This window comes from Protopterus annectens, chromosome 7.part0, assembly GCF_019279795.1.
Source record: "Protopterus annectens isolate FY-2018-M chromosome 7.part0, PAN1.0, whole genome shotgun sequence".
Taxonomy (NCBI): domain Eukaryota; kingdom Metazoa; phylum Chordata; order Ceratodontiformes; family Protopteridae; genus Protopterus; species Protopterus annectens.
This window is the reverse complement of record NC_056739.1, coordinates 1,073,984,348-1,074,236,847: the sequence shown is the minus strand read 5'-3', so window position 1 is coordinate 1,074,236,847 and position 252,500 is coordinate 1,073,984,348. Positions and strand designations below refer to the sequence as shown.

Sequence of the window (252,500 nt, the reverse complement as noted above, 5' to 3'; positions counted from 1 at the left end):
CACAACCTTCCTATTCTTCTATCAGCTGTGTGAATGCACTTTCTCAGACATCATCTCCTAAATCTGAAAAAATCCACCAGATTCAAAAAGAGAAATATAAAACAAATTCTCATTTAAGAAGGCACTTATAAAGTACTTTATGCTGATTTGGACCTGCAGCACAGTTACTACGACATAGCTTAATAGTTTAGCTCCTTGGTTAGGAAAGCACAGCAGTCAAGCTGAAGTTTACAACAGGAAAAAAAATACATTACTAGACTTTTAGCCAGGAAACATACCAGTTTTATTTAAAAATAATGAATGTTTTTGTTCAAATATGCAGGACTTCTTCAAACTAAAAGGCATATTAAACGCAAATCCTTTATAAGTAAAAAAAAAAAAAAAAAAAAAAACACAAAGCAACCATTCATAAAATTCTGTTGGACAGTACAAATTAAAACCCCTGACCTCAAATCAATACACAAGAAATCTGTTCTTTAAAAAACAAACAATATTAGAGGTATCAGGGTATCATTCAGACCTGGATATTAAAATGCATTCATATTAATCTGCCAAAACATTTTTTTTTTCAGATTGCATGTTAACATCCCCACCAAATATCCATCTTCACTTGCTCTAAAACAAAAAAAAAAGAAAACCTTTTGAAATCTGAGCACTGTAAAGTGTGCTTAAACACGACAATATTCATATTCTTGTTTTTATGCTGTAACACGCTCAGAAACCCTTTTAAGGGTGCGAACAGACTTCTCTGTATAAAAAATGCAGGTGAAACAATGATCTCTTTAAACCTATGTCCATCTATCCATATCCCTTACTGTACTAAAAATGCTGGTGACATACAGCCTTGAAGCCTTCTGCCTATGCACTGCTTACACCCGAAACAGTGATAAATACTCATATCCTTCTGTATTTGCTCTCCACTGCAATCCTTTTTTTTCTTTCAAATAAGGACTTAAAATTTATTGGTGTTTTTTTCACACAATACCCTACTGATTTTCTCATTTCCTACCAATACTTTCCAATTTTTTCCAAATGAACTCCTTAATTTCCTGGGTGTCTTGAGTATATGTTACATGAAGGGAACCTTATTGAAACCCCCATCCTTCACTGCTGGAACCAAACCAGCATGAGTATTGGAGCCAATCTCTCTCTCTCTGTCCTTCCCTCTTTCTCCTTTACTACTTGCTTGATTGTACAATTCACCAAGTCCTTAGGGTTCCCTCTTTCTTGAAATAAATTCTTAGCTTTTTATAATGTATCAACATAAGACGCATCCTCTGTTATTAACCTGGATGCCTTGACAACTGACTTTTTTGGGATACTTTTTTATATGTAAGGCATGCATGCTGGAGAAATCAGAGTAGGTATTCATTCTAATTTCTTTTTCTTATATCATGTTATATAATATATCACCCATGTTAACCTTATACACTTTAACATTCAAGAAAATTTAGCTCGTTTTTACTTTCTTGCAAGTAAAATCTTGGAAAAACTGAAGGCGTTATTAATGAATAAAAAATTGCAATATTTTGTTGGGATTCCAAAAAAATATATTGTCTCTAAGGTGGCATAATGCAAAAACCTTTGTAAAAGTGGGAAGAAAATGTGTCCCAGTTCCCAAGACTCTATAACCAAGACTAGGTAGGGGCCATTAATGCCCCCATGGCAACTTTGTATTTAAAGTAATTTCTAAACAATCACATATTATACCTACATCCAAGGATCGGTCTTATTTTGCTACAATTTGTCTTAACATTTCCAACCCTTCTTGCTGGAGGATTGATGGATGCAAAAACCTGCAGCCAAGGTAACCAAAACTGTAACTTTAATATGATGACTCTGGTTCACAAAATCAAAACTGTCTTTAATGATAATAGAAACCTTTATAACAATTACTTAAAAATTCTTAACAAAGACTGCCAGGGGCTCAGTTTTAGAACATTCAGAACAATTATGATCCGAAATGGAGGATTACTCAATAAATTTTGAAGTTTGGGAATGCCAGAGATAATGGTAAATGAGGATATTTCACTGTCAGAAAACTAGAAAGTTCTAAAGACAGATTATTCTCATTCATCATATCATTCAAAAATATCAGTCTTTTCATAGAACCAGTTAATTTCTGTTCTTTCAACTTTCTTATAACTAGTCTCATCAGACTGACGTTTTGTTATTCATTCATGGTAGTTTTTGGAATTCATTAAAACTAAAGAGACACTGCCTGGTAGCATGATTCTAATGCCCTTATTGTCAGACAGACTTTCCAAAGCTTTTCTCTCTTCATTGGTTACACTGCAAGAAAAAAAAACTTTCTTTTTTTAATTGTAGAAAAATGGTTGCTATCTAATTCATACAAATTGCAAAACATAATGTAAGGGTGGGTTGTAGCTGCTTTGTTTCATCAACCTGCTATAAACATTTATTTGCCACTTGTTTTGAAACAATCCTTTCAATTAAACATTAAGTTCATCTGAATCTAAAAAAAGAAACTTACGTTTATAAAGGTAAAAGTACTTTTAGTAATATTTAAAGTTAAAATGTTTGTCATTTACTTTCAGACTGGACTCACTAACAATGTCTGTTGTTTTAATATTTGATGAAAAGATGTTCTCCACTCCTGCATAATTTCATTTATTGCAATTTCTCTGATTGCATTGGTTTGCCTGAGGTTTACGAAAGTTCCTTTGCTTTGTCCTGTATTGAAAGGCCTGTCATTAGTGGAACCAAGGAAATGAACCTGTTTGAAAAGGTCAAGTGCCCTTCACATATGGATATAACCTCCACTAGGTTTGCAGCTCTAAAAAACAGACTTTGATTGATCTTAATGATGTACTGACAATGGGTGGGACTGAAAGAAGAGCTAAGACTGTACTTCTTATCTGAGGGAGAACTTTAGCAGAAACTCTTAAACATATACCATCAGTACAACCAGTATCAGATTGTGCATCTCTACACTGCCAGTCCAAAGATTCAAGGTCTTTCCTAAGGATGCCACTCTCTGACTCGTTGCATTTAATCAATGACTTTATTAAATTTCTTTCTTGTGGTTTTACAGCTGATTCACCATTTCTTTGTTAACTAAATCCCTATTCGTTTCATTTGGACTTTCCTGGATTTGCAAATGTTTAGGAATTATTTCAAAACGAAGTCACTCATTAAAATAAGCATAAAAGTGCAATGTCTCAGCAACTTTTTGTCATAATCTTTAAACATTTGCTATAAATCCCAAAATAGAGGGTTTTTTTCTGGACCAATCACCATATGGTTTAGAGAGTAATGTGAAATTCATCTTCAGCTTGTATCACTGCAATGCCCACAATTGCTAGAACATTTCACTTCCTGCATACTAGCAACTTTCTTAATTGCTGATTTTTTCCTTTTAACTGTGCTTTACATTCACCGTCAAAATGTACTGATTTCTTAAATTCAAGAGTCATATTTAGGCAAACTATCTCAACCATCTCAGAATCATCACAGTCATCATAATCAGATTGGACAATTTGGAACTATTAAAAATAGATGGGGAAACCCATTCTAAATGTACCTATTTTTCCCTGGCAGAGAGTCCATGATGAATTAAATAAGTAAATTAAAAAACACATATTTGTCCCTAGTGTTCCACCAAAATTACAACAGCAAAAAAAACACTAGTGGAATAAAACAAATAGAGAGACAACAAAACAACATTGGAATAAAAATGATAAAATAAGCAGGTGAATACACCTTGTAAAAAATAGATTAAATCTAAAAACAATGTTCTAACATTTAATAAACTGGTTAGAAGAGCAAAGCAATACAAGGCTTAATGAAGAAGGCTTGAAAATCTGGAACAATAAAATGATAATTTAACAGTTATATGAGAGGCCAAAAAGGAAGTGTTTTAGGGACCTTTTAAAACCAGATAGATTTTGGGCCTCTCTTATCCACTGGTGGAAGGACATTACAGAAATAAGGGGTCAGGTGGCTGAAAGTCTGGATTTCAGAGGTCTCCAGATGAGCCCTATCAACCTCCAATATCCCTAATGAGGAGGGCCACAGGGACCTAGCCAGGCAGTATAGAACCAAACGCTCCTTAAGGTACAAGGGATGCAGATCATGTGGGCTACAAAAATGGTAGCAATACTTTAAACTTGATATATGACCAAATGGGTAGCCAATGCAGATCCCACAAAATGAAAATAATATGAAAGCAATGAGAAGTACTTAGAGTTTTCTGTGCTGCTGGAGGTGAATGAGCTTACTGTTAGGCAGCCTAAGGCATAGGGAACTGCACTACCAAGTTGAGGAGACACCAGGGCATGTACAGTCACTTAGAGGTAATATACATTCCCCCTGGTGACAATATTTCAACACTAGAAAATATTCTCTCCTGCCTCACGCAACACCTATCAAATGAAACCATACTCATGGGTGATGTCAACATAAACTGGCTAACTTATTAGATTCTCCCCCCTTCAGTATTAATCTACATGGTTGCTCCCAGCTAATAACTACTCCCACCTACACTACAAAATCAACTAATCACAACTCTCTCCTTGATTGGATACTAGTCTCCCACCCTCACAAATATCATTTCCCTGAAACACTTCCAGATGCTCTAAGTTACCACTGACCTATCAAAGTCCTCAGATTTTCCCCACATTACAGCAGACCACATACGTTCATAGCTTGTCACAAATTAACAAACGTTGATGCCAGCAAATTAAGCAACCATATCTCAGCTATCAACTGATCTTTCCTTAGGCAGCTACCACTTAATGAAGCAGTCACCAAATTTAACTCTATATTCCTAAACATACTAGACTCCCTGGCCCCTTTATGCTCTGTTGGAGTTAAATCAGTAATATCCCCCTGGCTAACCCACTCCACTCACTCCCTGATGCTAAAAAGGGACAAGGCTTGGAAGCTCTGGTCCAAAACCAAACTTCCCTCTCACCTCATTCAATACAAACAACTTTGCAACCTCACCAAGAAATCTGTCTACAATGAGAAGTAATAACCCTCCTACCACAAATGTAGACAATCCCAAAAGTTTCTGGCACACTATAAATCAAATTCTACATCCAGACAACCCATCTTTCCCCAACCATGTCCCTGTAACTCACCACTAGAAACTGCCACCAACTACAACTCCTATTTCATTGAAACCATCAGCAAATTAACTACCCAAACAAACCCCAACACAAGCAATGCCCTCTCTAACATCTCTCCTTCTCACACTAACCTCTCTCTTACCTTTTCTCTCAAAACAATCTCCACTAACTACATTAAATCCTTACTTCTAAAATGTAAACCATGCTCCCCCTCCATGGATAGCCTTCCTCCAATCTTTCTCCAGAAAGCAGCCTCCTCTTTAGCCCTCCCCATCTCTATACTCATTAACTGCTCCATTTCTGATGCCAACATACCAGCAATCTGGAAATAGTTCTACATCTTACCAATTCATAAAGGAGGTAATTCCTCTGAACTTTCCAGTTTTAGACCCATTGCTATTCTATTCCCCATTTCCAAACATCTGGAGAAATGTGTGCACAAACAAATCCTTCGATACCTCTCACAAGAGAACCTACTTACCCCCACTCAACATGGCTTTCACCTAAACATAGCACCTTCACTGCCCTAATTTCCTATACTAACACCATATAACAAGCTAGAGCTAAAAAAAAAATTGGTCTCTTGTCTGTTTCTCGATCTCTCCAAAGCTTTTGACACTGTCTCCCACCCTGTCCTCTTACACAAATCTCAAAACTCAACCTGTCCACCTCCACAATCTCCTGGTTTACTAGTCACCTTAACAATAGACTCCAGTCTCTTAAATGGCTTTCTGCAGTCTCTCCTGTAGTACCAGATAAGATAGGTGTTCCACAAGGATCAATCACTATTATTTAATATCTTCACAAACCAGCTGTACAAATCCTGCCAACAGTCATCACTCATTCAATATGGAGATGACTCCACTGTTATTACCATAGCAGATACACTCACTGACCTACTGTCTACTACCCAGGCATCCTTCCTATGTATTGAGAACTGGCTCACCAAGAACCAGCTAATACTATATCCAAAAAAGAGTAAACTCCTGCTATTCACCCCTAAAAATATGAGTAATCTTAAATCCTCCCTATCAATAACATCCCACAATAACACCCCTATCAACGTGGAACCACAGACCAAACTATTCGGGGTCATCATTGATGACCAACTAAAATTTGACCTGCACATTCTCAATAATATTAAGAAAACCCACCAAAAACTAGGACTCCTTTACAGGAATAAGAAATTCTTAACCAATAAAGCCAAACTTGCCCTATCCCATCCTTACCTTCTCCCCAGCCTATGCTACAGCTCACAAATCCTCACCAACCTTTAAACTACCTTCCTATTGAAACTAGAATCCATCTACAACAAAGTGGCTAAATTCACTGCCAACCACCCCCACTACTCACACCACTGCCTAGCTCTAAAAAAGTTAAACTGGCTAGAGCTTCCTGATGGCCTACTCCTCTCTCAGCTTCAAATGAGTCATTCTGTTCTGTATCTTCCCTCCTTCTGCCCCAGTATTACCTCACTCACCTCCCCTACTCACCACCAAGATCTCTCTGTAGTGCTAAACAAAACCTTCTATCTACAAGCCTAAAACTAAAATAGGTAAAAACCTGTATAGCTATTCCCTGGCCCAATCTTGGAATAAACTTTCACTAGACATTCGAAACATCACTCATCGACATCATTTCAAAACTACCAAAAACTATCTAAACAAAACTTAGATCTGTCACTGTAACCACCTTTCTTGACCAACTTTCCCCCCTCCTTTTAACTCTTTCCATCATAACCTTTTTCCTTCTCCTATCTACTCTCCTTCTGTGTATCAGCTGTGACATAACTAGGTCTTTACTACATTTATACTCTAATAGCAAACCAGCAATTACTTGAACCTGAGTCCCACTCTCTATAATTATTAATGGAGAACTTTTATTATGTTGATTGTAAATACTTTGAGATGTTACCATGTATTACATATTATTTTTTTCTTTTATTTTGAATGTTCATGTGATATTGTTTACATTGTACTTGTTTATACTTAGTTGTGGAGCTTTTCTCCCCGGGCCTCTGCTGAAAAAGGGCTTCAGCTCAGTCGGACTAACCCAGTCAACAAATGTCAAATAAATAAATGTAGAATAATAAGGTCCTTGATGTGAGAGATATTTTGAAGATGGAAATAGGAAGCCTTCATGACAGTTAACACTGGGTCCCCAAGTGTTAACCTTCCATAAAAATCAAACCAAGGCTTCTCACCTTTGTCACAAAAGGCAGCCTGTCATCACTATAAACCACAATAGGGTTAAGGTATGGACAATTACATTTCTTCAGGCCGGCACGAAGAACGATGATAATGGTCTTGCGTATGTTAAGTCATAGGTAGTTAGCATTCATCCAGTTTTGGATGGATTCCAGATCCTCACCTAGTGAATCTCCAGACAACATGTCTTGAAAAAAGGGGAGAGATAACACTAGGTATCATCAGCATAACAGTAGTGTTAAAAGCCACTGCCTCTGATAACCTCTCCCATTAGAGGCATATACACACAAAAACAGTAGTTAACCTAGGGTAAAACCTTATAGAACTCCATATAACTCAGGATAGACTGATGAGAAGTGTGTCTGAGACACAATACATTGGTTATGACCTATGTAGTAGGAGACAAACCATTTCAGGATAGTACCTGAGGATTCACAATAGTTTCAAAAATAGCCAAGAAGAACTTTATGGTCTGCTATGTTAAATGTACAGAAGCAATTAATGGGGATCAAGACAGAAAAATACTGCTGGTCCCCTGCCACTAGAAGATCATTTAAAATTTGATTAAGGGCAGTCTCAGTATTGTATGTTGCAGAAACCAGACTGGAAAAAGTCATAGTTACAGTGTTCTGAGAGAATTGATTCAAGCTGTGATCAGCCTTCTTAATATAGGAAGTTAGAGATGTGGTGTTAATTATCCAAGTTTGACAAGTGTGGCTTTGATTTTATAAAAGCCATAATTAAGAATAATGAGAAAGAAATGGAAAAATTGTTCATAAACATAGAGCGAATAAATAATGGCATTATTAATGATTTACTATTTACAGTAGAAGAAGAAAAAGGAAAATATTATAAATTATTAAAAAACCTGGAAGTTAAGTGCACAGAAGTGCAGAACAAAAAGATTGGTACAATAGAAAGGGATATGAATGAATACAAAACAAAAACACACTACCCAAAACCTAAGTTTTGGGGGAGGAGAGGTAGGGACTACCAGGAGAGAGAAAACTATGAAGCTATAGGGAATGATGATCCTTTTCAAAAGGGCAATGAATTGGACAATTCTGAATTCCCTCCCTTACGAAGGTCTGAAAGGTTAATGTCTACGGAACCAGTAGAGTATAATTCAAAAAACTACAAGGGGAGGGGATGGAGGCCTCAGGGAAGGAAAGAGCAAATACGGAATTAGCAGGCAGCACATGTAATGATGGTTTTACATGGACATACAAAGATTTTAATATTTTTAATTATTCTGATGTTTCTGTTAACAAAACCTTTTTTGAGTTATTTTCTAAAGGTTTTGGTTTTATACCTAAGCAGAGAACTGACATTTTTAAATTACTTGTTGATATTAAACTTTTTGTTAGAAAGAAAAATTTAGAACTGTTTTTTAATGGAAAGAATATTACAAACAAAGAAAAAAGTTTAGTGCGTAAGAGCACATTTAACCCACCGTTGCATCCCCAATTAAGAAATTTTGAAATAGCAGTAGAAAATGAACTAAGGACATCCTTCAAACAGCATGAAGTACACCCCAACCTAACTCTGGAAGAGCAGAAAATACTTACAAATATTAGTAAAAATAGGAATGTAAGGGTAATGAAGCCAGACAAGGGTGGAGGGTTAGTACTGATGGACCATATTGTATATGAAGGAAAAATGATGGAAATTTTAAACAATTCTGATAAATATATTAGAACATCTATTAATGAAATCAATATTGCGTACAAGGAAATATATGTGTTATTAAATTACCTTCTAATGGAAGGATTAATAGATCTGGACACATAAATATTTGCATGTTGAGAAACCTAAAGTGCCTTCAATTTTTGGTATTCCAAAAGTGCACAAAGATGGAAATGACCCGCCTCTAAGAGCTATAGTTTCTGCAGAGGGTTCTGTGACTGCACCTCTGGCAAAATATGTAGATTTAAAAGTTAAGAATTTGGTGTTGAGTAATGTTAATATACTCAAGGATTCTTGGGATTTTCTAACAGTCTTGGTATTAATGGAGGTTGTATTGAAAAATAATTATATTTTTTCGAAGGTGAATATTTTAAACAGTTTAGAGGTGCGGCTATGGGGGCACATTGTGCTCCAACTTATGCAAATATTATAAGGGCCTACTGGGAAAACAATTTTATTTTAAATTCTTTATATAAGAATTACTGGACCTTTTATGGTAGATTCCTGGACGATCTCTGTTTTTTGTGGGAAGGAAATGAGAACGATTTTGAGGCATTTGTTCAATATATCAATGGCACAACTAGTTTTTTGCAATTTACATATAAATTTGATTATCATGAACTGAATTATCTGGATGTAAACGTAAGTAAGACAAAAGAAGGTTTTAGGTCTAGGATATACAGAAAAGAGACTTTTTCGAATTCCTATTTACATTTTACTAGTTCTCATCCACTCCGTCATAAGAAAGGAGTAGTGAAAGGACAACTAGTATGTCTAAGTAGAATGGCTTCTGACAATGAAATTTACAACAAGGACTGTGAGGCTTTGAAGGTGATGTTTTTAAACAGAGGTTACCCGGAAGACTTATTTGATCAGATATGCAATGAAGTTACTGAAGGAAGGGACACTGAGTTTGCCCCTATTTTAGGGAAACCACAAATGATTAATGAACATAAATCTGATGAAAAACCAAAAGAGAATCATAGCTCAGCGGTCACAATAACATATGACGGTCAGACAGGGTTAGTTAGAAGAATTATAGATAAGGAATGGAAACATTTTGCTAAGTTGTCTGATTTAAAATATATTTTTGACCATGACCTGAGGTACACTTACCATAAAGGATTGAATATTAAGAATTTTTTAGAAAGAGGTGCAAATAGGCACAACTTGGAGAAAGGTATAAAAAAGAAAAAAGGATTATTTAAGTGTGGTAGCTGTAATTACTGTTCCCATTTTATAATAAGAGATGCTGTGTACCTACATGCAAGGAAAAGAAAACTAATTTTGAATACATTTGCAAACTGTAACACCAAGGGTATTATATATTTTGTCCTATGTAAGGGATGTGAATCATTTTATGTGGGTAAGAGTGAAAGGAAACTAAAACAAAGGATTTACGAGCATCTCTATGATATTAGGACCAAAAATGAGAACAATGCACTTTACAAGCACAGTACTGTATGTAATCAACCAGAATTCCAGTTTTTTTTATATTAGAAGTTGTACCCATTGATCCTAGGGGAGGCATGTGGGAAACTTTAGTGGAATACAGAGAATTATACTGGCAGATAATTTTGGAAGCCAGTAAATTCCAAGGACTTATTGACATGATTTCATTAGCACCAGTACTGAAACTGAGATCAGCAACGTTATAATTTATTTTAAATATTTTATAGATATATTTAGATTTAGCTAGGTATATATAATTTCAACTATTTAAAAATTTCATTATATTAACTTTGTAGTGTTCAGAACAGTTTTTAAGATATTTTACACTTCAATGTTGAATTGGGGTAATGTGACATTTTAGCCAGTAGAGGGAACTAAAAACACATCTTGAATTTTTCTAACATAAGGTTTATACAAGTATATTTATTCAAGTTATATACATATTCATCAAAGTTTTATTTAAATGTTCATAAACAAACCATTGATCTTATATTTTACATTTAACAGTTTTAAATATTTATTTTACATATTATATAAAGGTTACCGTTACATAAATGCGTATTTCTGTTAACTTGTTTTGAAGCCTGAGAATGAAGGGACATCAGGAATGTATTTCATTGTTTAATTGTATTTTTAATCCCATTGGATATGGTTTAATTGTTTAATGATTTGGTTTAATATATAAAGGGTGAAATAGGAAAGGGAGTTTTTATCTGATGAAGTTGGAGACGAAAACGTGATACTTGGAAGCGTTATTTTATACTGATTTTACACTGAAATTCAATTAAAGCTGTTCGTGTCTATCTTCTGGGTTTGAGGTGCTTTTGTTTTGGTTCATAGTTTCAAAAATAGCCAAGAAGAACTTTATGGTCTGCTGTGTTAAATGTACAGAAGCAATTAATGGGGATCAAGACAGAAAAATACTGCTGGTCCCCTGCCACTAGAAGATCATTTAAAATTTGATTAAGGGCAGTCTCAGTATTGTATGTTGCAGAAACCAGACTGGAAAAAGTCATAGTTACAGTGTTCTGAGAGAATTGATTCAAGCTGTGATCAGCCTTCTTAATATAGGAAGTTAGAGATGTGGTTTTAATTATCCAAGTCATTAGGGTCAAGAGAATGCTTTTTCATGTTGCGGATGACCAAGCCTTCATTTATAGCAGCTGGTAAAATAACAGTTCTTAAGTAGATAGTAATGACTTGGAAAAATAAATGGTACAAAATACCACAAGATGCATCAAACCCAGTCCTATGGGATTTAGATCCAAACTGCAGGTAATGACCTGCCAGGTTGCCAGCCTCCTGAAACTCTCATGAAAGCCAATCTACCTGCTCCATAGCTGTACAACAGGAATTTTTCAAGCTTATCTTGGAACACAGCCCATTCCATAAGGAGGCCTACTTACCTGTAAATAATGAAACAGCCAGTTCACACTCATCATCAGAAAATGCTCTGTGTGTGTGGAAAACAACCTGGATTACTCAAGGTTGTCAACCACCTGAAACAGCCTGGCTGCTCATTTCAGTGCTGAAGAGATCTCCCTTGATGGAAATGCTGCCTTCTACTATGAGATCTCTGCATAATAAAAAGCAGTGTTCCTCAAGCCTAAGCTTGACATCATAGCAGCCTAAAATAAATCTGGTGCATGATCATTTATGTTCTAGCATATGCTCCTGTCACCTCAAGAAACAGATATTCATGTTGAACCATAGGTCATGTGGCTTAATGTGAACTCAGGGTACATGAGCTGGGTCAGGCAGATCAAGTGATAAACATGCAGCTGTATTATAAAGTGCAGGTAGATCTTCTGGGCATTTTTGCACTAGGCACAGGGAGGAACCAGCTGAAAATAGTGACAATTTTTCATGGGCTACAGGCATGCAACATGCTGGCTCCTACATCCGACCATCTCAAGATTGCAGGTGGGGGTGTGTGATGTAACTCTGGTAAATTTCCAGAAGAACTAAACATAGTGGGGGTCAGACCAAGACACTGGCTCCACCATCGTATCAAAGATACATGCACCAAGTTGGACACCAGGTCTAGAATAAGACCATAGGTAACAAGGGTAGTGAAGCCAAATAATTTCATAACTGAAAGGGCATCGTGTGCAAGAGCCATAGAACTGTTATCAGTCTAGATACTGAAATCACACGGGATTAATGTGCAAGAGCCATAGAACTGTTATCAGTCTAGATACTGAAATCACCCAGGATTAATTAGGTAGATGCACTTGAAATGTCAAATGCTGAAAAGCTGTAAAAAAAAAAACAGACCAAAAAGACAGGAGATGAGTGAATCTCAAACACTGCCCTTCTCCTTAAAACTACTTTTTGTGGGGGACAAGCCTCCCTGCACCCCCACACCTCCCAAACTTATGTATACCAACTCCAAGATTGCCAGACCTTAAAGAAAAGGGGATATTCCAAGAAAAGACATTTTGTACATTGTATATGTAAGTCCATTCTTTTGGCTATTCAGCCTCCATATTTTGGGACTTGCTGTAGCTGGTCCCAGCATTTCATATAGTTACCCAGTACTACTTGTTCAATAAGGAAATCTGTGAACTCTTGGAGAAGCAGTCTCAAATTACTGGGTGAGTGGTAGAGAAGAAGGATGCCTCTTGTATGCTTGACATACTCACATGTATTAGTAGCCCCAACATTGAATTTGGTCAGCCTCAGATGGGATCAAAAACAAATTACAAACCCACCTCTGACTTTGCTGGATATTGAGTGCTGAATAACAGTGAACTCAGGAGGGATGGCTGCAGTCATTTACGATACAACATTATCAACTAACCAGATCTGCACCATTAAATCCAGGCCAGCACACAAACGTGCGCACACACACACACAGACACACACACACACACACACACACACACACACACACACACACACACACACACACACACGCACACACACGCACACACACGCACACACGCACACACACAATCACTTAAAAAGTAAAAAAATTCATGGACATTCACATAGTGAAAATTATAGCTTACTTAAAAAGTAAAAAAAATCATGGACATTCACACAGTGAAAATTATAGCTTGGTTGGGGTTTTCTCAGTTTTTACTGAATGGTTTGTCTGTGTGATCTTTTTACACTTTGGTTTGGATGTCAGGTGGAATATTTTGCAGGCACCTTAATATTTGTGGGCATCAGCTGGGTTTAAACACCCTATGTTTCTGAAAAATAGCCAGACTATATACTTATGCTGTGCTGAGGAGGGCAATAAAAAAGCCGAGACATGCATGTCCACAGATAGTGGGTGTTTGGCTTTATTGGCCTGAATGTAACCATAAAGACTTAAAAAGTAAAAAAGTCATGGACATTCAGAAGCCATATAGCTGAAATACTTGATGTCCTTTGTCCTTAAGGGGTCATTTGCATATATCCCATAGGTCTCCATTACAGGAGGTTTAAGGTATCGCACCATGAAAATGTTAGCTTGGGTCGGTTTTTCTTGCAGTTTTTACTGAATGATTTATCTGTGGTACTTTGGATATGTGTGTGTGTGTGTGTGTGTGTGTGTGTGTGTGTGTGTGTGTGTGTGTGGGTGCATGATGAATTTCACTTCTGGGAAACTGACAACTTGGTCACCATAGCGATCTTTGCCCTTTTCTCCACTGAAGCGCAATCTCGGAGTTGGTATATTTAGGTAGGGGAGGTGTGTGGAGTGCAGCCCTCCACATGCGGGGTGAAGACTCTCCCTCTGGTAGGTTTTATTTATGTAGTATATTGTTTTCCTCAGTACGGTGGGCTTAATTTACATATTATGCTGTTTTCCGAGAAATTAACCACTTGTCCACCACTGACAAAGACAGCATAATACATAAATTAAACCCACCGGAGTAGAAAAAACAAAATAAAGCATAAATAAAACCCACTGGAGTGGGAAGCTTTGCCTCCCACACCCCCCTATTTTAATATACCAACTCCAAGATCGCACTACAGGGGAGGAAAGGGCACAGTTCTTCAGTGGTGGCCAAGTGGTTAGTTTCCCAGAGACGAAATTCACCATTCCAGAAGTTTGCTGTTTTAAGCATTCGCTGTTGTTGTCTCTGTTTTATGTGAGTCAATGTTCTGGTAAGTCAACGTTCGGAATGGGAACCATGGGTGCATATATCCATAATTACAAAGATGATAATTCCGAACAAATGTATGTGTATATACCCCCCCCCCCACACACACACACACACACACACACACACACACACACACACATACACACACACACACACACACACACACACACACACACACACACACACACACACACACACACTCACACTCACATACATATTGTGGGACAGTGTGTGAGATCTTACTAAATGGGGAAGCACAAGTGACCCAAATGTGTGTAAATAATATATAGTTATTGTAGTGTAAATGCGCAATGTTGCTTTATGTTAGAATGGTTCTTCACTTCAGCTGAACATGTTTCTTTAAGAGCAGAGACAGAATTTGCTGTATTAGCCATCACAGGTTAAATTAGTAAAGCAAATAAAGTTGTATACAATCAGGGCTGTGGAATGTCCCTAAAGAGTTTGGTTTCCCTTTGTAAAGGGGGAATTTGTGTCAGTACCAGAGTCTTTGGTGACTGCGGTGGTGGTGCTGCGGTAGCATTGTCACCTCACAGTAAGATGTTGTCCTGCTCGATTCTTAGCTAGAGCGTTTTCTGTGTGAAGACATGCATGAATGGGTGTACCTTCATTGAAGGTTGTGCGTCAGGGCTGGCACGTAAAAATCTACTGCCAATCATTAGCGGACCGGAGTTCCGCTCTGGCGACCCCTAACTGGGAAAAGCTGAAAGACACAACAACAGCCAGAGTCTTTGGCGACATGGAAGAAAATACAAGGAAGAAGCAGTCACTGGTTCCTGTTAAAGGAGTCCTGAATTACTGAGAGGGAGAAAGAGAGAGACTGTTACTGAAAGTGAGTGTAACCCAGCAGTATGGAACTGTTTTGAAGAGACTGGGTGTGAACTTGTTGTACCTTTTGTTTGAGAAGAACCTGCATTTAATTAGCACTATTTTCTAATATTGATGTATCTGCCACCATCAATGCAATATGTGTGTGTGTGTGTGTGTGTGTGTGTGTGTGTGTGTGTGTGTGTGTGTGTGTGTGTGTGTGTGCGTGTGTGCGTGTGTGTATAAACGTAGGCGGTATTGAGGAAGCAGAGAGCTGTGTAAAAGAATATATAAAAATTTCTGAGTTCTGAAATTATATTTATTTACAATTGTTTTCTTTGCATTTTCTACATTTTCTATAGGTATCCATCTGACTATCTACCTACCTGTCTATATACATATATATATATATATATATATATATATATATATATATATATATATATATATTTTAATTTGTTGAATGGCAATAATATTGACATGCATAATGTTGACACCAAATGATCACCATCATGCAAGTCGACACACTACAACACACGTTCCAAGAATGAATCTTTGTACATGCAAAATAAGAAAAACAAAACAAAAGAAAATATATTTTTCTCTTTTGCAAGGGCAAGCCTCCCCCCCCCCATATCCCCCACACTTGATGCTAATTTTAGCCATTTTTCTATAGTAGTGAAGGCTTCCTGGGTTCTATCTTGGAGTAATTGTAGAGAGGGGGCTGAGCAAATAAGGGCGGTGTCATCAACATACTGTACTATATTAGTTTGTTGGGTAGCCGAGGGGAGGTTATTGGTAAAGATGGAAAATAGTAAGGGACCAAGAATGGATCCTTGCGGAACACCTTGTCCCACTGGGAGGAAAGGGGACAGAGAGTTATACCATTTAACAGCTTGTTGCCGGAGGGACAGATAATTTTTAAACCGCAGTAGAGAGGAGTTATCCAGATTGAGCTCAGAGAGAGTCGATAGTAATTTGCAGTGGGATACCGTGTCAAATGCCTTTGACAGGTCTAGGAAGACAACAGATACTAAGTTACCGAGATTTCTTAGTTGATTGACATGGTCAGGAAAGGATATAATGGCAGAGGTGGTACTATGGTTTGGCCAAAATCCATGTTGGGAATTTGCTAGCAGGTTATATTGAAGAAGATGATTCAGTATTTGGGTGTGTACACATTTTTCTGAGATTTTTGATAGGGGAGATAGTATAGCTATGGAGCGATAATTATTTAGCTCTGTCGTGGAACCACCTTTGTGTATGGGGACGACATAAGAAATTTTCCAGAGAGAGGGTACAGTGTGTTCAGCTATGGATCTATTAATGAACATGGAAATATTTTAGGCAATGGCAGAGGCAGCAATCCTGAGGTAATCAGCAGGGAGTTTATCAGCAGCGAGAGTGGTGGGTTTCAATTTGGCAAGGTGTTTACGAATTAGGTCAGTTGGAACTCATTTAAGAGAGAATTGCGTGTTGGTCTTATGGTGACAGTTTTGTATTTTGGGGGTATTTGTAGTAGCAGTGGGGAAATTGTTGAACAACTTTTGGATGGAGGAGGTGAAATAGTCATTAAACTGTGTGGCAATATCATTGTTATCACCCTCGATGTTAGGTTTGGGGAGGTGATTTTGCCTGGTTGGAGAATGTGGTTGATTGCGGACCAGAATTTTTGTGGATTGTTGTAGTGAGTTTTTTTGTAGCTGGATATAATAATTTTTTTTGTCATTACTTTTTTTTTTTTTTTTGCTTTGTTTCTGAGCTTAAGGAAGTATTGTTGATTTGTACTTGTTTTGTTGGTACACCAGGTTGCCCAAGCTATGTCTCATTGTTTGAGTAGAGATCTTGTGCACTTTGAGATCCAGGGGGCTGGGTTGGTTTTACTACTAATTATACATTGTGGGACCATAAGATTAAGGATACCTAAGAAGGTAGTATTAAAGTACTCCACGGCTTCATCTAATGTTAGAGGTTTAAGGGGTGACTAATTTATTTTTTTAAGGTGTTGATGAATTGGTCTGGTAGGAAATTTTTGGAACTACGGATAGAAAGTAGGATGGGGGGGTTTTATGGGTTTTGTGTGCTGTCAGTATGAATATGGGTAAGTGATCACTGAGGGAGTCGGATAACGTACCAGATATATTGGCAGATGAAGGCTTGTTGGTTAAGATCCAGTCTAATACGGATTCCAATTTTGATGGATTTGTCTATACGGGTGGGGGGGGGGTGTTGGATAAGCTGTGTGAAGTTAAATAGGTTTAAGTGGTACTTCGGAGGGGGGGATGCCGTGATAGAGGCCCAATCAATGTTGAAGAATAAGTTATGCATCATACAAGTACAGCTGTACAAACAGTGCTGTACTACACAATAAATGATATTTGTAAAATTTTAAGTAGGCTAGGATTTGACTATTTACATTTACATAATTGTATCGTATACAGATTATTCATGCACTTTTGAAAGCTAGTTGTGAATTTGGCACAGTGGTGCTTCAAGAAAAGTGTTGTTTCATGGTAACAGGTTCTCTTGTTTGAATCTCATCTGGGGTGCCTTCTGTACAAAATCTGCGGGCTGGATTCATAAAGGTTACAACAAAGTGTACACTTAGTGTAACCTTTCTGAGTGAATAGGCAGCAAAAGAATTGTGGTAGGGCTGTCCTTGAATTGAGAAAGGGTACACTTTGTGGTAATCTTTATGAATCCCCCTGTACATGCCCCCGTGCCTGTGTGCTTTTTCATTAATTCATACTTTTTATTGTTTTTGCCATTCTCACCATTTCTTAACAAATCAAAGTGAATAACTTGAAAGAAATATTACAGGCACTCCACCTACAAAAACTGCTCAGTACATAACTAGCTACAAAATGTGTAGTTCTTCACATATGCCCTTCAGATTTTGTTTAGCCAGCAAAGCAAACAAAACATGTACTTTCGCTATTTATTTCCACAGATACAGTATATTTTCGTAGTCTTTTTTTTTTTTTTTTACTATTGCATCAGTGCATCATGCAATAGCTGACTGAAACCACATTTATCTGGAAAAGTTGACTGTTACTTCTCATAAATATTTTTGGCATCACCACTTGGCAGGTTATTTGAGGTCACAGACAAACTGTGCTCATAAATTAGTCATCATAAAGGTGACTAAAACAGATGATGCTTCAACAGGCAGAAGTATATTACTCTTGATTTTGTTTATGGACTGTTTCTGCAAACCTGATAATACATTCACAACATACCCACTTTGTTACCTTGTACCGTTGTCATTTACAACATACACACTTTATTACCTTGTACTGTACTGGACAAAGAGTTTTAGCTAGTAAAACACAAAACAGTGATAGCAAGTGGTGGCTGGATAAGAAATATTTAATAAACTGAGGAATTATTAAATTATTTACAGTCACTAAAATCAATCACAACCCCACCATCCACATACAGAAACTTATTAAGCTTAGATTAGGAGACCTGCACCAAGAGTTTGACAACATGAAAAAACACATGCTTTATATTAGGACACCACACCCACATGTAGTGTGTTGTATATAAAAGAGATCATTGTGTACTAAGATGCCTGGGCCTACATCTCCCTCATTAAAAATGTACCTCCTCCTAGTCATGCAAGCGTGTTTCAGCTAGGGAGTATATGTCTTAGACTCTCCAGAAGAAACGTCTCCATGATAGGAAATGCTTGACAGGATGTTATGTTAGTTTATTTCATAACTTCCTCATCCACTGTGACTCAGTAAACATTGCCTTCCTCATATTTAAAACCTTCTACAACATTTCTTAATGAGAATGTTTGTCATAGAGCCTCAGCCATATCGTTTGTTTAGGAAGAGGGTTTATCTCATTCAAATAAAGGATCTTTAGAACATGTTAAAGGATGTTTTATGTCCACAAAGCCTCTACTGTCACATAATCTTCAGTTGGATAGACTTGTTAAATATTATATTGTCTTCTTTCAGTGCTGTGTTTGGGATTGTAACCTTATTATCAGGCCATAAAATTGACCTGATCTATTTATGCATCCACAAGGAGCAATTAATAGGTCTACTTTTAAATTGTTTAATATCAGTAATTTTTCAAGGAGACACAACATTCTGGATGAAATGGCACTATCTGGTGCTATGCAACTTAACATTTGTGATATGCGTCCAGTTTGTGGTCTGGGTAGTTTAAGCATTTGAGGAGTAATCCCATTGGGATGCTTTTTCCATATAAATGGTGGCATGGGCATATGTCAAGTCAATACCTCTCAAACTCCAAGTGCAAGAAATATGAACAAAGTCAAAAATAATGGTGGGACAAAGGCCCAAAATCAGGAAAAGGTTTTAAACATTGCTCTTATAAACTTAGAAAGTTGCCAAAATACCAGGTTTTGTATTAGCATGCATTCTGAATAATACAAAGTCTGAAACACACATACATGTCATTATTTAGTGACTTCAGTCCTCAATGATTTGCCATAAAACCATACATTTTATAAGGGATAGACCAAAAATATGAGTAAAAAAATTGAAACATTCTGTAAAAATCTGAATAGCTGAAAGGTATGTAAATGGGGCTTAAAGCAGCAAAACCTTATGGCAACTGGAAATAATTGCAAACAAACATAATATGTAATATGCTACTTCACCACTTTATCTTCAAAATATTTAAAATATTTCTTTATCTTCTTACTTCATTTTCAGTTCATTTAGTCACATCTTCCAATATAAAGTTCCAGGAACATTAGTATATATGGGGGAGCTAAAGTACTTTTGAGGCTATTTAAAAGGACAGTACTTACTGGACAAGCGTGGAAGCTGTACCCTGCACTGTCACACTTTTGGTGTTGTCAAAAATCTAATAACCAGAAGTGTTCCTAAGTCAGACAATGGCCTCACAAAATAGCAAATATATTCTGTTACTGTTAATAAAACATCATATTCATGAAATATGAACTTTGCTGATCTTTGATGGAGCATCGCTCAGAACTATGGATGCAATGAATGGAATCACCACAATGGTTTGTTCCGAGATTTCAAAATACAGCTCAATGATTAGGGACAACAGTAAACAGCACTTCTTACTTCCAAATTAAACTGGAAAGATTCTGAGGGAAACTCTGGTTGCCTGTAAATCTGTTAGTTATTAGAATACACATGGCAAACAGTTTTATTAAATTATTCTAAGACAGTTTTCATAGGAAATCTCACTCCACTTAATCAACAACAGCTTAATGCCAATATATTTAAATGACAAGAGTGACTCTTATAGGTTCATAGCTATGTACTAGGCTAATGGCCCTGGGGCCTTTACAAGCCTAGCCATAGGATTACCCTGGCATCATGCCACCCGACCTTTGTTCCCAGTGCCTCTGTCGAGTAGAGCCACTGGAGTTATCCTAGGGGTGAATTTTCCATTTCCCATCCACTCATCAGGATTTCTCTTGAAGAGGGTCAATGAGGTGCTCTGCTTGACATGTATGGGAAGTCTATTCCATAGCATGAGCAGTCTCTGGGTTATGAACCTGTCCCTCCAGTACATTCTGTTGATTGTGGTAATGAGGTTGAGGTCTCTGGAACTTGTGGTTTGGAGGGACTGGGATTTCTTTTGATGTAGCATTTCTAACAGAGTTGGGCTAAGTAGGCGATATGAGACAGAGAATAGTTGTGTTTTTTAGTCTGTCCCTATAGGACAAGTGTTTAAGGCCTACCATCCTCTTTGTGAGGTACTTTTGCGGCCTCTCCAGTTGCTGAAGGTGTCTGGTGAGGTACATGCCAAATGGGGCATTGTATTTGATGATTGGCCTAATGAGGGAAGAGTAGAGGGAGACAATGACCTCTTTCTTCCTGGATGCAAAACCCTTAGTAATGAGATCTGCAACATAGAAGGACTTTCTGACCACAGTGGCAATGTGGTGATCAAAAGAGAGGTCGCTGTCAACCTGTGCTCTTAGATCCCTTATAATGCCTTCTGTGTTCAGTGGACTACCATCAATGTGGTAATTCATGGGAACCAGGTTTTTCCCAAAGGGGATAACGACATATTATTTGGCAATGAGCTTACAGCCATGGTTCTGACACCAGTTGTTGGTCTCAGTGAGACCATTCTGTAGACTGTCAGCATCACTTGGGGAGTTAATAATGGCTCCCAACTTGCAATTGTCTGGGAACTTTGTCAGCCAGAGTCCCTTCATGTTGGCCTGGACTTCAGAGAAGTAGATACCAAACAGGAGAGGAAACTTAGCCAGTTGTTGAAATCAATCATTTTCTGCTTGTACTGTGGTATCATTCTGGGTGATGGTAGGATGCTGCTCAGGGCTAGGGTCATACCCACCTGGGCTACATAATTGAAGAGCTCCTCCATGTTTCTTTTCATGTAGTCCAGGGAGCTACATCTCAGGTCATTCAAACCCACATGTACAATGGCAGAGTCATATTTGTACCTGTTGTTGAGGGACCTGAGTACGTGCTTTATGTGGCGGATCCTGGCGCCTGACAGGCAGCTTATTCAACCTAGTGAGTGGGACATCCATGTGCCTCACTATCGAGTCAGCTATGACTAGTGTGTTGGGCATGCTGTTTTGCCTTAGGGGCTTTGGTTGAGTGGCACACTGTTTAGGAGAGTTATGTGTCTCATGATTAGCGTTGTGTTGTGGTGGTCGAGTGCGTTTCTACCTTGAAGGTCTCTGCTGTTTGGGTAGATTTTTATTGAGAGAATCCATGAAGGTGGGTGTGTGGTTTGTGTTTTTATGTGAAAGCAGTGCTGGTGTATGTTCTGGAGGGCTATGTGTTCCATCTGGTGTGGTGCAAGTGTTCACCTTCTCCACTTGACTCATCTGACAGGTTGTGAATTGACAATATTTTCAGTTCTTCATTTGCAACTTAGGTGTAAAAACAAACCTAACCTTATCTGGAATGACAAAGCTAATGTCCTGGTCTACTCAGGAGACTAGTTTCAGTGAGTGGTGCTGGTTGTGCACATCAGGATATCAACTCCAGTTTTGTCAATTGTAGTGCTTATTTAGAGAGTAGTACACTGATTGCAAAGGACTAATTTCAAGTGTAACGCAGGAGAATACAATCACAAAGTTAGACAGCAAATGGATAGCAGCATATATTCTTGAAAAAATATACGGAAGCCATATACTATATTGATAAATATAAAGATATGTTTAATGAGGAAGAGTGAAAGCACAGTGGGGCATAAAGTCTGAAAGAATGGAAGAAGACTGGAGAGACTGCGGGGATTGTTCTTTTTCAAACACCTTTATTGAATCATCACTTGTGAGAGAGAAATTTACATTCATATAAAAGTAATCAAACTATATTAAAATAACAAACATTATACTTCACATATATTGTTATATATCATATAACTAAGCAATATTACATAAATTATTCAATTCATGCCTTTTTTTAATTAAACAAGAAACATCTTTATTAAACCATTACTTACTACATAAGTACTCATACATTTATATAAATGAAAACAAACCACACTAACACAATCCTAGTTGCAAGCGTTTTACATCACAAACCATACCGACATGCTCCCAGTTAGTTTGGGGAGTTTGTTAAAGCTAGCAGGTAGATCTGACCATTAAAACTGTGGTCTGCTCTTATCCAACAGCTGTCATTTTGAATGATTTTTTAGGCGGCGATGGATCGAAGTTATTGTTCTGTGAAGTGTTGAGTGATGATGCTTTTTGGATGAGTTTTTTATGTATCCATGTTTTATTTAATTGCAGGAAGTACAATCTAAATTTCTTGTAACATTCAGTGGAATGTTGCAAACAGGCACACGAATGCATTATCATGATACTATTTGTTGTTCTTTCTTCATCGATTTGTGACCATGGAGTTAGTATATTTAAGTCGGGGGAAGGGGGGGCATATCTGCCTGCATGAAAAAAGACATTGTTTATTATTTGTGCTTTTGAGTATGGTGTAGGTCATACTTTTTGGACTGCATTTATTAAACTTTGTTTTCCTGTATAACTGTGTACTCTGTCTTCATACAATGCATTGTTTGTATTGTATTTGTAGCATCTGAGGTACCCAGGTTGTGACTGAAAATGGGTCAATGTCCACATCACCCACCTGGATATTGAATGGAAAATAAATAAATACAATGTTGTTGTCCTAAGTGTTTAATCATGAATCTGCTTTACTCACAGTAGATACATCCCTCATACACACACACACACACACACACACACACACACACACACACACACACACACACACACACACACACACACACATACATGCATGGTCATGCATATTCATAACATGTTGGCTGCAAGCATGTAATGTACAGCCATAACCACCTACCACTGTATTAACATGATGGACAATATTCTCCCATACCAATAACACCTTCGAACTTTAACCCCCACTCAGCTCCACTGAGTTCAGCCAGACATGCTCACATAGACCATCAGTGAGTATGTGTTTCTGTTCATCTGTGAAGCTGTCATGCCTGAGATATTCATCTTCAGCAGCTGTAAATGGTGAGGATGACCAACATTGACTTGAATCATAGTTCACTGAAATCCCAACTTCGCAAACTGCAACTGTATATAAAAGGAGGGATAGGCAATATTTGTGATCACATATGGAATTATTTAATAAGTGACACTATTTATACAAGTGGTTAAGCTCATCTGCACCCCACATGTAGGAAGGTTTAAACTCTTTTTATATATAACAACTCTGAAACTGCACAAGGTTTGGAAATATAGGAATCTCAAGTATTCTCTTTTCCATTAAGATTTACAGTCTCGGAGTTGTTACATGTCCATCTGGGAATGTGATTTGCAAAATTTTCAAAGAGAGCTGCGAGGGAACTTGGCTCCCGCTCTAAAAACATGCTGTCTTACTGTTGTGCTATTAGCATTCCTATTAAGACTGTTTTGATAGGTTTGTTATTAACAGTGAGCTGTGACTTGTGAGATGTGACTTTTGTTAACTGTGGTTTATCAGACATGTTTCAGTCAGCTGAGCTTCAGTCAGTTGAAGGAGATCTGAATAAGCAGTAGAGGTCCTAGGGCTGACTCGTGAGGAGCACATAGAATTCAAAGGATTCATAGCAACTTGAAGGCCTTTGAGCCTGTGACCATTTGTATCTTGCCAGTACCCACCCTGAGCCCATACCCCCTTTCTGTAGAAAGGCTAGGTCAGTCAATTCCAGGATGAATTTGTGGGTGCCCATCCACTCATCTAGGTCCTGTCTTAAGGGTGATACAGTAACACACTTCTTAAACTGCAGGAACAGTGTGTTCCAGAGATACAAGAGATCCAGGAAAACTGGGTTTCTAATGGCATGGAAGGCAAGGCCTCTCCTCAAGAATCTATAAGATACTGAATAAAAGGATAATGTTTGCAGTGTCTCCTGGTAGCTCAAGATGTTTAAGCCTATAATCTCTTTAGTTTGGAACCTCTGGGGCCTTTCTAGTTGTTTGATATGTTAGTGAGGTACTTCCTGAAGGAGGCTTTGTACTCAATAATTGGCCTAATCAATGCTGAATATAGGAGAAGAATGACCTCTTTGGCTTTGAATAATACTCCCGTGGCAATTAGCTCTGCTAATTAGAAGGATTTTCTGACTACTGTTGTTACATGATGATCAAAGGAAAGAGAATTATCAACCCACGCTCTAAAGTCAATAATGTTTTCATTTTCAAGAGTGGTATTGTCTATGCTGTATGCTGATGGTAGGGTTGTCTGCTGAATGTGATAATATTGTACTTTTTGCATTTAATTTGAGCTTCTTTTCAGTACATCAGTTATCTGTACAAGTTATTGCTGAATGGTTAAATTATCAAAGGGAGACTTGGCCTATAGCAGCCAGATTGCCATCATCTGCAAAATTTGTTAACCAGATGTCCTGGTTTCCAGTCTGGAGATAAGAAAAGTAAATGCTGAAAAGGTGGGGTCCCACCACTGAGCCCTGGTGGACACCACTGGTTATCTTCATACTTTCTGATAAGATTCCTGTAACTAGCACTGTGTGGGTTCTGTCTTTTAGCCAGTTTGCTATCTGTCTTACCACATACGGATCTATTTTTAAATTGTTAAGCTTACGTACAATACCAGCATTGGGTATGGCATTAAATGCCCTGGCCAGATCAAGATACACTGTGCGAACAGTTTAACCACTTTTGACAGCTTGTGTAACCTTCTCAAAAAGTTAACCAAATTCATTGGGCAGGATCTTCTCTTGACAGAGCCAAAATGCTGTGGGTCAAGTTTAATGAAATTTTTGATATCATAGTTTATAAAGTCACTTATAATACATTCCATGGCTTTGCAAATGAAACTCATCAGGCTGATAGGACTATACTTTCCAGGGTCAGTAATAGAGTCTCACCTCTACTGCCTGCTGACCATCAGACTCTTTCTTGTTTTCTTGACCGATTCATTCCCTATCACTAGGGTGAGAGCTGACTGAAAGGAGCCGTCATTAAAGCAGCCATCAGAGGTGGTTCAGATTTTTAAATTTACAGCCATACATTCCTTTCACACTCTGGGCTGTACCAGGTGAAGGGAACGTTCAATGGATTGTCTGTGCTGGTTGTCCCTCACTTCCACAAGGAATGTTGCCAGCATGCAGACCCGCCCACCTTCCTCAAAGCAGGGGAGGTGGATTCCTCTGGTTTCACTTAGGAAATTGCACCAACCCCGTGTTCTTCTGTGTGGTTGCCACACTCCCTCCCCCCAGGAAAGGTGAGTGGTTAAGTCCCTTCATTCCTCTCAATGCCTGGTACCTCCATTGCTGGAGCAGTTTATCAGACCACAGTCATCTGTTCTGCATTCAAGGCTCTGTCCCACTGCACCAAAGAGCCTAGCACACTACTGTTTATTGTGGCCTTCCTACACTTCATTGAGGAAAGTGGATTTGTTTACATTCTTTGATTTCTATTTGCTTTTTTGAAACTCCCCAATCATTTTTTTTCATTGGAAATTGCTCCCTGTGTAGTTTCTTTTTATACAGTAGCAGAAATAAGTTTTTGACTTTTGACTTTTTCTTTTTTCTCTGCAGTTGTGTGAGTGTGCAGTTAATAAATAATGGGGTCCGGGAATGAAAATCCCTATATGGTGGGAGCTGAGGGCATCCACCTTGCAAAAGGTATGTGTCGTTTGTTTTGTCCCATTGAAGCTTTGATGTTCTTGTTTCATCTAGTTTAAACTTTCAAATTCTGGCAAATGGCAATAAAACAGGAATGTGCCTTTAAGACTCCCACACTATAAGATGGAAGAATTCAGTTCCCGCCGTGCCTGTAGGGATAAAAGATTGTTATCTCCAACACAAGTAAAAAAAAAGAAAAGAACTAAAGCAGTGACTGGTCAAAAAAATCAGTAATGACTAAGAATAAAACAGCCAGATGAATGCTTTTGACTTGTTGTCTTGTAAACAGAAGTTTCTTCAGACCTAAAACAAGTTTATTTAAATGTTTGCATACTTTCATGAATTGTTACTTAAATATTTGCAACATAATCTAAAGCAAAAACTTTCCACTTGGTCCAGATTACGTTGCAAACACTCAAGTAAACTTATTTTAGATATGAAGAAGCATGTATTTGCAAGGCGAAGGCAGCAGCAGCCTTAGGTCAACTGGTGCCCTAGGCAAAAGGGCTCCACGGCACCCCCCACCACACTACCTGGTGCCCCCATCCTGGTCTAGCTACATCAACTAAATGCTAGAAAAGTGCCCCTGCTAGACTGGCGCCCTAGGCGGCCGCCTAGTTGGTCTATGCCTAAGGCCGGCTATGGGCGAAGGTGATCATCTGGCTGTTTTATTTTTGATCATTAATGATTATTAATTTTTAATCTAAGTTTTACATATTTTACAAGGTATGGAACATTAATACTGTTCAGCTACTTTTGAATAAAGCAAAAGGTTTATTTGGAAGAAAACAACTATGTGGATTACTTTGCCAGTTTGTAGCAGTGACAGGATTTTGAAAACCTAATAGAGACTGCCTTTCCATAGTCTAGACTATCCCTCAGCAGTTATTTTCATCTTGGAAAGTGAGACTTCACTTAACTGAAATTCAGCAGTGACGCCAAAAACATGTTCATATGTTTTATATAAAGTATGTTGTAGATATCAACGTGTTATACTTAGCTGCTTATCAAAGAACATAGCAAATACTTCTGATGTTTTTATTGATGTTTATTGAAACAGTTCGGGAGTGTTTCTCCCAACTAGGTATATTTTTACTTTTCTCTGAAATATGTTTTGTGCTTCTAATTAAGGAATTTTGCTTTAGTTCTAAGAACTTTGCCTTGACTTCGCTTGTAAGCCTTTTTGCAATAGTTACTAATCCTATAATAAATCTGAAAGTCAGTTTGAGTGGTGCTATACCATTACTTTTTTTCCAATTTGCTATACATTCTGCAGATGTTTATATTTAATGCAGTTATCAACCATATGGCTGGCCTTCTCACCCCATTCTGCTGAAGGTGATTTACCAGCAAAAGGCTTTACTTCACAAGTAAGACCCAAGAAACCGGCATTGCACTTGTAAAACAATGGCATTATGGGTCCCACCAGTACTAGTTTATCATGAAGGTAACGGACCTTATTGAATACTTCTCTTAGCAACTCTGCAAAGCTTTACCTAATTTGCTGTCCTCTACAATACACTATAGAGTACCTCTGACCTTTAAACCAAGGTACTAATACTAATTATACAATGCCTACCCTAAAAACGTGCACGCTGATTGGCCAGCCCAACCAGCGTGCCCGTTGTAAATCCCTCAATATACTAACGGAAAAGGTCCGTCGCCGGACTTTTTCCGTTAATAAACTAATCTCGCTATGTTAAAAGAGTTTAACATAGCGACACAGATAAAAGCAACGGAGATCTCCGTTGCTTTTTAGCTGTCTCGCTATGTTAAACTCCTTTAACATAGCGACACAGTAAAGCAACGGAGATCTTGCGATCTCCGTTGCTTTAAATTGTCTCGCTGTGTTAAATGAGTTTAACATGGCGAGACAGCTAAAATAAGCAGCGGAGATCTCCGTTGCTTATTTTAAACTGTCTCGCCATGTTAAACCCATTTAACATAGCGACGTAAAAGCAACGGAGAACTTGCGTTCCCCGTTGCTTTTGCCCACAGCTCTGATGTACTGCGTAGGCATCAGAACTGCCGCGGAACACCAGACAATGAAATGTAATTATTTCTTTTCTTAAATAATGGCATTGTATAATAGCAATAACCCACTTCTGGGTGTGGGTAATGCTGGATTTACCCACGGTTGTCTTTGTTTGGTCCCTCGGGCTTCGGGACCAAACCACGCCAACCGTGGGTAAATCCAGCATTACCCACACCCAGGCGTGGGTTATTGCTATAATAATTCTTCAGCGAATTCATGACTGTAATAGTTGAACACATTTTTCAAATAATATACATCAAAAAGAGATATTAGTATGCAATGCTGAAAATAATGATTATTTTCTTAAAAAAATTCATAATGACTGATGTCATAATTCTGAAAGTATGCACTGCTAAATCCACAATCTCACAGAACATTGCTTTTGCAAGTTTCACAACCTGAATTCCTTTTCCACTTAGAACATAAAATAATAAATGGTGTTGTTAGCAGTTATAGTATCAATGAGTTCTCTGATAAATAAAGTACTTCAAATGAAATAAAGGGCCCTTGCGCCACCAATGGCAGAATAAATGAAACTACAGCAGTGCTTGCAAAAGTTGTGATAAGTTTTACAGAAGTCAAATTAGGTTAACAAAGCAAATGAGTCTCACGGCTATAAACGCAGAAACTAACAAATACATATAAAGTACAGTTGTGTAAGATGAACTTACCATAAAAGTGGATGTTCAAATGAACACTGCTGCAGTAGCTTAAGCTATATGGGTTATATCCTGCCAAGGATATAACAGTTGGTCAGGTTCCGCACACCCAGACCATCAAGCAGCTTGAGCTGGCTGACTAAAAGACGATTTTGGATGCAGACCCCTTCAGAACTGTCCTGCCAACACAGAGAGAGAGGATGAGCCCTGAAATGATAAGGCTAGGAATAACAAAAAAATAAATGCCCATACCCTGGCATAAAAAAAACATACCTAAAAACAAGGAAGATGGGAGAGGTAGTGGCTAATGCAGCAGTGATCATTCAAACATCTATTATTATAGTATGTTCAACTTACACAACTGTAGAATGTTCTTCATAATTGATCACTGGTGTAGTAGCCTTAGCTGTATAGGTAGATTTCAATAACTAACCATATTTAGGAGGTGGCAGGAGAAGGGCCCAGGAGCTCCTAGTGAATGGTCCTACAAAGCATGATCTAGACCTAGAGAAGGAATCCAGTTTATAGTGCTTTGTAAAACTATGTAGAGAAGGCCAAAAAGCAGCTTCTAAAATATTTTTAGAAGCCGTAGAAGGAGCCAGGTCCTTCTAGAGTGGGCCTTGACCCTGCTTGGAATAGATTTGTCATGGTGAGTATAACAAAAGGTAATTGCCTTAGACAACCATTTGGAAATAGTCTGTTTTGACACCATTTCTCCCTTCCTCTTACCTTCACAAGACGTGAACAATTGATCTGATGATCTGAAAGATTTAGTTCTGTCAAAATAGTACCTGAGTTGTCTGTGAGCATCCAGGGTTGTTAGGTTTGTAGGTTCATATGTGTGTACTAGGCTAACAACTCTGGAGCCTATATAAGCCTAGCCCAAGAAGATTCCCTGGCATCATGACACCCAGAGTTAGTTCCCAGTACCCCTGTCAAGCAAGGCCACTGAAGTGATCCCCGGGGTGAACTTCCTATTGCCCATCCACTCATCAAGATATCTCTTAAAGAGCTCCAGTGAAGTGCTCTGCTTGAAGTGAATGGGAAGTTTGTTCCAGAGTATGGGAAGTCTCTGGATTAGAAACCTGTCCCTCCAGCATGTTCTGTTTATTGTAGTAATGAGGTTTAGGTGCCTGCAATGTGTGGCACGGAGGGATTGGGATTTCTTTAGGTGTAGCATATCTAGCAGCTCTGGGTCAGTCATGGGTTTGTAGGTCAAGCAAAAGTCTCCTCTAAGTAGGCGATAAGAGACAGATAATAGCTGGAGTTTTTTGAGTCTGTCCATATAGGGCATGTGTCTAAGGTCTAAGATACTCTTAGTGAGGTATTTTTGTGGCCTACCCAGTTGTTGTAGGTGTCTAGTGAGGTACATACCAAATGGGGCATTGTATTTTATAATAGGTCTAATGAGGGATGAGTAGAGAGGGATTATGACCTCTTTCTTCCTGGATGAGAAACATTTTGCAATAAGATGTGCCACATAGAAGGACTTTCTGACTAGAGTGACAATGTGGTTATCAAAGGGGAGGTTGCTGTCAACCACATTGCCACTGTAGTCAGAAAGTGGCAATGTGGTTATCAAAGGAGAGGTTGCCACATTGCCACTTTCTGACTACAGTGGCAATGTGGTTATCAAAGGAGAGGTTGCTGTCAACCTGTGTCCCCAGGTCTCTTATCACACCTTAGGTGTATAGTGGACTACCACCTATGTGGTAGTTCATGGGCACCAAATTTTTCCAAAATGGAATGACAATGCACTTTTTGGCATTGAGCTTAAGGCCATGGTTTTGGCACCAGTCATTGGTGTCAGTGAGGCCTTTTTGTATACTGTCTCCATCAATTAGAGAATCAGTAATGGCTTCCAGTTTGCAATCATCTGTGAACTTGGTTAGCCAGAGTCCCTTTGTGTTGGCTTGAACTTCAGAAAAGTAAATGCCAAACAGGAGACGACCTAGGACCGATCCCTGTGGGGCACCACTTGTAAGTGGTCGGTAGTCAGATTTGGAGTCCGCTACTTTCACAGTGTGGGTTCTATCAGTGAGCCAGTTGGCAACCCATCTTATGACATAGGGGTTTATGCCTAGTTTAGTGAGTCTATCGGTTTACTCTCATATTTGCGAACGTCATTTAGATGAATGCAATGATTTCTGACAAATATTGTCGGAAATCAAAACACCGAGCAACCGAAATATCGAACAGAGCATTTCAGCAATGTTGAATATTGACTTTGCTGAAATGCTCACATCTGCCCACAGCTAACAATAACGTTTGCAGGAGGCAAGTCCCCCTGCACCCCCATGTGGGGGCTGCACCCCCCCACACCCCCCCTACTTGTATATACAAACTCCGAGATTCACTACAGTGAGGGTATGGGTACATTTCCCGATCCCCACTATAGTGCGATCTACACTGCACTGTTGAAGCTAACAATAGCAGCTGTTCGCTCATGTCAGCTTTGACATTGTGGTGATCGAACTCTCAGTTCGAGAAAATGATTTTCGCACATATTCGATTGTCTAAATGACAATCGAATATGTGATAGTAAACCATTGTGATAGGCCCTTTAGGGGGTGAAAGGGGGGTAAAGTTTGCACTGAACCATTCGGCCAATATGTTGGCAATATCAGTTGGTTCTGTATATGTATTGTCATTGTAGATTCTTGACGTAACTATATAATGCCTTGTAGTTGTCTTTAAAATCTACAGCAGTTTTGTTTTTGTAGCTAGCTTTAGAGGATTCGATGATGGATCTCAGTTTTTTGCTGAGGCTAACAAGGGAGTTTTTCCAATCTTGGGAATTCACCCTTTTCTGCAACAGTTTTTTCCTTCTGTTGTAGAGTTTGTTATTGGTGGGGGACCACCAAATTGTCTTCCTTTTTTTGTAGGAGAGCGTCTTGGTTCTGTTTGGTATGGCCCATTTCATGCACTTGTGTATGTGCTCATACAGTGCATTGGTGTATGATTCAGCAGTCATGCACCTATTTTCCATTTGCATGGGTGTCGTGATATTAGCCACCTCTGTTTTTAGAAGCCCAAAATTGGCTTTGGAGAAGTTTTGTACAGTGGTTTCCTTTGGAGGGGGGTAAGGGTGGGATGTGGATATCCATGGTGATTAGATTGTGGTCATATCTGACCAGGGAGGAGTTGATTACTGGTGTAGAGCAACGGCCGCCCATGTTAGTAATGAACAGGTCAAGGATGTTCTACCCCTGGTGGGGGTAAGAATGAGTTGGTCCAGGGTGTTGGAATTAATGAATTCCAGAAAACGTTGAGCAAGTGTGTTGGTACATGAGTAATTTTCCCAGTTAATGGAGGGGTAGTTAAAGTCTCCCAGTATAAGGGTATTGGGTTGTACCCTAATATTTTCTAGTGTGTTTAGGAATGTGGAGTGGGAGTCATGGGACATGGTGGAGGATCTATAGCAGGCTACAACCTGGATTGGAGTTTTACTCAGTGTTAGTTGTACCTGAAGTATCTCTGATGCGTTATGTTGGTCTACTAGTCTGGAGGTGTGCATATCCTTTATGAATATGGAGACACCACTGCCTTTAGTGCTTCGGTCCAGGTTTAGGGGCCGAAAGATGTGGTATGAATTATAGCCTGATAGTGCTGGGGTGCTCTCCGAAGCCTTGAACCAGGTCTCAGTCACTGCACAGATGTCAGTATTCTCCATTTTAAGGAGTGCTTCAAGCAAGTACATTTTGAGATTTAAACTTCTAGCATTGAGTAGCATAACCCTCAGATTTTGTTTGCTTGTAGAAGTTATGGTGGTAATTTTGTCTTCAGGACATTGCCTAAAAAAGGCACTATAGGGGTGGCAAGAGCCTTGACTAGTATCCAGAATCCCTGGGGTGACAGGTGCAGGCCATCTCTGGCAAAGCATCGAGGTCTGTCATGTCATCCCAGGCAGACAGAAACCTAAAAGGGATAAAGACCGTGTTATCCAGGTATGGAGTGTCCTTTCTCCCTCATTTTTAGGTTCAGGAAAGAAAACAGGGAGATGCATAGTTTGACTTAAAGTAAAATTGAATACCACTTTAGGCATAAAAGAAGGATTAGTTCTCAAAGAAACCCTGTCTTTGTGGAAAATGAGGTAGGGTTGACTCACCATAAGAGCTTGCAAATGAGATATCCATTTTCCAGAAGTCAGAGCAATCAGTAAAACTGTTTTCCATGTTAAGAAACTTAAGTCAGCCAGATTAGCTGGTTCAAATGAAGCAAGTGATAGCTTCTCTAACACAGAAAAAGATCCCAAAGACAGGCCACCAGTTTACTTGGAGTTGTCTTATGCAAAACCCCTTTCAAGAACATTTTGACATGCAACTTCCTTGAAAGAGGAGGATCCATGGGCAGACATGCAGAAATGGCCTATAAATGAAGTTTGATAAAGGAAAAATAAAGGCCATCAGATAGTAACTCACACAAATACTTTAAAATCAGAGAACAACTAGCCCTGCATGGGAGTTGGTTATGACTCTGGCCATTTCCAAAAGAAGACCAGAACCACAGTTGCCTGGGCCAGTAGGGAGTCACCACAATGATCTTGGGGATTCCTTCTGAATCTTCAGAAGTACCCTGGATATTAGTGGAAAGGGTGGAAAAGTATGCAGGAATGTTTCTGTCCAAAGAAAAGAAAAGGAATCTGTCTTCCAGGTCTTCTTGCTTGGACTCCTGAAACAGAATTTGCCAGTTGATTGCTCAGAGAGGAGGCAAAGAGTTCTACTTGACAAACTCTCAGATGGATCAAATCTTGGAAGACCCCCTCCCAGATCTAGTTTCTATTCATGAGGGTCTGCCCTAGTCCTGTTCAGTTTGTCTGCTACACAGTTTTGCTCTTACAGAATGTAGGATGCCTATAGAGTGAGATTGTGCTGTGAAGCTATATCCCAAACTAACACGGCTAGTCGGCAAAGGGGGTACAATCTGGTTCCCCCTTGATTGTTGATGTACCACATCATTGTGGTATTGTCTGTAACCACATGAGTGCCTTGATCAGGGCAAGCATCTCCTTGATAATTTATGTGCTTCTGTCTGTGCTTCGTGTCCCACACTCCCTGCACTTTTATCCCTCCTGAAACTGCTCCCCAAGCAAAATCTGAAGCATCTGTGGTGGCTGACTGCTTTGGAGCAGAGAGGAAGGGAGAAGGGGAAACCTTGATTTAAGGATATCTGTTGTCTCCACTAAGTGATTTCTTTTCTGACAAACCTCAGTAGTGGGATCTGAAAAGATAAAGGATGTTGATGCTGGGACTAAACAGACTTCAGATACCATTGTATCTTTGTCACTGGGAGTGTTTCCATGGGTATCATGAGAATTATGCAAGCCATGAGACTCAAAATCCTGAGGTATTCCCTTGCAGTGATTGAAGCCTGACAGGAAAACCTTAGAAATAGATTTAAATACAGATCTATTTTTCTTGTGGAAAAAAGCTCTTTGAACTGAGGTGTCTAGTTGACATCCCTGTAAAACAATCTTGTATGAGGGTGTCAAGAAAGAATTTTGAATGTCCTCTTGAAATCCTGGCTTGAACAGGAGATCTCAAACCCAAGAGATTCCTGGCATTTTCAAAAAGGCTCTGTAAAGATAAGCAAGTCATCTAAATATAGAAAAAATAGAGATACTCTGTAGCCTGCAGTGAGCTATAACTGGAGCTAGACACTTTGGGAACACTCTTGCTGCAGTAGATAGCCCAAAGGGTAAGGCAGAGAAATGATACTGTGATCCAGAAACACAACCTTAAGAAACATCCGATATCTGAACAGGGATGTGGTAAGCATTTTTTGAGTCTAGTGTTGCCAGCAAATTTGAAAGAGGAGGAGGAGGTAACAGATTATGAAGTGACATAATTTTGAATTTGGGCACTATCACAAACAGGTTTAGGAAATAAAGATCCAGAACTGGTCTCAAAAAAATTTCCTTCTTTGGCACTTGGAAAGAGAAACACATTCTATTGCACCTTGGGACAGCATGTGATGAAGTACAGGTGGAAACAATACAGATTGATCTGCAGGATGAGGAATGACCCCCTGGAAAGGAAAACTTTCCTCCCACTGCCATCTCTAACCCTAATGAATGATTTTCAGAACCCATTTGTCTGAAACAATCTTTTCTCAAAGACAGAAATGGAGATTCCGGCTTTTTGGAAGAGAAGGAGGACCAGGGTTGGAGGGGGTCAAAAGGTCTCTAATAGTCATTCAGGCTTGTTGGAGTGTACTCGGTTTTGGGAGGTTGGAGACTTCTTTTTGAAGCTTCCTTGCCACTACTTCTTAAACATCAATTTACTTAAATTATGTTGAGACTGTTTATTCTGTTTTTTGCTGAAACTGGATGAGGAAAAAGAAAATCCCTTGGACAATTTGGAAAAAGAGGGCTGAAAAATCTTAGGGATTTCCTGGATCAGCTTGCCCCTTTTCATCACACTTTTTGATCACCTCTGCTGCAGAGGGGACAAACACTAAATCTCTATCCAAGGGAGAATTTAAAATCTCATTTTTAACATCATCTGGAAGGTTCTAAGATTGAAACCAAGCAAAACTCCTTAAAACCATACCAGTAGCCATAGCCCTGGAAGACATAAACAGACTTATACACACACTGCAAACAATGAGTAGTAATCTGGCAATAGAAGAAACCAAGTTATTTAAAGCAGATTTTTCTTCACAAGAAGAAACTGTAGAAAAACATTCCTCATACTTTCACAATATGTCTGAATAAACTTAAACATATGAGTTTGAAATTTTAAATTTAAAATTCTGAAATTCAAAGTTGCAGATGTATACACTTTTTTTCCCCATACCTCTCAATAATTTTCCCATCCTTATTAGAAAGAGTAGGATTCAAATTAAATACATGCTTAACAGCAGAAGAGTCAACTAAGGCTATAGCTGCTGGATCAAGTTTGGGAATAGTGTATAAAATGTAAAAAAATGATCCAGCTGCTGGATCAAGTTTGGGAATAGTGTATAAAATGTAAAAGACTAGGGAACTTTATAAACCCTAACTGCCTTTTTAGGGAGCTGGCTGACCATCAGGACAATTACAAGCAGTAAGACACACATCCCTGAAAACAGGACAGGACAGGAGAGGAGGAATGCGTGTGGGTTCTGGAAAATCCTTCTGTTACAACTCATAGTATTTTTTAGGAGCTAAGAAAGCTCAGTGTTCCCCACTGAAAACAATGGAACATTCTAGCAATAGTCTGAATCAGAAATCTGAGGATAAAACCTTGATTCCACCCCTACAGCTTCCTGTTCAGATTCAGAATATTGAATCTCTTCAGGAAATTAGGCATCCCTCTTTTTTACTGGAAATTACTCTACAATGATGAATAGCCTGAATCAAACCCTGAGCCAATCCCAGTAAAGTACTCCTACCCAAAGAAATATGAGGAGGGGTAGATACAGTCTTGATTTTCTATTTCTTTTTGACAGGGAAAATGGGGCCAACTGTGTTACTAATGACAGCTGCTTTTTCCCCAGGGATGGGCACAGCATTCTGACACAACAGGGAAAAGAAACCTTCCTATTCCCTCTCCCAGGGCCAAAAGGACTGGTTCTCTCTTGCCCACTGTGTGGACCCCAACAGCCACAGAGGACATGGCTAGACCCCTGTCCATAGTGGCTGTAGATGCTACACCAGAGGGATCCATGGTAAAACACGAGTGGTCTGATGTACAATAAATGAACACAGCAAAGTTGTCCAATTGCGGCTGAGGTGAATTGCTAGCTTGCCATGGTGGCAAAGGCTGTTTGCTTAACTTTTTGTTTTTGTGACTTTAAGAAGGACCAAGGCATCATTCTAACTGGTTAACATGCTTTCAAATTTAGTTTACCCTAGAATGGCTTGATAGGAGCTGCTGCGTTGATGTGATTTTGTTTTTCAGACAAGACTTCTTATTCAAACAATTCGCTCTCAGTCTGTGTCCAATTAAATTATACCAGATGACTACTCCATCTGTTGCCGTTTCCCTCTCTCTCCATTCAGTTATATATGGCAGTGCTCTAACTTCCAGCTTTTATGACAGTGTCCGACGACTTTATATTTCACTTTTGTCAGTGACTTTCATTTTTGTTAGTGGCCATTCTTAAAACAGGCTTTATGGGGTATGTTAAAGTTATGCTTGAAGGATAAGCAAATGTAGTTGCTTTTGTTCAAGGTATCACTCTCACCTTGTACAGCCGAGGAGAGAGGATGGTCATCTGTGAATAACAGCTCACATTCACAGAGAGATTTAGCATTTCTCCCAGGAAGCTGGCATTCTTTCAGACTCCCAGACAGACTTTACTGAACATTTTCTGAATGTGGAGTCAGTGGACAGTCAGTTACAAGGCTGTAAATCTATTTTATATTGCTACTACCCTCACCCCCACCCCACCACCACCACTATGCAAGTACCTTTTCAAATTAATAAAAATCTATGAGAGTATGACACACACAATGTTTGACAAATACCAAAATTAAGTAAAATACAATTAAACAGAACATGCAGAGCCATGTAGAGAGACTAGAGAACTAAGTACAGTCAGGAAGCAGGGTGACAGTTTCATAAATTATGTTTTCTTTGTATGTGATTCTTTTTTTGGAGTTAAATGGATAGAAAATCATTTTATAATGAGAAAATGTGACATTTTGGTAGAGTTGTTTTCTCTAAATATGATCAATGACAAATTATTGGAAGGAGAAGGCATGTAATTCTTCACATGAAGGTTGTATCCCTCACTCACCCTTCTTATATTTAAACAGCGCCAAACTGGGTAAACAGGAGTAAAAACATATTTGTTCCCTTAAGGCATTCCCATTTCCTACAGTTTATCACAAGTAATGACTGGCAAAATGATGACTCTACTTGCCAGCTGCTATGCAGGGCAATACAAGTGAGTATCTTCATCCAATTATAGATGTTTATTCACTGAGTATAATTAACTTCCTGGGTGAGAAGGTCAGAGCTGGCAAGTGACAGTTAACAGTTCATTGCCACCTGACTACATTTTCCTCAAAACTGACCAAATACCACAGATAATGAATGTAGAGGCTTCTAAGAGAAGGTCTTCTTGTAATATTTATTTTCCAGCTTTTTGCCTGTTAGCATTGTTAAAGCTGATGTTTTTTTTAACTACTTCTCTACCAGTAACTAGTACATTTTTATTTACTAAAATTAAATTGTTTTCCCCCCATGTCCCACTGATAGCAATTCTCTAAAAATTCATTAATGCCCACAGCTTTGTTTGATAATGTGGGGACAGATGTGGGTAGTGAATAACTAGTGACTTTTCACTGCTGGGTCATGGCAAGCCCACTGATGTAGGAGCTTTGTTTCTGACTATGCTGCTGGTGACAAGTGCTCTTTGACACTGTATGGCCAGCAGAGATGAGTGGCTAGCTCTTTAATCCAAGGGCAAGGGAATAGGACTTCTCCACAGTAACACTACCAGCTGGGGAGAGGCTTGGATGGCAGGAGCTGATGCATGTGCAAGTACCACTCCAGTGTATCTCATTATGAGGAAGGTTCCTCATTTGGGGTCTTGAACATTTCCTATTCTACAAAGTTCCACATTGAAAGAGACTGTTACACATTCAGTGTTAGGCATTTTTGTAACTGATGTCCATGGTAAATAGAACTAAATCATATTAAGTCATTAAAATAGCACAATGCTTTCCTCGTTTTGGAGGTAGAAGGTTGAGAGCTATGATAAGTACATTTTTAGAAATCCTGTTGATGCCTGATACTGAACACCTATGGGATTATGTAGGGTAAATCTGTACCAGGTGTATTGTACAATGGAGCATGCAGGGGATTGTACAGCAACCACCCAGACTTCTGTGGCCAAGAAAGACGTAGCCATACATTCTCATGGAAGCACTAATATGGACAGCAGTGCAGTGTGTAATGTGAGTTGTGATGCTAGATAGGCAATGGTGGACAAACACAGAACAGGAAGAATGTTGGTGCCTGGTACTGGGCTACCGACCTGAGTGGAAAAACAAAACCAAGTCAGTAGTCTACAAAAAACACTGTTGGGTCAGCATTTTTGTTAATATTTACCCTGTAGCTCTCATCCTTGGCAATGACCATACAGTAACAAGCTAGAAATCAAAATGTTGTGATTATAGGAACCAATAAAGGTTCACGTTGAAGAATGTCAGCCAATTAGGATCATGAATCAGAAATATTGGTCACTTGTAGACCCGTAGTCAGTATTATATGAATTCCCAGACCAGGCCGTATAGCATTCTGACTGAAGGAATGTAGACATCTTTGATTAGCACCATTGATGTTATCAGGGCTGGGCGTGGGAGGATGGGCCTGACCATGTCTATATTGGCAGGAGGGAAGGTGGCTAGGCCCTCCACATTAGTGACACCTACTGATTGAGAATGATCCCTCTCTTGTAGTGTAGAGAACATCAGTGAGTCACTGAGACAGACGTGTGGGAACATGCATGCCTCTCCCTGATCAGAAAGCCATTGCAAAGAACATAAGCTGCCTACCTAGGAGAGGTAAGCTAGGGGTGGGGTAGGGACCTCTAGAAGACCAGCACCTGGCCTGCTCCTTAACACTAGACTCTTTGTCCTTCCAGGAGAATGAATGGGCTGATAAGACTATCTGGAAGAGAACAAAAGGGTAGCAGTGCTCTTATCCGGTCAGGAGATGTCTCAGTCTTCCTTGGAAGGAATAAACAAGAAGGACAAGAAATGGGCAAGTCCCATCCATGGGACTAAAATAAAAATGGAAAACTCCTTAGTGAGGTCCTTGCACATGTTGTCAGAGACATAGCCTATAATACTGCTTCAGACTGTAGGATAACACTGGGGAAATAATCAACAGGTCCAGATAACTACGTGTATGCCATGAATGCCTGGGGTTGAATAAGACGAGAATTCAACAACAGAATTGAAAAACTGATTTATTAATAAATAAATAAAATGGTTTAGCGCTTTCATCTAAAATTATAGACTTCATCAGAACCCATAATATGGTGACCTGACAGTTTAAATACTCAACTCATCCAATCATTACACAGTGTTACATAAATGATTAATTACTGATTAATTCATCTGACATCATATACTGCATATATACAGGCAAATAAATAAGTACATGAATAAACAAATAATTGTAACTCACATAATAATATATAATAATAAATGAAAAAATAAAAATAAAAGTGTTTTGGTAAAAAGACACCATTCTGTAATACAATTAATGGACTTTTAAATTCCTCAAACTCTAGCTTGTAACACAGGCTTGATGGAAATATATTCATTAATTCCCGGTGGCATGGTGGCATTTAAAAGTATCTGCCATCTCACTTCTTTTTCAACTAGCAGTGCTTTCAAATTGCCTCCTCTATTGCACTGATTCAAAACTTCTAATAAGGCAAATTTGAAAGTGGAGCATCTCATACTATCCCTGATATGCCTATATAAAGCATTATTAGCATCCTCTCTCCTGATGGCATAGAGATGATCATAAATCCTGTCTTTAAGATGCCTCCCAGTTTGACCCGCATAAAAACTGGGGCATCGTGTACACTTAGCAAAATAGATGACATTTTTAGTTTGACAGTTCCCTTTCCTGAAAGAAATACAGGAGTGATTTTTATTACCAACCACTAGAGACATATATTCCAAAATTGCATGACACTGATTACAATGTCTACATTTTTTGTGCCACCCTTAACATTATAAATATATGATCTAATACCTTGAAATTTCTTTTTCAAATTGTTCCCTATTCTATGTGTGAATTTTGGCTCATCCCCCACTAAAGAAAAAACTTCCTCATCACACATAAGAATATTCCAATTACTCATGATAATCATTTTAACTTGTCCTGTGTGGTCATTATACGGCAGAATACATGCCCTATTGTACTCATTGACAACAGTTGTTGCCATTGGGGGATTATCACTTCTGATATCCACCCCTAACAGGGGCTTAAATTTTTTGCCCCACTCACTGCTGACATACGTTATAGCATCATCCACTACTGTAGGTGGGTAACCCCTTTCCCTGAACATAGTACCTATGTATTCAAGTTTGTGTATCATGTCCTGATATTCTGAGGTCATGCGTGCCACTCATATACATTGTCCTTTGATGATGTCTTTCTTAAGCCTAAGGGGATGACAGCTACTGTACTCCAAATAGGAGTTAATAAACATGTCTTTCCTATAAATTCGGGATTTGAACCGACTGGTGGTCAGGGAAATATATGTGTCCAAATATGAAATACCATCCCTACTAACATGATGTGTAAATTTTAGGAAGGAACTAGATGTATTGAGGTATTCTATGAAGATCTCAATTTCTTTAATGTTTCCATCCCACAAAATGAAAACATCATCCAGGTATCGGACATACCATCTAATGTTTTGGTGATACCTGTTGTTGAAAATAACCTCATTTTCCCAATCCAATAACACAAGGTTAGCATAAAGTGGAGCACTAGCGGCTCCCATAGCTACTCCCTTACTTTGCCTATAATATTCTCCCTCCAAAAAAATGAAATTATAGTCTAATACTATACTCATGAATTCACTAATGAGGGAGATCTTTTCCCACTCTAGGTCACTATATCTTCTTATGCTGCTGACAAATCTCTCCATCCCTTCATCACGAGGGATGCATGAAAATAAGTCAACTACATCTATGGTGACCAAGATCAGATTGGGTTTCCATAAGGAAGGAGTCAATCTACCTAGAAAATCCCAAGAGTCTCTGACTATGTGAGCCACTTTCCCATAAATAGATTTCAACCAACAATCTACTACTTTCCAAAAGGAAAAGTCTTAGACTTATTCCCCGAAATAATAGGTCAAAATGGGGGATGGAACATGTCTTTCTGGATCTTGGGAATTCCTACCATGGTAGCTAAAATGGGATATTACACTTTAAGAAATTTGTATAGTTCACCATCAATTCTATCCTCTACAAAGTATTCTTCCAAAAGGGCATCAATACGTTGGTACGCTATGTTCAATTCATTAATTGAAGACATCTCATATTTGTCAGAATCCTGTATAGTAAGTTGCATCTCATTCAGATAATCATTAGTCTCAAACAAAACAACTCCTCCTCCCTTGTCTGGCTGCATAATTCTGATGTTAGGGTTATTACATAATGTGCTCAAGGTGTCATACTCTTCCTTACTTAAGTTATGGTGTGCTGCTATATGCCTACTGTTGTCCAAATATCTGTACAATTGATCCACAACTACTTTCTCAAAACTAGCCAGAGTTAGATGTAAGGGAGGGGTAAACACACTTTTCCTACGAATGGGGTATATGGGACAGAGGCTCCTTAACCCCATGAAAATGCACGGATAGATTTAACTTCTTTAAAAATATTTTGAATTCATTTATGTTATCCACTATGTTAAAACTAGTGTTGGGTACAAATTTTATACCCTTCCTGAATAATGCAAAATGTTCATTGGTTAACTGTAAGGGAGTGTAGTTGTAAATGTAGAAATTCCCCTGACCATATTTAACATCATTATACTTAATGATACTGTCATTGTTTGAACCATCTATCAGCTCCCCCTGTTCCCTCTGTGTGTGGGTGGTTGATGTGTCCATCGGTTGTCCCCTCCCATTCCATTGTTGTCCCCCAATAAGCTTCTTTCCCTAAAAAAGACCTAAATTCATCCTGCCGATACCTAGGCTCCCTGTCTGGTGCGCCAGGGTTTCTAGCTGCATCGTTCTGAATCCTTTTCATCTTATTTTTATTTTTGTTCCAAGTGTAAGCATTCCCCTCTTTGTACTGTAACAAATCCCTCTTTAATTTGTCACATTTTCTGATAAATATCTTGTGAACATAGGCCTTTTGAAGAAATTGCTTTTCATATAGCGTGTTCCACTGGTCAAATAATAAATCATGTGTAACAGAGGTATTTAAACTTTCAACCTCCTTTAACAATTTGGAAAGTTTACTATCATTGCACTTCATAATAAATTTCATAAAATGTATACCAAAAAAATCAAATAATGACGTACATTCTTTCAACATATCATCACATAAATCAATACCCATAGGCCTTTTGAAGAAACAAAGCCCCATAGGAACAATTTTTAGTTCAATACACCGACTCAAATAAGAATTTTCCAATTGTATGTTTTTAATAATATTCAATTGTTTCCCAAAATTGAAAATCATGTCCTTTAAAGTTCCACCTTGATCCTGAGGGGAAACTTCCTTATCCAAGACTATGGATTCAGTAAACTGTCTGTATATATGCAGGATATGATGTCAGATGAATTAATCAGTAAATAATAATTTATGTAACATTGTGTAGTGATTGGATGAGTTGAGTATTTAAACTGTCAGGTCACCGTATTATGGGTTCTGATGAAGTCTATGATTTTAGATGAAAGCGCTAAACCATTTTATTTATTTATTAATAAATCAGTTTTTCAATTCTGTCATTGATTTCTCGTCTTATTCAACCCCAGGCATTCATGGTATACTCGTAGTTATCTGGTCCTGCTGATAGAGTTGTACTACGAGGAATGTTCATTTTTCATCAGTTGCTTTTTTTCTACCATGAATTCTTTGGATGAACTACATTCCATTGTTTCACCCGTTCGAAGAGACGACATACAGAAGCTCCAGTTGGAGATGGTTATCATCAAAGGGGAGCTGAAGAGACTCATTGAGATGTGCAGTCAACCTACCAGATCAGGTGATGGGCAGTGAGCATTTGATGTCTACACGTATTTTGGGCAACAGCATTGGAACTCCCATGACAGGGCATGGGCTTGGTGCCAACTCTAGTCCCAGCATTGATTGTCCTAATCCCAGATCCTCTTATGGTGCAGTTGCGGGCCAAGAATAATGGCAGGAGGCCATACGAGGAGTTTCTGTTGGGCGAGGCAACAGTACGGAGGACGAGATTCTTATATCTGGTGCCAAACCGAAAATATTTGTTCCCAAGAGAACTTATTCTGTTGTTGCTAACACCGTCTAACAAGGTACTGTTCCTAATCCTAATTCAATGCATTCTAGCAAGGTAGCGGACTGTATGCAGGGGAATATTAAAGATTTGGAGGGCTATTTTAACACCAATAACTTTCAGTTTACTGAATCCATACTCTTGGATAAGGAAGTTTCCCCTCAGGATCAAGGTGGAACTTTAAAGGACATGATTTTCAATTTAGGGAAACAATTGAATATCTGTCAAAGGAAAAATAACTTCAAAATGATCAATACACGGCAGGTTCAGGTTAAGGCACTTTAATCTTGCAGCAAGGAGACAAAAATGTGCTAATACAGAGTTTGTCTAACTAGAATCAGGAAGTGAAACTACTTTTATACATTTCTTACAAGGTATTGCCTACTAAGCTGATGTAATAAATCACAAGTTCTTTCAATATTATTTCTCAGCAGCTGTTTATCCATGATTTTCTGCTGGCATATCAAGTTTACAAAAAAACTTCCTAAGAAAAACAATGAGGCCTTGATGACCACCGGTCAGATACAACTTTCCCACTATGCAATGTTACCATTCAAGGTACTATGGCTAATTTGAGCACAAAGCAGTACAGATTACAGTTCATTTCTTCTAGCAGTCTTTGTCTGATGTATCTCTTCTTTTCCGCAGCTGTGCATGTTCTCATAACACGAACAGGGCTGATTGTTCATATTCAATCACATTATAGAAAACAGTATTGTTCTATTCATTCATTTTCCTGACCTAGCAGATAATCACCTGCTTCTCAGTACATTTCCAAAAGGCATAAACATGAATTTTGCTGTGCTAGCAAATATTAGGTCAGAGAGCATCTTGCAATTTCAGAAAGCATACTGCAGTTTGAAAAAGCATCTTATAATTTCATACAGAATTAAGCTGTACATAAAATAGAATGAAATGTGTTAACCCTTTTAGCTTCTAATAAGCACTAAGCATATACATTAATACATATTTTTCTAACAATATCATTAAAAACATACAATTGAAAAATTCTTATTTGAGTCGGTGTATTGAACTAAAAATTGTTCCTATGGGACTTTGTTTCTTCAAAAGGCCTATGGGTATTGATTTATGTGATGATATGTTAAAAGAATGTACGGCATTATTTGATGGTTTTGGTATAAGTTTTATGAAATTTATTATGAGGTGCAATGATAGTAAACTTTCCAAATTGTTAAAGGAGGTTTAAAGTTTAAATACCTGTATTACGCGTGATTTATTATTTGACCAGTGGAACACGCTATATGAAAAGCAATTTAAGTTTGCAGATACCAATGTTCACAAGACATTTATGAGAAAATGTGACAAATTAAAGAGGGATTTGTTACAGTACAAAGAGGGGAATGCTTACACTTGGAACAAAAATAAAAATAAGATGAAAAGGATTCAGAACGATGCAGCTAGAAACCCTGGCACACCAGACAGGGAGCCTAGGTATCGGCAGGATGAATTTAGGTCATTTTTAGGGAAAGAAGCTTACTGGGGGGACAACAATGGAATGGGTGGGGACAAACGATGGACACATCAGCCACCCACACACAGAGGGAACAGGGGGAGCTGGTAGATGGTTCAAACAATGACAGTATCATTAAGTATAATGATGTTAAATATGGTCAGGGGAATTTCTACATTAACAACTCCAACGAACATTTTGCATTATTCAGGAAGGGTATAAAATTTGTACCCAACACTAGTTTTAACATAGTGGATAACATAAATGAATTCAAAATATTTTTAAGGAAGTTAAATCTATCCGTGCATTTTCATGGGGTTAAGGAGCCTCTGTCCCATATACCCCTTCATAGGAAAAGTGTGTTTACCCCTCCCTTACATCTAACTCTGGCTAGTTTTGAGAAAGTAGTTGTGGATCAATTGTACAGATATTTGGACAACAGTAGGCATATAGCAACACACCATAACTTAAGTAAGGAAGAGTATGACACCTTATGCACATTATGTAATAACCCTAACATCAGAATTATGCAGCCAGACAAGGGAGGAGGAGTTGTTTTGTTTGAGACTAATGATTATCTGAATGAGATGCAACTTATTATACAGGATTCTGACAAATATGAGGTGTCTTCAATTAATGAAGTGAACATAGCGTACCAACGTATTGATGCCCTTTTGGAAGAATACTTTGTAGAGGATAGAATTGATGGTGAACTATACAAATTTCTTAAAGTGTAATATCCCATTTTAGCTACCATGGTAGGAATTCCCAAGACCCAGAAAGACATGTTCCATCCCCCATTTTGACCTATTATTTCGGGGAATAAGTCTAAGACTTTTCCTTTCGGGAAAGTAGTAGATTGTTGTTTGAAATCTATTTATGGAAAAGTGGCTCACATAGTCAGAGACTCTTGTGATTTTCTAGGTAGATTGACTCCCTCCCTATGGAAACCCAATCTGATCTTGGTCACCATAGATGTAGTTGACTTATTTTCATGCATCCCTCGTGATGAAGGGATGGAGAGATTTGTCAGCAGCATAAGAAGATACAGTGACCTAGAGTGGGAAAAGATCTCCCTCATTAGTGAATTCATGAGTATAGTATTAGACTATAATTTCATTTTTTTGGAGGGAGAATATTATAGCAAAGTAATGGAGTAGCTATGGGAGCCACTAGTGCTCCACGTTATGCTAACCTTGTGTTATTGGATTGGGAAAATGAGGTTATTTTCAACAACAGGTATCACCATAACATTAGATGTTATGTCCGATACCTGGATGATGTTTTCATTTTGTGGGATGGAAACATTAAAGAAATTGAGATCTTCATAGAATACCTCAATACATCTAGTTCCTTCCTAAAATTTACACATTATGTTAGTAGGGAAGGTATTTCATATTTGGACACATATATTTCCCTAACCACCAGTGGGTTCAAATCCCGAATTTATAGGAAAGACACGTTTATTAACTCCTATTTGGAGTACAGTAGCTGTCATCCCCTTAGGCTTAAGAAAAACATCATCAAAGGACAATGTATATGAGCGGCACGCATGACCTCGGAATATCAGGACATGATACACAAACTTGAATACATAGGTGCTATAGCCTATGTTCAGGGAAAGGGGTTACCCACCTACAGTAGTGGATGATGCTATAATGTATGTTAGCAGTGAGTGGGGCAAAAAATTTAAGCCCCTGTCAGGGGTGGATATCAGAAGTGATAATCCCCCAGTGGCAACTACTGTGGTCAATGAGTACAATAGGGCATGTATTCTGCCATATAATGACCACACAGGACAAGTTAAAAAGATTATCAGGAGTAATTGGAATATTCTTAGGTTTGATGAGGAAGTTTTTTTCTTTAGTGGGGGATGAGCCAAAATTCACACATAGAATAGGGAACAATTTGAAAAAGAAATTTCAAGGTATTAGATCACATATTTATAATGTTAAGGGTGGCACAAAAAAATGTGGACATTGTAATCAGTGTCATGCAATTTTGGAAGATATGTCTCTAGTGGTTGGTAATAACAATCACACCTGTATTTATTTCAGGAAAGGGAACTGTCAAACTAAAAATGTCATCTATTTTGCTAAGTGTACACGATGCCCCAGTTTTTATGTGGGTCAAACTGGGAGGCATCTTAAAGACAGGATTTATGATCATCTCTATGCCATCAGGAGAGAGGATGCTAATAATGCTTTATATAGGCATATCAGGGATAGTATGGGATGCTCCACTTTCAAATTTGCCTTATTAGAAGTTTTGAATCAGTCCAATAGAGGAGGCAATTTGAAAGCACTGCTAGGTGAAAAAGAAGTGAGATGGCAGATACTTTTAAATGCCACCATACCACCGGGAATTAATGAATATATTTCCATCAAGCCGGTGTTACAAGCTAGAGTTTGAGGAATTTAAAAGTCCATTAATTGTATTACAGAATGGTTTCTTTTTACCAAAACACTTTTATTTTTATTTTTTCATTTATTATTATATATTATTATGTGAGTTACAATTATTTGTTTATTTATGCACTTATTTATTTGTCTGTATATATGCAGGATATGATGTCTGATGAATTAATCAGTAATTAATCATTTATGTAACACTGTGTAATGATTGGATGAGTTGAGTATTTAAACTGTCAGGTCACCGTATTATGGGTTCTGATGAAGTCTATGATTTTAGATGAAAGCGCTAAACCATTTTATTTATTTATTAATAAATCAGTTTTTCAATTCTGTCGTTGAATTCTCGTCTTATTCAACCCCAGGCATTCATGGTATACTCGTAGTTATCTGGTCCTGTTGATAGAGTTGTACTACGAGGAATGTTCGTTTTTCATTGGGGCAATAATGAATGGCTAGGCTAGTTATTTTCTTAGCATGTTGTTGAGGTCATAGTAAAACTGAAAAATGTCTGTGTCTACTGTACTCTGGTTTAATGGCTAGAATGCAGTATTAAAGATGTGTGTCATGCATTCTTGCCATAGGTGATGCTACACTAAGGCATATCTAGGCACATGCCCTGGCTGTAACATAGTGTGCCCTTTTTGGTGATTTTTTTTCTTTTCTCTTTTTTTAAACATTTAGTACTTTTCCCAAACAAGACTGCTGCTTTCTTTCATTCACTAGCGCGGATTTTATTGTAAAACTTAATGCAGTTTGTGCCACCCAGTGCATGAGTTTCACACCAACTACAGCTTAACAGATGGCAAGCAATCCTGCTGCCATAAATTATGGCATGACACTTTTGTGTTTAAAGGACTTTGTTATTCATCACACACAAAAAAATCCCCTGCCATGCCGTCAGGAGCACAGTTAGAGGGGATGGATCCAGGAGGCAGTGTGCTCTATTTGCCCAGCTGCCCTACAAACTTGGTTTGTCCCTGGCAAGAATTTTAATTTGACTTTCCTGGTTAAGTGAATGTGTTGATGCCACAATACCAACAAAAAATGATTGACTTCAACAACTGGCTTAATTTCTGGTGTCTTTCCAAGGGGATCCAGTATCTGTCTGCCTGGGATGACATGGTTGACAGGCCTCGATGCTTTGCCAGAGATGGCCTCCACCTATCACCATTGCGGTTCTGGATCTTGGCCAAGGCTCTTGCCTCCCCCATTGTGCCTTTTTTAGGCTATGTCTCAAAGACAAATCTTCCAACATGAAAGATCTGCCAAAAAACAAACTGAAGGTCATGCTGCTCAATGCTAGGAGCCTTAATCTGAAAATGCACTCACTGGAGGCTCTGTTCACACTGGAAGATGCTGATGTCTGTGCAGTCACAGAAACTTTGTTCAGGGCTGCAGAGAGCACCCCTGCCTTACCAGGCTATACCTCATTCCATACTTTCTTCCCCCAAAATGAGGTTGGAAAGGCTAAAGGTGGTGGAGTCTTCATTAAAGACAAGCACACTTCCAGACTGGTTTACCAGCATGATGCACTGGAATTACTCCAGGTGCAACTGGCAGTTGCCAAGACACCCATCCAAGTTATAGCCAGCTGTAGAGCCCCCTCCATGTCTCAGGACACCCACTCCTCCTACCTGGACCTACTTGACTCCATCAAGGTACCCCCTAACACCCTGATCCTTGGTGACTTCAACTACCCCACTATATGCTGGGTGAACTATTCCTGCACTAATGTACTCATCCAACAATTACTTGACTTCATCAACTCTAACCCACTAGACCAGCTGGTCTCATCCCCCACAAGGGGAGATAACATACTGGACTTGGTTTTCACCAACATGGTTGACCCCTGCACCACTCCCATAGTATGTTCATCCCTGGTGTGATCAGATCATCAGTCTGTCTCATTCGAAGTTTCTATCCCACCGAACCCCTCCCCAGCTGTAACCAGGCTAAAGAACTTCTCAAAAGCTGACTACACCCTCCTAAGTGAGAGTATCAGCATTTTCACCCCCCCCCCCCCAGAGGATGCAAACAACTATTCTGAATAGTACACCAGTGCAGTATACAAGCATCTGTACAAAATCCTTGGACTTAGCCATACCCAACAGAACTAAAACCTCCTCCTCAAGGAAACACAAACCTGTCTGGTGGACATCCTCCATCAACAGGCTTTACAACAAAGGGAAGAAACTGTTGTTCAAGGGTAAAAATGAACAAATTCCAGATAGGAAAATCTCCCTCTTCTGTCTCAGCAAGCAAATTAAATCACTAGTGAAAAACTCCAAAGCCAATTATGAGTTTAAACTAGCCTCTGAAACAAAGGGAAACAACAAGTCCTTCTTCAGTTACATTAGGAACCTCCATGACAAAGCCCAATTTTGTTCCAAATTACTACTTAATGGTACCACTTACACTGATCCTGCCAACTTAGCCAACCTGCTAGCTGATAGGTTAAGCACAAACTTCACCCCCCAAAGGCCCAGTTGACAACCTTGATACTTGTCCCACACCTCACATCTCCATTGATCAAGTGTTAAAGGCCCTATCCAAGGCAAAGAACACATCTTCCATGGGACCTGATAATATCCCAGGCTATATTTTGCACCATCTCCAGCAAGAACTAGCTTCAATATTGACCACCCTATTCAACCAAAGCCTAATTACAGGCCTCATTCCAGCAGAGTGGAGAACCACCATTGTCATCCTCTTGCACAAAGGTGGTGCCACTACTGACTCGGGAAACTATCGGCCCATTAACTTGACAAGCCTGATCTTAAAGCCATAGAGTGTATTATTATGGATCTCATAAGCAAGGACATAGACAATCTCCAAACACTCGACCCCACCCAATTCGGATTCATCAGGGGCAGAGCTTACCTACTGAACCTAGCTGACTTCTTTGAGACTGTCACCAAGGCCTTGGATGAGGGAAAGTCAGTACATACAGCTTACTTTGACCTGGCCAAGGCCTTTGAAGCAATCCCCAACTTGGGCATCATCAAAAAGCTAATACAACTTGGTGTTAATCTCTATCTCATCAGATGGGTAGCCAACTGGCTCACAGATAGGACCCACAAGGTCAAAATAGGTGCCACCACCTCCAACAGCAGACCTGTCACTAGTGGAGTTCCCCAGGGATCTGTCCTGGAACCTGTACTGTTTGGCATCTACTTCTCAGAGGTCCAGACAAAGACAAAGGGCCTGTGGCTGACCAAGTTTGTGGATGACTGCAAATTGGGCGCTGTCATTGACTCCCCAGATGATGTTAACATACTGCAAGAGGGTCTCACAGCTACAAATAATTGGTGCCAAAGTCATGGCCTTAAGTTAAATGCAAATAAATGTATTATCATACCATCTGGCAAAAACACAGCCCCTACTGATTACCACATCAATGGCAACCCCCTAAGTACACAACCCGTGGTGAGAGACCTGGGTACGCAGGTAAACAACAATCTCACATTCGACCATCATGTGGTGGCAGTGGTCAGAAAAGCCTTTTACTTGGTTCATCTCATAAGTAAAGGGATTGTATCCAGAAAAAAGGAGGTTATTACCTCTCTGTTCTCCTCCCTCATTAGACCTATAATTGAGTACAATGCCCCATTTGGTATATATCTCTCCAAACACCTGAACCAACTGGGAAGGCCACAGAAATACCTCACAAAGAGAATCCATGCCATACCTCTCAACTGTACAGACTTTCGCATAATGTCCAGATTTATGCCTCTTGTTTTTGGTCCATTTTTCATAAAATTGTGGATTTCTGGCAAATTAGTAGCAAATCATTAAAGGCTGAAGTTATAAAATAATGGTAGACATTTCAGTTTCAAACTTCATAACTTTCTGAAAATTCATGTTTATGTAAAATCTGTTATTCTGTCAACTTTCTAAGTTTGTAAGAACAATATTTAAAAATTGTCTCTATTTTGGACCTCTGTTCCACTTTTTATATGGCTTTGTCCAGATTCTTGCTCTAGGAGGTTGAGAGGTATGTCCATGGCCTCCAACACCTGTCCTATGCGGGCATGCTCAAATCACTATCACTTCACTGGGTATTATACAGATTGCTCAGAGGCGATCTGTGTCTCGCCTACAAGGCAATATCAGTCCCTGACCTATTAGAGATACTCTATATCCATAAGTTCTCGCGCATTACCCGCTCGATAGCCCTAAATTTAGTATGCAACATCAACAAAACCTGCTGAAGAGACAGGTTTGTCTCCCAGAAGCTGCCCCGTCTCTGGAATAGACTTCCCATACATGTCAAACAGAGTACCTCGCTGATCCTCTTCAAGCGCAATCTTGATGAGTGGATGGGAAACCACAAATTTGTCCCAGGGCTTCCACCTTTGTCCCTCATTGACAGGGGTGACAGGTGCTGCCTGAAGTTTCTTTTTCTGGGGATAAACTCTTGGCTAGGCTTGTAAGGGTCCCAGGGCCATTAGCCTAGTAACCTCCTATGATCCTATGAAACACTTAAAAGGGAAATTTGCATGGTGTGCATGATACTTTGATAGATAGAAGTGTGCAAGATCTTTGTACATAATGTTGGGTTTGGTATGTTTGTTCTGGCTGTTTCATACGTGTATGTGCTTTGAGAATTTATGTTTGCAACGTCTACCTTATTTAGTATCTGCTGCCTGCTAAACTGAATGTTTTAAAACATAGTTAGATTTTTCCATTTACTCAGTGATCCATCCACAACCCCTTTTCCTATTTTTGCACATGGGATTCAGGGTGTCACTTCAACTGTAACATTCATCTAGAGCCAAGGTTTATACCGCCAGGTGGCTAGCCCTGCCATGGCTGTTCTTCCATACCACACACTTGCACACACACCAGTTTAGAGTGTCCATTCCACCTATTGCATGTCTTTGGAATGTGGGAGGAAACTGGAGCACCTGGAGGAATCCCAAGCAAACACAGTATGGACATGCAGACTCCGCAAAGAAAGCACCCCAGCCAAGAACTGAACCAGGGCACCTCTTGCTGTGAGGCAACAACACTTTCCATTGATCCACAGTAATGACAAGGCCTAATAAGAACCAAAAAAATCACCAGTTTTGGTCCGAGTTTTACTTTGGTTCTTTGTTTTTACTTGGTAACCGATGATTGTTTTTTTATTGGACTTTTATCTACTGGTCCTGGTTTTGGTCAGAGTTTTATTTTGGGTAAGGCCTAATAAGGCCAAAATATATTTGCAGTTAGTGGAGTTCATGTTACTAGCTGGCCTGAACGCATTATTAAAGACTTTAAGTGTCATTGTGTATACTTCAGTAAATGTACAGAATTTTTTCTGCCTTTGTTTTTTAAATTTCTGTATCTCTCATGATACCATTATAAAAGAAAGTTGGCATATCTTTTTGTACATCTGTATAATATGGCAGGCTGCACTGTGCAGTCATGCTCTGCTAGTACGTTCAGTGCTGTTGGCAGATAGGTTAATGACAGCTAACCTCCACAGTGAGTAATGTGTCAGTTTTTATTGCTTCATATACTACAGACACCGAGCAGAACTGCAAAAACACTGACTCATTCAGCAGTCACTGAAAGTCTGAATTAATTCTATGTTGAGAATTAATAATGACTAGGAAACCAGGAAAACATAGCTCTCTCCCTCTTACCTCAAGAATTCAGGGACAAAGTTGAAAGTAAATAAAAACTCCTAAGTCACAACCATTTCTGGGAAGTTTTTTTTTTTTTTTAAGGTTTAACTTCATATTTGCAATATGCAAGTGTATATAACCATTATTATATGCATTTTCAGTGTTACCTGATTTCTAGTAGTCAAGTGCTGCATAAACCAAAGCCCTTTCCTACTCTGTTGCTGCTTGTTTACGTGTGTGTCTGTGACCTAGAGGGGGAAGCATTCAATAAGCACCTCCCTGGTTTCCCAGCAGCCAACAGAAGCAAAGCAATGGAGGCTGAGAGCTCTATTTCTTGAGTCTGCAGTGCTGGGTGAGAGGAACATAGTGTAACTCAATATCCATTGATTAAAATATTCCTTAGCAGTGATTGGTCAACATTTGTACCCATCCCCCACATCCTAACACAAACAAATTTCTTAGGAGCAGCCTTTCTCTTGTGGTTATTGTGGGCATATCATTTTATGGAAAATTAAGCATTATAGTAATGATTTAGCTTCAAAAGCAAGCAAATGAATAAGCAAAATGTGATTGCTACTTGTTTAAGCTGTGAAAGGTATAAGAAGAAGAAGAAAACCAGCAGGTATGCAGATGTTTTGTTTCTAAAAATATAAATAAGCTTTATCTTATAGAATCCAGATTCTGAAACTGCATAATGTTGGGCATTATATACATGCTTGCAAAATGGTGACTAAACTATGAGGCTTATTCATTTTTAAGTAATAACTTATATATTTTGTATAACTAACTGAATCATTTCAACTGAATATTCATTCAAGACATGTTGACTGAATTTAAGATTAACTGTGGGTGCTTCTTCTTACCCAGCTGACAGTTATTGTGGTTTCTAATGAGAACCAGTAATTGTTTTGTGTTGTTACCAAAACAGTAATTGTTTTGTGTTGTTACCAAAACCTCTGTATTGAAAGATGACCATCCTTCAGACTTGACAAATGTTGAAAAGACTATCTTAAAATTAAGGAGTTCTAGTATCTATATTTGGTTATGTATATAGAGAGTCATTTTATCTGCTTTCCACTTAAACTAATTACTTCTCAACTAGCCACCTGCAGGGGTTCATTAGTTTCCATTTGTCCTGCTATTAGTTCTACCTGATGCTAAACAATTGCTTATGTAACATTATACCGTAGCTAGTCAGAAAATAATGTTTAGGCCAAATACAGTTGATTCTTCAAACAGCTGTGTCAGCACTTGAGCATGACTGTAAGTTTCTGCCAACATGCAGATTTAAACTTAAAGTCTCCTGCCTTGTATAAATGGAAACTTTGTAGTCCGGGATCTCCCTCCATGGGCCTCCCTACATGTTTAATTGCTCCCAGTGTTACTTAACACATCACCCCTTCTTCTGTATCTGCAAATCCACAATAATGTGATGCTGTTGTTAAATGAACTAGCAGCAGTTAATTTCTGCAGTTGAAGTTGTGTATCTACAAGCATCCAGTACCCCCAAAAAAGTTTTACTTGTGCATTGTGCTTGCGAAAGTCTGAGAATATTAATGCTGCAGAGGTTTATTTACTGCGTTTTGATAATCAGAGAAGTCCCAGTGTGCTGTACTCATTTTCAAGAAGTCTGGGACAGCAGTTTCTATAGGAACAAAGCAAACGATTATATAGAGTTTTAGCTGTTTAGTTGTTAATGCCATATAGAGCACAACAGTTTATCTTCTGCAGTCTTTCATTTCTGTTGTGTTATGAGACACGCACAGACATATGTGTGCTTGCATTTTTGGTATGTTATGAGGCTTGCATTTTTGTTGTGAAACGAGGCATGCACACACATGCAGTCATACATTTTACAGGTGTTAGTAGACACGCAAAGGTACATGCACACTTTCCCTTTTGTGGGTGTTAGGAGGCATGCACAGACACATGCAAACTAGTGTTTTAGGGGTGCTAGCAGGCATGCACAGACACATGCAAACTTGTGTTTTAGGGGTGTTAGGCAGCAAGCAGAGATACACATGCAAGCGTGTTTAGAGGCTTTAGAAGGCACACCAAGACATGCAAATTTGCATTTTAGGCATTAGGAGGCACCTACAGACATGCACATTTGCATTTTAACTGTGTCAGGAGGCATGCACAGACACATGCAAAGCTGCATTTTGAGGGTGTTAGGAGGCATGCTCTGACATATAAAAACTTGGGTTTAGGGGTGTTTGGAGGTATGCATAGACACATGCAAACTAGTGTTTTAGGGGTGTTTAGGAGGCTTGCACAGACGTGCAAACTTGTGTTTTAAAGGTGTTAGGAGGCATGCACAGACACATGCAAAGATGTGTTTTAGGGATGTTAGGAGGCAAGTACAGACACATGCAAACTTGCGTTTTACAGGTGTTAGGCATGCACAGACACATGCAAAGCTGCATTTTAGGGGTAAGAGGCATGCACAGACATGAAAACATGCATTTTAGGGGTGTTAGGAGGTATGCATAAACACATGCAAACTTGCATTTTAAGGGTGTTAGGAGGTGTGCACAGAGATATGCAAACTTGTTTAAGGGGTGTTAGGCATGCACAAACACATGCAAACTGGTATTTATGGTGTTGAGGCATATGCTGAGTGTATTTACTTGCATTTTAGAGGTGCAATGCATAGACAGACATTTGCACACCTTCATTTTAGGGGTGATACAAGACACATGTACAGACTTGCATTTTAGGGGTGTTGTAAGACAAAAAGACATGCACACATGCAAATTAAGGATGCCACAATCAACAATCACTCACTATAATTTTGGAAATGGAATTAAGGGAAAAAAAGCAGTCATTTGTACACTTGCATTTAGGGTAGCTATATGAATAAAGGTGATCTGCTTTGTTATAGGGATTGGTGTTGTTGGGTACATAGTGTCATTTGTCAGGAAGGAGCTATCTTATGTAGCAAGATGTTAACAATGGTCTAAATGGAGGCAACAAAGGGGAGTAGAGTTTTCTAGGTAGACTATGCTTCAGATTCTTGGGATGCACACTGAGAATGCTTGTACCCAGGACCAACAAAAGAAAAGGTGACCGTCTGTTAGGTGGTACTTAAGTATCTGATCAGGGATATTTCACGTTAGTTTACTAAACTGAAAGTTATACAGAAGTAAGTAAAGTTCCAAAGTTCTGCAGCAGGCTATACTATGATGTAGAGCAACAGATATGTGTTTGAATGTAAGTTATGCTGGTATTTACTCATGCCTGGCAGGATTTGGTCATGGGGGAGAGGGTAAAGTACAAGTGATGAAAGTTCAAAGCTATGCGTGAATAAATCTTAGCATAACCCACATCAAAACATGGTGTATAGCTAGACTGCATTTATTTTGTAGTTTACTTTTTTATTCTTTTATTATGCTGTCATATTATGCAGAAATGAAAAGTAGTCCTTAGTCCTTGTAACAAAAGAAGATGGTCCATCATCCATCCATCCACAACCTCTTTTTCCCATTTTTGCAGTGGTCGGAGTATCATTTTAACAGTGACAATCATCTAGAGTCAAACTTCACACCTGCAAGTGGCTAGCTCTGCATTGGCTGTTCTGAACCACACACCCTTGCACCTATGGCCAATTTAAAGTGTCACAGCAGGCAATAATTGAAATTTTTTGTATAAAGTGATGCCTACAGATTTGGCCTTATAACTGACTGCTGTAGTACACTTAAGTTCAGATAGTAAGGAAGGAAATTATGTAGTCTCCATTATGACATGAACAAGGAACTGATAAACAGTGTGTCCTAGGAACATGTAGACTCTTGGAAAAAATATTAGTTGAAATTCAATGCAAAGCTAAATATAAATGAAGTAAGGTAATACTGAAACCTAAAGAAAGGTATGAGAGTAGTAGGAAACATGGCAATGAAGACAGAAAAAGAGATAGCAGAGGCTCTAAAGGTAATTGTGCAGTATACCAAAGCAGGACCGGAGTTCCGCTGTGGTGACCCCTAACCGGAAAAAGCCGAAAGACACAAACCAAAGCAGTAAGAATACCACAGGAATACTACTATGATGTGAGGGGAAGAGTGACCATCCACAGAAACCCAGAAGATACTGTACTTCTTTATAAGCAGTTAGGAAGAACCAGTTTAGAGTACTGTGTGTATAGATCTGAGATAACCTCTTCAAAGCAGCAGAAACATCAGTAAGGGTGTTCAGAGAAGGACAACAAAAAAGGTGCATAGCCTTTCGGAGAAAAGACACAAAATGCATCAGAGCAGCTTACAATGTACAGCCATACAGAAAGAAGGCAGAAGAGCCATTACATTTCAAGGGAATCCAAGGAGGAATGTGAAGGTATGGTATGAAGATGCCATTTGGATAGCTCAGGTAAACAGAAGTTAGGGTTTCATTTTTATGTGTTTAAAAAGGGGGGGCTCTTGTGTGATTTGGAGTAACCTTTCTGAGGAGGTCTCTGAATTAAAACTGACACTTTTAGAATGTGTGTGAGACCTACATAATGTAGGCGTTACAAAGGGTGATGGGGAAAGTCACTGTTTGAATAAGATTTGTAGCTTATCAAGCTGATGAGGGGAAATTGTGCGCTTTAAATTTAGTAACAGGTCAATTTTCTCAATGTTCAGCTGTGTAAATTTAAATGAAACCAAAAACATAAACTTTTTAAATTTGAACGTTTGAGTCTCTGTACTACAATATAGGGGGTAATGTGAAACTATGTATCAATATGCTGTTTTCAAATACCAAAGTAACTTCAACAGTCCTCATTGGCTGTCAGTATGGAATAAACCAGTATCATCATCTTCTTCTTTCAGCTTTTCCCGGTTAGGGGTCGCAATAGCAGATCAGTGGCCAGTATATCCTTTAACTAATTCAGGCGCAAACCATGTAAGCCAAAAGACCAGTCTTAATGATCTGATATTCTGTAGGAACTCGCTGAAAGCTCTGTATCTATCCATTGCCAAGAATTCCTGTTCAATAGCAGTATGCACGTGGTAAGCTAGAGCCTATCCTGGCAATTCCTGGTTTGGATGCCAGTTCAACAAGGAACATGCAAACACCTCTACTAGCAATCTACAGTACTGCCAATTCACCTATGCACGTGCCTTTGGAATATATTTGGAATGTTCAAGGAAAAGAGTACCTTGATATCTGGGAAAGGCCCACATAGGCATGGGGAGGACAAGTAACCTTCACAAACAAAGCAACCCAACTGGGAACCTAACCATGGAAGTGAACTATGCCTGGCAACAATGCTAATAGATGCACCACAGAGCTTGACCATAGGTTATACAACACAACAGCAATATGTTTACTTCTAGTAAGTTAGGGAGCACACATCAGACTTCTGAACGAGCTACATGTTTTGGCGATCTCTTCCAAAGAGCCAAAGTATAATACTGTGCAAAAATTGAGATGATGAAACCATGTGCCAGTGGTTGTAGTTTCTGGGTAAGATTAGGTGCCCAATCTAGGAATGTTTTTTTTCTAATAAATATATTACTAATAGATAACTTTTATAAAATTCAGTATTCCTTTGTATTTTGTTAACACTAAAAGCCTACCAAATAAAGATAATCTCTTAAATTGTGCTATGTATATTTGCATTTTTTGGCCCAGGAAATGTATGGAAAGTTTCTTTGAACCATTTCATTTCCCCAGTTAAAATCCAAATACATGATTGATGACACTCTTTCGGCTTTTCCTGGTTAGGGGTCGCCACAGTGGATCACTGGTCCGCTATTGATTGGCAGTAGATTTTTACAGTGTTGAGTTGCCAGCTGTCAGAAGAAAAAATTCAAACGATTCGCATCTGCCTCAGTTGATGAATTTTCCTTTATTAGCAGTTAACCAGATTACACAGCATGTTGGCCAAGATGTCCGGTCTGGACTGATCTGATCTGATCTGATCAACTTGTTTACTGACATCAACTTTTATACTGCAAGCAAAACAACTTTTTGTTACATTTCTGACCGTTGACAGTTGGCTATGAAAAACATATAGGATAAACATGTTTATCACAAATTACCTCAAACCCACAGCCAGTACAGAATGTTCAAGAAGTACAAAATGTTCAATTCAACAACTGTAGCTCAAATTTTCCAGGACACACAGCCTACCCCAGTAAATTAACTCTTACTCGGCTGTGCGTCCTTATCCCAGGCTTCACTGAGCTATAACCAAATCTTTTTATTTTGAAATGCAGAAAACAGATATCATTCAGGTTCATAAGCAATGCTGCATTTTGTTCACAGATGAGGCCCATCTTTGATAGGCATATCCCAACAAATAACATGTTCACTTTGCAAGAACAGGAAAAAGACAAATAACAGTATGTTTTTAAAACTTTTTCTCTTATCAGCCCAGTGCCCAACCTTCACAAAAGGCACACACACACACACACACGCACACACACACACACTTGCACCTACCTGCATGTCTTTAAAGTTCAAGTCAACTGCAGGGATGACATGACAGACTCCGCACGGAAGGTGCTCCAGCCGAGAATTAAACCGAAGAACCTCTTGCTGTGAGGCAGCAATGCTAACCACTGCACCACCGCAGTGATTAAATACAAGATGACAGTGAACTCTTCTAATTGTTTCATCAACTTGTTCCAGATTCACTAGTTTGCTATTTGTTGCATTCCATTTGTTATTGCTTTATTATAGATAATGTATGCGTCTAATTTTTCAAGTCTAAGTTAAATCAAAATGATTCTAGTACAGTACTGCTCCTTGAGCAAATGGACTAAACCCATGATATGTTCCTAATTATGCCTGAGTGCTTTCAATTTAATGGTCTCTAAGACATGTATTCATAAAGCAGAACATTAATTACCAGAAAAAAGTATACACATTGAAGGCTTTTAAAATACTGCAAAACTGAACAAATTTGCTTCAAAGATTAAGTTGGAATACAACAATAAAAAGTGAAAGCAGTTTGAATTTTGTAATAAGTCCTGGAAAACATTGCTAATCCACCTCCCATTCATCTGACAATTCTTTATACGTGCCTTACGAATTATTGTCACAAAGTAAGTAAAAAAACAAAAAACAAAAAAAAACTCCTTGATCCTCCTTCATCAAGAAAACAAACGCAGACATACAACCCACCAGGACATATTAAAGCATGCATTTGTGTGTCTGTGGGGGGGGGGGGTAACAGAAACTCTCCAAAAATACATCTCACAGTAATCTGGTACAAACAGGAATCCTGCTACATCTACATATAAACTATATGAAATAGGATACAATCTCACTAGTTTGGTCTGAGAGTTAGAACCCAATCAACTGGTAGTCAAGGACATGTATGGTTAAGTGTTACCAGCCTACTAGAATGTTAGTGCCATATGTATGCTGTTAATATCTTTGTTGTAATTTGCCACATCTGGTTTGGGGGCTCTGCCTTTTTCTTAGTAAAATAGTAAAATGTCATGTTTTTTTTAAAGTGTGTGTGTGTGTGTGTGTCCATTATAACAACTGTATGTGAGCAGAAAAGATTGTCCAAAGCATTGGTGGTTCACTGATGTGCAAAATTCAGTTTGCTGTAGTTTATTGAAGTTAGACATAACCCCATTTTCAAATGACCTAGGGAAGGCAGTAGCATTAAAAACTTGGTATATAGATGGTAGTGTGTGAGATACATACCTCTCAACCTCTTAGCACAAGAAATCTGGACAAAGTCATAAATAATTGTCAGAAGAAAAAATTCAAATGAGTCACATCTGCCTCAGGCGGTGAATTTTCCTTTATTAGCAGCTAACCAGATTACACAGCATGTTGGCCAAGATGTCCGGTCCGGACTGATCTGATCAACTTGTTTACTGATACCAACTTTTATACTGCAAGCAAAACAACTTTTTGTTACATTTCTGACTGTTGACAGTTGGCTATGAAAAACATATGTAGTAAACATGTTTATCACAAATTACCTCAAACCCACAGCTAGTACAGAATGTTCAAGAAGTACAAAATGTTCAATTCAACAACGGTAGCTCAAATTTTCCAGGACACACAGCATGCCCCAGTAAATTATCTCTTACTTGGCCATGCGTCCTTATCCCAGGCTTCACTAAGCTATAACCAAATCTCTTTATTCTGAAAAGCAGAAAACAGTTATTATTCAGGTTTATAAGCAATGCTGCATTTTGTTCACAGATGAGGCCCATCTTTGATAGGCATATCCCAACAAATAACATGTTCACTTTGCAAGAGGAGGAAAAAGACAAATAACAGTATGTTTTTAAGACTTTTTCTCTTAACATTTCCCCCCTGAAAATACTTTTATTTGTCTTTTATTTCAGCAATATATGGTAAAAACTAAGTTTTTCTTTGCATACATTACTTCATTGGCAAGACAAATTTTTAAACTTCAAAAACATTTGCAAAGAGTCACATTTCAATGTATTCACTTTCACCAGTCTGTTGCAATTGCTGGTACATCGTCTTCGTAACAGCAGTATCAACCAGTCTTTGTAGAAGACCTCTGATACAGGGTATACAACAACAACCACATACCACATACCACCACGATAGCCACAGCGACTCCAACGGACACCAGGAAACTGCTGATGAGATGACTTCATTTTCCAAACCACACTTGTAGAAAATCTGTAAAGGGATTATTTACCCCAGAGTTCTCTGCCAATTCTTCGGATAACATCTCCAAACCTTTCAAAGCTGGAGTGATACTTCCATTAGGCACAGAGTTGTTTGGAATATATGTACAACAGAAAGTCCCAAACATCTTGCAAACTCCTCCTTCTTTGGCCAGGAGCATATCCAACGCAATTTGATTCTGCCATGCCACCTGCGAAGTGGCCTCCAGTTGTTCAGCAATTCCTTTCAATGCATCTTTGGTATAGTTCACAAAACGCTGCTGGTTATAGTAAATGTAGTTGATCCAGTCCACATTCTTATTAGGTTGAATCCAGACAAAGATGGATGTAAAACCAGCTGCTATTTGGTTTATTGCTTTGTATTCATCAGGTACGCCTCTTGGTACGCCAATCCTATCGATGTAGACACCGTTATCGAAGATTGCTTCGTGCCTCTCTTTTCTCCTACTCAACCACTTCGGCTTTATTTCAAGTTCTCTTACGAAATTGCTTGCTGGAACTGGGAAAATGTAGAATGGCAGAATTAACTTTACAAGTGCACAAGTTCCCTTCCAGGGAATCGTAAGCCTTGATCTGAGTTTGTTGTCTCCACATAACCACCATATGTCTGCTAAACTATGAGTTTGGTTCTCCAGAAATGGATTCCCATTGCCATTCACAGTAACATTGCAATAGTTCTGTCCCATATTGCCATAATTTTTCCCTGTGCCATCTCTGGAAATGCACATATACGAACCTGGATAGGAAATCACTGCAGGCGGTTTCTCAACGTTGCTTATGACTGGAACACGGTGAGTTTCATCTTTGCATTTATCTTCAGTTTTGTTGAAGAATAATTTCAACAGACACGTTAGGTTACCTTCATCTTGCATCAATGGGACTGTTGATAATTGCTCTTTACCTTCAGCACAAGAAATACAGTTCTCACGATGTGCTTCTCGGGTACTACATCTAACCCAAGATAACCATTCATTATGGTGTACGAATCCCGTCTCGAGTAACAATTGTTCTTCTTTTGTGAAGGCAAAATCTGCTTTATTTGTAGCATTCTTAAGGCTTTGTACTTTAAGTTGGAGGGTCCCCAAAGGATCAGTTCTAGTTGGAAGAGACACTCCGATTCCATAAACTCCTGAATCACTTTCTTGTGGTGACACAATGGTTATAGTAACTACTTCGCGGTACCTTGGAAATGCACAATTTTTATTCTTCGTTGCCTGCTTTTATCTTGTTCTGGTATCACTGCACCACTTGTTTCCCATCCATTCCATCAAACACTTGACCAGGACGTACAGTCTCTATTGCACAAGTATTTTGCACGAGTCAAGAAATTATTATTGTTCCATTTAGAACAGTCCAAAATTCCTTCACAAAGTTTCACCTTAAACACAGTAGTAACACCTGTTTGCGCTTGCAGCACCACCATTCCTTTTTCTCTTGCAACTGTTCCTTCTCGTATGGACATATTTACTTTCGCCACCAAAATCATCATCATGTGACAGTTCAAGTACCAGTTGAACATGGCCATCCTCCCTAAGGACTACCTCGCGCCGTTGGTTTCTTCACTGGGTTTGAGACGAACTAACCCCTATTGGGCTAATCCCCCTTTGTAGCCAGACTTTGCGCTCAGAGGTCCGGTGGAGTTTGACCAATATCAATGGCAGAAGGAAGAGCCTTGAGTTTTTTACAGTGGATGATATGAATCCATGAAGTCCTCTCAGCGATCTTTACAGCCGTAGGTGTCGAGATAAGTACTTGGTATGGGCCTTCCCACCTGGGGGATGACCAATTCTTTCTCTTCACAATTTGGATCTACACCCAGTCCCCGGGTGCCACGCTTAACAAGGTTTCATTTCTGGAATCTGCAAAGGAGTCATTGGTTACAAGAAATTTGACATTTAGCAGCTTCTTCATATAATCCGCTAGATCCTCACCCCCCTCACGTTCCGCTGGCAACAATCCTTGTCACTGTGGGACATAATATGGTCTCCCAAACAAAAGTTCAAATGGTGTAAGTCCTTTGTAGGAAGGTGAGATTCGCATGTACAGGAGTGCCAACAGAATGCACACAGTCCATGACCTATGTGTTTCTGCCATTAGTTTGCAGAGCTTACACTTCAAGACACTGTTGTGTTGTTCCACCAGTCCAGCTGATTGGGGATGGAAAGCACAATGATTTTTGAGATCAATTTGAAACACTTGACCCAATTTCAGAACAATCTGGTTAACAAAATGATCCCATTATCACTGTAAATGCGTCTTGGTAGGCCAAATCGGGGAATTATTTCTGTAGTCAAAAGCTTTGCTACTGTTTGTGCATTCGGATGCTTCACTGGAAAAGCTTCTACCCATTTAGAAAAATCATCAATAATGACCAAACAGAACCTTTTTCCCTCTGAGGGTGTCAATTCAATAAAGTCCATACAGAGTGTGTGGAATGGATACGGAGAGGTAGGGAATGCCTGCTGCGACTTCTTAACTCCCCCCTGAGCATGATACTTTGCACATAATAAACAAGATAAACAGAATTGCTTTGCATAAGTTGAAAACCCTTTACACCAAAACACCTTAGACACTATTTGAATCATCGTCTGTACTTCGACATGGGCAGGTCCATGGCTAACCAATGCCGCATACCTAAAAAGGTTTGAGGGTAATACCATGTTGCCATCTGATGCCCTATACAACCCATCCTGTTGAGTGATACCATATTTTACCCAACGACATTTTTCTTTCTGTGTTGTCAAAGTTTGCATTACTTTTAGTGTCTCTAAGTCTAAGAGGTGTCTGAGCTCTAAATCATTATCATGTAAAAGCAAATCATTTTCATGAGCTGCCTTTTTTGCAGCCATATCAGCAAAAGCATTTCCCCTGGAGACAGGATCTTTTCTGTTGGTATGTGCAGAACATTTACATATCGCTGTCTGAAGTAGTTGCACTGCATCTAACAACTGTAAAATGAAATCTCTGTGATTTATTGGTTTGCTGTCGCAGTAACCATTCCCCTATTCTTCCATAGTTGAGCGAAAACATGTACAGTGGAGAAAGCATATTGACTATCTGTATAAATTGTCACTTTTTTACCCTCCCCTAAGGTACAAGCTCGAGTCAAAGCCACCAACTTAGCTGCCTGTGCAGAATAAATTTTGACAATCCTTTTGCCTGCAAAACTTCAGTTTCTGTGGTGACAGCATACCCTACTAGTGTTTTTCCTACAGTGTCTTTCTTTGCTGATCTGTCTACAAACAAAAAGAGATCAGAATCTATCAATGGAATATCCGTTAAATCTGGTCGGGGAAGTACTTCGTCATGAATGCTCTCTAAACAAACGTGTGGAGTACCTTCTTCTGGAGTCGGCAAAAGTGTCGCCGGATTAAGAGTAGTACATCTTTCTATGGTCATATGAGGCTGTGTCAGCACTGTCATACACGACAAATGTCGACTAGGAGATAAAAAGATTATCTTATCTTGCAAAAGTATAGTAGCTACTGAATGTGGAACCCGCAATTGTAATGGGTGAAACAAAACTAATGATGCTGAGGCTTGTACTGCCATGGCGGCCGCCACTACAGCTTGAACACAGTGCGGCAATGCCCTTGCAACAGGATCTAATCTGGAGGAGTAGAAAGCTATCGGCCTCTGTTTATCCCCATGTACTTGCACCAGAACCAAAGTCCTATATCCTCCCTTACAATCAACCATTTGTACAAACGGCTTAGAATAGTTCGGAAAACCCAAAACAGAGGATCCTGCTATCAATTGCTTAATTCTAATAAATGCCTGTATTGCCTTATTTGTCCACTGTATATTATTCTTAGCCGCCATGGGAGTATCATAGATCAGTGCGGTCAATGGCCGTACTTCCTCAGCATAGTTAGGGATCCAGCTTCTACAAAAATTAGTCATACCTAAAAAGGACATCATCTCCCGCTTAGTCGTAGGCATAGGTGCCTCAAGAATTGCTTGTTTTCTTTTGTTCTCCAGTTGTCTACCTGCCTGCGAAATTAAATAACCCAAGTAATTTACTTGTGCTTCCCATAATTGTAACTTTTCTTTATTTACCTTATGTCCTTGCTCATCTAAAAAACTAAGACAAGGGTATCCTTTCTACAACTTTCCTGTGTGGGTGAGGCCAACAAAATATTATCTACATACAACATAACCTGGCTTCCCTCTGGGGGAACAAGCTGAGCTAAATTCGCAGCCATTTCTTGTGCGAATATTGTTGGACTCTCACAATAGCCCTGTGGCAATCTGGTGTAGGTGTATCTTTTACCTTGATAAGTGAATGCAAACCAAAATCTACTCTCCTTATATAGTGGTATGGAGAAAAAGGCATTGCTTATATCTATGACAGAAAAATATCTGTGCTGAGGTAATAAATCATTAAGTAATGTATAGGGCTCAGGGACCACCAGTGCTCTTGGGATCACAGCCGAATTAACTGCTTGTAAATCCTGAACCAACCTCCATGACCCATCCGGTTTCTTTACAGGAAACAACGGAGTATTGCAAGGCAAACCTGGGCATTCAACAAGAATTCCTACCTGTTTTAGCTGCTCAATGACTGGCTTAATTCCTTCCTCTGCTTGTTTACTTAGCGGGTATTTGTGCTTACGAGGTCTAAAACCTGACTTTGGAGTTATACAAACTTCACCTGCTGTTTTCATCAGTCCTACATCCACTTTACCTTTTGACCATAAATCTACAGGTAAGGCACTTAACGCACTATCTTCCTCTTGAGTTAGGAGGATTTGTCATGCCATTTCTGTTTTGTCATCCCTGAGGTGCACACTTGGTTGTGCCCAAGTCACCCAATTTAATCTTTGTACCTGGATCTGTTGATCCTTCAACTGACTTTCGGACATTGTGTCCCAATTTGTTACCTTTTTCGCCAAATCTACCCAATGTGTCCCCACCGCTTTAATAATTGAAATATGTGGGCTATAACCTGAGCGATATAAAGAACTCATTTCCTTGGTCAAAGTACAGGTCACTACTGTATTACCTTGCTTATCCCAAAACATATCATTCAAAATTATCCTTGCACATTTGTGCCTAAAGAATTATTTTTCAAATTCTTTATCCGGACCAGGGGCCTGTCTGTAGTACATAGTACAATGTAAGTGCGCCGCAACCTGCAGTGACCCGCTCCTAGATTTACTTAAAGCTAGGTTGATCAAATCTGTATCAACCCTCCCCAGCCCGTTTTGAAATCAAGTCCTGGCTATACCAATAAAACAAGTCTTATACTCCTTGTACCACCAAGCCATCCGCTAACCTTTTCTCCTCAATACCTTTAGGTGTGGGAATTGCCACTATTCCAAACAGATGCATCAAATCTCTTCCCAGCAAATTAACTGGACAAACTTTCGATATAATTACCCTACACCTAACAGTTTGGTTTGTTTGCGGATCTGTGAACAATAGAGGATGAGACAGTGGTTCCTTATAGATTTTCCCGTTTGCCGCTTTCACAAGGACAAACTCATCTGTTTCGCAGTTCGGGGGTAGAACTGCTGGACCCAAAAGTGTACGCGATGCACCTGAATCACATAAAAACTCCACTTTCTGTCCCTCAACCAAAAACTCTATCATGGGTTTTTGATCCAGATGCATAGCAATACCCAAATGTGCCAGGTTTATGACTTCACAGTCACAATCCCGCCCTTCCTTAATTTCCTGGGTGTCCTGACATTCATCGCAGAGAGTGTCTGCCTCATCATCATCACAATCATTCTCGCTTTCTTCTTCTCTACAATAATCACAATAATGAATTTGGCACCTTCCTTTACTATCATATTGTCATGCGGAGCCCTTGTTCGTAAGCTGTGGGGGATGTTGCCACTCTTCACAGTCGGCAGCAAAGTGCCCACGTCTACCGCATTTAAAACATTCTCCACGTTTTAACCTCCCCTCATATTCCTCTGAATGTCCACCCTGTTTATACGACGTGTCCCATTTCTGGCCCCCACGTCTTTGTACACCACCACGGCGCCCTTACCCCCTTTGGTCCTGTACCAAGAATATACCACCATCATCCACTACTGCTAACACTTGTACTTTCTTTTTCTTTTTTAAATTGAAATGTCGCTCAGCATGCCGTGCATATTCAAACAAAGGTTGCAGTCTACATGTTCTGTGATCAACCATATGCTTAGTTATAAAACTATCTATCGAAGCCTTACAACCTTTAAGAAAAGCGTTTTTCAATTGCTGTTCGTACGGACTATCAGTAGTCTGATCCTGCGGAATCATCATTCCACAATGGTTATTGAACACTTCTGTCAATCTTACAATATAGTGATCTACAGATTCATCATCATTTTGGATGCACTGATTTATTACTGTCCAATCTGCTCTTGGACGCCACTTATCAGAAATTCTCTTCAACAGATCAGTGACTCGCGTGTCTAACACCCCAGAATTATGCTTTAATGTAGTGCCGTTATCTGCCTTACATGTCCAAGTACCACAAACTAAGTGCCAATCTGGACCCAGGATTTGTCGCACTACTTGTTCTACTTCTAAACCATTTAGATGATCGCATACCAACTATGTCCAGAAAACTTTTGAAAATTAACCTTGGGATAAGGAATACCATCTGTAGCTCGTTTTATATCCTCTCTAGCCCAGGAACGATAAACTAAAATAGTTGGCTCTTGTCCAACATCCCCTGCTTGTGGGTTTGCAACTTGTATTAAGGGAAGGGCTTCTGAGTGGTCAGAAAGTTTAATGGCCCAACGTCCTTGCCCTGCTGGTCCCGACCTTAACTGCATAGGTTGGTCTACCTGTTGCAAAGCAACCTTGGGTACTACGGGAATTTGCGGGTAAATTGGAGGGGTCACAACGTATAACCCACCCTGCTGTACAGATCCCACATCTTCAGACTGATATTGAGGAGGTTCTGCCGGTACGGCAGCAGCAATTTCACCATACGGTGGGGCAGTTGCCTGCCTTTGTACCGCACAAACTGTATGCTTATCTTCCTTATCTAAAAAATAAAGCTACTTTTCCACTTGGCACCAGTGATCCCTTTTGATTTATTTTTTCTTTTTCCTGGTACTGTTTTTCTTTTATAGCTCGTTTATTTGCCTCTTCTAACCATTTTTGTGCTTGGGGAAATCCCAATTGTCTTTGTTTTTTAGTTCTAGTTCCCGCATCTCTTTTCAAATCTCTAACCAATTTTGCACAGGCATTCTTATTCAGTGTACCATCAAAATCATATCTCGACTTCCACTTAAAAATTTAACATTATTTTTGTTTAAACCTTTCATATACTTAGCATCAACATTTAAACAGGCATCACTGTCACACTTGCAACAACTCGAACCCATGTTTCCCCTAGATTTCTTATTTTACCTTCCTTTTTTTTTTTTTTTCAGGTATTCAGGACTGTATCAAAATTATTTTACAGGGCTTATTATAAAACGGGTGACCATAACAAAATAATCTTAACAAGTAATGCTACCCATCCTTAACTAAAAATAAAACCTTGTCGACAAGATTAAATTAAAAGAAATTTATTTTTCATCCTACCTGAACCAGATGAGACTCCGTTTCCCCTTTTCATTCAGAAACCGTCCCTCAGATAGGGATCAGAGAGCGGCCGGCCTCTTTTCAACGACAAATCAGTCAGAGGGCTTTCAGTCGAGGGAATCTTAAGATGAGAAACCCTCACCTGCACAGGTTTTTCGGTCTCTCTGTCGGTCTGATCCGTATCTTCGTAGAGGTTTCCGGTCCGAAGGACCAAAATGTCAGAAGAAAAAATTCAAACGAGTCACATCTGCCTCAGGCGATGAATTTTCCTTTATTAGCAGCTAACCAGATTACACAGCATGTTGGCCAAGATGTCCGGTCTGGACTGATCTGATCAACTTGTTTACTGACATCAACTTTTGTACTGCAAGCAAAACAACTTTTTGTTACATTTCTGACCGTTGACAGTTGGCTATGAAAAACATATGTAGTAAACATGTTTATCACAAATTACCTCAAACCCACAGCTAGTACAGAATGTTCAAGAAGTACAAAATGTTCAATTCAACAACGTAAGCTCAAATTTTCCAGGACACACAGCCTGCCCCAGTAAATTAACTCTTACTTGGCCGTGCATCCTTATCCCAGGCTTCACTGAGCTATAACCAAATCTCTTTATTCTGAAATGCAGAAAACAGGTATGATTCGGTTCATAAGCAATGCTGCATTTTGTTCACAGATGAGGCCCATCTTTGATAGGCATATCCCAACAAATAACATGTTCACTTTGCAAGAAGAGGAAAAAGACAAATAACAGTATGTTTTTAAAACTTTTTCTCTTAACATTAATGTGTGGACAAAACCCCCAAAATAGGGACATTTTTTAAATATTGCTCTTATAAACTTAGAAAGTTGATAAAGTAACATTCTGCAAGAATCTGGACACTTTAGAGCTATGGGAGATATGCCTTTTAGCAAGGAAAACAAAATGGCAATATGTGTTCACTTTGTTGAAGCAGTAGTACTGATTTAATTTTTTTTAATGTGGCTGCTGCTTTTTGTACTATCAGAATTAGAGAGCTCACTTGTGGTAGAGGGGTGGATTCATTCAGTCAGATCTACAGGGTATTCATTGCCATGGGACAAATTTACTGTTACTATTGTTGTGGGTTGTATCCATGGCTAAATGGCTGAGGCAATGGTAGGATGGAAGATGGAAGCAGAATTCTATTCATAAAGAGATGAGAACTAGCGTGGCTTAATGGTTAAGGTGTTTGCCTTGTAAACACAAGGTGCAGGGTTTGAGTCTCACAAGGGATAATTGGCTAGGCTTAAAATGGCTCACAAGGGCAGTTAGCTTAGTACTAATCTATGAACCTATGAACTGACTACATACGTACTTCTGTGTTAAAAGTTTTTCTCTCACTCTTCAGCTTCTTCTTCCAAAAACACAGTGCTACTAAGTTCTATACCTGTCCCTTTTCTTTTCTCTCGGTCAACCAGATGATTTTCCAGGGTACAAACTGTACTTTACTTTGGCACTGTGATTATCAACAGATCCAACATATCTCCAGAAATTATTAAACAAAAAATACTTTAACAGGAACTCCTACAAAACTAACTGGCTTGAAAAGCTGGAACTAAAAAATGCTAAGAAAACCAAAACTATGATTTTTGATACCTCACAAAATTATAAATCTACCCAGACCACTGGCATGCTGTAATCCGAATCCACCCCCTTGAAATAATCCAGTATATTTAAATATCTCAGAATATGGCTAAACCAGAAACTGAACTTCCTTCCATCTGTACTGAGACCATATAAAAGGCAAAATCAGCAAAACTCTTTCTGGACTCATTTGGACCAGAAAAAGAAAAAAGGGGTAAATTAATTTCGCCAGAAGGGAAAAAAAAATGCTATTCGAAAAAGAATACTTCTCCCACAACTGGAATATGGTCTTCATCCCCATACTTGCTTCCACCTCTAAAAGGAATATTGTCTCTCTCCAAATGACCTCAGTAAATCTGTTGATTCTAACTCTATTGCCAAACAGAACAGCATGGTTCAATTTTGGATGATGTTTTACAACTGTGCCCCCAATCTGTTTCCTGCAGGAATGGGCATGACCATAGTGATTGACATGCCTAATGGCTGTGACGTAGCATGCTAATGATGCATGATTGACATGTCCTGCAAATTTGCCTGTGACATCATGAACATTCATTGTCTAATGTAGTTTACCCTTTTCCTCAAAGTAGTGCGAGTTGGTTGTTGTTGTTGTGTCTTTCAGCTTTTCCTGGTTAGGGGTCGCCACAGCAGAACTCCGGTCTGCTAATGATTGGTAGTTGATTTTTACGTGCCGAGTTACCAGCCCTGACGCACAAACTTCAACAAAGGTACGCCCATTCACGCATGTCTCCACACAGAAGACGCTCTAGTAGTGAGAGTTGGTATATTTCTGTTTATAATTTTATATATATATATATATATATATATATATATATATATATATATATATATATATATATTCTGACTTCAACTGTATGCAGAATCCACACTACTCACCTCTCGACACATCGACGTCCATATCATCTTCCCTCACAGGACCCATGGTAGCTTCTTCCTGTGTTACAACGATCAGGGTTTATGTGATTCATAATTTACCTTGAAAGCGCTACCATGGGTCCTGTGAGGGGATCGCCACCACCGGAATTGTCGATGATATGGACGTCGATGGATTGGTGTCGAAGAGGTGAGTGTCGGTGATTTCACAGTTCGATGAAGTCATAGGAACCCACATATATATATATATATATATATATATAGGGGTACATGGGGGGGGCTAGCCCCCCTGTAAAAAGTGCAGGGAAAAAAAGTAATATTTGTGAGCTACACCACAAAACCATGTGTTTGCAAACAGTATGTGTAGGATATCTGCACGTTTTGTCAAAACAGATTACGCAAACTTTGTAAATGCTAAACAGTCTAAGTCCACAAAAATCCAAAATAAAGCATTAGATACCACAATGTATAACTAAACACATGGATTCAAGGCTATTTATTTCACATGCCAGATACAAGGCATAATACTGTAGCTCACAAATGGGTGGAATAAGAAAGTAAAACAAAGCCCTAAACTTCTCCTTTGATTTTAAAGGTTTAGTCCTCCGCGTTGTAATTTTATAAGGTTGAGTGTCATGATTAGTGTCATCCCTGGTAACATTTTCAAAAGGGAAACAGTGCTTGTATCCATTTAGACTGATGCAAAAGAATAACTGTTTGCCTGTATAATATACCTCTCCAACTACTGCATTTCAACATCTGCTTTCCAGTTCTGTTTACAATTATATTTGGAAGTAGTCTTTCAAAATGAAACACCGTATCTTGAATTTCGGTTAGAAACTGCGGTGAATGCTGCTTTCATGCTGCTACCGTCAAGCCTTGCTTAAGTAACGTTTAATTAGTATGCAGAACCCGTCAAGCCTTGCTTAAGTAACATTTAATTAGTTTGCAAAACCTGCAAGTTCAATATAAAGTAAGTGTAAGAACCATGTAGCTAGAGACACTATGGGGAATGACTGTTTAACTTTAGCGAACTCTGCATACATCATTATGATTGTTCTTCATTTTAAGTGACAAAAATGCTTTTGGTTTTGTCCGTGTCTGTAGGAAAAAATCATAACATTTTCCCCTTTGAATGTTTACCACATGGGGAAATACCAGATGAATATTCATGCGGTCTAACGAACCGTCTTCATGTTTATTCAAGTATAGTGAAAAAAATACTGTTGGACAGGCCTTGCTACTGCACATTGTGGGGGGTGGGGTACTGTTGTAAAACAATGCCCAGTTTTGGATAAAGCCAAGTCACTGTCAGTTTAACAAAGAAGTGACCTGTGCTTAAGCTAACTTTTTTGTTTTTGCAAACTACTCAGTTTCACATCCTTATTGGTCATCTGTTAATTAAAACCACAGTGGCAACTTGGGTCGAGTCCTTCAGTGCTTGCTTCTTGTATATCTGCAACAAGCTTACCCAAAGTAATCATAGCTTCTCCTTACTGGCCCCCAAACTCTGGGAATCCCTAACGACCAAAATCAAGAAAAAAGCAAACAACTTTACTAAATTCAGGACCACTTTAAAGAAACTGCCAAAATGATTTGAAAGCAACCCCCCAGCTTGTGCTAACTAAATCTCCAGTGCACGTACTATAACCATTAAACTAGTCAATGCTGCAATTCTTTCTTAATTACCGTATGTTAGCCTTCACCCCACTACCATTTTCTCTCTATCCCTGCTCCCCTCTACAACCCTTCTCTGCTCATAATCCCTACCCTCCAGCACTCCCCCCACTCCCACATTTTTCTGGTGCTATTTTTGTTCCACTCTGCTAACTTTGCCCTTTCACCCCTCTCCACTCTGCTAACTTTGCCCTTTCACCCCTCTCAAACATAATGGTTTTAAAGAATATTTCTACCATTTCTCTTAAATGTTATACATTTTACTCATCAGTCCATATTGTTTCTTTAACAAAATTACTGGTTTTCAGTTCTTAAATTGAAAATGTACGCAACTATATCCATGGTTTGCTATTTTTCAAATGTGAAAATGCACATATGTTACCGTGTCAAGCCTGCTTGTTTAATATTTGAGTCTTTTTCCATGTGCATGAACATTCCTGGGCTGGATCTGAAAATGGTGTAGTGTGGTTAGTACTGTGATCCTGTCAAATTAATTAAAATAAATAAATAAAATGGTGTAGTGTGGTTAGTACTGTAATCCTGTCAAATTAATTAAAATAAATAAATAAAATGGTGTAGTGTGGTTAGTACTGTAATCCTGTCAAATTAATTAAAATAAATAAATAAAATGGTGTAGTGTGGTTAGTACTGTAATCCTGTCAAGTTAATTAAAATAAATAAATACACTGTTTACTGTTTAAGTGCCCTCTGGGTTTTACAGGCCTTTATTTCTTCAAGAGCAGAAACCAAACTCTTTTGGCAGCAGGTAAGGACCATATGGAATACAGCATGTTGCAGTTTTTCACTCTCTTTGCAGCACCTGAGTTCTTTAGCTGGCATTATTTGTATTCCTTTTCTGTACTCTGCCTTACCACTCCTTTGTAACCATTTTCATTCAGCTTGCTTGAACAAGACTTTCTGTCCATACTTAGGAAGACTTCATAATGCAGAAGTGCCTTTAATGGCGAAGGGTTACTTGCTTATAGTTTCCTGCTGTTCTGAGAACTGATGTGCAATGGTTCAGTGCATGCAAAGCAGAGTGTACTACTTGCATGCTAAAATATATGATGACCCCCACAAACTAATTTATTTACTTCCTGGTACTAGAGCCCTGATTAATTCCTTGAACTGTTGTGCTTTCTCTCCAGTCAGTTTCCAGGTCTTCAGCCTGGTCTCTGTTAACCTTAGAGCCTTCTTTGACCACTGCTTACAGCTGATTGTGGCAACCAGTGGTTTATGTGGCTGACTGTTTCAGTAGGGATGACTTTTCAGTCACTGATTCTACCCCAGTTGCTATTATAGCAATAACCCACGCCTGGGTGTGGGTAATGCTGAATTTACCCATGGTTGGCGTGGTTTGGTCATGAGGGCAAGATCTCCGTTGCTTTTTACAAACTGTTGGGCTATGTTAAATGGGTTTAACATAGCGAGACAGCTTTAAAATAAGTAATGGAGATCTCCATTGTTTATTTTAAAACTGTCTCGCTATGTTAAACCCATTTAACATAGCGAGACCGGTTTAAAAAAAAAGCAACGGAGAAAGCAAGATCTCCGTTGCTTTTTACATACTGTCTCGCTATGTTAAAGGAGTTTAACTTAGCGGGACAGCTTTAAAAAAAGCAACAGAGATCTCTGTTGCTTTTTTTAAAGCTGTCTCGCTATGTTAAACTCCTTTAACATAGCGAGACAGTGTTTTAAAAAGACTTATACTAATGGAAAAATTCCGGGCGACCGGACCTTTTTTCATTAGTATAAGTCGATTTACAATGTGCACTCTGACCAATCAGCGTGCACGTTTTGGAATATTAACGGGGGGGTCATGGTATAATGGCAAATAACTTACTTGTAGCTGATAGGTTATTACACTGCTGTGCCTGAGTGCATATTTGCCTGGGTTTATCAGGCTGGATTTTGTCTTCAAATTCAGAGATGTTTATTTTACCAGAGATTGTAGCTTTGCATTTCATAGGAATCTCCAAGCTCTTGTGACCATTACACCTTGCCACTTCCCTCCCTAGACTGAACTTCCCTGCTCAAGTCAAGCCTGGGGTTAATTTATGAATAGCCATCCAGTTACCAGGTCCAGTCTGAAGGAAGACAGTCTGTCACATTGCTTTATCTGCAGGGGAGGTCTAATCCAGAGGTGCCTGAAGAGACTGAATAACAAAAGTGTGTCTCCATCTTGTTTTCTTAATCTGCTGAAGCAGGTTTAGATCTGTTGTTCTGGTATTTGTGGGATTGTTTAATTTGTGAAGGTAGAAGAGATCCTGGAATATTGGGTCTCTGATTATTCAAATGTCAAGGCATAGCTATCCACTAAGGAGCCTAAAAGATATAGAAAAGAGGGACTAGTGTTTTCTGGTAGGTTAGGGGTTTTTAGACTGTAGTTCTCTTTGTTAGGAACCTTTGGTCTTTCCAACTGTTTATGTCTGGTAAAGCAAATCTCAAAGGGAGAATTATATTTTATGACTGGCCTGATCAGTGCTGACTATAAGGGGAGAATAACATCTAGTCGATTTGGATGAGATTGCCTTTGTGATCAGCTGTGCCAGCTTTCTGTCAACCTTTGCTATACTGTGATCAAAGGAAGAGGGAATTATCAACCAAAGGTTCCCACATTTTCATTTTGGAGTATTGCCAGTCCTAGATACTGGGGGAGTGGTTTGTCTGCCATATCCAACAATGTTGCATTTTTTAGCAGTTCATTTAAGCCCATTTTACTGTACCCGACATTTATAAATGTAAGTTCCTGCTGGAGGGCTTCTGTGTCTGAGGTGGATTTGATAATGACTCCCAATTTGTAGTCATTTACAAACTTGGTTAGCCATAGGTCTTGTATTTAGTCAGTAGAGATGTAAATAGCAAGCAAAAGCAGCCCCAGCACTGACCCCTGAGGGTCACCACTGGTCACTTTCATGTTTTGTTATGCCACCCTCACTCTGTGGGTTCTGTCTTTTACCCAGTTTGAGGTCCATCTTGCCATGTAAGGGTTTATTTGTAACACATTTCAGTTTATTAAATATACTAGCATGGGGGATGGTGTACTGTATGACTGCTGTCAGCTTTCATTACCTTTTCAAGGAAGTTTACCAGGTTCATTAGACAGGATCTACCTTTAAAAAAATGCTGTGGGTCTAGTCTGCTGATATTTTAGTCAGTGTTAATCAAGTATATTATAATGTGCTCCATGGACTTACAAATGAGACTTGTCAGGATGATGGGCTTATAGGTTTCAGTGCCACCTTTATGGAGTGACATCACCAGTGTCATATTCCATACTTTGGGACTGAGCCTGTAGTCAGGCTCCGGTTATATAGCTTACGGAGAGGTTACATCAGGATGTGTATGATATTTAGCAAACAGCCTGCTATACTTACCTGGACCCACGGAGGATATGCTCTTAGTCTAAGCAGCATTTTCTGTACATGGTCTTCAGTGATGATGGTGGGGGGGTGAGTGGCATGAGAATCACAAAGATTTGGATAGGCATGTTAAGAGTGAAATTTACACTAAATTTTTATTTGCTACTATATAGGCAATGTCCACAAGGTCAGAGTAGGTTTTGTCATTTATTTGAGTTCTGTACATTGTTGACTGTTTCTTAATTTTGTAGCATAACTAAAGAAGGATTTGTAATTGCCCTTTGCTTCAGATACCAGCCTTAGTTCTTGGGCTGCCTTAGTACTTTTCTTCAATTAATGGTCAAATTCCTAATCTTTTCTTTGACCTGGAGTTAAAGATCTGTTGTATACTCCAAGTTCTTTCCTTCTATTGTAGATTTTATTTATGTTGGTGGTCCACCAGGATGGTTTGCTTTTAAACATCCCATTGTGTCTGCATCTAGATGGGATTCCTAATACTATACATTTATATAGGCAGGTATAAAACTCCTTTGTGACATTATCAGCCGAAGTGACGTCTGGGGTGATGTTACATGTGAATTTCAGTAGAATGCACAGAGAATTGTATACTTGAAGTCTTTGAATTCCAGTATATTTTCAGGGGGGTTAGATAGTTTGAGGGAAAAGGTTACTAACTTAGCATCTGACTTAGTTGGAGAGAGAATGTTACCAGTAGAGTTGCGCACAATCATGCTACACTTTTTACAAATACTAGGTCAAGAATATTTTGTCCTCTACTTAGGCTAGTAACAGTCTCAACCACTGAATTTTCATTTATTAGATATAAAAACTTCTGTATATATTCTACATTGGAGGTGTGGGTACTCTAGTCAATTGATGAGTAGTTAGTCTCCCTGAATGATGGAGTTCATCCGAAATGTTAAGGAACTTGACGTGATCTTTTGGGGTCATGTAACAGGTGGTAAACTGAGTTGATTTAGTTTAGTGTGATTTGGAATTCAGTAAGTTTCGTTTGTGGTTCTCTGGAATCTGTCTAGTTTCTCATTATAATAATTTGAAATGTGGCCGAGTATCGACTGTTTCCAGGTACACCACAGGAGAGAGCCATTACCATGAATAGCCTATGTGACATTGCCTGCCCGCCTGAAGTACTGAGTGTATTATGATGAGTATCTACGGTTCCTAAATACACCACAGGAGAGCGCCAGTGCCATGAATAGCTTATGTGACATTGCCTGCCTACCTGAGGTACTGAGTGTCAGATCACATACATAGCAGTAAAGGTTCCACCTGGCCATCTAACATAAATATTTGTACATGGGAATGCCTACCATTCTGTAACTGTCAGGCAGGATCAAAACCAGTGTGCCTGCATAGTACCCAGGCAGTGTCACATATATGGTATACATGTCAGGAACATTGCCATTTCCTCCCAAGGTGCCATTCCATAACACTGCCTGCCTACCTGAGGTACTGAGTGTCAGATCACATACATAGCAGTAAAGGTTCCACCTGGCCATCTAACATAAATACTTGTACATGGGAATGCCTACCATTCTGTAACTGTCAGGCAGGATCAAAACCAGTGTGCCTGCATAGTACCCGGGCAGTGTCACATATATGGTATACATGTCAGGAACATTGCCATTTCCTCCCAAGGTGCCATTCCATAAGGCCATCTAGCTGGTAAGTGCAGGTACTGTAGCTAATGTTAATGTATATGACTGCATGTTTGTCGAGTCCAAATATAGGTATGCCCCACACATGGATACTGTGCTGTACGGGATAATGGGATACCTGCTAGAACACTGGCTAATGTTACCCATACAGTACCTATACAGATCACCAAACTCTTGTATAACACCACACATGCACAAACTCACAATATCACAGGTCATGCATTTGGCCTATTCAAAGCCCTCTTCTTCTACCTCGATATTGCTGTGAGGGGGGTATGGTATTTTAAAATTACACTGCCACAGCCTGGAAGATTTTCTTGGTGACAATGTGTAGCAGAAAATTAAGGGCCATGATAAGTATATCATGACCATGTGATGTCCTACAGAACATGAAGTATGCAGTATCAATATTGGGCTATACTGGGCAGTTCTTAGTCTGTCTGTACTGTGCACCAGACATTCCTGTGTATACTATACAGGTGGGATGGTGGCAAGGATCACAGTGGTTGTTATGATTTGCACAGCTGTCACCACACACAATCATGTCACAAGAGACAAAGATGGGGGGGGCCTGCAGGTGATGTGACAGAGGCAATTTCGTCCTGTGATGAGGTGGGAGTCCCACTATGTGACTGTGACCTGTGCCTGCTCCACTGACTTGATACTCTTAAGATTTGTGAGCCCCAGGCATGCATGTATGTGCTGTGGGGACCAGGCATGCATGTGTGTGCTGTGGGGACCAGGCATGCATGTGTGTGCGCTGTGGGGACCAGGCATGCATGTGTGTGTGTGCTGTGGGGACCAGGCATGCATGTGTGTGTGTGCTGTGGGGACCAGGCATGCATGTGTGTGTGTGCTGTGGGGACCAGGCATGCATGTGTGTGTGTGCTGTGGGGACCAGGCATGCATGTGTGTGTGCTGTGGGGACCATGAACTTGAAAGGATTCCACTGGTAAGTTGCTCAGCAAGTGGAGAGTGTGCTGTTGCTGCACACAAGAAGGAGAAGCAGACTGTCTTGCAGTGGCAAACACAAGTGAGGACTGTGTACCCTGGTATGCCCTCCCCTTAGCATGGCCACCCCAGGTACTTACCCTCCTTTGAAGTGCACTGATAATGGCATGGGAAGTCCTCTACAATGAGGCAGAAGTAGAAGCAGTGTCTGTGTGCGTGTGTGTGTGTCTGTGTGTGTGTGTGTCTGTGTGTGTGTGTGTGTGTGTGTGTGTGTGTGTGTGTCACCATAGAGCTCATAAGGCCAGTTATTGCAGTGCCCCATATCTCTGTGTTCATGGAGCTATGTTGGTAGTGGTGGCAATATCCTCATGAATGCCATTCAGCAGAGCAGTCTGCTCCATGCTGGACTGGGTAACAACATAGGGAGTGCAATCCCATATCAGGGTCCAAATTGAACATGTGATGGCATTAGGAGGGTCTGTGAGGCTACTCAATGGTGGGTATGCCCACATCATGGGCTCTGGCACAGTGCCACTACAACATATGAGTGTCTATCCCAGGGGTTTCAAACTCAGATGATTATGAGGGCTATAAGGCAACTTTTTCACTATTGTGGGATTCTGTCTCCACAACAAAAAGAAAGGTAACCAGTGCAGCTGGGAATATACTGTAGAAGCTTTATCATCAAAATGTATTCTTGTTTGAAGATCACAAATCTGAGATCCCTAGTTTACCTCTCATGGGGGGGCCCCCATGGTTATCTGAAGAAGCGTACAGTTCCTATTACTGTTGGAGCAGCATTATGATTGTCCAGATTTGCCTAGCACTGGAAGATTGTAACACTGCACAAGAAGTATAGAAAACAAGAAGCTTCCCAGTTCCCTTTTGTTTGGTGGAGTCAGGCTGCAGGGCTGAACAACAAAGCATGCATTTATTTCCCTCTGTTAATAAACTTCGTCTTCCCATCTTGTGTTCAGCCCTTTTGCCCTAGGCCAAGCAGCCAAATAACCTGAGTCTATTCCGACCTGGAGTCACAGGCATCACTGTTTGTTTCATCATCAAGGGCCACCTACCTGAGCTAATGTCACAATGACTGAAGATGAAGAAGACTACTGTTGTGAGTACACACACGCGCACACAAACATACACCTATAAGTACCGAAAAGCTTCAATGCAAAAACTGCATAAGGTTACATTAAAGATGATAGTTTATATAAAAAATGAGTTCATACTTCTCAACCTTGAGGCGCAAGAAATCTGGACAAAGCCAAAATAAATGGGGTTGGTGGCTACAGGCCAAAATCTGGAACAGATTTTAAATATTACTTTTATTAACTTTGAAAGTTCATAAACCTAAAACAACCATCAAGCCAAACCAGCTACAGGTCCTCAAAATACATGTTTATTTGATCAAGTAAAATCATGGTTGAGCACTTTCGTCTATTTACACAGACATCATCAGAACCAAGAATGAAACACACTCACTCCTTTTCAAAGTTTTCTCACTTCCAGCCTTATAAAATGATTGAAATAACCCCCCCAGAAACAAGCAATCAGAATGTTAATTTCATGACATCACTGATTTACTGGTGAAGTACCCGCCTTCATGACTTGTTTTAAAATTGTTACTAAGAAAAACCTGGAAAAAAATAGCAGAAATTTAGCAAAAAATTATTAGTTTGGCATTGAGAAAATAAACTGAACTAAATAAAATACAATGACCCCACATAAAACCAAGAGCAGCAATCAACAATATACTGGCTCATTTTCTCAGTTCACAATTGAAATGCTGTCATTAAGACCGGGTAAATTGGCTGCATTTTGTCTAAGTTGCCAAAACATTTCCCGGTGTACAAGTTTATTTTGCCAATCCCCAAAATAAAGACTCCACCTTAATCTGTTCAAGTACTATAAAAACAAATTTGTTAAACCCTAAGCATATAGTGGAATGCATTGCCAGTGCACTCTTTTTGTCTTGTCACTGTATGCTGTAAGTGTGTTGATATATTCATTTAGTCAAGCATTTTTGGTCTTGCCTATGTAAAAAGCAGAACATGAAGTACATGTGGCCAGATAGACCACTCTTGTATGCACTGCCAGTCGTTATACCAACAATTTTGTTCTACAAAGGGCCTTGAAAACAGGTGTCTATGTATGAGCATTGGTGCCAATGTCCACATTTTCTTGTGTTTGATAGCTGCCTACTGTCTGCCCCTGTTTTTAGTAGGAGGCATTTCATATTAGGGTTTTTTTTGTACGTGAAAGTGGGGGAGGGGTTCCACAAAATAAATTTTGATTTCCTCATCACACTGCAACACAAACCAATTCTTCTGCAAAATAAGTTCAATATCTTTGGCATCCAAGGTATAATGTAACACCATGTTCATGTGGCTATGAAAACCTGGACTATCTTGGTCCTTGTCTGCCATCACAAGTTGTAACCCATTGTTGATGATTGGTGTGTATTTGTTACATCTTCCAGCCCACACTTCATTGACTGTTATATCCAGCAATGACAAGGGGTATCCTCAATCCCGGAACATCAATTTAGCCTTCTGAACTGCTCAAGACACATGTCGCCTGAAGTAAACCAGGAAGTTCTGATGAACTGGATTTTCACCATTCCTTTCTTGCTGGTTGTTTTTGGTTTTTGGATTTTGTGCTGCCAGTACTGGAATTCTACTTGTGGTTTTGGTTCTACGTTTTTTGAATATCCTAGAGTGTTCTGGGTATGTCAGCTCCCAGCTCACAGGAAATTTTTTCATGGCACCCTCACCTGCTTCACACTGGAGCCTGGTAATCTTACTCTGTTAATTCAGCAACTTACTCGGGCCCTTTCACAATTCATCCGGGGAACAAACGACCCTCAAGTGGAAGTTAATTGAAGTGGTTCCTGCCTGTCCAAGTGGTAAGACTGCTAACAATTCTAATGATTCTACTGGCTTAAAAATCGCGGACTACACTTTCATTGGTAATGTACACAAATGGCTGGATAATTTTCCTTACAACAGCCAGAGAGTACATATTCAGGCTGCAGATGGAAGCTATCTTTCACTACAAGAACAAATATCTGCTCTTGATAAATACAAATTTCTGCAACTTGGTAGTTATTTTCTGGGTGAGTGTGTGAACAGACATGTTCCTAAGGGACTTCATATGTGGAAGTTTCCTTAGGGTGTGGAGATTAATTCACCATTCCACCTGGAACTTCTAGAATTTTTTGATCGTACTGGACTTGAACTTGAACTTACTATGCTCCTTATTAATGAAAATGAAAGAAGAGTACTTAGACATGAACAAGAGATCACTAAACTGATTGAATCCATTACAGTGGACTTAGACTCAATTACAGTGGACTTAGACTTCTACAAATATAAGTCTGATTTTAATAACATTTTTCAGTCCATTGACAACTAATACAAGTAAAAAACAGAAAAGATAGGAAACTGGTAAGAGGCGACCAGGATTATCGGAATAGAACTGTGTACTCCACTCCCTTGGGAATCTACTGAAGAATATTCTTATAAGAACGGGTACTGTGATCCATGCTATCAATGAACACGAGGAAGAAGTTCCTTTACAGGTAACTCCTGTGAAAAGGTCAGCGAGATTGGCCAACAAACAAGTGGTCAACACATGGAATCCAGGCAACAATCCCCAGAACAGAGGGAAGAAGTAGAAGAACAACAGAACAGACAAACGAAGCAGAATTCAAAATGGTGATACCTGATTCCCCTGTACACGATTCTGTCTCAACATTGCCAAATGTACTGTAAGCATTACCTCTTTTTTTTACTTTAATACCTGTAATTTTACAGATTTGTCCATTTGGTCCCGAGCACCATAATTTTAGTTTTGACGAGTTACAATTTTATTCCTTCAGCAAAAGTTAATGTCAAGGATATCCTCCTCCATCTTAATATTTTGACCCATAAGCTTAATTTTCAAATATTATTCTGAGATGCAAGTGACTCTGGCAACACATTTTCAGGTAACTTCAGAAGGAAAAGTGTTGCTAATCCCCCATTACATCCGGTTTTGAATGTTTTTAAGAAAACATGCAAACAAGAAATTAGTGAATTATTGGACAACAAGACAGAAATTGTAAAAAACTTTACACACAATAAGAACATCAGGTGTATGAAATCAAAGGAGAGGGACTGGACATTATGGAGTGGTTAGACTATTCTGGACACATGACTAATCTCTTACAGGATGATGAGGTGTATAGAGCTGTTTCAATAAACAAGATTAATATTGCCTTTAAGACAGTTAAGGTGGCCCTAGATACGTTTTTGTTGTTTGATATGATTTCACAGGGCCTATACGATTTTTTGACAGTGGATTATCCCATCATTCTGAAGATTTTCGGCATTCCCAAAATCCACTCCAACATCAGTCATCCTCCATTTCACCCGATAGTGACAGCTAGAGAATAGTTACAGAACCCTTGGTGAAATTCGTTGATCAAAAGTTTTAAACATTTGTTTGATCCATACCTACATATTATTCATAGTTGTTGAACAAATTCAAGAATATCAAAATGGGAGTAGTGTATTTTTGTGACCTGTGACTTGCAAAGCTTATTTAGGGTTATACCCCACGAGGTGGGACTTGAGTGATTTAGAGAAATTGTGAGGAAATATGGACTTTTTCCAGACACAGAAGCCACTTTAGTTGTTGAATTAATAGAAATGGTGTTAAACAACAATTTTTTTGACATTTGAAGGAGAGTATTACAAACAGTTAACTGGAGTAGCTATGGGGGCCGCTTGTGCCCCCATGCTCGCTAATGCAGTGATTTTGAGATGAAAGCTTGAAGTCCTGTTCAAATTTCCTGTTGTTGAGATGTGTGTGGTTTATTTCAGGTTTTGGGATAACTTGTTAATCATTTGGAGAGGTACCACTATACAGATGAAGACTTCATCCATCAACTACAAACTAAGTACCTCTTTTCTTAAATTTACTTACTGCTTTAACCATGAAAGGATTAATTACCTTGGTGTTATGATTACGAAGCATCCAGCATCCAGATGGAGCATTATATATATATATATATATATATATATATATATATATATATATATATATATATATATATATATATATATATATATATACAGAAAACCCTCATACTGCAACACATTTTTCTTTTTTTCCAGAAGTTGCCACCCTTTCCACTAAAAGAAAGGAGTGGTGAAGAGCCAGGTCATCAGAACTATCCGGCTTACTTCTGACGATGACCTATGTCTTGTACAGTTCAGAAGGCTGAAATCGATGTTCCAGGATAGAGGATACCCCTTGTCATTGCTGTCACTTGTCAATGAAGTGTGGGCTGGAGAAGTAAAGAATATGCACCAATCATCAAGAAAAGACTGGTGCTTGGTATAATGGTTTAGGTGTTAGACTCACATACACATGGTACAGTGTTAGATTCTCACATTAGGCGAATGACCAGTTGGCACGATGGTTAAGGTATTTGCCTCACATCCACAAGGTTTTATCCGTACATCTGGTAAGAGCTCCATTGATTGAAGAGATTTTTAGGCTTCATACCTCATGAATGGAGAGCCACAACAGTCATCACTCTCCACAAAGGTGGGCCATCTACAGACCCTGGAAACTACAGACCGACACATCTCACTAGTCTTGTATTGTAAAGCCATGGAAAGAATTATCATGAAAGTGATCAACAGAGATGTAGTAAATTTCCAGACACTGGACCCAACCCAGATTGGTGTCGTAAAGGGCAGCTCATGCCTATTCAACCTGGTGGACTTCTTTGAGAAGGTAATCAAAGCGATGGATGAGGGAAAAATGGTTCACACTGCCTACCTTGACCTGGCCAAGGCATTTGACATAATACCCCACTTGGGCATTGTTGACAAACTCAAGAGGTTAGGTACAAACTAGTATGTCACCCAGTGGATAGCCAACTGGCTCACAGACAGGACCCAGGAAGTTAGAACTGGGGAGTCCACCTCTACTAAGAAGACAATCACAAGTGGAGTCCCTCAGGGATCAGTCCTTGGATCTCTCCTTTGTTACATTTACTTTTACGTCTCTGAAGTCAAGGCCAATGTCAGTGGTCTCTGGCTGACTAAGTTTACAGATGATTGCAAATTAGGAGCTGTCATTGAATCCCACACTGACATAAATATTCTCCAGGAGGGGCTGACACAGGCAAACAACTGGTATCAGAGGTATGGACTAAAACTAAATGCCTAGAAATGCATAATAGTATCCTTTATGAAGTCATCCACCTCTGGTGTTGACAACACACCCCTTAAGAGTTGACCCAGTAGTCAGGGACTTAGGGACACACACAGATAGTAATCTAGCCTTTGACCATCACTTGCCTACAGTAGTTTGGAAATTATTCTATTTTGCGCAACTTATAAGCAAAGGTATGGCATCCAAGTCCAAGGAAGTCATTGTTTCACTGTATTCAGCATTCATCAGACCTATCATTGAGTACAGTGCTCCCTTTTGTATGTACCTAACCAGGCATATCCAACAATTCAAATGTCCACAGAGGTTACTCACTAAAAGAATACAGGGCACAAGTAAATGCCTTGTGCAGACCTCCTTAAGGCCTTATCCCTGTATTCTATCTCCTACAGGCTTTTGAGGGGAGATCTATGCCTGGCATACAGGCCATTGCCAGACCCCACTCTGATGGACATCCTGCATATCTACAAAACAAATAGCACCAGAGTTACCCATTCTAAAGACTTAAACCTTGCCTGTGATATGAATATGACCTGCTAGAGAGACGGGTATGTATCCCTGAGAGTACCCCGTCTACAGAACAGGCTTCCCATCCATGTTCCCTAACCTAATTCAAGTGGAACTTGGACAATTGGATGAGGAACAGGGAATTCATCCCTGGTTTGGCACCTATGTCTCTAATGGACACAAGCAACCTGTAAATGGGTTATCTCCCAGGCCCCTGTGTGTAAATGTTTCATCTCCCAATCCCCTGCTTACATTCATCAAGGGTATCGGAACTTGTCAGAGATTTGGGATGCATGGTTGACTTAAAAATGCTTTTGTGGTCATTAGCCTAGTAAGCAGCTACTGTATGAATCTTTGAATGAGTTACAACAACTTATAAACTCAGACAAGGACCAAGATGGTTCAGGTTTTCATAACCATGTGAACATGGTGTTACATTATACCCTGGATGCCAAAAATATTGAACTTATTTTGTGGAAGAACTGGTTTGTGTTATAGTGTGATGAGAAAATCAAAATTCATTTTGTGGAACCCTCCACTTTCATTTACAAAAATAAGCATAGTACAAAATGCCTCCTAGAAAAAACAGGGGCAGACAGTAGGGGACTATCGAACACAAGGAAATGTGGACATTGTCACCAATGCCCATATATGCACACCTGTTATCAAGGCCCTTTGTTGAACAAAATTGTTGTTATAATGATTGGCGGTACATACAACTGTGCAACACTAAAGAGTGGTCTATCTAGCCACATGTACTTCATGTTCTGCTTTTTACATAGGCAAGACTAAAAATGCTTGGATAAATGAATATACCAATACACTTACACAGCATACAGCGAAAAGACAAAAAGAGTGCACTGGCAAGGCATTCCACTATATGCCTAGGGTTCAACAAATTTGTTTTAGTACTTGAACAGATTCAGGTGGCTTCTTTATGTTGGGGACTGGCAAAACAAACTTTTATACCGGGAGATATTTTGGCAACTTAGACTGGTTGCAGCCAAATCACCTGGTCTCAATGATAGCATATCAATCATTAGTGAATTGAGAAAATGAGCCAGTACATTGTGATTGCTGCTCTTGGTTTTATGTGGGGTCATTGTATTTTACTTTATTTTAGTTCAGTTTATTTTCTCAGTGCCAAACTAATAATTGTTTTGCTAATTTCTGCTATTTTTGTCCGGCTTTTTCCTAGCTATAAGTTTAAAATAAGTCTTGAAGGTGGGCACTTCACCAGTAAATCAGTGATGTCATAACATTTTTGATTGATTGATTGTTTTTTCCTGGGGGTGTGTTTCAGTCATTTTAGGAGGAAGTGAGAAAACTTTAAAAGGAAGTGAGAGTGTTTCATTCTTGGTTCTGATGTCTTTGTAAACAGACGAAAGCAATGAACCATGATTTTACTTGATCAAATAAACGTGTATTCTGAGGAGCTGTGGTTGGTTTAGCTTGCTGGTTGTTTTTGTTTTTTGTATTTTGTTACTGACAGTACCAGAATTCTACTTGTTGCTTTGGTTCTAACTTAGAAAGTTGATACACTTAAAAGGTTTTGCATTATAACGATTTTTCTAAAGCGTATTGAGTCTGAAACTTAACTGCATGTCATTATTTAGTGAATTCAGTCCTCAGTGATTTTATAATAAAGAGAATAACCAATAATGTAGAATGTGATAGATCAAGGCACGAGGTTTTTTTGTTAAATGGACTTGATTTTGCTTTTCAACCCCACTTTGCTGCACTTGCGTTTTATTATTTTTATGCAATTGAAATGTAGCTCATAAAGTATTTGGAAACAGGTGAAACTTGTTTGGCAAGGCAGTGTCCTAGACCCTGCCCCCAGTGGTGATCCATCCCCAACAGATGGTAGTACCCCTGAGGGTGGACATATCTCAAAGAACGGCCCCCTCTGTGAACAGTTGAAATGAGTGCATGTTTTCACAAGCTTTAATACATTGTCCAAGCAGTGCTCATCTGCATGTAGAGTTCTATTTACAATTAAAGATATGTTGTCAAACCTGAGGCAGTTTTGAGAATCTTACTTTCATTTTTAACCAGCTTTATGTGTGATACTGCAAAGGATCTTTCCACCACTATATTATTTTGGAGAAGGTGGTACTTCAACAGGGACACTGCTATTTTTTTTCTCCTTTGTCTTTTGTTTATAGACTGATTTTTTTTTTATTGAGTTTTTTTTAAATTGCAGCAAATTGATAGCTACAAATGTAGCCAGCAGTTATTATAGTTTATAACCTGTCTGCTACAGAGCTCAGCTTTTATTTTTTTTTATACTTTTAAACTGTAGCGAACTGCTTGCCATTATGTAGCAAGCAGTAACTACAGTTTAGACTACACATGGAGAGATACAGTGCTCACGTTTGACTGCAAATGCAAAACCGACTTTTGAAAGCTGGTACTATATTAGAGCTTGGGATCATCTGATCCCATCCCCAACAACAATTTGCACCTAGGGCATTTGTCCATCTCATCCTGCCCTAGCTACACTAATTAGCATAGCTTCTGTAAACATCTACAATACTAATAGCAGTATAATTTGTAAATTATTTATAAACTTGCCTAACCAAATAAAAGTAAATGGAAAGCAACAGATTGAACACAGGGAGGTATGGAAATGGGGATGTGTCTGTATAGCGATAACACTGGATAGTGACAGCCAGTTGAAACAGGGAGGTGAAATGCAGTAGATCAAAGGTGGAATGTACACTCCTGCATTTTATGTATGTGTGCATTATGTACGAATATAAAATGTATGTGTGTGTATGCATGTACACACACAATCTTCACATGAGGTAAATGTTCTGGAATGATGTAGCACCTTCTGCAGGCTTGTACTGTGCCTCAAGAGTGGAAAAATGAAACAAGCACATATGCAAAAAAAACTCTGGCAAATTCTTCTTTCCTTCACATGGTAAAGCCAGTGAGTCATGTGTCACTCTGAGTGTTTAACTATTTTTTGCCCTATTTCTGGCATATTGCAAGTACTTTGTTTTGGTTTACTTTGCCATGCTAGGATTGTCAATCCAGTTTCTAGGGGTAAATGTTGCATTTGATTATGGATTGGACAGCTGTTGATTACAGCTTTGGTTCCAACAGTTTTGTGTGCAGAATTCCTGTCGCCCTCTTTTACTTCAGCTCTTCTGTCTCATGGTGATATGAAGTCATTATTTTATATGGCCATGCATGCATTCATAGAACTTCTGGCTTTTTCTCTCTTTTTGGGAGCTCTTTAACCCAGGTTTTATACTCTCCTTCAGTTTTACTTTACCTTTTGCCTGCTTAGTTGTTCTTTAGTAATTTTGAGTTAAGCAGGCTTTTCTTGATTTAATTTTATTTTTGTGAACAATGAGTTTTTTTGTGTACTCTGGATTCCACAGTTTTGACTCACTTTCTGCTCTTACAACTGCAAGTAACTTGGGGCTTTAAGACAAAGTTTTGTGTGCATGCCATTGTGCGTCTCTGTACATATATGTGCAAACTGCTGCTTACTAAGAAATGCATGCCTTCTCACTTCTTTGGTTCATAGGTTCATATGAACCTATGAACTGCTGCTTACTAAGAAATGCATGCCTTCTCACTTCTTTGCTCAAGAATTCTGGCCTGGCCAAAACAAAATGATGGGGAGGAAAGAGTGGGATAAAGGTACAGAATGAAAGACAATTTTTAAATATTACTCTAATTCACTTAAAAAGTTAATGAAACAACAGGTTTTGCAGCAAAATGCATTTTCTTTACAATAAATATGAAACTCTTATCTCTGGCATTATTGATCAACTGCAATCGTCGTGATTTACCAGAAAATCAAAAAGTTTTATGGGGACAGGGCAAAAAATGAGGCAAAATCAGAGGTATTATGCAAAGCTAAGGACAATTAAGCTGTATGGTGAATTATGATGCTGATTTTGGTGACTGCACAGTTTAATTTTTATACAGTCCTTGTGATTTCCGAAATATAGCTGGTCGCTTAGTGCACTGATCACTAAAACACAAGTTTGATACACAGATAAATAAGTAAGCTACTAGTAGCTTTCAAGACAAGTACTCTGCAAATGACTCTGATCCCAAGTCTGTATAACACAGCAGTCCACTATGACTTCCCTGTGACTGGGAGATGGCAGTAGCCACTACTGACATTAGCTACCCCTCTTCTGGTTAGTTATATCTCCCCATGATTGGGGGATACCACTGGTCACTGCTGATGTCCACCATGTCTTCCCTGTGACTAGTAGATGGCAAATACCACTGGTCACTGCCAATGTCAGCTGCTCCTATTTTGTGTGTGTGAAGGATGATCTCCTTCAGCTTCTTACAACCTGCATAACTGTTTGATTTCCACATCATTTGGTGTTTGTTTCTCCTCTTGACTCAGATGCATTTTTGCACACAGCTGACAGGACAGTTCATGCTTAGATTCTAATTAAATTTTCATATTGTTGCAGAATGTTTCTTGTAGCAGAGGAGAGAACCTTCCTCAGGAAGTCTGTAGCCAAGTCTTTTTGTGCTGTGCATTTGTACCGTGTGTAAAATAGTTTGCACTGAAGTTTGTCTTCAATAGTGTTAACATGTTCATTTCTACTCCTTGTGCAGTGAGGCACATATTAGTTGGCAGCAGAGATGCAGTACACAGTTAAAATATAAAACTGTTCTGGCTGCCAGTCATCAACTCTGTTAAAGTGTCTTTTTGTCTCATTTTGCACTTAAAGCACTGCCCTATGGCATAAGTAAAACTGTCATGGCATGTTATAGCTCAGCACATTGGGATTTCACCCTGTTTAGTACTCTGTCTATCCTTCACTGATCTGCCACCACGTGAACCCACAAAGCTACAATTGGCAGTCTTAGGTATACGTTTCACAGACCTATCTTGCATAGGCTATGCTTGTTTTTTTAAGCCAGTGCTCCGAGCTCATCCATGAAGATGTGAACCTAATGTTTTGGAGATCTTGCTAATTCAGTTGTTGTTGTTGTTGTTTGTCTTTCGGCTTTTCCCGGTTAGGGGTCGCCAGAGTGGAATTCCGGTCCGCTAATGATTGGCAGTTAGTTTTTATGATGTCGAGTTGCCAGCCCGATGCCCAACCTTCAATGAATGCATGTCTTTTTAACGCCCACTAGACTGCGGGGAGGACATGCAGACTCCACACAGAAGGCACTCCCAACCCAAGCCGAGAATCGAACGGAAGAACCTCTTGCTGTGAGGCAACAACGCTACCGCTGCACCACAGCAGAAGTATCTTGCTAATTCAGTGTGAATTATTTATTCATTCAACACTGTAGTGTGCCACCTACTGTTGGCTTAAGTATGGCATGCATTCCAGAGGCCTTGTGTGTGACACTGCAGGAGAGGGAGGGCATAATGTAACCTGTCTTATGTGCCTGAAGGTACAACTAGGGAATTCTTTATCACTTTTTTTGTTCCGTATTTCAAAATGTCATGAACTTCTTGCCCCACAATACTCAGAACTTTTCCTTCTCTTTATTCTGTACCTATTGACCCCTATCTGACAGCTGTGCACCCTCCTCTGTGCCTCATTCTTTTCTGTTCAAAATATTCCATACTCCAATTCCTTGTTTCCTCCTAGGGAAACATTCTTGACTACCAGCTGGACCTTGCTGCTCACTTCATTTGGATACCTGGCCAGTTTTGTAACCCTTTTCTGAGCCCTCTTTACTATGTGTGTTGTCTGTCTTTAGGTATGATCTGTAAAACTGCTTGCATTGCATCACTTTTGTGACCCCACTAGTGTTTTGCATACACAAAGGATAACTTTGGGCTCCTCGGAGTCATTGCTTATGGCTATGCAAGTCAGCACTATATTTACTTTGGCTGCCACCTTTCTACAGTATAGAACAACAGGTTTTACATTAGCATGCATTTTTGGACAATAAGAAGTATAAAACTACATTGGGCATTATTGAATGGCTGTAATCCTGAGTGATTTACCAGAAAATAAAATGTTTTACTAGGCTCAGGGCAAAATGTAGACAAAATCAGGAATATTCAGTAAAATTGGATGCAGTTGATAATCTTGGTGCTGTTTGCCCAAGTAACCTTACACTTACAGCATCCAACCTCAATTTCCATTACTCAAATCTGCAGCCCTGTCACACTGATTTTTTTCCTAAATCTTTGAACTGTTGGAAAATGCATTGAAAACAGCACAACGTGCATTTAGTACATAAGCAATAGAATTTAAACATAATCCACTGCAAATGACTCTGTTCTAATTATTATCATATTATATTATCAACACAATACTAAATACGAAATAAAAATAAAAAAACACCAGCGAAGCCAAATAGAAGGTATTTATTCTCCTGTTACCTCGGCCTTTTGCCTTCAAGGGATACAAATTACAAAATCCAGCTCTTTAAATAGTTAAATAACAATTGAATAATTACCCTCCATTTTATTAAGCAAAACTCCCACCAATATTAAATAGGAGTAAATTAATATAAAAATTAAATGTGCTAAATGCTAAATTCACATCTCTCCTCACCAACAGCCCACACAAATGTCAAAATAATAACTGTCATACTTTTCCTGTCAAAAATTCAACAAAACTTCCTGATTGAGACTCCTGTGGGAAAGGGTACCATAATTAAATATAAAAGTAGTTTCAGTTGATTTAATTTCCTATGAAAATCCCTCCCTCCCCCACAGGTTGTGCCAGAACATTAAAGAACAAAGAAACCCCATCACCTGAATGCGCATTGTGAAAATGATGAGAAACTGGACTATCTATCCTTCGATTTCTAATATCTGCTAAATATTCCAATATATGGGTTTTCAACTTCCTTTTGGTTTGCCCAATATAGCATTTTACAACATCATACCCACAACCTAGAATAGGTAGAGATACCAGGAGAATAAATACCTTCATATTGTATTATCCTCTGGGCAAAGCAGGCATTTGCTGATGCCCTCCCACATGTCCTCAGCTCTGCATTTCTTTCTGCCTCTGTATTCTTCCTCTTTTCCATGTCTGAAGTGTAACCTATTCTCTTTGCATTGTTTCATTTCCCTCTAAGCTCTTCTTCTCACACCAGAGTGCTGTGATTCTCGCCCTCTGAACCTCCACAGCATTACTTTTGTTTTTATTTTTATCCAAGTCCCACTCATGCCCTCACCCCACTAATCTCATTCCAGGTCCTCTGCTCCCACTCTAGCTGACCATCTTCCCACTCAGAAATCACGTCTTCACTCCCTAGCTCCACCTCTAACCTTACACAGCCACTGTCCGCAGTCATTTTTTCCCCTTCTCCTCATGTTCAGCCCTGATATTTGCCTCTACTTCCCTGTTCTTTCACCTTCTAAGTATTTGATGCAGCTAACAATCTCCTCTCTGTCAATACCTGTAGCAGAAGTAAAATACCCAAAACTTCCATTGTACAAAGCAACCAACAAATGCACCATGCTGTCAGCAGCATTATAGTTATTAAAAAAATAATAATACTGACTGAAAATAAAATTCATTAAAAATTTAGCAAGAAACTGAGTAAAAAATTTTAGCTTTTGGATAGTGTGCTTGTCCTTCAGGAATAGGTATTTTTTTTGAGAATCTTTTCAGGCATGGGTATTTATTTCTACATCCACTACATCTGTGGCTTTCCAGAGTTATTTTTTCTTTGACTTTTGACCACTGTTTTCAATCAGTCTTTTACCCCATCATGTCACTTACATAATTACACCCGCCATCTACTGTTTTCCCCTTCATTGTTCCTGTCTTGTTGTGAAGACCTGCCAGTTCTGAGGTGCCTGTTTCTCACTGACCTCCAGCCATACCTCTTCTGCCTCATTCCGTGGTACCCAAACCTCATGATGTGCCACACATGCCGATCCCTGTCTCTCCAGCATATCACTTTCTGGCAGCACCATAATTGGTGTCTCATACCAAGGGTGTAGCAGATGCAACTGCATGTCAAACAACAGACCCATCTTTCTCAACTCGCTACATACCACATGTTTCCTGTCAGTATATGTCCTCCTTTCACTCTGCGCTATGTCACTTTCACATTTTCCTTACATTTCCCCTAATACCTTTATCTTTTAAAGGTTGCCTGCTGCTCCCTTCTCCCCAGCCATTCAGTAAGTTGCCCATGTCTTTCTCTCCTGTTCCATTCCCTCTATCTTCTATGACCTACCGCATGCCTATATCCCACAGTTGCCATTAAGCTTTCATACCCTAACCAGGCTTCCTCATAGATCTTGTGCTGTTTTCTCATAGCAGCAGCTCTCTTAAAATTCACATCCTTTGATTTGATCCATTAGTTCTGGACTTTAGCCACTCCCAACCCCTGTTCTTCTTCACTTTTAGGTTTCAAATCTGCCTCTTACCCTCTCTGCAGTTGTTCTGATATCAGTGACCTCACCAGAATCTTTCTGATATTGATAACCCCACTGAAGACCAAACTCCTACCCATCATCATAATCATCATTATCCATGCATATCTTTTGGCACCTGCACCTTCCTCTTATCTTGATTCCTTCCACTTTCACTTTTACCCTGCCTCCTGTCCTGACCATTGACTCCCCCCCCCCCCTAAAACAGGCCTCTCACATTGATAGCATTACATAATGTCCCCTTTTTCAGCTCTCTGTGACTCCCTATTGAACTCTTCTGCCCCAAGCTGCTTGTTCTGTGAGACATCCAGAACCACAATATTGTCACCTCTATAATGGCTCTATTTTGGCCTTTGCTTAAAAATGCTCTGTGATTTGAAAAATCATCTGCATATTTCCCCATCATCCTTATTTGGCTATTAGTAGGATCCCAAAACAGCCATCCCACCTCCATCTTAAACTTTAAAGGAACATGCCTCAGTCTATTTAATTTTACCTCTGTAGCAGCCCATTTAAGCCACATGTCCAATATCTCAATACTCTGTCTCTTCTCTATTCTCCTCCTCTGGTGCAGTCAACTTCCAGTGTTCTCAACCCATATGCTTCACCTTTCCTGCCTTCAATGCTGAGAGTTTGTTCTCTTACAAAAGTACTATGGCCATTCTTGTCCACCTCAACTTGCTAAACACATTCATTTTCTCTGTCTGTCTCTTTGTTGTTTAACACAATTCATGGTACGTGTTACTTTCTAAACCCTTCCTTGCATCCCTCCTTTGTCCTGAGATCTACCCTTGGACTCGACACCTGTCCTCAGGAGCCCATCCTGTACAGCGTCTTTCACACACATACCCTCCATCCAGTAAATGGTAAATTCATAGGCAACCATGACAGGAATGACTCAGCATTCTGCTTCCTTCACATCCATCTCATCTTGCACTCTGTGTAACAACTAAGCTAACTTTCCTTCACTCCCTCACCCAGTCTTCAAGCTACCATTTTGTAAATGACGGTCTTCCCTTCCTCTGACTCCCTTCAGTTTGTTTCCATGGAAGCCACCCACCCAAGGTATCGCCCATGCACCCCTTTCTCCTACTGCTTCATTCCTTCATTAAAAGCCTGTGCACCTTCTTTCTACAACTGATGGTGTCTACCTCAGTATGCATGTAGATCATTCTCCCAAGCTTAGATGGTACTTTTCATCTCTGTATGGATTTCCCACATTAGTAGTGGAGGACAGGTGACAGGTCATTGCTAATAATAGTCTACTCTAGTTTTTTTTCCCCATCCTTTCTGGTCATGCATCCTTGGCATATACCCTGGGTGGGTTCTTATCACATAGTCGAACTTTTACAAGTTCAAACCTCATGGTCAAGACCATAAGTTCAAATTTGTAAAAGTTTGAGCATTTGAATGGAAATCTCCATAAGCGGAAGTTTCCATTTTGGTTCAATTGGTTGTGATCTTGGAGTTGGTATATTTAACTAGTGGGGGGTGTGGGGAGTGCAGGGGACTTGCCCCCTGCTTAAAACAGTTTATTTTGTTTTCCGTTTTTTTTTTTTTTTTTTTTATCCATAGTTGAAAGTTTGTAACTTCTAACATAATGGTTCAAACATTACGTGTTTGAAGTTATAAGACTTCGACTATGTGATATAGACCCACCCTGGGTGAATGTGATGAACTCTTATTCACCATTTCCTCATTTGTTTTAAGACATTGTCTGCTAATGTGTGTGTTTCTCAGACCCAGTAAGCATACTTTGGATAACCCAGAGTCATTCTCCAACAGAAATCTCCCTACTTCCCTCTTTGAACCTCTGGCTGCCCTGAACAGACACCAAAACCAGCTGGGAGGTGGAATGATATCTTTCCCTAGCCCACCATGTGACACACTGTAAAAGAAATTCTGTCTTGGGTACCACTTCCCCACATGCAGCTTAAATGTACTTCACAAAATGAAAAAAAAATGCAGAAAGTGAAGAAAATTGTATGTAATGCATAAATAGTCTTTCTAGTTGTCACTCATCCAGTCAGGATAGTCTTTGTGGGTTGTGTTCAAGTAGCTTTGTTATGAGTCCTGTATTATTGATAACATTGGTTGATGTGCAATTGACACAAAATAATTCTTTGACATGCAATTATACAGAACTAAATACATAGACAATTATGTCCAGGTTGTTGTGTATTTCACATTAGGTCTGGAAATATGACCAAATCATGTCACACAAAAATTAGAATTGGGTCTAGCAATTGGGACCATCTCTGCTGAACGTTCAATTTTGGGATATCAGGAACATCATCAGAAATGGAACTAGAAGTTAAGGCATTTTCTGCAACAGGAACATTGTCTGGATTGCTCTGCGAACTAGAGTCTGTATTACAGGAACAATGCTGCGATAATGATTCTGGGACAGGTAGGAGATGTCTGCGATTTCTCCTGTACACCATACCCTCAGATTCTATGAAGTAGGATCTCTGCTTGGCATATACCTGTTACTTGACCAATTTGGTTGAAACCTTTCGCCATTTGTACCCTCACTGTCTCCTCCTTTCAATGGATGAAGAAATCTGCTCGATTTTTCATAGCTGGACTTCTGGAAAGAGCACTTTCTGAATAATTGGACTCTAATTGTTCTGTTGTTCTTAGCTTTAGGCCTCAACAAACTGGGAACTGATAGGCAGTAATGTTTTGGTTTGCCTATATAGAAGTCTCTGAGCAGGCAAGCCAAGTATATCGTCACGGGGTATGTTTCTGAGATAGTAGATTCAAAAAGATATCAGCATTATTATGCTTTGACTTCTTTAGTAATTGCTTTGCACTTTGTACTGCACGTTCAGCTAGTCCATTTGACTGGGGATATTCTGGCCTACTAGTAACATGTACAAAGTCCCATTCTTTTACAATTTTCTGAAACAACTGACTGGTGAGTTGGGTGCCATTATCAGAAATAACTTTGTGTGGAATACCATGGACTGAGAAATTATATATCAACTTTTGTGTTAACAGCAGTGGACATTTAGGTAGTAAATCAATCTCCAGTTAGATTAAGAGTCTACCAGTACTAATGCTGATTGTTCCACTTGAATAAATCAGTGGCTACTGTTGACCAAGGTAGTTAGGAACTTGACTTACGTGAAGTGGTTCATTTTGCCAATGCAGTTTAGTAATATTGCATACGGAACAAGAAGAAAGTGCTTTATCAAGGTTTTTTGCTAGAGAAGGCCAAAATACTAGTCCTATTGCACTTCCTTTGGTAGATTCAGAACCTGGGTGACCATGATGCAAAATCTGGATATATTCATATTGTAAGGAAGCAGGAACAACAATTTCAGGACTTTTGAAAATAATGCCATCTTCCTTCAACATGTCACCTCTATAAGGAAAATAAGTTTGCACTTCAATTGGTACACTAGATTGCTTGACGGCCATCCAACATTAATGTAGTGGTTGAGTTTTTGCAAAATTGGATCAGTTACACTTCCATGACAAAGTCAAAATTCTCTGCATTAAGCTGTTCCATTGTATTTCTGGGCGATCTGGGTAAGGTATCAGCCAGATAAAGAAGCTTGCCTTTTGTATAGATGATTTTGAAGCTGTACTTTTGCAATTTGAGCATCATTCTTTGTAATCTCACTGGAGCTGAATGTATAGGCTTCTTTAAGGTTGGTGATCAATTTCAGTTTGAATAGCTCGATCATAGATATAATCATGAAACTCTGGACATGCAATTACTATTGCCAAAAGTTGTTTCTCAATTTAAGCATACTGCATTTCAGTTTGGGTAAGAGATCTAGATGCATAGGCTACTGGTCTGCCTTCTTGAAGAGTAATTGCGCCAAAACCAAATTTTGAAGCATCGCAGGAAAGAGTTACTGGTTTATTGACATCCTGGTATCTTAATGTGGATGGAGTGGCAATTTTCTGCTTAAGGCCTTCAAATGATCTCTGGTGCTGTTCTAATCAAGACTATGTAACATTTTTGCATGTTAGCTCTCTCAAAGGTGCTGTCAACTCACTGAGATCTGGTAAAAACTTGCCTAGATAGTTGACCATACCATGAAAACGTTATAGAGCCTGAATATTATGTAGTGTTAGCATTTCAAGAATGGCTGCTTCCTTGAACAGATCTGGTCACAAGCCAGTGCTATTAAATAAATGACCTACATATGTAAATTCTGGTAGTCTGAATTTGCACTTCAGAGGATTGAGCTTTAAGTTCACTTCACGTGGTTTGTTTAGAGCTCGTCAAAGGTTTCTGTCATGCTCTGCTTCACCATTGCCTCCAACCAATAAATCATCTACTATTCTAGCATAGGGATAACCCGAAAAATTTGCTCCATTGCATGCTGAAATACTTCACTTGCAGAATTTATTCTAAACTGCATTCTGAGGAATCTATAGCTTCCAAATGGGGTACTGAAAGTAGTCAGTAGTGAAGATTTGCAATCAAGCATCACTTGCCAAAATGAAGTTTTTGCATCCAAGACAGAAAAAACAGTGGCATTCGGTATTAGGGCTGCGACTTCCTCGACTGTAACACAGGGGATAATGTGGTCTCATTAATGCTTTGTTCAAATCTCTGAGGTCAATACATATTCTGATTTCATCTGAGCCTTTTCTGTGGGCTGCTACCATGGATGACACCCATTCATTTGGTTCTGTAACTGGACAAATTACACCTTGCTGTACCATTTTATCGAACTGAGCTTTGACCTTATTCTGCATAACTATCAGTACTTTTCTTGCCGGACTAACCACTGGACTGATCTCTGTGGCTAACTTGTTGTCTTTTGGCTTTTCCCGGTTAGGGGTCGCCACAGCAGAACTCTAGTCCACTAATGATTGGCAGTAGATTTTTCCAAACGGCGAGGTGCCAGCTCGACATTCAACCTTCAACGAAGGCACGCCCATTTAATGATAGAATAGCTTCAGTAAAGTTGGAACTAGGGGATGTGCTTATATGATGAACTTCTTTGGTAAAGCTAAATTTTGTGTAGCATTGCATTTGTACTACTGTGCAAGAGTGAATGCAGATGTGGTAGTCTTAACAGTTTGTGTTTATATTGTTTGAGTTTCTCTTTCTGTCCTCTCTAAAATACCTCCATCTATCTTGTGTGTTAACACCATATTTGGTAAAAATTTGTATTATTTTTTTTCTCTCCTCAGCTATCAGCCAAGTTTGTCTTTTTCCTCTCCATACTGGCAGCATACTGTTACAAGTCCTGCATGCTGCATTAAACTGTTGCAACGAAACTCACTCATCACACAGCTCTGTTTTTTTACCTTGCAGTGTCTCCTTATCTGCAAAGTATGTTGGCTTAGTTTTTACATTTTACAATGTAGTTATTTAAGGCATTATCTATTGTACTCTCTAGCAAGTTGGTATGCTGTAAAGTAGCTTGGCAGTAAGGACCCCCCCCCATTTCTTAATAGACTAACTGTTAGTTTCAACGAACTTATGTCCAATACATGCTGGACTCATTAGCCTGTGTTACAATATTTCTTACCCAGCCTGTTTTAAGTTATTTCTTACCTGATAGTACAACACAACAAAACCTCTTATTCTTACTATGAACAGTACATAGCCTTATTGTTAGAGTTTTTAATGATTGTTTCTGGACTGTGCTTGACTCTGGGCTTGGTTCAACCCACTCTGCTTATCTCCCACCCACCCCCATATAATTTCCTTTATAGCTACTACTTTGCACTTCTCACAACATACACCCTCCCCCTCCTGTCTTTCACTCCGTAATAGACTATACCTCAACCCACTTGCTGCTACAACAAAGTATTCTAACTTCTCCCCCCCTACTGGTACTAGTTGGTATACACTATTATCCACTATCTAATAGACTAAAAAACTGTACTCCGGTGCATTTTATTAATTAAAAACACCCTACAATATGTGCTCCTGCAAGAGTAAAATATATGCATTTCTAACTACATCCATACTATTACTGCCTCTCCTACTCCTCCTTCTTATACTCACATCACTTAACATCCACTTACACCCCAAACATATCTCCCCTACAAACCCATATTACTGTAGCCATAGAAATAGTCACCAAACCTTCGCCATTTTTCCATCTATCTTCTCATTAAATACCCTTGCCAAAAATACACTTACCTAACACCCAGCTTACCCCTACCAAACACAAAACCAAATACTACACCCCCACTGCTAATATGCTCAAACTCATCTAACTCCACAAAAACATTCTCTTAGCTGGAGACATCCATCCTGACCCTGGTCCAACACACCCTACTGCTAGCCCTCCTAACCCCAAAGTCAATAATCTCCCAAATAAACTTTTTCCTTCTATTCAATAAACACTATGAGTATTCTGAACAAAGTAAGTGAATTACGTGCTTGGATCTCCCGCCATACTCCTGATATCCTTGTTCTGACGTGAAACCTGTTTGAAATCCCAACACCAAGACATAGAGATCTTACCCTCTGGCTATAGCATACACCATCTAGATCAACCACAAAGGAAAGGTGGAGGCATTGCTATTCTACATTCTAACCACCTTACCATTTCTAACTGTAGTTTTACATCCCAAGCCTTCTCCACAGCCAAAATGTTATCTGTAAACCTAAATATTAGTAGCCATTCCACTATCACCATTGTAGCAATTTACATTCCACCAGGTGATAATATCCCCCTACTGGAAAATATGCTTGCCCATATCTCCCAACACATCCCAAATTAAACCATCATTCTTGGGGATGTCAACATTAACTGGCTATCTCTCTCCTCTCAAAACTCCTCACAACACCTTAATCTCTACGGCTTTACTCAACTCATCTCTGATCTCACTTATTTCAATAATTACCATACAGCCTCATATCTCCTTGACTGGATTCTTGTCTCTTACCCTTCACAATACCATAACCCTGAAACGCTACCAAATTTCCTAAGTGGTCACTGTTCAGGAAAAATACTAAGATACACATTCCATCAAGCTAAACCTCAAAGGATTATCAAACACTGACAACTAACAAACCTTAATCCTGAAACTCTCAAATTTTTACTATCAAAAGTGAACTGGCATCCCTTAAAACTACTCCCTTTGGATGAAGCTGTCCACTTTAACTCCACTTTCCTTATATTTTGAATTCTGTGGCACCCCATAGAACAGTCCGCATAAAGTCTTAACATATCCCCATGGCTGACCGTAAACACACGTGCACTATTAAAAAAAAAAAAAAAAGGCAGAGCATGGAAAATTTGAACTAAAACTAAACATCAACCAGACCTCCAGAAGTATAAAGAACTTAGAAATCTTGCCAAAAGTCACATAAGTAAAGATAAGAAAAACTTCTATAATAATCCATCTTCTACCTTTAAATCCAACCCTAAAAAGTTCTGGCACTCTGTAAATCAAATACTAACCCAGATACAAAAGCCTCACCTAGCCCTCATCCTGACAAAATACATACGGAAACTGCCTCCATATTTAACAACTACTTTATAGACAATGGCAGCTCGTGATATTGGACTGCAAGAATGTGTTCCCCCCCCCCAGCTGTAAGCCAAAATAAAAAAAAAACACATGCATACTTAGTAACCTGAATCCAGACTGCAGTTCAATCAGTCCAGATTCAGAAAGAAGGCAGCAGTCTACAGAAGCCCCAGAAGTCTATGTGGTTACAACCACATAGACTGGAAGGGGATCGGATTGCAAGGTCTGCAGTCTTTGAATGAGTAACACACCCGAGAAATGGGAACTGGCAGCACACACATGGATGACACATTCCGGTGCCGGGTAAGCACCAAGAATGGGGGAAACAGTTCTGTGGACTTTAGTCGCCGAGAATGGGAAACATCATGTGGACTTTATTTGAATCAGTCAGGTGTGTGTGGGGGTTCTGTGGACTTTATGTAGTAACTTCTCCAAGAATGGGAAACAGTTTCATATCAGGTGTGTATGAGTTCTGTGGACTTTATTTTATTTAGTCACGTCATCGCCAAGAATGGGAAACATCCTGTGGATTTTATTTGAATCAGTCAGATGTGTGTGGGTTCTGTAGACTTTATTTTAGTCATATCACAGAGAATGGGAAACAGTTGTTTCATATCAGGTTTTTATTTAGGCATGTCGCTGAGAATGGGAAACAGTTGTTTCATCATGTGGACTTCATTTGAAGAAATTGGGGGGAGGGTGTGTGTGTCTGTGTACCTGGTGGTGGTTAGGGAATACCTCAGGCTTGAACCCTGTAGCAAAAGCCTGAATTCCCTAACCACCACCATTTATGAAAACTTTGCAGATTTTTACCTCATATTTGTGTTCTATTTCTTCCTTATAAAATCTGTGGTTTCTGGATTTTTAATTCATTAAACATGTTGCCTCACAGCTAGAGGTTCCCTGGTTTGATTCTTGGCTGGGGTGCCTTCTGTGTGGAGTCTGCATGTCCTCCCTGTGTTTATGTGGGTATCCTCTGGGTGTTCTGGTGTCCTCCCATGTTACAAAGACATGTGTCTGGAGTGTTTGCTCAACAAATGTGGCATTTGAATTTCAGATTTCATATCCTTTAGAAAGTACATGTTAACATAAATCCTTTTATTCTAGTAATTTTCTAAGTTTATAAGATGAATATATGAAATGTGTCCCTATTTTTGGGACTGTATTTCCCCATGATTGGCTTCATCCAGGTTTTTTGTGCTAAGGTTGAGAGCTATGGTGAGAACTGAATTCACTGAATATGTTTTGGGGCTGTATTCCCCCATTACTGGCTTTGTCCAGTTGTGTTTTCTGCTAAAAGGTTGATGGCTATGGTGAGAACTGAATTCTCTAAATCGTAGCCATTTAAGTTTGTCTTCCTCTCTTTCACAAAACAGCTGGTTTGGCATAGTGGTATGTTGCTCTGACTGTTTTGCATAGGGTTCTGGGTTCAAGACTTGGCAGTGAAATGTATGGTGGTAACACAGCATTTTATTATAGCAACTTTCCAAGATTATACAAGCAATGTTTAAAATGTGTCCCTGGTTTTTGGGCTTTTGTCCCCCCCCCCCAATACATTTTGGCTTTTTCCAGATTTCTTGTGCTGCAAAGTGGAGAGATACAGCTGAGTGTTGAGCAGATTTTACAAGGAGCTGTGAGCTCTAGGGGAAGAGAAGTTTAGTGCTACTTACGCTGAGTCTGCTTGGATTGTTAATAGCAGAACAGGTAATGTACTTGCTTTTGATGCAGAAGGCTGTGGGTTCTACTCCCACAGTATGTAGATGCATTGTTGTTACTGCACTGTGTTGGCAAGGGGGTGGATGTGCAGTCCTTTTTGGCAAAGATACCTAGTAACTATGAACCTGTTATCAGTTTGCCATCCACTTCCTATTGCAGTATTACTAGCTTATCATTTTTTTTTTATGTAACATAAGTGTTAAAGAAAAATACTTTAAAAAGACCAAAAGCATAAGGTTCAGTTCACATATCTTTATTCTTGCGCAAGGAGACAAAAAATGCAGTTACAGAGTTTGTCTGACCAAAATCAGGAAGTGTCACAGTTATTATACCTTTCTTTCAAGACATTGCCCACTATGACTGACGTAGCAGCTCACCAGTTCATTATTTTGTTATTTTACAGATATTTCTCATATTTCTTGCTGACTCTTCAAGTTTAAAAAAGATTGTTTTAATAAACAGGATGGCCTTGATGACTACTGATCAATTATAACTTTTTTGCTATGTGATGTTACAAGTATAGGTACTGCAGCTAATTTGAGCACAGTGCAAGTACAGATTTTTGAAGCAGTCTATTGTTAATGATATTTAACTATCTTGCAGTTTGTGCACTTTTACATCAATGCGAACAGAGCTTATTGTCTATAATGAATGGATCTACAGAAATTATTGCTATTCTTCCTTTAATTTCCTGACCTAGCAGAAAATCACCTGCTTTCCTAGTATATTTCCAAGGCATAAACATTTATTTTGCTGTGCTAGCAAACTAGGTCAGAGTGCATCTTGCAGTGTCAGAAAGCACAATTTCAGAAAGGCACTTTTCAGTCTCAAATAAAACTAATGCTGCATATAGAATAAAAAATGTATTAATCTTCCCTTATTAAAATAAGCATTGTACACATATGTTAATACATATTTTTCTAACAATAGGCAATTTATTCCTCAAGGGCAACAGGCACTTATTTGTAAATGAAACAATGAAATATAAAGTTGTTTGCTACCAGCAACCTCTTCATTAGTTACAGATCTCTTTAATGTGGAATTATTTAGATGACTTTTACTTCTTCAGAGATTGTGCATATTTACTGATGCTGGTGGATTGTAGAAGTTTGAGGGGACTTTTATGATGGAAATGTTCTGAATTTGGTAGTTTTGGCATTATTGGTGCATGCATTTTGTTTCGTTCTTTACTGGAAAAATGCTCAAAACAATAAATTTAAAATGTCTTCTAAAAACTGTACTGTATTATACAAGGAATATAATTTAATGCAATCAGGAAGGTGTACCATGTATGTTTCATGTGCAAGGGGGCTGCGATTTGAAAACATCCAAAAATTAATCTTTATCTGCCACTGGCAAAATGTATTTTCTTTGAATATGGGTTTCAATGAATGTGAGTTTCAAGAGTAGAGAAGTTTTAATGCTAAGTCTATTTTCATTGTGAGACTGCATTGCTTTGTTTAGCAGATGTCTATTAGTGTTTGTGCTGTAAAATGCAAAATAAAACTTTCATATGAAATCCAAATCATCGCAGAAGTAAAGCAGTATGCACATTACAATGTTTATGGTAAATGGGGTGAAATAGCCAAGTAATGGGACATTGGAATGGCTGCAGGGGGGGGCTCTATTTGACCATGATTTTATGAGGGGGAAGGGTGGCAAACTCAGACATCCCCGGCTGAACTATACCTCTCAACTGTCCTGATTTTTGCAGAATGAATAGATTTTTGGTTTTCTCTTCATACAGTTTGTGGTTTTCTGGAAAATCATTTAGGAATGAAATCACTAAATAATGACAGACATTGAGTTTCAGACATCATAACCTTCAGAAAAATGCATGCTAAAGCAAGACCTGAACTGTCTAAGTTTATACAAGAGCAGTTTTTAGTACTGTTTGTATGTTCCCCCAATATATTTGTCCTTGTCCAGATTTCCTGAATTAAGAGATTGAGAGGTACATGCAAATAAATCTCTTTATAGAATTAGGAATATCCAAACCTCTCAACTGTCCCTGATTTTGGCTCAAAATGTTGCTGTCCCCCTAATAGTCCCTCTGCAAAATAGCAATTTTGGAAGAAAATGCGAAGGGTTTACAATTATAAATAATTACAATGATCAGAGTTATAGATTACTTTTATTTCAGAAATGCATGTAGATTCTCTTATTTTGTCAGCTGCTCAAGTTAACAGTACTAATATTAAAAAAGCATCCCTTCTTTGACAGGTTTCCAGCTGTATTGTGTGACAATTTTATAATTTTGCATCACATTTTTTGTCCGTTCTTTCATAAAATTGTGTTTTTTCTGGCAAATTAGTGGAAAATCATTAAAGAATGAAGTTAAAAAAATAATGACAGACATTTGAGTTTCAGATTTCATACTCTTCAGAAAATTCATACTAATGCAAGATGCACTACTATTCTATTATCTTTCTAAGTTTATAAGCCTGAGAGGTATGAGCCATCACCTTCAGCCAGAGACATTTCAAATTGTGACATACTTGTTGCACCCCACTACCCCATGTAGTGACTCTGGATGTGTCCAAGCAAGGCAAGGAACAGTTATGTAGTGTAAGCATGCAGAGTATTCCCACATCCAAGATAGACACAAGTACGACAGTGGCTATTCATCTGTCCTTGATTTTGTAAAATGTTCTGGTTTTCTGTCATATTTTTATACTATTGATTTATGTTTCTTATTATTCAGAAAATGCATGCTGTTGTAGTGCCCTGTTGCTCTGTGTTTAAGTAGCAATGCTTTCATGACCATCAGGTAAGCTAGTCTGAGATTGTAAGATGCAAGTAAGCTTAAATAAGCATGCTGTTAAATAATTACCAACATTAAAAGCCTTTTTGTTTTTGCCATGCAGAGAATATTTACATAACTAGATAATGTATAAGCCTTGGGTATTGAAATGCTATGACAGTATTTGTAATAAAGGACAGGATTACAGTATTTTCAGAAGCTCATTACATTTGTTGGAGACTAGTCATCTTTGCAGGCTTTACCCGTAAACTAAACAGAATGCCAATCTATCAAGTGTGGTCCATAACCTGTGCAGTAATCCTTTAAGCAATTTATCTTGAGTTTGTTTCTTGTTTGCTGTTCATTTTTTTACTTTGATCATGTTTTCCCCATGAAACACGTAGATAGTTGTTATCAGGCAGCAGGTCTTTTTTGGATAAGAAACATTTTTACAAGTGGGAGTATCACAGCGATTGATATTTTCAGCATGTTACTTGGTACTTTTATAAAGCTGAATATAAATTATAATTAGAACTGCAGTGTAAGGAGAAGTGGTTTGAGTTGAGTGCTGCTTGTTTTTTATACTTGATTTTGACTGGCATTCCAGTAATGTATTTAAAAAATAATGAATTTTTTCATGCCTTACAACCTTTTTGTTTCCATCTAGCTATTAAGTAAGCTGTCATGTAGCTGATGCATTGAAATATTTTTTTCTTCTACACTTCATTTTGTCTTGATTTTGATTTCGCGAAAAGGATGGACATGGTTGTGATGAATACATATTTTAACAAGGGGGAGGAGCATAAGGTGACATAAAAGAGTGGAAGAAGATGCACACAGGTGGATTATATCTTGTGTAGAAGGGCCAGTCTGAAGGAGATTGGAGACTGTAAAGTGGTGGCAGGGGAAAGTGTAGTTAGGCAGCATAGGATGGTGGTTTGTAGGATGACATTGGTGATCAAGAAGAGGAGGATGAGTGTGAGGGCAGCACCAAGGATCAAATGGTGGAAACTGAAAAAGAGTAATTGTGAGGTGGAGATCAGGGAAGAGTTAAGACGGGCACTGGGTGGCAGTGAAGAGTTACCGAATAGCTGGGTAACTACAGCAGAGCTAGTAAGAGAGATGGCTAGAAAGGTGCTTTGTGTTACATCTGAAAAGAGGAAGGAGTACAAGGAGACATGGTGGTGGAATGAAGACGTACAGGAGAGTATACAGAGAAAGAGGTTGGCGAAGAAGAAGTGGGAATTGTCAGAGAGATGAAGAAAGTAGACAAGAGTATAAGGAGATGAGGTGCATGGCAAAGAGAGAGGTGGTGAAGGCAAAGGATAAGGCGTATGAAAAGTTGTATGAAAGGTTGGACACTAAGGAGGGAGAAAAGGACCTGTACCAATTGGCTAGACAGAGGGACTGAAAGATGTGCAGCAGGTAAGGGTGATAAAGGATAATGAGGGAAACGTACTCACAAGCGAGGAGAGTGTTGAGCAGATGGAAAGAGTACTTTGAGGGGCTGATGAATGAAGAGAATGAGAGGGAGAGAAGGTTGGATGATGTGTGGATAGTGAATCATGAAGTGTAGCAGATTATCAAAGAGGAAGTAAGGATAGCTATGAAGAGGATGAAGAATGGAAAGACTGTTGGTCCAGATGACATACCTGTGGAAGCATGGAGGTGTTTTGGTGAAATGGCAGTGGAGTTATTAACTAGATTATTTAATGAAATCTTGGAAAGTGAGAGGATGCCTGAGGAATGGAGAAAGTGTTTTGGTACCGATTTTTAAGAATAAGGGTGATGTGAAGAGATGTAGTAACTACAGAGGGATTAAATTGATCAGTCACAGCATGAAGTTAATGGGAAAGAGTAGTGGAAGCTAGGTTAAGAAGGGAGGTGATGATTAGTGATCAGCAGTATGGTTTCATGCCAGGAAAGAGCACTGTTTGCTCTGAGAGTATTAATGGAGAAGTACAGAGAAGGTCAGAAGGAGTCGCATTGTGTCTTTGTGGACTTGGAGAAAGCATATGACAGGGTACCTAGAGAGGAGTTGTGGTATTGTATGAGGATTTCAGGAGTGTCAGAGAAGTATGTAAGAGTGGTACAGGATATGTACGAGGGTACTGTGACAGCGGTGAGGTCTGCGGTTGGAGTGACGGATGCGTTTAAGGTGGAGGTGGGATTACATCAAGGATCAGCTCTGAGCCCTTTCTTATTTGCAATGGTGATGGACAGGTTGACAGACGAGATCAGACAGGAGTCCCCGTGGACTATGATGTTTGAAGATGACATTGTGATCTGTAGTGAGAGTAGGGAACAGGTGGAGAAGACGCTGGAGAGGTGGAGATATGCTCTAGAGAAAAGAGGAATGAAGGTCAGCAGGAATAAGACAGAATATATGTGTGTGAATGAGAGGGAGGATAGAGGAATGGTGAGGATGCAGGGAGTAGAGGTGGCGAAGGTGGATGAGTTTAAATACTTGGGATCAGCAGTTGAGTAATGGTGAGTGTGGAAGAGAGGTGAAGAGAGTACAGGCAGGATGGAGTGGGTGGAGAAGAGTGTCAGGAGTGATTTGTGACAGACTAGTACCAGTAAGAGTGAAACGGAAGGTCTACAAGAGGGTAATGAGACCAGCTATGTTATATGGGTTGGAGACAGTGGCGTTGACAAAAAGGCAGGAGTCAAGAGCTTGACATGACAGAGTAGAAGATGTTAAGATTTGCACTGGGTGTGATGAGGATGGACAGGATTAGGAATAATTATATTAGAGGGTCAGCCCAGGTTGGAAGGTTTGGAGACAAAGCCAGAGAAGCAATATTACATTGGTTTGGACATGTGCTGAGGAGGGGTGCAGAGTATATTGGTAAAAAGATGCTAAGGATGAAGCTGCCAGGTAACAGGAAAAGAGGAAGGCCTAAGATAAGGTTTATGAATGTGGTGAGAGAGGACATGCAGGTGGTTGGTGTGACAGAGCAAGATGCAGAGGACAGGAAGAAATGGAAACAGTTGATCCACTGTAGAGACCCCTAATGGGAGCAGCCAAAAGAAGAAGAAGAAGAAGACTTCATTTTGTCTTGATTAGGACTCTCGTAATGACTGTTTGGCACCCAGGACAGTGTATTTAATTAAAGTTCCCATTGTGGTTCTGAGCATAGCTTCACCCCTTTCTAGTTGGCCACACCCCTTCCAATTGGCCCCACCTATTCAGCTGTCTCCTGCAGCCCCCCTCTGATTTGAAGTCACTAGCCGCCACTGTTTATAGAATCAATATCCAAATTACTAAGTCAAGACACGAACCATCCCACTAACAGTAATAGACCTAATAGCTCAAACTCTTCCATCAGTATACCTTCTCCCTCAAACCTGTCTCCACTAACTATATTAAAACTCTACTATCTAAATTAAAACCTTGCTCCACATCCATAGACAACATTTCCTTCACATTCCTTCAGGCTGCTGCTGATATTCTTGCTTTCCCAGTTTCTATTCTAATAAACTGGTCCATTACGGAATCCACAATCCCTTCCATCTGGAAGCAATTTTAGACCCTTCCAATACACAAAGGATGAAACTCCACAGATATAACTAATTTTAGACCCATAGCCCCATAGCCATACTCTCACCACTTTCCAAAATTCTGGAAAAATATATACACAGTCAATTCAAGTCTTACACCACTTTCTGCAAGAAAATCTACTCACACCTACCCATCATGGCTTTCGTCCCATGCACAGCACTACAACAGCTCTCCTGTCTTTCCTAAACTCTGTATCACTAGCTAGAGACAGTAACAAACTTATTTCCTGTCTCCTCATTGACCTCTCTAAAGCCTTTGATACATTCTCTCATAAACTGCTCCTTAAACTAGCAAACTTACACTTCTCTTCATCTACCATATATTGGTTTAACAGCTATCTCTCTGATAGACTCCAATTAGTCAAATGGCTCTCAGCTTTCTCCCCTCTTCTTCTGGTTAAAATGGGTGTTCTACAAGGCTCCATCCTTGGGCCACTTCTTTTTAACAACTTTACCAACCTTCTCTACTCTTCCTGTCCTGGATCCTCACTGATATAATATGCAGATGATTCTACACTTATCACTATTGCTGAATCACCAACTCAACTAAAATCAGACACACAGTCCTCTTTTAACTCTGTAGAAAACTGGCTATCTGAATACCAACTTATCCTTAATCCAAAGAAAACCAAATTACTACTCTTTTCTCCCTAAAAACCTTAACCACATAAAGTCTTCTTTCTCCATACTTTCACAAAATAATACTCAAATACAGTTGGACACCAGTACAAAACTCTTAGGTGTTACTATTGATGATAGACTAACCTTTGATTTACACGTCAATAATTGTATCCGAAAAACACATCTCAAGCTTGGCTCTAGAGAAACAAAAAATATCTTACCAAAACAGCAAAATTAACCCTTTCAAATGCCTACCTCTTACCCCACTTTACTTTATAGCTCCCAAATTCTCACCAGCCTCAACACTGGACTACTAAACAAGTTAGAAACAATTTATAACAGGATTGCCAGATTTGCTGCCCAAAATTCTTACAAGTCCTATCACTGTCTTTCACTACAGGAACTAAATTGGCTAGAATTACCTAACCTGCTTCGGTATAATCAGTTTCAGATTACCCATTCCATTCTCTACAAACCCTCTTTCTGTCCAGCTATCTCATCTCTAATCTCTCATTACCTACCGACTAGATTACTCCGCAGTTCTGAACAAGGCCTACTAAAAAATCAACAAACCAAGGACCAAAATGGGTTACCTAGTCTATAGCTTTAACCCTTCCGAGGCCTGGAATAGCCTACCACTAGATATAAGATCCTTTGAGCATCCCAATCAATTCAAAACTGCTACAAAAAACTACTTTAATGAAAAATGGACTTGCCAATGTAATTATCCCCCGTAAACACTCCCCATAACCTTCTACTTCTCTTCTCTCTTCCTTCCCTTCAATAAACAAACTTACTACTTTATCTTCTCCTTTTGATACATCACTGTACAAATATAACTAGTAAAATATTTCAGCTATGTAACTATGGCACTATTATGTATATAGTGTGCAATTATGAATGTATCTTCTGATGAATGTATTTCTATGTATTTTACTTGCCACAGTTTAATGTATGACACTGTAATGCAATAATGTGTGGTACTGATGAATGTATTGTGTGGCACTTTAATGCAGTAATCTGTGGTACTGATGAATGTATTTCTATATGTATTCAATATGTAACATTTCTTTCCTGTTGGAGCTTTTCTTCTCGGGCCTCCGCTGAAAATGGGCATTTGTAGCCCAGTCGGAGAAACCCGGTCAACAAATATAAAATAAAAATAAAGGAAAGCAAATTCATTCTCATAACTGTCTCTGAGACTCAGTAATGACTGCACTTGTCTTTGGACTACATAGAATTATAAGTTGTAGCAGTTTCTAGCCAAATAACATGAAAGCACTACACCTCCATAAGCAACAAGTTTCTTACAACTGGCCACATTAAGTTGTTCACCAGCTCTCAACTTAGCAAAAGTATTTGCTGACGTACGATTACACTTTAAACCACTGTCTACTTTGAGCTCTGTGGTTTTACCATTGATCTGGACAGTAGAAAACACTTCATTGTTTGCTAACAAATTTACTGTATCAACCTTTTCACCGGTCACTGAAACACCATCTACGTGGAAAGAAGAACTGCAGCTCCCTATATGATCAACTTGCTTTTTTAAGTGACCTTTCTTTACAACTATGCGAGATCTACTTGATTTGTAAAACTTTTGCAAATGGTTCCATTTTTTACACTTGTGGCATTGCTGACGAAATGCTAAGCATTTTTCTCTTTTAGACTCATGATTGGCACCACATTTGTGACAGTTAAACAATAAAGCTTGATTTGGGTTTTGCTGACTCACCCTTTTACTGCACTGGGGATGTCCTTTTCTTAGAACTTGCTGGAAAACTACAGGCTTTACCTGGGGAGCCTACAGGGGTAGCAGCTGCCATGTGGTCAGGCCTGCCTCTGCTAGTCGCGTGTTGCATGCTGTCTACATGTGCTCTAGAGCCTGCTGAAAACACGCTCTTCATGTGCAAGCACACAAGCCTGCCCTTTATTAACTCATCTTTTAAGTCACCAAACCTACATATTCTGTTTCTCACGTCAGTTAATATAAGCTGCAAAAGTTTCTCATTGCCTTTGATCTCTTGTGTGAAACAGATGCCTCTCTAATGTATAATATTTGTCTGAGGGTTACATATTTCCCTGAATTTGCGTTTCTGTACTCTTGCTCAAATATTCTCCAGTTCTCTGCAATATTCTGATCAAGTTCAAGTGGTGATGGTTTTCGAAATCCATCTGTCATGCCAACAAATTACAGTAAAACACAATGCAACCCAAGTCCACTTTTAAGTGTACGAACATACACGATTGCAAATATGCCTGAAATTTATGCCACTATTTGTGCCTATGCCCAATAACGCAACAAGCCTCTGAATAACTGAACTTTGTGAAATAAGTCTCTTGGGCACAAGAATGCTCTTGAAATTACTATACTGCAAGAAATAACCTCTTATCAGTGTAAGAAACATTTCAAAATAAGTACACTATCCAAATAAATTGGGCAGAGGAAGTTTAGAGTAAAAACATTTCAAAGTAATTGCACTTTGTGAATAAACAGTACACAGCACACTGAAACTTGCCAGAATGGCTGTACTTTGCTAAATAACTCTTTACATCACAAGAAACACTCTGCGAATAGACACACCCAGCACAAGAAACTTTTCGAAATGGCCGTATTTTGACTGCACTTTATTAAATAACTGCACTTTGCATACAAATAAATTCTTGGGAATAAGCACACACTGTAAGCACTTTTACACACTTTGAGATACTTCAAATAACTCTAGCTATGCCCTTGATAGCTTCAATCAATGAAAAACAGTAGTTTACGCCAAAATACATGCAGTCGCCTTGCTTTATTTATGCTTAATGTGCCCTTTTTGCCCTTATTATATTCGTTTTGCTCATTTAATCTTTTTTCATGCCCATTATACTTGTGCTTGTTTTTACTCTAAACATGCTTGTTTTGCTTTAAACATGCTCATTTTGCAGTTCAGAGGTAATTCCAAACCCTTTATGTGCTTTTCTGATAATCATTTTATCAAATATCTTAATTTTAAACATTTTGTTTAATTAATAAACTTTTCGTGTCTACTGCGGTGGTGGTGCTGTGGTAGCGTTGTTGCCTCACAGTAAGACGTTGTCCTGTTCGATTCTCAGCTAAAGCATCTTGTGTGTGGAGACATGCATGAATGGGCGTACCTTCGTTGAAGGTTGTACGTTAGGGCTGGCAACTCTACGTAAAAATCTACTGACAATCATTAGCGGACCGGAGTTCCGCTGTGGCGACCCCTAACTGGGAAAAGGCGAAAGATACAACAATAAACTTTTCGTGTCTCTTGCTTGCTTAATAATGTGGTTTGTGCCCTTGTAATGCTCCATTTTATCTTTTTTATAAAATAAATCTTTTGTGCAAGTTTTCATTACCTTTGGTTCATTTCTGGCACTTTTTTGTGCTTGGATCACTTACACCTTCTGTGTTAACTCTGCATGTTGTCATTCTGAAAAGCAGTCTCTGGAATCCTAGTTCTGACACCATGTTGCTCGTCCAGTCAGGATAAAACAGATGAGCATTCATGGGTTCTGTTCAAGCAGTTTTATTATGTACAAACACATCAGGATACAGGCTTAATAACTTTAACTTAAATAAACTTATAAATAAACTAGCGATCACACTCCTACATGCTCACTCTCTGGCTGCACTCTCAAAATGGCACGTGCTCACTATTTATATGCATGTGCTGTCCTTGAAATGCTTCTTAAAGGTACAACATGCACACACTATTCTACACCAGTAGTTATAGATTTGTTCTGTAAACATTAGCCCAAGGAATGACACTCATAAAAAAGTTCAGTAATGTCAAAGTGAAGCAGCAAATAAGAAACAGTAGGTCAGTTTCTTTCCAAACTAATAAAACCAAGAAGAAATGAACAAATGAATATTAATTCAGTACTGCAGTACAAAATGAAAACGGTTGGTGCAATATTTGTGCCAGTACTCATGAAACATTCAATAGCTGTGGCAGGTAAGTGACCTTTAGGTCATCCTTTCCGGTAACCTGTCAGATCTAACAGTCAGTACAGTACCTGCCTCCTATGTAGTTCACCAGTAACCAGATTGTTCTCCAATAGCCAGATTGTTCACCAATAACCAGATTGTTCTCCATCACCTTTATTGCTCACCTTCCAGAACATCACCTTTTCGTAAACCCTCCCAAGTCACCAACAAGTTATGGTAGACCCTTTCCAACTAACATAATGAGCCACTCTTCTGTTAGTGGTGTTCAGAAGTACTAGATCCTCATATCTCTTTTTCTCTTGTGTTGCTCTTCAGGAAAGCATGGCAGATAAAGAAAAAGAGAAAATAGGCACAGATATGATTACTATATAACTTAAGCAGCAGGACAACATGAGTACCACTCTAGTAAGTTTAGAGACCACCCTGATATTAACTCCAAAAACATTAAGCATTAAGCTCATCCTATCTGCCAGTGCTGCTGCTGTCTTTCAAGGGAAAGTGGTCTGAGAATGTGTCACTTTCAGCACACTTGCACTCCCTCTGGGTTAGAAACACTCTAGAACAGACTGTCTGCTATCCCTACAACCACTCCATATCAGTCTCAGCTGCAGTGAAATTCAGACTGGACTATTACAGCACCTCACTACCCCCTCCCCCCCAAGCCTTCATTTGCTGGTCTCCACCCATCTTATGTAGCTCCTCCCTCACTGTTATGCATGACATCCCATTTCCATGGATAATCAACCCCCCTCCACCAGTGACCTTTTTGCAGATTCCATTTCAGTAAAAAAAAAAAAGGGCTGTCTCGTTTTATGGCAATGGAAATCCCAGTCCCCTTCATGCTACCATTACCTTATTGCAGTGCTTGTCTCTTTGCTCACCACAGCGGTTGCGTTGTTGCCTCACAGCAAGAGGTTCTCCCGTTCGATTCTCAGCTAGTGTGCTTGGAGTGCCTTCTGTGTGGAGTCTGCATGTTCTCCCCGCGGTCAAGTGGCCTCCGAAAGACATGCGTGAATGGGCGTGCCTTTGCTGAAGGTTGGGCATCGGGCTGGCAACTTGCCACCATAAAAATCTACTGCCAATCATTAGCAGACTGGAGTTCCGCTGTGGCGACTGCCTTCACTAAAGGTTGGGCATCGGGCTGGCAACTTGGCACCATAAAAATCTACTGCCAATCATTAGCAGACCGGAGTTCCGCTGTGGCGACCCCTTACCGGGAAAAGCCGAAAAGACAAGCAACCCATCCAGATAATGGACATCATTGTTTTAACTTTTGCTTTCCTCTGATAAATTTCTGAAGAGAAATCCTACTCGACTCTGTAATCTTCTGTCTCACCGGCCACAGACCTTTTAGCTGTCTGGCCCACTAAAAGACCCAGTCCTTGGACTAATTTATGCAACATTTGCACAGATTACTGGACATGTGACATTCTAATAATTCTACCCCACTTGTCTTATGACTGATCCATTTGTAAATTCAAGATAAGGTAGGCAGTCGAGTATCAAGGCATATCGCTCCTCTAAGAAGCAGTAGTAACCCTCCATGCCATCTGGCAAGTCTCTTGACTACAAAAAGTTTATTTGGGGCCCAATGTTCAGCATTATATCAATGGCTTTGAAGCCACACTAGTTCTGTTTTGATATCTGCTGCCCATACCTCTCAACTTCTTAGAGCAAGAAATCTGGACAAATCTATAAATAAAACTGGGACAAAGGCCCAAAAGTAGACAATTTTAAATATTGCTCTTACAAACTTAAAGTTGATGGAATAACAGGTTTTGCATTAGCATGAATTTTCTGAAGGATATGAAGTCTGAAACTCAAATGTCTGTCATTATTTTTGAGCATCAGTCTTTATTTACCACTAATTTGCCAGAAAAACCACAATTTTATGAAAACTGGACCAATAATATTAGACCAGAATGTGGGCATTCTGCAAAAATCTGTACAGTTGAGAGAGATGCTGCTGCCTGGGTATCAGTTATTCCACTTTGCTCCCAAATCTACTTATTTCCCATATCACATGCCACCTTGAGTTTGTCTAATGTCATTTACATTTCTTTCAGAACCTTCCAGATGTCCACCAACTATAGTATGAAGTTGTCCATTTGTTTGCAGCAGCCTAGCTATCTCCTCTTCCTTGGTTATATGACATGAACCTTGGGTCCAATAGTCACCTTTTAATATGCATTTTCCAAGCTGTGTTACACAGTTATAACCAGTCACATGTTTTGAAGATAAATCTGTCCTGAATAGTGAGCTCCAGTGATAACACTGCCAACTTCATAGACTTGGCAGCACCTCACCCCCCACTCCACAGCCTTGATTTGCTGGTCTCCACCTGAAGATGAGGTTTCATATCTCCGTAGGCTGAATGGTATTGTGTCCCTACCCCAGTCTGATGTCATGTCACACGTCACTGAGCCTGGTGCACTTATCTTTTAGTATCAGATAAGATCAGAAGGCTAAGAGGTTATATCCCAGCATGAGGTGCTTTGTTTCATGTTCATGTACTCACACTGCAGTGCCACATGGGTAACTGGTGCTGCATGTCTGAGTTGCCATCCTTCATATGAGAAGTTAAATCTGGGTCCCAGCTTTTTAGGTTACTGGTCGCTCAGGTGGATATTCAAGGAGTCTGTGGCAGTTGTTGATGTTCCTCTGTAGCACGGTTGAATTACCCATCATCAGTATAAGTACAAACTCTGATCTCCTCTGAAAACAGGTGGTAGACATAGTGAAATTAACCCAATCAGCAATTAGTTAATCAAACAAATAAAGTAAGCAAGCACTTTCCTACTTGATCTGGGCTAGTATACTCCTGCCATATACCTTCATCCATATTCTGTCATATATGTCTTCTGCCTTCATGTATGGAAGGATATGCATGTAGTATTGTCAGTGAGACAATACAGGCAAAGGATATGGCTAGAAACTAACTTGTTACACCTAGAGATTGCTTCCTTGCAGGCTGCAGCTTACACTTGGAGATATGGGGTGGAGCAGGAGTCACTGCAAAGTCTGGTGAGGATGGCCAGGTAGTGCATCCACTCCATCTCGGGAACCCACATAGTTATGACATTCATGTGACAGGAGAGTCTGTGTGGGCAAATTTTCCAAAGGTCTGTTGAGTAATAGAAGAATTACCCATCTACTGAAATGGACTCTAAACTGGGTAAAATATCAAACAAGCTTAATGGCATAGGTACCTTGTGAGGGGTCTGTAAATAGAAGTTGGTGTGTTGAGACATAAAGTGACAGAAATTAGATCTAAGGTCTGAACTTAACAATACATGCATCCTCTTTTTGACTACAGATTGTCAAATTCTGGTCTGCACTTGGTGCATTTAAAATGAAAAGGGAGTATTCAGATTCAGATAAGCACTCTTGATGATGCAGTGTGAGAATAATAAGGTAATGGAAGGAACAGAGGGGGACTGACCATTATCATTTGTAAAGTGGCTATGCATGTTACTAGAACATTCTGCCAATCTAGATTTTATTGTACATGGGGCCCACTGTTTTTCCCAACTTCCAGGAAGTGGGAAAACCTTATGTACTTAATTTCCAAGTCCATCACAAAACTGTGAATGCCTAATTAGTACTGAAGTCACTAGCAATTGATGGTCTGCTTTTGAGGTGTGTACCATATTCACTGTGAAATGGTATATTGGTGTAGTGTATAATGTTATCTGATGGCACATCAGAAAATAAGGAGCCACCGCTAAACTTAGCCATTGCTCTTCCAAACCCTGAATATGTTATACAGTGGGAGAGACTGTCGACTTTATATATGGAAGTGCTGGTGGAAAGGTGTAGATGGCTCCAGGATAGTAGCAGACATGGACATTTGACCATTGTCTCTCAGAAGGAATCTATGTCTTGTGCCCAGCAGTCCTGCACAAAATGAGTGCAGCACAGCAAGACCCCTGCCAGAGATCAAAAGGGTGATCTTGGACAGCCAGAAGTCCACTTCAGCAGACTGGGAGTAAATGCAGTGAATGTAGGGGTCAGCCCCCATTAAATGTTGGTGCTCTTTTAAGAAAATGTTGGTCTAACCTGGATGATTTTGGAGTCCCTAAGCTAGCAAGGTAGACAAATTAAGAAAACAGCATGTGGGATACTGAACAGTCTACATACCACTTGGAGGAGAAGGAAAGGGAGAAAGAGAACACCAGCTTATGAGGGGGCTCCGACAGCGATCAGCTGCGTTGAGGGTGGTAACCTTGAGACAGACATTTAGTCTTAGGAGACCATGAATAGGGTAGAAGAAAAGCTAATTGCTTGGCATACTGAAGCCTTTCCTTATATTTTCCATTCCTCCTTTTTTTTTCTCCTTCTCATGAAAAAAAGACATCCACATAGTCCTGAAGCCATCCAGATTGTCCTAAAGTGGCTTTATGTGATGGCCCAGAGGTATGCGTACTTTCAAGATTGAAATGTATACTGGATTTATATCTTGTTCTAGACTTGAGGCTGTAGGAGATGCATAGTGTGCAGGTATTCAAAGGTAAAAGTCTTGTACTATTGGGACTATTTGAATCAATAATGGGGGGGGGGGGTCCAGGCATTCATATATTTAAAGTGTTATTTTCAAGATTAACTAACCTCAGTTAAATTCACCTGCCTTATTAAGTTCCGTCTACTGGTCTTGCTCATTTAGAAGATAGAAATAGTCCCATGGCAACATTTGTGGAGTGGGGGAAGCCTAGGAGAGAGAGTGCCAGCTCACAGCCTGTTCTTGGTGATACTGTTATTCCAGCTGTCTGACATGTTAATTTTTGTTCTACCTGAGGTACTTTGAGTTAAACTTTGGCATTGTAAATAGCTCTGGATAGTGTATCCTTGACGGTGTCCTCCTTTACTTCTGATAATTGCGGTACTTTGTTGATGTTGAAGTAGAAGTGCAGCGTAACATCACCAGTATGATTTTGGGGTGGCATGTTGGCTAGTTTAGGGAGGGTCTGTTCATGTTTGCAGGCTAGCAGTCTGCTACTTTAGCTCTAAATTTAGGCACTTACCCTATTTTCAAACAGTTTTTTTGGATGGTTAGTACAACTTTGTCATTACTGGTTGGGATGATGGTGTTTGTAAGAGTGCAGAGAGACATGTGAAAAGCTGTAATAGTGAATAGCATGACAGGATTGACTGAATAAAACATCTTGGCTAGAACACACCAGGAGAGAAGTTAGAAGTAATTTTAAAGGCCTGAGTGAAGGCTAATGATCAGTGCACCAGTGGAAACAGAGACTTCCTTGTGGGACTGTGAATGCATACAGGAACAGCAATTCAGGGGAGCCCTGATGAATATTTCTTGGGCATATATGGTACAGTGTAGTATTGTAGAGGTGGCAGATAGTTAGATAACCTCCATATCATAGTAGGGAGGACCAAAGAACACTACCGTTCTAACGAAAGGCTGGTCACTGAGGGCTTTGTCTATCAGGGCCTCCGCTGAATGTTCTGGTTGGCAGAACTCTATTGGTTTCTTTGGGCTGACCTTGAGTTTGGGCTGTGTATGCTTATAGAATATTGCTTGTCTATGTCTTCTTCAGAGTAAGTTGTGAGAAGACTTGTACAAAAATCTTAGTCTGGTTATCTGATGTGAAGAATTTCGAAAATAATGGATTGCATCATAAAGTTATTGTTTTTCAACTTGGCTGGGGGCTGGAGTCTGGAGTAGATAATAAGAATATAGATGACCAGGAATAGGACGATAATACTTAAGGGGCACAGAGAGGGGGAAGCTGGGAAGAACATTTGGCTTCAGGTTGTTCTTCAGTAGCTCAGAAGATCAGAGTGTATGGATCCTGGGGAAGCATTGGATTTGTAGTTTGATTGCTTTTAGGCAGTCCAACACTTATGTAGTGGGTGGGGGAGGAGTAGTGAGTGCGAAGACTCTTTAAATTCTTTCTCAATATCTTCGTTAACACTGATGCAGACATCTTTAGTAGGGTTGTAACAGATTGGATATTTAAAGTGATGCCAAAGTTTATAGGAGTGAGGCAGACATTTTTAAAGGGGATGTCATTGTGAAAGGGTACTGGCACATTAGAGTGCAAGTGTTGGCAACTGTTGCTGTGCGACTTGCTATAAATGAGGACTTGTTTGAGAGAGTGGATTTAGGGAAAGGTGCTAATGGTGCCCTTGTTTATTGCCGGTTATTTCTCTTTATGATGGATGCTTTGACCATGGAGGTTTAGAAAATACTTAAGTGGTATGAAACCAAGGGAGATGTTAACAGTTTTAACCAGTCTTCTGATGACTGCATGCTTTTATTAACTGGTGTAGTTTGATATTTGGGATTATCCTTATTTCTGTCCAACTCGGAACAGAATTGATCTGAAATTCCAGCAGGACAACTCAGTGGCATTCAGACTATGTGATGGCACAGAGCATTGTCACAAGGTGGAATAAATTTTTTTTTTGGAGGGGGGGGGGTTAAAGGTCTGTCCATCAGTCTGTGACTGGTATACAAATACGCATGGATAATGAAAGACTAGACTGCAAAGGTACTCCACAGGTGAGTGCCAGTATACCTCTCAACTGTCCAGATTTTTACAGAATGTCCATTTTTTGCCTCATATTTTGGTCTGTTCTTTATAACATTTGTGATCTTCTGGTAAATCACTGAAGACTGAAGTCACTAAATAATGACATACAATTCAGTTTTAGTCATGCTAACACAAATCCTGTTATCCCAGTGCCTTCCTAAGTTTATAAGAGCAATATTTTAAAAACTGCCCATATTTTTGGGCCTTTGTCCTCCTATTACTAAGTGTAGAAAATATACATATTTAATTTTAAACCAGCCTATTCATGGCAAACAATATAAACAGGGCTGTAAAAGCGCATTTTAGAACAACAAGTACCCACCCCCACACACTACTACTGATTTAGTTCAAACTAAATCCTAGTTAAGCAAACACTGCCTATCACCTACTTCTAAGTATATAAAAGCTGAAAAGTTTAACATTGTTAAAATATTTCTGATTTTTTTGTTACTGAAGATCGCTTGTCTGTGACAAGTAAAGGCTTGTTGCTTTGGAACACTACCTGGGTTTCATGATTTTTGGAAATTGTTGTGACTGAGCTCATCCATTGAAGTTTTAAGACCACTAGTTTCTCTGTTTTTTTTTATTTTTTCCTGATAGTTTGCAATCATTCTAACCCCACCCCCCACATCTGATATTTGCCCCACCTCTTAAGATGGCAGGGTGGTTGGGGACCGTACCAGTAAAATCTGTAATTTCTACAGTTTTTACTCTACTGACGTGATATATGAATGGGATTGTAACAGAGCAAAGAAGTGAATGAAAAGTTTGCAAAAAGAAAAAAGTATGGCTTATGTTTTACTGTAGTAAACTCCCTAGCCATTTCTTGCAGAAATGGGTGTGGCCTGAATGACTGACGTGTCAAATGGCCATGATGTATTATGCAAATGTTGCATGATTGACATGCCATGCAGATGTGCCAGTGACATCATGCATGTATTGCTTGTTGATTGCTGTACGTGGGTACCCCACTGGGTGTGCAGTAGTAAGGCCTGTCTAGAGCACACCCACTGCACAACAGTCCGGGACCATATTGTATTTTTTTTTTTTTTTTTTACATTTTTTCAGGGGGGGGGATGCACCCCCCCCTGCACCACCCACACCCCCTAAAAATTAAATAGACCAGCTCCAAGATTGCACTACATTGGGGAAAAGGGAAAATGGTGTATTTTATTTTCTAAATACATTTTGAATCTGCTGTATCTAATTTTAAGAAATGGATGATATAATCTTCTCTTTAATAAACTAACAAGTTTGCATGATCTATTTACCAAATGCACAGAATGCTGGCTGAATATTCATGTGGATGAAGAAGACATCAACATGACTATTCACTGATTTTTGAAAAACGTCACCTGGTGCTGGGTGTTTGGGCATGCCTTGCTACTCTGCATCCGGGGTGGGGGGGGAGGGGTTACTACTGTAAAACAAAGCCAAAGTATGTTGAACTTGGTTTTGATATGGTCATTAACAGGAAATAATTTATTCATTTTTAGGATAGTTTTAATACAGTCATTAACAGGGAATAATTTATTCACTTTTTTTGCAGAGGTGAAGTATTAATAGGGCCATAAGAGAGTGTAAGGAGACAAAAGAAAAGTTGGAAAAGAAATTCAAATCAATGGTCCTCAATAGGAAATAATGTATTCATTTTCTGAATTGTTACGGAGATTTCTAATGCAGACATTTTGCAGAGCTGACCATCTGCTTAGCATATTATCTGTGCCAAAACTGCAGTACTGGGCCTGGTATTCTCTCTCCATCCATTTGTAAAGGAGTGAAGATAAACTTCCAAACACAGCTTACAATTTTTCCAAGAAATTCATTAGTGCACAGGGAGGGGGGGGGGGGGCACCCTTCATTATGAACAGCTGGTCAATTGTTACCCTTCTGCTAACACCTGTTGTAAGGGAAAAACAACTCACAAAACAATTCATTCATTCAACAAAACAGAAAAAAGTATATTTTCTTTTGAATGTGTCATATGCCAGATACATAAATATATATACAGAGCATGTACATGTATATCTACAGAGGTATTCAATATCAGCCTGTAAATAGGCTTCATGTCAGATGAATGAAGGACATCAACAGACATTCCCTGGCGTAAAGGTGGTGCTTCAATGGGCCTATATAATTATTGACCCATAAGCCTGACCAGCCTCATTTGTAAGGCTATGCAAAGGTAACACAGATGTAGGTAACCTGCAGACTTTTGACCCAATCAGATATGGATTCATCAAGGGTAAGTCCTGCCTACTTAACCTTGTCAGCATCTTCAAAAGAGTTACTAAAGCAATGGCTGATAGCAAAACAGACCATCCCTTACTTAGGTATCATAGATACTCTCCCAACTAAATATTGATTAATGTATAGTATAACGTGTTGGATAGCAAACTGACTCTCGCATAGAACCCAGGAAGTTAGAGTGGGCAACTATACCTCCTTACAAAAGATCTGTCACTAACAGGATACCCCAAGGTTCAGTCCCCAGATCGCTCTTCAGCAGTGATGGGAGTAATATATTACAGTATGTAATATATTACAATTTCTAGTAGAACCTAGCCACTGGGGGTGCACAAGCCAGTGCATTTCTTTGTGCCAGTCCCAAGCCTGGATAAATGGGGAGGGTTGCGTCAGGAAGGGCATCCGGTGTAAAATTTTGCCAAATCATACATGCGGACAACAGTGCAGATATACATACTGGATCGGTCGAGGCCTGGGTTAACAACGACCGCCACCAGTACTGTTGGCCAACAGGGTGCTGGCAGAAATTGGGCTACTGTTGGCCGAAGGAGGAGAAGAGAGGGAAGGCATGTCCAAAGGCAGGTAAAGGCTAGGAATGTGATAGGGTAGGAACTTTGAATATTGGCAGTATAACTGGTATAGGGAGAGAGCTAGCTGATATGATGGACAGAAGGAAGGTTGGTATATATTGTGTGTGCAAGAGACCAGATGAAAGGGGAGCAAGGCTAGGTGTATCGGAGGTGGGTTCAAATTGTGTTATGGTGTGGATGGGAGGAGAAATGGCATAGGGGTTATCCTGAAGGAACAGTATGCTAAGAGTGTTTTGGAGGTGAAAAGAGTGCCGGATAGAATGATGTTTATGAAGCTGGAAATTGATGGTGTAATGGTGAATGTTGTTAGTGCATATGCTCCACAAATTGGGTGTGCGATGGATGAGAAAGAAAAATTTTGGAGTGAGCTGAATGAAGTGGTGATGACTGTACCCAAGGGTGAGAGACTGGTGATTGCAGCAGATTTCAGTGGGCATGTTGGTGAAGGGAACAGAGGGGATGAGGAAATGATGGGTAGATATGGTGTTAAGCAAAGGAATGCAGAAGGTCAGATGGTAGTGGATTTTGCGGAAAAGATGGACATGGCTGTGGTGAATATGTATTTTAACAAGAGGGAGGAGCATAGGGTGACATACAAGAGTGGAGGAAGATGCACACAGGTGGATTATATCTTGTGTAGAAGGGCCAGTCTGAAGGAGATTGGAGACTATAAAGTGGTGGCAGGGGAAAGTGTAGTTAGGCAGCATAGGATTGTGGTTTGTAGGATAACATTGGTGATCAAGAAGAGGAGGAGGAGTGTGAGGGCAGCACCAAGGATCAAATGGTGGAAATTGAAAAAGGGTAATTGTGAGGTGGAGTTCAGGGAAGAGTTAAGACAGGCACTGGGTGGCAAAGAAGAGTTACTGAATAGCTGGGTGACTACAGCAGAGTTAGTAAGGGAGATGGCTAGAAAGGTGCTTGGTGTGACATCTGGAAAGAGGAAGGAGGACAAGGAGACCTGGTGGTGGAATGAGGAAGTACAGGAGAGTATACAGAGAAAGAGGTTGGCGAAGAAGAAGTGGGATTGTTAGAGAAATGAAGAAAATAGACAAGAGTATAAGGAGATGAGGTGCATGGCAAAGAGAGAGGTGGCTAAGGATAAGGCGTATGAAGAGTTGTACGAAAGGTTGTACACTAAGGAGGGAGAAAAGGACCTGTACCGATTGGCTAGACAGAGAGACTGAGCTACTAAAGATGTGTAGCAGGTAAGGGTGATGAAGGATAATGAGGGAAACGTACTCACAAGTGAGAAGAGTGTGTTGAGCAGATGGAAAGAGTACTTTGAGGGGCTGATGAATGAAGAGAATGAGAGGGAGAGAAGGATGGATGATGTGCAGATAGTGAATCATGAAGTGCAGTGGATAGGATTAGCAAGTAGGAAGTAAGGCTAGCTATGAAGAGGATGAAAAATGGAAAGGCTGTTGGTCCAGATGACATACCTGTGGAAGCATGGAGGTGTTTAGGTGAAGTGGCAGTGGATTGTTTAATGTAATCTTGGAAAGTGAGAGGATGCCTGAGGAATGGAGAAAGTGTTTTGGTACCAATTATTAAGAATAAGGGTGATGTGCAGAGCTGTAGTAACTACAGAGGGATTAAACTGATCAGTCACAGCATGAAGGTATGGGAAAGAGTAGTAGAAGCTAGGTTAAGAAGGGAGGTGATGATTAGTGATCAGCAGTATGGTTTCATGCCAGGAAAGAGCACTACAGATGCAGTGTTTGCTCTGATAGTGTTGATAGAGAAGTGCAGAGAAGGTCAGAAGGAATTGCATTGTGTCTTTGTGGACTTAGAGAAAGCATATGACAGGCTGCCTAGAGTTGTGGTATTTTATGAGTAAGTCAGGAGTGTCCGAGAAGTATGTAAGAGTGGTACAGGATATGTATGAGGGTAGTGTGACAGCGGTGAGGTCTGCGGTGGGATTGACGGATGCATTTAAGCTGGAGGTGGGATTACATCAAGGATCAGCTCTGAGTCCTTTCTTATTTGCAATGGTGATGAACAGGTTGACAGATTAGATCAGACAGGAGTCCCCGTGGACTATGATGTTTGCAGATGACATTGTGATCTGTAGTGAGAGTAAGGAACAGATGGAGGAGACCCTGAATAGGTGGAGATATGCTCTAGAGAGAAGAGGAATGAAGGACAGCAGGACTAAGACAGAATATATGTGTGTGAATGAGAGGGAGGATAGAGGAATGGTGAGGATGCAGGGAGTAGAGGTGGCGAAGGTGGATGAGTTTAAATACTTGGGATCAACAGTTCAGAGTAATGGTGAGTGATGAAGAGAGGTGAAGAAGAGAATACAGGCAGGATGGAGTGGGTGGAGAAGAGTGTCGGGAGTGATTTGTGACAGACTAGTACCAGTAAGAGTGAAAGGGAAGGTCTGCAAGAGGGTAGTGAGACCAGCTATGTTATATGGATTGGAGACAGTGGCATTGACAAAAAGGCAGGAGTCAGAGCTGGACGTGGCAGAGTTAAAGATGTTAAGATTTGCACTGGGTGTGATGAGGGTGGACAGGGTTAGGTATGAGTATGTTAGAGGGTCAGCCCAGGTTGGAAGGTTTGGAGACAAAGCCAGAGAGGCAAGATTATTTTGTTTTGGACATGTGCTGAGGAGGAATGCAGAGTATATTGGGGAAAAAGATGCTAAGTAATATAACTGTTGCTATTTTGAAAAAATAACTAAAGTAATACTAATATATTATTTTTCTAGTAACTTAAGTGTGGTTACTTTTGAGTTACTTTTGCTTAAATCTTCTTAATTCTTAATGTGGGCAATATCACCCCCTAAAGAACGATGGAAACTTCTGGGGGCCCTGGATAGTAATCAGATATTAGGCGGTAATAGAAACTTTGAAGGGACAATTTTAATTAAAAAATTACAACATAATGTTGGCATAACTCATAGCATGTAGCATTCATACTAGATCATTAGAATTAGTCTGGAGAAAAATTTACTTCATTTTTTTAGCACTGCAAGGAGGTGAAAGCTAATGATGACCAGACTCCGGCCTTGCCCTGGTACTGTATGACTCTCACCCACTGAAACACCCCCTAACACTGGGACAATTCTAGCCTGCTAGAGATCCTATCCTTACCTTGCTGTATAATATATGGCATTGGTTCTCCATTCTGCCATCAATCAGAATCAAATTCATCACTTATCAGTGTAACACCCGATGCCCCAGCCCACTGCACCAAGCTGGACTCTTCAAGTGGATCTATGATCAATCAATTTTTGTCTTGACAATTTTTTTATGTTCTATTTAAAATTCTATCTGAAGTTGTCAATCTTCATCATATCATCACCTGTGGGTTCGGTTCTTATCCTTCAGAACTGACTCAGCCGTGACTACACCTCGTGGACTCTAAAAACTCTTCAGCATATCCCTTACCTATAATGTTTAGGGTAGATTACCCCAGATCTCATTTGCCACTTCCAGCTTCAGATGGGTTTTCGCCATATTGCTCTCGAGCCTAACATTTAAGTTAAAATTTTACTTTAAAATCTCATTCTGTCCCTTCCAAGACTAATAACCTTGTTTTTAATTCTGTTGCATCTTCTAAGCTTTCAGCTGTTTTTTAGGCAGAGTTTTTTTTCTCTTGTTCTAATCTGTCTCGCTTCTCCCTCTGACTACCGTTAGGTAGCTCTCCTAATACCATTGTTGGTATGCCTTTCCCTCTTACCACTTGGTAAGTCTTCCGTTGCCATTGTTGGTAATTTTCCCTTATAAAAATATCTTTTCTACCTTTTTTTTTTCGTGTGTGTGTGTGTGTGTGTGTGTGTGTGTGTGTGTGTGTGTGTGTACTGTTGCCATTGTATCTTCTCCGAAAGATGGCTGACAAAGAGAAGAATCAGACTGATTTTAAAACATTTTCTAAAGCTGTCATAAAATTCCATTTTCTGACCAGCATTCACTGTGTGTGTATAGTCTGAGTCCCTTGCACTTGCAAGAGGACTATTCTATCTGCCACATCACCAAGCATTGGTAGGTAGAAAGAATAACTTCATTCTGAAAGGCCTTTTCCCTCCTCTTTTTGTGGAGGCCATATCTGGTTCTCCAGACAAGTCATCATCATCTTTCGGCTTTTCCCGTTAGGGGTCACCACAGCGGATCATCTCTTTCCATTTCTTCCTATCCTCTGCATCTTGCTCTGTCACACCAACCGCCTGCATGTCCTCTCTCACCACATCCATAAACCTTATCTTAGGCCTTCCTCTTTTCCTCTTACCTGGCAGCTCCATCCTTAGCATCTTTTTCCCAATATACCCATCATCGCTCCTCAGCATGTCCAAACCAACGCAATCTCATCTCTCTTGCTTTGTCTCCAAACTGTCCAACATGAGCTTGACCCATACTGATTCCTAATCCTATCCATCCTAGTCACACCGAGTGCAAATCTTAACATCTTTAACTCTGCCACATCCAGCTCTGACTCCTGCCTTTTTGTCAATGCCACTGTCTCCAACCCATATAACATAGCTGGTCTCACTACCCTCTTGTAGACCTTCCCTTTCACTCTTACTGGTACCCGTTTGTCACAAATCACTCCTGACACTCTTCTCCACCCATTCCACCCTGCCTGTACTCACTTCTTCACCTCTCTTCCACATTCACCATTACTCCGAACTGTTGATCCCAAGTACTTAAACTCGTCCACCTTTACCAACTCTACTCCCTGCATCCTCACCATTCCTCTACCCTCCCTCTCATTTACACACATATATTCTGTCTTAGCCCTGCTGACCTTCATTCATCTTCTCTCTAGAGCACATCTCCACCTCTCCAGAGTCTCCTCCACCTGATTCCTACTCTCACTACAGATCACAATGTCATCTGCAAACATCATAGTCCACGGGGCCTCCTGGCTGATCTCATCTGTCAACCTGTCCATCACCACTGCAAATAAGAAAGGACTCAGAGCTGATCCTTGATGTAATCCCACCTCCACCTTAAATGGATCTGTCACTCCCAGTGCAGTCCTCACCACTGTCACACTACCCTCGTACATATCCTGTACCACTCTTACATACTTCTCTGCCACTCTCGACTTCCTCATACAATACCACAAGTCTTTTCTGGGCACCCTGTCATATGTTTTCTCCAAGTCTACAAAGACACAATGCAACTCCTTCTGATCTTCTCTGTATTTCTCCAATAACACTCTCAGAGCAAACATTGCATCTGTAGTGCTCTTTCCTGGCATGAAACCATACTGCTGATCACTAATCATCACCTCCCTTCTTAACCTAGCGTCTACTACTCTTTCCCATAACTTCAAGCTGTGACTGATCAATTTTATCCCTCTGTAGTTACTGCAGCTCTGCACATCACCCTTATTCTTAAAGATAGATACCAAAACACTTTTTCTTCACTCCTCAGGCATCCTCTGACTTTCCAAAATTTCATTAAACAATCTAGTTAAAAATTCCACTGCCATTTCTCCTAAGCACCTCCATGCTTCCATTGGTATGTCATCTGGGCCAACAGCCTTTCCATTCTTCATCCTCTTCATAGCTGTCCTTACTTCCTCCTTGCTAATCTGTTTTACTTCCTGATTCACTATCCCCACATCATCCAACCTTCTCTCTCTCTCTCTCATTCTCTTCATTCATCAGCCCTTCAAAGTACTCTTTCCATCTCCTCAACACACTCTCCTCACTTGTGAGTACGTTTCTCTCACTGTCCTTTATCACCCTTACCTGCTGCACATCTTTCCCAGCTCTGTCTCTCTGTCTAGCCAATCGGTACAGGTCCTTTTCTCCCTCTTTAGTGTCCAATCTCTCATACAACTCTCCATATGCCTTATCCTTAGCTTTCGCCACCTCTCTTTGCCATGCGCCTCATCTCCTTATACTCATGGCTACTTTCTTCATCTCTTTGACAATCCCACTTCTTCTTCGCCAGCATCTTCCTCTGTGTACTCTCCTGTACTTCCTCATTCCACCACCAGGTCTCCTTGTCCACCTTCCTTTGTCCAGATGTCACACCAAGCACCTTTCTAGCAGTCTCCCTTACTAGTTCTGCTGTAGTTACCCAGCTATTCGGTAACTCTTCACTGCCTCCCAGTGCCTGTCTTAACTCTTCCCTAAACTCCACTTCACAATCACCCTTTTTTAACTTCCACCACTTAATCCTTGGCACTGCTTTCACACTCCTCCTCCTCTTCTTGATCACCAACATCATCCTACAGACCACCATTCCATGCTGCTTAACTACACTTTCCCCTGCCACCACTTTACAGTCTCCTTCAGACTGGCCCTCCTACATAAGATGCATACAGGTGGATTATATCCTCCTCTACTCTTGTACGTCACCCTATGCTCCTCCCTCTTCTTAAAATACGTATTCACCACAGCCATGTCCATCCTTTTCGCAAAATCCACAATCATCTGACCTTCTGCATTCCTCTCCTTAACACCATACCTATCCATCACTTCCTCATCCCCTCTATTCCCTTCACCAACATGCCCATTAAAGTCCACTCCAATCACTAGTCTCTCATCCTTGGGTACACTCACCACAACTTCCTCCAACTCACTCCAAAATTTCTCTTTCTCATCCATCGCTCACCCAACTTGCACTAACAACATTCATCATTACACCATCAATTTCAAGCTTCATAAACATCACTCTGTCAGACACTCTCTTCATGTCTAAAACACTCCTGGCATATTATTCCTTTAGTATAACCCCTATCCCATTTCTCCTGCCATCCACACCATAATAGAACAATTTGAACCCATTTCCTAGGTTCTCCAGACAAGACCAAACATAAATCTGCACATGCTTCTTCTTCCTCCTCCTCCTCTAGATCCTCAGAGGTGAAGAAATGATCTGCTTTGGTTACGAGTACTTCCTTGATGCCGTTCCAAAAAAAGAAAAATACATTGGAGCCGATGTCAAAACCATCGCCCCCGAAGGATTCTTCAGATATGACTGCTGCTTCTTTGGTTCTGACTCCTTTGTTGGCTCCAGAATGATCACCCCACCATTTACTTCTCTACCAAAGACCCAGTATTCTCCTTCACTGGATCACTTTGCTGACAGACCACCATCTCCGTTTTTAGATAGACCAAAGTCTCCCTCGGTGGTGTCCATTCATTCTTCCAGGAGTCTCACTGAAGTAGACATGGAGAGGATGGTGATGAAGATTCTTTGGGCCCAAAGCTGGTCGGGCACTCCACTGGCTCCTACCCCTTTGGGTCAGGCACCGACACCTTCCACTTCCCCTTCCAATCCTCCTCCTCTAACCTCTACAGGTACTTTAGAGTCTTCATTTCCAAGCTTCAAGGAACCAGCCATGTTGGTTCCAAGTGTTTCTTTCTGTTTGGACTGGATGATTGTCCTAAGCATTCCGGTTGTGTTGGAACTGGAGTCCTCTCGAGGTCGCAGCCTGGGCATCTGTTCTGAGTCATTGGGGTCTGCTCCTAGTTTTTTGGACCAGTCCTGGCACCATGGTGAACTGGCAGAGACAGGCTTGGGTCCAACTTCAGTCTTGATGGACAGGGAGGGACTTAAAGTGCTGAGGTCTTCTTTTTCGGTCCTGGAGCACCCTTTCTCTTCTGGTGGGTCAGCCTTTGAGGCCATGAAGAAGGCATTGTGTACTTCCAGTACCAGGTCAGTTCCTTCCTTCTTGGAGGCTACATCCCTGGCCTTTTCTGCTCTGGAGCATCACCCAACCCCTCCACAGTGTCAGCAGATACTACAACCTCAGGCTACCCAGCTGGGTACCCCTTCTTATACTGAAACCACCACAGATGTTCCCCCTGAGGATGTCTCTCAGAAGGAATCCTGTAAGAGGAAGCACATAGACTCTCCAGAAGAGTTTGTCACAGAAAAATGTATTTTGATGAGGGCAATGGGTCCCCAACAGATCGCCTCCTGACAATGTCTCCTTTGGAGACATCTTGGAAATACTTAGAGAGGTGGTTGGAAGTCCCTCAACCCTTCGACTGAGGAATCAATGTACCTGCAGGCTTTCGGTACTTGCCCATCTACTTCCTGGTTATCTCCACCCACAGATGAGTTCATCGAATTGATCTCTATTTGTTCAAAGGCCCCTGATGCTACCTAGCCAATCCCAAGAGACTAGATAAAATTATCACAGCTCCAGAAGATAAGCTTCAATCCCAAGAGACTAGATAAAATTATCACAGCTCCAGAAGATAAGCTTTTTTGGACTAAGAGAGTTCCTGTAGATGCCATGGTGGTAGCGGCAGTCACTAAGAAGGAACTAGCAGAAGAAAGTCCCTTTATCTATCTCCGGCAATGGATAGATTCAGGAAGTGAGCTTATGCTTTATTGAACTTTGCCTTACAGTCTTTGGACTACCTGGCACATTTTACAAGACTACAGAGAGATCGCTTTCAGATGCTCTCTTAGGAGCGGTTTCTGAAGAGGTACAGGATTCAGTCACCTCTCAGTTAGCTACCCTGACATTCATTTTCAGTTCATCCATGAGGCTCATTTATCATGTTGCAGAAGGAGCTACAAGAGCAGCAAGTTCAGGCAGTTCCATAAGGAAGCATGCCTGGATGCGCTTGAGAATTTTGAGAAGCCTTTTTAAAAGTTACTCTCCTCTTAAAACTTCATTACAAGGCCCCTACTCTTCCTTGGGAAATCACCTTAATGCTGCAGGCTTTGACACAAACCCCTTTTGAGCTGGCCTCTAGATGTGATTTGAAGTTCCTATCCTGGAAAACTATCATCTTAGTAGTCATTACCTTGGCTAGAAGAATTTTAAAAATTTGGGCACTTTTGTCTAAACCACCATATTTGATTTTTCATAAGGACAGAGTTTCTCTGTAGGCCCAACCCATCCTTCCTACCTAAGGTTGTGTTGGAAACCAACCTTAATCAGTGCTTTAATCTTCCAGTGTTTTTCCCAAATTTTTCTAACACGGGGGAGTACACATTACATTTGTTAGATGTTCACAGACAACTAAGGTTCTATCTTGACAGAATTAAGGACATCAGGAAATTGATCAGCTGTTTGTTTCCTTTTCACATATCAAATTGGGACAGCCTGTAAACAAATTTATCCTAGATGTGTGGATTTTGGACTGTATTTACTTTGTTTATAGAATGAGAGGTATTGCTTTACCTATACCGCCAAACACATATTAAACTAGAGCAGTACCTACTTCTGCTGTCTTCCAGTCAAGAACTTCCATAGATGCCATCTGTGCAGCTGCAACTTTGGCGCCTTCCAATACCTTTATTAGTCATTACAAATTAGATCTGGTCTCTAGGGGTAGAGCATCATTTGGTTTGATGGTGCTCAAGAATATCCTTCCTTGAGTCCACCCAGGGTTCTAAATAGGTGGTGACTCTGTCCCACAAGTTATAACAGAATGAAGATTAACAATAATGTTCCATCTGAGTTGTCCATCTTCATCTCTCATCAACCCCCCTCCCTCCTTTCCCAGACAGATTTTCAGGAAGAATGAACTCTTACCCGAGACTTTCCTTTTGGAAAATTCTTTGAACTCAGATATGGTCTCTCTCATTATTTTTACATCGTCTTTCCCTCATCAGCAAACTCGATCTGAGGTAATCTACCCCAAGCATTATGGGTAAAGGATGTGCTTGAGAGTTTTTGGAGTACATGAGCTGTAGTAATGTCTGAGTCGGTTCTGAAGGATCAGAACCAAACCCACAGATATTGACAGATGAAGATGGACAGCTCAGATGAAATATTATGGTAAGACATAACTTCTTCTTTTGGGTTTTGATTTTTAGTTGCTGAAAGTAGACAAAATGTGATAGGTTTTTATAGGTTTTGTGCTGCTGGCTGTGTAAACTTTGGTTTAATTTAATTATTATTTGTGACTCTCTCGCTATAAAGACTAGTGTTCTTTTCCTGGTAGGGGTCACCACTGTGAATCATCAGTCTGCAGAAGAAATCAGAGTTTTACAGTGACGAGTTGCAGCCCAGCACCCAAACTTCCTCAGAAGGCACACACTCACACCTAGGGCCAATTTAGAATGTCCAATCCACCTGCAGCATGTCTTGGGAATGTGGGAGGAAACCCAAGTAGACTACACACAGAAGGCACCCCAGTTGAAAATTGAACTGGAGAACCTCATGCTGTGAGGTGACAATGCTAACTGCTGCACGACTGTGCCACCCAGCTATAAAGACTAGTGTGCTGGAGTTTTTCAACTGTTAAATACTACTCATCATCATTGTAACATTGTGCATACAACTTTAATAATAAACTTATATGCATGTGCTTACTTGTGTGAGTAAATCTCAGTATTATAATCGATAAACAAAAATAGATTTCCAAAATATGGTGCAGCCAGCAATACCAAACTAAAAATCCACAAAAACTGCTGGACAGGTGGAACAGGATCAAGCAGAATGAAGCATAATGTTAGCGAAAAAAAACTTTTATTGTCGCTTTCATCCAGAAAAGACTTCTTCAGAACCAACATAAATGAACAGAAAACTCATGAACACAAAACTCCCTTCTTAAATGTGTTCCAGCACACCCTAATTCTATAAATGCTAAGTAATTAATCAAACAATGAACTTCTAAAATGTATATAACTCAATAAAAAACACATAAACCCTACATGTAAAAATACAAGCATAAAAAACCTACATGTAAAAGACATTTATAAAAATCATTGTGCATATTTACACCTACAACATTAATACATTTTATACACTTTTTAAAAAACATTTAATATTAGTAAAATCATTCATACCTGGAGACTTTTCAGCCCTTAGTCTTAATTGCCAAATAGTCTCCCTTTGTTCAACTTTGTCCTTATAGCAACCTCCCCTCAAATTCTTTGGCACATGTTCCAAAATAGAAAACAAAAGCTTGTTATATTCTGGGGATTTAAGTGTGTCTATATAAGGCATTATTACCATTCTTTGTCTGAATACATAAATATGTTCTTTAGTCCTTAAGTACAAACACCTAGTAGACATCCCTATATAGAATTCTCTACAAAAGCAACTGACTGTGATGTAAACTATTCCTTGGGTCTTACAATTATAAAGTCCTGTCAATATGAGGTAGCTCTATATAAGGGCCTTCTAAAATGTACCTGCAGGCCACACAGAAGCCACACTTGTACATTCCTCTAGATGATGGTTCTGACACCAGTCGTTGGTCTCAGTGAGGCCATTCTGTAGGATGTCAACATCACTTGGGGAGTTAATAGTAGTTCCCAACTTGAAATCGTCTGTGAACTTTGTCAGCCAGAGTCCCTTCATGTTCGCCTGAACTTCAGAGAAGTATATACCAAACAGGACTCTGGACAAAACCCTGTGGGACTCCACTCGTGACTAGTCGGCAGTCTGCTTGTATTTTTTAATGTAGGGTTTGTGTGTTTTTATTGAGTTATATACCTTTTAGAAGTTCATTGTTTGATTAATTATCATGTATCTAATTAGGGTGTGTTGGAATATATTTAAGAAGGGAGTTTGTGTTCATTTATATTGGTTCTGAAGAAGTCTTTTGTGGACGAAAGCGACAATAAAGGTTTTTTTTCACTAACATTGTGCTTCATTCTGCTTGATCCTGTTCCACCTGTCCAGCGTTTTTTGTAGATTATAATCGATAAACTAGACTTATGTAAAAGTAACACATTACTTTATTTAGTAACTAATAATAGTAATACATTACTTTAGTAATATATTACTTTCACTGAAAAGTAACTAGTAATAGTAACTTATTACTTATAAGTAACTACCACAACACTGCTCTTCAGTATTTTACTTCATCAAAGTAATGTTAAGGGTTTGCGGCTGATCAAGTTTGCAAATGACTGCAAACCTAGTGCCGTCATGAACTCCCCAGAGTGCACAAAGATTTTCCAAGAGGGCCTGTCCCAAACAAAGTGCCAAGAAATGTATATGCTTCAGCAAGCATGATGTAGCTATGACATTGACAATGCACCCTGAAAATTGATCCTGTAGTTAGGGATCTATATGTCAACAGTGAACTTTCCTTTGATCACCATGTATCCACTGCTGTAAGGAAGTTATTTTTTATTGCATAGCAAGGAATTGCTTTGAGATCCATGGATGTAATTGTTCCACTGTACTCGTCACTTATTAAGCTGATCATAGAGTATAATGCCCCTTGCCACATTTACCTGTCCAAACACTTGTCATAACTGAAAAAAAACACAATACTGTCTCACCAACAAAAGTAAAGCGACTAAAGTAAAAAGTCTACGCAGACCAACTCAAAGCCTTGTCCCTCTTCTCAGTATCATACAGGCTATGGACAGGTGACCTCTGCCTTTCCTATAGAGCTCCAGTAGATCTATTCCGTCAGACCCATTACACATTCACAAGTCTAACTCTATCATAAACACAAGATCAAGGGATCTCAATCTCTCTTATAAAATAAATAGAACATGTTGGAGGGAAAGGACTGTATCACAGAAAATACTCCTTTTATGAAACTGTCTTCCACTCCATATAAAGCAAAGTACTCCTGTTACTCTATTCATATGTAATTTGGACAAATGGATGGATAAGCCCAAATTCATCCCTGCCCCAAAGTTAGCACCCTTGTTCCTCATGGATAGAGAAACATGTAAACGTCTTGAGTTATTTGTATACAAAATATAAGGGTTAAAAGCTAACATGGAATCTAAGGCTAGGCTTCTTTAAGATCCTATTAGTTCTATAGCCTAGTAAGTACCTATATATTTCATCTATCTCTGGAACAGGCACTACTGAACTTCCAAAATGGTCCATTTTATAGGAAATGTATGGGTAGTGTTTAACTTTTGTACATATTAACCAGTTGTTAAATATTATAAATGCTTTTGTGAGAAAGCTCCTGATTATTCATACATTCGAGCTAATTATTCTCTCAACTGTTTTTTTTTCTGTTATTTTAATACTGTTTGTCAAAAATGCATTAATAGCCTGGGCAGCTCCTCCAACTAGATAAAAATATTTTATTTAGTAAGACAGCATTCTAAAAAATTCTTAATGAGTGCCACAATGTAGAATAGTTGATACCTACTGTCAAAATTACTTATTTTTTGAAAGAATAAATCATTTAAAGTGCATAATCTAGTCTGAGATGACGTGTTGAAAGAATTAGGCCTTATCTAGTTATATGGTGTAAGCCTATGTCAACATATGCTGATACAGTATTTTCCAGACCTTTTTAGGAACAGAAATATACATGTAGAGTATGACATGGTCATGACTAGAATAGATAATACTCAGAGTGAAATATGATGTAAATTGACATGTTTGGGCTGGTCTTGTTTCTGTCATCCTTACTGCATGCAAAGTGTACATATTTAATGACTGGACTTCCATCAGATAAAAGAAATTAACACATTTATTGTATGCAATCAGCAAATGAATCAGAAAAAATATTTTGCATCATTTTACATTTCAGTTAAATATGGGACATCACAGATCCTTTATTTATACATTTTTAAGGTGGTCTTTACAAGCTGTATTTCAGAAATTACTTGGATATGCCATGTACGGTATTTACCACTGTAAAGAATACATGTAAATAAGATTCAATATGGGGGGGGGGGTTTAATCTAATGCGACTTCGAAGCATGTCTTGCTCAGAAGCATTAGATTGTAAAGCATAGGTTTCAAGCATTCTGTGGGCTGTCTTTCTTTTATCTTGATTTGGCAAAGTCTGTGTCCTCAACAATATTTTGTTTATCAAGTTTCTGAATGCATTATACTAGCAGGTGAATGCCTGAAGCAGGCCGAAACCAAAATGCATTAGTAAAGAAGTAATTCAATTTCAGAAAAATATTTGTGTGCTTTATCTTGTACTGTTTTCTTAGCCTTAATTCCATGTTGAATATGCCATGTTTATTCTTGACCATTTTCTGAGTCCTAATAATGTACTGAATATCCTGTCATTCAAAAGCTTTTCAACTTGAATACAAAACCACACTGGAAAAGAAATTCAAACTTTGCAGTACATAACCATCGTCATTCTGTCAACTTGTCATGTTTTTAGAAGGGAGTGGTCAGATCAAGCAGGTTTTTTATTTTTAATTCTGGTCTTTCATTTGCCCCCCACACTTCAGAACATTCTTTTATAAACTGGCCCATATATTTTAAGATCAAGCACCATAATGAGACAGCTCAGCCTTACAGGTACTGGGTAGAAGGAAGCAGGTTTAAGGGGGCAAGTAATTATGGATATAAGGGAAGGTGTGGAAGGATCGTGCAATTGTTTTATTACATGTATTTGTGTTTTGATAAGCTTTTACATAACGAGATGGGTGCACGGGGTAGAGCTAGGACAGCACAACATGTAGGACAGCACAACATGTAGGAATAACAGATGTGGGATTTAGACTAAGTTAGCACTTTGACTTCTCGAAGTTCTAGGTTCACATGCATAATAATAGTACAAGACTCTAAGCAATGCCCATCCATACTTAATCGCATTCAAAAATATGTATCCAATAAAGCCATCTGCTCTCTAGACACACTTCTAATACTATCTACAAAAATCTTACCATAGGGCTGGTGATACCCTGTATTCTAATTACAGGTTGCATACCTCTCAAACCTCTTAGCACAAGAAATCTGGAGAGACTAAAACAGTGGGGGACAAAGGTTGCAAAACAGGAATGGTTTTAAACTGCTTGTATACACTTAGAAAGTTGCCACGATAATAGGATTTGTGTTAGCATGCATTTTCTGAAGGGTATGAAGTCTGAAACTCAAATATATGTCATTATATAGTGACTTCACTTCTCAGTGATCTGACAGAAGAACACAAATTCCATAAGGAACTGACTAAAAATATGAGGCAAACATCTGGACATTATGTGAAAGTCTGGACATTTGGATGGTATAGCTGTGGAATAGAATTCCCCTTCTAGTGAAGCAGTTTAGCAGCTCACATCTATTTAAATCGCAACTAAATTTCTGCTTGAAGGCTTCATGGCTCTGTAAGTGCTTATTTGCACTTGGGTAATCCTTCTTCCCATAGCCATCCTGAAACCCTATCCATTTACAGATTAATGTTGTTCGTTTTCATAAGTGTCTACTAATTTTAGCTATCCCTGAATTGTGCCACACATTATGAATATGTTATCTTAATTTCTGGACTGTCCATCCATAACCCATTTTTCCCATTTTTTGAACATGGGATCTGGTTGTCACTACAAAAGTGACTATCATTTAGAGCCAAGATTTACACCGCTGAGTAGCTCACTAATTTGAAATTGTTTCTGTTTTGTCTTCTGTAAAAATTGTAACCTGGAGTCTTCTCCAAAAAAAAACTCTGTGCTGTAACTTAACTTACCAATATTGTAGTAGTGTGTGTAGTACTTAACTTACCAATATTGTAGTAGTGTGTGTAGTACTTAACTTACCAATATTGTAGTAGTGTGTGTAGTCCTTAACTTACCAATATTGTATTAGTGTGTGTAGTACTGTAGTTTCTTTGTCTTTGGAACTTTTCTGCTTGGGCCACCACTGAAAAGGGGCTTTTATGCCCAGCTGGACATTCCTGTTAAACAAATATTAATAAACAAATATTTCTTAAACTTGAAAGGAATGTCACAGAAAACATTATATAGCATTATATATCAACAGGTACAGCAACAACTACATAAGAAGGGAACTTGGCATATAATGTGAGGGTCATGTAGCTTACAGAATGAAACAAGGTTTGTAGGCAGGAAGTCCTTGTGGAAGCTAGATTGTAGGTCCATAATTAAACAGTTAAATTGTATCCGATACTGAACATAGAACCACTAACTCCTTTAGCTGAGTCTTTCAAAGGTCTGCTAGTGGAGGACAGATGCAGGACGGGATCCAGCACAAGGTGACCTGGGCAACTGTCTAGGGGACTTGGCCTAATCTTAATAATAAAAAAATGCACATGCCACTGCTCTGTACCTTTAAGAAAAAAATTCCCTAGTTACCTACTGTGCTACTCTGGAAGGTACAGTCAGGAAGTTTTAGCCTAGGAATGCATAACAAATCATGCTGCATCCCATGAGATTTCTGCTTGAGAGATGTTCCTTGCCAGAGATTTGTACTGCAGCCCAGGTGGTATGGATGATGCAAACTTTCATGCAGGTGATTTGTAGGAAATATCAGCTCTGTCGTGTGTGTGTGTGTGTGTGTGTGTGTGTGTGTGTGTGTGTGTGTGTGTGTGTGTGTGTAGATGTAGGTGTAGGTGTGCATGCTTCCAGTCCCTTAGTTCATTTAAGAGCTTCGAGGTTTGATTTGTTGCACTAACTGCCAGACCATTCTTAACTTCTATGTTTTCAATCACAGAGGACAGCAGTCAGTCAGTCAGTAATGCTAGTCATTAGATTTTAATATCTGTTGTTCAGAAATTAATTTCAAGTAATTAAAGTTGTCTGGTACTTAGGGTTCTGAGCTATTAACAAATTCCTTCCTGTAGTCAACAGAACAGGGTCTGAATCCTTCCACTTCCATTTGCTTGCTGTGTGCTTTTGAGCAAGTCACTCAGGCAGTGTTAATGTGTTATCCCTGAAAAGGTACACTAAGCAGTACCTGCTTACTAAACAGAAAAAAAAGTAAATGGTAACTAAAATTTGGGCCTTTACTCTGAATTCTTGAACAAAGAAATGAAGCTGATAGGTATTGTTGTCCATTCCTTATAAAATTTGTGGCTTTATTGTAAATTGTTGGGGATTGTAGTCATTTATTAATGACAGGCAAGAGTTTTGGATTCTACATCCTTCAGAAAATGCTTGCTAATGCATTTTTATTCTAGCAACATTGTAAGTATATAAAAGAAACATTTAAAATCTGTTCCTTATTTTTGGGTCTTTGTCTCTGATTTGAACTAAGAAGTTAAAAGTGCAGTTGGGACGGGGTTGCAGTTGGTTCCACAGTATAATTTTGACAGCTGGAAGCTGAGAATTTTTGGCCCATTGATTATGAAAGTATTCACTTTTTTCTGAAGCGGACATCTGAGGTGTATAGTCATGCAAGTGGCTGTAACTAATGATTAGTTGTTATTTGGCTCCTGCAATTCACTGTAGTTGTAGAATGTCATCATATGAGCCATTGTTTCCTTGTTTTACTGACTGCTGGCAGTATGTTTACTATCTGACTGTGAATAAATTGTACAACATGAAGTCTACAAGTTTGATGTTAAAATTAACTGTGAATACATTTTAACTTTGTTTTTTTTTTAAGTCACATGATGTGAAATATACTGTGGTGGGTCATAACAGTCTGTCTGTATTTGCAGAGGAGTAAGGCTATGAACTGCTTCCTTAGGCAAGGTTTGATTCCCTTGGCTTTTATTTATCTACTGTGTGAGTCTTACCAAGTCAGTTCATCATCCAGTGCTCTTCAGCTGGCCATGACAAGGAATACTTGCATACAGTAGACTGTTCCAAGCTCCACACAGGGGTTGATTAGCGTTACACTATATGCTGTTTGACCATGAGTCATAGTACATCTTGTAGTTTAATAGGTTGCCACCTGCATTTTCAGTAAAAGTCAGTTTCAATGGAAGAAAAGTTTACAGTAGTTCATGCCAAGTCTGTTGTCAGTGTGAGCCTGTTTTGGTATGCAAATATGTCATTATTTTGTGTTATAAAATTTGAAATAAAAGTTTTAAATTAAATCCAAATCCCTGTGATCATTGAAAAAGTAAAAAAAGATAAAAAAGAACTAGTGTGCACACTGACAAGTTTTGAACAGTGTTTATGTTGACTGAGGAGAAAAGTCTGAGTCTAACTACAGAATTCTCTGACACCCCATCATTGACTCCTCCCAATTCACCTTTGAGTTTTACTTGTACCCCCCCCCCCCATTGATAGCCCTGTAATTTTCCTTAAATCAAGGTATTTTTTTCTTCAGCTGTGTTTTAATGTTTCCTGTTTCCTTTCGTACCTTTTTATTTGTTCACTAACAGGACCGCATCTATTTGAAAGTTAGGCTTTTTCCTACTTCTGTGTTTGAGCTTTCACCCCACACTATTAAAAATAGAATGTCCATTCCTTTTTCTGCTTTTGTTTTCTGATCAAGTGTATGGTTCTGGACTCTCTTTACCCTCTCCTTGCTTTCAGGGGGTTATAGAGATGGTCCTAAAGCAGTAGACCTCCCCTTTGTAGGTTAACTGAGACTATTTGTCCATATTGAGTGATCCCATTATATTACTACTAGACTCCTGCTGATTAGCCAGTTTGCCTATTCTCACCAGTCTTTACTAAATGAACAAGTGTCTGGTATTTGGTAATCCATGGTACCCAAGCTCATCTCCCCTAACTCATACTGGTTCATGGTATCTGAGGTTAGCAGCTCCACCCTGAAAAAATCCATTATTCCAGCCTTTTTCTACCCTTACACAAGAAAGTCTGTGGTGCCTATATGAAGGTGCCCTCACGTGGGCATGTTCATGATGCCTAAAGCCAGAAATTCTCACCCAGACAAGTTTGTGATGTGTGATCTTAACAGCTGTCACCCAGGCAAATCTACAGTGCCCGTGCTTTTTCTGTTGACTTGTAGTGCATTATCCTATAACAAATTAGGCAACTTTATTTACTTCTTTATTTATTTAAGAGTAAAACAAACTTGAGAAGTGAATTTAGTCCTGTCAACACTCTTCCAGTGTAACTATTTGAGCTAGGACTTACACAATGTTTATCTACTCTTTATGGATCCGGTATCGAACTGTTTTCAGTAGTGAAGTAAGGTCTTTGCAATGAATAAAACTTGGTGGTGTAAGCAGTTACAAGGAATTATAATTCACACTCCTGTCTTCAAATGTAACAAAATTAAATCATTAGTGTGTGTGTGTGTCTGTGTGTGTGTATATATACACAAGTACCCACACATGTTGTGATATGAGGTAGTGACATTCTTTGCTCAGTAGTTATGCACTGCTTTATCAGTTTCTAGTACAGGTCTGTGCTTTTTATGTTTGCAGGAAGAAGAGGTGAGCATTTACACTTATGTCATAATTAATATGTAGGTCAGAGGTACAGTTCTTGCTGACAGCTGGAAAGGTAGGGTTAAAGTTTGTCTGGGTCCATACAGTGCATTATGAAATGTTGTTATAGCTGCCTGTCAGCTGATTCACTCACTCTGTTACAAAATCATCAGCAGGGTGTTGAAACCAGGGTTCCCAGAGCATTACAGTTCACAGTACATCTAGTACTGACTGGCACACAGTATCAGTTTATTACCTAAGTTTTAGAACCAAACTGTAGTGCATAAGTGCTGCAGTGACCTTATAAAGCTATACTTTGGTCATGATATTAATGCTTTATGATGGGTAAGCTAAGATTGCTAAAACGGCACCTTTGCCATCAGTCATAGGAAACTTGCTGTTCCACTAAGTTGCAGTCAACCTTTTTAAAGGACTAACTTGCATATTGAGTTATAGAGTGCAGTTTTAACCTTGGACTAATGGGAGCTGATGAAGGACAGGGCATCCCATCTCAGAAATCCCTGATGTTGGCCACACACTGCCTTCTCACTCATCTGCATTAAGGAATAATGCTTTGATGTTCTTCATCTCACATTGCTGCAGTCATAACCTGTGGGTAGTCCGCTGTCCTCGGTCGGTCCGAATACCAAAGTATTAGGCTGGCGTCGGCCATGGGCGCTCAGATCTGACGTCAGTGCGCCATGGTATTAAAGCGCATGACCGACGTCATATCCTCAGTCTTTTTTGCCGCATGGTCCGAAGCAGAAGCAGCGTTTGTAAGTGCCATTCGGCGTTCTGAAATTTTCGTATTCTGAGTTTCAGACCGAAACCAAGTTGGGCTAAGTACCCCGTTGGGGAATATTTTTGTTTTTTCTTGCCTCAGTTAATTCCGGATGTCAGAAAAAGTGAATAATTGTATTTCTTGTGGGAAACAGATACCGCATAGGGATTACCACTCTCTCTGTATTCCTTGTTTGGGGCCTGAGCATGACGTAGTCGGGTGTCGCTTCTGTGCTAGATTTAATAAGCGCACCATTAAACGTAGGTTAGATTGCGCTAGGCTTGTCTTCGGTAAGCAGTGTAATTACAATATGCCGTTGGATCCTCCGACGCCCGCTACCGCTAAGAAGCGCAAGGAAAAGTCGTTAAGGTCCAAGCAGGATGAGTCGTCCGTTCCGGACGCCGGTTCTTTAGAAACTACGGTGGAATCTGCAGATCCAGCCGAGGTGTCAGTTGAGTCTCAGGGGGAGCCGTTAATTTTGCAAGATGTGGCCCGGAGTCAGGTCAGGCTGAGGGGGCCTCTCAGGTTGCTGTACTCCCCTCTTTGCCTAAGGTGGTTAGGCCTTCTCCTTCTGTCTCTAAGGTACCTTCTAAGGTCAGGCCTGGTTTGCCTTCCTCAGGTGTCAGTCCTAGTTCTGCAGGTTCTGTGCCTAAAAAACACATGCTTAAAATGGCAGAAGATTTGATTTCCTTAATCAGGGGTTCTATGCCCCCTCCAGATAAGAGGCCTAGGGTGGAGCCAGAGGTGGAAAGTTTGGAACAGGCTTCAGATTACTCAGAGTCTTCGGCTGAAGACATTCAGGATTTTCCTCCTTATTCTGATTCAGACGCAGAGGATTCCAGTCCTTCTGCTTCCCCTCCAGAGGATTTTTCTTTTTCAGAAACCCTGCATTCTATGAGGGAGCATTTTAAATGGGAAGGTCAGGATTTCTCAGATTCCCGAAAGAGGCTTAGGGAATTTTTGTTTTTACCACAACATCGGCCTTTGGCTATACCTCCTGTTTTGGATGTTGTTCAGGATGTTTTCTCTGAGGCCTCTCTTAATCCAGACTCTTTGCCTCCTGCGCCTGTTAAGCCAGATAGGTATTACAGAGTGCCAGAGGCTCATAAATATCTGTATAAGAGCCCAAGGGCTGACCCAGAAACTATTAACCAGTGACCTAAGGGGGTCAGGGCTTCTGTTGTAAAGAATCCAGTTCCTATGGATAAAGATTCTAGAGCTTTGGATAAGTGGGGTAAAAAAGTGTATACCTCTTCCACTCTAGCAATGAGGGCTTTGAATTGCCAGTTTCATATGTTGAAGTACCAGAATTTTCTCCTTACTCAATTAAAGTCTAAGGTAGATGCTTTGGCAGAGGGCATAGAGTGTAAGGAATTACAGGATTTGGTTCATGCCTCTGATCAGGTGGGTAAGCATTCTTTGCAGTGTGGTTTCGATGCTTTACAGGCTTCTTCCAGGGTGGCTGCCACTGGATCAGTTATTCGCAGGCACGCCTGGCTTAAGGATCAGAACTTGTCAGAGCATGTTAAAGCTAGAATTTTGGATGCTCCTTTGCAGTCTGAAGTTTTGTTTGGTACTCCTGTGGAGTCTGTCTTAAAGAAAATGGAAGACGAGGCTAAGTCTATGCAGACTGTTAAAGATTTTTTGCAGGTGCAGCCCCTAAGTTTAGCAGAAATTGGCCTACTAAGGGATGGGCTTATCCTTCTTCTGATTTACAGTCTAGGGGTAGATCTAGACGTGGTAGGGGCAGAGCTCAGGGTACTTTCAGGCCTAGAACGTGGAGTTCCCCTGCACAATCTACAGGTGAGGGCAGGGGCCAGTCCTTTCGTAAACAGGCCCAATGACCTGCATCTTCAGCTGCCAGATCCTTCCTGTCTGGCAGCTCCTTTGGGAGGAAAGTTGGCACTCTTCAAGCAAAACTGGCTTTTAGTCACTCAGGACAAATGGGTGTTGGACATTATAGACCGAGGCTACAAGTTTTATTTCCACACTTTGCCTCCTTTCAAAGGCATGCCAGACGTTCCTCCTCAGCAAAGGTTAGAGACTCACAAACAAATTTCTTTACTTCTTCAAATGGGGGCTATACAGCAGGTCCCTCCGTCAGAAGTGGGCCTAGGATTTTATTCTCGCCTGTTTCTTATACCAAAGAAAGGGAATACTTGGAGGCCAATCTTGGATTTATCTATCCTCAAAACATATCTGGACATTCCAAAAGTCAAAATGTTGACATTGCAACAACTTCTGCCTCTGTTGGGCAAAGATCACTGGATGGTAACTCTGGATCTCAAAGAGGCTTATCTTCATGTTCCTATCAGGCCCAGTTGCAGGAGATTCCTGCGTTTTCGGGCTGGGACTTTACATTATCAGTTCTCTGCATTGCCCTTTGGCTTATCTACTGTGCCCAGGGTGTTTACGAAGGTTCTGGCTCCAGTAATAGCCTTCTTAAGGTTAAGAGGAATTCAAATTTATCCTTATTTGGACGATTGCCTGATTCTTGCTCAAGACAAAAACAAGCTACTTCGCCATCTACAGTATGTTATGGCAGTGTTAAGGTGCCTAGGGTATTCTGTGAACGAAACAAAGTCCAGTCTAGTACCCTCTCAGGAAATGTGCTTTCTGGGTGTGAGACTGAATACAGCTTCTCAGATGGCTTTTTTGACCCTGGACAAACAAAGAAACCTTTCACTTTACTTCCAACACTTGTCTCTACGGTCCAGGCTGACTGCAAGGACAGTCCTTCAAGCCTTGGGGTTCATGGCATCTTGTATTCTGGTGCTTCCCAATGCCAAACTGCATATGAGGAAGCTACAATGGTATCTCAAAAATGTATGGACACAACACTGCCACGATCTGGACATTGTCATTCAGATAATACCTTGCATTCAAAAGGAATTTTTGTGGTGGGCTCAGGAATGTCAACTAAACAAGGGACTCTCTGTGACCCGACCAGAGGCGAGTCAGATCTTATCGACAGATGCCTCGGACAAGGCTTTGGGAGCTCACCTCAATGGAAAATGGGTTCAAGACACGTGGCCTGCCAGACCTCAACATTTACATATCAACTTGAAGGAGATGTTAGCAGTCCAATTTGCATTGATGGCTTTCAAGGATCTACTTCACCCAGGACAAGTGTTGATTCAAACAGACAACACAACTGTCATGTGGTACATCAACAAGCAAGGGGGAACCCATTCGTACCCTCTTTGCAGGCAAGCTATGATTTTGTGGGAGACTGCTCTCAGTTTGCACCTCACTCTTCAGGCAAGGTTTCTGCCAGGAGCACAGAACTCCTTAGCAGATGTTTTGTGCAGACAGATGGTGGATCCCCACGAGTGGAAATTGGATCCTCATGTATTTCGACAGTTGACAGTGGTATGGGGGACTCCAGACATAGATCTGTTCGCTTCTCCACTAAATTTCCAGTTGCCAAAGTTTTGCACAAAGATGTTTCATCCAACAGCTTGGAAAGTGGATGCTCTATCATTCAGTTGGAGCAATCTTCACGTCTATGCCTTTCCTCCTCTGCCTCTCCTTCCCAAGGTGCTCTTGAAGGTCAGACAAGACAAGCCCTCCATGATTCTAATAGCTCCAGATTGGCCTCGACAGCACTGGTACCCTCTGCTGAGGAGTTTAGTATGGGAGCCTCCTTGGCCTTTGCCTTCAATTCCACACCTTTTGTCTCAGGCAGGCAATCATTTCCTCAATGTCAGGATTCAGTCCCTGCATCTAACAGCCTGGCATATTCTGTTCTAGAACCTGGAGGGTCGCAGCTTCCTCAACAAGTTTTGAATGTTATTTTGGAGGCCAGAAGGCCTAGTACAAGGAAAGTTTATGCTGATAAATGGAGGAGATTTTTTATTTGGAGCAAAGCAAAGAGCTTTGATGTTTCCAGGCCTGATTTGAGTGTTTCTCTTCAATATCTTATGGAATTATTAGACAAGGGTTTGTCTTTCTCCTCTGTAAAAGTTCATGCTGCAGCCATTTCTGCTCACTATGACTGTGACCCACCATTATTCTCTCATCCTTTGTTTAAGCAATTCCTTAGAGGGGCAAAGAACATAAGACCCCCGCGTAGAGCTCCTACTCCTTCCTGGGATCTCAAATTTGTGTTGGAAAAACGTACTTTACCTCCTTTTGAACCTGCAGCTACGTCTGAGTTGAAGTTTTTGTCTTGGAAGACTGCTTTTTTGTTGGCCATTACGTCTGCTAGAAGGGTATCTGAATTACAGGCTCTCATGGCAGTTGAGCCCTTCCTGATTTTTCATAAGGATAGGGTATCCCTTCGTACTAACCCTACTTTTATGCCTAAAGTGGTTTCAAATGTGGCCTTGAACCAATCTATTCATTTGCCTACTTTTTATGCTGATCCCCAAAATAAAGGGGAGAAAATTTTGCACACTTTGGATATTCACAGGCAGTTGTGTTATTATTTGAGCAGGACTAAAAGGTTCAGACAGTCTCAACAGTTATTTGTTTCTTTTGCTTTGGGCTCTCAGGGGAAACCTGTTTCTAAACAAACTATTTCTAAGTGGATTGGCCATTGTATTGCTTTTTGTTATTCTCATCATGGTAAAGAGATTCCGGCTGGAATCAGACCTCATTCCACTAGGGCTACTGCCACTTCTACTGCTTTTTAAGGGTGTAGCTACTAAAGATATTTTGGAAGCAGCTACTTGGAGTTCAGTGCACACTTTCTAAACATTACCATCTCCCTCTTTATTCCAAATCTAGGGCTGGATTTGCCACTGCAGTCTTACAGGGCTTATTAGCAGCTCCCAATGCTTTATGATTTTGCCAGCCTCCCTTTACCTTTGCTTTGGGATTCTACCCACAGGTTATGACTGCAGCAATGTGAGATGAAGAACATAGTACAGTTTTGTACCTACCATAAATGTAGATGTTCGAAGATCCACATTGCTGCAGTCCAATTTACCCTCCCTCCTTCCCCTCTGTAGTTTGGAGTGGTTGTATGGTTTGGGTGGTACATGTTGTTTGTACATGGGTTTTGGCTGTGGCCTTTCTTTTTAGGGCCTTCTGACATCTGGAGCAAGAAAAGACTGAGGATATGACGTCGGTCATGCGCTTTAATACCATGGCGCATTGACGTCAGATCTGAGCGCCCATGACCGACGCCAGCCTAATACTTTGGTATTCGGGCCGACCGAGGACAGCGGACTACCCACAGGTTATGACTGCAGCAATGTGGATCTTCAAACATCTACATTTATGGTAGGTACAAAACTGTACTTTATCTCAAGTTTCAACACTGGAATCAGTGCACATTCCCTGGGTGGGGAGACGGCTCTGAAACTAAGGTGGTTGGGATTTTAAAGAGCAGAAGTTGGTATTAAACTTTCTCAATGAGTGGATATATGGAAAGGTCCCTATTGTCTAACTAGGATGCACATGGATCCTAGATTCTGATTCGGGCAGTGTGATGATTGACTGGCTTCAGACATAAGGTTAGATCATATTTTAAGCACTCCTGGAAGTGTGGATGCACGGTTTATTTTTTATTTGAGAAAAAAAAAACAAAGAGGACAGAGCAGTGCAGGACATTTTCACTAATGACTGGTTACATCAGTAAAACAGTTAATCAAAACTCACAATAAGCATCACACAGTCAACATAACAAACATGAGCTATATTAAGTGCCATGTGTCCTCCATAAGAGTCAAAAGATTTCAGTACCACACATTACCATAAAGGCTGCTGAAAGACCCAGAGCTGTATTAACTGTAACAGTAGCTACACTAACACAGCATTGCAGCAACATAACTAATCATAATGTGGATAAGATTCTGTGTTGCAGTTTAAATATTCAAAAACAGGATCATGTCAAACAAAATCTGGCAAAAGGCATTCCAAGTTTTAGAGATGAATATAGATGATGTTTGTGTTCTGTACTGAGTACAACAGACAAGTTGTGGTGAGAGTTGGAGGAGGAGCACAGAGTTTGTGAAGTTTTTTTTTGTTTGTTTTTTTTTTGGGGGGGGGGGGTCTGACAATCTGACAAGAGTTCTAAAGTAACCAAATTGTAAAGTCTGTACACAAGTGTGCAGATAAGTAGTTGAGCTCAATTTGTTATGGGAGGTACCCTGCTTTCTCCAATTTTAGGGAGAAGGTGTTCTGCCTTTGGCGACCTAACTTTCATGTACAAATTTTAACTGCATGCATGTCTTATAGTTTTGTTTAAACTACATTCTTCAAGTTTGTGCTTCATGGGTCAAAAATGTATATCAATGTGTAAATACTTAATCTCTACGTTTGTAACAAACACAAATGTGCCTGCTACTGTTTATGTATAAGTATATCTAAACTTAAGTAATGATTGTTTTAAGTTTTTCTTCTTGGGCTCCCGATAAAATGGGATCCTGCCAAGTGGACAACATTTGTAACCAAGTAAGTTGGACCTTTGAGCTGCTACATTTGACCATGAGCTGTACCTGAATGGATCTCTCTCATTGTGGAGTACTGCTGTATAAACAAGCCTAGCTTTCCTGGTTAGTTAACCCTTTGAGATTTCCCAGCTTTAATAATATACCTTTTAAGAGGAAAATCAATGTTGTAAGCTGTTCAATGTAGTAGCATAATGAGTGTTATGAGGTGTTGGTTGGAGGGAACTCGTGTTTGTGTGACACAACATGCGTACTGTAATGTCTGTGCTCCAGTGATGTTATAAAATGTCGCACAGCAGAAATCCATCATTTGCTACCAGAGTGTAGGAAACGGATCACTTATTTAATTTAAAAATATAAAGTCTTTGCATCCCAGCATCTCACAATGTAAGGAATGGAAACCAGTCTATTAGTAAAAAATTAATGCAATGGAGTACTTACCTTACCCCCCCCCCCCCACCCCCATGAACAGGCTTTTGTTTAGTATGTGTGTCTGTGCTTCTGTAGATCATGTTTTTGAGTTATGCTTATTCTAAAGTACTATCTTTACAGTAACTCCATGCTTAACATTTTAATTCCAGAAGTTCCATATTTATACAAAAGTTTATGCAAATATTGGGTTAGCAGTAGAAGTAACTAATGAAAGTGTTTTTGTCTGTACCTATGTTTTATGCTAACATTCTGTCAAAATGTAGGGAGCCGTTTCCAAGTTATCCTATCGGCACACTTTTTCTGTTTCTGAATGCTTTAGTCTGCTTAACTGATATAGGCAGCTGCACAGTCTTTCTCTGCTTGATAGCTAAGATTTTAGCAACTTGTCTATTCTGGAATACCTGGCAGATGAACCCATGTTGTATGACCTTGAATGCTAAAATAAAATGAAATCTGCATACAGTATTTATATAGCTGTAAAATGCATCACAATATGTGTAATCATCCTGTCAGGGAGTGGTGAAACAATGACTTCTTCTTAAGTAATATCATGTGTTTGCATATTTGTGTGCGCGCATGCACGCGTGTGTGTTGGGGGGGGGGGGGTGACTCACTGTGTCATGCCACTGTGTTAAAGATCACATCACAGAAGGATGTGACGCTGTAGTGAAATCTGTATTAATGATCAGGTTATGCAACACACTTCCAGCATATACAACAAAGCTGTGAAGAATGAGTTAGAAAACATTGTTGGAGAGAGATAGAGAGAGAGAGAGAGAAAGCCAGACGGAGTTTAGAACTTAACTATACACACTGAGGAATATGTAAGTAACCACTTGCATTGATTTTTTTGTAAGTAACCACTGAAAGTTGAGATGCTTTAAACTAGCTGATTAGGAATGTATGGAAGGATTGTATTATACCTAGTGTGTATGTCCATGTATCTGCCATGATAATTTTCCTTTCTAATGTATCAGCAGATTATTTTGGCAGATGACACACAGTCTGTTACTGCCTGTGTCAGATTACCCAAAGTGGTGTCAATCTAGCAAACTTCCCTCTCTTTGGTGAGAGGTGTGAGTAGGAAAAACAGTTTAGTGCCCCCTCCCTTTCTTGAAGTAGGGGCAAGATGGCAATACAGAGCTTGGAGCCATTCAAAGGAATGTATTTTTAGCTTTTCTGGGGATGGGAGTACCACCCCTTTTTCTTTAGAGAATGTAGAAGTGCTGAGGAAAAAGTGGGTTTTAGTTATATGGTAGAATAATTCCCCCTTGAAGGCATGTGAGGGAGTGACCTCTTTTTTTTTTTTTTTTCTTCATGTGAACACATTTAGATAATGATACTGATACAAGAAGACTCCCTCTCTTTCATGGGTAAGGCCAGGGGTCTTCAGCTTTGTCATTGAATGTTCCTTCCTTTTCCAGTGAATAAAAAGATTGTGTCTATACATGGTGCAGGGTCGTCTATCCCTTGGGAAGAGAACAGTCTAGATGTACAACAGGTGGTTTCTTCATCATATATTATCTTTGAAAATGTTTGGAGAAATTGACTGGGAGAATCCTCCCTTCCAGTCTGATTGGGGGGGGGGGGGCAGAACAGTGAGTGACAGCATACCTCATTTGCCATTTTATTGATCTGTCTGTCTGTATATCTGTCTGTTTGTCTATCTTAGCTGTGTTTAGCAGCTATGTAATGACCACTTCACTGTTGGGGGAGTGGGAGGGAATGATACAAATGTTTAGGAAAATGCTGCTGTCACTGTTGAGAGTTTATTTATTTTATTTTACATTTGTTAACCGGGAATGTCCGACTGGACGCAGGTCCATTTTCAGAGGAGGCCCGGGGAGAAAAGCTCCAAACAAATAATACAATTCAATAGTGAAAACACAGCAGCATCTAAAGAGACATAGTAGTAATATATATATAGGATACATACATGCAGTACATACAGTGTATAGTACAATATAACAGAACATTAAAACATAAGTGAACAGTAAATATATAAAAAAAAATGTTTTTGTTGGTAGGAGTTGGGAGGAATGTTACAGCTGTTTGGGATAATGCTGCCAACTGAGTTGAAGGGCAAGCTATTGTTGTCAGGAACAAAGCCTCTGTCACTGTCTGGAGAACCAGCTGTTTGTAGGTGTTTTACCTACATTTTTTTTTTCTTTTTTTTGTTTTTTTGAAAGGTGGGTAACCTTTCTGGAGATGTGCATTACCCTTTTTTGATGGCATAGATATACAAGGAAATGTTTTCTCCCATTTCTCAGGGTTGTTGAGATTATGGTTTTCTTTAAGTGGAGAGATTCCATTTTCTTTGAGTGGTTGCATATAGTATATAATGAAATGCCTGCCTGCGCCAATACCTATCAACTTAATGTCCACATTTTTACCTCATTTTTGATCTGTTCCTCATTAAAATTTGTGTTTTTTTGTCAAGTCACTGAGAACCAAAGTCACTAAATAATGACATACTTTTCAGTTTCAGACTTGATATCCTTCAGAAAATGCAGGCTAACACAAATCATGGTATTGTAGCATCTAAATTTATAAGAGTGATATTTAAAATCTGTCCCTATTTTTGGGCCTTTGTCCCCATTAATTTAGGGTTTGTCCAGATTTCTTGTGCTAACAGGTTGAAAGGTGGTATACCTGTACCTTGAAGAAGATTGAGGTAATTAATTACAAGTGAATGAATTTTCCCACAGGAGCTTCACAACTTTGACTGAAGGGCTTATTCTGGGAAAAGGGTAAGGTACTTTATGAAGCAGTGAGTTGTGTTTTCCTTGGAATACATGACTGTATAAGTTACTGTAGGTTGTTGTTTTTCTTTCGGCTTTTCCCGGTTAGGGGTCGCCACAGCGGAACTCCGGTCTGCTAATGATTGGCAGGTTTACTACAAAGCTGTGTGTTACAGGATGCAGTAAAGGACTGTCAACCTAGTTTGAGTGAAACGACAAAGTCTGCTGTTTAAGGTCGCAGTTAGGGCACCCTGGATTCATTACACTCAGACTCAGTAGCATGGCATGTACAAAGTTTATCAGGGTGATATTTGTAATCATTTGGCCAATTTTACAGTCTGCAAGAAGACTTTGAGCCTGTTAAAAATAACTCGGGCAACTGTGCAAAGATCATATGTGACAATGTTTTGCAGTACTGTTTCTGTCCTTTGTAGCAATCTTCAGGCTTAGTAGTAAGGCCTCAAAACTCAAATGAAAAAATTAGATGATAACGTCTTGCACATGAGAACAACTGTAGCAGGTAATGGAAGTACAAGCAGCGGAGTTTTCATCACAAGGTCCTGGAACTGCTCATGTTCTACTTATTAGCCTTACTGTTTGTTTGATTTAGTGAAACTGTACGCTGCTGCATTACTTTTAATTACTGTTCCAGAATAACACAAAATAAACATTACAGAAGTACTTGGCACCTCATAGGATTAACAGGGAGTTGTATCTCTATTCTTACACTCTCAGTAGATATGTGTAGTTTCATGAAGGAAAACTTTTCTTATCAATTATTCCCCCCCGAGTATCTGGTATGTGTTTGAACCAGTGGAGATGAAATAACTTAAAGAAAGGGCTGCTTTAATTGGTTAACTTGAATATACTGGACTAAATGATAATTTTCATCACTGAACAGTTGAACTTTCTGTTTATAAGTAATCTTGAAGCTGTTGGTGGGGATGACATTATTTTCTTCTTTGCAGTAATTCTGTATTTTTTTTTTATTGTGAATCTCTTTTGATTTTATAGAACTTGAGCATTCAGCATTTCTTCACTACATCAGTACAATAAGTCTATTAACAGTGAAATCTTCACTGCACCAGAGTAAAGCATTGCTTCATTGTCACCACACACTATTGTGACATATTGTGTGTGCATCATTGTCGCAGTGTGACGAGTGTCTCTTACTGGGATGGAGTACGCTGTGAACTCACTGCGAGTACTGTCTTCGAAATCTATATCCAGGTAAGATGTGATCAAACTACCAACTGCTAAAATGGTGTTTAGGTGGTCCTGAAGTTAGTCATTAGGTGAATGCCCATGATGTAGGTGAGTAGTGGAGATGGGAACAGTTTAGAATATTCTAGGGTTGTTGCATCTTATTCTTGAGGCATGCCAACCTTGAGTCACTGTTGTATAATGACTGATAGTGGTTTGTTTTCCCACTCACTGTTGTATAATGACTGATAGTGGTTTGTTTCCCCACAACTCCATGTTTGTCTTTTTTTCCCCATCCTCTTTTTTTTTTCCCCAGACCTTCCTCAATGGCACCTACCTACCTCTTCACCCCCCCCCCGCTTCTGCCTGGGTTGAACATCATCTACTTTGTCCAAACCAAAAGATGTAAAGCATTTGGGCATTGCTAATAGTGGGTGGCATGGTAGATCAGTGTTTAATTTGTGTGTCTCATAACTATAAGGTTAGAAGTTCAGTCCTGATCTCCAGTTAGTTTGTTTGCAGATGTATGTTTATCCCTGTGTCTGAGTGGGCTTTCTGCCTGAAATCGCTGTTTTAAAAACACACATGGATGCATGTGAGTTTACTAAATTACATCAACAACCCAAACACATAACTACACTTGCTCTGAGTAATAATCTTGCTGCATGAAAAACTAAAAGAAAAAAATGAATTGTCATTTTTTTGCAGGGAGAAAAGCCCCTCTGCCACCCCCACACTCCCAATTAAATTGTTATTCTACCTCTGAGATTGCACAATAGCAGAGGAAAAGCACGTTCCCCAACCTTGGGGATTTTGTGATCTTCTATGCCTGTCAAAAATCTGTGTCAGTTGTAAACTAATTCAATTAAATTTGGCTCGTGTGTGTGTGTGTCTCTGTCAGTATTTGGGTGTGTGTGTCTGTCTCTTTGTGTGTGTATGTGCATTTACATACACATGCACATATACAGGAACAATACTAGACAAGTGATCAGAACCCATAAGATGCCTAGCCACATAACACTTTTAAGTAGATGCACTTAAAAGTTCTTGTCACACTTTATGAGCACTTAATAGTGTTCGCTTCCCAAAGTCAGGCAGGCAGTATGTAATAACTCTGAATTTGATCATTAATGGTGATCACTCTTAAACCAGTGGCAACTACTACCATAAAATGGTTACTTCTCAGACTCAAACCTACCTCTATCACAACCGAGAGCCTAACCACTGAATATTTAAAATTAGCAGCTTGAAGCCATCACCTATCCCATTAGCATACTTATTAACAGATCCCCTCTCTGAATCCTGTGTTCCAATACTCTGGAAAAAAAGCATACATTAATCATAAAGGTGCCAGCTCTACTGATATCTCCAACTTTTGTCCCATAGCCATCTTGTCTTCTGTCTCTAAGCTCCTTAAAAGTTGTATCTACTCTTCTAAACGTTCTTCTTAATAACCAAATTCTATCTCCTACACAGCACGGTCTTTCTTGGATACTGTAAACAAAGCTCGAGACTCAGGCAAACTTGTCTCCTCCCTATTCCTAGTCCTATTAAAAGCTTTTGACAGTCTCCCATCTATTACTTCTACAACAGCTGTCTAAAATTGGTGCATCTTCCTCCACTATTAACTGGTTCTCAGGCTACCTATCAGATAGACAACAGGCAGTTAAATGACAAAACTCCCTCTTCCCATATCTTCACAACCCTACAGGTGTCCCCCAAGGCTCCATACTAGGCCTCCACCTATGTAACATCTTTATTAACAACCTTCACTCCTCATCCAGCCAGTCCTCTCTCCTTCAATATGCAGGTGATTCTGTGCTTATATATTCCACTGATTCCATATCTCTTTTACAACAAATCACTCAGCAGGCCTTTTCCTCTATCAAAACCTGGTCCTGCACCAGTCAAGTGGCACTTAATCCAAATAAAACCAAGCTACACCTCTTTACCCCAAAGAAGAAAGCTCCCTTAAAGAAGACACAGTTCACTATCCAGCCCCAAAACAACAATCAAAGTCATTACTCACACTAAATTACTTGGAGTAATAATTGATGAGCATTTAGAAATTGACTTCCACAAACAACACATTATTAGCAAGGCACATCAGAAACTTGGTATCCTCTGTCAGCACAAGCATTTTCTTAACTCTGCCACTAGACAAACCCTTACAATCACTTACTTACTCCATTCTCCCATCTTTGGTGCCCCACTACTCACAAATCCTCAATCCTTGCTAAAACTAGCTTGTGATATGTTGCAACAAAATGGCCAAGTTTGGTACAAGTGCTAAATATTCCACTCACCACTGTGCTTCCCTTTTCTCCCTTAACTGGCTTGAGCTCCCACACTGCCTCACTTACTTGCCTGCAACTAACTACTACACACAAAATGATCCACAGACCATTTCTTTGTCCTGCCCTTAGTTCATTGTTTAGCCACTATCTACCCAATAGATCTCCAAGATCGGAAAGTCAATAACTTCTGAAGGTCCACAAATCCAAACTACCTGCCAATGAGCTTCTATACTCCTATACTGTATCTAGAGCTTGGAATGTCCTCCCATTAGCAATTAGAACTATTCAAACCTTATGACCCTTCAAAACTTTTTACATACATATATTTTCCCATCCTGGAAACTGCACATGCATTAAACCCCCAGCCCTTAGATCCTAACAACCTGTCGCATTCCACCTATACAGCCTGCTGTTTCATCTTAATTCATTTCTATCTCATAATAAGACCTCATTACAACAATGGCTCTTCTTTGGCAGTAGTTTATATAATCTTAGTCTTTTAATTACCTTTCTATCCATGGTGTAATTTATGCCTGTACTAATTGCAACAATTTGACATTTGTTCTATATTTGTTGAATATTTGCTTTTGTAAATATTTGCATTATGTAATTGATAATTATTTCTTTATATAACTGTTTATTGTAGAGCTTTTCTCCTCAGGCCGCCACTGAAAATGGGCCCATATTGGCCCAGTGGACTATCCTGGTAATCAAATGTGATTAATAAATAAATAAATAAATATATAAATACCTAATATTTTGGACAACATGGTGGCTTAGTGATGACACCTATGCCTTTTAACTCCAAAGTTCTGAGTTGTATTTGCCTTTGCTTTTGTGGACCTTGTCTAAAAAGAGTCTGTGAAGGACCAGTTCACTTATTTGATTACAGATGGCTAGACAGCCAAATTTTCCAGGGGAAGAGTTCCATGCACATCAAATTTTGACACGCAGGAAAATGGCGAGCTACCTTTGGTATGATTATCCCCTTAAATGTTTGACTGCCAATAATTAAGCTTAATAATGCTGAAGGTGTAGGAAGCAAATTCCATAGAAGGATTTCCTTAACATTTATCTCTTCTGCCTGGGTCCGGAATGCAGCATGCACAACTGCCCCCAGTGCGCTTTCTTAACCAATACTATTAAATGCTGGACCCACTTCCCTCAAAAAGTACTTGTCTCAGATATCTTGTGATTGGCCTTGGCATGTCATGTCATCCACTGTTCATTCTTCTGACCTCTCCAAGGAAGGAGAAAAGAGAGACACATGAAGGAGAAGATTATCCAGGAGGCTGACGGTGCTTTCCTGGTGTCTGATAGCACCTTAGGCTCAAGGGCACTGTTACCATTGAGGCAGTTTTACATAACCATACTCTGTGCATACTCTGACTGAGACCTTTAGCATGACCCCTCTTTGGACACTGCCACACTTTTAGTCTATGGCATATTCTTGTGATCCATATCTGCTTTGTCACCAGCCAAAGTTGGAACTGCTATGCAGGTGCTGGCCTCCTACGTTCGAGTAATGATTTCCAAAGAGGAGGACAGTATCCCTACATCATAGTTTGAGGGGAAGTTGGAGGAGACTATAGAGTTATCTTGGTTGCCTCCTCGTGTTCCAAGGTCTATAAGCCTAATCTCCCATCCAAATACAGGCCCATGACACTGAAGCCTAAGTGATTTTCTGTCGTTTTGCCCCAGCCACCACTGACTGGGTTTCAGTCCTAACCTACCCAGGTCTCTTCCAAGGACCTTTTAACGATGGCTCAGGACTTCATGATATTTATGAAATCCAGCCACTCAGCCTGTGAAAAAAAGATCATGCTCAGGGATTTCCACTTCAAAAAGAAAAAGGCGGTATCTTTCCCAGCAGGTCTCAAATTCCTCTGACTCATAGTTAGAAGTGCTATTGTATGTGGACCAGTTGTCCTCGTGTCCTTTATGGATTCTGATTCTGATTTTTGAGAACACCCTTTTTTTCAACCTCACCACCTGAGGATACAAGTTTTCAAGGGGTGTTTATAAGATGGACTCTTTCAACTAGATACTTTCTAGGTCTTCCAGGCCCAAATTAGTTTCTGGGCATGCCAGAGTCTAAACCACTTATCTACGCCTTAGGTGTTAGAGGGCATGAATGATGCTTTTAGCACAATATCTCTGCACTTTGATTCCTAGCTTCATACCCCTAAAAGTTTAGACTACTTCTATAAGGTCCATGACTCACATAGCAAATCCTGTGGTGAATCCAGAAATGGCATCCAGGGATTCAAACAAAGGATCAGGTGGGCTGCAGCCAGGAAACCAGTTGCAATGACAGGGAGCGTATGATTCTTGACCAGTTTAGGAAAAGAAGGACTTGGACCTCAGTTACCTTTGCCATTAGGTCCCTCCACTGCCAACCTTACAGGCTCAAGTTTTAGAAGTCCCTCCATGAACAGCTAAAACACAAGGCAGCAGAGGTTGCAGACAAGGTTCTTGGGAAGGAGATGCTGGATTTGTGTAACCTCAGCTCCTAGGTGACCAGGCACTCCATTAAATGTGACTCTGATGCAGTGAATGCATCATTAAGGGCAACTGCCACTGAGTCAGTGGTTTGAAGGCATATCTGGCTGAGGTATTAGCCCTTTGCAGGGCATGTAATAGCAAAACACCTGAACACCTCACTGGTTAAGGGGTTCCCTTTTGGATCCCCATCAGTGAAGGTATTCAAAAAATGGGGGAAAGGGGAAGACTGTGCAAACTGTCAAGGACCGCTTTCATTCCTCATCATCTAGGTATGTCAAAAACTACCCTAGCAAACGTTGCCCATTTCCTCCCAAACAGTGAAAGAAAAGAGCCTCCATCTTCAAAAGTGCCATCCCAACCTTTCCTTCCTTTCTTCCCTCCTTCACACTTAACAAAGTAGGAGGCAGGCTAGTATGTTTCTTGTCAGTGAGAAATAGTTGCCCAATACAGGTGGACTTTCTAGGTCGCATATAAAAGCTACAGCTTCCATTTTCTAAAGTCATCAAAATTCCTAGGTATTTATCCATACTAAGAGACCAGTTATATCATGTGCCACAACAGATGGACAGCCTTCTGGCACAGGGTGTCATACAACATATACCAGAAAGAGAAAGGGCAATAAGAACATTCCTAATCTCAAGAAAAGAAGGGTCTTGTAGACTTATATTGAATGTTTCGACTGTAATATCTAGTGGTTTCAAAATTCAAAACATTAACCTTATAAAACCTTTTCCCCTAATTTTGTCAGGGGTACTGATGGTGATATTCGATCCGAAAGATGCCTAGTTGTACATTCCCATTCTGGTAGCAAAAGGTGGCGGGCAGTTTCCTAAGGTTCAAGGTAGGGGATTTCCATGTCCAATTCACATCACTATCCTTTGGTTTGTCTACCACTCACAGTTTTATCTTTAGGAAGCACCTGGCTCCAATAATTGTTTTTTTGCTAGACACAAGGTGTTCATATAAATCCATACCTGGATAACAATTTCATTTAGACCTCTTCCTCCTCAGAGATTCAAGGGGCTCCAGAGATTCCCTTAACATGATTCCAGATAGTAGGGCTGTCTCTGAATATCCCAACAAGAGGAGTGACTTTTCTCTGGCTATCTGTGACTCAGAAAAGCAGAGAGCATCCCTACTCCCAAACAATATCCTGTTCCTCTCCCAGTATTTCAGCAAGGTGACCAACTTTGCCAACATTTTACCAATGAATTCCTCAGAATACTGGGATACATGCCCCTGTGTATACTGATGGGTACCTATCTCCAGACTGCTTATGTAAAAATATCGGTGATATCTCAGAACACCTTCCCACCCTCCAAACCAACATTTTTCTGCACCCTTGCATTAGAAAGGAGATTGCCTGGTGGATGAAGAACATCCACTTGAATTAGGGATTGCCCTTATGTGGTCTTGGATTCTGATAACATAATCATTAGACTCCACATGGGGAGCTCCTGTATGGAAGCTGAGAGTCCAAAGGTCTTTGGAGAAGCCCTTCAAGAAAAAAACACGTAACCATAAATGAGGTGATGACAGTCATTCTAGCCATTAAAGAATTCAGCTACATTTGATTGCAGGACATCATCTTTACCAGGTCAGACAATATCACAGTCATGCAGTACATAAGCAAGGAGGAACCCACTCCTAGCTCCTGTGCAGGCTGGCCATGCAGATTTGGGAGTTGGCCCAGGAGATAGGGACAACACCTACAGTCCAGAACATCCCATCTCGGGACAATTTGGCAGACAAATTAACCAGGATGGCATTAGATCCCAGTGAATGGATGCTAAAGAGGGCAGTGTTTTTAGATCTGCCCCACGGGTGGGGTGTGCCAAAGCTAGACTTTTTTGTTTCAAAAGAGATGGAGAGCTCATGAAATATTGTACAAAAATTCCCAAGAAACAGGCCTAAGCAACCTATGCCTTCTCCCTTTCCTAGGCAGTTCTATTTCTGTATGTTTTACCTCTCATTTCTCTATTTCCTAGGATGATTTTGGTACCAGTTATTTATTTGGGACAAACCTTTCCAGCAGGATGGTTAAGTTATTGTGGGATTCAATGACTGCTCCTAGCTTGCAGTCATCTGCTAATGTAGTCAGCCAGAGTTCTTTGGTTTTGGCTTTTACTTCAGAAAAGTAAAACTAATGGAAAGAGTCGGCTACTAAATGTTTTATCCCATGCACGGGTCCCTTCAGAGTATGTTTATAGTTATTCTCATTAGGGGTAATGTATAATTATTGACCATGGAATGGTAACGCCAATCTCTAACCAAATGGGATAGGTTAATTTGAGCACAAAAAGGCAAACTTGCTAGTCTTAAATTGGCCCACAAGGGCAGCTAGACTAGTACTTACTTATGAACCTATAATATTGCAAAAATCAGGGAGAAGAGGCCAAAAAATAATTCTAATAGCACATTTTTTAGCCAAACATTAATGCCCCTCCCCCTTCCTGAGCCTTGCCAGAGAAGCACAACTAATGCTGCCCCAGTAGGTAGACTTCCTGGTCAGTCATTCATCCCAGCATGCAAACTTTGAGGCTGACAGTGTAGATGATTAAGCAGTCACCCCCTCCAGATAGATTTTTACTCAGGATATTGTTCATGTTCTGAGAGAGGCCAAAAAACCCTATATTACAAAATCTTGTGTAGCAAAATGGAAAAGGTTCTTCCACTGGTGTCTTAACAGAAGACAGGACCCAAGTTCTGCACAAGTGTCCTTAGTCCTCATCTTATGCACCTAACAGAGCACATGCCTCAGCCATATCTATTTACCTGCCATTACAGTAACATATTTTCTTACAACTGCATGTGAAGCAGTTCCTGAAAAGGGAGGTATGGTTTCATCTGAAACTTCCTAAAAAAGTAATTGTACTACTTTGGTACCTCAGTTTTGTATCAAAACAGTTCACCTTCCCACCCTTTGAACTTGCTACATCCAACTTCATATTCTCTTGATGTGTACAAGCATGTGAATAAACTTTTAAATTGGGCTGCCAATTGAATTACCTTCTGTTACTTTCATCATGGGAAAGCAAATTTCTGAAAAGGTAAGAGCTCATTCTACTATGTCTGTAGTTACTATCACAGCATTCCTGGACATTTTAGAAGCAACTGTCTGGTCTTCTGGGCATACATTTGCCAAACACTACAATCTAGGGGCTATATCTAAGGCTAGGGCAGGCTTTGTTCCAGCCATCCTATAGGATCTAGTGCCCCCTGCTCCCTCTGTAGGTCAGCCATCCTTTCTTATGTAAATCTAGGAGTTGTCACAAGAGTTATAATTACAAAGAACATAGTGCCATGAATTAGGAACATGCCATAATTGTAGATGTGTGACTAGACTCAGTGTTGGAGTGCTACCTCCATAACCTCTGTCTTACATGCTACTCTAAGGTTGGGGTGGGAAACCCATTACACTTGTCTCTTCTCATTTTCCCTCTGTCTGATGCTCCCCACCTATCCTTTGTTAAAGAGATGGGCCATAGTTGGGTAGGTCATACTCTGGAACATAGGTATATTCAGCAAAAAAGACCTGAAGATGGCTGCAGCCAACTGCCCTTTATACCACCGATATCCTGACATCAGTAGTAGAGGAAGTCCACTGGAATAGTAAAGGAAATGTGAAAGTTCTGATATTCAAGCTGGTCTTTGGGCTTCTGCAAGCAAGAATCCCAAGAGTTAGAACTGCAGCGGTAAATAAACTTGAACATCTACAATTATGGTAATTTTCTTACACAACTGTACTTACTAGAATGTCCATCCTACCAAAGCTGATATGTTGGCTACCACTGTTCTGGATTATATTGAATCATTTAGTTGTCACAGCTGCACTAGTTTGGATGCTGACATGGTTGAACTACCCCAAGGAAAGGAGCTGAAGAAAAATATGAAACATTTGGGTTTAGTCAACTGACTGATAGCTGCCACTTCTAGTTTCCAGACAATAACATACTTGAATGTTCCTTTGCTAAGAGTGTCCCTAGTATCTAAACAATATTTTCAGATGAACTATTCCCCCACCATTCCCTTCATTCTAGTATATAAATGGATAGTTATTTATCTAGCCAGTGTCATAGCACTGTGGATAGTAAGAATGCTGACAAGTTAATGGAGTGTTTGGGTATATCTTCATTTTCTTGAAATGTCCTGCTAGGTAAACAACCATGGTGGCTCCAGAAACCATTCCAGGCCAGATAACCATATTTCTTTAACATTGCATGTAATTCTTCACCCTCTGTGCCACAGACTCGCACATATAATGCTTACATGGCTTTAGTATACATCTGTCAAGGTATTCATCTGCATTTCCACCTGGTCCCTACATAAAGCACTATTGTGATTCTTTTGCAACTTTTCCTTACAAATTTCTTCTCTATCTCTTAAAGCCTTCTTACTTCTCCCACAGCAAACTGCTTCATGTGCTGCTTTCAGCACTCTGCGGGTATCATGCTTGTAATACTGTCCCCCACACAATAGGTCTGTCCCCCAACTTCCATTACCCCATTGATGCTCTGCCCCAAAATCTTCGGCAGTCATTTTCTCTGCAGCTCATTCCAAAAATGTGCCTTACAACTTTGTCCGTCATTGGAACATTCTGTAGTGCTGGACTTCACATTTGCTTTTGGTGGTTACATTAACCACTGTGCCACCTTTAATGTCCCCCCAATCACAGTGTGCACTGCTCACCACCACCTGTTTTTGCAGCTCTCTGTTCTTCAAGCCTTTCCTACTCTCTGTGGCACGGCAGTGGTGTGTGCTGGTATGTAATGGCACAGCAGTGGTGTGGGCTGGTATGTATCGACACGGCAGTGGTGTGGGCTGGTATGCATTGGCACGGCAGTGGTGCAGGCTGGTATGTATTGGCACGGCAGTGGTGCGGGCTGCTATGTATTGGCACGGCAGCGGTGCAGGCTGGTATGTATCAGCACAACAGTGGTGTGGGCTAGTATGTATCGGCACAGCAGTGCTGTGGGCTGGTATGTATCAGCATGCCAGTGGTGGTGGGCTGGTATGTATCGGCACACCAGTGGTGTGGGCTGGTATGTATCGGTACACCAGTGGTGTGGGCTGGTATGTATCGGCACACCAGTGGTGCGGGCTGGTATATATCTGCATGCCAGTGGGCTGGTATGTATCGGCATGCCAGTGGTGCCGGCTGGTATGTATCGGCACGCCAGTGGTGCGGTCTGATATGTATCGGCACACCAGTGGTGCGGGCTGGTATGTATTGGCATGCTAGTGGTGCGGGCTGGTATGTATTGGCATGCCAGTGGTGCGGGCTTGTAAGTATCTGCACGCCAGTGGTGCAGGCTGGTATGTATCGGCACGCCAGTGGTGTGGGCTGTGCGGGCTGGTATGTATCAGCATGTCAGTGGTGCGGGCTGATATGTATCGGCACAGCAGTGGTGTGGGCTGGTATGTAACAGCGCGGCAATGGTGCGGGTTGGTGCTTTGCTAGACTTTGAGGATAACTTGGAGAACTGGCATAAGAGTAATATTTGTCTTTGTTTCTTCACTTCATAACCAGATGAGTGGGCTGACCACAAGACAAAAGCAAACACTGTTTGATGCCAGGACTATACATGTGGCTATAAATGGCTGTACCACTAATTACAGAAAAATAAAATATTAAATTGTTGAAACAGAATTAAGAGAACACCATTCCAGCACAAAACCAAAGTAAAAGTCTAAAACTGCAAACCTTCAGTGGTAAATAACAGAAAACAGACATCCATTTATTGAAATGTGAGTCCCACTGGATGAGAACTGTGGACAATGAAGGACCATGATTTAACTTGTTTTACAGGGGCAGCCAGCTTGGGAACACACAGCATTAGTGAAGCCAGTTCTAATGAATGTATGCCCCTGGATCAGTGCAATAGGATTAAAAGCAGCTTATGTTGAAATGTTTACATAGATGTATAGAAGGATAGTAGACTAACAGCCTAGGGGCCTTTTAAGCCTAGCCAATCTGAATTCCCAGGTGCTACTTGTTCCCATTCATAAACAGGAAATAGTCAAATTACAGTTTTGTAGAACATCAGAATCCACTATCCAGCAGAGATATCGGGTCACCCCAGGGATAAATTTGTGGTTTCTAATCCATTTGTCCAGATTGTGTTTGAAAAGAGCCAGAGAAGTACTTTGTTGTACATGGATGGGAAGCCTGTTCCAGAGCAGTGGATGCTTGGTGAGATGTATCTTTCTCTCCAGCATGTCTTGTTCAGATTGCTGGAAAGGTTAAATCCTTAGAGCAGGTGTTTCTGATACTGTTGCTTTTGTAGATGTGGAGCAAATGCATCAGTACAGGGTCTGAGGAGGCTTTAAAGGCTAGACAGGGGTCACCCTTTAGCAGTCTGTAGGAGACTGAAATATGGAGAGTGATCTAAGGTGGTCCCCATAATTCATGTCTTGTTCTCCCTGGATTCATTTGGTAAGGAATTTATATGGGTGTTTGAGTTGAAGCATGTGCCTTTGCAGGTACATACAAAAGTGAGGATTGTACTCAATGACTGGTCTAATAAGGGTCAAATACAGAGGGACAATAGGCTCCCTGGACCTGGGTGCAGTCAGTGCCCTTACCTGGAAGTTTTTGTGTATAGCAAAACTTTAACTGTGGCGGACATGTTGTCAAAGGCCAGATCATTATCCACATAAGTCCCTAGATCTCAACTACCGTTTCTATCTTAAGAGGTATGTTGTCAATGGTGTAGTTTGCGGGGATGGATGATTTTGGCAAAGGAGATAATTATGCACTATTTTGCATGTAGTTTGATCCTGTGGTTCTTGCAACAATTGCTCATTTGTGTGAAATCCTCCTGGAGGATGTTTGTATCTTCTATGACTGCTCCAAGTTTGAAGTCTTCCACAAACCTGGTCAACCCACAGCCCATTTGTACTGGCCTGGACAGCTTACTAAATGCCAAACAGGAATGGTCCCATTACTGATCCCTGGGGAGCTCCACTTGTGATTGTCCTTTTGGTTGAGGTGAAGTCGCCTATTCTTCTCTTGTATCCTCTGTGAAAGCCAGTTGGCTGCCCACCAGGTGGCATACAGGTTTATTTGTATTTTTTTATAATGGTGGTAAATGGCACAATAATGCTGGTAAATCAGACTATGTTTACCACCCCACCACACAAACTATGGAGTTGTCACTGTTGTTGAAAACAAAGCTCAAACCATGCTATTGGGATGTAAATGCATTAGAAAGGAAGTCCATTCATGGAGTTGATGACTTATCCACAGTTGTGCAGTTATGGAGTTACTTGTATATAAGTAAAGGGAATATAGGAACACACTCTTCATATGATGGCTGCACAAAATATTAGTTTATTTCAATTGATTTATTATTGTCATAGTGTGGTTTTGCTTTATGTATTTGTCAATTTCTATGGTATGTCGACATGCAGGGTTTTCAGTGCAGTGTTTTGATTTAAATGGTTTTATTTAGTTGAAACTGCCTTCTTTATATGACTTCAAATGCATTTAATTAAAAAAAAATGTTACTTAAAAATAGGCTGGAATACTGAGCTTTGCTAGCTCCAGTGGAGTGGTATTTCAGAGGACTAATGTTAGAACAGGTCATTTAACCAGGCATTGCTTCCGGGCCACCCCTAAAAATAAGCAGTAGTGCCTAGTGGGTTTGCTTGTTAACAATAAGCAAGTCACCAATTTACAATAACAAAAGCAGGAGGTAAGTGGAGATAGCTGGGAAAACCTACAAGAAAATAAATAAATAGCTGACAGGCAAGATCTAGAATGCTGCCGTACAGTTGTATGAACCTGGAAAACAAGTCACCAGAAATTCAGTTTGGGAGTAGGGAAAGAGATTAGATATTAGAGCCATAACTATGGTGGGGTGAAGAATGTGGCTGCCCCGGGTGTAAGCTGTTGGAGGGTGTAATTGTCAGGTGTGATGGTAGGGGATGTATTGCTGATACTGATTTATGACGCTGCTCATGGCTTCATAAATGCATGTTGATATTGCATTTATGGCTCAGCTGAAATGCTGAAGCAGTTAGTATTAGGTGATTTTGTGTGTTTAAGTGATACTAACTGTATCAATTTGCTGACTACAGTTGTAAGATTAGCAAAGAGTTTTTGTACCAATTTGGCAAATGATAGCCATGGTTCTGCTATATTTAACCAAGGAAGCCGCCTTAAAACTTGAAATTAAGTTTCCAGAATGGTGACCATTTGTAGTAATGGGGAGGGTAGTGCAGTGATACCATTCGCTGGAGTAACTACAGTTATGTTGAGGTACAGAGAGGAGCGGTCAGGCAGATTGATGATTAGTGGCAACAAACATATGCTGTCTTGGCATTTGTGTTTTATAAATTCTAGCTAACTGTAAATGTGTAGAGTTCTGAATTGAATCCACAAGGTAATCTATCAGTGTGGAGGATGAAGGCTATGAGCCATTAATGAGCTGCTTCTCATAGTCCAGAGTTTGATTCCTTCAACGTCAATTTGTGTGACTTTGAGCAAGTCACTTAACCAGATTTTGCTCTGGGGCAGTTGGAGAACTGAAGTAGACTCTTTACTTGGACCATATGTCTAATAATTACCTAGAATTTTTCCTCATGTTTTCAGTTATGTACTAAACTTGGTCTTATATCATGTTCCAAAAAATAATTTTCCATTCTCTTTTTCTAGTTCCTATGAGACCCTTTTTTCATTTAGCTTTATTATGGTTTACAGCTGAAATCCTGTCCCATAACTGTAATCCTCTTTCTGTAGGTCTTTGGACATTTAAGCAGTGATAAAGTTCTGGTGTGTAATTGTTAGATCTAAATCCATTTATTAAACTAATTAATTGCCTAATAAATACCGTGACACTTCTGTCTTCTGTTTTCTGTGATTTTCAACATGAGCTTGTTTCCTTATTGATTTATTACTTCCCATTTTAGAAGCAGTGGATTTGTATGTATTCCCAGGCTGTTTCCTCCTATATAAAACAAATGTGTGTTTTAGCTGCATGCATAACTCTCAACTGTCCAGATTTCTGCATCATATTTTTGTTTTGTTCCTCATAATGATTTTCCACAAAACCACAAATTTTGGGCCTCAAGCTAAACGCCAAAAAGTGTATAGTCATCCCCTTTGGCAAAAACAAAGTGCCCACAAATTACCACATAGGTGGTAATCCATTAAGTACGGAAGAAGTAATTAGGGACCTGGGGACCCAAGTTGATAGCAATCTCTCATTTGAAAACCACGTGGCCAAAGTGGTTAGAAAAACATTTTATATAGCCCACCTAATCATGAAGGGATTCACATCTAGATCAGGGGAGGTCATCGTGCCTCTTTACTCATCCCTCTTCAGGCCCATAATTGAGTACAATGCCCTTTTTGGGATGTACCTTACCAGACACCTGCAGCAACTGGAAAGACCCCAAAAGTACCTCATCAAGAGGATCAAAGGGCTCAAACAGATGCCATATGCTGCCCGGTTAAAGAAACTCCAGCTCTACTCAGTGGCATACCACCTGCTCAGAGGTGATCTGTGCCTGACGTATAAAGCCATGTCCAACCCGGAATTAATGGACATGCTGCACCTCTGAAAATCCAAATCCCATCGAGCTACGCGCTCGAGAGACTTGAACCTCAGCACTGAAATAAATAGGACATGCTGGAGGGACAGATTCATAACTCAGAGGCTCCCTTCACTCTGGAATAAAATCCCAGTCCAGGTTAGGCAGAGTCCCTCATTGACTCTCTACAAGAGGAATCTTGATGAGTGGATGGGAGATTGTAGGTTTACCCCGGGTATCACTTCTGTGTCACTGTTAGACAGAGGCACAGTATACTAACCTCGAAAAAGGGCATAGCAAAATTAATTTAAAATGGGTGGCGAAAGCCAAACACACTCTGGCTAGGCTTATAAATGCCCTAGGGCAGATAGCCTAGTATGAACCTATGAACCTATGAAATAATGACAGACATTTGAATTTCAGACTTCACATCCTTCAGAAAATGCATGCCAATTCAAAACCAATTACTCCGGCAACTTTCTAAGTTTATAAGAGCAATATTTTAAATCTGTCCCTATTTTTGTGGCCTTTCTTCCCATTATTTTTGCCTTTGTCCAGATTTCTTGTGCTAAGAGATAGAGAGGTATTGATACATGCCATGAAGTATCCCACATTTAGAGAGAAATTTCTTAAGACATCCTGAGTGAGGTGTTCAGTGGTGGGAACATCTTTTTCTGAGAAAGTTCTCCACTTTTTAATGCTAATATTTTCTGTATTAGTCTAGGGTTACCACCTGTCCCACTTTGCGAGGGACAGTCCCTCTTTGGGCAGTTGTGTCCTGACAAAAAAATATAAAAAATGGCAAATGTCCTGAGATTGTAGGACATAATTATGTCCCATATTTTATGTAATAGTTGCATAAAATAGTTATTGCTGTATCTAAAATACCTAAATGTTACAAGAAACAGAATAAGCAACTAAACTACTACAAGAATAAGCTTTTATTTAGGCAAAAAAGTTAAGTTCTATCTTTTGTACTGACCGTGTGTATGTGTTGGCCTGTAAAATCTGATGTGTGTCCGGAAAATGTCCCACTTTGGCCATTTGAAAAGGTGGCAACCCTATATTAGTCTATTTTTACAACCAAAATCTGATGACCAGAAAAACCATGAAATGAATTATGTTTCTACCTACGGACTACAGAGAAATATTAAAAGTAACCTTTGCCCTAGGAAGATGGGAGTATATAATCCTGAAAAATTGTTACAAGGTTGGAAAAAGCACATGGGTAGAGTGGATAGAAAATCTTTAAAGCAAAAATCAGTAATAGACTAGCAAATGTTTTTACACATCTTATTAGAGACTTGTATCTGAATAAATTGATCATTGTTTCTAAGTATAACTTGAGATTCTCCATTATTAAAAATTACCATCCTGTTTCTTTGAATATCTAAATTAGACTAGTTTCTTTATTTCTGTCTGTCAGATTGCAGGAGGGTTGCCTTTTTTTTTCATTGTTTCTCTATTCCAAACAGAACTCCTTTAAAATTGGTGCTCTCAAGGGAGTCACCCTTGAACTGCTGCTGCTAGAATAGAATACTGCTAAAATGTGACCTGTGTCTGACGTGCAGGGCAACCATAATGGATTTACTGCACATCAGCAAGTCAAATGGCATCAGAAATATTCTGTCTAGGGATCTAAACTTGTTCTGCAACATAAAAGGAATGATTTGGAGGGAAAAGTACATCTCACAGAGGATATTGCCACTATGGAACACTCTTTATCCACATAAAACAAAGCTCATCCCTGTCCATTTTCAAGTGCAGCTTAGATCTATGCAAGGGGAAACGGCAATGTTGACCCAGGGCTACTCCTTGTAATACCAATGAAAAGAGGCAGTTCCTAAATGTTTTATCCCATGCATAGGCCCACTCAAATTATCAGTGGTATAATCCTAGTTATTCTCATTAGGAGTAATGTACCATTATCGACCATGGGGTGAGTAAGGCCAATCTGTAATTAAATGAGATAGGTTAAGGCCAGTTTATAACTAAATTGGATAGGCTCTTTCAAGCAGAAAAAGGGAAACTGGCTAGACTTAAAATAGCCTGAAAGAGTAGCTAACCTAGTATTTACCTATGAACCTATGAATACTGGATAACACTAGTGTCAGTGACAGTATCAGTGGAACTGTCGAAACATTGCAACAGAAGCATAGTTTGACAGCTTCTGATGTGTGTGTGTGTGTGTGTGTGTGTGTGTGTGTGTGTGTGTGTATATATATATATATATATATATATATATATATATATATATGTTTGTAAGGTGGAATTGTTGCCCTTTAACATCTGTCAGTCTCATTAAAACACTCATTAAAAAATGGGGGCTACCCCCATTACAAATTGAACAAGCAAAATAATCTTTATTGTTTTTCTTGTATAAAAATATTAAATTAGTCACATCTTTTACTGTGGAGCTGGGAAAAGTATAGTTTCAGCAGCATTACAGTCAGTACAGTACAAGAACCAGTGATTACAGGGTACTGTAGATCTTATGTAAAAGCAGTACCTGGTGTTCTGGAGCTGTAGTTAAACAAGGTCTAATATTCTGCATATTTTCTAAACTTCTTTATCAAAATGTCACTGCATTAAACACTACCTCAGGGGTTAACATAATTCAGCCAGTATCACTGTTGTGTACCCTTACTTCTAAATAATTTACCTTCAAAGTCACTGTACCTTAGGAATAGTGTCAAATCAAGCCTGTTTCCATAATTTCAGGACTTACACTTTCTTTCTTTCTTTCTTTATTTAAATAAATTAAATAAATATTTTCCATAATTTCAGGACTTACACTTTTTTCTTGAAATTGTAAATAGGTACTTGTTTATAATGGTAATTGCCTACTATATTGTAAGGGCTAACCTTGAGTTATGTGTTAATCTTCTCACCATTAACACCTCTTTTAGGGAAATGGCTGATGAATTTCTTGACCATGACTTGCACTTTTGGTATCATGAGTAATGCATGTTTTAGGGACTCAATGGGCTATTTTCTCCCAGTACTCTCCAAACAGTGTGATATGTATGCAAGCCTAGTGTTCATATTGAAGAACTCATGAAGCTATCTCCAACTATTCTGATATATGGTAAGTTCTCAGACAGCCAAAGGTGTCCTTCATGTGGTCAGTCTTGCCACTTTGTAAAAGACTGTTTTGAGTCAACTAAACAGTTTCTGAAATGTTGACTAAAAATAGCTCTTTAGATAGAGAATTACTATTGCACAAATGTAGTAGTCATATGTAATCCAGATGTATTCAGTCTTCAGATTTGTTTGTGACACATGATCACGAAGAAATTTGCATAAAAAGACTACAAGATGTCATACCTCATCACTAGAGCCAGCTATACTTAATTTGCATATATGGTGAAAATTATTTTTGTCAACTTAAAAAAACAAACAAAAACCATAGGCAATAATAATAATATTGTTAGTGACGGATAATGATGATGTTTTATTGTCAGATTTTGAATGCTATATATGATTATGAGGAGGCGAACTGGTTTCTTGGGATTACTGTTAGGGTATAGTATTTTTTTCTTCTCTGTGGTGTAAAAAGGAAAAAATGGGAAGTAAATTTAAGAAGTGTAATCTTGGAAGAAAGAAGTTATAATTGGTCACAGATGAGCTACACGTCTTTAAAACCATATGTTGTGATAAACAATCACACATATGAAACAAGACCTTCATTCATTCCACCAATAGTTCATAATCACATAATGACTAAGAATTTCAGAGCATATGTGTTGTTTTATACCTGCAAAGCATTTTGCTTGTTGAGCAATAAGACACATTATTTACCAGCATTTTTTTGTTAAAATGTTAACATTGAATGCATGTCAAACCCAATGCGGAGCAGCTGTGAAGCAAAATTAGGAACTGCTCATTAAAATGAGATCCAGCTTAACATTTTGAATAATGCAAATGTGTGTGAATTACTGACTTCTGCCTGACTGCTGATGGGTAGGATCATGCTAACTGTAAATGTACCATTCAGGACTTCATCCCTTGTATTTCTTGCAGAAGAAGTAGTGGCTTGGTAGGTAGTGGATCTGTGTAGTGAGCATAAACTAATAGTTTTGTTTTCTGACCCTGCCCTCCATGTTTTCCATTCAGGTGCGTGACTGCCAGTGCGTCTGTGACGCAGCACTTTTTACATGGAACTTCCATGAAACCAAGACCCTTTCGTGTCTGCAACTGGGACCAAAGCCTGAAGAAGGGCATCATGGGAGCTACCCTAGAAGACCTGCTGGAAAAGGTATTTAAGGCCAGAAGAGGAAATGTGGGTGTTGACTCTGCATTAAGATCACTGCTAAGAAAGTGGGGAAACTGAAGGATTTTGTACCAGCATATTGCTTCTCTAGGTAGCAGAGAACCTTTTTTTTACTTGTGTTTACCAGCTTAAACTGTTCATTTCCACTTAAGTGTATAGGTGTCTTTTTGTGGATTATTTTCCTATGATCCTTTCTGTGGGCGTTACGGTGTAAAAAAATGTAAAAAAAAAAAAATGTAAAGAAAACTGAAATCTATATGCATACATAAAGATCATTATGCATCAACTTTCCTCCAGTGTGAGGTTACTACACTAATCCCATGATTTTTCTTACAGACTGGGTAGATTTGTTATCTGTTGAGTTTGACTGTAAAACAAACATAAATTTTATATGTTTGAGACAGGTTTAAAAAATATTTACTGTAGCCTAATGCATATTTCTCAACTGATGTGATTTATAGGCTCATAGGTGCTTACTAGGGTAACGACCACAAGGGCCTTTGAAAACCTAGCCATGCATCCCACATCTCTGACAAGTTCTGATACCCTTGATAAGTGTAAGCATGGGCCTGACAGATGAGCCATTTACAGGTTTCCTGTTTCCATTAGAGACATAGGTGCCAAACCAGGGATGAATTTCCAGTTTCCCATCCAATTCTTCAAGCTGCATTTGAACTGGGTTAGGAAGTAACCCTGTTTCACATAGATGGGGAGCCTGTTCCATAGACAGGGTAGTCTCTGGGATACATACCTATCTCTCCAGCAGGTCCTAAAAATATTACATTCCTTTACAGTCATATTCTGTCTCTTATGGACTCGAACCCAGGACCTACTGCACATAAGACCATAACTTTAACCCGTGTAGCTAGTTGGATGTTAAAGAATGAAACCCTGTACCCTTGACTATAGAAAGTAACTTGTTAAGAGTTTAGAGCCCTAATCCTTTACACTAACTGCATGCATAGCTTTACTATTTTGGCACTCACATGTATCTCTGCTCATCCAAGCTTTATGATGCTCCTTATAAAGGACGACCTGTTTGAGTGCACACGTTTAGATAAATAAACTAAGCCTGTACAACAATTTACTACCACTAACTATAGTGTCTACTGTATAAATATATTATATTGTGAAAAATAAGAAAGTGCTCCTCTTTCTGACCCACTGCTATCATTTTTAAAGGTCAGTGCCGTGATTTGTAACACTTGGAAGTTAAAAGATATGACGTAATCATTGGTTTTAGCCATTGTGCCGGCAGCAGCTGTAACTGTATAAGTCTTTCAGATGTTCCTTAGCTTTCCAGGCAATTGTACTATTGGCAAATGTGTACTTTTCCTGTACTGTGATGTCTGATAGCTTCCAGCCTTTTGATAAAACACCCTTGAAATGTTGTCATCATTGTATAAATTCAAACAGTCTAGTTGTGTTATACCTTCACAGTCTAAGGTAGGACAATAGACAAAATCTGAAGACTGGTGAAAATATATTTTTACCCTTTTTTTAAATGAGTTGCAAGAAGAGCATCCATGCTCCCCACCAAGTTTGTGTTCTCCATCACAAGATGTGGGAAACATGAGAATCGGTCTTGCTTTGCATTCTGTGTGTGCCAGTCATGAAGTTTTGCCTGTAGAAAAGCAAGCCACATGGGAACCCTACTTATCCAGTTTATATTCATTCACAAAGTATCACAAACTCTGAATTCAATTTGTGTGATATGTTTTTGGGGACTTAACACATAACCCAACAGGAATCCAGTCTGACTCACAATGACTAAAATTCACCTAATGCATTGTTGCTTTTAGATCTCATTGAAACATAGACTAAGAATCTAAAAAACTATATCTTTCAAAAGCTCTGGATAAAACCTTCTGTCAAACAGAGGTTTCATGTGACAGTGTTCATACCAGCATTTGTTGACCATACCTCTGTCTGCACTGTCAACAGTCTTCATGTACCACCTACCAAACTCTGTCCAAGCAACGTATCCCATTTTCTAAAGGAGTCCAAGAAAATGTGTGGGATTCCTACCAAATTCTTTCCGTCTATCTCTCTCTCCCTCTGTCTCTCTCTCTCTCTCTACATATCAGAGCTTTGTTGTTACTAATGCATGATCTTCAGTATTAGCTGATATATATATATAAATACATACACATATCTATCTAGATGGGTCTACTTTGGCTCTTCAAAATTGCAGTTCACTGAACTGCAGTGTCTGTTTTCACAAAAGTGCATTTAATTGAAAATGCACTTTCACAAAACCTACCTCACCAAAATAAAAAAATAAAATACACAAAACACATGTATGCAGGGGGCAAGCCCCCTTGCACCCCCATGTGGGGGACTTCACCTCCTGCTACTTTATGTATACTAACTCTGAAATCACACTACAGTGGGGAAAAGAGAACACTCCCTTATCCTCACTGTACCGTATTCTGCAACAAGCTTCCTTCCCAGATACCACTACAAAACACCATACCTGCACTACCACAGGATCCCAGAACAGGCGACCTTACTTTGATGAACTGATTTTCACAAAAGTGCATTTTAAATAAATGCACTTTCATGAAAATGAAGTCAAGAAAATTGCAGTTCAGTGAACTGTAATTTCGATGGGTGAAAGTAGAATCATATATATATATTTGCAAATGACAGTCATGACATCCTTTTTTCAAATGACCAACACTATTAGTTGTACTAAGGCACTAATAGTACCTTAGCATTAATGCAGTAGTGATTCTTACAGTAAATGTATCATTCCCTGTCCATGGGAATGTGCCACGGGTAGATGCCTCCCCTTCTGGCCTTTCTTCTAGAGGTTTTAAAATCCTCCAAGCGGAGCTGAACTCCTGCCTGTACCAGGACATCAGTGTAGCATTTGGCTAAAAGGAAAAGCAGCCTGTAACATCTTTAGTTCTTTTCTGCAACCAAAAATGAATGGCTGTCTGTACTTCTGTCTGTCAGTCCCATCCAGGTAACTTACAGAGAATGAAAAAGTACTGGGAAACGCCTAAATTGTTTTTCAGTATATTTATTGCATTGTGCTTTTATTACATTGTTTTAAAGTCTAGTTTACTGTGACAGATTTTTTTTCCTGAGATAAGTGATATTTCCAAAAATGTTAGTAACAGCTCTGCCTTCCAAAGACAAATTCTACTGAAGTACTGCTGTTTATAGTGCCTGTTCAGTTTATGAGAAAATCAACATCATTTTCTTGTGAGCACTGTCTGTAGCACATTTTAATAAGTAGTGTTTTCCTCATTGCTCCTGCAACATTCGGCACAGTTTTAGAACATAAGTTGTTGCACTGAGACAAGGTGCATTTACCCATCCCATAGTCTGAGAACAATCAGCAGGCAGCCATCACCCCAAAAGATCTTTCAAGAAAGAATGCCTGCATAGAAAAATTGAGAAACCTAAAACTTAGCACTCAGGTCTGTAGCATAGAGGAATAAGATTCTATGAAGAGCTGGGCAGGGGAGGATGGGAATAAGTAGCCAGTGCCTGTTCTCACATCCTAGAGGAGTGAGAAGTGGTTTTCATTTTGTTTAGAGAGATCACTACCATGCAGGCAGAGGCATGCACAGGAGCCAAAATAGCCAGGCCTGGGGATGTCGGCTTGGGTTTCTCAAGCTGGTGAACACAGCCCACATTTGCATGTGAGTGGAAGTGGACACACACACTTTCATGCACAGGGAAGATCTAAGGTGGTGATGCTGGTTCTCATGTTAGCCACTAGGGAAGGAGTTAGGGCCCCAGTGAAAATATCCTCTTTGCCAAAATGCCATCAAGGGCACCAAGCACATACATGACTGCCTGGATAATGGTTTCTTGAGCCAGTTCTTGCTTCTGCACTGGAGATACCCAGTACAGGTGAACAAATGAGCTCATGAATGACCAGGGAGGCTCAGTGGTTAGCAGGCATATAGATAACATGTATAAAGAAAAAAACCCTCTTAAAAATTAATAATCAAACTGATGGCATGGAGGGTGAGACTCTAGTGACCTAGACTATACTGAATACACCTGATGTTCTATAATGAATGCACCTGATACAGTGAATGTCCTCTTTGTTTATAATTGGTGTAGTGTATATACTCTAAACTGTACGTGTTGTGGTTAATGTATTCACACTGGCTCAACCCTATCCCCCCAAAGTATCCCTTACTTGAGTGCCCTAATGCTCCATACTTTTCCCTTTGTTGTTTTCAGCCTTTATTAACAAACTGCCCTCTGACCTCCCTAACCATCCCATTACTCTTTGTGCTGACTGCATAGTTGTCCGATCCAGTCCTTAACATTCAGCAATTCAAGCTCTGCTTCACTCTGACCTCCCCTCCCTTAATTCCTGGCTAAACAGCCATAAGAAACTCCTAAAAGCCATCCAAAACAAAATAAATTATATTTGAAACCTCACAAAAGCTGAATAAAAATCACAGCATCCGAGATCTCAGTGATACGTCAATAGAAACAACCACATCCTTTAAACAGCTAAGTTTATGGCTGGACCAGTCATTTAACTTCCATAACCACATTGAAAATGCCTGGAAAAAGACATACTCTCTTTTTCTGGTCCTGGAAAATATCTCCCTTTCTCCCCAGTCCAGCAAGAGCTGCGATAGTCAAAAGTATTTTCAGAGTTCAACTGGAAAAAGAGCTTCCCTCTTCATAGTCACAGCCTCTTTTAAAAAAAGACAAAAAAATAAATAAATAAAATAACTCATGCTTCATTCCACAGTCCAATAAAAAAATCTGCTGACCATTTCGACCCCCCCGGAACACCATTGCACCACCCTCCCCAAAGCCTTAGGGTCTTGTCTTTTAAAATTATTTCAGCCAGGTGCCTTCTTATCACTTCCTGCCAGACTACATAATAAAATCATTCCCTTCAGCCTTTGCAACTTCTCTTAATTGATTCCCTCCATATTGTGCGCCACTATGCATAACAAAAACTGACAAAAGTGCTTAACCTACCATTAAATTGTTTTCCTTTTCATTGATGTTTTGAGTGTCTGCAGCATGTTTTTTGTCGTTAGCACTTTGCATAATGTTTTATCGTTAATCGTGAAAATATGAGTTGTTTGTTCTGAATCACAAGCATCAAGTAAAAAACTGCTATCATGCTTTCAGTGCAAAAATTTTGATGAGTTGGTTTTGTTGTTAGAGCTCTGGTCATATTTTGCTAAAAGCTAAACTTAATTGTATTTCTGATTTTAGAATACTTAATCATCAGATTTGTTAAAAGTTTAAATTTTGTCCCATTATGTAGTGTACTAAATCTGCTGTATCCCTTTGCCCCATATTTTATGTCGGGGGGGGGGGGGTCTGCCACAAGTGGTGTAAGGAGCTGCCATGACCAGGTCAGTAAAAGTCTGAAATCTGACTGTTGCATTTATGAATGAACAGCACTGTGGCTTAGTGATAAGAATTCTGCCTTGCAGCTCCAGAGCCTGGAGGTTCAGTCCTGGTTGCTGTCTGTGTGAACTAGAGTACTGCATGTTCTCCTCATGTCTTCATGGGTTTTGTCTGGAGTATCCTGCTTCCTCCCACCTTCTAACAAATGCTGGGAAATTGGCTACCCTGATTACCATATCCTCATTTGCTGACACCACAAATGTCTGGTTTCAAAATAATAAAACTTGTTGTTTAACATGCAACTTAACGAGACTCTTCAAAACAAACCCCACCCCACACTTTGAACCTGTATATGGTTGTACAATACTGGCGAAAGGAGAAAGTCCCTAAAACTGAGATCCCAGTCTTGAGCAGTCCCTTTTTTCATTCTTTCATGACTGAGAAAGTATTTTTTAATGAGCTACAACAGAAAGCATGTGGGGAGGTATTTTACATAAAATATATAGACAGATAAATAGATATATGTGTGTTGTGTGCATTTATATGAATACATTTTGTTTTACCGAAACGCAAAAGCATCAACGCTCAAGTGATCTATACCAGCATTTTGAAACTCAGTATAAAGAAAAACATGACAAAAATATAAAAAAATAATTAATAAATAAATAAATAGCAGAATGCAAAAGGAAACTATCACCAACCCCCCACCATCACACATTCCAACATAATTTGTCTGAATAGTGGTAGTGTTATGAAATGGGCTTTTTAAAAGTAAGGTGTTAAGGTTGTCAGTCATTAGTAAATGGGCAGGGATTTTCAAAGGTAAGGGATAGGGTTAGGGTTAGCTGAATGGTTAGCAGGCATTAGTAAGGTGGAGCAGGGGGAGGGATGTTTCTGAAGAAAGGTTTGCTGTTTAAGGCAGTTGCCATGAGCCCACTTTTGTCTTTATAACAAAGACTTCTGAAAATTCCATAGTAAATGTATTTGATTTCCCAGTCTGGAAAGTAGAAGCTGTGTATTTAGGGCAATTGCATATATAGAAAGAGAGGTACTAGCATTGTGTGAGGAAATTTTGGATGTACTCCAGGGTACTAGGCACAGCACCATTGTATGGGATATTGTGATGTACTTGCAGAAGCACAAGGTGTAGCAGAAACAATATGTGGGGGGGGTGTTGGGATACAAAGGGAGAAGTACCAGTAGTCTGTGGTGGATGCTGGAGTATAAAAGGAGAGTCATCTACAGTGTGCGGGGGATACTTGGCTACAAAGAGAGAGGAGTCAGCAGTGTGTGGGGAATGCTGGGACATAGTTATACTAGAGCAATGTGTAAAAGAAGCAGTATTTGGAGGGCTATTGTACATACCTGAAGCGGCATCCTGTATAGCAGCAAAACTTTGTTTAGGAATGCTGGCATGCACAAGGAGAGGCAGTGGATTCATCTTTGTATTGGGAATGCTGCACCATAGGTTCATAGGTTCATAGGTTCATACTAGGCTATCTGCCCGAGGGCATTTATAAGCCTAGCCCATCGCTGTGGCTTTATACGCCACCCCCTATGAACTACTACTATATATTATTTTTGCCTGCCTCTGTCGCAGTGACACTGAGAGGTAATTTGGGGGTATATATGCGATCTCCCCATCCATTGGTCAAGATTCTTGAACAAGGCCCAGCGAGTGCTCTGCCTCACATGTACAGGGAGTCTTTGGTGATGAAATCTATCCCTCCAGTCACCCCTTAATAGCCGTGTCGAGGTTCAAGTCTCCGCCCTTGTGGCTCTGATGGATCTAGATTTTTGAGGTGAAGGGTCACCTCTGACTGAATAGAGCTGGAGTTCTTTCAGTGAGACCTTTATCCTTTTGGTGAGGAACTTGGCATTGTACTCAATCATTGGTCTGATGAGTGATGAGTATTGATCTAGATGAGAATCCTTCATGATAAGGTGGGCAATGTAGAAGGACTTCCTAACTACTTTAGCTACATGGGTGTCGAATGACAGACTACTATCAACCTGGGTCCCCAGGTCCCTGATAACTTCTTCTGTGCTCAGTGGATTGCCACCTATTTGGTAGCTAGGGTAACCTTGTTTTTCCAAGGGTATGACTATGCATTTTTGGCATTTAACTTAGGCCGTGGCTCTGGCACCAGTTATCCATTTCTGTGAGACCCTTCTGAAGGATATCTGTGTCAGATGTTTTTCTACTATGGCGCCCAGTTTGCAGTCATCTGCAAACTTTGTCAGCCATAACCCTCCTGTGTTTGCTTGTACTTGAGAAAAGTATGCCAAAACAAGAGGGGCCCAGGACTGAGCCCTGTGGGACACCAGACAGGCTTTGAGTCTGACATGGCGCCAGCAACTCTGACCCTGTGGGTTCTGTCACTCAGCCAGTTTGCAACCCATCTTGTGATGTAAGTTAACATTTAAGCTGATGAGTTTTTCAATGATACCCGTGTGGGTATTGTTGTCGAAGGCCTTAGCCAGATCGAGGTAGGCTGTATGGACTGCCTTTCCTCATCAATGGCTTTGGTGACTGTTTAAAAGTCAACCAAGTTTAAAAGGCATGATTATGTCTTTATTTATGAGGTCCATTATGATCCTCAGGGTCTGTGGAGGCACCGCCTTTGTGAAGTGGGACCACAGTTGCAGTCGCCACTCCCCTGGGTACGTATCCAGAGATAAGATTTAATTCCTCATTGAGAGTTCGCACACAGCCGGGGGGGACACCATCGGGTCCCATGGATGCTGTGTTTTGCTGAGAGAGCAGTTCTCACTTGGGCGTTGGAGATGTTTGGGGATCTTTTTGGGGGGGGGGAGAAGTTTGCACTGAGAGTCTTTAGCTATTTTTCTCTCTAAATTTGCTTTGGATGATTTAGACTGACGCTGCCTTTGGTACAAAGAGTCTTTGTTTATTGTTTTCCAGCCAGCTGGGGGGGGCCTGAGGACCACACTAGTCTTTAGAAGGTGATCTGATCTCACCAGTGAGGGTACTTTTCGGTGTTGAACATTGTGCTCTTTTGGGGCCGAACGCATGATATGAGGTAAAACCTGATAGCTAGGGTGGAGCCTTGCCAGTGCCTCAGGAGCCTTGAACCAGGTTTCATTGAGCAGCATTACCCTTAGTTTTTTTCCTTTTTGTGTTCTAGGGCCAATATCCTGAATCCAGGGTGACAGGTGCAAGCCATCCCTTTCATGGCAGCTGGCTTGTCCAGCATGTCATCCCAGGCAGTCCAGGAGAGTGCGTCCTCAGGTCGTTACACCAGGCGTGGACAATTGAGTGCTTGTGTTATGTGCGGATTCCTCCTTACTCAGTCTGGTGGCGGGACGGTACTATGTGAGACTGGGTCTATAGTGTGCAGTTTGGCGATATAGTTGCATCTCTCGCATGTATTTGTGTTTTGTGGGAGGAGGATTCGGGGCGTGGGTGACCGAGAAATGGGGGTTGCCTTTTGGGGTACTATCTATGACAAGAGTTATAGGATATGCTGATTTGAAGTGGACTTTAGGTAGCCCGAATAGTTTCAGTGGCAGCTGCTTAAAAAAGCTCTAAAATCCGCTTAACGCGTTTTTATACCAATAAACTACTAGTTACTGGCTGAAACCTCACAAAACTGGACAAAAGCCCAGGAATCAGCAACTCTGAAACTGGACTAAACTAGTAAAGCAGGAAAAACAAGAGATATTTTTCTTTTAAAACAGGCAGAAACAGGTACAGCAAACACTTATAAATGCTATGAATCAGCTACGTTAAATGCAGTAAAACAGCTTCAATGTAACAGAAAAATACAGTTGCTAGGTATTCAGATGTGGAAAGCAACAAAAATATACTTAGTATCAAGAAAAGTACTTATTCAGCTCTCTGCAGCCTGGATTACTCTGCTGGCCCACGTGGAGTCTGTGCTGAGTAGGTACAAGCTGAAAGTTTTATACCGGGGCTGCCAATAAACTACTAGTTACAGCTCAATGCTTCCCACTCCCACTGGTATTCCCCAAATAAGGCAAGGAAACAGTACACAGGAACTACAACCAAAGCCCAGGAATCAGCAACTCTGAAACTGGACTAAACTAGTAAAGCAGGAAAAACAAGAGATATTTTTTTAAAACAGGCAGAAACAGGTACAGCAAACACTTATAAATGCTATGAATCAGCTACTACAGCTTACACAGAAGAATTTGCTACAAATACAGTCAAATAGTAACAAACAAGTGCAATATTAAGTTAAATGCAGTAAAAACAGCTTCAATGTAACAGAAAGGCAGGCGAAATACAGTTGCTAGGTATTCAGATGTGGAAAGCAATAAAAAATATACTTAGTATCATAATAGTGAAGTTGCTGTGAGGGCTACAATTCTGATTTGTTGATGTACTTTGTAAAGGTGACGCACATTAAAACACATTTATTACTGATTAACTGACTTTTCTGTGGACCTTCAGTTGCATTCTCCTGAAATTTGTAAGTTGTCTTGACTTGTCTGAACCCACTACCTCATTCTTTCCTCTCTCCTTAGGTTCAAGACTCCCTTCTAGTTACATCTCCTATAACTCTGGTTCTTGCTGAAGATGGCACAGTTGTGGATACAGAGGATTTCTTTCAGACACTGGATGAAAACACGGTTTTCATGGTGCTGGAGAAGGGTCAGAAATGGAAACCCCCAAGGGTGAGTTACATCAACTGTCACTGATACACAGCATATTCCACTAGAAGCACATTGTGTTTCCTCTGCTTAGAGTATTATCGGCTGCAGAATTTCTAGGTCTGTTCTTCTATTATTGCTTTACAGTAAAATGAACGAGTGACTATGATCAGAATTACAGACTCAGAATCAGAATATATTAAAAAGGTTTTGCCTTCTCTTTCTCTGCCCTCTGCCAAAGAGTAACAGTGTATTTGAACAATCACATCATTAGTTTGCCAATTGCACCAGTGTTTTGCCAGTTAATGCTTAACTACAGAATCATTCCAGAGATACTTGTTTATGTTCTATTATGGTTCAACCTGCACCATAAGGTGCTGCTGGAATGTAATTTATGGAATGGAATATACAGTGCTTTGGTAACTTGAGGCAGACTTGCATCATGTCAGCCCGTAGGGCCAAAATCTGATGTAGTGTGTATTATCGGTCTGCAGGTTTATATATGCCTGAGGGCCCTGTTTCCATTTTTTCAGTTTGCATAACCAGAATCTGGTATGTATTCAATATCTTGGTGTTGATTTATAGGTGTCTGGCACCTAGCGGTTCCGTCCTGCCATCTGGTAGATTATCCCCACCACCACTACCATGCTTCAGTGTGATATCTTTATGTACATTGTCACCTGTAAATTTTCATATATGCACTTGCCAGATCTTTCTGCTCTACCTAGGGACACAAGTGTCTAGGAGTCGGTGTATTCTAAAGTACCAGCATAGCAAGAGGTTCTCCAGTTCAATTCTGTGGTGCCTTCTGTATGGAGGCTGCTTGTTCTGTGTGTTCACATGGGTTTTCCCTAGCTGCACTGGTTTTACTACCACATTTCAGAGCTAAGCAGTAGATGAACTAGATAAAGTTGTTCATGGGTGTGTGTGTGTTGTCCAGGCTCAGGGCTAACAACCTTGTCCTATAAAAAGGACAGAGTTTGTTATGGAAACAGCAACAGGACTATTGTCCTTGTTGTTTCCCCTACCAGCCGATTACATAGTTTGCAGAAGAAAGAGGGACAACACAGGAAATAAACATATACCCAGCTGAAGCATACTATCTTTGTGAAGTCAAATTAGAAACTCTGCTTGTGACTATCGCATATGTTTCCATTAAAGATACTGGTTGTTTGCAAAACATTTTTGGTCATTGTAGCTGGTGACTGTTCTTTCTGGGCTTTTAAGTGCATCTGGTCAGGGTGGTGGTTGGTGCCAGTGTAACTGTATTTTCTTCACTTAAAGTCCTCATTATTGGGCCCACAGTTGTATTAAACAAGCATGCTGGGATAGGATAAATGTATGTGTGGTAGGAGTTATGACTTAATAAAATGCATTCATTAAACATTCTCCTGAGCATAGTAGATAAGTGTGACCCAAATGAAAGGAATGGGAGTACAGCCAATGAGTATGCGACAACAGAGAACTGAGCATCAAATGGAAGTGCTTTTCATCCTAAGACTCAAAGTGCAAGTACATAAGGTCAGACTACTTATTATACTGTCATGGTTGTTGCAGGATTAGCAGAACCACAGAAATGGGTGCAGAAACCTGAAGACTTTTAGTAGCTTGAAACTTTGCTGTGACTTCTGTCTTGTCTGCTGACATTTAATTAAATACTGACACTTTTGCTGTGACCTATACCAAGATCCCTGAAACAATGCTTTGACTGTGCCACTGTCTAGGATTTTATATAGTAGTGCCATTTCTGGGTGTGGTACCAGGGTTTGCATAGTGTCATTTGGGTACTGGCAGTTTTGTGCCAAGTACCGGGGTTTGGATAGTACTGTTTCTGAGCCAGGTTTCAGAGTTTAGGTAATCACATTTCTGTGTCAAGGACAGGGATTTGTGTAGTGCCCTTTTTTCGCTAGGTACCAGGGCTTCGGTAGTCCCATTTCTGGGCCAGGTACCATTGGATCATAGGAGATTTACTAGGCTAGCAACCTGGAGGTCATTTTACACCTAGCCATTTCATCCCAAATGTTATACCATGAAAATGCTAGTCAGTATCCAAGATTGCATTTAGCAATGAATGCCAATGTCTAGGAGGGTTGTGGGCACTATCCCTGGTAAGAATTTATGGTAACCATCCACTTGTCTAGGTTCCTCTTGAGCAGTGTCATAGTGGTGCTCTGTTTCACATGAATTGGTAGCCTGTTCCAAAGACATGGCAGTGACTGGGAGATGAATCTGTCTATCCAGCATATCATATTAAAGTCACAGGCCATATTTAGTTCCCTGAAATGGGTAGCCCTAGTCCTGTTTGATTTACTGATATGCAGCAAGTTCATTAGGTTGGGTCTTGGATTGCTGTGTAGGCCAGGCATAAGTCTCCCTAAGAAGTCTATACGACATGGAGTATAGTGACATCTGTTTGAGGCATATGTTGGAGCCCCTTGATCTTCTTTATTAGAAACCTTTGAGGTGTCTCCAGTTACTGCAGGTGCTTTGCATGGGGCATTACACTCAATTATGGGCTGGATTAATGCCAAGTATAGAGGAGTTATAACCTCTTTGGTTCTCGAGGTGATGCCTTTACTAATCAAGTGTGCTACATAGAAAGCCTTCCTTACTATAGTAGATACATGGTAGTCGAAGTTAAGGTTGCAGTCAACTTGTGATCCCAGGTCCCTTACCACTTTGTGGGTACTTAGGGTATTGTTATTGATTTGATAGTGTGAAGAGACATTGTTTGTGCTGAAAGGAATGATGATGCATTTCTTTGCATTCAGTTTGAGACCGTGACTAATAGAGCAGTTGTTGGTCTGTGCGAGACCCTCCTGGAGTATACTGACATAATTTGGGGATTCAATGATTACATCTAGTTTGCAGTCAGCAAACATGATCAGCCACAACCCCTTACTTTTGACCTGAACATCTAAGAAGTATATACCAAACAGTGGTGGCCCCAGCACTAACTCCTGTGTTACCCAACTGGTAATAGGTCTGCTGCTTGATGTGGAGTCACCCACTTTGCTAGTGTGTGTCTGGTTTGTGAGCCAGTTGGCAACCCATCTTACCATGAAGGGGTTTACATTCAGTTTGCTAAGTTTATTGGTAATGCCTGAATGTGGGATTGTGTTGAAAGCCTTTGCCAAGTCGAGGTATGCTGCATGCACAGATATGCCCTGGTCACATTTTCAAAGAAGTCCATCAGATTTAACAGGCAGGATCTGCCCTTGATGAAGCCAAATTGGGTAGGATCCAAGGTTTGGAGGTGGTCCATAATGATGCATTCCATGACCTTACAGATGAGGCTGATCATCTAGCAATATGGCTAGAGATAAAGGAAAGGAAAACAAGGAATATATATAAAAATAGGCAAAGAAATAAAAAGGATAAATGGGAAAGCATGGAATGAAGAAGGAAAGAGATTAGCGATACAGTTATGGAAAGGTCGTTACTATGAGAACATTTTATAAAATTGGTCTGAATGATGGATGATGCTTAAGAAAAAGTATAAAAAAACTTTTTTTTTTTTTTTTTTTTTTTTTACAGTGGTAATACAATGTGAGGAAAGTAGAGAAAGAAAAATATAAATATGCATTGGAAGATTTAGAACATAATGATAGAAAGTACCGTGACAAAGACAAATAATTACATGAAAGAAATCAAGAAAAATACAATAATTGTTATATAAGCAAAGATATATTTTATAGGCAAAAAGAGAAGACACATTTAATTACTTAAGCAGATTAGTAAAAAAAGATGGAAGTGTAATGAGAGAAATAAAAAATGTAAAAGGAGAAATAGAAACAGCTCCAGGAAAGAATACGGATAATGTAGTGCAATATGCACAAGAAATATTTAAAGAAAAAAAGGTATTGAAAAAAAGATGGAAAGTAAAAAACAACAACAACAAAAAAGTAACCGAAAACAATAGAGTTGGGAAAGGAGATTTCTTTAAATGAGCTAGATAAAGTATTAGGACAAGTAAATATAGATTCAGCAGCAGGACCAGATAGACTAGGGTATGAAATGTATAAGAATTTAAGGGGTTTGCAAGAAATATTTATTTAAAGATTTTGAATGAATGGTTAAATGAAGGTTTTATGTTTAATTATGTAGTAGAATACTTAAATTCATATGGAAGGAGAAGGATAGAAGACAATTAAAATGTGGAATTCGATAGTATTGAGTAATGATGATTATAAGATCTTTATGAAAATAATACAAAAGAAATTTGAAACTAAAATGGAAAATATTATGAAAGCCTATATAGTATAAGGGGGAAGGGTTGTCAAGAATTATTAATGATAAATTGCGGATTGTATTATGAATAGGAAATAAGAAGCAAAAATTATGATAGGAAACCTTAATGAGGCATTTGATACAATTGATGACATTTTATGGATATAATGAAAGAATATAAGTGAGAAAGTTAGGAAACTGTGTGTCAGCATATAGTAATAATAAAGTAAAAATACATGTAAATGACTAGTTAAGCCAAGAGGTGTATATGAAGAGTGGTGTAAGACAGGGATGCCCAAAGAGTTGTGTACTCTTTGCATTAGTTTTGAATATGATAGTATGTGGAATAAATTACAAAATGAAGGAGGTGGGTTATATCACCTGTAGGGTTAAGAATTCAAATTCTTTTAACATATGCAGATATTATTATCATAATTGCTTCTTTTATCCAAATTGTTTTTTACAATGATTTACACAAGTGAGTGCCTAGAGCTGACAGGGATGGCTTTAAGTAAAGATTAAAGTAAAGGTTTAGGTGATGTAATAAAGATAGGTGGTGTATATTCTACGATAAGTGAAATTTCTGTGTTTGGTATAACATTCGGGAATAAAGATGCAAGTAGAATTCAATGGAAAAAAAAATAGAAGAAATTAAATGAACCTGTCTTTTCCGGAGAACATGTATATTATCATTCAGAATCAAGGCTTACTTGATAAATTCAGTACTGATGGGAAAATAGAATACTTAGCAGGTGTATTTATGTATTTGAACAGGAATTATTACATATATTTTTATTAATATGGGGTTCTACATTAAGCCCACTAAAAATAGTAGTTCTGTATGTATATAAAGAGGAAGGGGGTAGGGTTAATTAACCCCGTGATATATGCTGCTTCATTAAATTTGTACAAAGTGTTAAAGTGGATAAATGAAAAAGATAAAGAGATTAGTAGTAAGATTATATAAATATACATTTTGGGGTATGGTAAAAAAGAGAAAAAAATATAAAAGAAAAATAAAATGTTACCAAGAAAAAATATTTTTGTGGAAAATAGTATAGAAAAAGAAAAGTATGGTATAAGAATGTAATGATAAACATTACTATATAAAACCATATGAAAATTGAACAGAGGAAAGTTAAAACTATAAAAAATAAGCAAATGGTGTAATCAGAAAGTAGAATGTCAAGATTTTTTTTTGTGGAGACTGGTAAAAGGCAATATGCCATATTAAAAGAAAAGTGATAGAATATGTTTACATTGTCAGGAAGGAAAAAAGCTATGGAACACATGTTTTTGAAATGTAAAAGAGTAAAAAAATATGGGGGAGCTATTTAAAGAATTTTTTTTTCAAAGATCTAACATAATTGGATAAAATTAAATATGGGTATGATTAAATACAGATATTGTAAGAACAGAAGTAAACAATATGCTAGAATAGATAAAAAGTTATTTTTATGTCCTATGGTTTCCTTGGAATGAAAAAATGTTTAATGGTAAGTGGATTTTAGCAACAGTGTTAAGTAAAGTCAGATGGGGGTTATGGAAAAAGAGTGGAGGTCTAACAGGGACAACAATTTGGATGATTGTAAAGGAAATTTTGAATATGTATAAATAGATTTGTATAACTATAGTTGTGCATTTGTAAATATATAAAAATGTAAATAAGAGTTCTTTTTGTATATAAGTAAAGGACCCCTACTCTTTTTGTTAGGTGCGTTGGGATCTTTTACATCCCCCTAAGCTACCACATCTCAAGCAGATGGGAACTTGGTTTAATGTCTAGTGCTGCTTTGGCTTGGACATGTTTCCTCATTTAGCTGAGACAGATATCAAGCTGTTGTTGCTAAGATAGAGAGTAGGGGTTTTCTACTACCACTGCTGCTGGGGTAACTTGAAGTGTTTTTGTACTGCCATTTTTTCTATGGATTTGCAACTACTGCAGCATTTTGTAGTATGGCTTTTGCCATTTTTCAATGTGCAGATACCTTGATGTAAGCTGAGGAGTTACTCAGAAACACAACTTTTGGTGTACTTTGTCTTTAGATTCATAGCTCTATCTTAAGTTAAGAACCGGGGACAAATGTACAAGACATGAGAGACTAAGACCCACAGGAAGGGTCAGTTTTAAAATATTACTGTTATTCACTTGAGAAATTGATGCAATGATTGAATTTCTATTAACATGCATCATGTAAACTATAAGAAACCTGAATATCTCATTATTTATTTAGTAACTATTCCTCAGTGAATTGCCAGAAAGAGACAGACTGATGTTTGTTGAGGAGAGTAGAGGAACATACCCCCTCTATATGCAAACACTAAAAATAGGAACAAAGACCCTTCAAGGAAGGCACATCCAGCAAAAAAAAAATCTCTACATTTAATTAGCATTACATTTGAATATCGAATATAAAACACTTCCTGATTCAGTAGGAATTGTTTGTTTGTGTCTTTTCGGCTTTTCCCGGTTAGGGGTTGCCACAGCGGAACTCCGGTCCGCTAATGATTTTTGTATTTGATTTTTACGTGCCGAGTTACCAGCCCTGACGCACAACCTTCAACGAAGGTACGCCCATTCACGCATGTCTCCACGCAGAAGACGCTCTAGCTGAGAGTTGAACCGGACAGCGTCTTACTGCGAGGCGACAATGCTATCGCAGCACCACCACCACGGTACTTCCTGCTTTCAGTAGGAATGTGGGATACTATTCAGAAATGCATTTAAAAACGTAAAAAGATGGAAAAATATAAGCACATTATCAGAGACTGTAAATTCCATAAACTTTAATGAACTTTATTGCAAAATTCTACCACACAAGGTCATGAAACAAAAAAAAATGGAGTGGAAAGAATTGTCCTCAAGATGAGAAGCAGCAAAAGTAATCCAGTAGTACAAAACAAAGGACTAAAAGCATGGCTGCAATGATAAAAACTACAAAATCTTTCATGTAAGATAGATAAGTGCTTTTACACCGTTCATGGCCCTTCCTCAGATCATTTATTTTTTAGCTGCTGAAAAAGGAAGATGTAAGACGTCTTCTTTCTTTAAATTATTACTGCTACTAGTATTTTGATCATGTGGTTGTCTGTGTAGTTGATGTAAAAACCATGTCTAATTCGGGAGGGGCTTAGAACATTTTTCTGTGATGGGATAAATTGGGCCTAGAAATAGGAACACTCTTCCAAAATAGAACTAGTTGAGAATTCTATAGAGGACTGAACCGAGAGGACCTATCACACCCACAAGCTGGGGTTACAAGTAACCAATATAGAAAATATCAGAATTAATAGTAAGCATGTTAAACAATAAGCCAATTCAAAAAAGAGTACAGTAACAATAACAGTCAAATTAGAACACCGTTCCATACAACAAAAACAGAAACAAAATTATTGACTATGTTGGTGTATATATGTGGTTGCTTCTCAGTCTTGGTATAGATACAAATGTAAGGATTTTACATGGTGTGTATTATTAACATATTGTGACAGCACGACAGTTGGCTTGTAGTTAATTGTAAAACAAGAGAGGATTGGAGAGGTCATTGAACTTTAGTAGAAACAGGAGTAAACTGCTCTGATGAGTAAGTGAATGTATAGTTTGTTTAAATTCAGTGAATGGGGAGCTTTTATGAAGGACAAAGCAAAAACCTGAGAAAAACTATTGGGACGACTTTCACATTTTTAATTGTGTGTTTCATTTTTTTTGCTTAGCCCCACAGACCAGGCAAAGCATATAACAGGATCTAATTGACAGCTTTTGATGCATGTTTCATTCATTTATGAAGAAAAGTTTGGGATGAGAACTGCATGTGTTTTTTTTTCTGTTATACTGTACTGTCTTAGGATGTGGTTCTTGTTTGCTATGCTGCTATGAGACTTCCCTGCTGCCCAACAGGCAAAACTTTCACAATGGCTTGTAGACCTAGCTCTCAACTGTACAGATTTTTGCCTCATATTTTTGGTCTGTCCGTCATAAAATGTATGGTTTTCTGTCAAATCACAGAGGATTAAAGTAACTAAATAATGACATAAATTTGAGTTTCAGACTTCATATCCTTCAGAAAATACATGCGAATACAAATCCTGTTATTCTAGCAACTGTCTATGTTTACAAGAGTATTGTTTTAAAAAAATGTCCCCATTTTTGGGCCTTTTTCACATCCACTTTTTTTTAGGCTTTATTCAGATTTCTTGTGATAAAAGGTTGAGAGGTATGCTTGTAGTACAGGTCATTGTTTATAGATTAGGAAAATGATCTATAATACTTCTGTAGTGCAAAGAGCACCGTGAATCCATTCAAAAAGGGGTAAATAATTTCCTGGTTATATGCTACCACCTGTCCTTAGCAACACCTAGAGGATTGTTAAGCACCCACTATACACTGTTAAGGTCGGGTTTGCACTAAAAGAAAACTGTGGTGACCCGTAAACAGCAGCAGCAGGACAAGAAACAGTTTCAACTCCAATTTCTGCCTGCCATTTCATAGGTTCAAAGTTAGGTACTAGGCTATCAACCCTAGGGCCTATACAAGCCCAGACAAAAAGGTACCCTGGTTTTTGCCACCCAAGAAAATTAGTTTCCTGTGCCACTGTCGAGCAGAGCCACAGAAGTGATCCCCGGGGAGAATTTCCTATTTCCCATCCAATCATCAAGATTTTTCTTGAAGAGTACTAATGAGAAGCTTTGTTTGATATAGATAGGTAGTTTGTTCCAGAGTATGGGAAGTCTCTGGGACCGGAATCTATCCCTCCAGCATGTTCTGTTTGTTATGGTGACAAGGTTTAGGTCCCTAGATCGTGTGGCTCAGAGGGATTGGGACTTCTTTAAGTGGAGCATGTCCAACAGCTCTGGGTTTGACATAGCTTTGTATGTTAGGCAGAGATCACCTCTGAGTAGGCGATATGCAACGGAGTAAAGCTGGAGTTTTTTGAGACGGTCTGCTTAGGGCATCTGTTTTATTTTATTTTATTTTTATTTTATTTTTATTTTACATTTGTTGACTGGGCTAGTCTAACTGGATACATGTCCATTTTCAGTAGAGGCCTGGGGAGATAAGCTCCTAGATAGGACAATGAAATTGACACAATAACAACTAAGGAAACAAGACAAACAAAATAAATCCTATTTACAGTACCTATTACAGTAAAATTAACAGTACAGAATACAGGCATAACATAGCATGCTAGTACAATCAAGATATTCTAGAGATAGTATAATGGTTAATTAGGAAGGACTTGCGGTTAATGAGTAGACTGGGTAGGAAGAGCAAAGTATTAAGAGACACAAACTAGTCAGGCTTAGTACAGGGGCATAACCAGTGTGTTTTGAAGAACACTTTCAATTTGTTTTTGAAGCAGGATAGTTAGTGAGGGAAGTGTGGAGAGTTCATTGGGGAGGAAATTCCAGGCTTTTCCAACAATATTAGAAAAAAGGGAGTTTCCAGCCTTGTTGTTTGGTTTAGTGGTTTGTACTAGAAGTCTCTGAGAAGATCTTAAGGATTCCAGGTTTTTGTAGGGAGTGATGAGTGTGGAAAGAATAGGAGTTTTGGAAGGTTTGTAAAGAGTGTTGTGGGCTATAGTTAGGTGATGGAATTTAATTAGATTTTTGTAGTTCAAGCCATCCTAGCTGCTTTAAATTAATGCAGTGATGGGTTCTAAATGGGTTGCCTGTAGCAAATGTGGCAATGTTATTGTAGGACATTTCCAGTTTGCTAAGATTATTTTTAGATAGGTTAGTAAAAATAGGAGAGGCATAAAGTAGAGAAGAGATTAGATGAGTTTGTGCTATTGTGGTTCTAGCTGACGGTAGGAGGAAGGATTTTATCCTATAGAGAGAGCCTAGCTTTTTGTTGACAGTTTTTATAGTATTGTTAATATGGATATCAAAGTTCAGATTGTTGTCAATGGTGACACCTAATAGTTTGGTAGTTGGTTCAGGAGATATAATAGTTTTATTGGTAGAGTTAACTGAGAAATCCAGAGGGGGGGGACTTCTTAGTAGGAGAGAAAAGGAGGAGTTTAGTCTTTTTGGGGTTTAGGAAAAGGCATCTATGTCTGAACCATTGCTCATCTGTGTTAAATACTTGTTGGGTAAGAGAGAGAAGTTTAGAAGAGGAGGGGGCTGAGCATATCAGTGTAGAGTCATCCGCATATTGTATGCATATAGCTTGGGGGATGGCAAGGTGAAGGTCATTAATGAATATGGAAAAAAGTAGTGGTCCTAGGATGGACCCTTGGGGGACACCAAGGTTGATAGGCAGGTGAGTAGAGAGAGACTTGTGCCATAGTACGGCCTGTTGTCTTTTATCAAGGTAGGACTGGAACCACTTTATAGAGGATGTATCTAGTGACAGGGATTTCAGTATTTTGATGAGAATTTGGTGATTTACCATGTCAAAAGCTTTAGACAGGTCAATAAATAGGTCAATAAATAGGGCTGAAGAGAGTTTGTTTAGATTGCAGTTGTTGTTGATACAATCTGTGAAGGAAAGAAGGGCAGTAGTAGTGCTATGTGATGGTCTGAAACCATGTTGACAGTTGGCTAGTAGGTTATTTTGTGTAAGATGGTCAAGTAATTGTCTGTGAATGCATTTTTCCATGATCTTTGCCAGAGGTGAGAGGAGGGCAATGGGGCGGTAGTTGGGCAATTGGGCGGTAGTTGGAGAGTTCAGTGGATTGTCCTCTTTTTATGGAGGGGGATAATATGGGGAATTTTCCATAAACTGGGGATATAACTTTCAGTAATAGTTCTATTGATCAGGATAGAGATGGGATAAGCAATAGCTTTGGCGGATTGTTGTAGGAATTCTGCAGGTAGTTGGTCTGCTGAGGGTGAGAATGGTTTCAGTTTCTGTAGAAGGGTTACAATATAAGTTGTTGGGACAGGTTGAAAATGAAAAGTAGGGGGTGAGGTTGATTCATTGGAAGGTAGAGTAAAGTTGTTTGGTGATATTTGACTAGCTAGTGTTTGTATAGCATCAGTAAAAAAGGTATTAAAAGCATTAGCTGTATTCATTGGTTTATTGTGTTCAGTGTTTTGAGGGTTTGGAGTAGTGGATTGCCCTGGATGGAGTAGTTGGTTAATACTAGACCAAAATTTCTGTGGCTTGTTTTGATTAGCTTGTTGAGATTGCAGGTAGTAGTTTCTTTTGTCAGATATTATAGCTTTCTTAGTTTCATTTCTTAGCTGTCTAAATGTTAGTTGGTCTATAGGGTTTCTTGTTTTCCTCCATTTTGCCCAAAGTTTGTTTCTAAGATTTATTTTATGTTTGGTTTCTTTTGAGAGCCATGGAGCATGTTTGGTTTTAGTTCTAATTAGACTGGTTGGGGCATGGTGGTTGAGGATGGCAAAGAAGCTGGAGTTAAAGTAACTAACGGCTTCATCTAAAGGAAGGTTTTGTAAGGGTGACCAGTTGCATGCTCTTAGTTCCATCTGGAAAAGTTCAGGGTTAAAGTACTTTTTAGACCTGATGTTTTTAACGGATGTTGGGGAGGAAAAGTTGATTTTATGTCTGATGATATAGGTAAGAGAGTGGTCACTTAAATCATCAGGGAGGGTTCCCGAGTCATAAATGTGAGTATGATGGTTAATGAGGATCCAGTCTAATAAGCTTGATTTCTTGTTAGATTTATTTATCCTGGTAGTGGAGGTAATGGTTTAGGAATACCCATATAGGTTAATATGGTTTGAGGGGAGGCTGCTGTAGAAGCAGGTCCGGTCAATATTTGTGTCACCTAGGATAACAGTTTCTTGAGGCAGGTTTTGGGAAAGCCAGCAAAGTATGTTTTCCATGGTGGCAATGTTGTTACCAGGAGGTAGATCTATACAGATAATATAGATGTATTTGGAATTGTTAAGAAGAAGTTTGGAGATAAGAATTTCTGCATTGGAGTCTAAAGGTGGTTTACAGTTATGAGTGGTTAATTGTAAGCTAGATTTATATAGGATAGCAACACCTGCACCTTTCTTGGATATTCGGCCTAGTCTCAGGATATTATATCCAGGTGGGATGATTTCATTGTCTTTGGTTACAGGTTTTAACCAAGTTTCTGTTAAGCAGAGAATATCAAAGGAATAGATTTCAGTTAGAGCTTGGAGTTGAGTTACTTTATTGTTTATACTATGTATATATTAAGATGAGCAATTAAAAGGGAGTTTGATGGTTTAGCGAGGGCTTGGGTAGGTGATTCTTTGAGATGGAGGAGAGAGATAGGAGTTGTTGGAGGGCCTGGGTTAGGGTGGATGTCACCATCCTTTAAAGAGAGTAGTAGGCTTAGATAGTTTGGGTTGGGGAATCTGTTGTATAGAGAGACATTTTTTGGGGTTTAGATTGTTGTATTTTCTGTGTAGTGTTCTATGATATTTAGGAAGTATGTAGTTAGATGAGGATGTTGTATTAGCATGAATAAAATGGAAAGGTGAGTTTGGAGAGTTGGTTTCTTTTTTGGGGTAATTTAGGTTGGGGTCTAGTGGGTTTTCAATAGAGGTAAATAGATGGGTGAGGATTAAAGGAGGTAGTAGTGAGAGTGTGAATAAGAGTGGGATAAAAGATGGGATGGGTTGTTTATTCATTATATGAATAGATATAGGTTCTTTGTAGGTGGTAGATAGAAATGTATTGGGTGGAGATGAAAGAGCGAGTAGGGTGTGGTGTGATAAGAGGAGGATAGTTAGAGGTTAATAGTAGTGGAGTTGGGTAATTGGAGAGTCTTTAGAAAGAAAAAGGGAGTGGGAAGAATGTATCTGAGGAGGAATGGTAAGAACCTTGTGGTACTCCACTTGTCACTGGTCTGAAATTGGATTTGGAGTCTGCTACTTTCACAGTCAGTGAGCCAGTTGGCAACCCATCTTGTGACATAGGGATTTATACCTAGATTAGTGATCTTGTCTATAATTCCAGAGTGGGGGATGTTTGAGGCCGGTAATCCTCTTTGTGAGGTATTTCTGCGGCCTTTCCAGTTGTTGTAGATGTCTTGTGAGGTACATACCAAAAGGGGCTTTGTACTCTATAATGGGTCTAATGAGTGATGAGTAGGGGAACAATGGCCTCTCTTTTTCTGGATGAGAAACCTTTTGTGAAGAGGTGTGCCACGTAGAAGGATTTCCTGACTACTGTGGCAATGTAATTATCAAAGGAGAGACTACTGTCCACCTGTGTCCCAAGGTATCTTATCACACTTTCGGTGTTAAGTATACTACCACCTATGTTGTAGTTCATGGGTACAGAGTTTTTACCAAAGGGGATGACAATGCACTTTTTGGCATTGAGCTTGAGGCCATGGCTTTGACACCAGACATCTGTCTCAGTGAGTCCCTTTGTAGGATGTCCACATCGTTAGGAGTTTCGATTATGGCTCCTAGTTTGCAGTCATCTGTGAACTTCATTAGCCAAAGACCTTCTGTTAGCCTGTACTTCAGAGAAGTAGATACCTAACAGGAGAGGACCCAGGACTGAACCCTGTGGTACTCCACTTGTCACTGGTCTGAAGTTGGATTTGGAGTCTGCTACTTCCACAATCAGTGAGCCAATTGGCAACCCATCTTGTGACATAGGGATTTATACCTAGTTTAGTGAGCTTATCTATAATTACAGATTGGGGGGATGGTGTTGAAAGCCTTGGCAAGATCTAGATAGGCTGTGTGAACCACCTTACCCTCGTCTATGGCTTTGGTGACTGCTTCAAAGAAGTCTTATCAGGTTTAGGAGACATGATCTACCTTTTACAAACCTGAACTGGGTGGGGTCCAGAGTTTGGAGAATACCAATGTCTTTGTTTTTAAGTTCCATGATGATACATTCCATGGCCTTGCAGACCAGGCTCATCAGGCTAATGGGGTGGTAGTTCCTGGAGTCTGTGGTGGCTCCCCTCTTGTGGAGTGGGATAACCGTCACTGTGCGCCATTCAGTGGGCACAAAGCCTGAGGTGAGGCTATGATTGAACATGGTACTTAGGTGGGGTGCCAATTATTTCTGTAGTTTGTGTAGAACGCAGCCTGGGATGTTGTCTGGTCCCATGGATGCTGTGTTCTTGGCTTTGGAGAGTGTGGTTTTTACCTGTGCAGCCATGATTACAGGAACTTTACATTCTTCCGATATAGACATGGGCTCTTTAGGGGGTGAGGGGGGGGGGGGTAAAGTTAGCACTGAACCTATCTGCCAGGATGTTGGCAATATCAGTTGGGTCTGTATATTTAGTGCCATTATGCTGTAACTCAGAGCAGATCTGAGTGTTGCCATTGAGATTCTTAAATAAACAGCCTCTGCAAGGCTCAAACCCAGGACCATGCACACCATACACAAAGTAATGTAGCACTAAGCCATGCCAGATATTCATTTATTAAATTGCTTCCCTTCCTTAAGGAATACATACTAGTCAACAATTTCCCCCACAGCTTTACCAGCTTCCAAAGCCAGAGCAGCACATCGTTTTTTCGTAAACTTACTTTTGATTTGAGAAAATAAATCTCCATGCACAACAAAGAGCTTTGTGTGGGTTGGTAGATCATAATCCTTTATTATATGTTTGGACATGGATGTCAAGATTCACCTCTCGTGCGGATTTTTTTGCATCCATTTGTCAAACTAAATAAAGCAAACCTCAAAAACAAGGAGGAAATAGTGCCTTGAAAGTCACAATAACCAAAAAATACCAAAGCACACAGGAATCCAGTAACCACAGCTCCATGAAGTGAATAAGTCAGCAAAATTTAATCTTGTTTTATTTAACGCTTCAAACAAAACATCCGCATTTTTGTCCACCTACATACAGGACTTCATCAGAAATACAATAAAAACCAAATTCCATCCCTTTATACTACTTCCTATAACATTTAATCACTTAAAAACCCTTTAATATAAATTAACTAATTAGTAACTAAGCAACCATAATTATCTAAAATTCAAGTTACAAGCAAACAATAGTAATGAATGTTAGTATAAAAATTTGATATAAATTCACAATACTACATACAAAATGTCAAAAAGGAATGCATTTTTCAACCCATTAAAAACACTGAAAACAATGATCATGTCTCATTGGCCCCAGTTCTTAAACTCAGGTCTGCTAAACTTTAGCTGGGTCCTTTTAAAAAAAATGTTGTTCTTCTGCTAATAAGATAAGATTTGGTTGAAATTTGTTTAGTTGTATTGTGCTTACAAAACCAGGAGATGGCAGTATTGTTTAGATGTTCTTCATTCCACATTGCTGCAGTCCTAACCATTGGGTAGTCCGCTGTCCAGTCGGCCCGAATACCAAAGTATATGGCTGACGTCGGTCAAGGCGCATTAGACTGATGTCAGGACGTCAGGGTACTAATGCGCATGACCGACGTCATATCCTCAGTCTTTTTTGCCGCATGGTCCGATGCAGAAGCAGTTTTGCGAGTGCAGGTTGGCGTTCTGGAAATTTTCCGAAGTCGGAGTTTCAGACCGAATCAAAGTTGGCTAAGTACCCGTTAGAACATTTTGGTTTTTCTTGCCTCAGTATTTAACCGGATGTCAGAAAAAGTGAATAACTGTATTTCTTGTGGGAAGCAGATACCTCATAGGGATTACCATACTTTGTGTATACCTTGTTTAGGGCCTGAGCACGACGTTGTTGGTTGCCGCTCTTGTGCTAGATTTAACAAACGCACAATTAAGAGAAGGTTAGACTGTGCCAGGTTAGTGTTTGGGAAGCGTTGTAATTATAAAATGCCGTCGGATGCACCGGCGCCCGCTTAAATCAAAAAGCGCAAAGACAAAACAGCAAAGCCTAGGGTTGATGAACCGCAGCCCGGACGCCGGTTCTTTAGAAGGCTCAGTGGAGCCAGAGGTTTTGCCAGGAGTTTCTTTGAGTCTCAGGCAGAGACTTTACTGTTACAGGATGTGCCCTCTCAGGAGGTAGGCCAGGCTGAGGGGCTTCTCAGGTAACTGTTCTTCCCTCTCTTCCCAAGGTAGTTAGAGCCTCTCCTTCTGTTTCCAAAACTTCTTTGAGGGTAGGCCAAGTTTAGCTTCAGTGGGGCTTCTCCTAGCACTTCAGGTTCTGTGCCTAAGAAACATATGCTTAAAATGGCAGAAGATTTAATTACTATGATTAGAGGCTCTATGCCCCCTCCTGATAAGAGGCCTAGGGTGGAACCTGACTTTGAGAGTTTTGAACAGTGTTCAGAGGCTTCTGAGTCTTCTGCGGAAGACTTGCAGGAGTATCCTCCTTATTCTGATTCTGATGTGGATGACTCCACTCCTACAGCTTCTCCTCCTGAGGATTTCTCATTTTCAGAGACTCTGCATTCCATGAGGGAGCACTTTAAATGGGAAGGCCAAGATTACTCTGATTCAGGAAAAGGCTTAGGAATTCTTATTTTACCCCAGCATAGGCCCTTAGCTATACCTCCTGTGTTGAATGTGGTGGAAGATGTTTTTGCAGAGGCTTCCCTGAACCCTGATTCTTTGCCTCCTGCCCCTGTTAAACCTGATAGGTACTACAGGGTGCCTGAAGCTCATAAGTATCTGTTTAAGAGTCCTAGGGCAGACCCGGAAACTATTTCTCAGGGGCCTAAAGGTGTTAAGGCCTCTGTTGTTAAAAATCCTGTTCCCACTGATAAAGAGGCAAGGGCTTTGGATAGGTGGGGAAAGAAAGTGTATACTTCTTCCACTTTAGCCATGAGAGCGTTGAATTGTCAGTTTCACATGCTAAAATATCAAAATTATCTCCTTTCACAATTGAAATCTAAGGTGGATGCTTTGGCGGAAGGTATAGAGTGTAAAGAGTTGCTGGATTTAGTTCATGTGTCTGAACAAGTGGGTAAGCATTCTTTGCAATGTGGTTTTGATGCTGTGCAGGCCTCCTCGAGGGTGGCTGCCACTAGTTCTGTTCTTCGCAGGCATGCCTGGTTGAGGGATCAGAATTTAGCAGAGCATGTTAAGACTAGGATTTTGGATGCTCCTTTACAGTCTGATGTGTTATTTGGTTAGCCTGTGGAAGCAGTTTTAAAGAAAATGGACGACAAAGCTAAGTCTATGCAAACTGTTAAAGATTTTTGCAGGTGCAGCCACCGGGTTTAGTAGAAATTGGCCTACTAAGGGATGGACATATCCTGCTTATGATTCCCAGTCTAGGGGTAGGTCTAGACGTGGTAGGGGGCAGAGCTCAAGGTTCTTTTAGGCCTAGGAACAGGGGTTCACCTGCTCAGACTTCTGATGAGGGCAGGGGTCAGTCCTTTCGTAAACAGACCCAATGACCTGCCTTTTCAGCTGCCAGTAGATTCTCGTCTGGCAGCTCCTTTGGGAGGAAGACTGTCTCTTTTCAAAGAAAATTGGGATTTAATCACTCAAGACAGATGGGTGTTGGATATCATTCACCACAGTTACAGGTTTTATTTCCATACATTGCCCCTTTCAAAGGCATGCCAGGCGTTCCCCTCCACAAAGGAAAGAGGCTCACAAGCAAATTTCTCTGTTACTCCAAATAGGGGCCATTCAGCCAGTCCCTGTACCAGAAAGGGGCCTAGGATTTTACTCTCGCCTGTTCCTAGTACCAAAGAAGGGGAACACGTGGAGACCAATTTTGGATTTATCTATCCTCAACACTTATCTGGACATTCCCAAGTTCAAGATGTTGACGTTACAACAGCTTTTACCTCTGCTGGGCAAAGATCATTGGATGGTAACTTTAGATCTCAAGGAAGCTTACCTTCATGTGCCTATAAGACTAAGTTGCAGGAAGTATCTGCGTTTTGAGCTGGAAATTCTCATTATCAGTTCTCTGTTGCCCTTTGGCTTATCTACTGCGCCCAGAGTATTCACAAAGGTTCTGGCTCAGTGATAGCTTACTTCAGGCTAAAAGGAATTCAAATCTATCCTTACTTGGGCGACTGCCTGATTCTGGCTCAAGAAAAGGAAGACCTTCTACAGCATCTGGAATATGTCATAGCAGTGCTAAGATGCCTAGGGTATTCTGTGAGCGAAATAAAGTCCAGTCTAGTACCCTCTCAAGACATGTGCTTTCTGGGTGTGAGACTGAATACAGCAGCCCAGATGGCCTTTTAACCCCGGACAAGCAACAGAATCTTTCCAGTTACTTCCATCAACTATCTCTTCAGTCCGGGCTGACTGCAAGGACAGTCCTTCAGCCTTAGGGTTCATGGCATCTTGTATTCTGGTGCTTCCCAATGCCAAACTGCATATGAGGAAGCTGCAATGGTATCTCAAAATGTGTGGACACAGCACTGCCAGGATTTGGACACTGTCATTCAAATAATACCTTGCATTCAAAAGAATTTTTGTGGTGGGCTCAGGAATGTCACCTAAACAAGGGACTCTCTGTGACCCAGCCAGAGGCGAATCAGATTTAACGACAGATGCCTCGGACATTGCTTGGGAGCTCATCTAAATGGAAAGTGGATACAAGACAAGTGGCCTGCCAGACTACAGCATCTACATATCAACATGAAAGAGATGTTAGCAGTCCAGTTTGCATTAATGGCTTTCAAGGAGTTACTTCTTCCTGGGCAGGTGTTGATTCTAACAGACAACACAACTGTCATGTGGTACATCAACAAACAAGGGGGAACACATTCTTATCCTCTATGCAGGCAAGCAATGATTTTATGGGAGACTGCGCTCAGCTTGCAACTAACTCTTCTGGCAAGGTTTCTGCCGGTAGCATAGAACTCCTTAGCAGATGTGTTAAGCAGGCAAATCATGGATCCCCACAGTGGAAACTGGATCTTCATGTATTTCAGAAATTGACAGTGTCATGGGGAACTCCAGACATAGATCTGTTCGCTTCTCCACTGAACCACCAGCTGCCAAAGTTTTGCACAAAGGGGTTTCATCATACAGCTTGGAAAGTGGATGCTCTTTCTTTCAGTTGGAAAAATCTTCATGTGTATGCCTTTCCACCTCTGCCTCTTCTCCCAAGGGTGCTCTAAAGGTCAGACAAGACAAGCCAAGGATGATTTTAATAGCTCCAGATTGGCCTCGGCAACACTGGTACCCACTACTAAGGAGTCTGGTAAGGAAGCCTCCATGGCCTTTACCTTTGATTCCACACCTGTTATCTCAGAAGGACGGTCACCTGCTCAATGTCAAGCTTCACTCTCTTCATCTAACAGCATGGCATATTCTGTTTTGAAACACAGCAGGTCTCAACTTCCTCAACAAGTTTTAAATGTGATTATGGAAGCCAGAAGACCTAGTACAAGGAAAGTGTACGCATGAAAAATGGAAGAGATTTTTATTTTGGAGTGCAGCAAAGAATTTGGAGATTTCTGAGCCTAATTTGAGTGTGGCTCTTCAATATCTTACTGAGTTATTGGACAAAGGTTTGTCCTTCTCTTCCATTAAGATTCATGCTGCAGCAATTTCAGCTCACTATGATTGTGACCCACCATTGTTTTCGCATCCTTGTTCAAGCAGTTTCTTAGAGGGGCAAAGAATATAAGACCCCACGTAGAGCTCCTATTCCTGCTTGGGATCTCAATTTTGTGTTGGAAATTTCTGGTCCCATGGATGCTGTGTTCTTGGCTTTGGAGAGTGTGGTTTTTACCTGTGCAGCCATGATTACAGGAACTTTACATTCTTCCGATATAGACATGGGCTCTTTAGGGGGTGAGGGGGGGGGGGTAAAGTTAGCACTGAACCTATCTGCCAGGATGTTGGCAATATCAGTTGGGTCTGTATATTTAGTGCCATTATGCTGTAACTCAGAGCAGATCTGAGTGTTGCCATTGAGATTCTTAAATAAACAGCCTCTGCAAGGCTCAAACCCAGGACCATGCACACCATACACAAAGTAATGTAGCACTAAGCCATGCCAGATATTCATTTATTAAATTGCTTCCCTTCCTTAAGGAATACATACTAGTCAACAATTTCCCCCACAGCTTTACCAGCTTCCAAAGCCAGAGCAGCACATCGTTTTTTCGTAAACTTACTTTTGATTTGAGAAAATAAATCTCCATGCACAACAAAGAGCTTTGTGTGGGTTGGTAGATCATAATCCTTTATTATATGTTTGGACATGGATGTCAAGATTCACCTCTCGTGCGGATTTTTTTGCATCCATTTGTCAAACTAAATAAAGCAAACCTCAAAAACAAGGAGGAAATAGTGCCTTGAAAGTCACAATAACCAAAAAATACCAAAGCACACAGGAATCCAGTAACCACAGCTCCATGAAGTGAATAAGTCAGCAAAATTTAATCTTGTTTTATTTAACGCCCAAACAAAACATCCAGATTTTTGTCCACCTACATACAGGACTTCATCAGAAATACAATAAAAACCAAATTCCATCCCTTTATACTACTTCCTATAACATTTAATCACTTAAAAACCCTTTAATATAAATTAACTAATTAGTAACTAAGCAACCATAATTATCTAAAATTCAAGTTACAAGCAAACAATAGTAATGAATGTTAGTATAAAAATTTGATATAAATTCACAATACTACATACAAAATGTCAAAAAGGAATGCATTTTTCAACCCATTAAAAACACTGAAAACAATGATCATGTCTCATTGGCCCCAGTTCTTAAACTCAGGTCTGCTAAACTTTAGCTGGGTCCTTTTAAAAAAAATGTTGTTCTTCTGCTAATAAGATAAGATTTGGTTGAAATTTGTTTAGTTGTATTGTGCTTACAAAACCAGGAGATGGCAGTATTGTTTAGTTTTGTATACCATATCCATTATATTTATAGCATTTTACATGTTTTATTTTTAACTTATTGTAAGTATATAGTTAGAATGTTAACATTGTTTTGCACACTAATGTGTTTTTAAATGGGGTGAGAAATACATTCCTTTTTGACATTTTTTATGTAGTATTGTGAATTTTTATACTAACATTCATTACTATAGTTTGCTTGTAACTTGAATTTTAGATAATTATGGTTGCTTAGTTACTAATTAGTTAATTTATATTAAAGGGTTTTCAAGTGATTAAATGTTATAGGAAGTAGTATAAAGGGATGGAATTTGGTTTTTATTGTATTTCCGATGAAGTCCTGTATGTAGGTGGACGAAAACGCTGTTGTTTTGTTTGAAGCATTAAAACAAGATTACATTTTGATGCCTTATTCACTTCGTGAAACTAAATAAAGCAGTTACAATTGCCAATGCACTCGTAATCCTCTATTTTATTCATATAATGACCCTTTTAATGAGTGATCCTGCAATATATGCGTTTATTAATATTTTTACTTGGATGGGCCTGCTAAACCCCAGAAAAGTCTTGTTTTTCAGGCGACACGTAAAAGTTTATAAAAATATAACCAAAAAGTTTCATGCAGACATTTGGGTTTTACACTGAGAGCTTGATTCTACACTAATAAAAGGTTTGTTTCAAGTTTTGTGTGAATAAGGGTGTAGGCAGGCATATTCCCTTAGCAAAGTGCATCTTTTCTGCTAAGCAGGTCTAACAAACATTGTTTCATAGCGCAAAGAACATCGAACGTAATACCTGCAGCATAAATCTGTATACATTGTGGATATACAGTGCAATGAAAAAGTATTTGCCCCCTTCCCGATTTTCTTATTTTTTTGCATGTTTGTCACACTTAAATGTTTCACATCATCAAACAAATGTAAATATTAGACAAAGATCACCCAAGTGAATACAAAATGTAGTTTTTAAATGATGATTTTATTTATTAAGGAAAAAAACTATCCAAACCTACATGGCCCTATGTGAAAAAGTAATTGCCCCCTAAACCTAATAATTGGTTATGCCACCCTTAGCAGCAGCAACTGCAATCAAGTGTTTGCAATAACTGGCAATGAGTCTTTTTACATCGCTGTTGAGGAATTTTGGCCCACTCTTCTTTGCAGAATTTTTTAATTCAGCCATATTGAAGGGTTTCCGAGTATGAACCACCTTTTTAAGGTCATGCCACAGCATCTCAATTGGATTCAAGACCAGACTTTGACTAGGCCACTCCAAAACCTTCATTATGTTTTTTTTAAGCCATTCAGAGGTGGACTTGCTGGTGTGTTTTGGATCATTGCCCTGCAGTAGAACCCAAGTGCACATCAGCTTGAGGTCACGAACTGATGACCGTTCATTCTCCTTCAGGAATTTTTGGTAGAGAGTAGAATTCATGTTTCCATCAATCACAGCAAGTCGTCCAGGTCCAGAAGCAGCAAAGTAGATCCAGACCATCACAATACCACCACCATGTTTGACTGTTGGCATGATGATCTTTTCCAAATGCTTTGTTACTTTTATGCCAGATGTAACGGGATGCACACCTCCCAAAAAGTTCAACTTTTGTTTCATCAGTCCACAGAACATTTTCCCAAAAATCTTGGGGATCATCAAGATGTTTTTTGGCAAAAGTGAGACGAGCCTTCGTATTAATTTTGGTTAGCAGTGGTTTTCGTCTTGGAACTCTGCCATGCATGTCATTTTTGCCTAGTCTCCTTCTTATGGTTGCGTTATGGACACTGACCTTAACTGAGGCAAGTGAGGCCTGCAGTTCTTTAGATGTTGTTCTGGGTTCTTTTGTGACCTCTTGGATGAGTCAGTGCTCTCTTGGGGTAATTTTTGTAGGCTGGCCACTCCTGGAAAGGTTCACCACTGTTCCATGTTTTAGCCATTTGTGGATAATGGCTCTCTCTGTGGTTTGCTGGAGTTCCAAAGCTTAGAAATAGCTTTGTAACCTTTTCCAGACTGATAGAGGTCAATTACTTTGCTTCTCATCTGTTCCAGAATTTCTTTAGATCATGGCATGATGTCTTCCTTTTTGGGATATTTTGGCCTACTTCACTTTGTCTGACCGGTTCTGTTTAAGTGATCTCTTGATTCAGCAGGTCTGGCAGTAATCAGGTCTGGGAGTGGCTTGTAAAAATTAACTTGGCTTTCCCAAAAATGTGATTAACCACAGTTAACTTCATAATTTAACAAGGGGAGCAATTACTTTTTCACATAGGGCCATGTAGGTTTGGATATTTTTTTTTTCCTTAAGTAAAATCATCACTTAAAAACTGCATTTTGTGTTTACTTGAGTTATCTTTGTCTAATATTTGTCTAATATTTAAATTTGTTTATTGATCTGAAACATTTAAGTGTGACAAACATGCAAATAAGAAATCAGAAGGGGGGAAATACTTTTTCATTGCACTGTAAGTGGGAATATTCATGTAAAGTTGGCTTGTTTATGCTTGTAGAGGACAGCAGCAGAAAATGTACCTTTTTAAAAGTCTATATGACCAGCTTTTTGAGAGGTGTGAATATTTATTAGGTAAATGTATGTATGTGTGTGGAGGGGTTCACTATGAGATCAGACTATTGAAGAGAAATGTGACTTTATTCCTGTGCATATAATGTACATAATACATTTCACCAATAGCTAGAAGATTCTGGAAATGGATATAAAAATATAAATAAAAACTAGCAAAATGCTGACCTGTTATACTGGGTGTTTCATTCATACCTCTCAACTGTCTGCAAATTTGCAGAATGTCCAGATTTTTACTTTATATTTTTGGTCTGTTGCTCATAAAATTTGCGGTTTTCTGGAAAATCATTGAGGATTCAAGTCACTGAATAATGACAGAAATTTGAGTTTCAGACTTTATATCCATCAGGAAATGCATGCTGACAGAATAGTCCAGAATTTCCAGACACAAGATATATAAAAAGATTGAGACAAATTAGAGGAAAGAAAAATACTTCCACAAGAAAAACTGTCAGAAGCCTCAAATAAAAATGTGTGCACATTAATACAACAGATTTGTGAAAAACATTATATAGACCAAGAAACTTTGATCTGTTTGGAAAAAGGAGGACATGCGAAAATATAAACAAAACCTAGAGGTTTTTGAAACATATAAAAAAGAAATATGGACATGGGAAAGAACAACAGATTTGATATGGTGCAATATTTATGAAAAGTTGAAAGCCAAATTAGTCAAAACAAAAAAGGCAGCCCAAAGATATTCAAAGAGAAATAATGATGCAGGCATCCAGATATGGAAAATTTCACAATAAAAAAATATCACAGAGAGGAAATGTACAAAAGAAGATAAGTAAAGTACAAGTTAAAGTAGAAGCTGAAGTTATGGAGTGCTTGAAAAAGTGAAAGATGTGGTGCAGAAGGTCTAACACAGGTTACATCACAGCATGATAGAACGAGTCCCCAAAGTAAGAAGACACAGGAAGATCAGGAGACATCTGCAGAAGAAATATGGACATGGAAAGAAAAAGATTTAATGTGCTGTAATATTTATGCCAAGGAGAAAGCAAGATTAATCAATACAAAAAAGTAGCACCAAAGATATTTGAAGAGATATACAGGCAAAGGAATCTGGACGTGGAAAGCTTTACAGTAAAAATAAGACAAAGAGGAAAAGTAGAAAAGATTAGTAATGGTAAAGTTAGAAACATGAGGTTATGGAGTACCTGCAAAGTGAAGGATTCAGTGTGGAAAATCTACCTCAGAAAGCACCACAGCAGGATAGAGCAACAGACATGGAGAAGTTAAAAACATGAGGTTATGGAGTACCTGCAAAGTGAAGGATTCAGTGTGGAAAATCTACCTCAGAAAGCACCACAGCAGGATAGAGCAATAGACATCCAAATTAAGGAGAAACCAGTGGAATGGGAAGCAACTGAGTAGTTGCCATATGAAGATGTTTTGGAGCCTTCCACAGGAAACCAGTATAAACGTTCACTTGAAGCTGGACAGTAAGGGAAGGAACAGGAAACTGTGGCAATTCTGGTACAGTCATTGTTGAGGTGTGATAGGCCAATGAGTTCCCATATGAACGATGACAGGATGAAATTGAAGAGAATGTGCCACAGGAAGATGGTGTAGAACTCTATAGAGTGCACGTAGGAAATGGAGAACAAAATGTGCCCTTAGTTTAGAAGAAAATGAGCTAAGAGAAGAGTTGCTTGATTTAATAGAGATAGACATATTAAGATCAATTAAAAAACTACACTGCAGAAGGTCAATAAAACCCAAAAAGTCAGAAGATTGATAAAACAAATGAATACAGTAATTAGGGCTGTCCATAGTGACCCATGTGATATAACAGAAGTAAACAGGATATATTACTGTGTAGCAAAATTAATAATGGATATAATTTTACCACAAGAACACAGGGTAGTAAGGGAAAGGAAGGGGGGAAATCGAATACCATAATGGAAGTACTGAATAGAGAAAAACTATAAAGCAATTAAGACAAGAAGTGTCACTGTTAAAGAGCAGATCAACAAAAATAAGATAGATGTGATAAAAGCAATGCTCAGTATTAGATCAGGATATATCTTGCATTATTACAAATAATAAACTAACTATCTCAGCACAGGCAGAAGAACTTAGAAGGTACACAGATAAATAATAAAGGAAAAGTACAAAATACGCAATTTATTAATAACCCTAAAAAGTTCTATAGAGAATTGGGAAACAAGGTAAAAGGAATTGAAAGATCACCCAACAAAAAGAAATGGATACATTTTGGAGAAGTATCTATGAAGATCCTATGGAACATAACAAAAATGCTAAATGGATAGAAGAAGTAAAAGAAAGAATAAAAAGTTTAACAGTACAGGATATGAAATGGGATGAAGTAACAGCCAGAGAGACTGAGATAAAGTTAAGAAAAGCCTCCAACTGGAAAACTCCAAGCCCAGAGTCATGGATAAGAACTATTTATATGTGCACCCTGAACAGATACCAACCTGGTTAACAACAGAAAAACAATGATCCTACTTAAGAGTGAACCTGCAAGTTATCCTAAAGATTATAGACCAATAACCTGCCTTCTGATGATGTATAAACTATATACCAGAATCGATGCCGACAGAGTATATAGTCATTTAGAAAACAATTTCAATCATGCCAGTAGAATAAAAGGATAATAAAAGAAAGTCATATGGAACAAATGATGATCTGTTGCTAAATAAAGTCGTAATGGAGAAATGTAAAAAGGGGAAGAATCTAAGTAATGGCTTGATAGTATCCCACGTTCATGGATAAGAGTGCTTAAAATGTATAAGATAATTCTGCACTGATCAGTTACATTACAGTGACCATAAAACAGTGGCAGACTACATTGCAATTAAGCAGTGATAAAGGACAAATGATTCCAGGGATAAAAATTCAGTGGGGGATATTCCAGGGCGACTCCCCTTCACTGCTGCTATTCTGTCTTTTTTGCCCTTAACTCTTTAAGCTGTCCATAATTTGGCTCCTAGAAAACAACAAAGTGTAAAGACCTCTCATCTTCTCGTTGTTGATGATTTAAAATTGTATAGCTATTCAGATGAGGAACTGAAAGCACAACTGTAAGTAGTCAAAACTTTTTCAGATGATATAAGAATGTCATTTAGTCTTGATAAATATACAAAAGCAACCTTTAAAGCAGGAAAACTGCAGCACCAGGAAAACATCAGCTGGGACAAGAATGTGATATAAAAGAACTTGAGCAAGAGGGAGTGTATAAATATTTGGAACTTGATGAAGGATCAACAATAAAACATGAACAAATGTGAATGAAACTCGGTAAGGAATACTTTAAAAGATTTAAATTAATACTGAAAACAGCACTGACCTCTAGGAATAAAATTCAACGTATAAACTAATTTGCTCTTCCTAGCCTAACTTACAGTTTTGGAGTGATTCACTGGCCCCAAAATATGTTGGATAGATTAGATAGGAAAACAAGAAAAAAGCTTCATGCTCGCCAAATGATTTACGAAAATCAGTGCATACCAAGATTATATATTCCCTGTTCTGAAGGCAGTATGCGCCTCATTGAAACTGATTACATGTATAGATCTGCAATTGTGGGATTGCACACATATCTGCTGACCTCACAAGACCAAAACGTAGTGAAAGTTTTGAAACATGAGGAGCATTAATCTAAGATGACTTCCCTGCTTAGTCTAGCAGAAGCAATGTGGCATCAAGCAGAAATGGAAAACAAGCCAGAAATAGATAAAAAATCAGTCAGCAACTGAATGTGCCAAAAACAAAAGAAAGAGTATATGGAGAAGGATCAGATGAGAAGGCAAGAAATGTGGAAAATGCATAAGTATAGTTGCAAGTATAGAAAACTTCTGGAAGAACTTCATGTTGATCAGGATCAAAGGCAAGGATAGTTAAGGACAGGCAAATTCAAACCAAAAGATGAAAGGTTAATATTGGTGGCCCATGATAGTGGGCTATGTACACATTGGTTTACAAAGTCCATTGAACATGTGAGATAAACAGACAGATGTAGGTTTTGTAAAACAGAATTGTAAACAGTCCTGCATCTTGTTGCTGGTTGTGACATTCTAATGGCAGAAGGACTGTATACTGAAAGGCACAATAATGTGGCAAGACTGTTGCACTGGGGATTGTGTAAACATTATGGTACTGAAGTGACTGGGGATTGTACAAACATTATGGTACTGAAGTGACTGGGGATTGTGCAATCATTATGGTACTGAAGTGGCTGAAAAACACTGGAAACATGAACCACAAAGCATCAAAGAAAATGATGTAGTCTACATCACATGGGATCACCCATTACCAACAGTGGAAAAGATAAATGCTAGAAAACTGGATAATAGTGATCCATGAAAAGACAAAAGTAGCATTGATCATTGAAATTGCAACACCCAGTGTCCTGCTTACAGAGACAAGGTCATAAAATTTCAAGATTTGCAGGCAGAAACAAGAGCAGTGTAGAAGAAAGATACCCAGACAGTTCCGGTAGCAGTAGGAGCAACGGGTCTTGTAAAAAAGACTCTACAATTGTATTTGGATACGTTACCAGTACATATAAATCCATACGAACTGCAGAAGGAGTCATTCCTGGGAACATTGCGGGTGCTATGAAGAGCACTTTTGGCTGACATCAGAGATTGAAACAATACTAATATCATGAACTTTATTCATACTTTGACTTAAGAATGGGGTCCATTACAGTCATGGTATTAGAAACCCAAAAGATTTGGAGAAATTAAAGACAGAATACCGTTATTCTAGCAAAGATCTAAGTTTATAAGAGCAACATTTAGCATCTGTCCCTATTTTTGCACCTTTGTTCCCCCCCCTCCCATTTTTGGCTTTGTCCAGATTTCTTAAGCTAAGAGGTTGAGAGGTATGATTTAATTAACAATCTATTAAGTCAGCTTATTAAACTACAGAAATGCTGCTGGTAGTAGAAAGGGCTTGATCCATCTGTGTGGGAGGAGGTCATATGGGGATAAGGGGCAATGTTAAAAAAAAAAAAAAAAAACCTGAAGTGACTAAGCATATTTAAAGCCCAAGACATTTATTAACTCATTCACTCCAGTGGAGCTCAGGAAGTTTGCACTGTAACTTCCAATGGGCAGAGTCTAAGCCTTTTGACAGAATCAAATTATGTCCTCACATTTCAAACAAATGTTCATATCTCTGGAACCATAGGGGTTATAAATGAAGTGTAAATGGCAAACTCTTCAGCACAAACTATTTTTATAGTGGTAGTATTTTTTTAGGTTCTAGGTCTTAAATTGAATTATATAAGTCACATTAAACACAGTAACTGTTGCATTTGTAATACTTTGTAAACAACTTACAATATCTTGGCAACCACTCAAGTTACATGCATACTGTTAGCAGCATTTTATTCATCTAGCTGAAAGTTTTCATGTAAGGCTGAGTTCTGTCTGTGTTACTTGGTTGTTTAGATATTTACCAAAAAATGTGAAAATCATATCTATATATAAATTAATATCACAAAAACAGTTAATATCTATTTGCCTACAAGAGACAGAGGTCAAATATTAATGCACTTTAGTTTGGTATTGTGTAAGCTTTAATTTGAAATGTTTTAAAACCTTGTACATAACATGGTTTTGTAATTATTGATGTAAATATGAACAAGCAATATTTGACACCTAGAAGTGTTGGAGTTAACTGCAGATGCACCTGGAGGCATTACTCAGATGTAATGAGTTAAGCAATAAAGTAATATTTTTGTTCTATTTCTTCCCAGGATGGATCTTATCAGCTCTATCTCCATTCTGCAACAAAACCTAGAACTATGGATGTTGCCAGGATCACCTTTGACCTTTACAAAACAAATCCTAGAGATTTTATTGGCTGCTTAAATGTGAAAGCTACCTTGTATGGCATGTACTCTGTATCCTATGAACTCAAGTGCAATGGAGCAAAGAGATTTGTAAAGTAAGAAAATGATTTCCTCACAGTCATGGCACATGTTAAAGTTGCATCATATTTTTTTCTGGCTTCTTTGCAGTACCATATGTTTTTACTTGGCTTTGTGAAAATAATAGTCAAAGTGCAAATGAATTGGATCCAACCTTTATAAAAAATGCTTTCTGTGTATACTGCTGGGTCAGCATTAGAGCTCTGTGAGCTACTGCTTCAATTAGGATGCAGTAAACCTCTGTTATTAATTAACTGCAGATTGAAATGTGTGAGCTGAACTGATTGGTGGTTAAAAGACGTTCAGATATAGTTTTATACTGCAGAAACAGATTAAAAAAAAAACAGGACCAGCATAACCTGCAATGAATGAAATGAGTTGAAGTAAATGTATTTAAAGCAAACTCATTGTATATTACAAAGAATAACATGCCAAAAACATATGTAAAGTACTCTAAATTATTTGTTTTAATTGTTTTTTTTTATTATTATTTTGTTTGCATACTGATTTCATTAACTTGTATGTTGTCATGTTTTGCCTTGTGCAGGGAAGCAGCACGGTGGACACTTTTTACAATGCAGGCAATGGGTCATGCACTTCTGGGAACGTCCTATTACATGCAACAACTGCTTGATGAGGAAGAGTCATCAGACACCTCAGCAAAATGTCAGAGAGACTTCTTGCCAGATTTTGCTGCCATCGGCAGTGGCAGAGCCATATAGTTGTTCTCCTGAGGTGTCTGGAGGAATGTGAAGGGCACAGAACTGGAGTAATAAAATGTTCACTAGCACCACAATGTGTATTACTACAACAATGCTGCTTTCATGGTTTGCACAAACTAAACTATTGCTGAAAGTATGCTTTTTGAACACTATTCTGTCCATTTTGTTTTTCATTTGAATGTTTGTAAATGTTACTTCTCCTTTCCATGGTATCTATGAATAAGTCAAGTTCTGCCACATTTCATGGTGAATTAAGCAGATGTAGGCCTGGTGATTGCTGTGTGCAATTGGCAGAGGGACTTGAGCAGTCTCTCTACTGTGCTGAATGTGTTCCTGTTGGTGTGAGTCAGCTGACTTCATCAGCCCTGGAATGCCACACTCCTGCTGTTCTCAAATCTCTTAAATGTCTTTGTCACAGGACCTTTGTACAACTAGTAATACCCGTCAGAAGTCATCGTCCTCGTGGAAGCAGTGATATCAGTAATGGGTCAGAATCCTTGTATAACCAGTGATATCTGTGATTTCCACAGTTTGTGACCAGTTTAAGCCATCTAGTAGCTGTTTTTGAGCTTTGGTGAATGAATCATCATCATGTGAGGACCCTGGTTTATTACCAAAGCCTGGTGGCTAAAAACAGTAATCTGACTTGAGTTTTAATGCCAATAGTAAACTTTATCTTAATGCATTGTGTCTCAGACCAATCACCTGCTTTACACTAAGCACCAGTATTGGAAATTAAAACCTGATTTCTGATTCAACGTTAACTGAAATTTGCTGTTGCACTAAGAATTGATCAGCAATTTGCCACTATATGGTTCAGTTTTTATTTCAAAAACATTCAGAAAGATCAGTGCTGTTGTGTACAAAACAGCCATGTAGACCTCACTAGCTTCATGGCAAAAGAGCACTGTGCCATTCTAACATTCAGATGTTATGTGTGGAAGTGATCCCAGGGCTCCATGAAACATTGCATCTGATGCTTTTTCCATATAGCACTGCACACACAAGGAGCTATTGAACACAACTCTGTTGGCCAAATTCTTTGAAGAAAGCCATCTACAATCGGTTGAAATACTGTGCTGAGAAATGAGTGTTTTGTGCGACATAATGGCTTTGCAGGCTTTAGTCACAGCACTGGGAAAAGCACAGTGGTATTTCCTCTCCTGTTCAGTGGGACAAGTTTTAGCAACTGAACATATTTTTAATTTTTAGCTGTAATGCTGGGAATTGAACCATGTTCTCTTGTTACACAGCTGAGGTTACCCACATGAAGCCAGGGTGCAGTTGCTTAAATAAATAATGGATTGTTGCAGTGCAGTTTTTGATGTATGTCACCTTTAGAGAACAGTTAGCTGGTGTCTTTCACCATGGGATAAAACAGCTGCACCACTGTGCTGGAAGTAATACCCTACTATGTTCATGTGTGAAATCTATAGCAATCACTGGTTCTGTGCTCAAACGCAGCTACAGAAACAGCTGTGTCATGTTGCATTGTTATAAAACAAAGACAGTAAACTGCAAAACTTGCCTTAGGAGGGCTGTAGAAGAGATGGCCCTCTGTTTTCAGTGGAACAGATCCTTTTTGTGTAACTTTCGTATTTATGTATCTTTCATATCTCTTATTTTCTATCTTTGTTCACATCATTTTAAAGGTGCAATTTTATTTATTTATTTATGATAATCTAATACAAAGTATATTTCATTTTGCTTGTGAAATCTGGAAATTTCTTCTAGACAGGCTGTAATAGCTTGCAGTAGCACCTTGATTAGTGGAGCATGGTGGGAGGGGGACATCTGAGACTATAATGACACATTTATTCCATACATCAACACTCCACAGTGAAATGATTTACATTATGTTGGTAAAGATACACTGGGTGTTTTATAGTTAAAATTATTAGCCATAGCATCTTTGTGAGGAGGTGTGCCTGCAGCCCCTAAGAGTGATGCCATACAATAATGCACATGCCTGGTGGGACTCCATGTCTGTTACTGTATGCAGTCAAGCAAAAGCATTCAGTAAAAATGTCTGATATTGCAAGCAGTTACACAGGCTGCAGCTACACAGGGGATCTGCAGCTAGTGCAAGTACTTGTAACTCAGTGGTATTTTATACTTCATATGGTACTGCAGTAAAAAGAGGGGAGCTGCAGCTAGTGCAAGTACTTGTAACTCAGTGGTATTTTATACTTCATATGGTACTGCAGTTACACAGGGGGGCTGCAGCTAGTGCAAGTACTTGTAACTCAGTGGTATTTTATACTTCATATGGTACTGCAGTTACACAGGGGGGCTGCAGCTAGTGCAAGTACTTGTAACTCAGTGGTATTTTATACTTCATATGGTACTGCAGTTACACAGGGGGGCTGCAGCTAGTGCAAGTACTTGTAACTCAGTGGTATTTTATACTTCATATGGTACTGCAGTTACACAGGGGATCTGCAGCTAGTGCAAGTACTTGTAACTCAGTGGTATTTTATACTTCATATGGTACTGCAGTTACACAGGGGGGCTGCAGCTAGTGCAAGTACTTGTAACTCAGTGGTATTTTATACTTCATATGGTACTGCAGTTACACAGGGGGGCTGCAGCTAGTGCAAGTACTTTTAACTCAGTGGTATTTTATACTTCATATGGTACTGCAGTTACACAGGGGGGCTGCAGCTAGTGCAAGTAACTCAGTGCTATTTTATACTTCATATGGTACTGCAGTTACACAGGGGGGCTGCAGCTAGTGCAAGTACTTGTAACTCAGTGGTATTTTATACTTCATATGGTACTGCAGTTACACAGGGGGGCTGCAGCTAGTGCAAGTACTTGTAACTCAGTGCTATTTTATACTTCATATGGTACTGCAGTTACACAGGGGGGCTGCAGCTAGTGCAAGTACTTGTAACTCAGTGGTATTTTATACTTCATATGGTACTGCAGTTACACAGGGGGGCTGCAGCTAGTGCAAGTACTTGTAACTCAGTGCTATTTTATACTTCATATGGTACTGCAGTTACACAGGGGGGCTGCAGCTAGTGCAAGTACTTGTAACTCAGTGCTATTTTATACTTCATATGGTACTGCAGTTACACAGGGGGGCTGCAGCTAGTGCAAGTACTTGTAACTCAGTGGTATTTTATACTTCATATGGTACTGCAGTTACACAGGGGGGCTGCAGCTAGTGCAAGTACTTGTAACTCAGTGCTATTTTATACTTCATATGGTACTGCAGTTACACAGGGGGGCTGCAGCTAGTGCAAGTAACTCAGTGCTATTTTATACTTCATATGGTACTCTCTGCTGCTGTTTATTCTGTCCAGCTGCTACATAGTTAAGGTTGACACAAGTTCAGGCAATGTCCCCCTGGTCCTTAATCCTGGTCATTAATCCTTGAACACTTTGCATTTTGTATCTTTTAGACAGCTTGACTTAGTTACAACGTAAAACAATGGTTTTGTGGTTAGATCACTTTTGAAGGGGTGCATTTTCTGTGAAAATAGGCATCTGCAGTTGTACACAGAGGAGAGGGATCTGAAAAATTCAGAGGTTTAGTAGAGGGGAGGGATAACAGGAGCTTTGTTTACTGTAAAAATAAAGTATTGTGTACGTCTGTATTATGTAAACATATTGTATGATATTAGGTCAATGTTCAGTTGCACATTTATATAAATATATGACTTGATGAGAACAAGTCTGTGTGTCTTAATTACTTGTGTGTAGCTTATTTTAGTTTTACTAAATATGAATTTGGATTACTTTATGTTCTGTCCTGCACTGTGAAACTGCTTCGGACTGCAGGTGTAAGGAGTATGTAATGATTGCCCAGTCATCAATCCTGAATATTTAGGCAGAACTTTAATTGCTTTATTTACGTAAGTTTGGTAGTCAGTGTTATAATAACTATATGTGTGCTTGTTTGTAAATATGTGCATGCATATATCATTTTTAATGCATTTATGTTGTATGTTTTGCCACCTTTCATGGCATTCTACATGCACTGCACAATCATGCTGGACTGGACACTGTAACATGCTTTTTCAGCTTTTACTGTTTTAAAGTTTCCAAAGGCAGGAATTTCTGTGCTTGCCTTCTAGGTCTAACAGCACACAACACGATTCTTCTGTGTACTATATCCATGACTATTCAGAGTACTTTCCAGTGTCCCTCACTCTTCTTGGAGGCATTACCCACCAACAACCTCTCCACCCCCACCAGGAAGCTGTTGGCTGTTAAGTGTCCACCATTGAGCACTATTGAAACTAAGGGGTGAAGAAACGGAAGTCTGTTGTTAGGGCTGATAAATATAACTTTTGGAAAGAGCACTTTAGCCAACAAGAATGATATTCATCATAAAATATGTAGAAGCTAGGAAATATTTGCTGCTATCAGTTGTGTGATCATAGCTGTAGCAATACTAGCTTATTTTAGGTTGGTACGATGGAAAATCTGAATAAAAGGACAGAACTTGAGTTTTTAAGAACATTTTGTTCTTGTATAACGGATATGAACAGTTTCCTTCTAAATGTCCATCCCAATAATTACTGAAATCAAATTTGAATAATGTAAACTTGTCGGTCTGGCAATGGATAAGTGCATGGTTAGCCCAGTTTTTCATTTGCTGATTTGTTGTTGTGAATTCATTGTATTAGACATTACAAACAAACTCCATTCTGCTGAAAAAATCAAATCCCTTTATTCTATTAAAATAAGTGAATAACCTGATTTATTTTTTGGCCCTGAGTTGTAAAGGTTATCCCTGTTTGCAGTTATGGTCTTAATTCTTGAAGAGTTTGACATCTATGACTGCTAATATAAGCAACCATGTACTCTCTATGCACAACTGTTTAAAGAGAAGTTCATGATTTTGTTCAGATTAGTTGACCAATATAAAATATTGAATGTAATGAGGAATGTCTTACCCACCTTCTTACCTAACATAATGAAAGCCAACTTTACATGGACACATATCGGCATGGGTTTACATCCAGTAGGTCCGCACTCAAATCTGGTGAAGTTTGCGTCAATGTTACTCTGGCTATTGATACTGCATTAGATATAGGGATTATTTATCTGGACTTCACCAAAGCATTTGATACATTGTTATACCATATATTCATAAATGCTATGAAGAACCATATAATCATAAATACTATGAAGATGTACAAGTTTTATTGTTGTTTGATCAACTGGATTTCAAATCGTGTAGTAAGCCGTATACAATGTGTAATCATTCAAGGGGTTCATTCAAATTTTCTACCAGTAGTAGCTAGCGGAGTCTCCCAGGGTTCTGTCCTGGGGCCTTATTTGTTCATCATTGCTTTTTCAACATTCCCTGTCATGAAATTTTGATGGGTCATTAAGTACTCAAATGCAAGATTTATTTTGTGTGTCATTCAAGATAACAATGAAACAGACAAATATTTACAGGATATTACATTATGGGCATCCAATATAGCTCTGAACATCAGCAAACCCAAATGTCAGGCAATGTTCTTTGGGAATCGTATCGTATGACAGCAATTCTAAATAGTTCCATTTTGTATAATGTACATGAATACAAAGATTTAGGATTAACAGTAACAAATAGCTTATCCCTTGACAGACATTAATAACATCAGATGTAAAGCTTTAAGGGAGATGGAGTTAATGTTAAAGATGAACTCTAACAAGTCAAATGCGATCATGCTGTCTAAAACCTATACAAGTCCAATATTAGAGTACAACGCCTTCTTTTGCGGTTATTCTAGTGCCCAACTTCAAAACATGAGTCTGTCCAAAAGAATTCCATCTGTCTATGACACAAGTAAGAAGTGTAGATCACTCTGAATCTGTAGACCTGAGTGACCAAACGTTTTGGCTTAAGGGCCAGTTATCATACCTGATAAAGTTTGGGGGGGTGACATTACTATGTCCAACATGTATCTATCTGTTCAAAATAGTTTATTATACGACATACCGAGGGCAAAATGCTTTGGTGGGCTGGATTATGGCACTAGAGCCACTTGTTGGGACACCTCTGCTGTAGACAATCCATTAAAGACATTTTCAGAACAAAGCAATCTTATACTCTGCATTTATGGATGAAGTAATGTAGGCATTACTAAACTTAACTTGTATTCCAACGACCACCAGGCTTAGGCACAATAACTTGAATTTTTTATATAAATTTGAATAAAACAACTAGGCAAAATAACTTTTATCACGCAAATTGTTCCAAAAAACTGAAATAAACTGCCTCAAAAATATAAAACATTATTTTGGTAGCAAAACCTTATGAACTTATTGTGTTCATTGGATGGTGTAGTTACAGCAGAAGCAGAAAAAATGAGAAATAGGGGCTTGTTAACAAAATTTAAAATGTGAAAATCATGCATTTGATATTTGTTCCAATGGACAAACACAGTTCAAACAGACCAAGCTTTCTTCTGTTCCTGATTTTTCAGATGTTCCTGATTTTTCAGATCTTCATTCAGTACATAACTATGAATCTTTGACGTTTTGGTAAAATTAAATTAACTAAGTTACAAACTTAACTTTTGGAGGTTCTAGTAAATTAAAACGATGGTAGTGAAGATTAACTGAATTTCCTGTCTGCACTATCTCTATCAGTTTTCCTACCTTGCTTTTTGAGGATAGAATCCATTTCTTGAGATTGATTTACTATTGGTATAAAGCTGAGGATCTGTCATTTTGTGAATGTGTGTCTATGCATTCTCTCTCTTATGAGGTTAAAACAAAAATACGAACTGGGTCCCAAAGTCTAGTAAGAAAAAAACATGGAGAGCAGACACAGCCAAATAATCCCTGGAAACTTTATTATCGATGCCAAAGAATAAGTAAAAACAAACAAAATAAATCAAGCGCTTTCACCTGATGAATATCAGGCTTTATGAAGAATACTTCTGTGAAGGATGTGACGTGCCTTAAATAGCACAATAATTGCCCAACTCTAATTAATTCATTAAAAAATCAGCAATCAATAGACATTGCATTAAATTGATGTAGCTTAGTCATCACAAAAAACTAAACAACTGCACAATTGACTCTATTACAATCTAAAATACCATCTTAGATTGTGCCTATCACTCTGTGTTGGTAACTTAATTTTGTTTCTATTATCTAAAAATATTAAAACAACAAGAAATGCATTAATGTAATAATGTAATAATGTGCAAAAGTGTGGACATGACCCGTTTATACATCTTAACGTCTGTAACTCCTCCCAAGTATGCACGTAATAAAAACTATATATAACTTACACATAATCTACTCTGCACTTGTAATAAGTGTGGTTACAAGCTTTAAAGTAGATATAAAGCTGAAAGATGCATTTACTCAATCCATATATAAGAAAATTACACCCATAATCATATAAATAAATAAATATAATATGAATATAAATATAAATATGATATGAATATAAATATGTGTGTATAAATATATGTATATAAATACTACAACTATGCGATACCTAACTCTATTAAAATTACAACATCAATCAAATACCAAATTCATTCTTATTATCAATTACTTATTAACATAGAGTAATAAATGTTGTATTAAATGTTATATTAAAACTCTAAAGTTAGACTACAGAGTAAAAATAATAAAATCAAATACATTTGTCTATTATTGATCATTAATTCATAAAAAATATATACAGTAAAGATTTGGTAACATGTGGGCATATTGTATCTTACTTTTACATAAGGTCACTAGCATACCCCAGTGGTGTAAACCAATACCCTCAAAACCGGAGTATATGAATCTGCAAGTTGAAACCCAATAGGACCATAAAAATAAAAACACAACTACTTGTTTATACTGCCTTACAGTCTAGCTCACCTAATCCTTAGAACACTGCTGATACTGATAGTGTCATTAAGACCTGGAGTTTTGGCAGCGTTCAATTTTAGTTGCCATAGCAATTCTCTGTACTCAAGAGATGCTTCCCAATCACCACCTCTGGGGTTTTGTGTTACCTGTTCTAGCACCATAAATTTCAAAACCATGTTAGGACATAATTACGAATGTTTAAAAAAAGCATTAGACTCCTTCTTTTTGTTAATGTCATAAAAGTGCTCATATATTCGTTTTCGAAGCGTTCTTTCCGTTTTGCCAATGTAAAAACAGGAACAGCTCATACATACCCCGAGATACACTAACCCCTTAGTACCACAGTTGTAATAGTTTGTCGGCCTTATTTTAAATTTCCTAGCTGCAATGTAGTAATTGTTGTTATTAAATATATGTGGACATTGTTTGCAGGCCCCACATTTAAATGTGCCTACTTTTGGTCCATGCATAGTAGGGTCCACCATGGCCTGCTTTTCAAATAAACCCTTTAAATTAATGTTTCTTGAATTAACAAATTTAAGTTGTGCTGGGATGTATTTATTAGTGTCCTCATGGGCCCTTAATATTGGCCAATATTTTAACACTGTCCTTCTAACCTGAGCAGAATCATTATTGAAAGTGTGTACCAACATACTATGTGCTCCTTGATGTTCACTATTGTTAATTTGTCCAACATCGTCCAGTTCCTTACCTAGTAAGGGATAATATTTGTTTTCCCTGCCTCCTGCTACTTCACCCACCATTTTATCAATCAAGTGTTTAGGGTATCCTCTTTCTATAAAGAGGGTTTTCAACAACTCAACCTCCTTTAAAAATAGTTCATCCATACTACACATTCTTGATGCTCTAATAAGTGTCCCTTTCAGTATACCCTTCTTCTGTCAGAAAGGGTGTCCACTATCAAAATGGGGATACGAGTTGGAAAACGAATCTTTTCTGTACACTGTTGACTGAAAAACACCTGTATTAGTGTTTTTAATTAAAGATACATCTAGATAATTTAAACTTTCTTCACTTATATTGTGCGTGAATCGTAAAAAGTGTGTAGTACTATTGATGTACAGTAAAAATTCATTAAACTCTTGTAAGTTACCTTTCCATAATACACAGATGTCATCCAAATAACGTTGATAGTGTACTATGTTTTTTGCCCAGGAGGAAGAGAAAATATATTTCCTTTTCCCAAACATGCAGAACAATGTTGGCCTATACCGATGCACATGGGGTACCCATTGCTACCCCTTTCTTTTGTTTAAATAATTCCCCGTTAAAGTAAATGAAATTATTATTCAAAATTAATTCCATAAATTCCACCAGTAACCTTATAACATTAGCACTAAACTCTGATGTAGTAACAAGAAATTCATTAAACCATTCAAGTCCTTCGGGATGCGGAATACTTGGAAAAAGTTCCACTATGTCAATAGTTGCCAAAAATCTAGTGTCTTCATAAAAATCCTTATGAATGCTTCGAAGGAATTCCCAATAATCTTTACAGATGTAATTTAAGGACATAAGTTTTTTAAGAGAAATGTCAATAAATTTACCCAAGGGTTCTGTAATACTACCTCCCCCAGCCACAATGGGTCTGAATTTCAGGGGGTTTAAACTTTTATGAATCTTGGGGATGCCAAATATTATTGGAGTCAGGGGTTTCTTAACAAACAGAAAATTATACAATTTTTCATTAATAGCCCCCTGCATTAAGTGATCTTGTAATATGTAATTAATCTTGGAATAGGCCACGTTCATTTCATTTAATGAACTTGCAGTGTAATGTTCTGTGTCCTGTAAAATGTTATAGATGGAAGCTTCATAGTTACATCTATATATTAAAACATCCCCACCTCCCTTATCCGGCTTCATAATTCTTACTTCATCATCTTTTAAAGAACTAATCAGTTGCCAACAGTCCGGAGACAAATTTTGAACTGTTGAACTAGTATTAATATGTTGATTCCTAATGTCCCATTCGACCAACTCCTCAAAGATTTTAAGTACTGGGTGCATGGGGGGGGGGGGGTTAAACGTGCTTGATCTTGAAAACAAATCTTGCTTGAACTCTTGCCCCTTAAAAAAACAAATTTAAGTTTAACTTTCTAGTGAAGAGTTTTAACTCCAGAATTGTTTTAGTAACATCCATGGAACGCGAAGGGACAAATTGGAACCCTTTAGTAAATAATTCAAAATAAACATTGTCCACACCAATGTCCGTGTAATTATAAATTGAAAAGTTGTCCTTAGTTACCACAATACAAGGGATACAAGGTTGGTCAGCTAAAATGGTCTCCAAACTATCAGGTACCAATAAATCATTCAATCCTATCTCCGTGGTTTGCCCCATCCCTGTTGTTGATAGGCTGGGCCCCTGTTGTTTGGCCTGCCTGGGGGAAACTGAAAAACCTGATGTGAATTACTTCTATTAGTGTTAGTTTTTTGTGCCAATCTCTCACTTCTTCTTGGTACCTCCTCTACTGGGGAAGCAATATTGTCAGTATCGTCTACTTCCCTTATTCTATTATTCATCTGTTGATTAGGCCATTTCCCCCTACGTGTAGTTTGATATGCAAGCCCATTTCTGTACTCATTCAAATCCCTCTCTAGTTTTCTTATTTTTCTACTAACAATTTTACAACAATGTTGGTCCACCTCCTGAAATACCATATCGTAATCCCTTTTGACCAAAATTACTATCAGACACAACAATATCATTTAACTTATTTAAATCAGTCAACAAAATGTCCAACTTCAGTTCATAGTCCTTAATCATATATTTAATCATCTCCAGGCCCGTTTTGTTAAATAATTCTGTCAGTTCCTTGTGTAAGGCAGAACCTGGAGAGGCATTATTGGGAAATTTCATATAACGGAGACCCTTCGGGACCCGTTGCACTCGAATGCATTCATTTAAATAATCTATTTCCAGCTGAGTAGCTTTATACGCATACAATTTATCACTCAATGATGAAAAATTATCTTCCGTTGGCTCAACAACCGACTTACTGCCGGAAAAAGTACCTGGTTTAAATGCAAATTGTTTCATAGTCCATGCGTTGAAGTTAAAAGTTTTCGTCGTACCACTAGAGCCGCTAGCTGCAGCAGAGTGTGAATTACACCCTGCCTCCCTCGCATCCTTCTGGAAAAGTGGTCTAATATCGCTGGAAACAAATTGCGCACTCACGGTAGAATTATTTAAACCCTTATTCCTTTCGAACTCCTGCTGTTGATTACCCGGTATCTGATTTACAGAGTTTGAGTTGTTCTGCTTAAGCGAACTTGTAAGCTGGGTTAGCAAGCAAATGACCTGTCGAAATTCTTCCCCGGTCACTGGTGTGTCATCCGGAACATCCTTCAGTATAATCGGTGTAGCATCGTAATCGGACTGGCTGGTACGTTCCTCCATGGTTGCAACAGTTAAAACAAAAATACGAACTGGGTCCCAAAGTCTAGTAAGAAAACACCACGGAGAGCAGACACAGCCAAATAATCCCTGGAAACTTTATTATCGATGCCAAAGAATAAGTAAAAACAAACAAAATAAATCAAGCGCTTTCGCCTGATGAATATCAGGCTTTATCAATTCAATCAATTTATCAATTATGAATTCTCTTATGAGGTATATAAACATAATAGTTCCTGCAACACTGCCCTCATCAAACCCCTGAATCAGTAAATAGGAGAATAGTTGTGGTGTGTGTGTTGTAGTTGGGCCAGAACCATTCTGCTTATCTTGGAGGTCTTTAGCAGTTTTAGGGAGATGAATATAAAGGCTATTTTTGAAAAGTGAAGCAAACCGATTACTGCAGATTGAGAGTTTATATATGTGTGTGCCAGTTGTCCTGCAAGAAGGTTTCTTCCTTGTAGTGTATGACATAAATATAGTGATACATCTGAAGGGATTTGGTGTAATGCATGTTTGACATTTTTAGTGTAGTCCTGAAGGTAAAATAGGGATAATCAAGGTATTTGTGCAATACTCCTGTGGTTGTAGGTATGATTACATGGTGGAAAAGCATTATTTGGTATGTTTTGGTGGGTGACTTCTATATTCTTTTATTTGCTGGAGAGTTTGAGCTGATAGGTTTTGAACATTTGTTTCTGAGTCAAAGAAGCTGCAGTCAGCTTCTTAGCAGTGTTCCAGAATTGTTTAGGGCTGCGCACTTATGATAGCTGAAGTCTTCTGAGGTAAGTGATTTTAGTGGAGTTGGTGCGAAGCCTTGGCACTCTGCACTCTGCCAATGTCGGACTTTCACCTTCACATCCATAATTTATAACTATACTAACTCAAAGGTCACCTAACTTTGCAGTAAAAATAAATGTTTATTTTATATAGCATTGTCCCCTTATTTTGATTTGCCAGACCTCCGTGTTCAGTATATCTGCAGTACGTGCACTAAAATTAAGACATTACAACGTTTTTGCTCTACAGTGTGCAGTTTGACTCACTCAGGGCAGGATGAGACCTGATGAATGACTTAGAAAGGTAAAGCACAAGTGCATATCTGTAACCGGCATACATGAGGTATGAAAGAAGAATAGTAACACCAAACCATTAACCAAGAACAACATATGAGGCCAGGGTATGGCCTGATTTGTCACAGCTGGATGAGATGTTTGCAGACTGCTGAAATGCTTTTTTCTTTCTCACTTGCTATGTATTGTGTTAAGTTCCTCATGCACCTGTACTGTATTTTGATACAAGGAGTATTGCAGTAGTTAGAGCATTATACTCCTTCCTTGTTTCACCAGGAAGTAGGATAATCCATATGGATACATTTCAGCCACAAACCTGATCTACATTAAAGATACATTATACAATGTATTTATGATGTAATCTGTTAATGTCCCTTGAGTAATCCAAAGATGACCGAGATGTATCAGACTGGCATTGCAGAGCAGCCTTACATGGAACTGCTTTGGCCTAGACAGCGACTTTCCACTGTGTAGGCTGCTGCTTCTAAAATGCCCTCTGCAGCGATATTTTCTATGATGGACCTGTGCAGCTGCAACTACCTGGGGATGAGGGACTGTACACCTCTCTGCAGGGTTTTTGATGTAATAGAAGAATGGAATACAGTTTTTATTAACTTGCAAAAGGTTTGTTTTGAGGCATCCAAGTCCCGTTTTCTTTGTATGAATGAACTAATAGTTGTTTGGGCTGTTCTGTCTAATTAATAAATGAGTTGTGTAGTAGCCATCTCAGACAATGTAGATGGATAAAGCTCGGATTACTACCATAAATTATATTAGGGTCTTAGATAGCTCTTGCTGCTGGACAAGTTGCAGAAGAATGGCACGGCACTGTCTGTTCACTTTTTCCAGGGGAGAGGGAGTGAGAGCATGGTGGGGGAGGGGACATTTCAGAAGCCTTAGTGGCAACACTGGGGCCATGAATAGAAGCTACTACTAAAATGAGTAAGTGGGCAAAGAGGGATGTACCACCACATAAATGAGGTTATTTCACTTGTGGTCCCATTGCACACCCGCCTAGGTGACCTCAGCTCTACATGTCAGTGGGGAGGGAAGGCTTAAAGAAGAAAAAACTGTCTGCAGTAATATGACTCTGGCCTTTCCACTCCTCTCTCTTGTTTTGAAAACATTCTTAGCCTGATGAATATAAAGTATTTCTATCCAGAGAGATAAGACCCAGTATGAAAACTGACATGTGTAAAATACCCCAATACATTGGCTCTGGAAAGAGAGGGAACAATTGGGTAAACCAGGGATCTGAAGTCAGTAGCAGTAACTAGGAAAAAAAATGTATGATGACAAAACAGTGGGGGAACCAGAGACCTGAAGTCTGAGGTAGTGGGCAAAAAAAAAAAAAAAAGTTGCCTAGTGACCTCTGTGGTATAAAGTAGTCTTTCGTCTTCATCTGTTTTGTTTGAGGAGGAACACTGGAACTTGAAGAGACTGGTTTGAAGTACATTATGAGAGTAATTTTGTCATAAAAGTGCTATAGTCTGTAGGTAACCCCTGTCACCAGTGCCATAGTGGCACTCAAACACATTTGTTTGGCACTCCAGTGGGGATCAGGCTGTCAGCAGCAGTGGGAGTATCTTGATTAGTGGCATTTTGCCTTATTTTACTTTCTGATGGGATTTCTTCAAATATTATGCAGATGTTTGTTTGTAATTGAGGCCATATATATCCATTACTTTTAAAATATGTGCATATTCAAGTATCATAAGTTTTACTTCACAGATTTCTTTAATTTGCCAGGCACTTGAACATTTTTCAGGTATAAAAGTCATGATTTTTGGCACTGTACTCAAACATGGTTACCAGTCTCCATGCTGTACCCTGCCTCAATGAAAAGCTGTAAGGTTTATCATGCATTAGCAGGGGTGATAATCAAATTGTAGTATTGACACCCCCTGGGACATTCTTTGAAGAGAATTTTAACATTTGTACTAGATGCCATTCTAAAGGACTCCAAAATTAACTTTTGAACTATGAACATCCCAGACTGGCAAAGGTTTCCCTGAGGAGATGGCAAGAGGACATTTCCTTTAAGGATAAGCTTAACCAAACAGTTTAATACCAGTGACCTCCTTCCAAACCGGGCTGATAGAGCATTCAAAGTACATCCCTGATTAAAGGATGGATAATAAAGCCTACAGAACTTTACGTCATCTGAGAGAAAACTGTAGATCACCACACAGGCTGTGGCCTGCTTCTCATCTTGGGATTGGTGCTACTGTTTCTCTTCTGGTGAGGGAAGAAGCAAAGGAGCATTGTATCCTAGCAGCATGAAGCTGTGGTGAGACCAACACTAATAATATTCAGGCAGTAGCCGTTCAGGTGGTTCCCCTCTTTTTCAGCATTTTTGACAAGCTAATTCTTTTTTAATAAGTGCTGCTTGATTTGCTTCTAACTTCAGAGGATCTGCCTAAATACTTCATAAATCATCAGGCTGTACTTACTAGTTTCCCCTCAAGTGTTTGGCAATGTCCTGTATACCCACAGCCACTTTGAGCTGGAATTTTTCCTGTAAAAGCACTATTGAAATTTCACCAATACCTAGTTGCACACAGGGCAACTAGGTTTCAGTGAAAGCACTGCCACCAGAGTTGCAAACTGGATACTCCCACCATTACTTTATATTCTCGCTCCAATTGTCTAATCAATAAAAAAGGGTCTGTTGCCATGGATATGAACTTTCCTCACTGTCTCTGTTACCAACTTGGTGGATATGAGCATCCTGAGACAACGTATAAATTGTCTAATATTTACTGACAACCAGTTAATTCTCAAACAAACTGACACAGTATGTGAGAGATGTAGTTACACAATGTCACTGGAGGCAAAGCTCTCACATAAAATCACTCCTAATGTCAATAAGGTTGTCAGTAGTACACACACTGTACCCATCACAAAATTCAAAGCAGACACATAGATCCACATGTGCTGAGGCATTTAAAATGAAACCTTCATAAACACCAAAGACCTCCTAGACAAAGTACACATAACAAACAACTCAGCAGCCCTGAATGCACTATTTCAAAGCAACACCCACATCAACGCATACAGCCACATCTCATGGAGCCTCTATTTCTAAGCCCATGAGGCAAGCCACCACACAGTCAAACATTCTGATCATTTGAGACTCCACAGACATGTTGACATCCCTCTCATCAGGCTGAGTAAGGAGAAAGTCACTGTCAGTTGCTTATCAGGAGCCAGGATCCACCACATTATGCACACATTCAGGTCATTCGACCACATGTATGAGGATGATTCAGTCATACTCCATGTGAGTATAAATGACCTGTGACATAACCTCCCTAGACTATATAAAGCAAAACATCATGGAGTTCTTGGAATATGTCTCCCAGGCTAATATGAGCCTAACAAGCAGCATTTTACCTTCTCCAAGGAAGATGCCACAATATGAACAAAAGATGATTGACTAGTAATTGGCTTAGTTTCTGGTGTTGTTCTAAGGGGGTGTAATATTTCTCAGCATGGAAGGAGATGGGCAGCAAGCCATGCTGCTTTTCCATGGATGATCTACACCTCCCCCCTCTAGGCTTTTGAATATTATCTAAAACATTGTCCTCCCTGTGACGTCCCCTCTCTGCTCCAGTAATCAAGGAGCCTGAATCTTCACCACTGACACTGGAGGGGGACTTTCAATTGGAACAAAAATAGATACATACAGTTTATATAGTATTTCCAGATGCAGCTCTGTGCATCAAGCAGCTCTGTGCATCAAGCACAATTTCCCTTAAGAGCACACAGGGTACACACACAGTCCAAGATCTGGATTTTTCCATCTCCCTCCAGGTCCCCAGTAAAACTCCACACTGGCACAGCTATAGAGTTGAGTCCTCAGCCGAATGTCCAAGACAAGTCCTCTAGCATCCTCTCTGTGAAACCAGTGCTTCCTGTCCCTGCTCCAGATAGCTGACACACACACACACACACACACACACACACACACTGAGTTTTTATTTTCACATACACACACACACACACACTGGAAAGGCTGTCACAGATTTATTAGCTATGCCCCCATCCGCCCACACTATAAGGTAGTTACTGCAACCAGATACCAGCTACTATAAGCATGTTACAAGGGTACCTGATTATACTGAGTGAAATTAATATTATTACAAATGGCAGTGTTATGACCAATGTAGTAAGGCTTTCAGGAGAGGCCACAGAGTCCCCAAATAGATTTGAATACTCTCAAAGGTTAAAATATTATCTAAAGGACCAGCCACAATGAAAAGTTTAAATGTATTTAATAATAAATAAATAAATAAATAGAACATGAAAATACTAAGTATCTATTTACAATAAACACCAGAGTTTCATTCACATGATATATTAAAAATAACACAGAAGGATAGGTTCATACAGATAAAGAAAAACAGTACTTAACCAATCTCACTACATTTTTCTGACTGATTCAAAGAATTACTTATTCCATGGTTACTTACTAAAGCAAAGCAAGATGAAGTGGGTGAGAGATCCTTCTTGTCAGGTTACAAAAACAGATTGCTCTGATACTTAAGTCTCATCTAGTATTACATCATGTTTGTGCTGGATTACAGAATGACATCATATACATCTGGTTGTCTGACTTTTGGTTCCCATACTACCCCCTTTACTGGAGGTTGCCAGGATTTAGCACAGATGGGTTACCTTACACACCAAGAGCTTTGTAAAATCTGTTGCAGCTTCTGGAAGTCATAAAACCATTTCAAACTTCCACCCTTCCAGAGTAGCAATTAGTTTACCCCCAAGGACAATACAGAAGGCTTCATAGTACAGACTTCTTGTTTCTGGTTGCAATCAGAACTTAAGATACAATTTTTATGGCCTACCAGATAATTTAATTTCAGGATATTTTTCTAAAAGTTAGCTGAGACTGAGTTTAACCTTTTTTCTTCCAGTATCCTCTGTTACAATACATACATTTAATCAGCTACACCTATATTTCAGACTTATTTGTATTTCTTTTCCTGTCCAGCAGGACCCACTGTTGGTACATTTTTTAACACAAGCAACTTTACAAATATAGTTTACAACACGAGTATCTGTACAAATCAGTTTGACTTACAAATGATATATAATTCTTTACAAAACTCCAGCTAGCTATGTTGGCATACATTACACATCCACAGCTCTGCTTCTCCTGGAATACTTGGAAATACTTCACATCATCATATCCCCCCTTCCCTCCCCCCCCCCTAGTTTCTCAAGTGACCCTGGAGGAACATTGCTTGAGAGGATTGAGCCTGTCTGAGAGTACATTAATCCATACCATGTCTTCAGAACCAGTCTGCATTGGCTTTGCTAGTGCTGCACGGTCATGTTATATGCCTGCAACCCTAGGCTCCACTTTAGTAACTTGGCATTTTGCTGGCTGGCTGGCTTGACGGTAACCATAGATCACCTCAGACTCCTCCTGCCATCCACTGCAAATACTCAGCACAAGGGTCTTCCTATCATGGTAAGGTTTCATCATGTTAGCATGGTACAATTTGTGCTCCTGCCTCTTGCCTAGTTGTTCTACCATGTAGTTAACCTGTAATGATAAAAATCACTGTTCAGCCACGGACATAGGAGAGGTTTCCAAGTTAAACTCGGTCAACAAAAGCATTTAATAAACAGATTAAAATCACAAAATAGCTGTTAGAGGACAAGCACTTTTGGCAAACTGCCTTCTTCAGACCCATAAACAGCCTTTCGAGACAGGAGAATAAGTAGATCCTTTCATCCAGTTAAGTTATTACATCATTTCCTGAGGCTTCTGCCCTTAAGTAATGGTTTTAAAGGGACCATGCCATTAAGTTCAGGCTGCTTATCTGCTCACAGGTCTGCTATCCACCTCAGTTTTATTACTTCTGTTTGATTCTTAATATTCCCACCACAATTGCTAAAATCCACTTTTTCTAAACAGGAAAATAAGAACTAGTGAGCGGGATGTGCATGCACATGACATGCTAAAGCACTTGTTCTAACAATCCAGTCTGATGTCACTATAATGCCACAAAATCCTCTGTTTAAATGCTCTGTCTTCCCTACATAGAATGCTGAGCAACTGTCACATCTAGCTACATAAATCAAGTCCTTTGTGTTACTGTCCACATATTTGTTGGTGCCATATTGCCGTTTACTTACAGGATGTAAAAATTGATGATGCTTGTCTTTGTACAGATAGGCTTTGCATCTATAGCAGGGGAAAGCATCTTTCTTAGTGGTCAAATTCTTTTTAACAGCTTGAGTTGTCTGACAAAGCAACCTCTTTAGATTGGGTTTGTTCTTAAAAGCAAATCTTGGATTATCACCTATTATTGATTTAATTTTGTCAGCCATCATTAGAATTTTCCAATTGTTCTTTATTTAACATACAGAAGAAATGTCATTACTGTATGTCAATGTACATCTGATGCCAGTTTTTGTGTCTCCTAGATGTTTTTGTTGTTCCCTTATCTTTTCTATGGAAATAATGCTTTCCTTCCGTTGTTCATAATTCCTGAGCATTTCTAAGTCCTTCTCCTATCTCTTGCTTCTTATAGCCTTGATCTCATAAATCTTTTGCTATATCACCACATTCCTTTTTATGATATTCATATTTTGTACATAATCTAGATGCTCTTAGGAATTGACCTTTCACTATGTGTGTAAAAATATGAGCTAGATGCGTATTTGTTCTATATAGAACATGGTTGCGCCAACACTCTTAAACATCTTTGTGTTGAAATTCCTGCCATTGTCAAGTGAGACATTAACGTCTAGAAAATCAATCTCTTTGTCAGATTGGTGCATATCAAATTCAACAAAATTTGTGGTGTTATTTAGATATCTTATGAAAACAATTAAATTCTCATTACTACCCTTCCATAAGATAAATATATCGTCCACAAATCTTCCATAGTAGAATATATTCTCTCTCCAACTGTTTTCTCCTTGTGCAGCAAAGACATATTCTTTTTCCCCATAGTGCCATCACTAAGTTGGCATGTGTTGGCACATGGGGTGCCCATGTGCCAATAGATGGGCACCCCTTGTGCCAACACATGCCAACTTAGTGATGGCACATGGGGTGCCAATGGCCATACCCCACTTCTGCCAGTAGTATTGATCTCCAGATACAAAAATGTTGTTCTCTAGCACCACCCTAAGTAGTGAACATATCCTCAGGATGATATTCTTATCATGTGTCTGCTTCATGTCTGAAATCCTACGTATAGACTCTATTCCAAAGTTGTTGGGTATAACCGTAAATAGGCTTTTTACATCCAACGTCACCAATTTGAGTTCACATCTGTTCTCTAAGTTACATGTTCCTCCTTGTAATGACTGTAGAAAGTGTGCCATATCTCGGAGTACAGTGTCACTTCCTGTCAGAGCACGTACCTATTTTAGTGAATTATGGTACTTATAAGTGTTTTAATTGTGCATATTGTGTGGATATTTTTAATAATGATAGTGACATTTTTGTACATCCTACCAATGGCAGAACTTTTAGGTTTAAAGTGTCTGCTACTTGTAATACATATTTTGTTGTTTATTTGGCTACATGTGTCTCATGTCCTTCATTTTATGTAGGTAAGACTACCCATAAACTAAAGGAACGCATCACTGAGCATAAATCAGAGATCAGGAGATGTTATGATAAGAATACTTTGTTTAAGCATTCATCTAGTTTTGGTAATGAGCATAAATTTAGGTTTAGGGTGATTGACATTGTATATCCTACATTAAGAGGTGGTGATATTAATAACCACCTAGAGACTACGGAGTATGAATGGATTTTGAGATTTGCTGCTGATTCACCCCCAAGTTTGAATAGCATGATTAGCCTTAAACCGATATTAGTTAAATTACATAACACTAGACTGTGATAAAAATGTATATGAATATTGAATGAATTTCTTATATTTTTATATTTTTTTATGTTTTATAACATGTTTTATAACATGAATTACATTGTATACCTTGTAATTTACTTTGTATTTCTGTTGTCACATGATTTCATTGGGCTGCTGGTCATGTGACTGTAGACCTGTATTTAAACTGTGAAGTTCTGATGTGTATGTATTAGTATTGAAGAAGGGTTCTACCCGAAAGCTTTGCTTTGTTTTATAAAGTGGTTTTCTCTACCAAGTGTCTTTGTTATATCAGTATTTTGCAGCTAGTGTTTTCTACTTTGCTACAGTTGCTGCCTTTGGGAATTCCTACAAGGGTCTGTCTCGCAGCCTTGCTAGCTTTGATATGGCAATTCTAATGACTGTGAACTCTATCAGGTCTCTCATTAATATTGAGACTAATCCATTGTTGCATTTCGTTGAAACTATAAGTCCTGCTACTGGGAATGCTATTCTACCTGCTTCTGAGAGCATTGCTGATTTTAATAAGACATTACAGCTGCTTGAGAGGAAAGTGAGTACATTTAAGCATTTACAATGGCAACGCTTCAGTTTCCTAGCTTATGTAGAGAGAGGCATTGTTCCACGAGGGCTTAGAATCCTTAAAATGCCCTCTTATGGTAATACGTATCCTGAACTGTTAAAAAAATGGCAACAGCTTAATATTAAGCTGAGTTTGGATTACATGTGTCTGATGAATGATTTTTTTCTCGCCATAGAGGAGGACTATAGAAAAGAGATCTTTGCCTTAGAAAATAGTATAGTGGAAATGCCTGTCTTTTCTAATATGACTGATAGCTACCAACAAATGCTTGATAGAATGCAAGCGTTTGATAGTCGCATGGAAGCAACCAAAAAAGGGAAGTTAATGCATGACATTAATGATTTTCAAAGAGGTAATATCTTCTCTTGGCCGAAAACAGATAATACCGCTTATGTCAACCAAAAAAGAGTTTTCCAACGAGAAGCTCTGGATACACTGGATAACTTCCATGAGATAGCACCAGCTATGAAAGCTCCATTAAAACTGGCTACAGACGTGGCGCCCCCATTGCCAGTGGGGAATGAATCCATCCAGATGACATCATCTCCTCTCGCAACGTGCGTCAGCATGCTGTCTGAAGCAAAACAGAAACAAGATGGCAATGATAACGCCTCAGGCAATACTGGTAAGAAGTCTCAACAACTTACCATTAACTTTGCGCATAAGCGCTTTCATTTAGACCAACCTGAGCCCATTATAGAGAGGTCCCCAAAATCGAGAGGGCTGCCTATAGGGCAGGTAGCAAATTCAAGCAAAAGAAAGAGTGAGAGCCCTTTAGGGCTGAACAAAGTAAGCTGCAAATAATAAACGGTACATTGAATTTATCTAAGTTTGATTTACAGGAAGCTCATTATTCTTTTTTGTCTAAAGGATTTAATTTTATTCCTACTAGTAGTGATGATGTGGTGTCTGCACTCACAGATTTAAAACAGTTTGCTAGAAATGTCAATTTGAGACTTTTATTTGGTAACTCTGCTATCGTCGAAGAACAGTGTAAACGACGTAGTACTTTTACACCTGTTAGTGTACCTATTGTGAAGGCATTTCATGACATATGTGAATCTCAAATTAGAATTCTATATTCCAATACTGTGAAGAAAAGAACTTTTAATTTGACTTTCCATGAGTTTAAAGCGTTAAAGAGCCTGCAACTATGTAATGACATTATTATCAAATAAGCAGACAAAGGTGGTGTGGTTGTTTTAATGGACCGAGATAAGTATTTGTCAGCAGTATCTGTATTACTTGAAGATAGTGCTGCATTTAAGACCATTACAAATCTAGATGTTAAAAAAATGTATCACTTATGTGAATATGGTCATTTATGAATTACAGTTGAATGGTGATATCAGTTTAGATTTGTTCCATTATTTTACTGTTTCATGCCCTGTCATTCCACACTTGTATGGTATCCCTAAAATTCATAAATCCATGGTGAATCCACCGATGAGACCTATTGTGTCAGGTGGTGGTTGGGTAACTGAACCAATTTCGTTATATTTACAAAGGCAGTTACAACCATATTTATCTCATTGTGTTACCATTTTACGGGATACCTCTGATCTACTGTGCAAGTTACGTTTATGGCATAATAGCATGAAAGATGCACTAGAAAAGTGTAAGTATTATTTTGTAACATTAGATATTGTCTCCCTCTTTACTGTTATTCCTAATGATATTGGTCTTGAATTACTGAGAGAATTTTTAGTCTCACAACCTAATCCAAACATTAGACATATTGAAAACATCTGCTGTCTTATGGATGTAGTACTGAAAAATAATGTATTTTTATTTAATGACTCTCTGTTCCTTCAGCTCACTGGGGTAGCCATGGGCACCTCGATAGCTAATACTTATGCTAACTTGGTTCTCTATCAATGGGAGAAGAATTACATCTATAATGATAGAAATCATCTTGTTAACAAAATATGCTTTTACCAACGTTTCGTGGATGATTGTTTTATGATATGGGGTGGCACACTTGATGAATTAAACGACTTTTTGAATTATTTGAATTCAAGTACAAATTTTTTTAAAATTTAAAATGGAAACATCTGATAATACTATAGTCTTTTTGATGTCAGATTGTAGATGAATGAAGGTTTTATACATACTAGTATGCATAGGAAAGATGTTTACTCTGGTAGATATACCCATTATGGTAGTATTCATGCACCGCACACGTTTAAAGGCATAGTTAAGTCTCAATTTAGTAGAATAAGCAGATTAAATACTGATGACACTGTATTCTCCTTGCAATTGGATGAGTTGACAGATGACTTTATATCTAGTGGATATGATGCGCATTTATTATCTAGTTTAAAACATAATGTAGTGGTAGATAGAAAGACCTCTTTGAAACCAACTTTTTTAGAAGGTATGGTTAATTTGAGCAATACTGATAATATAAGGAATAACCAAAAGGTAGTTATTAGGTATGTTACTTCTTTTAGTGTAAGGACAAGTTCTATTAAACAGATTATATTTAAGAATTGGGCCATTTTTATGGCCTCGGATGAACTGAAGGCCATTTTAGGTGATAGACCATGCTTTGCGTATAGAAACATGAAGACCTTAAAGAGCTTGTTATGTTATAAGGATTTTTGTAGATCCATGCACATACCTATTTCAGTGAATTATGGTAATTATAAGTGTTTTAATTGTGCATGTTGTGTGGATATTTTTAATAATGATAGTGACATTTTTGTGCATCCTACCAATGGCAGAACTTTTAGGTTTAAAGTGTCCGCTACTTGTAATACATCTTTTGTTGTTTATTTGGCTACAAGTGTCTCATTTCCTTCATTTTATGTAGGTAAGACTACCCATAAACTAAAGGAACGCATCACTGAGCATAAATCGGAGATCAGGAGATGTTATGATAAGAATGCTTTGTTTAAGCATTCATCTAGTTTTGGTAATGAGCATAAATTTAGGTTTAGGGTGATTGACATTGTATATCCTACATTAAGAGGTGGTGATATTAATAACCACCTAGAGACTAAGGAGTATGAATGGATTTTGAGATTTGCTGCTGATTCTCCCCCAGGTTTGAATAGCATGGTTAGCCTTAAACCGATATTAGTTAAATTACATAACACTAGACTGTGATAAAAATGTATATGAATATTGAATGAATTTCTTATATTTTTTATGTTTTATAACATGTTTTATAACATGAATTACATTGTATACCTTGTAAATTTACTTTGCATTTGTGTTGTCACATGATTTCATTGGGCTGCTGGTCATGTGACTGTTGACCTGTATTTAAACTGTGAAGTTCTGATGTGTATGTATTAGTATTGAAGAAGGGTTCTACCCGAAAGCTTTGCTTTGTTTTATAAAGTGTTTTTTTCTACCAAATGTCTTTGTTATATAAGTATCTAAATAGCCATAAGTGTAAATAGCCAAATTGTTAGGAGTTATTAGAATACTAATCTATAGACCTGATTTCAGCCTGTGTCCTTTCTGGGTGGATACCTAGTTTGAAGCAAACAAAAAGTGGCAGTTTAAGTACCCTTTTGCCTCTATTTTACAAGTGGGCAATTCCAGTGTATCTACTGGGTTACCCTTTTTTCGCCTAGAGCTTTATCTTGGTTTGCTGATAACTAAAAAGAAAAAGCTTAACTGGGGAATGTATGTACAGCTGATGGGGGTGGAGAGCAGCTGCTGTCCCTAGCCGTGGGTAGAGCCAGTTATTTCTGCTTTAGACCAGGTATTTTCTACAGTAGCAGGCTAAGAGGCCATCTTCTGACAGCAGTGCCTCACTGTCAGCCCGGGTACTACCACTCACCTCTGCCCTTGCAGTCACTCTGTCTAAAGGAACATTAGTACTTACCAGCAGCTATGTCTCACCTTCAGGCTCACTGCTACAGGGTAGCTCCCTCCATAAAATAGCCACCTCACCAGCCATGGCTTCAGGTGTGGGTCTGTCTGGGTCTCACCCAGGCTATCAGACCCACATGCCTGTCTCCAAGTTTGACTGAGAGTAACTGCATGCACACAAGCTACTGCATTATCAAAATCATTCCCTGTCAAGACATCTGCAGGGATATCCTCAAACATGCCTGCTTGCTTGCTTCCTTTTTCACCCTCCCATTCAATGTGAACTCTGGCCAAAGGCATTTTAAATGGGGTCCCTCCTAAATCTCTGTCTAGAGTGGACGGCCCAAGCAAGTACTGCTCCTCTTTAACCACTGCAGGCTTCACAATGGTTATGTCAGAGGCTATGTTTCTCTTAGTGGTGTCCTGTTTTCCATCCACTAAGATAGAATATATGCTCTGATGATAGTTTGGTGCCCCTGCTGTCTCCAGATAACTTACCACTAGCATACTGTTATTCCCACTTGCTGGCTTCCCCCTCCATGCTTCCATAAATCCATCTATATGATACATGGCCCCACTGGTTACATTTAAACCATGTAACCCTTGATCCTGGCTGTGCACCTGAACTAGTGACTTCCCCTGTTACTGGTGGACTCTGTTGAGGTGGTTTAAGCTGCCCACCATGGGTTTCCTTATATCCATGTGCAGCATTAGGTATCCTCTTCCTGTGCAGTGATGCCCTGCTTGCTAAGTAGATATCTCATTTTTCCCCAGATCATCTGCAGAGTTATACTCCTTGTCTGCCAACCAGATTCTCATGTCCTCAGGCAAAGAGCTAAGGGCTTGTTCCCTCACCAAAATGTCTTCCAGTCCTTCAAAAGTGATGACATGACACCCACACATCCACCCAGTAGTATAATCACGCACATTTTTTATTTGCCTTGCATCTTTGCTCATGAAACTTTTTTTCTATAAGCTTCAAGTGTTAACTTAAAGCACTCTAGTAAACAACATTTGACTTTATCGTAATTTATACAATCAATATCAGACAATTTAGAAACAGCAGTTACAGCTTTATCATGGAGTAAGGGGATCAGGAACTGTACCCGGAGCCCTTGGTCATTATAGTGTTTATATATCTTTCAAATATATGAATAAAACTATCAAAATTATCACCCTCTGTAAATTGTAGAAGACATTTACTGACCATTATTCTGGGATTTGGTTATTCCCTTCCCCAGTAACTCCATGACCCTGGTGAAGAGTCAGCATCTTCCTCTCATGTTGACACTGCTTCTCATTTTCCTCGACCTCCAAATGCCACATTCTAATTCCAAACCTTTGGCCTCTAGTTCAAGTCTCTTTTACTCCAGGTGGATTTATAATTCCACTGAAGAAAGGTGAACTGTCCTGTTTATGAGTTCTGCAAATTCCCATCACCAGTCTGGTTATCCTCCTGGTTGCTGATCTGAGGTATGACTAAGGCTGAAATAATTTCCTCTCTAGTTAGGTTGGCATGCATTAGACCTCTGGCTTTACACACCTTGGCCAACAGGTTCTTTGTCAGGTTGCTGTAATTCTCTGCTGACATCTTTGCCTGCCTTCTGTGACTAAACTAAACTTAACAAAAAATAAAACTGTTGTGAAATGAAACTCTGTATGTTTACCTTGTAGCTGCCTGAGACTACACAAACCTTCAGTGACAACTGTCTACAGGCTACAGAAGTTCAATTAATATCCATACCACTGGTCACCAACATGTGACATCCACTCACTGGGCCAGTAATCAAGGATGCTGAATCCTCATCACTGACACAGTAGAGGGACATTCACAAGGAACACACTCAGTCCGGGGACTGGATTTTTCTCTTTGTCTCCCTCCAGGTCAGTAAGACTCCCCACTGGCACAGCTATAGAGTTACGTTCTCAGCTGAGTGTCCAAGCCAAATCCTCTAGTACCCTCTCTGTGAAACCAATACTTCATGTCCCCTGCTCCAAATAGCTGACACACACAGTCTTTGAGATTTGATTTTCACACACACACACACACACACACACATGCACACACACTTGGGAAAGGCTGACACAGATTTACTAGCTATGCCCCCTTCTACCCAGACTATAAGGTAGCAACTGCCACCAGACACTCCAAAACCAGCTACTCTAAAGCTCTTACAAGGGTATCCAATTATACTGAGTGAAATTAATATTAGTACAAATGGTAATGTTTTGACCAATCCAGTAAGGCTTTCAGGAGTGGCCACAGAGTCACCAAATAGATATGAGTAATCTCAAAGGTTAAAATATTCTCTAAGGACCAGCCACAATGAAAAGTTTAAATATATTTAACAATACATAATGAAAGAACATGAAAATACTAAATATCTATTTACAATAAACACTAGAGTTTCAGTAATAGGAAATATTAAAAACAACACAGATGAATACATTCTCACAGATAAAGAAAATCAGTACTAATCTCACTACATTTTCCTGACTGATCCAAAGAATTACTTATTTCCTAGTTACTTACTAAACCAAGGCGAGATGAAGTGTGTGAAATATCTTTCTTTTTCAGTTTGCAAAAACAGACTGTTCTGAGACTTCAGTCTCTTCTAGTATTAAGATATAATTTTTGTGCTGGATTACAGAATTGACATCACATACATCTGGTTGCCATACTACCCCCTTTACTGGAGGCTGCCAGGATTTAGCACAGATGTGTTACCTTACACACCTAGAGCTTTGTAAGATCTGTTGCAACTTCTTGAAGTCCTAAAACAATTTCAAACTTCCACCCTTCCAGAGTAGCAATTAGTTTACCCACAAGGACAATACAGAAGGCTTCTTAGTACAGACTTTTTGTCTCTGGCTGCAATCAGAACTGTAAGATACAATCTTTATGACCTACTAGGTAATTTAATGTCAGGATAATTTTCAAAAGGTTAGCTGGGGCTGAACTTAACCTCTTCTCTTCCAGAATCCTCTGTTACAATACAGTCTGAAATACAGGTGTATTTCTTTTTTTGTCCAGCAGGACCCAGACCCACTGTTGGCACATTTTTAACACTAGCAATGTTACAAATACATTTTCAACACAAACAAATGTACAAATCAGTTTGATATACAAATTACATATAATTCTTTACAAAATTCCAGCTGACTATGCTGGCATATGTTACACATCCACTGCCCTACTTCTGGCATATCTGGCAATACCTCACATCATCACACTCCCCTATAGTGCCTTTTTTAAGAAATGCCAAACTGAAAGTACTTCCAACATAGAAAATCAAAACAAAGAAAATCTAAATGTGTTACTGCTCAATGCTAGGAGTCTAAACAAAAAAAACTCCACTCTCTTCATCCTAGAGAATGCTGATGTCTGTGCAGTCACTGAGACATGGTTTAAAGTCAGGCAGACCAACAGTGCAAGGTTATAATGTTTTCCTCACATTTAAACCAGCTATTACACAGCCAGGGAATAAAGGCAGAGGTGTATCAATTTACATCAAAAATAAGTATACCTCAAGGCTGGTCAAGCAGGACAATGCAGTTGAGCTTCTCCACATTCAAACACCATAGGAAAAATCCAGTATGATTTCCCTGCAAGCTGTGCCCCCTCCCCTATGACCTAGGAAACCCATACCATGTATTTAAACTTATTGGAAGCACTCACCATCCAACCCATATTTATGGACAACTGTAATTATCCCACTATTAAATGAGAATTGTATACAACACCAAATGTACAGGCACAGAGATTCCTGCATTTTGTAAACACAAACTCCCTGAACCAGCTTGTCAATACACCAACCAGAGGTGCAGTCATACTGTATCTGGTCCTCACTAATATGGGAGAGTGCTACACACCCTTGTGTAATGTCTTCTCTGGTAAGGTCAGACAACAGAATGGTCTCCTTTGAAGTAAAAATAAAACTTAGAACTCCAGCTTACCACAAAATATTCAGGAACTACTCTAAGGCTGACCTCTAATTATTGAGTGATAATCTGGCAAAATTTCAAGCCCCCATAAACCCTGAGAACACTGTTGCCTACACCGAACTGTTCAAAGAAACCCTATACAAGCATGTTAATGTCTGTATAACAGGCAGCTGTACCCACCAAGAAGAAGTACAGAACTAAATCAGAAAACTAGCCACCCCAGTGGATCACAACATCAGTAGGTTGTATAAAAGAAGGAAGAAAATTGTAGCAAAAATGAGAAGGTGCAGCATCAGCAGGATGAAAGCACTTTCATCAAACTAAACAAACAACTCGGAGGTTAAATAAAATTTGCCAAAGACAAATGTGAAGTAAATTTGTTCTCTAAGTCAAGGACAACCACAAAGCATTCTTTAGCTATGTATGAAACCTCAAAGTCAATACATAATTGTGTGCAGAGCTTATTGTAAATGGAGCCACCAATACCGAACCAGAAGATATAGCAAACATATTGACCGACAAATGTATCTCCAACTTTACCCATCTCTCATCAAATATAACTCCCCCTGCTATCACTAGGGAAAAAGTGGTTAATGCTCTCTCTATGGCCAAGAACACTGCATCAATGAGCCCAGGAAATATCCCAGGATGTCTTCTAAATAGTATGAAACATGACCTATCAGGCCATCTGGAATGGCTGTTTTAACTGTAGCCTCGAAACAGGCTTCATGTCTCATGATGGAGAACAGCAGCAGTCATTCCTCTGCACAAAGATGGGCCATCTACTGAGCCTGGAATCTACAAACCCATAAGTCTCACTAGTCTCATATGCAAAGCCATGGAAAGAATTAACATGGAAATGATCTGCAATGACGTAGGAAAACTCCAAACACCAGGGCCAACCCAATTTGGTTTCATCAAGGTCAGATAATGCCTACTGAACCCAGTGGTCTTTTCTGAGAAGATCAAAGCAATAGATGTGGGCAGAATGGTTCAAACTGCCTACCTTCACCTGCCAAGACATCTGACACAATACCCCACTTGGATATTGTTGACAAACTTAAGAGGTTAGGTACAAACCTTTGTATTAACCGGTGGATAGACAGTTGGCTCACAGACAGCACCCAGGAAGTTAGAATTGGGGAGTCCACCTCCACAAAGAGGCCATTCACAAGTGGAGTCTCTCAGGGATCAGTTCTAGGACTGCTCCTTTTTGTCATTTACTTCTCTGAATTCAAGGCCAATGTCAGTGGCTTCTGACTGACTAAATTTGCAGATGATTGCAAATTAGGAGCTTTCATTGAATTAACCACTAACACAAATGTTCTCTAGGAAGGGCTGACACAGACAAACGGACTAAAACTAAATGTCAAGAAATGTATAATAGCATCCTTCAGGAAGTCATCCACCCCTCTTAGCCATCATATTGACAACACACCCCTAAGAGCTGACCCAGTAGTCAGAGACTTGGGGACACACAGTAATCTAGCCTTTGAGCAACATGTGTCTACAGTAGTGAGGAAATCATTCTGTGTTGTGCAACTTATAAACAAAGGTATGGCATCTAGGTACAAAGAAGTCATTGTTCCACTCTATTTGGCATTCATCAGAACTATCATTAAGTACAGTGCCCCTTCAAGATGTACCTAACCAAGCATATCCAGCAATTTGAATTTCCACAGAGGCTCCTCACTAAAACAATAGAAGAAGGGCATAAGTAACATGTCCTATGCAGACCGTATCAAGGCCCTATCCCAGTATTCAGTTTCCTACAGACTGTTGAAGGGAGATCCATGCCTGGGTGACAAGACATTGTCATACCACACTTTGAAGAACCTCCTGCATATCAGCAAAACAAACAGCACCAGAATTCTCCTTTAAAAAGATTTAAAACTTGCCTGTGATATAAATAAGACCTGCTGGAGAGAGGGGTATATATCCCAGAAAGTACCCTTTCTCTAGAACAGGCTTCCCATCCATGTGAAGCAGAGTTCTTCCCTAAACCAATTCAAGTATAACTTTGATAACTGGATGAGAAACAAAAAATTCATCCCTGATTTGGTACTTATGTCTCTAATGAACACAGGCAGCCTGTAAATGGTTCATCTCCCAGGCCCCTGCATGTATGTTTCACTTCCCATGTTCCTTCTTACACTTACTAAGGGTACCAGAGATTTTGGATGCATGGCTAGGCTTTAAAAGGCCCTTGTGGTTGTTAGTCTTGTAAACTCCTATGAACCTAAATAAGACTGTAGATTGTTCGAGACGTATGGCACAAAACAAGAGTAAGAGGTCAGATTCCTGAAATGAGTCCAAGTTGAAAATTCCTGTTTCATTTAGTAAAGGAGATAGAGTGGTGAATATTCTGAAGTTATAAGCAATGTGTATAAGATGTTTTTCCTTTCAGATTAACAAATCTTAAATAAAAACATTTATCCATTTATTGGTTGGAAATGTTTCTGTACTTGTTCAAAGATCTTTATTAGACAGATGAGAGGACTGTTTGATAGGTGACCATTCTAAGGGATAGAACAGAATTCTCTTGCAAACCCCAGATTGACCAGCTACTGAACCCATTTGCAGAAAATAAAGATACAGTTTCCTGATATTGGAGAAAAATAAGGACTTTCCACGTACTGAAAAAAAAAAAAACTGTTGGAAGAAGTGAGGCCCGGAAGACGTTTTTGCTTTTTATTTCATAATTAAAACAAAACAAAAACAGCTTTTTAGCTGAAGAATACTGCTTGCTGTCCTAAGGCTGCTGTCTTCTTCTGTTTGTTTGTGTCTTTCGGCTTTTCCCAGTTAGGGGTCGCCACAGCAGAACTCCGGTCCGCTAATGATTGGTAGTGGATTTTTACGTACCAGGTTACCAGCCCTAAAGCACAACCTTCAAAGAAGGCATGCCCCATTCATGTATGCCTCCACCCAGAAGAATCGAATGGGACAACATCTTGCTATGAGGCGACAATCTTATTTTTGTGGCAATTACCGGAACTGCTTGTTTTTAGCCTGAATTATTTTTTAATCTGGTTTTCTTGCATCAGTTCAATTCTATCCCTCAATGATCTTTAAATTAACGACCTGATTAGACACATTTCCCAAGAGCACATACGTCTCTGTACTGGTGACCTGATTCTCTTGCAGTTGAGCAGGAAGTATAAACAGGTCCAATCCAAGATAAGGAGTTTTCATGAACATTTGGAGAAGGGTACATGACAGTAAGCTCTCAATAAATGAAAAACATGCCTAACCTGCCCTTTAGTACCACATAATATACATCCCTTAAGCTACAAGAGTCATTTGTTTCTGCACTATGTTGTGTCATATCCAAGAAGCACTTTGACCCCCCACCCCTATCCCAGTGCTGTCATTTAAGCATCACCTAGAAAGGGTCTTGTAACAACTAAAAGTCATGATTTTTAAGCTACTCACCTTGGTCTCCAGGTTTCCTATGGGGTTTCTGCTCCCCACACTAGAATATACCTGTCTAGTTATGGCTCTAAACTCCTCCATAAAAATACCATCCTATAAAGACTTGTAAACAAAATCTTTGGAGTCCAATCCCTTACAGTCAGTTTTGAGCACAGCTATCTGACATTATCAGCAGCATAACTGGCTCTCTATCACAAAAAGCACCATACCAATTTTCCAGCATAGCCTTTAAACTCTTCCATATGAGCCACTGCCTCCATTTTTGTAAGTGTTTCCAAAAATAAATAAATAAATAAATAAATAAATAATGTAACTTACCCCCTCAGAGCCCTTAGAAATAAAACCTTCACTGTCGGCAACCCAAGCTTTATACTTGCAACTCAAGGGTGATTCTTCAGACAGATTATCCAACCTAACTGGAAATTACTTTCTTTAGAAATTTGCAATTGATGTGTCTATTCAACTTTCAGATTAAAGCTATCAGCTCATCACCTTACTAGCATGACAGAATGCCAGCATTGTATGCTACTGGCTAAAGGCGAGTCACTTTAAACTGATACTGCCTCAAAGGTCTACAGTATTAGCTTATCAATACAATGTTATGATCTACCGTACCTTTGTATACCCTGTACAAATTCTTGTGCACTGCTGAGTTAATGTTATACTAAATTTCTGCCTAAGTGGTATAACTGAACAAGTATGCTGCTATACACTTAAATGCATTCAGAAAATTATATTTTACTAGAAGCATTTTAAGATGTTTTGCATTGTAATGGTACCTATTGGCCTGAGTCATAGCTGAAAGGGATTATTGGGTCAGCCTGCTTGCTTAAGTTATCAAACAACTAAAAGAAAAATAAAACAGTCTTTTCAAAGAAGATTTTAGGATTTAAGGGTACATCCAAGAACTGCCTTGAAATTGTTAGGGTAAGTTGTTGTTGTGTCTTTCGGCTTTTCCCGGTTAGGGGTCGCCACAGCGGAACTCCGGTCTGCTAACGCTAATGATTGGCAGTTGATTTTTACGTGCTGAGTTGCCAGCCCTAATGCACAACCTTCAATGAAGGTACGCCCATTCACGCATATCTCCATGCAGAAGGCGCTCTAGCTGAGAGTCGAACCGGTGAGCATCTTACTGTGAAGCGACAACGCTACCGCATATTAGGTAATTTGATTTTACGCGAGAACTGTGAATCTTTTAGGGCTCTTATCTATGTTTTTTACCTATGCACCAGCCCTCTGCAGGTGTTCATCACATTTTTGACTACTGCTGAAGTGTACTGGCTGGGTGCTGGAACCACTTCATTTTAGCCTTTTTAGATACAACTGTAGGTAGCAAACTATGGTTAGCAAAATATGCCAACAACTACAATTAGGAAATGCAATTACATCTAAAAAGCAACACACACTTAAATAATAATAATAATTCCATTAAAATTATACTCAAACATTTGAGGAACTTGTATAGTCTGATTACAAAGCCTTTTTATCCCCAAAAGATTGCTAAGAAAATCATCATTGTTAACCTCCTTTTCTCAGTTCCTATATGAAGTCAGGGTGTTGTGTCGGCTGTTGCCATTTCTCTCCGTTCAGTGTCACTCGTATCTTCTTCAAAAGCCTGACTCTTGCAGGCATCTCCCACTCAAATCATCCATCTCTTTGCTGGACACCCTTATTTCCTTTAAAATGCTCACTGTCTGAACCAAATCATCACCAGAATGTGTTCTGCATTTCTGCACATGCTCGAACTATTGTAAGCTGTTCTCTTTGACCTTCATTGAAACAGGAGTTGCTTTGGCTTGTGTTCTCATGTCCTCATTTCTTCGTCTGTCCCACAGTGTGAATTGTACCACTCATCTCAGGCACTGCGTCACCTCTAGCTTCCTCTACTGCTCTGCTTTCACTGCCCACGTTTCTGTACCATACAGTAGTACTGGTCACACCACTGTTTTGTACACGTTACTCTTTAGCTTCTTTGGCATTCTTCAGTCATACACTACACCTGAAAGGCAGCTGTATCTCCTCTGATTCTAGCTTTGACCTCCTCACTCAGACTTACTTCTCCTCGACCCCCTCTAAGAAAAACGTATCGCAAAATTTATTGCATAAAATAAGAAGAAATTTTAATTAAATTAGATAAGCAAAAATTAACCTATTTAACTTTTGGAGGCCAGGTAGGTAGGAATGATGTTCAAGGGGGGTGCAAAAAAAAAAAAAGATTGCGATTAGAGTTCTAAATAAACCACAGTTCCTTATCAGGGGCAAATGAGAAGCAATGTCTGGTTAAGTGAGCTGCTCAATGTCACACAGTAGGAAAATGAGCACTGGGGGAATCAAACTCTCTACAACAGGAATTACAACTCACAGCCTTAACCCTCTGTGACAACTGGACAACTACTAGATAGTATGAAAGCTACTTTCCTTTCACTGAGCAAATTTTAGCTTCTTAAAATGGAAATTTCCTCAGCAGTAAACTTGGATTTAGAAAAATGCTGAAGGCTGGGGGGGGTGAAGGTCCATAGGGGCACTTAGTGACCCAAAAAGGGCATTTCTAAGCCTTTTTATACTATTTACTATGATTAAAGAAGCATACAGATGATATGAACTGTATACAGCATCAGTTGTGTATTCTGTTGTGGGCAGTGGACCGTGCATAGCTCTCAACCTCATTGTTAAGAAATCAGGGGCAAAATCAAAAATAGTGAGACAAGAAGATAAAAAAAACAAAGAATGCATTCAAAATATTGCTCTTCTAGACCTAGAGAATTGCTAGAATAGCAGATTTTGTATCAGCATGATTTTTTTTGCAGGATATGAAGTCTGAAACTCAAATGTCTATTATTTACTGACTACAAAAAGTACTGATTTGCTAGAAATCCACAAATATTATAAGGTTACACACCAAAAATATGAAGCAATAATCAATGTCAGTTGAGCACTATGCCCCTACAGCTCTTGACTTACAACCAAGAATAATAAACAAAGAATCATTGACAAAAAATATAAGTACTGCAAGAATCAGTGACGGATTTTAAAGATTGATTTATATACTTAGAATGTTTCTGGAATGAATAAGATGTTTTGCATTAGCATACATTTTCTGAAAGAAGTGCCTGTCTTTATTTAGTGACTGCAGTATCCTTAACAATTTGTAAGAAAACACTACATTTATGAGGAAAAGATCAAAAGTATGAGGTACAGTCGGGGACAGATGAAAGCTATGCTTATGCTGTTCTGGCTTACTGACAGAAAGCAGCCTAAAATACACAGGGGTGCAAATGGGATTTATATATTGTACATACTGAATCCATATGGCCTCTTTCTCCCCACAGAAGTTGTAAGTTGCACCATGACACTGTAGTACAAAGTAGTGCATATTGTGCGCCTCTACGTAGTTAACATCCTCTCCTGGTTACCATTGCTTTATTGGACTACTACTACTTACATTACACAGTCCAGCTTTAGGCCACAGTCCTGCACTGACACGCCTATGTGCCACATCATGGTAGCCGGTCCCGCAGAGGTCCATTCATACATGCATTGATAGCATGAATTCTCTGTGCCACATTTGAAATCTATTTGCAGAAGTTCATTCACACAAATACCAAGACAAAACATTAAAAAGTCTAAGTGTCCCTTAGCATCTGGCCAGCAAGGTCCTTTTATACCAGCAGTATCCATTTTCTGTACTCAGACAAATACAAGCAGTACCCTCATGCATTACAGTAGCCAGCGTACAGATATTAAGATCACAAAAACGTCCAGTTCACATTTCAGTAGTCAAACAATGACCAGAAAATATCTTCATTTCAGGGCTCCATTTATAGCATTGTTCCATTTGCAAACAACAGGCAAGAAATATAACTAGGAAAGGGTCTGGACACTCTGGCTTAAAATGATACACCTAAGCCAGCTGCAGCTACTAGCTTACCACCTCGGCCTTTTCCTCGCAATACAGTTGTTTTGTATTTGTAATGTAGAGTGCAGTCCTGGTAACAAGCAGATTCCTATAACTTAGGGTTTGATTCTGTCAGTAGCCATTTGCCTGATGTGCAACTCTTGAGTAAGTAATTTAAGCACAAAAATGAAAAACTTAACTACAGAGTGTTCTGGGGGAAACTGAGCTAGGCATCTCAATGGCCTCCTAGATTATATGCCTCAGTAGCTACAGTATCTGTGAAGCTACAGTATGTCTGCAAAAAAATTGCCAATATTTACAGTTCGTAAAACAAGACCAGTCCAACAGTTCATTATCATTATTGGCAGGTATCTATAACTGAGTAATCCTAAAAGCCATGTAGATCTATCGACAAAGCTGGTTCCACAACCAAAGTAGCCACAGTCAGATTACAAAAAACAAAAATGTCAGCTCATGTAACGCTTCATGTTAGCTTTTACAGGAGTGGTACAGGAATATTTTAGTTCTACATCACATTCTACCCATGAAATATCTGACATTCCATTACTTGTATAAAAAGACAATTGCACAATATTGGAAAACAATAGCTAGCCAAGAAATATGAGTATTTCACATAGTTTGGAATATTTCATCTAGTTTCCTATATGATCAAAACTTTATGTGGCTTTCCAGTTCTGCATATTTTTGGTATTAAAACAGTGAGGATTTTACTAACATTTATTAATGTAATTCAGTCAGTATCCACAGATATTAAAGATGCAGCCCTTAAAATTCAGAAGTGTGTCAGGACATTTTTGTTCTGCTTGTACTATAATCAAATGAATAGCAGAAGGAGGTATCTCCTCTCTCATACATATTGTAAAAATATTCACATAAATATAGTAATTGTTGATCCAGGAATCCACAGTCAAGTCAGGAGCTGGAGTTTATTTTCATGAACTAGTCATTAATACATTTTATTTCTTTACAGGTTATAGCTTTATCAAATCTCTCTCATTCTTGTGTAGTTGTGGAATTAAAATAAATATCCTTTAATAGCTAATTTATTCTGTGCTAGGTATAGAATTAATATTAAAGAAGCACTTATAAAAAGACACCATTGACGTATTCCATAGTATGTGATTTTATAGCACCCTTGTTATATTTTAAACTGTGTACAAATCTGTATTCTCTTTTAGTTGTAGGCTTATAGTCCAGAAGGTTGTCAAGAATTGTTTCCTTGGGCCTGTAAAGAAGTGATGTTATTTATTTTAAGTAATACTGAGCAGAATAATAGAATAGCTTATGTTTTTGCTAGCTGATATTTGCTAATTATAATTTTAAACGTTAAAGCTGATACGGAATTCATTAACAGTATTTTCTTCTTAATTTTCTGATTCAGTCTTTGCTTCATTATGCTTAGCTGCCTTTTTTACGTAATGTCAGAAGACATTTAGCATGGACATGTCTAACTTCATAAAGATTATTTTGTAACTGTACAGTTAAATTGTTTTAACACTGAGATAGATTCTAAAACATCCAGAAAAGTTGAATACATTTGCTATGTGGAATATCCAGAAGATTCTCACACACAAATTCCTAGAAGGAATACCATGGCCAGTTATACAACAAGATGCCATATCAGTTCACATAAGATGGTAACATACTTCCAGTCCTGATATCTGTAAATGGGGTGGACTTGTGAGGTATGTACTTAATTACAGAAAAACACTAGATTCTGTAACAGCTGTGTACACCATGTAGATAAACTTATATAATTTAATTAATGTTTAAATGATAACTTGTTTTAAGTTATGATTTTCCTTCTCCTGTTACTAAGATGTATAGCATAGGCAATATGATTTGAAATTTAGCAGAATTGATATGCGCTATTGTAGTTTTGCTATAAGTGAACTATATTGTGCTATGAAAAAAAGCTGATGTCATTTCCTGTTGAATAATATATAGCAGTGAAACTGTAAGTCCAAATCAGATACGTCTGGTTGCTATGGGGAATGAAATGTATACCAGATATGTGACTACACTGAATTGTTACTGTCTAAATCCAGTGCACCGGTCATGTTCTTCACAGTAAACATACCCATGTCTGATGATTCAGACTGGGATAATAATAGTAATATAATAATACCCATTTGTTAACCAGGTAGGCCCAATGGTCACAGAGTCTCTTTTCAGGGGTGGCTCAGGAGCAGTTTCTGGTTAAGTGACTTGCTCAAGGTTTTATAGTAGGCAAATGAAGGCTGAAGGAATCCAACCCTGTACCACTGGAACTACAGCTCATAGCCTTAACCCTCTGTGCCAACAGCCAGACAGTGATGGCAGCCAGACTTTGGCATGGCCAGGGCTTACAGTGTCAATGCTGGATACAGGCAATGTGGAGTCCCAATCCCTTACCTATTCTGTGGACATAGTGCCTGTGGAAGTCACCTCAAGCATACAGGATAATACAGAAGACAGGATGTTAGAAACAGATCTATTCAGTGAAGGATGTCTGTCAATTTAGCCTGGTCTCCACTAGTGGCTGTAAGTTCAACTGAGGAAGGGGGAAGACAGGAGTGGATGACATGTCAGTGGTCATATGATCCTTGGGTACCATCCCACACCTGAGCTAGTTGTCTCTGTTCATGATTCATGCAAATCTGCAGAGCCAGTCGTATAACACCATAGTCCTTGTAGAAAAGGTAGCTGTTTTACAGGTTGCGCACAATGACTTGTGGAAGTGTGTTTCACATGTATGACATCATAAGAATGTTGTGTAGGCAAATTGCATGACCCAGATCTCCCAGTGCAGGCAGTTATCATGGTAGACAGACTTCCTTTGGACACTTAACCTCTGTGTCCTGTAGTGAGGCTTGCATGGAAGGGGAAGACAACAGTCAGAAAAATATACTTACACCAATTCCCCTCTGCCATCCAGTGTTCAGGAGATTAGTGTAAGACTT

The 252,500-nt window shown here is 39.3% G+C and overlaps 1 protein-coding gene across 2 annotated transcripts; it reads left to right on the top strand.

The window, feature by feature from the left end:
• The first annotated feature begins 53,996 nt into the window (after positions 1-53,996).
• LOC122806872 (cell death activator CIDE-3-like) lies at positions 53,997-215,867 on the top strand. 2 transcript variants are annotated; one of them, XM_044077643.1, is made up of 6 exons: positions 53,997-54,251; positions 154,780-154,995; positions 173,424-173,565; positions 183,442-183,591; positions 212,764-212,954; positions 213,485-215,867. In XM_044077643.1, exons 2-6 carry the CDS (start codon positions 154,943-154,945, stop codon positions 213,657-213,659), a joined length of 711 nt encoding a protein of 236 aa, XP_043933578.1. In that variant the 5' UTR covers positions 53,997-54,251; positions 154,780-154,942; the 3' UTR covers positions 213,660-215,867. The 2 variants fall into 2 exon arrangements, with proteins under 2 accessions (XP_043933578.1, XP_043933577.1); XM_044077642.1 differs by lacking the exon at positions 53,997-54,251 and adding an exon at positions 151,715-151,848.
• The last annotated feature ends 36,633 nt before the right edge of the window (positions 215,868-252,500 follow it).

Coding starts and splice junctions, on each gene's coding strand:
- LOC122806872 (XM_044077643.1), top strand. CDS start 154,943: ATGGAGTACGCTGTGAACTCACTGCGAGTACTGTCTTCGAAATCTATA. Junction 154,996..173,423: donor TCTTCGAAATCTATATCCAG/GTAAGATGTGAT, acceptor TTTTCCATTCAG/GTGCGTGACTGCCAGTGCGT. Junction 212,955..213,484: donor GGAGCAAAGAGATTTGTAAA/GTAAGAAAATGA, acceptor TGCCTTGTGCAG/GGAAGCAGCACGGTGGACAC.